The sequence below is a fragment of the Molothrus ater genome, chromosome Z, assembly GCF_012460135.2.
Source record: "Molothrus ater isolate BHLD 08-10-18 breed brown headed cowbird chromosome Z, BPBGC_Mater_1.1, whole genome shotgun sequence".
Classification (NCBI taxonomy): domain Eukaryota; kingdom Metazoa; phylum Chordata; class Aves; order Passeriformes; family Icteridae; genus Molothrus; species Molothrus ater.
This window is the reverse complement of record NC_050511.2, coordinates 61,268,302-61,542,896: the sequence shown is the minus strand read 5'-3', so window position 1 is coordinate 61,542,896 and position 274,595 is coordinate 61,268,302. Positions and strand designations below refer to the sequence as shown.

At 38.0% G+C, this 274,595-nt stretch overlaps 1 protein-coding gene across 2 annotated transcripts; it reads left to right on the top strand.

Annotated features, from left to right (window-relative positions):
• Positions 1-49,035: 49,035 nt before the first annotated feature.
• On the top strand, positions 49,036-260,836 carry MCTP1 (multiple C2 and transmembrane domain containing 1). 2 transcript variants are annotated; one of them, XM_036403020.2, is made up of 21 exons: positions 49,086-49,772; positions 106,076-106,190; positions 109,817-109,959; positions 112,481-112,560; positions 113,100-113,205; positions 121,510-121,548; positions 131,883-132,053; positions 133,499-133,629; positions 144,214-144,400; positions 149,227-149,320; positions 161,365-161,467; positions 163,578-163,680; positions 164,023-164,124; positions 164,471-164,545; positions 166,110-166,229; positions 208,209-208,328; positions 223,684-223,737; positions 251,391-251,500; positions 254,193-254,302; positions 257,696-257,793; positions 258,839-260,836. In XM_036403020.2, the coding sequence occupies exons 1-21, from the start codon at positions 49,194-49,196 to the stop codon at positions 258,908-258,910; spliced, it is 2,712 nt and encodes a 903-aa protein (XP_036258913.1). In that variant the 5' UTR covers positions 49,086-49,193; the 3' UTR covers positions 258,911-260,836. The 2 variants fall into 2 exon arrangements, with proteins under 2 accessions (XP_036258914.1, XP_036258913.1); XM_036403021.2 differs by lacking the exon at positions 121,510-121,548 and having other exon boundaries at positions 49,036-49,772.
• The last annotated feature ends 13,759 nt before the right edge of the window (positions 260,837-274,595 follow it).

Genomic DNA, 274,595 nt, shown 5'->3' with positions numbered 1-274,595 from the left:
GGTAAGATGAAACCTTTAAATAGCAAGAATCTCTCCTTATCTTCCACACTTTCATTCTCTCACTTTTCCTTAAAATTATTTTCTTTAAATTTAATTGATTAAACTTCACAGAGCTGCTGTCAAATAGCCTTGAACTATCAGCAGCTACAAATCTTAAATGGAAATGCTGCAAAAGCCAGACATGACTCTCAAGAGTAGCTGTAACTTTTTTTAGCTTGCTGCTATTAAAAACCTGTAGAAATTCTTGCAGCCTATGGTTTGTATCCTTGGCATATGGTCTTGGTATGTGTGCCACCCACTCTAGTGGTGGAAAAGCTGTCATCACCAGCCTCCTGGCAGCACAGTAAGCAACTGCCTGCCCCTCCTAATCCTTCTGTGCGAGCGTTAGCCTAGACTTTGCTGGTACTGAGCCCTGAATGCCTTCTAGCATCTAGGAGAGCCAACAGGTGACAACAGCCCAGAGAGATGCCAGCTGAGTAATTGTCAACTGTGAACGTTCTGTATTAGGAAAAAAATGTTGTAGTACAGTGCTTTTCTGCTCAAAATACCATGAAATTGCTTTTACTGTAAACAGTGATGAGCTCTTGAATAAGATAATAATACAGCCTGAAGTTGTATTACATGCACTGTAGGAAAAAAAAAAACTCCACAAATCTCTGTGAGTTGTGAAGTACTCAGTGAAAAATGCTCAGGGAAGATGAGTTTAAATTTAAGCTTTTTGTAAAATTCAACAACATGAGGTAAAAGTCTTGCTCTCCTGATTTTTAAGCAATGTATGGCCGCTACAAAATTGCACATTGTAGCAAGTCTGCTGTAACACTAGCAAAGCTTGTAAATTCCTGCCACTTGAGACAGCCATGTATTTTATGTAATGTAGAGCACAGCAAAATACAAAGGCACATATGCATCACTGATTTGGGTAATTGAGAATTGCTTATGGATTTCACTGCCTAGGAAGTCAGTGTTCTTTGGCTGCTCTTGCTGTAAAGCGGGGAAAAAATAAACATTGCCAACTATAAGTTATTATGTTGGTTTATGCTGAAGGCAGAATGGAATGAGATCTAATGAATTGAAGGTAGATCATTTCATGGCTTCAGATACTAGAGGTTGCTTTTTTAACCCCATGCTGGTTCTCACTAGAGAGAGCACCTCTAAGACTTGACAAGGCTTGCTCTTGGTGGTCACTCTTCTGGGAGGTCACTTGGATAGTGTTTTTTTCATGCCTTTCTGATTTCTTTTTAAGTTTCGTTTTGTGTTCTGTATTTGAGCAGCTCGAGAGATTCATGAACAGGACTTCATTTACTGAAGTCCTGTAAAAGAATAGGAACAATTCATTAAATAGTGGTTGCTTTCAATACATTAAAAGTTGGTTCTTTGTCTCTGCAAAGATTTCTGACCCCTGTTTAATACAAATCACATTAAATCCAATCTATCCCATTATTTTATTGTATCTTATGAAAACACAATAGCAGCTTGGTTGCAAGCTTCTTGTTACTGGGAGCTGTCTTCCAATACATTGGACAATACCAAGCATAATTACAGCTGTGATTGACCTCAGGCATGTGACATGGCAGAAAGAAGACACTGTCTGTCTTTTAAAAACCGGGAATTGTTTGCTTTTAATGCTATTTTTTTCATTGAGCATCAGGAGTTTCTTGTTGGTTTGTTTTTTTTTTCAAGACCACAATCAAAAACTCTTGAGTTTTCCATCAGATGCTGATACTGTGTCTCTGCAGTTTGCCTACCAGATAGCAGAGTTGGTGCTGTGGATTTACCAAAGTTGTAGGAAGTGTAAATAGACTTACTCCTCATCTGAGATGGACACTGTTCTGTTGTGCACTTCTAGGAGAATGGGAGCTCAGCTTCCCCAGCTGTTTGTGCTAAGTGTATAAAAAGGGAGAGATAGGAGTGTGCAGACACATTTTTTTCCAAAACAGAGATACAAAGCACCTGATGCATATTTTTTGCACCACTGTACAGTCAACTACTGTCAACAAAGACTGAAGAATTGTAGAATTGTAAGCTGCTATTACCTCACTGATTGCAGTAACTTTCAAATTACAGTGCAGTAGCTCTTTGTGTTTGTACTGCATCTCACATAGGTGTTAACTGCTTAGGAACTAAGAACTGAGCAGCCTTCTATTTTTTTCTTGAAGTGCTTATTGTAACGTGGCTGCCAATGACATCTTTTTCTTTTTAGAACAGTTCTTTAATATGGATTCATTTTGTCACTGCTGCAGTCAAAACGAACTGCTTCATAGTGCTTGGAATTTTACAGATTCCAGACACATCTCTGATTTTCAGAATGCCAATCTGTGCTGAAGCTGCTGAGACAAGTCAAGAGGCTGCCTCTGTCCCCTTCAAGCTGCTCTGCACCTCTTCAGCAGCCTCCTTCTCCCCTGTTGCAGGGTCAGGCCTGCCAGAGGACTGTCAAGGGGAAGCAGTCCCTGGTCTTGAGTTTGAGCACAAGCATGGCCAAAGTTTGGTATGAACAGAGCTCTTCTGTCCTCACACAGGTTTATTTTCAACTTCCTTGAAGTAAAGAACTCTCTCAGTACCAAGATCTTTTATTCTGAAATTTCTTAGCCATGACTTTCTTTGAGAGCTATCTTGTGCTCACTCAGAAGGTCTTGTAGACAGCTAAGCCTTGTCTTGTCAAGCTGCACAAAGACCTTAAATAACAGCTTAGTTTACTACAGCCCTGGGGCAGGGCTTGCTGGTGTGTTGCAGATGATGAAGGAATTGGAGAGGAAGTAAAGAGCTGGAGTACTTGATCACAAACATCCTGAAAGATGAGAAACCAGATGTTCAGGTTTCAGTTGAGAACATGTAAGATGTGAAATACTCATGCAGTGATTTTCAGATTTCTGTTCCTTTGGAGAGAGGGCTGAGTGATTTTTTTATATATATATATAACCTGCTCCATCCACTGTGTTTCCACCATCAGCTGCAAATGTGAGAGTATTACAATGGATTAGGTTTGAGTCACACAGAACAGATTACAGTGGGTGAAATCTTCCTGGTGCAGACCAGGTACTCAGTGACTCAGGAGAAAGTCTTTGTAATTGCTGTGAACAGCCAGAATCATCTGGTGAAGCTCCTTATGCTTTGCGAGATACATCACAGTGACTGTCCCCATAAGAAGCAGCCACCGTGTAACAGCAATACCATCTGACTGCTTCCCTCTTCATTTATACAATGCATGCTCTATATTGAAGAACTGCAACTCATTCAGTTGCCTCTTTTTCCAGCTACTGTTGGTGGAGAATGGGGAGTAAAGTATTGAAATAACACAAAATCATTAAATATGATCACAGCAGCAGGATCTATATGAGAGAGAATCACTGCTGCCTCCATATGAAGATTAGGGATCTTTCTAAAAAGAAATAGGTGCTCTAAAAAAGCTGGAAAACAGATTGTGACATTGCCTTTAAATGAAAGACCATTACCTTGAAACTTGTGCAAAAGTCATGCTGGCTCTTTGCAAAGACAGGTGGGCTAAACTGAAGAGACGGCTCTGTGAGAGGTTTTTGAGAGAGACAGAGTCACTTCAATCTCTTTTTGTCCTTGTTCGAAAGTGGTTTCTGCCGCAGCAGGTTACTGTAAAAATATTTTTTTTAAATAAATGGAATGAAATCCTATTCTCATATGATCTCTGTTCATTTTGCACTTCCTCAAGCTCTTTCCAGATCTGTCTTTTAAATTTGGCAGTTCTTGCATGCAGTTTTTTAAATCACTTTTCATCTGATACAACTTTTCATACTTCTGTGATTTATCAATTTTTTTCTGGTTTTAGTGATGGAAATCCCAGCTTTTCTTCTGCTCTTTTTTCTGCTCTTTCCTTTAAATACATAATACAGGTTCCTGCACACATTAACCTGTCTTCTGCTATCCACATGTTCAGTTGGTCTAGCTTTCTAATCCCATGTGGGACGGCACTCTATAAATTGCAAGGAGAGATCTGGTACCCCAGAGAAAGTGTCAATTGTCTTTTCCACAATGAACCAAGTAAACCAGGAAATTTCTTTTCCTGTCTGGGCCAGGACAAATGTGTTTTAAAATATTTATTTATTTTTATTCAATCATTTAAATCCACTGATTTAATCTCATACTGTGCAGTGTGAGACTCTGAACATAAATAATTCTTTTCAAGTTGCTTTCATGAGCCCATCTCAAGCTTTCCAACCAAAGAAGTGCAATGCAGTGGTGTAAACCCAGCCCAGCTGCTGGCACGAATAATGAGGCTGAGCCCTGAAAGAGCTGTCTGTCTGAGGGACAGTGAGCTGTGCCCTCCCACTTCTGAGCCAGTACAACTCTTGGAGGCAATTCCCCCTTGCTGGTATGCTCAAACCTGAGCTGCCCAGTTGCCCACCCCTTGGTCTTCAAGTTGCACCGCATCCTCTGGTCAACTCCAAGTCTTGTCAATATGGTCAAACTCCTCTGACCTTCTTTAGCCCTTGGAACACAAGGGAGTCCCGTGGCTCTGCCTCCGAGGGAAGGTGTTTGCCAGTCTGGCAGAATTGTTGTGTTGGAACAGGGCTCTGAGTTTACAAACGCTGCTGCGGGGCACAGGTGGCTGATGGAGTGAGTCATTTCCGTGAATAACTGAGCTGCTGCCCTGCGCTCCCAGGATGGCTCCATCACCCGCAGACAGCCTGCAAGATCCATCATCCCTTGGGATGGCATTCCCTCTCAGACTGATGTGCAAAGGAGCGTTGCTGAAGACAGCTGCCAGAGCAGGATCTGCTGAGCAGAACTGCCCTCCTGGTGCAGGCTGAAGCTCATCACCTGCACTTCTCTAGCACCCCTGCTGAGTTTTCCTTCAGCTCCCAGGGCCTGAGCTGTGCTTCCACTGAAATGACATGCAAAGGAGTACCATACACGCCTCTGTGTACACGTATGTGTACAGACAATAATGCATTCCTTATTCAACTTATTTAAGCGGGGCTTTGAAAGATTTAACTCCTGGTAATGCTGTATTTTTTTTGTCACAGCAGTCTGTCTTAGGGGAGGGTAACCACATTTATTGGTGTGCTTTCTGCAAAATAATCACAAAATCTGTTAGTGGAGGAAGGAAATTCAAATGATACCTTTGAGATACCAACGGAGAAGTCAGAAACATTTTTAATATCTTCCTGGCTGCACTGAGTGTTGGTTGCCTTGAGTACAAAAGATTATCATCAGGCAGAATAAATGGAGATTAAAGTCTAGGAGCATAATAGTTCTAAGCAATTTCTAAATCTGATTTTGATCTGCAGCCTTCACCCTGATGCTAAGATACAGTGATCATGTTTTAATTGCTTTTGAATTCTGAAGTGGAATTAATTGCACAAAGCAAAGGAAGAGAAACTTTAAAAGCTGTGAAGGAATTCATTGAAAGGCTTGTTTCTGTGCCAAGGACTAACTGCTACTGTGGAACAGAAACATGCCGTATTATTACTGACCACAGTAATAATATGGTGAGGATTTGTTTAAGTTTAAAACCTGGAACAGACAATCTTTTCCTTTTCTAAGGAAGAAGAGATCATCATTCTATCATTCCTTGTCAATGAATGATACTGGATGGTTCTCTGTGATGGCACCAGTGCTCACCTCGGTACAGGGAAACACTATGGCTGAGTACATTGGGGTTACATAGATGTAAAGTGGTGCCATAATCCAGGATTACTTCCTTTCCCAGGATGTCCAGTGCTCTGTGTGATCTCTGTCTTTGGGAACAAAAACCCCTCAGATGAGGATCAGGCCCTGACTTTACTGTTGGCCCTGCTTGAGCAAGGGGTTCAACCTTATCTTGCAGATTTCCCTTCCAAAATTAATGTCTGTATACTCTGATTATAACTTGCCATTTTGCTGGCTGTGTCCTAAGGCACCTGGTTTTGTGTTGGATCTCAGGGTTTGTGTGCATGATTTGGTAACTCCTGGGATTTGGTACCTCCTGGGAAGGAGTGTTGCTGTTCATTCCTGTCCCTGGCATGCCTGGAGGCCACCCCAGTGTAGTGGGATGTCATCCTGGGGAGTCTTACCAGTCTCTTCTTTACCAAGCCAATGCCTGTGCTAGGCTTGGTTTTCCTGAGACCATGTCACTGGTGCTTCTGTACACATCTGGTGAAAGGGTAGCTGATCCCTGAAGTCATTTAGAATACTTGTCAACCTAAAATTATGACTATGTCTCTCTTAGACTATGGAGTAGTCTTGAGTCACTTGAGTAAATTGTTTAAATTATTCCAAATGTCCTCAGTAGTTCCTAGTGACTCCTAAATTTAATTTTTTCATCGGTCCTTATCTTGAAGGTTGCACCTACATGCCAAAATACAATTTCTGCAGTGTGTCTACTTTAGGAAAATACTTGAGGGGTGAAAAGTGTGAATTTCACATTTGATTTAACTCTGTTTGAAGAAACTACACCATCCCATTTAACATAGACTGTGTTGTTGGGCATCAGTGAATGCAGTTTGAAAATTATGTTTGTAAGGACAAAAATACTTGGAAGTAAAACAAAAAGAGAATGCAGAGTTGCCTTTGAGGCAGCAGTTGGACAGACATTTGAAAGCCCACACAAAGGCATTAAAGCAGGCAGAACCTGAAGACAGGCAAGTATCACAAAAATTTTAATGTCATTGTGTTAATTTCAAACATATGCTTGCTAGCAAGCAATAATCACTTACAATTTGTTTGGGCCTCAGTTAGGATGAAAAGCCTGCTTGCTTCCAGTGCTTCTAATATTTAATATCACTTTTCAAAAGGATGTTTGAACTGAAGTGTTTTATATAAGAGAGTAAGTAATAACAGCTCTGCATCAGTCAAGTGAAATGATAGTAACTGTAGGAGTGGGAAAAAAACCCTAACAATAGAAAAATCTATCCAATTCGTCTGTTATTTCAGTTTGCTATAGGTACTATCTTTTCAAAATCATAGAATCATAGAATGGTTTGGTTTGGAAGGGGGCTTAGAGATCATCTTGTTCCAACACCTCCACTGTGTCCTGGAACACGTCCCCCAGATCAGCTTGCTCCAAGCCCTGTCCAACCTGGTTTCAACAGCTCCAGGGAAGTGTTATCCACAGCTTCTCTAAGCAACCTCTGCTAGCACTTCACCACCCCCACAAGAAACAATTTATTCCTTATACATCATCTAAAGCTCTCTTTTACGTTCAAACAGTCCCCTTACAGAAGCAGTTGTTAAGTCAGTTTATCACTATTAGTCATTTAAGTAGTTCTAAGATTTAATTTTTCAAGAACAAAAAAATTGTTGGATTGGGTTTGTTATTTTTAGTTTAAACCAAGCACCTGTGGTCAAAAAGTTTGTTTCCTGAAGCACTAATCTTTGCTCAAAAGAAAATAAAATGGTGCTGTGATCGTGTGTTTGTGATGCAGGGGAGTTTCCCACCTCAGCAGGGGAAGGAGAGATCTACAGGGCTGTTTGTTACATGAGTAGTATCAAACAACCTCTGTGTTCCAGTCAGGCCCCTCCTGGTTACTGCAGAAATTAACCCTGTCCTGACCAGAGCCAGGACACTGGAATAAGGTGAATAAATTATGCATAAACTAGAATCAATGGCCAGTTTTGTTCAAAGGCTCAAAACCAAACCCTGGAAGCTGGCATCTGATTCTACTTCAATTTCTCTGCAAATGGAAAAGGAGAAAGAAGATATTTATACATAAAAATTAGTTATTTGAGACTGTGTTTAGGTGACTAAGGAAAGATTTGGTAAAGTCTGCCTTGAGGAGAAAGGGAGAACTGTGGATATAATTGACTTTTTTCAAAGTTACATTACAAATGCTGAAAATTATTGTTATGAACCACACTAGCAGTAACCTTATGAGGTTACATGGCCTCTGTGGTTCAGATCAAATGAGCACAATGGTCCCTTTGGGATGCAGATCCTGCCAACCTCAGGCAAGATGCCGAGGAGGATGAAGGTGGCTGGGCTCAATCTTGAGGGACACACTTGCCTATGACAATATTAGTAGTAGTAGTAGTAGTAGTAGTAGTAGTAGTAGTAGTAGTAGTAATAGTAGTAGTAGTAGTAGTTGTTGTTGTTATTGTTGTTGCTATAATTGTTATTATTATTATTATTATTATTATTTTATTATTTTATTATTTTATTATATTATATTATTATTTTATTATTTTATTATTTTATTTATTTATTATTATTAAATAATTATTTAATAATTATATTATTATTTTGTTATTTTATTTAATTTTTTATTTTTAAACTTTCTCCCATTAGTATCCCTCTTCTATGGAGCTTTACTGCACTCCTTGGCCCAGCAAAGACTTGAAATATTAATGAAGAGATACTCACGGATATTTAATAAGAGCATACTCCAGTAGTACTACAGTTAATTTTCATATGTGAAAATAGATCTATCTAATATATCGATTGAAATTAGTCTAGGCAGTAGAACGCAGCTATTCTAACCTAACTGACTCCAAGAAGGAAGAGATAAGCATCCACTCTTCTGTGAAAGGTCAAATTTCTGAGCAAGGCTCAATTACCATGAAATCCTGCAATGTGTTTAAAATTCATCTGGATTTCAGTATAAATATCAGTTTGTACATTTACAGCACAACTGCAGACTGCAGTCAAAGATGACTGGGTCCCTGACAGCTGCACATTAATTGAAGAGGTAACTGGGCTTTAAAACTGATTTTGATTTGTCAAGTTATATGCAGAAGATCCAGTCTGTTCCAGAAGTTAAATTTTATTTCAGTTCTATAAAAAGAGCACATAAATCTGGTAGACTTCTAAAGCAGAAGTGTGAAAGGAGACAGATATTCCCTAAAGGACATTGAATTTATTTAAATTTTATATTAACTGGAAAAATATATTGATATTTAGTAAATAAATACCTTGTATTTTATTTTAAATATTCAATGCCAACACATCTTAGTGTCTACAAAGCCTCTTCTCTTCAAGATTTCTATTTCTGATCACAACATTAGTAGGGTCTCATTAGCTTTTGATAATCTCAGCTTTTACTTCTATTCAGTTTCCAGTTTCTTTTCTGACATTTTTCTGGTTTTTCTTTCCTCTTAGATTGGTGACATTTCTTGTCCCTTTTGCATCATCTTGATCTCTATCATTTACTGCTCTCTGTCTCCCTGTTTCTCCTTCTCTTTCCCCATCTTTAATATGCTGACCACTTTAGCCTGTTATTGCCTCATTCACCTGTATTCATTTTCCTTTCTCTTGATGAGAATTTTCTTTTAAAGTTCTAGTCTATTTTTACTGCTGAATAGAACTTAGATTAAGTTTTACTTAAAATAAGCCTTTACTCAATTACTTACAGTTTTAAGGGGTAGAACTATTGCCTTTGAAATATTGTTAGTGAAGGATTGTTATAGTCCGATTTTAAATTTTTTGCACTAGGTCTGCTATTCAGTGCTTAGCTGTTTTTCATTGTTCTGAATATGGATGCAAGATACTTTTGTTCATTGCATCCTTTCCTGGAGCTCCCTCTTCTCTAAACCTTCACAAGAGTAACATCTCACCCCAAAAGTATTTCTGAATCTATAGAAGCAAACCTACACTAAGTAAATGATTAACAAATAAATGACAAAACTGTGGGCTCATGAGGTTGTGCAGCCACTGTAAGGTATGCTCACCTTTCTTCATCAGCAGCATCACTGTCCCATGCAGCTGTCTGAGAAGTGAGTAGATGTGCAAATGCATAAAGATTTTTTTCTTTTGTATATTAGGCAAGTCACAAATTAACCACAATTATAAAGGTAAATAGAACCTTTTTTTTTTGTACCTTTCTTTAAAGTATGGAAAGTTAATTGGTCTCTACCTTTCTTACAGATGGCATTCAGTGCCTCACTTTGTTAATTAGCTTGTGGGACAATGCACTTTCCTTTTCATTATTTTATGAATAATGTTTTCATTATTTTATGAATAGTGTTTTCATTATTTTATGGCATAGATCTTCATTAGCTTTCTCTTAGTGTTTCAAATGGATGCTGATTAAGAGGTTTGTTCTGCTGTTTCATGGCACCCTGTTCATCACATTAAAGCAGTCAGAGTGAATTACCATAATGAAAAGCCCTCAATCACTTTGCTGACAGCCTAAATAGACCAGCTTTTTGTCATCACCTGGTGATGCATGGACACTGAGGTACACCTCTGGAGTGCATAAATCAAGCAAATACAAGTTAAATGCAGATAAGAGAGGCAAAGGCCAGAATTGCAATCAAAAGGAGGCATTGATTTGAAGAACCAGGGGACCAGGGCTCACCGCTCCCCTGGGAAACACAAGGCAAGAGCTTCAAGGCTTCACAAGCAGCACACAAATTAAGAAAGAAGAGGATTAATGGAGCAGATATTCAGTTACAAGAGAAAGAATCCTGAATATTCTATACAGGGAATTCTTACAAATAGGAGGTTTGAAGGGAGGAGAGAAGAAGGTTTCAGCATGGGGTTAATGCAACTACATCCACATTACTGTGTAGCTGGAAGGTTGAGAGCACTGCCTGAGGACCCACAGATATGAAAAGTTTTGCAAAGACCCTCAAGTGCCTTTGAAGTGTCTCAAGACTTGATGCGCCTTTGTGCCCTCTGACATCTCATTTTCCCTTCACATAACATCATTATTGTGTGCAAAGTGGTTAAATGCATTATTGCAGTTTGGCAGACTACATGAGGAAGAGAATAGGGATGCTTGGGATTTGCATAAATGTTACTCTAATTTGTTGTTTCCCAGAGGAGACATTCCACAGCTTACAGTGAGATCATGATTTTCCAGTTACAGAAAACAGAGTCTGAGGAGAATGCCAGCACCAGTGCAGATGGACTGGGAATAGTACAGAAGGTGCGAGCTTTGAATATAGATTAAAAAGTATAAGGAAATTAAAACCTCTGATGGTTATATCAAAGCATTTAATTAGAGATGAAAGTCATCTATATATTTCAAGGACCTTTATAATATCCTCTATATATTTCAAGGACCTTTATAATTGAAAGTCATGGTAGGAACAGTGTATATTAAACTCCTGTACTTCCCAAAGTATTGCATTTTATGAAGAGTTGAACAACCTCACAGGTGCACACCAGGGCTTTTGATTGCATAGTATTGTGTTGGACCTTTTCCCCGAGCAACAAAAATGTCTATGAGATAAAGTAACACACGTGTAACCATCTGTGGATTGCTTATTCATTTTTTAATTAATTTATTCTTTTCTCAGTGTGACTGAAAAAAATGAATCTGTATTTATCAGAAGAGTGGCTTTTTTTACAGTTTATTACCTAATTCTTGTTACTGTAATAGATATTCCCACACCAAAAGAAATTCTTATTAAGAGGCAGAATGCAAATTAAATATATATTTCATTCAATAGGAATGCCAGTATAGCTAAGATGTCGAAGGCCGTTTTTTAAAAGATCACTTCTACTTGACACATAAATATTTACATAGTGTAGAAATGTACTCAGAAGGCCTGAACATTAACAAAATGCACCACAGTCAGCAAGTATCCATCTATTTTTCAAGGGAAGAGACAGTAAAAGAATAGACACAATTTGAATTAAGAAACAATCCACATTAATATTTTATATATGACAGAATATAGGAGAATATATCATCTGCTGTGAGAAAGAGCAGTTACTCCCTTTAAAGTTTATTTATCCCCAGATGGTATTGGATTAAGGTTGGGCTACAAATAAAGAGGAAAGCTGCCATCACAAGTTTCCATTTGGAAGGTTTCATCTGACTCAACAAGAGTAAATTACATAAACATGAGCATTTGTCTCCGATCACTCTGTACTGTTCTGAAAGTACATAACAATTTCAAATCCTGAAACTCGAGAACAGGAAAATGTGAAAAATTAATGATGTAGTGGCAGTCCTCTGTCAGTTCCGGCTCGCATCTCAACCACAGTGCTGGTGGCAGGAGCGCAGTTAAAGCTTGGCATTTCCCAAGGGGAACTTCAGCAGCAAAAAAAAACAAGAAAGCACTGATGAATCCTGAATCTCACCAAACTACACTATGCCTTAGTTTTATGGCAATCATTCATGTAAAACTGTATTATAATGTTGCCATTGAAATGGCAGGTCTAGAAGTGCAATTCCAGTTGCTTTTAATGAAGCTTTCCTTTAATGTCATTTTCCTTTTTCTCATCTTAAAAAAAAAGGGGGCTAAGGACTTTGTTTCTAGCATCATACAATGATTACTTTGGTGCCTTCATTGTACATTTTCTATTTTTACTTGTTCTGAGATCCCCCTTTTCAGATGTGGGAAACACTAACCAGTGCACCTAATATAGGGACAAGGAAGGAAGAGGGGGCCCCATATCATTGTTGTGGCACTTGGTGAGTGCTCAGCCTCTTGTTTCTTCTGAGTGTGGGTTGACTTTTTTCTTCTTCATGCAAGTAGAATGGACTGGCCTTTTTTCCCACAATGATCCTCTTGTCCTGCTTTCCCAATTTGCTCTTCTTTCCTCTGCTGCAGGCAGACACCCCAGCACAGAAGATGGGACCAAGCTCCAGTGCAGATGATGAAGGGAAGCATCACACCTAGGAAAAGTCATGGTAGGAACAGTGTATATTAGACTCCTGTATGGAGGAGAATGAGGTCACGGCTTTCCTAAAAGCATAAGCCTAGGAAGTCTGTCAACCTGAATTTAAAAACATCAGGAGACTCTTGCAGGTTCACCTATTTTGTTCTAAAGTAAATCAACCACAGAATTAAAATGCTCCCACATCTTTCTTTGCCAGTTTTGGATGTGTTGGCATCAATTTCTCATCTTGGATTCCCTGTCTCTCTCTGCAGTGGTCTGGAATCCTTTGGTACCCTATGATTTTTTCCTTGCTCTCCTGGTGATTATACACAGAAAGGAAGATATCTTTGGATGCATTCTTTTCTATAAATTGTGCATAGACACTCACACAGCAATTTTCCTTATCCCACCATTGCATTCCTGGCTCTTCTTTACACCACATAATTTTCTTAATTTCAGAAAGGGGATGCTGGGGTTGGTACACTATTCTGTGCCATACGAAGAGTGTTTTTAAGCTCCCTGTTTCTCTGTGCCTCTCTTGCCCAAGGGCATACTCCTGGCATTTCTTATGCCGCATCATTACAAAAGTTATTTAATTATTTACCTTCTGTATTCCCCAAACTTTTCAGGGGACACTCAGTCATGAAATATCTCTTGTTCGGAATCTCTTGTTCGGAAATATCTCTTGTTTCTCAGTCAGACCATATTAACAATATTACTGGTTATTCTTTATTATTGCCTCATTCTTAGTTGATCTATTTTTGTGTTATCCAAAAATGTCAACAGCAGAGTTTTGTAGGAAAAGTGTATAAGTGGCCTCCAGAGTATGTTCTCTTACATAGCACAGTTCCACTTTGTCTTTCTTTTTGAATCATAGTATTTTTGTTACAAAGTGCTCCATGAAAGTCCACATATGTTAAACACATGTTAAATACAGCCAATTACTTGTATCAATGGAAATTTATAATCTCACCAAAGGAATAACTCAAGTTTCCTCAACAAGACCTACTTTCCAAAAGAAAAAATACAGATTTTACTGAAAAAACTGCAGAGTTTTATAAGTAGGAAGAAATAACTACTTCAGATGAAATCCAGACAAGATAGAAAAGAACAAAAATCACCAAAATTTTTAGTGTGTGATGAAAAATAAGACAGGAAAGTATAGTTATTTTTTCCTGGCTTGAATTTTTTTTCTAACATGACAGAGTGAAAGCTTATATCTGGTACTAAAATGGAGATATAAAATGAGTGTGAAATACATTTATGCTACTCTGAATTGCCTCTGCACCAATGGGCTAGCAGAAATTAAAAGGAGTGTCCTAGGATAACCCAAATGCTGCTGTATTCCATATCCATCTGTGCCAAAAATGTGCTACTTTAATGTCCAGGGGTACATCTGGAAATGAAATTGCAAGGCTGGGAGGTTTGCCATGGTCCCTTTAGAAGGTCAAAGCACTAGGAAGAAAGGCAAGCTCTCTCCACTTTGTTTATTTTTAAGTATTTTTTTCTGTCTTGTACTGCCTCAAGGGAAATTCTGCAAGTGTTTGCCTGCAGCTGCAGCTCCTCTGGGCCAGGTGGCTTCACTCCGTGGCTAGCCAAGGGGACCTTGTGACTGTGCTTTTCCTTGCCCTGCCCTGCCCTGCCCAGCCCTGCCCAGCCCTGCCCTGCCCTGCCCAGCCCTGCCCTGCCCTGCCCTGTGCTGCTGTCTCAGGCCATGGGAAGGCAAAGCCCCTGGATGAGTTCCAGATCCTGACCGAGTGCCAGCTGCTGGAGCACTGCAGGCTGTCTTTCTCAGCAGAGGTGCTGCTGCTCTGAGGGATAAGCAGTAAAGAGGGGGAGGAAGGCTGAAACCACTTTCCTTTTTCTCCCTACATGAGGTTGCCCGTGGCAGCCTTCATCTTGGGAAGGGTGGGAGTTACCCTGCCATTCTGGGTTTCTCTTTGTTCCTGAGGAGTTCATACCTAGTGATTATCCACTTTTTTTTCCTGTTGCTGCTTTGCTTGTTAGTAAACTGTTGGTTTTTTCCCTTGTTTCTGCTCTTACTAATTTTCTCCTTGTTGGTGGAAAGGGATTGGTTGAAACTAAGTGGAGGTAACTCATTTTAGAGTGTCCACCTTTTAAACTGTCTTAAACCACAACACATTGTCATCCTTCCACAGAGGTCTCCAATACTAGGTCTATTTATGGTCGGACTTCAAACTGCCAAATTAGTTTCCATAGTGGCACAATCCCATATCTTTGTTTGCATCTCAAAATGAGCATTTCAAAATACAACTCAAAGCACTATTTCTGGGAGCAGGTTACAGAATCACAGAGTCACACAATGGGTTGGAAAGGACCTTAAAGGTTGTCTTATTCCAGCTTCCCTGGGAGACATTCCATTGGACGAGGCTGCCCAAAGCCCATCCAATCTGGCTTTGAACAGATGGGGCATCTACAACTTCTCTGGACAGCCTTTTTCAGTGCCTCAGCTTGTTTTTCTTTCTTGGGGAAAGTAACTACATTTTTTTCTCAAAAATTTATAGCTGCACAAATCATACATCCGTTTTCCCTTTAGAAACACACTTTAGGTTGAAAAGTGTACAAGAAACTAGGAAATGCAAAAATTAGGAAATTAATTTTATTCTCCCCCTCAAACTCCTGCAGTACAGGGCAACCCTTAAAGAATAACACACTACTTTGGCTTCCTTTTAGCAGGGAACACAGGGTGTTTTCTAGGAGGGGGTCAATGGCTAAGTGGAGAAGGCATTTGCATGAAGGGATGTCCTTATTGTGTGCAGGGCAGGGTTTGATTCCAGTGAAAGCATAGACCTGCTGCCAAAGTGCTTTCCGGATACACCCTACCAGCCCTGAACAAGGATACAGCCCAGCAGAAATAGGTCTTTGACATCTTGTCCTACCCCTGTAATTCAGTATGTGTCCTGATTTGTGATTCATTGCAGTTTTAGAGGTCTGATCTAAAGATGGAAGGAGTAGGCTCTTCTGAAGTGACTCATCCTGATGGTATCTGAATAGGTCACAAATATTAATTTAAGGAAACCCTTGTGCAGTTTCTGCGACCTTTAACAGATACAGAGAGGAGCCAGGGAAGGTTTTTAAAAATCTGATTTTACTTGTCGGGCTGAAAAGAGAGGCCTGAGGCTGATATTTCAGTGTAATTCAGCACTACACAACACTCATCCAGTCAAAGCACAGCTCTAACCCCTTTGAAAATAAACACCCTGTTCTGTAAAATACAGTTTTTTTCTTTTATTGGCTTTTTAGTTGAAATGTTCCCCACTGAGTGGATTTTATTTTTTAATAATATAGAAAAGGACAAATATGAAGGAAAATTTCAATTGTAAATGCTTAAAGTTTGCAAAAATTGTTGCTGATGGGTTTGTTGGTCCCACAGGCCATGAGCTGTGGGAGGGCACAGGGACAGTCCTGCTGGGTTGTGTCATAGTTGTGCCAGTCGCACTTTTCCAGAAAAGGGAGACAATTCAATATCCACAAAACCTGGGGCACAGGTGATGGAGAAAGCTGTAATAACTGAAATAAAATATGTTTTTAAACCTGTCATTTATGCACCTGTTCCTCGCCCCCCTTGCACACAGAGTATGGACAACCAAAATTCTGAGCATCCTGGGCATTCCCATTTTTGTTCTGCATCAGAAAATAACATTCTTAAAAGGTGGAATGTACTGCATAACACAAGTGTATTTTTGGCAGTGTATTTAACACTGATGCAAGCCTGATACCACAAGTCCATGAAGACAGAGATACAGACTGGGACCACCAAACCCTTGCTGCAAAAGCAGGATGAGATACAGCCATTCATTAGGATGAAAAGCAGCTGCCTTTTGTTTATTGAGGGAAATCAAAAGTCTCCTTCTCCATCTTGTTCCCTGGACTCCTGCCAGCATTACTGTCCTGGAGCTCACCATCCCTGGGTAAAATGGAGCCATGCTGCTCCTGGCTGATGGGCAACCCAAGTCTGTGTGCAGAATCTCAATTGATAAACAATTATCTTATGGGTGTTGTCAGAACTGATGGTAGGCACATCTCTCCTCTACCCCAAGACTTTTAGTAGAAATTATTTTCTCTTGCAGTTTGCAATCCTGTCCTGGCCTGATGAAGGATGTCTTATCAAAGGTCTGATCTTTAAGACCCTTTCCATCAACAACCATTCCATGATTTTCCACTTGGCACTAGTTCCTTTCATGTCCCTGATCAACTGGGACATTTCTCTGCCTCTGTCTTTAGTCTCAAGAGGATTGTCTCAAGAGGAGTGTCTTTAGTCAGGCTCAGTTTCATTCTTAGTGGGAACAGCAAACCAGCATTTTCTCCAACACAGGCTTTGTTGAAGGATATTCTTCCTGCTTTGGGAAAGATTTAGAGTATGAGGGAATCAGATTTTCTTGTGGAACCTTTCTTTTTGTGTTAATGCTTGAGAAATCAACATTGATCAGCCACTCTGATTTGCTACATGCCAAAAGCAATTCTCCAAATCTCTGCTAATTCTTTAGAGGCTTTGACATGTTCTCAATTCATTGTTTTCTTTGCTGTCAGTGCTCTAGCCTTATCAAATCCTCACAACCATAATACACTAAGCAAAGAAGCACCTGGGATTAGGACCTAGAGCAGAGCAATTTACAACAACAAAGGAAAATATTACCTTTGGATGCTTACAGCATATTTAGATGCTTAGAGCATATTTCTAGCAAAGCTGTACTGCAGACACTTGATCTGCTGTACTGCAGATACTTGATCTGCAGATGGTGTTAGAGGAACTGGATAGTCTAAAATAAGGAAGTGGTTTTATAGCATTGGTTACTACCATACTATCAAAGTCTTGGAAAAAAAATCAGTATGAAATTATCATAGACCCTAATTTTAACTCAAATTAAATTCAGATGAGCCATGACTGCATAGTTCTTGAGATAAGTGTATAGAAGATCAATTATTTATTGAAGTACACAGAAAACCAATTGAATTTAGTGGCATTTGTAAGACTTTTGAGGCTTCAAAAACAACAACAAAAAAAGTCTGAAATTCTATTACATCTTTGCTTGAAACAGAGGTTGGTAAATGTCACATATAAATTTGACAAATAATAGTAAATAATCAAAGGTCTTTAGGCAGAAGAAGGGAAACCCATTATGCATCTCCAGTACAAAACCATGTATCAGTTTAAATAGAAAGTGAGCCTGAACTTTCATTGCCATCTGTACTGAACTTTGTGAAGAGTTTTGATTATGAAGAATTTTGTATAGATTAGAATATTTGAGTAAGGTAAAGTAAGAAGTAAACCAAAGCTTGAGTCTTGATGTTATACTTTAGATAGAAATACACTCACTCTTTATTTCCCTTGAAAAAAATACCTGCACTATCTGTATTTCCATTGAGCTCAGTCTCCACACCCCAACAAATATACTGAAGTCAAATAGAATCTAAGCCTTTGAACCAAAACACGACCAAGACTCATTAATCTGCTTTCTATTTCATATGACTTTTTTTCCTTTACTTTCCCTAGTCCCCTCCCCTTAGTTTTCATAAGTAACTGCAAGTGCCATTATACAAGAATAAAATCAGAATTTAACTGCAATGTGGTGGCCATGGTGAGAACTTTGCTGCCACTGGAGCCAATCTTAATGCTGGATGCACATGGGCTAGAGCTGCACTACTAGAGGAAGGGAAATGCTCTTTGCTACATGTTACCTCAATATCCTGGCTGAGCTTTTTGACAATGTTTGTGATGTGGTTCTTCAGCAGCTGGGCATCAGTCTCCTTGTGCTGAGAACCTTTGCTTCCCTCGAGGTAGGAGACATGGAAAGCCACAGTCCTCTCCTGGCTGGATAATTGCTCTTCCAGCAGGTGAGCCCTGTCTCCAAGGCAAGGAGGAGGGGAAGGGTCTATGCTATGAAAACAAAGAACCCCTGTCATGGTCAGCATGTTCTTCTGCCTGCAGTGGAGCCAGTCTCACCCTGGCTGTCAAGGCTGGCTGCTGTACTGGGGCTTTGATCCTCCCCCACACTGCTGATGCATCTCTGCAATAGCTCTAGAAACAGCAACGTGGAGGGCTAATTTGAGCATTGGTCCCCTTAATGGCCTTGGAGATGTAAGTTATATTTTGGTAGCAATTACACAAAACCCAGATAGCATCAGGATCTAGGCTAATGTTCAGAGGCAGAGGTTTTGAGGTGCTTCTGTAATGCCATTATTGAAATCCTCATTTTAAGCTCTTCCTGTGTCAATTTAAATAAAGGCAAAAATAACATGGTCAGTGACCATGTTCAAAAACACCCTAGTGGATATGGTGGTGCTTGTACAGAACATCCCCAGGTTCCTGACTGAGAGTGGGCCACAAGGGGAGCACATGCCGAAACCAGCAGCTCCTTGTGCTTGGCTTGCTTTACATGCAGCTACCCAATGTAAAGAGGTCTGAAATCCTACAAGTTTTTTTACAAATACTGCCTCCTCTGAAGCTGCTGCCTAAAACCCCTGCTGAGCCAGGGGCTCAAATATGTTTATCCTGCTGTTCTCTGGTAGGATAAACATGAAAGTGCTTCTTTATGGCAGCCCCAGCATCTCTCTTACCCTTTACAAGGGGCACTGGACAAACACAGAGGCACCTACAGGTCCCAGTGCAACTGATTGACATAGTCATATCTCTCTTTTGGAAGTCTCTTCAGGACAATCAAAACCAGGGCTTGCCACAGGCTGCTGGGGTCCCCACTATGCTTATACCAAGCAGAACCCCACTCAATACACATCTGCAGCTTTATAGCCTCTTGCCAAAATAATCCCTTTTCCTTTCCCCCTCTCCCAGGACCTTTCCCATCCCTTCTGCTGGGGTGCCCTCATTTTCCCATGGTGGCCCAGAGACCTTCCCCTCACTGCTTCCCTTCCTCTTTTCCTTCTTCCCTCCTTCACTCCCAGTAATATAGCCTGCGAATCTTCTCCACCAGCACAAGGACAGAGCAGCTAGGGTAGCTTCAAGCTCTTTTTCCACTTCTATCTGGTCAGAAGACCAAATAAAATTAGGCAAAATTATATAAAATTAAATTAATTACTTCCATGGTGAAGGTCAGTAGTGACACTTCTATGCAGCCCTGGATGACTAATAATTCTCTCTAAACTTGCAGAAAATTCAAGACTTTGAAGCTTCTCAAAAAGAAACTTTCACAGCTGTTCACAGCTTTTTAACAATTTTCTAATTTCTTGGGCATGTTAAACAGATCTGATGGTAGTTTAGTCCTGACATTGCTTGATGAGCACACTTACAGCAATATAGCGATACATGCAAGGAATGTATCTCCTTTCACACAAGGAGAAAGCTATCCAAATTGGGCATCTAGATTTTCTCTTTTTATTATTGTTACTTCTGAGTATTTTAGGGAAAAAAAAAAACAAACAACAACTTGGAAACATTTCCTAACAGACTTTTCTGGTGTCACAGCCACATTTTCAACTTTGGGAAACCCAAGTTTAAGTCAGGAGCCCTCAAGATTAGTGACAACATTAAATTAAGAGGAAAAACATTTATAAATTTGACATCAAGTGGAGCTGATCAATTTGTCCTTACTTAAGGTTGTTCCCTCCATTTTATGACAGGAAAGGCAATCTACTGTGGTGACACTTCAAAAGGCTGTGAGAAATGAACATATGCCCTCAACTCAGAACAAACTTGGACAGTTCTGTCCTCACATCTCTGCTTATTCAGCAGAGAGCAGGCAGGAATATGGCTAAAGGGGAATCTGGACTATTTTCTGGTCAAGCTGCTGACAGAAGCATAGGTGAAAATATATCCAAGACATAAATGTTGTTCCAGGACACTGCTGTCACTCCTGACACAGAGACTCTCTCACAGTATGTGCCTTCCTGAATAGCCACTTCCACCATCCCTGCATGGTGTCAATTCCAAAAATGAGTCTTGCTCACTGATCAAAGGACAGGACTGAGAAAGTAGGTATGCTTTTCAGAACTGAAGAATGGCTCCTGTACAACCTGAGTTGTTGAGTGGTTGACTGACTTGATTGATATATTTCATAAACCACTTATTTTTGTTCAGCTTTTGGAAATCCATACCCAAGGAAGAAATTTTATAACCAATGAAGATCAGTTCACGGTGACTTGCATACTGAAATTTTTGCCTGCAGGGAGTAGAACCGTTTGCACTGTTGATGTAGGTCACAGTGACCTTCCTGAAGTGTCTCAGTCACTCCTTCTTTCTCGTTATAACCCAGCTGCAATTTTTTCCCATGTTCTCTGAGAACCAGGGGCCACACCTGCTGTGCAGAGCTCAGTTAAAAGACACCAAAATTATTTGTCAGGACCGGAATGGTTTCACTGGAGCTATTTTAACACTGATCTTGAAAGAGCCTTCCAAACCTTGCAGGAATTTACTACATAACAACATAAATTATGTGCAGCTGCTGTTTCAATATAGTGATTGGCGTTCAGCTCCTAGACCAATTACTACAAACATTTACTGTACTTCAGCATGGGGAAATAATGCCTGTACAAAAAAATAGCTGAAAGTTGGTCCTGTAGGTGTTTTTCCCTACTCCTAGAAGTTATCTACAGTACCTTCCATGCCTGCAGAAGCTCCAGACAAAATCCAGAGACGGAGCCTAATTAGCTGTGTGACTCAACTGCTTTAAAAGAGATGACCTTGAAGAGTCATTGAAACTAATGGCTTAAAATTTGGCCAATAAAACAAAGAAATTAAGGTGTCAGCATTTTTAAGAGTTGATGTTAGTTTACTCTTCTGGCTAGTGAAATTAGCAGGTCAGATGTTTCAGATATGTCTGAGATTTTTCCTCAAGCAGCAGCCACATGATGTCAACCAAAGCATGACTTGTGAGGCAGACAAGGGGCCATGTGTCAAAAACAGTGCTCAGCATCACCACAGGGCAAGAGCTCCAGCAGCATCCACCACAGAAACCTGCTGCACCTAGGTGGGACATGATGTAGACTCATCTTTGTGTTAACTCCAGCGTGAAATAAGTGCTGTGACTCTACCTCCCTTGGTCATTTTGATGTTTGTAGCAGAAGTGCAAGGGCAGCATCTCTGCTGCAGACACATAAAGATAGACATAAGTGACCCTGAGGATGGGGAAAGGGAAAGGAATCAGTGGCCATGCAAGAGGGCTCCAGAGGATCTAAAACGATTGTGTATAGGTTTGTACAGAGATACAAGCCCATATGGGACCTCAGCATTCCAAAAACTCTTAATATTCATTGACTGTCTATGAAACATATTTGGTCTAGTAGTAGGAGATTGTTCAGTGACATGATGAGAAGCCAGGAGCTTTGTATGTCCCTATAAACAGCACAGGAAGCCAATCCTTGCCCAGTTGTAGTGTCCTGGTTCTATCCAGGACAGGAGCAACTTCTCCATCCAGGACAGGAGAGCTAACTTTTGCAGCAGCCAGGAGTAGCACAGCCCAGACCCTGAGGTTATTTGATACCACCTCACACCATGTCCTGGGGGAATGGAGTAGGGCAGTGTTTTTCCAGTTTTCTTGGGGTGTGTGGTCAGGGTGTGAGACCAGACATTTATGTTTAAAAAGGAGACATAGGAGTCCTGTAAGACTATTAGAATAAAGGGAGAGGCCATGGGGGGTTTCCCCGGGGTCTCTACAATTTTTGGAGGACGCAGCCTCCTTTCTTTTCATCCTAATTTCCCAACCATGTATCCCTCTCTCTTTCCCCATTGGCTGAGGTACTTGAGAGATACAGACTTCCCAAAATGCCTAAGACTCCCTTCTAATGTATATCCCCCAACTTTTTCTTTTCCTTGCGTCACTCAGTGGAATTCCTTATGGAATTTATTGTTCTTCCCATTGCTTCTTTCATCTCTCAGTATCAATTTTATTCATCACCTAGAGTTTGTTTGTAAAGACAAGTCTTATTCCTTTCAAGGCGTTGCTAAGTTCCACATTGTGAAAAGTACATATTACATGGTTGGCTCTGCGCAGATATTAAAATGAATATTATATGTGTTATGTTAGAAAGCTATACAGTATTAATATTTTTAAGTAGTTTTAGGTTATAACATAATGCTAAAATAGAAACTATGCAATATAAGATACTTTTTTTAACTAGCTCAAGAAAGGATGAGATAACCAAGAAATTCTTTGTACAGAGATAACAGCAACAAGACACCTAAATCTCCAAAAGAAGAATTATTGCCTCCTTCCCACCTCTGAGGAACCAAGAGGATTAAAGGGGAGAAGTTGACAATAACCAGAGAACACCCTTTGTTTGAAAAGAATTTATGCATCATGTATGGGATATATGAATATGCAACAGGCTATTGCTTTTAAGGGTTAATCCTCTGTTAGTGGGTGTGCTTTCAGGGCTTAATTGCCCTAGGAAAGCATCCAGACAAGTGTATTTCTTTGCTTTTTATTGTCCTCTATTGTCTTAACTCTGATTGTTGAAATTCTTATTACTCTAATTTTTATTACTGTTTTTATAACCATTTTATTACTATTAAACTTTTAAAATTTTAAAACAAGTGATTGACATTTTTCACACACATCATGAGCTACTTTGGGTGAAATGACTTTTACACATAAAAAAAATCCTTTATGCTGCTTACATATGCTTATCTTTCTTGGTAACAATGCCCCACAGAGTAGTGGGATGATAAAAGTGGGATAGGGAAGATCTTGAGAGCAATCATCTCTCAGGGGCAGACTAGGAGCTTCAGACAAAGTTTATTACAGAAGTCCTCCCTTTCAGTTTGGAGGGGCAGAAAGGACACCTTTGATTTCTGAACTCCTTCTCCGTGATGAGTCTAGGTGCAGCTGGATCCCACTGTTGTCCCTAAAAGCCATATTCATCACCCAGTGTGCAGTAAGCCAATCTTATACACAGAGCTGACATGTTTGTTTATCAAACAGTTGTGCAAAGAAGGTGCTGCATGGTAAATCCACAAAGCTAGCACAGCAAAACTTCTCTAAATTTTATATTTTATATCTATTTTGGCAAACAAAGAAATCACAATTCATTAGCTACCAGTTGCCTAGTTTCCTTATTAATTAGTATCCTACCTTCTATTGCTTGAATGATTCTCTCTCTTCTGATGTTAATTAGTCTGCCTGCTCAGTCTTACTCTTATTCTTGATGGGTCAGTGGGTTTCTTTAGCCAGTGGTCTGTGAGTTGGTGGTTGCAATCTCACCCCCTAGAATTACCTTCCAACCAGCTAGCTGGTGTACATGCCCCACACTGAGCTCCCTTGCTGTGGCAGGAGCCTGAAGCAAGACACTGTAAACTGGTGCCAATTCCTTGCTTTACAAAGGGCACAGGAACCTGTGGTGCCAGCCAGGTGACAACAGCCACAGCAGGGATGAACTGAATAGGAATACCCCAGAATATGTGTGAAGGGTATAAATATAAATGCTCGGGTGGTCCTTTGTTCACAGTCCCTCCTTTGAAGCTTTAAGGTCTGTTTCACTGACAAAGCAAGACCTTGTTTCTCAACACCCTACTCACTCTTTGTAACTCTCTGGGCATACTGTTAACTATTTCTGACTCTTGAGATGTCACAGTCTTAGCCCCAGTCTTTGTCAACAGTTTATAATCTGAAGGATTATATATGGAAGTGAATCTTTATGCAACTTTGTCCTGTGGGATTAAGGAAGGTAAATCAGATGTATACTGAAAAAAATTTGTCACTCTAATGATTAGACAAAAATATCTTAACCAAAATAATTTCCTACATGTAATACGTGGCTACAACTACTAGGACAGTATAGTGTGCCATTTATGAAGCAATATTGAAGTCGCTATATGAAATCAAGTATATTGAGATTGCTGTTTCTCACCCATATCAACACAGCCTCAAGGAGTAATCTTGAGAGTAACCTTGAGGTCCTCTCCCAAGGGAGGAATCTCCACACACTCCAAGGAGGATTACATTAGAGGACCCTGCCATTAAAAGGTGGCACTGGGCATTCATGGTGTTCAGAGTCAGTCATGCATCCCTGGCCCAGCTGACTCAGTTAGACAAGTTGTCAATAGCGTAACTTTTTAGTTCCTTTGTCAGTACTCTCTCAGATGTGCCATGCCTTCATTTCACTATCAGGATGTTTAACTTTGGGGTTGATCCCAGCATTCTTCAACACCAAAAGCCACACGAGATCCCCTTCCTCATTTTTTCATTCACCACTGATGGCTTTGCTTATAGGATATTGTTTGAGTTGTTTTCATCCCATTCCTGGTGGAGCATCCTGCTTAAAAACAAAGAGAAAGAGCAGAAGTTTTCACATGGAATCAGACTGTCACAAGCGGTTTCTTTCTTTGCCTCTTAGATTGTTTGTGGGGTTTGTTTTGGTTTTGGTTGTTCCTGGAGTAAATGTAACCCCAAAGAACAGTATTTGATGACAAACAGAACCCAATAAAAACTTGGAATAATGAACATGAAACCTAGCCAAAAGCTTGTATTTTTCTTTGTCAGTGCAATCCACAGAGAAAACAGAAACTGAAAACTGGTATAAAATGTAGCAATAGATGTTGCACTATGAATATCAGGAATGAATTTAAGAATCACTATTAGAAAGACATTTCTTTCTGGAATATGTCCTCATCTTATTGCAATGTTAATGGATCCCACTGGTTTCAGACATCATTTACAAAAAAAGCAGAGTAGAGATGATCAGGAAATCTCAACTTTTTTCAACAGTTTATAATAATAAAAACTTGAGAATAAGAGAAATAAGAATAAGAATAAGAAAAACTTGAAGTAATATAATAATAAATTATCTCATCTACACAGCTGATCTTTCTTTCATGCCAAAAATTTCTTGAGGTAGAAATTCTTTTCCCAAACAGAAGAATTAAGAAAAAATTCATCCCACTTAGACAATAAACTGAAAAGCCTTATATTGCATTAGAAAATTCTGTATTTTCCAATATATAGAGTGTACCTCTTTTTAATTATTTCTAAGCAGTAAGTAGTAAGAATTTGAGGATATCATTCTTACCTATTACTCACTGTTGCCCCAGTGAGTGCACAAGTGATGGGCTTCTGGCACCCAGCACTACCCAACGAGCCCTCCTGCTCCATTTTCCCTGGGAGTCAGACCAAGAATGCTGCTCATAGTGTCTGTGGCAAGCTGTATTTTCAGACAGATGGGCTCCACATATCTTTTATCTTAGAAAATTATCTGGGGAGCTGTTAGAGCTGTTGGATAACCACGTGTTTCTGAAGCAAGTCCCTGCATGGCAGGATCCAGCACACCGTTTGGTGTGGGGAGGAACAGATGGGCTGCTTACACGGCATGTGTGAAAATAATGCATATCTTGTCTAGACAGGGATTAAATGGAGACAGGCACAATTCTCAGGGAAGACATGCTTGAATTTCCCATGCTGTGTTTTCATGATGGTGCACTTCTAACAGGAATGTGGGCTGCTCAAAAATCAAGTTTCTTGGAAGCTTTCCATTTACTGAAACTTCTCTCAGAATATCATTGTGTTCTGTGTAGATACCTCTGTCTACTCTGGCATGTGGCATCCTATACTTGTACCTTTTTTTAATTTCTTCTAGTCATTCAGACTTACTTTGGTATTTTATTCTTCAGTAATTTTATAACAGAATCACAGAATGGGGAAAGTTGAAAGACACAACAGTGGGTCATCTGGTCCAACCTCCCTGTTCAAGCAGGGTCATGCTAGAGCACATTGCATGGAATTGCAGATGAGCCCCAGTGAGGGAGACTCCATAACCATCCTGGACAATCTCGACCAGTGCATGGTCACCCACACACCACAGTAAAGTTCTTGCTCAGCTAATGCAGATTGGATATATTTCCATAGGCCACAAAGTCAGTAAGAACAAAAATAAAAATACATATTTTTAGTATGCTTTTCAGTAGTGACCCATATAAATTATCAGATAAATTATTCCAATATTATTTTAAGACAGCTTATAAAGTGGGAAGATTTGAAAAGGAAAATAAGCAATCCATTCATTTGTGGAAAATAAATACAAAGTTCAGAGAAGCACAAACATAAATAGAGTATGGCTTCCTCAGAGGTGGACCCCAGTTTTTTGCAAGCTGGGACAGAAACACTGTGCAAGGAAAATCCCACAAAACAAAATGAAAACACAATGAAATAATTTAATGATATTTTAATACAGCTGGGCACAGAGGAGGTAACCACAGGGAGGAGCACAGGGACAGACGAGATGCTGTTGAAAAGCAGGGGGGCCATTGGTGGGGGCAACGTGATGGCAAGGCCCCTGTGTGTGGCCCCTGTGCTACTTGATCCCCAAGATTCCCAAAGTCAGCAGGAATCTACTCTTGGGGTCAGGACAGAGATTCTGGAGAAAACCTCAGTAGGAAACACCAGAGAGTGTCTCTCACATAGAATCTAAAAATTTACACACACTTATTGTGAGAAAATGTCTGGGGCCCCTGTGGACGGGTAACTAGGGATGCAATTAGAAGAAACTGAGGAGTTGTACTGGTATCTTAAAAGGGGTTATAATAGTATGGAAATTATAGGATAAATCACAGTTGCTGCTCCCTGGATGGAATGCAGTTGGTATGACTTGAAACCTATTCTTCAATGATTCCCCATTTACACATATGCTAAGGTGAAGTGAGTGGAGGGTTGAGCTGTGTGGAGTTACCATGGCCAGGATCTGCTGCGATCCTTGCAGGGAAGGGAACTGGATCATACTTTGCAGCTGATAAACTGCATAGCACCTGTCAGCCAGAGGAGAGAGGGATACATGTCCTGCCGCTGAGACAAAAACTATGGCTAAATCACTCTTCTCAGATGAACTTGGTTCATTAAAGTCTAAAAATAATCTTAATGGACACCTCTGTCCCAAAATTACTCACCTCCAAGGGGCAACCACCCCTCCTCACTGGGCACATAGTCCATATTCTTTTTGATTGTATCTTTAAAAGCAAAGTGAGAGAACCTTACTCCCATCAGTAACAAAAGTATGCATGACTAGAGTCACTTAAGCTGCACCTAAACACAGAGAAATAGTACAAAAATAAGTTGAGAATGGGGGAAAAGGTAGGGAAGAGTCCATCATAACTGCTGGGATCAGCCAAGGGGCTGAACCTGTCTTCTCCCTCACAGTGATGCCTGCTGGACAAGAATCCTGTTCTCTGCTGGCAGAACATTTTAGTGGGGATTTACAGCTTGTCTGTGGACTACTTTGAATACAATTTTTTTCAGTCAGGCACTATCACCAACAGCCTTTGAACCTTAAGGTTTCTTTACATGAATAAAGAGTGTTACTCCATAAACTGTTGGTGTGTGTTCTTCATGGGCACTAGCAGTGGCTGGCAGTGGGTAACACAGTCCAAAAGAGGAAGATCTGCTGAGGGGTCTTCCTTACACTTCTGGTTTCCCTGAGTCAGTGGAACCACTCTCCCACCCAGCAGGACTGGTCAATGAAGGTCCCCCAGTGGGACACTGGCAGAGTACACAAGGGTCTCACCTTCCTGGGATGCTGACAGACAAATCAAACACTAAGGGTCCAGTAAATCTTCCCATACTAAGGATCAAGAAGCTTCCCCTTTTCATATGACATTTACTTTTCTATTTTTTATCTTTTTTTTTTCCATTATCATTCTCAACTATTTTGATTGGGTTTTTTTTGGATCAGATGGATATCACCACGCTTTTATCTGTTCCACAGGAAGACAGTGTATTACACTTCTGTTGGGAGCAATCCTGCCCTATGAACTCTTATTTGGTGGTGGTTGGAGATCTTTATTTCACATTCAGCAATTAAAATTACTGCTGTATATGTTTCAGTGCAAAATCTGGCAATTCTTGGTTCTATTAGCAAGAATCACTATATAATTGAATATACTGAGCTAAAAAGGTGTATGCAGCAAGAATAGAAAAGATGAGGGTGGGTGTCAGGGGAAGCAGCGATGCTAGTGCATTTGTATATATGTGCATACACAGTCAAACAGTGTAAAACACAACATTTTGGAGCTTCAAGCTCAGAATATTTTTTGATAAAACATACAGAAAAAAGAATAGCAAGATAATATAGCTATTCCTACACATCAGGCTACTAGGTCTAGTGAGATGTGTTGGTTTACTGGGTTTTTATTTACTGAATGACTAGACAGTTATTCCAATTAGACTTTATCGCTTCCTATCTGAAGGGTATTAGCTCCACATGAGTAGGAATTGTTGCCTCAGTTATCTCAGTTGTCATATTGTCATCATATTTTTCAATGATGAGCAGAACATGTCTTGTTCAAAATAATTTGTTGTTTCAGTCAATGCTTAGAAGTGGAAAGCACTTAAAATAATGAAGCTCAATGTGGTGAGTTAAAGTCCTTTTCAAAAACACCAATTTATTTAACCCTTCCAACCCTTGCTAGTCCTCATGGCAGGCAGTTTTGGGAATGAACAGCATCACACAGACAGGTAATCATCAGCCAGTCATTCAGTGGGAAATGAATGGCTCTGCCTTCAAGGCTTCCTGGTGTTCCATGAGGACAGCTCTTCATTGAGATGCTGTCTATATGGTTCAGTTCAGCTGTTAGGCTGCTTACTGCTTACATTCCTCCTATTTCTTGCAAGAATGGTATCACAACTATTTTAGAAATTGCAGTACTTGCAGTTGAGGCAGAGCCAGTTTTAGCGTGATCTCTGTTGGTCAACACTTCACTTGCATCACACCTTTGCAAGATACTCATACTATGACTTTAAGAGCCATGTACTATGTCTTTGAGAGACCCAGTGAGTCACTCTGAGTCTCTCTCAGTCATGAAGAATTACTCTCTTGGTAGGCCATGGAGAAGAACAATTAATGTAGGTTAAAGTTTGAAATACATGCATGTAGTCATCTCCACAGAGAGAGCAGACATGGTGAATGTTCTTCTAAAATATACTGGGACACAAAAAATGTCAACATGAGCAAGTTTATTTTCTTTAGTGGAAGAAGCAAAAGTTGACTCAGAGAAATGTTTTGTGGGATGTAATTGAAGGGAGAAATTTGGCTTGCAGTCGTTGGTAGGAATTAAATACATTTGGTTAAAATATGTTTCAATCAAAAAATATAGAATATTTTGTTGCCAATATAATAAAACAAATTAGATAGAAGCTGGCACAGTGTCCAGGACGGAAAAAAGCATAAAGAAAAATAATCATAAGGGAGTCTAGGAGTACTGCCTATGAAAAATAGTGAAAGTTGCCAAAGAAAAGGGGAATCTGTCCATTGCCTTTGTGCTGGATGAATATAGAAGCAAAAAGACTTTTCAAATCCCATCCCTGTTCCAGAATACTAAAATACCAGAGTTAGATTTATAAAAAATATCAGCCTTCCTCATGACTCAAAAAATGACTGTTAGGAGTCTCTTAGGAAACAACTCTGAGTATACTGATTTTGTAACATTCTTCCATTTATAGCTCTGAGAGTTTTGGCTGAACATTGTGATGCCCAATAAGAATTATGCAATTTTATTTACAGAAAAAAGCTCCTATGAAAATCATAAGAAGGTTTGTTGTACTCTTAAATACTGCTTCACAACTTCCTGTGTTTTTAATTGACTTTTGTTTAAACTGATGGAATGTGTAAATATGAATGAATACTTTTATTGTAAAAAAAAGAATGAACATGTGTATAAAATGCACAGTGTAATGAAGATAATGTTACCTCAAATGAGCTGGCATTCCTATGGCATAGAATGCTTAAGTCCCTGTCAATGACAGATCATCAGCTTGTGAAGATCAAGAAGACTATGTAGTCAATTCAGATGAATTACTAAACAAGACTCTCACCAACACTTTTCCCTAAAATCAAGGATATTTAATCTACTTAGCACATGTCAAACAACATTTCATTGTAACTATCACTCCAAAAGATGTTGATGGTTGATTCCTCTGAGCTTGTGCAGACTGCTGACATGGTGACCCTTTCATGGCTTTCCTACAGAAGGTCACACAAGGCATAAGCAAAGGCAGTGAACGGCCTCCTTCCTCTGCTGTTCAGGAAAAGGTGACATATTCCCACTCCCATATGTCAACAGTGCTAGGACATCTGGGGTAACTAACTCTGAGTGGAAAGTACAACAGGAAGGGCCATGTTATTTTTTCCTACCCAACAGCAAATTTCTAAAGTTGTGATGGTGGAGAATATTGGTGTATTCCTTGCAGAAAATTACTCATTAACTTCTTTATTGTTTTAGCACATCTTTATCATTTGATTAAAATTCTACACAGGAAATTTGTAAAGGACTGGATATGTAATTCCTAGGGTGTATTTATGCTGTCCCAAACCACTCGATGTCACATGGTGGTTTTATCTTCCTATACATAATAAGAGAGTGAGCACTGTTGTGCATATTCACTAAGGAGAATGTGTCCTGAATTAAAATGTCATTTATCATACATTAATTTAGATGATTGCTTGAAGATGACTAAGAGGATTTCAATGACTGAAACAAGAGAGAAGGAACAGAAAGCCTGATTACAAATTCCTTAAGAATATTGCTATCTTTATTGTACCTCACCTTGACTTAACCCTAAAACGCATGTTGGCCTGAATTCAGCTAAGAGAAATTTTATTTTCACTTAGTTCAAAAGGGGATTATCCTGCTCACTGCCCACATCCACACAGGTGCACAGTCTGGAGATCTTGGTGGAGGCAGGTTATTTAGGTGTCTGCAAGGAAGCAGCACAGTAGACAATCCCCCGTAAATTCTAATTACATGAGCTACAAAGCAGTGGTAATGATGGATGTGGACAGCAGGCTTTCTCAGCATGTGACAGTCTGCTTTTATTAAATAAACGAAACCTGCAGCCTTGTCCACACATTTTATTGCTAGTCTCAGTCTAGTGCCACAGGGCTGTTTCAGGTGGTAAAAATGTGAATTTGGGGTCCTGGTGCAGAATTTCTTATGTAGAAGTGAATTTGCTAGTGTACAGAAAATCTCCTCATACAGTATCATGGCACTCACATTCTATTTCTTATAAAGTGTTGCCCTCTTCCCAGTAGGCATTGCCATTTATTTTGTACAAAAAAATTGCTGGCAGTATTTTGTCATCACTTATTGCTTTCTACTTGTAAACAAAATACAGGCCAGCTTTCTTTGTGTTAATGAAACCAAATAAGAAAATGGATCTGTACACCAGATCATTACAGCACTGAAAATTAAAGGCAGAGAAATGTTTTTTACGGACTCTATTCCACTCCATCATTTGTCATTGGAAATCCAGTAATAAAACACTAGAAAGTGTAAATTAGAAAGTTTTACTGTAAACCTTACGCAAAAAGTGAAGGTTATGGGCTTTATATCCATGTTGGCTTCTTTTTGGTAAATTAATTGGTAGGTCAGTCATTCTTGATCCAGAATCAAAAATCATGCATATCCCAGAGTGTATGAATTTTACATATTCTTAGTGTTTAGAAACACGACTGTCTCAGAAACAGGATTTGAAGGCTAGCAAGTGAGGGTTGTGACAGACTAGGTGTACTTCAGCATCCCAGCCCTCATGACCAGTGATAAAGAACATTAATTATTTCTATGGTGTTTTTTCCTATGCAGTTTTTAGGCCAATTGAACAACATGCCAAGGGACTTTTTCAGAGAGGAATGGTACTAGTCTATAGCAGCTTGCATCTAAGGTGTTCTGGGTCACTAGTATTACACCTGAGGTAGTGTTAGCACTAATCCAAAACATCAGAGATGAAAGATGCCACATTCTTAAACCCCTTAAAAGTGCAGTGTTAAAGAATAAATACATCCAACCCATACTGCAGCACAAGGAAAAAAAAGGAACAAAAAAAGGACTGCTCCTGTTACCTGTAGTTATTTTTTGTCCTACTGAAGACAATGTGACTGATCAACAGATTTTTTTTTGCCATGTGTACAAGATTTTCTTCACAAACACTGAATTCAGAAGCAGCTGCTTTTCCACAAAAATAGATAGGAGCTGTGCTGTACAGCTGTGTCTCAGAAGTATATTTAATGTGAGTCTGCACAAGACCTTTGTAATCAGGAGGAGTATGTTGGTTTGGCAAAGATGTGTAGAGATGTAGGTAAGATTCCACTGGAGTTTCCTTGGTGGCACTCCTGGGGCTGCAGATGACCCTGACTTCCCAGAGCACCTCAGCAGGAGCCTAGGGACACCAGCTCCACCCAGCCCAGCACTGTCTGTTCCGCGCCTCTGAACCAGGACCCTCACAGGTGTGCAGGGCTTCCAAGATTCTGGCAGCAGAAGCAAGGGCTTATAAACCCTGCAGCTTCTCAAAGAGCTTTGCAGCTTAGCTTCCCGGGCATTAATTAATTTTCAGGTTTTTCTAAAATTTGTCTGTATGAGTTTCCTGTATGTGCCAGTGTACAGTTAAATACCTTAAGATCAAATGATCAGGGATTCATGGCATAGCTCTGTCCACCAATAGCTAAATAGTGCACACCCGTCACCCTCCAAGAGTATACAAAAATGTGAACATTAAGATAGTTGTCACTGCTCCTCACTTGTAGCTATTTGTGGTTTTAAGTACAAATGAACACTTTTTAATTAATTTGTTTCATGGACTGTAGTCTCCATTTCTAGGATGCATAATACATCAAATGATTTCCAACAACATCCCTCATTAGTCCTTTTGATGTATTTGAAAATGTTCCCATAAATTTCATTAGAGCAAAATTGTTTTTCTTCTATGCATAATTAACTCTTTGACCAGCTGTTCTTTGAGAAAAAGATAAAAAGAGCTCCTTGTGAAAGAAAAATCATTAAACCTAGTTCCTAATTTCCTGCTAATGAGTGTATTTCTCATGGATACTTTCAAGGATGGAGAAAATATCACCAGGAGAAAAAGCACATCTGTCCTAAGTAAGAAACAATAGAAGTATTTTTTGAAAAAAATCTTTAAATATTTAGGTAGCATAAGCAAGCAGGGAAATGTTCAAGTGTTGATTGAATGTATTTTAAACTTTTACTTTGTATCATAATATTCCTTAAAGTGTTCTGACACTTTGAACTTATATCTGACACTCAGAGTTGAAATGTTCTATGACAGACTGTGCAACTGATTTTGACAGAATTTCTGATTTCACTTGAAATGAAAAGGCAAAGACAACTCTGAAAAAGCAAACTAGTCAAAAGAAGAATTAAGGAGATTAAATAACATAGATAAGAATAAACAGAAAAAGGCAGAGCTGGATAATTACACTGCTGGAAAAGATTAATGGAAGTGAAATGATGGAAAGGTCATTTGGGCAGTGAGAGCATTTGCAATGTGGTTAGGAAACATCACGCGAAGAATTTGGGTATTAGAGGATAAAAGCAGCTTGCCCAGCTTCCTTATTTTAGGATTCTGTTTGAAGTCCTATCATGCTCTAGGAGAGAGGTATAACTCAGCACAAATATGTAGACTTGAATGCCTATTATATCACACATTCTGCACACATTCTGACCCAAAAGAAGACAAACAAATATTCACTATGCTCTTCCAAGGGGACCAGAGAAGGAACAAATCTCACTGGGGAAGTTTATCATCCTGCAGCTACTAGGTGCATAGAACAGCAAGGGCAGCAGTCTATTAATCTTGAAAGACCAAACCCTTCTGCGACCATAAGGTGTGGAAAATCTTTCAAGTAAAACAGTAATTTCTGGTTTCCTTACAAATTCCATAAAAGAGCAGGTATTAAGGAAATCTCTTGTGTGTTGCACAACCAAGTTGGGTTGCTCCTAGAATAGAAGATCCACGTTTGTTTCCTCAATGCTAGATACTTTGGCTTTTTATATAATTACAAACACCTGCCATAAAGAATCGGGATAACTAGGGTGACTCTTCGCAGGTAAAGGTGTGGGACTGATACTTTATACTCTCAGCACAGCTATCAGACAACCGTTATGCTTTTCAGTTCTCTACACAACCAGTTCTTGTCCAGCAGAAAACACAGTACAAAGTGGGGAAACACAAGTGAACCCTCTTAACCAGATTTCATCTGTATATGCATAAATATACATTCATACATAGTATAATTTCACATACTTAATGGAAAATAAAGCGCCTTTATAGGTCTTTGTTTCAAAATAAACATTATTTATTATGTTTATGATTCTGTGATACTTTGATTTTTTTCATTATTATGAGATATTACTTTTTTTTCACTTGAGAATATTCCCATTAGAGATGACATCAATTAAGACCACCACACCAAGTAAATCATCTTACACATACTTTTTCTCCTTGTTTTGATATAGTCTACCATTTTTTTCAGCTATTATAAAATATTAAATATATTAAATTTTTTCTAAATTTCTGCTTTTCCAACTCAAGTTCTCTGATCATAACTTTCCAGACAAAGGGCACTTCTTAAATTATTTGATCAAAGTAAGAATGCTGCTCTGTAAAGTAACAGACAGAGATTGGTAATACTTACTCTGCTGCTGTATAACTGACAAATTTGCTTTTAATAGCTTTGCAAGTAAAATTATTTTTATGTTCTGCAGAAAATTAGCTTACCTGAATTACGTGGCTGCTTCCAGATTAGGTCCTCTTATTGGTAGAGACTCTAGGCTGAGATAACAATTTCTCAAATGCAATACAAAAAGGAACAAGTAACACCTAGTAACAGAAGCAAAATTCATTAAAATATTAATTTTAATACAAAGATGGAAGGTGTTTGACATATAGGAGAGGTGTTCACCACCTCAGCTTGGTTTCATGTAGTTGCTGGGATAAAGACAAGATGGCAGAGGCTCCACCATGGCTTGTGTCCGTATCACCCATGGAATAAAGAGAAGATGGCAGAGGCTCTGCCATGGCTTGAGTCTGTATCACCCATGTGATAAAGACAAGATGGCAGCTGCTTCCTGCAGTTGGCTGTACCTGCCTACGACAGTGGAAAGAGCTGCAAGACAAGCCCCTGAAAGCTGGATAGTACGCATTGTGAGGCACCTGGCTTCACATGGGCACCATCCCACGTGGCTGCTTCTGGCACTGCTGCTTTTCACTGCTCTGCCCAGCTCTGCTCAGCTCCCTTCGGCTCAGCAGCTGGAGCTCGGCTCAGCTTGGCTCCTTTTGGCTCTGGTCAGGCTCAGCTGGCCTTGGGCTTGCTGCTTGGCTTCATGCGTCACTTCTCACACTGGTGCTTATTTTCAGCAGATCTTGGAGCTGGGTTGCCACTTTTTAATACCGCATCTTAGAGCCACGTCTTGAAGGGACAGGCAGAGGATGAGCAGCAGCACCAGAGGAGGGGATCTGCAACAATCTTCCTGCTGAGGAGAGTGGAACAAAATAGCTCACTTCTCCCCATGGAAGGGGGTGCTGACTTTCCTTCCCCTGGGAAAACCCCCCTAGTAATGATGAGAATGGTACAGAACAGCAACCTAGCCACACTCACACAGCACTAAGCTCCACCCTCCACAACCTGGACAAGAAAAAAATCAGATTTATTGCGGTTTTTCATTTGCAATGAGTCAGCTATGCAGATACAGAGATATAAACAGATATACAGAGATATGATGTTGGCTCCCAGGGACAACAGAAATTCTGAAATTTCTGAAGTTTTGAAGTAGAAAATAATTTTTTATTTGTGTGTTCTGTTGAAATACTTAAAATAAATCATGAAAATGTCAGAGCTATATCTATCAATTTCATCACCTTATAAAAGCATCAAATTACCTCCTGCAAAGTAACTGTGAGCTACTGCAACTGCAACATGCCCCAGTGATTGACCTACGATGCACCAACCAAGCTCCATGATGCTTCACAATTTAACAGATATGAAGGGGCCAAAAACTTTCAGCAATGCTCAAGTGCTTGTTCTTGAGGCTCAAAATTATTCCCTAGTGCATAAAATTGTTGGACCAGAAGCTAAAATGTTTTTACAGCTTCATTTTCAGAGTTTGTCTCAGATGTATTCACAGATCTAAAAATTCTGCTCTCTTCATTCCATATAAGACAATTCTAAGGTAACCACAACAATTGTTTAGACACAATTGCTTTGGTTTTGTCTTTTATTGGTGCCTTTTAGAATAAGAAAAGAAGTGAGCCCTGTGTGACAAGTCATTTCAGATCAATATAATATCAATGATAATAAAGAAGGATAAACTGTAGTTCTAGTAACACATCAAGGAAAACAGATGCTGAACATTATTAGATACCTATTCTTCCTGATTGTGTACAACAAAGTTCTAGGTTAACATGCTGGAAGGTATTTAGGTTGCAGTTATGAAAGAAGCTCACATGAGAATGCACATACCCAGGACTCAACGTGTAAAATGAAGTGCACATTTTGCACCTTGGATTACACAGATTTCACAACTGATCTCAGTCACCTGTAGGCCACTCCCACACCACTGATCAGTTTACTGAGATTTTTGTTTGGTGGGAAAATCCCAGGTGTCATGCCTAATTGGGTAATAAGAGATTCAGATATTCAGATTACAATTTCTCAAAATGAGCAGGGGAAATAAATTTGTTTGTGGTATGAGACTGAAAGGACTAGTGTTAGCTTCATGATGCTCAAAAACATTATTTCTGTTCTGATAAGGACACTCATACTTTACAATGTATACCATGTAGATACTACATACAAAACCATTTTAACATTCAGAAATATGGAGTACTTACAAAACTTACTTTAGCTGAACTTTATGCATAATCAATCTTCAGCTAATAACCAGATAATGGAATTAATAATGGGCTACAAATTCTCCTATTTCTCATCAGAAGTCTCAAATTGTGAGATTGCAATCTCAAATTATGAGAGTGCAAAAAATTGTTAAATTGCCCAAATCATACCAGTTCTGGTGCTCAACAGAGACTTAATTTTTCAGATCTCTGAGACTTTTTTTTTTGGTGTTGAGCTCTCAGTTTGGATGTTCACACATGCAAATAAAGTGTGTGCAAACAGGAGCTAATCAACAACCAGCCTGGCACTTTTAATGCTCAAATCAAAAATATAATAATAAAATATTTTTTTGAAGTTTGCATGTGCATGCTGGTAATTTCATAACAAACTTGCTGCTTGTATCTGTCATTTAAAAATGAAATGCAAAAGAGTACTGAGAAAATATGACTTTGCACTCACAGCCCTGAAAATCTGTCTGTTGATGAACATTTAATTTGCAATCTGGCTTCTGCTCTGTAGGTGCCTTTGCAAGACCTCAAAAATCAGTTTTGTTTGGGCTTGTGCAGAATCCTGTGCACCAGATGGCTTTTTTATTGAACTTGGCTCTCAAGTCGCTGGCCACAAACTAATATGCATTTTATCGATGCTGTAAAATGTTAAGTCACTCTATCTTACCTTTGATATTTTTTACTCCTTTTTGATAATCAGAGGTTTCCTCTGTCATTCAATTTAATAAGTACATTTATGGACTTAGAAAAATTTGGCATAAGAAAATATATGGTAAAAGCAACAGAACAAATCAAATGTATAAACAAATGTATATTTGCTATCAGCTTCTTATTGAAGCTGTTAATGAGAAAAATGAAATTCTAAATTGTATTACACAATATTATGTACAAGAAAATTACCTATTATTTGTAAGTGTCTCTGGCCACTCAAAGTATACTGAAACTAAAATGAGTATTTTTAAAATACTTGGCATAAATTAGAGATAGGAAATACAGACAACACCTGAGGGAAAAATCTAGCAATGTAGTTGGAAAATAGAATTGGTCTATCATGACCATAAAGTCTTTGCTTTCCAGGAATCTAGGTAATCACTGAGAACAATTTCCGTCTTTTTGTCATCTGTTGCAATTTGTCTTTATCAGAATAGGCACCTACATTTCACATTGCCTAATTTACATTGGGTATGGATGCAGGCACTAGTAGTCACCTATTTAACTATCTATTCCCACATGTGCATTCCATCAGGATGAATTTAGGATTGTATTTTTAAGACTCTGCCCACTGCAATTACATCTAGATCAGTCTTACTTTTTACTGCTGCTCTGTTTTATGTCCACAATGAATATTGGGGATATAGCCTTGGTCCAAAAAATTAGGTTAATTTTATCAGATTAAGTGTCTATTGCTCAGGAATGGGCAAATTTGTGGAATATGGCACTAAATAGATCAGAAACATTTTTCAAAAAGATAACAGAAATCAGGTTTTTTGTATCCTTTTCCTTGTAGCAATAAGCAAGTTTTTTAAGGTAAAAAGGTTTTTTGTATCCTTTTTAAGGTTTTTTGTATCCTTTTCCTTTTGTATCCTTTCCTATAAAAAAATAACAGTTTTTTAAGGTAAATTACATAAGGCTTAAAGTGAGCTCATTGCATTTTACTGTTAATAATCACCTCTCTAGCTGTCTAGTCTGCACAGCTATGGAGCTATGGATGCAAAGTATGCATATATATATATATATATATGTATTTCCAGTGTGTAACACAGCCTCGGTGTACAAAGTGTACTCCTGTCTTTTCTCCACCCATGCATAGGGGAATTTGCAGTAGGAACCTGCTCCATCCACCTCAGGTGCCCTGCTATTCCCAGACACATCCTGCCACAACAGATAAAACCAATGCCAGTGTTAGTTATCTGTGACTAAAGTTATTCTTCCCAAAGAGGCTGTAGTGTTTCAGACATATCTACACATCTTACTTTTATATTACCTTTCCTAGAAATTCAACTCACAAATATTCCACTGTCTCCTTTCTTCCCCTGTTCTTTTACACACCACAGATTCTTTTTGTTGCTTTGTGGTCTTACTGTTCTCCACTTCTTTTTCACTGGATTTTGCCTCATAAGCACTGAATTTTCTAGTCCTTGTTTCATTTTGTCTTCCTCATTTGGAATCATGGAAAACAAATGACTTCTGAATTTCTGCATGTGGAATCATGGAAGATGAATAACATTTGTAACTGAGGTTTTTGAATCCCACCTGACTGAACACCAACTTTAGGCAAAATATCTTAGCTCAATTTGCCTGCATCTTGTAGAATTTATTCTGGAGATCTTTCTCTCAAAAAACCCAACCCAACTCCAAAGTTGCTGCCTTAAATGATTATTTGTCAATCCCATGATAATACAGAATGCGTTTTGCCTTTTTCTTTTTCTTTAATCTATAAAATGCTCCCAATGGAACAATATTCAAAGACACTTTTGCAGGAACAGTTGATAGGTAATTTGTGATAAAGAGTAGGCTGTCTCCAGCCTTGTTTGAACTAGTGGTAAAACAACCTTTAGATGATAATGGTTCTTTTATTATCAATTTGTGTTGGCTAACTTTGAGATGCTGAAAATCAAGAAGTTCTGTATTACACACAGAATTATCAAATAATTGAGTACATCAAGTTCTTTCCCTCAGAAACTCTAATACCATACATTAGTGGCCTGGAGTTGACTGTGTATATTGCCCTGAATGTTGTGTCCATCTTTGCAATCACTGGTAATTCCTAAATAAGGCTATATCAATTTTTTTCTAAGAAGCCTAATGTAGAAGTAGTTTATAAGTGAAATATCTGTGTTCATCTTCCATGTCAACTTAAGTAAAACTAAAGTTTTTTTCTTTTACTTTATTAAGAGCAGCAAAATGCTGCAGTGTTTCAGATAAGTAAATAAGACTCTTTTTTACTAGTGTGTTACAAAATGCATGGTTGTGGCTTATAGAAAAACACATTAAGGAGACAAGATGAAAACATTCTTAATTTCCAGCCTTAGTCATTTAATGAGCCAGTAAATGTTCTCCTTTTTCAGATTAAATGCCATCCAAAAGGAGACATAAATTATAGTGAAACTATAGAATATTAAAAAGCTGACTCAAATGCCAGAAGGCAAAGAGCAAATATTCAAAATACCAACAGGATAATCAAGGCCCACAGCAAAATAATTCTTAAAAAAATCACTTTCATAAACCCTTTAAATCAACTCAAATCATAAAGCAGTTGTGTAGCAATTCTTTCTGATGGGGGAAAAAAAATAATTCTTATAACTTAGAGTTACCAATTATGATTTCAGTCTCTGGCAATTACACTGGAACGTGCATTCATATTTAATTGCAGTTCCATTACTAAAATAAAAGCTGGCATCCTAGGGATACTTATTTATACCGTTATTTCCAATTTCTCTGCTCTAAACCACAACACAAGGTGCAAGAAACACTTCACAGTTTTGTGAATAACCACAGGATTTCCAGAAGGCAACCATGTGTGGGAGTAGGCGCAGACAACACAAGAGGTGTTGTCTTTGTGATGAGAGAGGAGGAAAAGCATGGTCTTTTCTTATCCCTACAGGCTCTTGGAGGTTTGTTCATCTGACATTTGGTGCTGTCTGAACTACTGACAAGTGGTTCTTGCTCCAGTATCATGTGTATTGTGAATGTTCTGTAGTTTTTTGAGGAAGGAGTTTAGTTGTCTCTAAATTTGTTGCAGTCTTGGCACATTCCTAGTGAAGCTGTTTAGGTATGAAGAACCCAAGGATGAGGGATAATGGCAGGAGTGGGGAGTGGACCTGCTCTGAAAATCTCCACCTCAACCTACAATACATGTTCACTGCAAAGCAGAGAGAGGTTGAGCTCTCTGTTACTAGAGTTTAGGAAGATAAGAGAGAGCCCCCCTTTCCCAGAGGTTCCAATTCCCTCATCAGTGTGGGAAGAACAAGCTGATAGATAATGTGGCTGTGGAAGACAGTCTCCTTGATGAGCAGATCACAGAGCAAAGCAGTGACTAAGAAGTCTGGGATCCATTCTGAACATTTATTAGCAGGTAGGAGGGCAAGGTGGAGCACCTTTGGATGAAAGCCTCCTTGAACCTGTGCTGTTTGTACTGCACAGTGTGCACTGCTGGCACCTGCTGGCATGGAACCTGTGCACCAGAAGCAGCACCACATAGCACTGCCCATGGACACAGGACACTGTCTTATCTGAGAGCAGTCAAAGGCATGTCTCATGTCTAAGGGCCCAGACTTGTGCCACTGCTGACACGTCCACTATGGTATTAGCAGAGCTGAGGGAGACAGCATGCATTCTTGTTACTGTTTGAGCATTAAGGGAAAGGAATAAAGTTACCATTTGCCTTCACTGGTCTCTGGGGGCAGAATATATGCTCAGAGCTATTACTCCTTTTATCATTCCAAATTCATAGGCTATGTGATAGCAGCAGGGACCATTGTGGTCAGAGTGGATCCGTGGATGTGGCGCTCATAAGGACTTCATTGGTAGGAACAGTTCTTTTATTCCTTCCTCCATTCCCAAGTGTGCTTTATGTTTGGATTAATACAGCCACAAGGGAGATGGATAATGGATGCAGACCAAAGAAGAGCAGCAGATGGTCTTGTCATTTATCCAGCATGCAGGTTATCAGCAGCTCTGAAAGATGTAAAGAACGGGGAGAACAGAAAAGCAACAAGGTAAACTCAGGAAACAGCCCAAGGCTCTGTGGCTATGTGAATGGCGATACAACAGTGGCACCAGTACCTGGTGCCAAGGGCTAGTCATTGTTCTGGGAGCCAGAACAAAATAAAAGTAGACTAAAGTAAAATAAAATAAAGTACCCAATATAAATAAATAAAATACCCAAAAAATACCCAAATATTTTTAAAGAAGATAAATATTTTAAAGAAGAAGCAGAAAAAAAAAAAAAGAAAAATAGAGAAGCTCATAGTAGTGAATAAAATAGTAATGACAGCTACAAAGATGGGTCCGATTACTGAGGAAGATTTTGGAGAGGATAGATAAAGAGAAAATGGTAGCTTTGTCATGTCAAATATCAGAATACTGGGGCTATGGTTAAAATCTTGTTACTCTAGGAATGCTACAAGGGGTTGTTGCAAAGAGAGAGAGTACTTTGGACCTGATAAGCATAAAAGATTTGATAATCAGAATGCCTTGGCAAGAACAAGCAGAGCTTTGAAGATTACAAGAGGATTGGATCGGACTGGCAACAGGGAAGAAGCTTGAATCAACTTCTGCAAGTAGAAGAGATGTTTCAAAAATGTTTAAGTTACTTAGTGTGATGATTAACTCAATCATTGCAGTAAAAAATTACTAGCTTTCCTAGAATGGTATAGAAGCATATGTAGGCCACAGAAAATTTGGATTCTGATCACCAGTCACCCGTCCCCGTCTCTCTCAATCGCCATGAGCCACTTGAAACAAAGCTTCTCAAAGCCTGAAAGGTGGCAGTCAAATAAGATTGCAGTTGAATGGATACATCAAAGCCAAAACCTTATTAGAGGATATTCAATTAGAGCACAGTTATACATTTACAGAAATCACTTTTGATTCTTAGTGCTGCCAGAAATTTGGGGGGAAAAAAGGGAGTAAGTATGGAGACAGCCAAATTGAAAAAAAATAAGGACAGAAACAGCCAAGTGATATTTTATTTGGGTAAGATCATAGGCAGCTATAACAAGAAAGCTGAACTTGCAGATAAAATAGTTAAAATTAAGAATAAAGGTATTTTTGAATTCCATACCAGATAGCTTTCAGTATCCTCAGACAGGGAAACAGCTTAAAGAATATGACTCAGTGGAAAAAATCAACCAGCTATATACAACTAGGTTTATAGTTTGTAGAAGCCATGTCATGTAGCTGCTAAATTTATTCCTGGTTGAAGAAACTCAAAATGTTCCAATAGCAAGCAGTAGAAATGCAGACAATGGTTTTCCAAGAACAGAAGTTTTGCAAAGGAGAGGAAAAATATGTATTTAAAATAATAATGCTGTCTTAGAAAATCCTGAGTATCCATAAGGAAGCAGTAAAGGGTTTCTTAGGAAAAAGGCAGCAATTAACTTCTTTGGGAGATGCAGAGCAGATGGGTACATAAACAAGGCAGATCCAGGCCTAGTATAATGACACATCATGGAATGTTCACATTGAAATGCAGTAAAGAGAGAAATTTGAGGTCAAACTACAGGGGAAAACTGACATAGTACTGAACTTAATAAATTAACTGAGTTTAGAATTGACACAATTGTATCTCAAGCCAGTACTCCAGAAATCTAGCAGTCAATAAATATTGCTTATTGCTTAAAATGCACTAAACTTCACTGGCCTTCTATAATGTGTAACATAAGACCGTGTGATGAACTCCAAAGACTGAAAAATGAAATATTTACATCCTGTGCCTGAAATTACTATGGTCTATGGAAGAATTTATTTAAGAAAAGACAATCTAATACATAGATATATATAATATGTTCAAAACAAGAAAGAATCATAATGTATGTTTATATAGGTTGTTTTCTTTGTATTAATAAAGAAATAATTGCTTTGTATTCATCCTTTATTACTAATTCCTGAATAGAAAGGAACCAAAGTAGAAACTGATATGAAATTATATTAAAGGAGCTCAACAGTTTGATGAAAGAACAGAAAAGACAGTGTGATTCAGATTATATATATATATATTTACATGCAAGCTCCAAATGATTCTCCAATCAACCTTTTCTTTTCCTGCTCCTCCTTACGCCAGTGCCAGGATGAGGAGGACATGAAGGAGATCACATGACTCTTCTACAGTCCTTCATTTCAAATGGAATTGAAATTGCTCATTGCAATGTAGTGCCACTTGTAGAATTGGGAGGCACTGTTAAATGTCAGCAATATTAATGGAAAAAAAATTATATAATGCTTATATCTCCTTGAGATATTGAGAGTATGGAATGCTGTTGGAAGGGGAAATGATTTTAAGAAGAGATAATCTGTGATTTAGTAAAAAGTTTAAGAAAGGAAAAAAAATCATTCTCTCCAAATTCATTCAGTAGCAGTTGAAAAAAACATAGGTTAACTGTAAAGATCAGTAAATGTTCTGGGTATTGCAGTAGTTGGTGTACATATTCAGTTCCTCATACATCTTTTCAGAGTCAACAGGAGACGCTTGAAAGAAATTGCAGGAATGGAAAAACGTTCACCACTGGTGACGTTCCAACAGAGATGTGAAAGCTGTCAGGGACTACTGCCAAAAAGATTCACTCTGAAAACTTTTAAATTAATACTGCAATTTAACCCTGACATTACTGGCATTTAGTACTAATATTGATGATGAAAAACTGGGCCAGAACTCCTTTTTTAAAAAAAGAGCTGTATGTTCAGTGGTGCAATCTGAATCACAGATTCACAGAATGGTTGGGCTGGAAAGGACCTTAAGGGTGATCGTGTTCCAACTCCCTGCTATGAGCAGGGAGTTGGAACTTCCCACTAGACCAGTTTACTCAGCACTTCTCACTAGACCAGTTTACTCAGAGCCTCTTCCAGTCTGACTTGAACGTTTTCAGGGGTGTGGCATTCATAGCTTCTCTGGACAGCCTGCTCCTGTGAAGAATTTCTTACTAATACGTAATCTAAACCTACTGTCTTTCAGCTTAAAGCCATTACTCTGTCTCTGAGGGTGAAATGCCAGCTAACATCAGAAGAGTGGCAGATCTTGATGCTTAGCAGCAGCCTCCATCTTCTCAGCTGTGAGAATGTCTTGCTGGATTTCTCACCATTGTGTGTGGACTGGCATGTGGGCTGACTACATGATTTGGAGTGCTGCACATGGCTTATATAGACCAACGCTGAGCGCTGTGACTTGGCTTTTTCTTTCCTTTATTCCCAGAAGCTGCACTTGACCTTGCTGTAAATGTCATTAGAAAAACTGTGACAGGGATCAAAAACAACAGTCAAACAAACAACTAAAGAACATAAGCAGAAAGCTAGCAATATGGTTAAAATAATAGAGACAAAGATGTGTATGAAAGGAAGGGAAATCAATCTCCAGTAAATTGAATCAACTTTTCATAACAATGCAACTTATAATCTTTATGGTACTGTCCCATAAAGGTCCTCCTGCTTCACAAAAACATTTTGAAGCCTGAACTATCCTAGATTAATGGCTGAATCCATATTGCCATTGTTACAGCCCAAAAATTTTGATAGCTGGTTAAAAATACTCAAAACTACATTAAGGCATTTTGCAGAGCTAAGCTGCAATTGGCTTTGTGAGACGCGATGTTTAATCACATTAGAGGAGGCCTATGTGGCAGGAGCAAAATTATCTGTATAAAATTCAAGAAGAAATGTACTCATTATTGTGTACTTGCGGGTGAAGATAGGATTTGTAATACTGTTTATAGCTAAGTTTGCCTGAAGATCATATGACACACTTTAAAAACTTTCAAAATTTCAAAGTTCTCAGTTATTCTGGCTTCAATATTGTAATGTATTTCTTGTCTCAAGCTGAAACTCAGTTAGAAGATTTCAGGTAAAAATAACCATGGCCAAGAAGAGTTAAAAGATCTATGTTTGTCCTGATAATGTGAAACTTGCTTACAACAGGTTGGGAGAAGTCATCTGAGATACAGTTCATCATGCTAAGACCTGAATTTCATTAGTGAGATGCCAATGTTCCATTGTTATTGTGGAAAAAAAACTAATCAAAACACAACATTTGAGGCTATACTTAAAAATTGTGTTATAGATCTGAAACATAACTCAGATGAAAAAAAGGGAACACAAATCCATAATGATTCAGGCTGAAGAAGCATTGAGAAAGAACAAGGCAAAATAATGTGCAAATGGAGTTAAAATGTGGTTCCAGGCTGAGAAGATCATAATCACGCTCAGTCTTTGAGCCTAAGGCCATCTTTAAACAAATATCATATCCATAAATGTCTGGTATGTATTGCAAAATATTACCATCTTTGCTGTATTCTGAATGATGGAAAAAGGAAGGGTGTTTCAAACAGAGGAGTTAACTAAAAAATGAAGTATATTTCTAAATATAGATAGATATATATAATGACCTAAATATCAGAATCAATTAAGTAACTTTGTTTTCAAGAAATAAGCAAAACCAAATCAAACATTTATTTGATCTAAAGCACTGGAGAAATTTGGGGCTTTGGGTTATAGGCTGCAAAAGTAGTAGAGAGTATTTTTAAAAAATACACAGTGCTTAGCTTTGAGTAGCACATTTGCTTTATAAGTTTAAACTACTTAGAGTAATGACACATACACACACACACCCCCCCATATATATATATATATATGAAATATAGTTCTGAGGACACTGATAATTGCCTTCCTCAGAAAATGGTCTTCCTTTTTGAGATGTATAGTTAATATGCTGGAATAAAGAAGACATTCTTGATCTCCTGGGGTTTCTGTTTGAAGTAACAAATAATTCTGTTTGTTGTCACTGTTGTCCTGTTTTATTTTAGCTTTCAAAATACTGAAGCAATATAGCACAAAGAAAAATTTTCAGATATCCTTGTTTATAAGGCTAATAAATGTTTATTTATATATTTAGAAGTATTGTTCTCATCTGTACAGGTGTTAAATCCATGTTATTGTTAAGTATTGAGATTGAGTCTGTTTGAATGCAGCTTGAGGTTTTGCTGTGATCTTTCTGCCAAATTCTGTTTCAACTTTAACAAATTAATTTAGCTCAAGTAATTCAATGTGCAGAATGACTCACAGTGCTGTAAAACTGCTTATGGTGACCTGATCTGAATTAATTTTAGAATAATCCCACGCTGCCTGTTCAGCATAGCCATTTACTGTCTTGCCAGCCCAGACAGATTTTGCCCTGAGGACAATTCATGTTTCTGCAACTAAACAGGTGAAGATACTTTGACCCTTTTCTTTGTAAGCAAATCTACTTGCTGGTTGCATAAAAAGGAGGCAGGTTGGACAGATTTGGTAATGATACAATTTTAATGTAAGGAAAGTTTATGCTGGCTTTTGGGGATTAAGAATTAGGAGACCTGTCAGTATGATACTTGAAACCACTCAATGCACGGACAGTAAAAACACAGCACAAGCCACATGGAGGCTTGTGTACGCTCCTCCCAGACTACAAGCTTCCATGTACTTATGTACTTATGTACTTCGTTGCTGAAGGGAATATGTCTATATAAACAACAAAATTCTGGTCTTTTTTTTCTTTTTTTTTAATAGGAAAATGTGATCACTGGTTAAAATAACTTTCATATAAAGGTATGAGAGTAGTTCAGTATATTTAGTAAAGTAAGATCTTCTGAATACACTGCTGTAGTCTTCCTGTATCTGCTGGTTTTGTGAAACATCATCACTTTAACAGAAAACTTATCTGAAAAGCAGCTTATTTTATGTTTTAAGTATAAGGTGGAAATAGAAAGAGTCAAACACAAGGCAGATAAATATATAGAAATATATTTCAGCCTTTTTCACTGACCCCAGCATAGTTGGCGAACAAAATTATTTTTTATTCTTTTGATTCCTGTTCATTGAGTAAACTCATTATTTACAAGAAACAAATCTTTTACAGAGTTTTCATTTTAGCCAATTCCTTGTTTGATTTAAAGACGTCAACTCAGATATTTGGACACATAAACTTGCTCCAGACCTTGATCCATTTGAGCTTTGCTACCTCATGCTTTTGCTTTCAGGTAGTTAGAAGCTGATTATTTGTATTCACTGTGAAGGATCAAAGTCAGTTACTTATGTGTCATTTTCTATCTTAAAACATTTTGGTTTATTCTTTTTGCTATGACTATCTATGGCTTTTTTTCTGGTTCTAAAATGTCACATAACTGGCTGGAGGAGTCACACAGGACTCCTCAGAAATAACCGCCAGTGGTTCAGAGGTTATTTTGGCTATTTTCTCAAATGTTCTAGATTGAATTCCCAAAGCCCTGATGATTTGGAAGGACCCATTTTATCTCAGTATTTTTAATTTTCCTCATATTCTGTTCAGCAAAAATTATACTGTCAAATGCCTGGTTGCAAACTTTATTAGGGAAGTTAAACATAGAGGCCAAATCCTCCATTGTGAGAAGGGTCTTTTTAAATGAAACCTGAGAGTACACTGCACAAAGGTATGGCTCACTCTACACAAAAAGATTTCTTTTGCTTGTTTGTTTCATGGAACACAAAAGATTTGTTCTGAAATCACACTGCTGGTGTGCTTTTAATTAAAAAAGAAATATCCAAAAATGCAATGATGGGGCTACTAGTACAGCATGCTATGATAAGAAAACTTTCTCTTCAATTTAAAAAAAGACGAGAACGGCAGACGAGCTGAGGGTTCGTTCCACCATACCTGGCGGGTCCTGCCGGGCCAGGCCCTGCACTCAGTACCCGCCGCTGCCCAAGGACAGAGCCAGTGACGAGGCCCGCATTTCCCGCAGCGCTTTCTGTACATGTATGAGGAAATCCCACTGAACCTTCCCTCCACAAAGTTACTGCGGGTCGGGGATGATGCCTGCTGCACAGGGAGCCGCCTCACATTCCCACCTTCACCCGAGGATCTGGGTGTTTCCCGGCCGCATGGGGAGCTCAGCAGCCGGGCGCTCACACTCCGCCACTCGCGGCCTCCCACCATCCCGAACGAGAGCCCGTCCCGGCCGCAGGAACAGGTGGGGCGGAGGGCAGGGCACACCTCGCCTGCCGAGCCCTCACCTGCATTGCCGCGCTGTCTGTGTGCGAGCCGCTGCTCCCCCTGCACCTCGCCCAGAACTTTTTTTGCCAGGCTTCGCGCCGCCCGCCGCCATCGAAGGAGCACCCAGGTTGTGGGCTTAGGATGGCAAACTTTCTGCCCAGCTGGGCCAGGGTGGCAGCTTCGCCCTCCCTTTCTCTTCAACATCACGGCTGCAGCACCATCCTCCCTCGGGCGCGCCACGCTGAGCGGGGGGCGGTGCGGCGGAGCCCTGCGCTCGTTCCGGCAGCGGGCGCCGCTCCGTTTCGGTCCGCCCCGCACCGGAGAGAGGGCGACAGGCTCCGTCGCGCTCTGCTGCTGCCGCTGCCGCTGCCACCACTGCCCCCATCGCAGAAGGAGAAAGATGGAGCCGGGCAAGGAGCCCCGAGTGACCACAGGGGAGAAGCCCAGCGAATCAGAGCCGGCAGTTTCCTTCCAGGCCCGGCTGTGGAAGAACCTGCAGCTGGGGGGCAAGGGCCGGAGCGGCGGCGGGCGGGCAGCAGCCGAGCGCCGCACTGCGGAGCCCCTCGCCCCGCCGCCGCCGGCCGGCAGCAAGGGGGACGTCCAGCCCGGCGGCAAGTGGAGCGGCTTCAAGCGACGGCGGCAAGTGCTAGACCGCGTCTTTTCGTCCTCCCAGCCCAACCTATGCTGCTCGGCCGCCGAGCCGCTGGAGCCGGCCGGCGAGTCCGGCTCCGCCCTGCGCCGCCTGCGGGAGCATTTGCTTTCCCAAGGCAAGGGGCCGCCGCCCGGCCGCCGCCCGGAGCCCGCCGCCGGCGCTGAGGGGCCGGCGGGTGGCAGGGAGGGGCGCCGGCCCGGGGCGCACCTGTCGCACCAGAAGAGCTCCTCGCTGCCCAGTACCGCCTGCCTGGAGCAGCTGCTGCAGGGATCACCCGCCGCCGGCAGGATCCAGGACCAGCGGACGGAGGACGGCGATAGCAGCGCGGTGAGTGCCGGCCCGCGTCGCCTCTCTACGTACGGGGCCGGGTCGGCAGGTTGAGCGGGAGGGGTGGTAATCCTTGGGGAGGGGAGAGGAGGTGGGAAGGGAACTGAGGTAAGGAGAGGTGGGAGGACGGCCGCTGGGGAAAGGAGCTGAGGTGAGGCGAAGGACGGCCACGGCTGAGTCTCAGCCCTCGTCCCGCTCGCTCGCTATTGAAGAGAGCCCTTCGGGAGCTGGCTCCGGTCCCGCTTGCATCCCGCGTCGCAGCCCTGCATTCACTCCCCCAGCACGCCGTGACAGGCGGTGTCGTGGGCCCGAGCCGGGGGAGCACCGCTGCCAGGCGTGCTCCTGCTCCGCTGCAGGAGCGACCTCCCTCAGACCTTCATTGCATAAACCATGCAGAGGAAGGGTGTCTCGGAGGCTGGAGTTAGGCTTCCCCCGCTCTCACGCCTCGCAGGTCTGTGAGAGCCGCCTCTGCTGGTGTCTGCTCTTAACACATGCAGCACGGCTTTTTTGATCTCGGCTTTTTTGCTTGTTTGGTTATCCATATTTGAATTACTATGTCTTTTGATTTCTGCAAGACACACAAATGACAACCACTAGTACACATTTAATAGATTGTAGGTAATTATTTGGCTGTGTACTGTCTCATGCAGCTGTCAGTTCAGTCTAGGAGACTCGTGCTGGTTGTTGGGAGAAGGCAGTAAACAAAGCCATAACTCTTCCAACTGTCAGTTTTTAAATTGTGCGGTGAAGCTACTGTTCATAGGGACTGCTGAATCTTGGAATAAATTTACTGCAAGAAAAGTGCAAAACATATGAGTATTTTTGGATCTTGTGTAATTCTAAGCAGTCATCCACCTTTCTTAGGAATAACTGACTAATGCATATTATTATAAATTGTCTTAGGTCATAATCAGGGAGAAATGAGTAGCTGAACTAAAAGATGTGCTCTGTGTGTTGTCAAAAATAAGCTGTATAAATGCATCTAGCTGCTGCCAGAGCAGTACCTATACTAATGAAGGATGACAGTACTTCTGCAGCGATTTGCAAGTGTACCTTGAGGTCAGTGGTAATGTCCCTCTGCAGAATTCAAAGGAGTTTGTCTTCACAAATATGGGACCTAGAGGTAACTTTATGTCATGGGGTTGCTTTGGTTGTAATCACTGGCCTAACTAGAAACTACTGTGGTTATCTCTTGTATAATGCTTATAAAGGGTTTAGATCATTGCTTATTGAGATGGGATTATTGTGACAAGTGTCTCTAAAGTGGGCATGCAGTAGTTAATTCCTTCCTCCCCAAACCACTGGCTCACAAGAATGTATTGCATATTTTAAGTACTTAAGTACTATTTTTTGAGACAACAGGACATTATTCTGCTTTAAAGACTGCTGCATCTAGCGATATGAAAATGTGTGACTTTCTCCAGTGTTGTTCTGCTGTTGTGTTTAGTAAACAATTGTAAATGTTTGTTTACAAAACATGTCAAATGCTTTTTAGTTGTAAGGGCATTACTCTTGTTTAGAAAAAGATACAGTCATAGCATTTGGAAAGAATACTGCCAAATCAAATCAATTTAGGCTTCCTAACACTTACTTGTTTTTAATTAGCAGGATTATGACCGATTCCTCCAAGTGTTTTCTAGTATTAATTTGGGCTGTGCCTGGATACCAGACATGCTGGTTTTGATAATAAAAATGCTTGCGTGTGTGTTGATGAAGTTTGCAGAGCTGCTGATTGTGTTTGTTTCGGAGCGATGATCCGCAACAGAATAGCTTTTCTGCTATTTCATAATAACACATTCACTGCTTTTCTCAACTCTAAAGTATAATCTTACTTGGGTTATTAAATCTAGTTTAATTCACCAGGTTCAATGAGTTATTTGGGGAAGTAAGACTCCAATTATAAAGCATTGTTGTTTGTCTTCAAGTATGCCTGGTACTCTTCAGTGTTAGTTATTTGCACAGTGTTAATAGAGCAAGGACCTTCCACTGTGGGTGGCTGGAGTTTCCATTTCAGTGTACCTCAGGAGTCAATTCTTGCATGCTTACAGGCTGTACCCCAGGGCAGAAAAGTCCCTGCCTAACCTCAGTCATGGCCTATACACCCTTCTGAGGATTTGGTTTTACACATCTGGTTGCATGAGTTTGGAATAACTTGCATTTTTCAAATCCAAGTTTTACTTACACCACACGCTGATTTTAACAACTACAGGAAACCAACCTCCAAGCAAGCTATTCCCTTTCCCCCTGTGCCCTCTGACAGTGGAGGAACAGTAAGAGATTATGAGTTAAATTAACAATTTACTAAAATCACAATAACCACAGCAATATCAGTAGCGAGAAAAGTATATATAAAGAGGGTGTCCCACCCACAAAAGGGCATTTATCATTGGGAACAAAAGAAAAAGTGCTTCCCAAAGACAGTGCCTGGTATGTACTTAGACAAAGGCAGTATGGCCATGAGAGTTCTGGTGGCTTAATGCTCTCATCCCCCAGCCCAGTCTAAGTAGGTACAAGCAAACCCCTCTGAATCTTGCGCCATGCTGCCACCTCAGACTGCTCCAACATGTTCTGCACAGCCTTCTCTGGCCCTGCCACCACTCACTCAGCTCTGTTGGGGCTTGGGCTCTGAATGGCTCAGCTGAGCTTGTGCCACTTCTCTTTCTCTTTTCTAATATTCCCTGGAGCAGTTGTCTTGGACTTGGCATTGCTGTCCTTCAGTACCACATCTTAAAGCCACAGCTCAGAGGAACGGGAAAGGGACTGACAGTGAAGAGGGGCTGGGTCCACCTGGCTTACCCCCATACCTTCTCCCTGGAGAGAGCCAGGCAAGATGGTGCACTTCCCCTGCTGCTCGTTGGCTTTTCCTCCTGGGACCACAGAGATGATGTGTGTGGTATGGAGTAAACAGCATTAAAAGCTCCATTCAATTTTTTTTCTGTAACCAGGACACAACAGCACAGACTTACAGCAGTGTCTGGGTTTTCATTGTCTTTCAGTGCAGCCTTACACGCCCAAAGATTAAAAAAAAAATATCAGAATCATTAAAATGAGATTAAATTACCTAATGTAAGTCAACATAAAATTGCAACTTCTTTTAAAACATATGTAAAATTTTATTGAAATAGAGAGCAAGCAGATGCTACTGCCTCACTTGGATCAAGACTGTTGAATTCTTTAGCAAATCTGCACGCGAAAAGATCTACTACATTTCTTAAGGGAGGTGGTGGAGAGAAATAAAATCCCACAATAAGTCAATTTTTTTGTGCTTCTAAGCTGAAATAAGACAGTTGTCAGTTGTCATCAGTGAGAGGGAGCATGAGTTAGTGGGTGGGAAGACTTACAATGTAAGATGTTATCATGAAATGTACATATATTTAGCATAATCAAGCAATTTGAATTTTATTTGAACTCATTAAAGTGTGATATAACACTATTGCATTGGGCATGGACAGTCTAGCAGAGACCTAGTTTTTTCAGTATTGAATAAAGCTTCTGTTGCATTGAATTGGATTAGTATCTTGGTTTGAGCAGAATGGCACAAATAGAAGTGTAGTCTTATGCAAACAATACCTATTATATTTGAGTGCTAAATACTAACATAGTTCTTCAGTGAAGACTGAATATTCTTGGAGCTGTCTGTGAATATTTTTGGAAAGGGCATTTTAAGTGTTTATTGGCAGGAAACTTAGGTTTCTTTTAAACAGTAACTGAAATGTAAATGTGTGTTTTTAGGACAAAGAAACAAACACGTGCAATTATACATAATCCTTCTTCCAGTTTCCAAAGACTATGAGGCAGGTTTCCTTGGCCAAACTTTTCATAACTTTCTACATGGCAGCCAGCCACTGTCATGTTGCTGAGAGCCACGTGTGTGCTGCATCCTTGAAGGACTTAGATGATGGTGATGGAAGCCTCCTGGGGTGTCCCCTGGACAGGAGATGACAGCAACACTCCAGGAGCAATGCTTCACAATGCTTCCAGTGTCTGAGTGTGCTGCCATGGCCCAAGGCAGTGAGGCAAGGGTTTTTCTACTTGTCCCTTTTAATTTTCCTTTCCATGCCAGCTGGAGCATGAATTTATCTGACAGTGCCTGTGCCAGCATGGCCTTTTTCTTTAATGTGAGGCATAGCTTTGCATGAAAAGTTTTATATCACTTATATTTTATCACAGTAATTTAGTAAAAACCAGGAGGGTGAAAATATCCCTGTTTCTTAAGATTTGCAGTAATAGAGACCCTATAGGTGTTTCACTATCTTATTCAAAGAACATGGATCTGGTCATGTCATATTGAATCAAAACTGAACATGAAGAGGGCTTAGGGAGAGGGTTCTTGGTTGAAGGGATATCCAGACTGCAGTCTGACTGTCACAGTGAGAGCTCTTGCAGGCACTTCTCTCCAGTGTGTTTTTTTCAAAAATAACAATAAATCTGATAACAACAAATTTTGTAATTTCATGACTTCTTAAAATGTGTCCAGGTTGATCTATTACACTGAAAGACTGGACAGGTTCTTAACACCTTCCATCAATGTTTCCAGTTCTGTGAGTGGCTATGTGAATAACTTAGAGATGTGGAAGAACACTGCGGTTATTGCACAAGGAAGATGGGGGCTGGCTAGCTCTGCTGCTCAACCTCTAATTTCTTAGCCATAAGAAAGCAAGTTTCATTCATTTTGTGGCACATGAAGCTATTTGTTTCATTAATAAGCAGGGAAACAGTGATCTAGAATATACTATACAGACTGATGAGAGATGAGATGAAGTGAAAAACTGGAGATGCATCCAGATACAGGGTCTTTCCCATTCTTACAAATAAAGATAACTATTAGTCAATAAAGTTGATGTAAGAGGGTGAAGCATGTGGCACAGGAGGAGGACCTGCAGAAAAAAGGGGAGTTTAGTGAGCTGGGTTGTATAAGGAGACATTGTACTTACAGGGCAAAGAGTGTTGTCTCGTACTGGGATGCTGGAAAAGAGAAAGGAAATCTTAGTTAGTAGAAAGGAGTAAGTACAGGTTGAGCTGGGAAGAAGCCTGAAGAGAAGAGAAGGAAATTTGAATTTAGTGTGGAGTGGGATGCAGAGCCAATGAAGACCAGACTGGCATACCATGCATGTTTCTCTGCCTATACCAGAATGAATCTATAATTGGTTTAGAGCTGTGTGGGTCAGTGAAGTTACACAAGGGAAAAATTTAGTTTGTTTGTTCTAATTGGCGTATGTAATTGATCCAGCCAAAGAAGGAAAAAGAATGAGAAAAGACAAAAGCCTGAAATGTCAATGAAAAGCTACACAGATAATGTCATCCAAGAGGATCTTAATTGCTACTTTAATTTCACTGAGAAAGATGAAGGTGGTGAGAAAATTTGAAAACTGCTGACTGTCAAGGATTAATTACCTTTTCCTGACACAATGCTAGTACGAAACAGAGTTGGAGAGAGCCATTTTGCACAGGTATTTGGAACATGATTTGAGAGCAACATAATTCCGAAAATGGAGAGGGTAATATTTTAGAAACAGGAGAGCACTTGCTTTTAGTGATTCTGGTAAAATCTTAGTCTCTACTAAGCTTTGATGCAGAAACTTCTGAACTAGATACAGGTTGGGTTCAGACCGAGTCACCTTTTCATGATATGCTAATGCAACACGAAAGAGTTTTTTGTTTGAAAGTTTTACATAGACAAGATTAGTAAGGAAAAGCAATAAACTACAGAGGAAGTCCTGACAATAAATGAGGCTAAGATTTCTGATAAGAGAAAATGCAAAGAAAGAAGAGCAGGAAAGGCAAAAGCAGTATCGATAGAAACTCGGTAATGTTGGGACAGGGGCCTACGTGTGCAGCTTCAGGAGACCTCCTGCTGGTAGTTCTGAAGGATTTGAAGGCGATAGCTAAAAAAAAGAAAAATTCCAAAAGCAAAACCAGTTGAAATAAGTTAATGACCTATACTATACTTGAGCCAGAAGCAGAAATCCACAGGATTTATTTTACCAATGAACGAGACAGCCAATCTGGCACTGCAGGATTTTTCTGCAGCGTAGGATACATATGTAAAGACAGGAGATTGACTTCCTGTCTACCACAATCTATTCAAAATCTAGGTTCAAGAAAAAAATGAAGGATTTTATAGAAAAATGTGAGAATGCTTCCTTTTAAATGATGGGAAAAGAGAAAGAGTCTGTTTTAATAGCAAATAGTATCATTTATTTTTTAATTCTGGAATGTTGATAAAATTGAAAATCAAAAATTCTGCAATACCTTTCAGTAGTGTGCATTATTAAATCCTGGAAGAAATTTCTGGAAGAAATAGAAGAAAGGAGGACTCCTGTACTTGAAAGTAAATGCCTAAAAATAAATATGTGGTATTAAAAATGAATAGATTGAAGCATATTTAGACCAAGAAATCTGATATGATAGACTCAGGAAAAAAGTATGTACCCTAAACTCAAATGAGCTGTTACAAAAAAAGTAACTTTTTCTAAAGCGTGGCTCCTCACAACTTCTATGACTAAAATCTGATATTGTCAAAACATAAAATAAGTTGGAAGAGATGATATTTTGCACATTTTTGTACAGATAAATGCAGTCAGAGGATTCCAAACATGACAATGCTTTTGTTGTTAAGAAGTTTAAAATTTTGATATGCAAATAATGTTTTCATATTAGTAACTAATTACTACTTGCCATTGACCCTTTATTGAAAGTGCAAACTTGAAACACTTTTCATGTATTTTCTTATTTTTTGTTTTTTGAGATCAACACATAGAAAAACAAAATAAGGGGAAAAATCCCCAAGCTTTAAAAAGGATGTTTTCTCAATTTTTACATTAATATTTTTAAAAGAAACCTTCAGAAGAACCAAGCAGCAAAATCAAGAATTCAAATCATCCCTTGATAGTTAGACTTTCATGAGACATTTAGGACCCTGAAGACGGGGAGATTTTTATGGGTGATATAAACAGATATTTATCATATTGGAAGTTCCTCTTACATTTTCAGACTGCTTTTAAATGCCTGAATTCCTGTTTCCATATGCTCAGATTTAGTATATTTGAAGACTGAGTTTATTTGAGGGTCTCGGCTGATGTCGAGCAGCCAGACCAAAGTAGGAAGTCAGATTGCTGCACAGAATGTGAATGGCAGAGCTTGTGCCTGCTTTGCTTTCAAGAGTTTATGCCTGCTTTGCTTTCAAATATACTCCCAGCACTCAGACAGTGCTGGGAGTATATTTGTAAATTTCACAGGCTTAAGCTAATCTTAGGTTCTTTTGCTTACAAGAAAAGCAAAAGTATTTACCTTGGCTTTAGATCTGAATGAGAAAAGAAGTGGCGTGTGAAGAAAGAAGCTCTGTTATGAACATTTACAAATACATGTGTGCTTCCAGAAGTATTCTTGGGGCTTCAAGGAAACACAGGAAGAAAAAGACTTACAAAAAAGAGTAAGTGCTTTTAACAGGTTAATTGAAGTAATTGCATGGTCTGCTTCTGATGAGAGCCTGTGTGAACTTTTCTGTCAGAATACTTCTCGTCATCATAAGTAACTTAATAATTTAATAACTGGTTTTCTCTTTGGTGTTTAGGGTTTTATTAATTTATTTAAAAAATATTTTCTGCTGCGCTTTTCCTGTCCTGTGGTTTTCTGTCCTATTTGGTTTGTAGATTCCAGTAGCATCAAGGCTCCTCTGTTAATAGATAATAGGTTTCTGTGGGAGGGATGCTAATCCAACATGCTGGGAAATCTGCTGGGAAACTCCCTACAATGATTTCACCAAGTCTTGTCTTTCTCTTCAGTTTCTATGGTAATACTATACTTTTCATCAGTGTCCTGGTGGTAAAGGCAATTTAATTAGTAAACATCAACTTGTCTATCTAGTATTGTAGCTTCAACAGTAAGGATTTTGGCTTGGGTTAACCAGCACTCGAACAGTTGCAAGTTCTCTTTGCAGTTTATCTGGCTGGGGCTAAATTTAGCTCCACAGTTCAGCTTGAAGTAAATCTCAGCCATCTGCAGCCACCAAGGTACATGATACCCAAAACAGAAGCTATTTTGGCCAAAATTAGGAGGCATTATTCTGCTTTTGGAAAACTGTACAGCTTATGGTTTAAATGATAATAAATGCTGAACTTTGCAGTGTTGTGTCATCCAAAATGAAGTGCAGTACAAATTTGCTTCATTAGGTGGAACAGTCTCAAAAATAACCATCTTTCCTTAAAGGAGCTAACTCTTCCATTGTAGAAGTTTTAATGTATGTCTTCGACATTAGCCTAATATTATGTACATATTTAAACAGATAGATAATTTTAATAATAATAAATAATAATTTTCCTCATGCAGTATGAGTGAGTACTCTTCTACTATTGTACGATTTATTTTGTACTATGAATGAGTATTCTTGTAATATTTGAACTTGAAAGACAGGTACCTAATTACCTATTAACTAACTAACCTAACCCAATTTGGATTTATTCCACTGAGAGATTTTTGGACCTTCCATGTGAAGATTTTTGTGCAAATAAATAAACAAGTGTGTGTGTACATTCTTATCATAGAATCATCTAGGTTGGAAAAGATCTTTGAAGTCATCAAGTCCAACCTATGACCCAACACCACCTTGTTAACTAGACCATGACTCTAAGTGCCATGTCCAGTCTGTCCTTTGATGCTGGCAAGGGTGGTTATTTACAGACATGAACGAGACGGGGCTGCTGGCAAAGTGTCTCGAGCTGTTTATTTTTTAGCATCAGTTTCATTACATGATTATGACAATGGGAAGATGCCAGCAGCTCACAATCCAGGCAGCAGGCTAAAAAACTTAATGTTGCAATATACTTTACAAGCTTCTTGACCAATTGCACAAAGCAAAAGCATATTGACAGTAGTTCTATCTAATCACCATAAGCACACGTACCTTTGGTTAAAACAATGCTTGCTTATTTCAAATACGATACCTGTTTGTAAGAGACAACACACAGAGCTCCATTCTTAAGCTTTAACATTCCTAATATCTTGCTAGATCAACTTTCTGCAGCTTAGAGAACTATTTAGACAAGCATTAATACACAGGCTTATTGTTTGATTTGCTCTTGCTTTTTCTACAGTTTAAAAATTTTTTCTGCTGACCTAACTCATGACTGTTTAGCTCTACTCACAATTCTGCTGTATCTGAGACCTGCCTTTTGTAGCTTTTCCAAAACCCTCTAGTTGTACGGATTCCCACAATTCCCCCTCTCTTTTCACCCAAAAAGAAACTTTCACAATCGTGTCATTTATTACTTGCGTTTCGTAGCCTTACTATAATATTTTTGCTTATTATCTGCTTAAAGCATGTTCTTGTTGGCACTAATCATTGCTATATTACAACACAGCAATTTAATGCTGTGAAGGTCCAGTCAGTGGAAAGGGCATAAATTTCACCTGACAATAGTTACAAGTCATTGTTCGAAGAACTCTTGACAATTCCAGGATCTTAATTCAAAACCTTCCTCCATTTCTATACCTTCATCCACCATCTCTGTGAGATTTCGAGCACTTTCTGTGAATCTATTTCCTATCTCTCTCTCTCTTGTATGATAAAAACTTCTTTGACTGTTTTGTTCATCATTCGTCGCACACACTGAAGTATGCAGGGTATTACTATTAATATCACTACCATAACACCCAATACATAGCCCTTATCTTGCAAAGTTTCCTTAGCCAAGGTGCAAAGCTTCATTCTTGGAACAAATCATCTAACCAGGACCCACCATCTTCTTTAATTTGTGCTGTCAAATCATTCAGTTTTTGTATGCTTTTGTGGATGGATTCAATGGATTCAGAATGATCTGACAGGTTCATACAACACAATCCTTCAAATTCCTCACAATCATGTCCTTGTGCCAGTAAAAGAAAATCAATTGCTGCTCTGTTTTGAAGGGTAGCATGTCTAACACTATCAACATTGGTCAACATATCACTAATTGCAGAGGATGTGGCATTAGTTTGTTTACTCAGCCAACATCTAACCTGATCTTATTGTTTCAATGCCATTGCTGAAGCCAGTTGGGGTAAAAACAAACCTGCTGAAACCCTTTTCGCAGCCTTCTAAGGCATGAAATCACTTTTACAGTTCTCATCATAATGATGAGCAGATCTTGTTCTCCTTTGTTTCTTTTTCATGACCACTTTGGCAGTAGGCGCAATTACAGTGAGCATCCAAATGCTACATGGGCCACCTTCAAGGTGTGATGGAATGCCCTGCCAAGTCCTATCTCCACAAATGAACCAATATCCCTTTGGCAATTGTTGTGGATATTGGTCAGCCTCAGAAAGCACATCCCAGCTGTTTGAAAAATTATACCAAAAACCTTAAATTTCTGTATGCAAAATAACGGGGAGTAACATTGTACTTTGGAGGATCACCTTCTCTCTAATCACTAGCTGTAAAGGTAAGGCAAAAATCCATTGTTAAAGAACCAAGGATTTCCAATTCTTGGGGTTCAGATACTGCTTTGGGAAGTTCTTTGGCCCAAACATTCCAATTCAATGCGGGATTGTTTCCATTGTCAGTTTCATCTGGCTTACCATTGGATTGCTTTTTGGGGAAAGGCAAATCTTTTATTGGCACACCAACCAGACAGGTTGAGAAAGGTTTTTCTGGTTCCGAATTAGACAAACATATAGTATCCGAGCCTGCTGTCTTGGCTAAGGTCACCCAAACATTTGTTTTTGGTTGTTCCACAGGCAAATCTGCACGACAAAAAACAATTAAAACCCACCAACACCAACATACAACTTGCATTTGCTCCATCTTTTTCATGAGCTAAGTTTTGGCAAAATCCTCACATATATACCAATTTAAAAACTTTGCTTTTGACCTTAAGATAAGATTTCACCTTGAAGATCCAATAGAGGGGATCTATAACCTAACAAAAACAAAAACCCACACTTTTGCCAAAAATCAGCTCTACTAAACAAACATTTGACATACAATTAACACACTTATAAATAACATTAACACAAAAGTTTGCAGGTTCCACCAATGCACAAGGAATGTCAGGAGTGACCCGGGATCCCTCTGTTTGGCTCATGTCTGTGTACTTGCTTCTTTGGTTCTGGACTCGTCAACACGTTCTGGGGTGCGATACGGTTTGACATTTTTGGCTGGGACCCACTTAATTCCTGCACCTGTAGAGACAGAAGCATACCCTTTGCCCCAGGTGATTAATCAGAAAGGTCCTTCAATTTGTCCAGACTCAGGGTTTCTAACTAAAACAGGGGGATTTTCTTTCAGTTTTGCTTGTGTGTTATTTGAAAAACGCCTAAAAATTGGTGGATCAGGTTCTGCAACTGAACTGTTTAAAAGATTAAAAACATACAAAGCTTTGTTCAACCTCATCTGTGGTGTTACCCCTACTTCTCCTCTCTGTTGATCTAGAATGTGCTTTAATGTCTGATGTGCCTCCACTTTTTTTTGAACACAGCTTTTGAACTCTTACATTCTTGGAATGCAATGAAAATCTTGAACGCTTTTCTGGACATTGCAGGGGTGGATTTTTTCGGAAGGCAGTTCACAGCAGCAAGGATGCAGGGAATCTTGGAAGAAACAGAGGGCACTACTGAAGCTGAAAGCTGATCTGATTCTCATTTTCTGGGGATCAGGGTGCTGTCTACACTGTCTGGAGAAATCTCGGACATGCCAGAAGGGAAGGAACTCTGAACAGAACTCGAAATCTTCTTAAAAGAGGACGACGGCTAAGCATCACTTGGATTTAAAGTGTCAGAATAAGATGTTCTGTTTTGTTGTTTGAAAAGGTCTTTGTTACAATTATTTTGTTTAAAACTCTCTAATAGAGCTCGGGAGACAGGCATTAGTCTGCTTACAGTCTCTTCTTTTTTGAGAGAGAATAGATTATAAATTTTCTAGTTTATTTGATCCCAGAAATCAAAGGTAAAAGCAGACTGCAAGTCTATATTTTGAGTATTCACTTTTACCCAGATTAATAAGTCTTTCAGTTTATTTTTTGAGATATCTGAACGTCTTTTATCTTGTAAAATTTTCTCAAGTTGGTAAAAAATGTCTTACTCTGTTTTAGATAAAAGATTTCCTATTGTAGTAGTCTAGGAGCTTCTTAAAAAAGGTTACTTACAAGGACATCAGGTGCAGTTGATGAAGGGGATGACCTATTCTTCTTTTTTAACAACTTGGGCTTCTGGCGCTTGAATTTTTTACGATCTTCTTTTTTATCTTAGTCTAACGTTATTTCCTCACAGAGGAAGGGCACCATTTGACGCTGGCAAGGGGGGTTATTTACAGACATGAACGAGATGGGGCTGCTGGGAAAGTGTCTCGAGCTGTTTATTTTTTACATGATTATGACAATGGGAAGATGCTAACAGCCCACAATCCAGGCAGCAGGCTAAAATACTTAATGTTGCAATATACTTTACAAGCTTCTTGACCAATCGCACAAAGCAAAAGCATATTGACAGTAGTTCTATCTAATCACCATAAGCACACGTACCTTTGGTTAAAACAATGCTTGCTTATTTCAAATACAATACTTGTTTGTAAGAGACAACACACAGAGCTCCATTCTTAAGCTTTAACATTCCTAATATCTTGCTAGATCAACTTTCTGCAGCTTAGAGAACTATTTAGACAAGCATTAATACACAGGCTTATTGTTTGATTTGCTCTTGCTTTTTCTACAGTTTAAAAATTTTTTCTGCTGACCTAACTCATGACTGTTTAGCTCTACTCACAATTCTGCTGTATCTGAGACCTGCCTTTTGTAGCTTTTCCAAACCCCTCTAATTTTATAGATTCCCACATCCTTAAACACCTCCAGGGATGATGACTCCACCACCTCCCTGGGTAGCCCATTCCAATGCCCCATCACTCGTTACGTGAAGATCTTCCTAAAGACAAACTTAAACATTCCCTGGTGCAGCTAACAACTGTGTCTTCTTGCCCTAAGACTGTGTCTTCTTGTCCTATGAGACATGTTTACCTGTGGGAGTATGCATAAAATATGTGTCATTTGTGTACATCACTGCTGCAATAAAAGAAATTTGAGGTGTCACTGCACTTCAGTAACATGGCATTAGGAAGTCTGTGTCTCTTCTCAGTGGCAGTTTCATGGTTATTTTCTGTGCTGCTGTCAAACTGAATCTGAATATCTTTCATGCAGTGACAAAGGGAAATGTTTTATCACAGAACTGAGGAGTGAGAATGTATGCTTTGTGTAATGCCAGGGGACCAGTGACACATACCACCAGGTTTTTCTGTCTTATACTAAGGTGTTTGCTGATACTGATGCTGTTGTGTAATTTAGGTGTCTGTGTTTCATGCAGTACTGTACTTTCATGCATTAAGTACTGTGTTTGTCTAGCCCTGGTCCTATAAGGGGATTAGTTTTGACATTCTGGCAAATCCTTATTCTGTTTGGTCAGAAGTGTTCTATTCATCAGTAACATTTTAATGTATCTCAGATGTAGTAGAAGAGATGCAAGCAGCATATTGTCCTGAAATGTGAATTAATATATTAAGAATATACAGTTGGGTTGCATTTAGTGGTAAAATAGTGCCTCATCGTGCAAATGAAGAAACTGATTAACTTGGTGTCTGTCTGCATGTGAACAAGTGACACAACTTCAAGACTGGCTAGATTCAGAGGTTGTGTGAACAGTGGCACTCGATATGCTGGGAGTCGCTGGACATGTAAGTAGAAGGTTGCTTTTTCTGTGTGTCCCTGAGCAGATAGTCCTGTGGATGAAGGCAGAGGACTCTTGTAAGAGCCTTTTTGAATTAAGCGAGGAGCATAGAGAAGAGCTCGGCTTTCTGTGTCTCAGAAACTGGATGTCATGAAAAGAAACCATGTTAAGTAGGCAGGTTTTAAACCTGGTCTTCATATATATCTAGAAAAAACAAAAAAATCTTTCAACAGTTCTAATATATTAAGGAAACTCTGAGGTAGATGCCATTTATTTTACCAGTTAGCAAGTATCTCAATTCTGTAGGCAAAATCCAGTGATTGTGGTGATGGCAAGTTTTTCAGCTGTTGCTTTGCTGTCTTGCCTTTTAGCATGTTTGAGGGAGATGGAGATCTGTTGGAGAGGTGATGTATGTGAATACACTCTTATTGTTTCAGTTGTATTTAATTGTATCATTATGCAGTTGTTCTGAAAGAAACACCAATGTGTTATGTAAATTATGCTTGTTCATACTAATTATCTCTTTCATTAAATTTACTAGAAGTCTATAAATAATTCTTTAAGAGTGGTTGTAAGTAGGTCTTTTATATTGCCTGTCACATGAAATTAATATCAGTAAAATTAAGTACTAGTTACTTGCCAAAGGAGAAAAGCTAGATTTCTAGAAAATATTTCCAACATGCTTTTCATGTAACCGTACAGCAGACTATTGCCTAGTGATGGAAGAGGAACACAATACTAATAGTAGTCACTAAACCAAGCTGTTAATCCTTCCAAAGTGTATGATGCTGCCACTGGAACTGTACTGTTTCCATCCTTTATAGCAAATGAATTATTTTATAATTTCAATTTTGGTTTTTAAATTATTTTTATGATCATTTAAGTGGTTATTTATAAGTGAATGACAGTGCTTTTACTGGCAATGTGTACAGTTTCAGAAATGTCATCCTGTACCTTAATCAGTATCAGTAGTGAATATTGTAAATATCTGTGTCTTTCAGTGCCAACAGTGATGTTTCAGATAACTGAAGTTGTTCCCTAAGTGCCCACTAAAGTCCTATATGGCTGTGAGGCTGTGTGTGCCTTCCAGCCAGTGCCAGCTAGCCAGATGCCATACTTGGTTACTCCCATGATGAGAAGCTGTTTGATCTCCTGTGAAAATTGAAAGCAGTCATGGAGTCTCAAGGACTGCTGCTGTAATTGCTGACTTTTTCTACTGTGTTCCTTATTTATATTTAAAAATCAAAATGGCTATAACAATACCTAAAAGAGATGTAAGAATAGAATTAAAAAATCTGAAATAGATAGAAACCAGCCTGCAAAGAGATTCTTGAAGTCTTAAGTCTGATTAGAGTATGAGATAAATGAATGAAATGTTCATGAAAATTAGGAAGAAGATCTCAGGAGACATTCAAAAGTAACTGAAAGGAGAATATATAACTTAATCTTGAAAATTTGATTGTGGATTTTAAAATTTATTTTATGCTTATTAATTTTTTTTTTTACATGGATTTAACAAAACAAGCAGATTGCATTCTTGCATTGAATATTTTGCTGGTAGGCACTATTAAGCAACTATTTGAAGCACCAGCTGGCATATTAGATTTCTAAAGATCTGTGCTTCACCTTACATTTGTATAGGAAATTCATCATAACTAGAATTTTAAGATAGTGAAAGTGAGTTAGTCTAAACACTTTCTGCCTGTTTCATTGCTGCAGATTCCCTCTGAAGGTTTTGGTCAGTTTCTATAGTCTTTGCATTCTTTTCTGGGTTGGAATATATGTGTTTAATTGCAATATCAGTAGTCTCATGTGAATGGTCCTGTACCTGGATACAGGTATTTTCTGAGCAAGATTTGTACTGGTAGCATCCAGTCACAGATTCATGTTACAGAAAAGGACTTACAGTTTCACAGTCTCTCTCTTTCTTTCAGGCCTGGTTATTTACTTTGGGCCATGTTGCCCAATATTCCCTAATACCAGTTTTCCAATTTGTCATCCTCCATTTACACTGCAATTATCAGGGCTCTTATCCTTGTTTCTTGAAGATAGTACAGCTGGAGCCAAAGCAAAGTGGGGTTAATCCCAGAAAATTTTGGGGTTTGGTGACTGCAGATTTTTGCAGGATGTTCTGGAGTTGTGTGTTCATTTTGGTTTGACCTCATCTTTTCCCATGGAAGACTAATATTAGCCAGTCTTAATATAGTGTTTCTAGCTTCATTTTTTCCCCCTCCTTCTTCAGGTTATCTTTATGGGAGGCGACATTTTATTATTATTTCAATTCGAAGAATAATTTTGTTAGATGAGTATAGGAAATCCAAATCTGTGCTTGTGATAATTACCCATTCTCATTTCTTACAAAGCAGACGCTACTTCCTATTTGGCCAGTTGTAGGTTACTGACCCAGTTTTGCTCACCATTTTCTCTGTAGAGGGAGATATAACGTCTTACAGTCATGGTGAGGCCTTGATAAGTCTTTGTTACAGTCACTGATGAATTACGAAAATAAGAAAAAAATGCCTGTGACAGGGAAATAGTGTGAGAAGAATTGCGATAGATTTGTCTGAATGTGCTCCACATGTTATGTTGGACTTCATCATTGGATACTGATGGCCTATAACATTTTCAGCTCTGACTGTAAGAATATATCCTCATTAGAGGACGCAACTAATATAAGGTTTATAAGATAATGTGGTTTATTCCAATGGTGTTTTTGTCTGGAGCAAGTGACTGCAGAAACAGTTAAACACATCAATTGCTAAAGAAAAAATTATATAAGAAATAGTGCTGACAAAGGGAAAACATTGACTCACTGTTCTCTTGAGGTATATTATTCAAATAAGAATGAAAAAGAACTTTGTGGCTTCATATAATAAATATTATATGTTTAAGTACAGCATATGGCTGCAGAACAGAAGTCCATACCTGATGCTTTTGTTGGCATACATCTGGTAATAATGTTGAAGCATATCGGAAGAGGAATTGTGAATGCTAGGCCCATCTATTGAAAATGCTGCTGAAATGTGTGCTTTTAGAATGGAAGGTGTAGACCTCTCCCTGCACAGCAAAGTGTCATACCTTGCAATGCTCTCTTGCTGTGCTCGAGTGTGCAGCTGCCCTGAGCCAGCCTGGTGAGCCTGTGTGAGCAGGAGGCCCACACAGGAGGGCCTATGTGTCAGGAGAGAGGGAGAGAGGAGGCAGGGCAGAGAAGGTGCATAGGACAGCTCTGTTGTCCTGCTCTGGATGTTAGTCAGTTTGTGTTCAGGGCACGAATGGGAAATTTAGGGCATAAACCTGGCCTTCTCCTTTTGTGCTAGTGGCAGCATTACTGGGAGCTGGTGTAATACTGTACAATTACAGCTACATTTTTTTTTGCTGCTAATTCTTATTCGAACTCATTTTAAGATAGTCATGCACAAAAATTGGTAATTTTTTAGCATCACTGAACAGAAATATTTCTACTGCAGTTTTTCAGAATGTCCCATACAATGTTTTCCAATACTTTGTGATCTAGAGATAAATAGATTTCCTGTTAATAAAATGGGCAGGTGTCATATTGCAGAAAGGTGCAGATAGCAACTTGAAAAAATTTATAAACGAAACTCATTTAAACAAAGGGCAGTTTTTAAGTACAGTCAAAATAGGTTGTATACCAAGCAATGAGAAATGCAAGTTTCATCTCAGTAACGGTAGAATAGGATTTCAAAAGGAGAAACTATAAAAGGGATCTAGAAGTTATAATTAACAAGCAATTCTGCAAGAGAACCTAATACATTTTAGCAAAATCATCTACAGTGGCCTCCAAATCTTTAAAACTTAATATTCTGACTGTGAAGAGAGCTGATTTCACCAGTGAATAAATGGCTGAGAAGGACATGAGAAAATTGCACACACTGTATGAATTTTTAGGAAGATGTTGAAAAATAAAGTTGTGGGCTTGTCATACAATTCACAGATGAAGAGAATGCTGATCAGAGAAAACCTGAGATCAGTATTCAATTTACCTAAACAATGGTAGAGGATGATTATTATCCAGGAGAATACATAGGGTCTCTCATTTGGTTTATCCCTGCAGGATTGCTAGTGGTGAGAGCAGGGGGAAGTGAGATGGTATTTTGCTTGCTTCTGCAACATTATATAAATTTTAGGGACATCAATCAAGTCTTTGATTCTTGTTATGGAGAAAGGGACATCTGACTTACATTTATTAGTTTGCTTAGCTTTGAGAGCAGCTTATCCAGGTGCACAGCAGACTTGCCATTCCTTTGCCCCTCAAGAGGATCTGTTTTGCCCAAGCAATGTGGTGGACAGTGGGAGGTCAGTATACTTTAGTATGCTGGAGAGCAGACAATGTGTGTGATTTCTTAGTCTTGTGAAGTCTCAAGATCTGAAATTGCTGGATCAGTGGAAACTTGCACAGTTACAGTTTTACTAGGTGCTGGTGCATGACAGGGAGTATGATATACCTGCTCAATACCACTCTCTCTAGCCCAGGCGTCTATGGGGTTGTTTTTGAAATGAGTCCTTGTCCTGGGTCGGCTATATGATGTTTTTATCCCCAATTGTCTTGTTCTGTTTATGCTGAATAATGAGTTTTGCACCTTTAAGACTTCCAGAGAGCAAAGTGGGGAGAGAATAAGCACACAGTTTGTTTTCAGACACTGCACTCACTCCTCCACATTCCTGCTCCTGGACTGTGTTGTCTGCGGATGAACAGACAGTGGGACAGAGCTCTCCTTTGTTTTAGTTAGTTTAGCTAGCTGAGGTAAAGAAGTTCCCTGGACTGTGGGTTTTTCTTTTTCCTTTTTTTTGGACCTGTTTAAACCTGCCCCAGACTGAACACCCAGCAGAGCACTGGCAGCTCACACCTTGTGGCCCACCAGGCCAGGCCTGGGCCGCGGTATTTCCAGCCCTGGAGGGACTGATCAGAGACTGAGTGAGCCAAGCTGCAACCTGGGGAAGGGACTTTCCTGAGTTTGTCATCTCTTTTGGAGCAGTAAGGGGTTTTATTGTTTAATATTGTTAAAGTTTTGTTGTTTAATAAACAGGTTTTTTCCACTTTTATCTAAGGAGGTATTTTCCCCGGACCGGTTGGGGGGAGGGGCCAATTGAATCTGCTTTCCTAGAGGAGCCCCTCTGGGGGTTTGCTCCAAAATTTGCCCTGAACCAGGACAGTCCTGTAGTCCAAGTCAGTTCTTTCTGGGGTGCCATGTCACTACAGGACATGCTTTTCAAGGCCCAAGATGCTGTTCCAGGCAGTGGTGTGAGGCACAGGGTACATCTCCAGCCATCCAGTGGTTCTTTACATGAATATCAAGGTAGCTATTATCTTGGTGTGTTTGTGGGAGTGTGATGTAATTAATCTGTCAGGCCTGCTCATATTTATATTTTGACCATCATCCCCCATACCACAGTGCCTTTACCCATTTGGCCTGCTTGATTGCAGTGAATGTTCCACAGTAATTGGATCACCTGGGAAATAGTGTCCATGTTTAAGTCCACCCCTCAGACATGAGCCCATCTGTATGCTGCATCTCTTGCCGGATGATTGGAGGCGTCAAGGGCCCATTGAGCCAGAAATAACTCATCCTTACATTGCCAGTATGGCACTCTCACTAAAGAGAGCCTGTTGCACTCTCACTAAAGAGAGCATGTTGCTTTTAGTTTTCTGTTAGCTGGTTAAGTGGTGGACAGGCCCTCCTCACCATGTGTCATCTTTTCCTTCTCCTTGTCTGGTAGTCAGATACTCTGAAATTTTCACTTTTGGGCCAGTCCATGATGAGCTCCAGGATCCTGGGCAATTGGGTTTTCCTGTTTGAGTTTGCTATCTGATCAGTGCAGTTTACTTTGCACAGCATCAGTGGCATGATGTGTGTAAGGGACTGTCCCTTTCAACATTCAGCCCAGCACTGGTACCTGGGATGCCAGCAGGAGCTGCGCTTTTGGTGCCAGACACTTCAGAGGTGGCTTGAACCCCTCTAATAAAATGCAAAGATCTCATTTTTGTTGGGACTGTAGCAGGCTTCAGATCCTTTTTGTCCATGACTCCAGATGGTAATGTACTGTCCTCTTCCCAATACCCTTATCAATGCCCACATTCCAGGACAGGAATCCTAGTTGCTTGGCTTCTTTACCATTTAGTTTCATACAGTGGGCCACGTTGTGCCAGCATTGGAGCAGCCAGGTCACCAAGGGCTCACCTGACTGCAATCCTGTGTATGTCACAGCTGTCTTGGGGCTAGGAATTAGGTGATTATCTTTGGCCCTGTCTCCTGTTGTAAGGCTTTAATTCTTCATCCCTCTCTAAGTGAACTGATTTTATCTTGGATTTCATTTTCTGTATAGGGGCAACTGCTACTGGCATGGTCATTTCTGTGGTTCAGCTGCAGTTTGAGTGGTCACAGTGCATCTTTCTCTGTTTTCCTCCTCTTCCCAGTGAGGGTGCTGTCTAGTATCAGGCCATATTCAATAAATAGTAACCAAGGTCCAGGCACATTGTAGAACTTCGCTGCTCTCTGGAACTGCCATACCATTTTTCTTTCAAATATTCTGCCACTTTAACAGGGTCCCGTAGTTACTCGGGTGTGAACTTCCAAACCATTGGAGAAGAGTAGTGCTTTAAAACATGGCCTCTTTTTTTCTCCCACATTGCATGCCACTCATAACTATCCACCCTTAAGTCAGATCTCTGAATATCAATCTTCCTAGAAATCTCTTTCTTTCCTCTGATGTAGACTTCTTGGTGTTGATGTTGACAGCTCTGAAGAGACCTGGTAGTCTTAGGCACAAGAACATACTTTCTTTCACATACAAAGAGATTGAGAATTCTTAAAAGCTGTGATAGCAGGCCTGAAAGAGGAAATTGGAGTGAAAGGCTGGGGAAAATAATCCTACCCTGTTTCCCCCTTACTGACGTGGTAAGATTATTAATGGACTCCCAAAGGTAGCATCTGAGGTAAGGGCAGGAGAGCAGCACTGAACACACATCCCATACGACCTTCATTGCTCTTGACGTTATCATGTCATAAACTGATATCCCGCAGTACATCAACAAAGCCATCCTGGTCTCTCTCCTATTCTGAAAAATACCAACACATGCTGCACATATGGGAGTATATACAGGTTGGTGTACCACAACCCCATGAACAGACCAAGCAATAATGTCACCAGTGGCTCCATACCTAATACAACAAATACCTAGACCAAATTAATTTCCAATCTGCTCTGGGCAGATCTGCTGTTATTGCAGCCCTTTGTGCCACACATTATGCACCACAAAAGGCTGTTGTGATTTAGGAATGGCACTCCCTGATTTAGTGTTTCCACTGAGACTCTCCAAACTATGTTCTACTCACTCAGTCGTCCTTCCTCTACTCATATTAAGGCTACCTCCAGACGGACTTTAGGAATGAATTAGAACAAGAGAAATCAATCAGCCTCTTTAGAGCAAAGCCCTGCTGCTGTGTGAGCTGCAGGATGGAAATGACTCTCCATCTGTTGTTCTTGTGCATGGAAGGCTCCAATCCCATCACTGTCCATGGCCCTGGTGCATCTCAGTCTGGCAGCAGTCACCTGTGCTGCGGAGTGGTTCTGCATGCTTTTTGAGTTACTGTGTCCTTACCTTAAAATAATCTGTATGTTTAGGCAGGGCTGATACATATTTCAGTGGAATCAGTGCTGTTTGCATCCAGGACTGGAGGCAGTTTGGGCACTGTTGTTCTCTATGCAGTGTTTCACAGTTGAAAAAGGAAACATATTAGTTTAAATACCAGTTTTAGTCCAGTCACTGTTTGATAATGAACTTTCAGAACAGCTAGTGTGTACAGTTTGTGTTTTAATCAAGATAATGTTTCTTTTAGTATAATGTGAAGCACAAGTAAGAGTTTTAAGTTTCACCTTACTGTTTTTTTCCAGAATATTAGCACTAGTTTTGTTAAGAGGCTTTACCGATCCCCTATGAATTAAGACACCGTAGCTATACTCTACAAATATATCAGAAGTTTAGCTATAGTCTATAAATATATCAGAAGTTTTTATTTTCAAGCCTTGTTTTCTTTCATTAAGTGTAAGCCCCATTGTTCAAAGGGAAATCAAGATGGATTGAATGTTACTGTTTCTGAATTTTTGTATATTAGCTTAGGGGAAATATTTGGAGAATATTTGAAGGTGAATTAACTGTAAGTTCTTCTGAAGGCATACAAAATCTTATCCTGTAAGGTGGCTTTAATTCTGTGTGGACTGGCATTTGGCAGCAGTACTTGAAAGAAATATTTTACTTCTACTAAATTGTGGCTAACACCATGGGTGTGGCTAACAGCGAGTGGGTGTATGCAGTATAATGCATCGCTGCTACTTAGTTGTTCCCAAGCTACCAATGTCCCTGCATTCTGGCTGGCAGAAACAGCCATTGCAGGTTGTGTGCACTTAGTCGCAGATATACTGTGTAAATGAGGAGAAAACATTTTCTGGTGGGCTGATGAGGCAATTTTGCCTGAGGCTGGCTAAAGAGCTCTTGTAAGAAAGCTAACAGGTTGTGACTGAAAATAGAGAATCACTTCCAAGGGCGAGTTCATGTTAAGGGAGGTCAAGCACTGGGTTAACAGATGAATTTTAGGTTCAGCCAAGAATCTTCTCTGTGTGTTGACAATTGCAGTACACTTTTATGCACTGCTTGGTTCTTGCAATGTAATTGGCCTGAAGACTTAATAATTACTTAATGAAAGTCTTATTCTAGGTCTAGTTCATACTGAGAACTAATAAGGAGATGGGGTTTGCAAAGATGAGTGAAAATTTTTTCTGAATATGAAAGGGTAGCAGTCTGTGTTTCTCAAGAGGATAGGGTTTTGTTACATCTTTGGTGATTTAAAGTACCGTTTAACAAGTAATTTAACTTTGTGCTCTCTGAAATTGGATAAATTCTGTACTACCAAACTGTATTATTCATCTCACCTTCAACTGAAATTAAATTGTTATTCAAAAAGCTCAGCTAGCATAAAAAAAAGAAAGAAAGAAGGCAAGTAACCAGACTGCTAAATGAAAAAATAAAATTTATATTATTCAGCCTACTTAATACTTTTGTGGAAATACCTGTTTTTTTTTTTTTAAATTACCAGTTACTATAGATGTTTCTAGTAGCAGTCTGTGTATGTTATCAAGAGACTGTGGAACTGAGGAATTTACTAAGCAGGAATGGGATCTACCTTAAACATAAACATATGAACAGAGGTGGAAAATACACACTTTTCTACCTAACGTGAAACTTGAGTCCAAAGTACAGAGAAGACCCTAGGGCCATTCAAAAAAGAAAATTTCACCTTGTGAAAAAGGCCTGGCAGAAGTCTATTTGCTTTGATTTTTTTTTTTTTTTGCTGTTAGTAATTTGAAGTATTTTGGTCTGGAAGCATTGAGCATTTTTTTTCTTTTTGAATCCTTTTTCTCCAAAACAAAATTTGCTTCCACAGGACATCAGCAGCTGCTTTGGTGCCTACAGCAGCTAAGGAAATTGGGCACTGAGTATCACATCACTGTCTCAGCAGCTTGTCTGTCCATCTCATTTGTGCTGCCTGAAAGTTGGAGCAGAGTCCTTTCTAGGCATGTTTATGTTCTACTCATTCAATTTTTTCCATGAAAAAATATATTCTACAAACAATTTTATCTTTTCCCTCAGGCTTTGGCAATCCTTGTACTGTGACCAAGAGCTACAAGCAAGTTTTAAATTTCTTTAGGCTGTTTTGTATCCATCTGCATTGTTGCTTAATTTGTCTATTCTTTGTTTTGCTGGGCTTTCAAAAAAGGTTTTAATTTTTGTTGCATAGCTACATGATGAGTTGCCTGTCTTTTTCTAGAACCTTCTGCCAGACTTGGCTCAAGTTTGAGCGATAAATATTAAAGAAATATTATGGATTGTTTTTCACCAGGAAGATGTTAGGACAACAAAGCTTTTTAATGTTCCTATCCATTTTTGTAAGAAGCTCAGGAAGAGATAATCTTTTGAAAGTGTTCCTCTAGAAAGTAATTATAGTCCTTAGTTAATCATCATTGTTATGAAAGAAAGTAGAAGAAAAATATCAACTTTGTAGGGGAGTAGTTGGCTGGTTTTACATCATTATGTGGTAGTAGTAAATCATTACTCACCTCTGGGGAAAGGAAGGGCCATCCTAAACCTCCCTTTAAAACAAACAAAAATGTCAAGCCTCTTCTGTCCCTGTTCATATTCAAGCAGATTCTGCAACATCTATGTGGTGAGGAAAGACTGACTATAACTTCAAGAATTTTTTTTCTGCCTAGTGATACCTATTTTGTGAGTGTTAGTCTACTTGGTGAACCATTTTCCTCTTCAGCCCATACAGAGACACTAGTGCGCAGAGAAACATTCATCCCCAGAGAGACATTCACTGCCTTTTCATCCTGTTCAGCCTTTATCATATAATTAAAACTTTAACAAAAATGCTTCAATATTCAGACCTGTTTAATCAGGAAGGAAAAGTTTGACTAACATATTAGAAAATGGGAAATGAGAGCTCTATATAGCAGTAAGTGTATTGTTGAGCTACAAGTTTTGAAGGCAGTCCCACTTTATCTGTTTCCATGCTATATAACCCTCTGTTTCTTTTCTCCCTCTAGGCATGGAGTGATTATTTTAAAAGTCATTAGGCTGCTAGCATAAATACAGATTGCTTATGACAGTTTTTACATACGCTCAAAACCTCAAGATATGGAAGGTGTTCAATGTAAGCAGATTATCTGAGCACCCTGCACAGATTTTCTTCAGGAAATAGTATTGCCTGTATGTACTACTTCTTATTATCTATTTATTTATTTATTAATTACTTTCTGGAAAAGTATTCTCTTCAGACATTCATCTGTTGGTTGACAGTCACTTTTCTATCTTGTTAGCCTCTGGCAGCCTTGCTGTCAAGAAGAGAGACATGCTGATTCTTTCTGTACACATAGGTCAAATAAGCACGATTTATATCAGGAATATCCTCATTTGTACAAAGTAATAGAACACTGTGCTTGTAAGATGACTTTTGATACCACAGGTTTTATAGCATTTTCTAAGAGCTGTCAAATGTTGCTGTTTAATAACAAGACTCTGCACTATCACTGGTGTTTTTTGTTGTTTCAGCATTGCTGTCTGAGTTGTTTTATGTGGTAATTGGAATGTAATACACTAGGCATCAAGTATTTGTAAAGATGAAGATGTTAAAAGTGAAACATCTATGGGCACATACTAGATAAAATCAATCAATTTTTATGTTCTGGCTACCTTTTTCTGTGCTTCTAACAAAATCCATAAGTGTATTTATCAGAAGCATTTTGATAGTTGGTAACTGTGCATAAAGATGCCAGTATGGTAAAATACAGCATGTTCTGCAACTGCACAACTGATTTTTATAGCATTTAAAAGAATAAAGAATAGTAATAATTTCAGTCAATCATTCAAAAATGAGTTATAGTGTCTTTAGGTACAAAGTCTTGTGTTTGTATTTTTTGATTGTGGTATTGTGCCATATTTCCTAAAGACAAAATAAGTTATTTGAAATGAGTTGATGGTACTATGATTGACTTTTTTTATAAATCCTTTCCTTTATCTGTTTTAAAAATGGCAGTCGGGAAGCAAATGAGAAAAAGAGGTCAGGAAGAGAGTGATGGACAAGGTTAAGTAGTTAAATACTGACATGGAGATTACATTACTTTTTTACCTTGTTGTAGTGTTCCCAGAAGGTGCTGAAATTGGAGTACTTGGACTATGATTTGCTGACACAGGGTTCACTGTTCCAGAAAAATTGTGTCCATAAAATATGAGTATCTTGATTCTTCACAGGATTTCTCTTAAAATAAAATAACATGGTGAATAAAAGTTACCATTTGCATATGGAATAATACTTATCAGGAAGTAAGGCATTTTGTTTTGGCCATTCCTTGCTTTGAGAGATTTATATAACATCGAAGTCTTCATAGGGTATCTAACAATTTTGACAGGAACATCTAGCAGTATACTTTTACCTGCTTTTTTTTCTAGCTTAATATCTTCAGCTAACTATTCCTGATGGATTTTTAAAAAAATTTAATGTTATACAATGAGTACTGTAATTTTTTCTACTCTTCTCTATAGGAAATTATTAAGTTTTATTAGATATAGAGGTATTTTTATATTATTCTCTTAGTACACACAATGGCATGAATTAAAGTAATTCCTAGTACCAATTTCAAGGCTTATTTCTTTGAAATAGGGGACCTCGAAATTGAGGAAAGTGTATGCATTTCAATTGTGCTGCATTTTATCTGGTAAAGACAGTTACTAAAGAAAATGCTTTGCCCTAATAGTGCTGGAAGTACATTAAGAGGTGCAGAAAACTCCTAATGGCATCTGGAGAAATCTCTTTGGTTTAGATAATAACTTTCCAGTACCGTTATATCAATTCATGATAGTTGGCTATGGTATGATCCCAAAAGATTTTGGGCTGTGCCGTCTACTTTATTAAAAGGATGTGTATTCTCCACGGTTGGTTGGCTACTGAATGCTGTCCAGTTGAACCCTTGATTTCTGTTTTCTCTGGGAAAATATCTGAATTATTGTAACTGATGAAGTCTTTCCTGCATTAGTCTCCTGTTCTGTAGCATTAAACTTTTAGGTTCTTTAGAAAAATACATTCGGTTTTTTACAGTATTTTTGAGTTCTGCATTCCCCTGCATAATTTAGATAATGAATAATAAATTATGGTTGAAATTAATAATTTAACCATTATGTGAATTATAGGTGTTATGGTCGTAATCTCAAAGCTTGCTTCTTGTAGCATAGATAAATTTAGTGTCACACCCATATTCTAGTCAAACCCATAGCATTTTTCACAGTGCATTATATGATATTCTTCCCTAATTAATGGGATTTTTTTTATTTTCAAAAATGTTTCAGTTGTCTCCAAACCTGCTACAAAGGTCGACTGTGCTGCTGTTTCCCAAGCTGTTTTGTTGGTGTTTTTTTTTTTTTCTCTTGTGTGTTAAACTTCAGTTCTGCATCTTCTAGTGCTAGAAAGAGTACTTACAGTAGGTAAAATTCATTTTTCTGGAGAGAGGTGGAGGAGTGGTAATGTCTGTAATAGAAGGATTAGAAGGTATGAAGCTCACAGTTGGAAATGGAACAACTGAGAACTTCTGGAATCAAGGGGCAAACAAATAATGATGATGTCTCATGACAGTCTACTGTAGACCTCCTGGCCAGGATGATGATACTGAGGAATTATTCTTTGATGAACTAAGGAACACTTCCAAGTTAAGTGCCCTTGTCCTTGTGGGGGACTTCAACTTGCCAGAAATTAACTGAGAGAATCACATTAGTGGTACAACCCAGGCCAGAAGATTCCTAAAAAACTTGTAATACAACTTTGTGGAACAGATCCTTATGGAGCTGACTTGGAAAGCTGCCCTCTTTGATCTACTTCTTGACAGCAGATTGGATGTCATGAGCGAAATGGAGATTGGCAGCTGTCTTGGCCACAGGGACCACAAAATGATCAAGTTTAAAATCACTGTTGACAGAAAGAAAAGTGCCAGCAAAACCTCAATTCTGGATGTGAGGAGAGCAGACTTCAGGCTGCTCAGGGAATTAGTAAGTTACCCTGGGAGAATGTTTTTGCAGGTACTGGGGTCCATCAGTGCTGGTCACTTTTTAAATACCACCTCCAAAGGGCACAGGAGCAGCAATTCCCAGATGTTGACAGTTAAGCAGGAAGGACAGAAACCCAGCTTGGCTGAACTGGAGTCTTGTCTTGGAAATAAGACAAGAAAAGAAGGTGTATGCCCAGTGGAAGCAAGGTCAGGCAACATGGGAAGAATACAGAGATGCTGCTTGCCACTCTAGGGAGAAAATCTTTGTGGTCAAAGCTCAACTGGAACTGAAGCTGTCCAGAATTGTGAGGGACAACAAAAAGAGATTTTCTCAAGTATATTGTCACTTAGCAGTGTACAAAATAGCATTGACCTGTTAGAGGATGAGGATGGTTCACCTCACAAACAGGGACATGAGCAAAGCAGAGTTGTTTAATACAGTCTCTGTCTCCATCACAAATGATGGAACAAGAGGGTCTCTGCTCTGACCTGAAGGATCATGTCTGTGAGCATGATCAACTCTTGGTTGGCCCTAGAAATGTGTGGGATATGCTATTCCAGTTGTATCCCTACAAATCTATGGGGCCTGATGGGATTAATTCAAGAGTCCTTGAAGAATTAGCTGATGGCACTGTAAATCCTCTCTTGATGATTTTTGACTGGTCTTGGAAATGCGGAGAGGTCTCTGCTGACTGGAAGCTGGTGAATGTTGTCCTGGTTTCCAAGAAGGGCAAGAAGAACCCCAGAAACTACAGACCTGTTGGTCTCACTTCAGTGCCTGATAAACTTATGGAGAAGATTATTCAGGGAGGTATTGAAATACACCAGAAAGACAATGCAGTCTTTCAGTCAGAGCCAGCCCAGCTTCATGAGAGAAAAGTCCTGCTTATCAAACCTGATTTCTTTTTATGACAAAATAACTGCCCTTATGGGTTCCCTTGATCAAGGGAAGCCAGTGGATGCACTCTTTTTGGATTTCAGAAAAGCTTTCAATAGTGTCTCTCCCAGTATCCTTTTGGAGAAAATGTGCAGCACAGAGCTGGATAAACACATCATGGCATGGGTGAGCACCTGGCTCACAGGTGAGGCACAAAGGGTGATAGTGAATGGGGTGACGTCAGACTGGTGACCTGTCACCTGTGGGGTTCCACGGGGCTCCATTCTTGGCCCTGTGCTCTTCAGTGTCGACGTGAACAACCTGACTGCAGGACTGGAAGGGATGCTAAGCAAGTTCACAAATTATTCATAACTGGGAGGAGCTGTTGACTCTGTCAAAGGCAGGGAGGCCCTGCAAATTAGAGGAAAGGGCAATGACCAACCATGTGAAGTCCAACAAGGGAAAGTGCTGGATTCTGTACTGGAGTGGGGCATCCAGTGGATGGACAGACAGACTGGGGAATGAGATGCTGGAAAGCAGCGTCATGGAAAGGGACCTGGGGGTCCTGGTCAGTGACAAGTTGGACATGAGCCAGCAGTGCCCTGGCAGCCAGGAGGGCCAAGCATGTCCTGGGGTGCATCAGGCACAGCATTGCCAACCAGGCAAGGGAGGGGATTGTCCTGCTCTGCTCTGGGGCAGCCTCACCTCAAGTGCTGGGGGCAGTTCTGGGTGCCACAATTCAAGAAAAATACAAAGCTATTAGACAGTGTCCAAAGGAAGGCTACAAAGATGGTGAAGGGCCTTGAGGGGAAGCTGTATGAGGAGCAGCTGAGGTCACTTGGTCTGCTCAGCCTGGAGAAAAAGAGTTACAATTTCCTTCTGTGGGGAGGAGGAGGTGCAGGCGCTGATCTTTTCTCTCTGGTGACCAGTGACAGGACTTGAGGGAATGGCCTGAACTTATGTTAGGGAAGGTTTAGGTTGGATATTAGAGAAAGATTCTTCACCAGAGGGTGGTTGGGCACTCAAAGAGGCTCCTCAGGGAAACAGTCACAGCACCAAGCCTGACAGAATTCAGAAAGCTTTTGGACAGTGCTCTCGGGTGTATAGTGTGACTTGAGTATGGTGCTGTACAGGGCCTAGACTTGGACTCAATGATCCTTATAGGTCCCTTCCAACTCAGCTTATTCTGCAATTCTCTGATTATGTAATGTTTGCAGTATCAAACGAGAGTGTATGTCTGTCCTTTTATGTTAAACAGGAAAATTACCAAAAAATGTATAAAAAATGCATGATACAAAAAAAAAGGGGAGATTGAATCCATTGCTATTTTTCATATCTAAGATAAAGGAATATTCAAGTAAGCAAATGTGGAAAAGAAATATGGACCCTAAATTGGTCTGGTTGCTAACTGAACATATTAGACTAGGAACAGGAAAGTTATATATGACATAAACTGGTCTCATGTTTAGTGACTGATATATTCAGTGCTTAAACAGCTGCAGATGGGTTACTTATACATGGAAGTGTATGAAGTCTTTGAAACTTGAATATGAAATTAACATTTTTGAGATCTAGCATATTTTTCAAAAATTAATGAAGTAATTGAATATCAAAACCAGCAACTTATCACTTAAAATTAAACTTAAAATTTCTCAACTGAGAAATTTTAAGGGGGCAAGGCAGGAGGAATAGAGATTCATTTATGTTGGTAAATACTCATCACATATGAAAACCTTAAAGTGAGATGAGAGTAAATGTTTTGGAGGGGGGTTCTGGCAGTACTAGAAATATGACCAGTCTTTTGATTGGTCCAGAGGACCACAAACTTCCCTGGTGATGTTGCTCAGCCTCTGGAGTCTGTGTTCCTTTGCCAATAAACATTGTTGATACAACATACATCCATTGCTCTCTGCTTATTTCACTGAGTAACTTCAGAGGGTGGTTTTGAGTGCCCCTCTTCCCCAGAGGGAAGCTCAGATATCAGGTGTGTCACCTTTTGTCTCTTGAATCTGTAGAGAGATCAGGGGCACTTGTGATGTGGCTGAGGGACAGCGCTTTCAGAGGCAGCAGTCCAGTCAGATGGAGCCTTTCAAACTGCATTAATCTGAAATGCCCATATGTATTGTTATGATCCAGTTTCTCCTAATAATCATTCACATCATTGCCATCACTCACAATGAAATGATCTAGTAATTTTCAGTTATGAAATGAACATAGCAGGATAGTAGAATATTCTTAGTAGAGGAGACTAAAGTAGAAATAAGTAGAACAAGTGAGATGCATGTGTCAGATGTGCTCATTACAAAATATGAAAGTGGAGAAAGCATTGTCATGTAGGATATATTGACAACTACTTGGCAAGTCATATGTGACATTAATCCCTTGTCTAGAATAGAACATCCATGGCATGGAAGATACTCTGCTTTTGAGAAGATTAAATGTTAAATGGTGGGAACATAGTGATTTGAGGCTGTGTCAACCCACAGTTGTCCCATGAGCTGGTCATCTCTTTTGCTAAAATACTTGGCTGCTTGAAGCTAGGGACACATCTGCTTCTTGCTAGTTGCACGTCTTCTATCATTTTCCAGATCATGCTGAGACAGAAAAATATTCATAAACATAATGATACAAAAGCTATTTTTCTGCTATGATTATATCAGAATTAGGTATTGTATAATTTAGGGAATTTTATGTTTCTATGCCAAATTCTGGCAGAAATGCTGCAGAGCAGCACTGCAAAGCAGAAGTTCCCATATTGCTTCATGTATTTAGCTAATATGCCTATGGAGACTAGGCTCCTGTCTCACCTCTTTTATGCCTTCAAAATGCTTAAAAATATAGCACAGCTGTTTGCATGTTTTTTCCCAAGAAACTATTCTGGAGCAACTGTCTAAAACATTATATTCAAACTATTTATTAAATACTTTTCACCAAGACTGGTTTTTTAGACAATATTTTGGAATGGATTTCCTGTCAGGAAATCCTGCTGTTTAAAAATAAATCTTATTCATATTTAAATACTTCACATTCCTATTTATTGCTGTTCCAAATTTTTCTCAAATTTAATTTTACTACAGATGACTAAAAATAATCATCATAGCTTGTCCATGATTTTTTGGAAAAAGATCAGAATCCAAGTACACTCCCAAGAAGGGTCATTTTTGTTACGAGGGTGGAAGGCTTGTTCTAAAGCATGTATCCTGCTGCACATATTTTGATGCTTCACCATTTCAGGTGCTGCACCACTGTGTCATTTTCCTCATTGCTGACAGTTCGGAAACAGGTAAGAGCAAACTGAATGATTGTTTTTTTACTGGAGGATATTAATGAAGTGCATGGTTGAGCTGAGGAGGAGTACATTATACTGCTCCTCATACCATCTTCCACAATAATCTAAAACAATCATTCTTTCAGAGAAGACATTTTACTGCATCACACAGAGCATCTGGCTGATAGGTGCTTTCTGAATCAGAGTGTTACACTATTTGCTAGATCTTCTTCACCTGTTGTGAGAAATAAATGAGAAAAGTTTAGGACCCCAATATGATAAGCTGCATATGTAAAGGTGATGTAGGACCTCCCAATGTAATCTTTCTAAACAGACAGATAGTTGAACATGATGGCCCAAAAATCAGTTCCAGCCAAAATGAAATTTTTAAACATTGCTAAGAAGTGCAGCAGATGAAGCCTGTCTCCTTTGCCTCATCTCCATTGCCATCTGGGAGGTGTTGGAATTTCCTGTCTAGCTGAAGCTGCAAATTATTCTGTTTTTTTGTATGTATCTGGAGGTTTTATGTGAAAAAGAAGTTGAGTTCTGGGCTGCCAGTTACATTTTCAAATGCATCCATCTGACTTTGCTTGTGTTGCTTCCATTTTCTGTATTCTTTGCTATAATGAAACAACTTTGTTTTTGGCCAATTAGCAAGGTGTAATTTTTGTCCTTTGTAGTCCCTTGGTGAGTCTTCCTGAAGCAAGCATTTTTTTTCCAAGAACTTTGTGTAGGTGTGTGGAAATTTCTGTTTGATTCTAGGTATTTCAGAACTGTGACCATCACCATTTAAATGTCTCTTTAAATAGAAGATTTATAATTCTTTAGATAGAAAAAACATTTTAGTGTTTAATGCTAAAGATACCAATGTTGAAACAAAATAGATGGGTTAGTTGAGTTCTAAGCCAGATACTGAAAAAAATTTTGTTCTTTGTTTCTGTCCTGTCAGTATTCTTTATCCTCACTGACTTGAACTTGATTCAATTTTTATTCTAACTTGTCCTGGTTATGCTGAGTACAGACTGTGCCAAATTGTCAGTTTTACAAGTGAATCCCTAATGGATATGAAACTGTACCTACTCTGCCATGTGAACTTGATGGATTAGCAATATAATTTACAAGGTAAGCTGATTTCTGTAGAAATGATACAGGTTTCTGTATAGAATAAATGAGCTATGGGGACTTCGTGTTTTCAGTACAAATGTAATTCAATTTGTGTTTGTGTAATAGTCACCAGTGAATACAAAAGATTTTTAGACAGTCTTCCTTAAATAATGCTCTCTGCCTTTTACAATGTAGTGAAATCAGATTTTTTCATAATATAAAAACCATATTTAAAAAAATCTTTTTTTAAAAAAAAAGTTCATAGCATACCATTATAAACTTTTTATGTTTAAGGGGTGATTGAAGTAGTTGTTTAAGTTGTCTGGAAGAGTATGTGCCAGGAAGTAACAGAAGAAATAAATATTAGAGAAAATTACGTATTGTCATTTTTCATTAGGACCTCAAATAAAGACTAAAATCTAATGGCCTATTTTTCCAGTTTATTTTTCAGCTACCTGTATCTTTCCAAAGCTTTTTCAAAAAGCTCTGTGTTCTGCAGTGTTCTTTTAATCAAAAGTCACAAAGACACACTAGGGTGAAACAATTAATTTAAGAACCCTGTACTTAAAAAGTTTTGTTTTTTTTTTTTTCCATTAAATGGAGCTGTAACCTCAGCAGTTTATTTGAGCCGCAGAGTTAGTCCATGTGAAAATGCAATAGTAACATTACATTCTAAATTTAGCGATGGTGTTATTTTAATTTCTGAATCATGAATATTCTAGTTGCTCATTCATGCTCTTGACAAATTCAGTCTCCCACAATGCTTTTCAATCTCACTGATTTAATTTATGTTAAAATAATTTATTGTGCCTAATCCAAATTTTAGGATCACTGTTACTGGTAATACCCTGATTAAATGCTGGAGAACATATGTTGCCAGTATCAACAGCAATGCATTAAGTTCAGTCATCTGATTTTTTTTTTTAATTGGACCTCCTGCAATACCTTGAATTGAGGGATATTGAATGTAATTCTCACATGAGGAATGTATATTTATCATGGCAGCTAATTAAGTAAGACGTGAAAAGCTGAGCCTTGATGCTTCAGTGAGTAATTACCTCCTCTTCATACTTACATTATTTTAAATTTGGCTTGTAAAATGTGTAATTTGTGGATTTAAACAGAAGTCCAATCCAATCAGGATGAAGAGATGGATGAATTATTATATAAACAGCTGGAGGATGTTTCAAGATTGCCAGCCCTTGTTCTTGTAGGACATTTAACCTGCCAGGTATCTGCTGGGAACTCAACATAGTGGAAAAGAGGCACTCTAGAGGTTCTTGGAGTGTACAGAGGAGAGCTTCTTGTCACAGATGGTGAGTGAGCCTGCCAGGGGTGGGGCTCTGCTAGACCTGCTGTTTGCAAACAGAGAGGAGCTGGTGGGAGATGTGGGGCTCAGAGGCCATCTGGGGCACAGTGACCATGGAGTTCTTAATGTTTGGTGAAACAAAGAGTGGGCATCAACAAAACTTCCACTCTGGACTTCTGAAGTGCAGACTTCAGTCTTTTCAAAAGAATGATTCAGAGATTTCCTTGAGAAACAGCCCTTAAGAGTGAAGGGGTCCAGAAAGAACGGACATACTTCAAGAAAGAAATCTTGAAGGCACAGGAGCAGACTATCCCTATGTGCTGAAAGATGAGCTGACAGGGAAGATGATTGCCCTGATAAGCTTTTGAAAGAATTAAGGGAGAAAAGGAGGATGTATCACCTTTGGAAAGAGGGGCAGGCAACTCAGGGATTGTTTTAAGGATGTTGCTAGGTCATGTAGGAAGAAAATAAGAGAGACAAAAGCCCAATTAGAATCTAATTTTGTCACTTCTGTGAAGGATAATAAAAAATGTTTTTATAAATAAATAGCAAATGGAGGGGCAAGGACAACCTCCATTCTTTATTAGGCATGCAGTGGAATATATGGACGGTGACTCTACCACTTTCCTCAGCAGCTCATACCAAGAGGTACCCCGGATTGTCAAGAGCATGGACTACTCCCTGCTCTTACTTTCTCATGTGGGTACAAATGATGCTGCAAGCCAAAAAATAAATAGGATAAAGGAAGGCTATAAAGCCCTGGTGAGGCAGGTGAAGAATATTGGTCCCAAAGTCATGTTCTCATCTGTCCTACTGGTTAGAGAAATAGGGACAGCCAGAAGCAGGTAAATAATGCAGATCATGATGTTGTTTTGTGGCTGGTGCCATCTAGGTTTTGGCTTTTATGACAGTGGGTTGTGCTTTAATGATTGTGGCCTGTTAGGGAGGTGTAGGATCCACCTGTATAAAAAGGGCCAGAGAATCTTTAGCAGCAGGTTGCCCAGTTTGGTGAGATGGGCTTTAAACTAAAGGTCTTGGGAGGTAGGATCCAAAGTGGTACTGCTCATGCCCTTGCTTCCTCCTGGAGAATAGGTCATACAAACCACTGCAGCAACAGATTAGAGACAATTCTTGACTGCCTCTCAAGATGAGGATCATAGGGCTAAACATATCAAGGATGTTTATGGTTATGGTGAATCCTCTTATATACCTTCTAAAGAATCTGGCTGCATGGTCGCCTCTCTGAAGTGCCTGTATACAAATGCACACAGCATTTGTAAACAAGAACTAGAAATATATGTGTGGTCAGAAGGCAGTCTCATTGCAGTTACTGGGACGTGGTTGGATAGCTCATGTGACTGAAACGTTGTCATAGACAGCCATGTACTTTTAGAAAGGACTGGTGAGACAGGTGAAACGGTGGATTTGCTTGTTAAATGACAGAGCAACTAGAATACTTTGAGCTCTACCCAGGGACAAATGAATGATCTGAGTTTATGGTAGGAATGAAAGGGCAGGCTAATATGGGTGACGCTGTTGTGGATGTTTGCTGTAGGCCACCTGATCAGGATGAGGGAGTTGATTGGCTTTCTTTGAGCAGCTGGCAATAACCTCATGGTCACAGGCCCTGTTTCTCCTGGGGAAATTTAACCACCCTGATATTTGCTGGAGGGACAACATAGCTTGGAACACACAGTCCTGGAAGTTACTGCAGTTATTGAAGTAACTTTTTGGTGCAAGTGGTGGAGGAGCCAAAGAGGAAAGGTGTGTTGCTGGACCTTGTACTAACAAACCAGGAGGAACTGGTTGATGATGTAAAGATTGGCAGCAGCCTTGTCTATAAGTGACCATGAGATGGTTGAACTTAGGATCCTGCATGGAGGAAGCAAAGCAGTACTAGACTACGGCCCTCCAGAGAGGCCAACTTTGGCTTCTTCAAAGACCTACTCAGAGAAATCCTGTGGAATAGAGCTCTTGGACAGAAGGGAGTCCAAAAGAGCTGCATGGATCAGCATGAATCAGGAAGCTCCTAGGAAGCAAATGCAAGAAAGAAATTTGTGGGATGTAGAGAAGGGAATAGACCATGTGGGAGGACTGTAGGAACATTGTCAGAATATGCAGGGATGTAAGGAAGAAGGCCAAGACCCACCTGGAATTAAGTCTGCCTTGGCAGAGGGGTTGCACTACATGATCTCCAGAGGTCTCTTCCAACCCTAACAATTCTGTCATCCTGTGAAAACATCCCATAAACCACATTCACCTGGAAACTGACATTTTCACAGTATACAGATGGTGTTAAAGATCATTTGCACTCTAAACAATGATTTTGTGAATGTAGCTGTGAAAGACAGGAACTTAAACACTGCAGATGATTGTTCCAAAACACTTTAATAAAATACTCAAGTAATTTGTAATTGGAGAGTATTTCTCAGAGTTTTTGTAGGCATCTGTGGCTTACAAGAACAGTACTATTTTAGAACATTTTAAAAACAAGTTCTGCAGGTTTGGAGGCATCCTCTCTCAGCGTTATTCATGACACATCCAGTACCTGGCAGCAAATCAAAATGCTATGAAGTTCTGTTTTTCTTCCAAGACGGAAACATGGCAGGTTGAAACCAGCATGTCAGCTACTTACTGAATTACATTACTATCATTTTGTAACTTACAGCCTACTTTTTATTTAGATAGAGACCTTCAGCACCAAAGCAGTGACTGAGGTTTTTGGTCTGACAAGGGAAAATACTCTCCTTTCCTCTCTTCAGAATTGGACTGGAGATGTACAAGGAACTGGGAGGGAAATAGGTGAGGCAGCCGACCTCAGGTGACACAAAGGATATTCCAGACCATATGACTTCATGCTCAGTATATGAAGCTGGAGGAAGAAAAAGGAAGTGGAGGACATTCAGAGTGATGGTGTTTGTCTTACCAAGTCACTGTTAGGCTGATGGAGTCCTGCTTCCCTGGACATGGGGAACAACAGCCAGTCCTTGGGAAGTGGTGAATCGATTCCTTGTTTTGCTTTGCCTGTATGTTGTTACTGCTTTATCTGTTAAAAGGCAGAATTAATGTTCTTGCAGGACTTCTAGTATGGCCTCTTATTGGCATGGTTTTCCATGGGCCTTTTTGGACTTGACATGTAGTCAGTTTTCCATGAAGAAAACCTGAGTAATAGGAATTATGGGATATATTAGGTCATAGGAGTATATGCTTTGACTCTATTTCTTAAACTGGAAATATACGTAAGCTGTAAATAATATTGGAGCACTCTAGGTGTCTTGCCCAATAGCTCAAGTCCTAGCCTTTGCTGGAGCATCTCAGATCAGGACATTGACTCTGATGTTGGTCCTGAGATGAGTGGAGGAGATATGCTGTGATACAGTGAGTGGGTAAAATTTTGAAATCTGGTGATCCTTCCTCATGATTTTCATAGAGACTTTAAATAACTTCATAAAATGCAGTGTGGGTAGAAAAGGATCATAGCTGATTTAACAGTTGCCTCATGAGAAGATTTTCTCCTTTTAATAAGTTTGAAGAGTATTCTCAGCATTGGGTGCATATGAGTTAGCATTTTATATCCAGTTTGAGAAACCCACATAATTTTTTTTCTCAGAGATTCTAATTATCACATCTTATATAGGTATATAGCAAAATTATGGAGAAAAATAATGGAATTTATGGAAAACCATTGGAAACAGAGATTTTTTTTGTTTGTTTTCTGGAACATCTTTAATGTAAGATGCTGCTTGGTTATTTGCTATACTGTCTCTTCTGAAATAATGGACTGATTTAAAAACAAGTTCTGTTTAAGTTACCTTTTTTCTGTGTTTAAATGGTTTGCAGACTTTTATACAGAAGGAAAAAATATTTAAAGCAATTATTAAAATAAGTACCATTCCCTTATAATTTCTTTCTTCTTTTTATCTGCTGGTTGGGTTCAAGAATAACCTGCAAAATAATGCACTTTTTTCACTTTCATTCAATAAACTTCTCTAAAACTCAAGAAAGTGTTTCTATCAATAGGAGCAATGAAGGAGAAGAATATGAAATAATGAAGCAGTTGCAGAAAAATGTTAAGACTGTTACTCATCTTCGATCTTAGTTGCAGCAAGAAAATTGGCTAGAAGACGTTTGGCCAAGATCTGAGATAATTAATGATTTTCTGATCTATGTACAGTGAAGATGAGAATCCAGTAGGTTCTAGAGGCTTAGGAGGTGATATTATAGAGCTGAGAGTTTACAGAAGTGAATGATTTAACATGAGCGACTACTGAATTAATATTGAGAGGGAAACAAAACAAGGCACAGAAATACAGTCTCCCCATTGTGTGGAGTTCTATAATTTGATGATAAAAATGGAACATGCTGGGGTGTAGCTTCCTGATGATTCTTCTTCTCTTAGGCAAGATGAAATGGAAGAAATTAACCAATCTAATGCAGTGATAGAGCTGTTGATTTATTGGGCACCGAGGTCAACAACTGTATGGTACTTACTTAATGAATATAGTATCAGCTAAGTATGTGTGTATGTATATATGCACTGAAAAATTTCTGTGCATAAGTTAAATTTACACTTCAGTTTTTCTCAGATTTTTAAGACTACTGTAATAAATTTTTGGTGCACAGGTTTATGGTTTTATTTGCATGTTCTTGTTCTAGTAAAGTGATTTCCAGAATCTTGATGTGAGCTTACATGCTTTTGACATTCACATGTTTCATTCTTAACTTCAACTGCAGATGAAGAAAAGACCCCTGAATAGCAACTTAAAAAATTAAACAGCCATTCTACATCCTTTTTCTTTAAAAATCATTATATTTGAGTATTGTTTGACTGAAAAAAATGTGGATGATTTAAGCTACATGGAAATAGCATTTCAGTGATTCACATCACTTTTTATAGATACAATTTTAATTTAGGCATGAGATTTCTGAGGCCTATTAGAAGGCAGTCCTCCTCTGGTATATCTTATTTCTTTATTTTTCATTTCAGATGTTCATTTTTAGAGAAGTTATTCTCTATTTCCTAATACATAGAGGGAAAAAAAGGTTAGACTTTTAAAGGAGGGAATATAAATAAGCATTGAGAATGTGAAAGGTAAAAATGCTTACAGTATTTTCCAAATTCTGTAGCACATTTTGTCGTTAGTATGGAAAGTATCACAAAAGTTTAGATAGATGTAATATATGGCATATTTTCTTGCCGGACATCTGAAATTCTTTTTGGTACTCTAAAATGTCATCTCAGTGATAGCTTTATGACTTTTATTTTCTAAGAGGAGGTCACTGCCATGGAATAAATTAAGATTTCACTAATGCATAATAGCAATGGAGGATGTTCACTTCTAACTGCTGAGATAACTTCTGTTTCTCAGTACTCTGCAGAATGAAACCAAGGCTATGGTCTATCATTCCATATGAGATTTAGTCAAGTAGACTAATTTTCTCCACATGTAGACTGAGGCATCTGGTTATGGAACTTTCTGCTGAGCTGGGCATTTGTTTAAAGGAGATGCAAAATATCTGCACTGGACTAAGATTCCCCAAAACCTCAATATTCTAGGAAGCCAGTTTATGTTTATTTGTATGTTAGCTGCTTTCATCCATACAAAATAAAATAGTGGACTAATTCAGTGTACTTTATTTGTCCACTGTGTGTACTTTCCATCTGTAAGTGTTATGCCTCTGTTACTGTAAATCTAAGGGACAGTGATTGTCCAAATGGACTTTTTCCCTTTCCTAGAAATGTTGGAATTTTTTAAAAATGCAAATGAAATTACTGCAGATGGGGTATTGTGACACATATTAATATCAAGGCAAAAGCTAGCATGGTTTAGAATGTACATAATAATACGAAGCAAGAAAAATATATCAGCTTTTCTGGAAATGTGTTGCACTACATGGAACTGTGTGAGTGCACATGCATTTATTTGAAATAAGAAATTTTAACAATATGTTACAAAATGAAGGTGTCGAAATAGTAGTACTGTAGGTAATCTTTGCAAAGAATTACTCTATGCTTTTGTTTTTCTCTGCATGGTACTATTTCTATTTGTACTATTTATGGTACTATTTATATTTGAAGATGAAGTCGAAATTCAGTCCTTGGCTGATAGATCCCATAGACTCCAGCCTACTTTTTTAAAGTGAGTCTTCATGTTGTGAGTTACAAGATCAAGCTAAAATGTTACCTGTTAACAGCTCCTATTGATCATTAATTGTAGTCCAAATGAAAGAATAGAAAACAAAAGCAGTTTGTTGAGTAACATTTGGGAAACCAATGGGTGTCTTGCCTGTTAGCGCTGCAATCTAAGACTCCTGTTTCTTGTAACAGTTTCCTGTGAGTTTTCTGGATTTTGGCTGTACCTTTCCTGCCATTCCTCTCCAGTACTATAAGTAGCCTTAATACAGACAATTCAGATTGGTTCTGTGAGACTTGTTCTCCATTGAGAACTGAATTGAGGTCAGGAGGTGATGCAAACCTATTTATTGGTTGACTGTCACTGGAAATAGATGCATCTCTTAAACTGTGCTTCTGAAGCATATTATATATGTAGTCTTTCTCTGCTTAGTCACTTAGGCTATAAAAGTCTTACCGCTTTAATGAAAAGTACAGAAAGTGATGAACAAATTACTGCCACGCGTATTAAAATTTTTAATGGATAGTGCAAAATTTTGATTTGCTACTATGAAAAAGCACTGATTTCTGGATGTCCAGAAAATGTTCAGAGTAAAAAAAAAAAAACAAACACAAACAAACCCAAAAAGTAGCACAAACTTTTGTAGAATGGTATTCCATTCTACATTTATACTGTTATTTTCTAAATTCAGTCAAGTATGCATAGGCTTTTTGCAAATACAAAAAACCATAGGAGCTTTTTTGTTAAGCTGAGTGATAATGGATGCTATAAGTTACCTTTTATTCTTCTTTAGCCCAGTTTTATGCTATAAAATGTAAGCCTCGTGAGTGACAGCCTGAAAGGCTTGAGGTGGAGCAGCAATTAGTGAAAGGATGTTGAAAGCATAACAGGAGCAAATGTAGACCTATGCCAAACTGTCCACTTCATTTTACCCTAAAGAAGTCATTAAGGCTGCTTATTGTTGTTGTCATCTGTCCATCAAAACATTTTTATCTCTTTCCTTCCCATCACCACAACTTTGAAATAAACTCAGCTTTCCCATCTAAGAAAATTTCAATGTTATTTGGAATATAGATAAAATCTCTCCTCCTTGATTTTTCTTTTTAGTCTCACTAATGGCTGTATCTACATGTCTAGAATTGTGTATTCTTTGGAAAGCATTTAGACAACTGTTGCCTCTGTTTTACAAGGTGCTGCTTATATTGACTGCAAAGTGCATATATCGGTTTCGACTGCCAGGACTCTTACCGTGTGCTTTTCCTTGTGTATTTCAACAGCTATTGGTCATACTAAGACAGGTGATTTTTTTGTATGGCTGGCCAGTATATGCTTTAGGTAGAACAAGAATTTAAGTTTCACTTCAACTTTTCTTGGGTTTTTTCTTCATACATTGGGAATAACTCTCCAAAGAAATTACTTTATGTGAATAGAAAGAGGAAGGGGAAAATAATTTTAATTTTTAAGTAATAAAAAAATTATAGGAAATCAAATATGCCCCTTTTATGCCTTTTGGAGTAGAGAAATGGTAGTACTGCTATGAGTTTGGTCAAATTAACATTAGTGGAGCATTAGTAACTGACTCTTACTGTGAGTTGGTATAGCTTATATGAAATATTGGTAGTTCCAGTATATGTTTCATGTAAGATTTATTTACCAAAAGAATAAACAAAATCATAACTTAAGAAGCACATTCCAATTTTTATTTATTTATTTTTAATATAAAATACGTCCACAGCATGCATTAGTGAATTTGGTTAAAGAAATCACAATTCTTTGAAGTGTTTCTGGCACCTGATGGTTTCTAGTTCCGCGTTCTTTGAGGAAAAAAACCTGCTATTCTCTCACATTTCTTAGCAGTGTCAGTTTTCATGTGGGGGCAAATATTTCTGTGACAAAGCTAAATGCATTTAGGATGCATTTAGGATGTAACTGATTTAGTCACGTTCTTGAATTCACATTCTTGGTCCCACTGCATTATTCTATGAAGGTCTATTGCATGAAGACAGGTGCATTTACATACTGAAAAACACTGTAAGAGTGCTATTAGGAAGGGCAAGACATGATAGAACAAGGGGTAAAGTGACACATTAGAGTACATTTAGATTAGATACAAAGTAACACAAGAGTACATTTAGATTAGATACTAGGGACAAGTTCTTGACTGTGAGGGTGGTAAGGCACTGGAACTGGCTGCCCAGAGAAGCCGTGTTGCTCCATCCCTCTGAGTTACTGGGTGCAGTGAGAGTGTCTCTGTCTTTATATATAGAAGAACTATATTTATCTATTTGTCTGTCTACCTGTATCTTCCCTCTAATATCATTCTCCCTCTTAATTTCCTGTGGCAGTTTAAATCAAAACAATCTCATTTTATACGAAAGAGGCTTAAGGTTGTGGGGGAAAACAGTGCAAGCAAGAAGGCATGATGCTGTTACTCAAGGACAGAGTGGTGTGCCTTTCAGAAGGTAGCCCTGACTTCCAATCTCCTCTCCCAGAAATTTAAAGTAAGCTGGAGGAGACAGCTAAAAACAGAGAGAAGGGACCAGGCCATGGCCAACTGCTTTCCCTCCCCTGCACAGCTGCTGCAGAAGGAGCTGGTGCTGGTGGTCCTCGGGGCAGGATCTGTGGAGTAGAACTGTGGGACTGGAGTCCCTTGTGCAGACACTGTGGATGAACCAAGGTGTCCTTCTTTGTTGGTGATGGTGTTATGAAAGGCAGTTCCTGTCATTGCAGCCACATGCTGCCCTTTTCAAATGATTCTGTGAAAGCCAAAGGCTCAGTGATTCTGACACTGTCAGGTGTGTTGGGTTTGTGTTGCAGAAGCAGGACACAGTCTTCAGAGCAAGTAAGAAGGTCTGTGCTTTTATCTTTACCTCAAAGAACAGCAGTAGTAGGAACTGAGAGGAGGTTCACTCCAGGGTAGATGGCAGATCTGGAGGATTTGGAGGACCCCTCATCAGGCTGCAATGCACTTTAGTGTGCAAGGTCTAAATTCACCTTAGTGCCAAAGGAAATTCCTGTGTGTTGTAGGTAACCAAAGTCTTATTTTGTCCAGTAATAACTGCTAATTGTAGCAAGAATTCTGCTTGTTTTTGTGTTTGATCTATTTCTTGAGCGAAATCTTCTATTTGCAAGTGCAAATTTAAGCGTGCAGCGTGAGCACAAAACAAACTACCTGTGCTGGCCCTTTGATATATTCTATGTCTTTTTTGTGAAATTAGTTGACTAATTAGAGGATGAAGAAAGATGAAGACTAGGGAGGAAAGTTTTCTTTCTAAATAAAACCTAAGATCTTGTCAAGAAAAATGCAAATACTTGCAATTACATGTTTAAAAGACTTCTTAAAAATTATTACTAGTGCATTTAAGCAAAAAACTGTCTTCTTTATGAGTTTTGTCTTCTTTCTTTATTTGTACAAATTATGTGCCTTCATACCTAAAAGAAAAAGTTGAAATGTGCTCCTGACATGTGGCACATTAAAATTACCCTTTTCCAAGGTGCTTTTGTCACCAGAGGAGATGAAGAGGATTTGCAATCTCTCTTCTCTTCCTGGAAAGTCTGTGGTGTTCCAGTGAAAGAAAGCATGCTGTGCCTTGCAATTACTGCACTTTGAAAAACACTGAAGCAACTATTTTATATAGTTGATATTTGCTGAAGTCTGCCATCAATATTTGTATTTATAAAGATGTCCTAAATCAAGCACAGATTTGTGAAGAAGCTCGGGGAAATCTTCTTCATAAATGTATTTTTCATTAATGGAAAAAGGAGCTCCTCTTCAGGTTCCCAGACTGGGAAATGGCTATAGTAGCAAATCAAAGTTTTCTTTAGTCTGTTCAGTTATTGAAACCTCTTGGGTCCAGTCTTTCTTCAGAGCTCAGAATAAATTCTGCGGTCGGACTATTTTAAAGAAACCATTATGGAAATGAATACCCTTCCACCTTCCTCCCCCCAGAAACCTCCCACACCAAAATAACAACAACAAAAACCCCTCCAAACAACAAACACACAAAACCGTCTACACCCAAACAAAAAACAAACAAATAAATGGAAAAACCACAGAGACTCATAGAGAAATTCTTTAAAAATAAATATTATTCAAGCTACTAAAATGAGAAAATTCTCCAGGAGTAAGACTTTGTACAGAAAATAGATTTTAATGGTGGATTAGTTTTATGTTTTTGCACATACATTGTTCCCATTGTCCCTAAAACTTGAAATGTGATAGGTGAAAGATTAACAATTCTGATTCTAGTGCTTTTAAAACCAATGAAAATAGTTTTTAAAACAGTTAAACAGCACACATAGATTTCAAAAATTACTTTAGCACTTAAAGACTCCTGAGAATGTTTACATCGAATTCAAGAAGTACCTGCCTGATATCATAAAAACCCATCCTTTGTGGCACATTTTTGCACTCTGTATAACACAGGTGACTGTAGCAAGACATTTAATAATTCATATTAACCTGTTTGTTAATATTAGCATGTCATTGTCAATATCTTCCTCACAAGAAACTTAACATCCTGCATCTCCACAGGCAGAAGAGCTGAATGTCAGACAGGTGTCCTGTGGAAGGGGCTAACAGCAGGCCTGTTAGCTAAAGGAGCGAGAAGAAGCTGAGAAGTAAGAAGAAGCTGATAAGGAGCTCTCTCCAAGGCTGTAACCAAGGAGACCGAGGGAAGAAAGATAAAAGAACTTTGCAGCTGGACGAAGCATTTTTAGAAAGTTAGTTAAGTCACTATAACTTCTCACCAATAGTATTATGTTGATTTATTGTGGCCAATAGTAAAGATAGAAGAAGCATAAACAATTGGAAAGTGTACAAAAGTCAGCCATGTTCAATAATAAAGTGTTGCCAACTGAGACTGCTTGTGGTCTCTGCTTTATGTCGTGACCACCTCGACAGCAACAGTGTCCTTAGAATTTACAAACCCATGCTGTGTCTGAAGTGGGCACCTCTTGCACTTCCTTCCAAAGAGATAAATTACTGCCTCCAAAGGAATAGCCTCACCTGTCTCCTTCTTACCTCTGTGCAATACAGTGCTATCTATAATGGCATTCCGTCGTCAAAATTGCACTCAAAATTACACAGAATGTTGCACTTTAATACAAAGATGAAGATCTGGTATCAGATTGATTTAGAGGAACTATCTTTATGAATTTTGTATTACTTCTAACAATTTTTTGTCCCTTTTTGTTTAGTGTCTGTGCCCCTGCTTTCATTCCTCTTTATTGTGGGTATGAAAGGTGAGTCATGAAGGTTAACTGAAATGTTTTCATGGTGGTCATGTCCTTAATGTATTGAAGAAGACAGCTTTAGAATAAGGGTCAAAGTTTAACCTTCTTTATAAAGTCAAGGGACATGAAGGTGCACCTTAGGTGAATGAGGTATTTCTGCTGTCTGAGGTGTTTGTTGAAACAGCTGTGTTTCCAGAACTGGTTAAAGTTTACAAACAGTATCTGTGGTGAGCATGATGTGTTCTGCCAGAGGATGTATGCAATTCTATAAACCTACTCAAACTCCTATACTTTTAGTTGCTTTAGTATTAGTTCTGGCTATTTTAGTTTAGCATAGACTTCTCTTTTTTCAGTGTGGCATTTTATGTGGGAGAAGTGTCACCTGTTTTGTCACTCTCTGGGCCTTCTTACTTCTCTCTTAATTTAGGATTCTGTTTTAGGCAAATATCTGTTATAACACTTTTAGCTGTCACCTGAAATGTACTCTCAGCCATTACATTTGTTAGTAGTATTTTTAAATAGTGGATAAGAGACCTGCACAAACACAGAAACTGCATGTTGTGCCTGTGAAGGTAGTAAATGATGCATTTTTAGTGGTTAAAACAAGAGTTGAGAACCAGTCTCACTTCTCAGGAATCTGCTTCACACCAGATTCGTGTCTTCAGCAAGTACATTGCATTGGCACTGCAAATGTAAACCAAGATAGCTCTGTTCTTCATAGAGCTTTTTGTTAAAGTCCACTTGCACTTAGTAAGATGACAGCCAGTAAGAAAACTTCCCACTCTGACCATTCACAAGTCAATCTCTGCCAGTCACACAGCAGTGCTGGAGATTTCAGCTGCTGGGACTGAGGCCCCTTCACAACAGGCTATTCTGGTGAGCCAACTGGAGCTTGGCTCCCCCCATACACTCCACTCACATGCAGTCACAGCAGGTTTCCTTGTTGGTTTGACCATGGGTTTCCCATAGGAGATGTTCATATCTCTGGTTCTGTAAAGCCATTTATTGACAGTAACACAGAATTGGCTCGAGTAGTTGCCTCTTGGAGGAGTGTGAACAAAGGAATCTCTCTGGGCTTTTTCACATTCACAGTCCAGTGCCTGTGAGTTTTCAGCTCCTGCTGTGTATCTGTGTCCATTCACCTGACCGCCAGTGTTTGTTATGCAGAAGGCTGGCAGTTCATGGCTTCTTGTCTCTCTGGACTCCCATCTGGAGCTCAACCTGCATCTTTGTCTGCAGCTTACAACCTGAGCTACCTACACCAGATGTGTTCCTTAACAGTAGTGCCCTTAGTACCAAAGTATGTAACTGTGAGTGGATAGTCTCTCACGTACATACTTATTTCAGAATCCTTGATTGTTTTTCAGGTAAAATGTAAGGCCTTGTACAAAATTCTCTTCTGTGATATCTTTAATGGGTCCTTAGTTAATAAGGACTTACAGTTAGGAAGAAGAAATTGTCAGAAGTGTACGTTTACACAGGTTTGCATCCTCTGATTTTCTACACCGACTTGAACCCCATCTTCATGCATCAGGTACTGGGAGTTGCAGTAGGGTTACAAAGTATTTATTGATACATTTCAAAATTGTGAGTTTTAAAAATGTGAATCAATGGTGGTCAAGATTGTGTTTATAGAACTAGAATTTCTGGTAAGATAAAACCTCATATAATAAAATCAATATATCATAAATTCTATATAGTGCTTGTATTAGGCTTTATTCTTTACCAGGAATACCATTTCCATAAACATTTCAACGGCTCTTTACTGTGTTATCTCTAGGTATTTTACTCAGCTGAGCTAAGAGATATATGTTGTAGGTGACAGGAAGAGAGACAGATTTCAAATAAAATATGTGCTTCTCATTATGGAAAGAGTAAGTACTTAATCTGAGTTTGTGTTGTTGCATGTTAGCTGTGGTTTCCACTTGTGCTACTAAAGGGCAGACTGACTTTTTCAGGTCTTCAGGGCAAAATCCTGTGACTTGTGCTGCCAGAGGAAAACCTAGGGGTCTGATTGTCAATTCCACCTAAAAAAAGTTAGCTTTTCAATTACAGGAAGAAAGCTGTAATTTCCATAGAATGGCTGAAGTAAATTTAAAGAGCTGCAGTAGCATGTCTGCCATGCTGTTATCAAAATAGACTTCTTCTGTCAAGAATTTTTATGACATGAGACATATTAGAGTAGGGAGAAGAAATACACAGAGGAGATCTGCCCAAAGGAAATGACAAGAAAAATAGTGGTTTGTAAGTATTCCAAGCCAGAGGGCAGGAACAAAAATCCCCAAGAAAATGGCATTCTGCCAGAAATGTTGCCAGATCTTTCACATTATGAGGTTGCCTTATCCCATTTGTGTAAAGATGTGAAAAGAGGTATTAACCAAGTTTGCGTGATGACTGAGAGTCCCAAGAATGTCTTCATGAGAATGTAAAAAAATGCAAGTATTGTCCTGAGTTGACTCCTCCCATTTACATGTCACTGTAGAGTTCTAGAGATCATCAAAAAATACATTTTTAGGCCTGAGGGGCTTTTGTATGTGTGTTAGCATTAGTTGTTAATCTGTGCTGAGTTCTGAACTCCTGATTTTGGAGCCAGGGTGTTCATGGCTGGCTAGGGGTTTTTGCATGGTATTGCATTGGCTGTAGGCATACTGCGCAGATTGCCTGGTTTATACAGCAGGGTAGCAGTGCAACCAAAATCACTGAAAGATCTATTTGGTTGTCTCACAGATATGAATGGAACTGATTTTGTAATGAAGCTCTAGAATGGGTTTAAATGTATGTAATCCAGGAGGGGCTGGAGGAATAATTCCAGGAGTTGAGAATAAATACTCTATCATCTTCCACTGTGCGTGAGCAATGAAACTAAATTCCTAATTGAGGGTAAGTAAATGTAATCTTAAAAAGATAAGAAATAAGTAGCACTCCATTAACTTTTATCACTGCCCTGTTTAGACTAAAGTTTTAAATGTATCAAAATGCATTTTGTATTTGCATAATTCAGCAGTACTTTAAAGGAACAGGTGCTCTTTTCATGATGAAAAAGATGCTTTCATTTTGAGTAACCTGGGACGTGGTGACACTTTAGAGTGCATATGCTTGCAATGTGAATTTTGGTGTAAGGATACATATTTTTGAGTTTGAGCAAAAATTAATTTTGTCTTCAGGAGGAATGTGCTGTTGTGTTACCCCCTTGTCTCCTTTGTAAACTGCTTACACATTAAGTTACAGGAAGCTGTGAAAAGATTATGTCTGGTGGAAACGATAGGGTCTATATTTCCATCTGAATGAAAGCAGAAATTTGCTGTGAAATGAAAGCAGAATGAAAGCAGAATAAGCTTTTCCTATAGGTTCTATTTATCTGCTTGCTTTCTGCAAGCAGCGGAGGCATACAATTGCTGTTAGCTTCACTTTCTCATAGTGCAGCAAATGTCAGATGTGATTCCAGGATGACTCTTCACAGTTTAGTACATCTATACTGGTCACAGGAAAAAACGTTTAGAATTAAAAATAGGACAGGGCAATTTCAGTTTATTATGTTTTGAAATTGTTCCTCCAGTATTGAGTCGCCATAAATGCTATTTTTGCTAGATTAAAAAACAAACAAAAAAATTACACATAAGTTGACATTTCAAGTTGACAAAAGTTACTAATTTATGAAATACTACATACCAGTTCTCCTCAAAGTTTAAAGCACTGTCTTGAAATTAATGGTGGATTCTTAAACACAATACAGTCTAAACCACATACTAAACAGACCAGTATCAAAACCAGTCACATTTAGTGAACAACCAAGGTCAGTTTGTTGCATTAAAACTATTTATAAGAGAATTAAGTATGCTGTCATTAGGCTGAGAAGAACCAGAGGCATTGATCAAGGTATAGGGAAATTTTAGTAAGTTAACTCACCTCAATTATTTCAAAGATGTGTCATAGTTTTGGTGCCAATATTTCTGGTTAACTGTTGTCACTAATGGTTTTTCTTGCCAGTCTGTCTCTTGGCAATGAAATGAAGGAAGGAAGGAGGACTGGTCTGGTGACATTTTCTACCTGTAGCCTGAAAAATTGCTCTGTTGCACAGAGAACAGCCCTGCTGCTGATAAATTTGCCTGTGATGAGCAGAGTAGTTCACCAGCAGTGATACTCTCTGCATTCTGTGAAATTAAAAAAAAAGATATCCCATTAAACAGAGTTCTTGAGTTAAAAGAAATACTGCACATATATTTTTAATATTTAATGTAGTATGCTTGTGTCCTTCTAATCAAACATTGTGGTGTTAAAATTGCTTTCTTTTCATCAACAAAAACTTATTTTCCCCTTATCATACCAATGCTAACAAGACTTATCTCATTAATTCCATACTATTTTATAGTGTTAAATCAGGAAGTAGCATACAAAACTCTTGTAGCTGGTATTTTTCATTTGAATGGTGCAGCAAACTCTGGGAAACTGGATGCTACTCATGAGCATAGTTTTCTGAAGAAAAATAACACCTCAGGTGTGTAAGTGGAATAACTGAAATAAATTGTTCCAGTATTTCAGGCGAACATGCAATGCTTTACTCAAATGGATAGACTGAGGTATATTTAACCACAGTTTGTTAATTCTTGGTATAAGTAATGAACTTTTTCAGGTGATTGTTTCAAAAGTAAAGTAATCTACCTGAAATGTGCACATGGATTCTGCAGAAAGGGTTTTTATTTTGTGAACTTTGGCATAAAATGCACATTTTAAGCACACTTACTCAATGTCACACGTTCATGTGCTTTTTAATTTCTCATAATGAAGTGCTGTGAGATGTGGTTTACCTTTCAAATAACTGATCCCTTATCTATAGTAGGAGGGTTTTGAAATAACCAAATTTACAAAACTTTTTTTAGTGTAACAATACATCATCATTTGTCTTTAGAAACTAAGGAGACAGGCACATTATGAAAATTAAAGAAAAGTAAATCAAAAGACTCACTGTTGTGGGCAGTGTCAACATTGTGTGTATGCTTTAGTGTGGAGTTCTTGGTATAATACATCTTTATCCAAGCATCCATCAGCATCACTCTGGATGGTGTTTCTCAGTCCATACTCATTTGCTTTGCCCTTTTTCTATCATGGAAGAGAAGTAATGAGTGGCTTTGGGACAGATTCTCAGCATGAGGGCCTAGGAGAATTATGCCTGGAAGTGACTGATGTGGAGTTAAGGAGGTATCAGTCAAAAGGGAGATGTCTTTATTCTCCAAACAAACACCTTTGCTTTTTCTCTATGGAAAATAGTGAGGCTCTTTGAAAATGCTTTTAAACGAGAACAGCAATGTATGTGATACTTAAAAATGCATTAATTGTTTTCCAAAGCGGCAGTCAGGGAGATAGCAAATGTCCTAGTACTTTTGTGAACCCCCTCACAGCAATAACTTGAGTGCTCTGCCTTTCATCTGCAAAGTAAGGGGGAATTCCTATGCTGCTTCCACGGGCAAAAATGATGCCTAGAGGGATTAAATGTGATGGGTATGGGCAGTATCTGGTATATGAAGCCACAAAAGTACACAGATCCTTCCAAAACCATTATTTCTTCCCGAGGAGAGTGATTCTGATATATATTATTTTTTCTTTAGGAGTGATTTAAAAATAATTATTATTACCATCTTATTATCTTTTTTTTAGCTTTGAAGTGAATGCCAGAAGGATATTTAACTCCACCATTTTGAAATTATAAACATAGATAAAATTACAATAAAGGTGTAAGATTGACCAAGGCTAGTGTGCAGGTTTGTGTGATTTCTGAATCCATAAAGCCGAAATGACTGCAAAATATAAAGATATATAGAGATTTTAAGGAAAGACTTTTCACTTTCCATATTCAAGTTTCAAGCTAAATTGAAGCAAGATTTGTGTTACTTTCATTCTGAATAGCTGCAGTTTGCAGAAGTAGTCAAATGATATTTGTGCAGAGCCATTGCTACCAGCTGGAGGTGAGCAGTAGTGCTGAGCAGTTGCCAGCTCAGAAAGCTAACAGATTTGCAGATGTCTTCGTGAGACTAGGGAAGTTCATCTTAGAAGCAGTTTAGTGTTGTTTTACTGATTGTGATACTATTGCTATATTTACTTTAAAACTAATTCAATATAATTCAAATTCTGATACAATTCCTAAAATGTAAAAGATAACTTTGTCATATAATTTAAATAAAAAACTAATTCTGGATAACCCATGTTATTTAAAATGTGTTTATATGTATTTATATAAATAATTGGGATTATTAATATGGAAAATTGAGGTAGGAATATAGTATTGTTTTCTGTAGTGAAAACATGGATGATTTAAGTTTAAATACAATGATTGGAGATTATTCAAGTGAATGTCATATATGGCATTTATGTTGACTTCAAGTATTTTTCTTATTTTGAAATGGAGACCGCTAATTGTTTACAGATCATCTTTGATTTGAATGTGACACCTCTCTCTGATTCTTAATTGAATTATCTTTCATCTACCATGTTTGACATCACTTGCTGTGTAATTCTGCACTCTTCAGGCAAGTGAGAGAATTTTTTTGTGTGATAGTGCAAATTTTTCTAGAGGTGACAGAAATGCTAGCTGCCAGAAATTGGAATAGTACGGCATCTGTCTGAGACCTAGTCTTTGGGAAAAATAATTAAAAGGAAATGCGGGAATGATTTTAATGCTTAGCAATTCAATAATTTTGGAAATTTAGGGTCTGATTTTGGCAGGAAAGAAATATGTAATTTTTGTATTTTCAGTTTTTTTTTATTTTAATCTCCTTAGACCCTGCTTCTATTTCCCCTTTTACTTTGTGCATGCATCATGTATTTGTGCGTGCGAGTGCATGTGTACTTGAAAAAATGTACTCAGACAAGCCATGTAAGTTCCAGTAATCTTAAGATGAAAATGGTGCAGAACTTCTCTGTCTTTCCTTGTCTTGGAAGCTGAGTAATTCTGCAATAATTCTTCTGAAAGTCAGACCTAATTTGTTTCATGATGACTTAAATTTATTATGCTTTTTTTCATTTTTGAAAAAGATCATATTTGGGATTTTTGAGAGTGTGGGCAACTTGCTTTCTACAAGCACATGTAGAAAGAGGCTTCATGTTTGTTGAGTCATACACAGTATGGCTTGATGTGCCTTTGAAAGTAATGGGTTGCTTCACAGAGAAAGACTGAAATCTCCAGGGAATGGTAACAACTTTTATGAGCACTGCAGCATAAATGCAAAGCACATATATAAGCTTATTTTGAAAAATTTAATATTTATGTGCATCTTGGTGTCTTGGACATACTCTTCTCTTAAGGGTTGGAGAGGATGGTAGTTCTAAATGCCAACTGCAGCACTGCCATATGAGGGCAACTAGAAGTGGAAGGCAAAACAATGCATCGAGGAAAGGTAGCTAAGGTCAGCATATACTTTATTTACTATGACATTTCAAATCAATAAAAAAATCACAAGATGGATGAGGTTTGCAGGGACCTCTAGAGACAGATCAATCAAACCTCTTGCTCTGAGCAAGATTGCTCAGGACAATGTCAGAGCAGTTTTCAGGTGTCTTCAGAGACACTCCCTGGGCAACTTATTCCAGTTTTTGGCCTGGGTAAAGTGGCTCATTCTTGGTACCAAAATTGGCCAGATAGAAACATAAGTTCTTCTGACACAGTTTTGAGTATTAGAAATCAGGCATTCATCCTCTCAGTGACCAGCATTTTGCTGGTCACTCAGAGGATCCTTCCTGCAATCAAGTGCCTTGAATGTCAGGTAAACAGAGCTTTTAGCATAAACAATGATTACATATTCATCACATATCCCTAATTACCTAATGTATATGTATTACTGTATTTTACAAACCACACCCCTTGTTAAAGTCCTTATGTGGTCCTTCTCAGGTCTTTTTTGGTGGTCTTTAATGTCCTGTGTCCTTTTTAAGTGGCTTTTTCTCAACCCCAGCTTTTGAGTTAGCACAGTGTTGTTGGTTTGTGTAACTTCTGCTTTGTCAGCCTTGCAGAGCTGAGCTGGCATCCTGCTTATATTTTGCACAACTCCTGTTTGCCTAAGTTACATCCTTTATCTATTTCTCCAATGCTATGCTGTTCTATTTGACTGTCCTTAATGAGAGTAAAATGCTGTTCTGTTCCACTGTTCTTATCAAGTCTCCCCTTCTCTGGAGACTAAATTCCTTAAGGGAGCTGGTCTAATATCTGTATTTCATTTTATGTGTATGGCATTACAACAGCTGAATCACAATGCAAACTAAAACACACAGAGCAATTATTATGGTGACAATTACAAACATGTATTAAAGTCCAGCTGGGTAACCATGAAGAAGGTTTGATCCAGATTTCTTCAGATCCCCAGGAAGTGTCATCTTGAGCTGTGCATTGTCAAGTTTGTGTTTGTTTCCAGATTTCCTGGACATCTGTAGACACTCTACCATTTTGATCAATATATACAGGGCAACTGGTGTTAATGACAGTGCATACTTCTTGTGATGCCAAGAGAAAATCTAGTGCCATTTGTTTTTGTAAAGTGACGTGACAATGCAGTAATGACATCTATTGTATGATTTTCTCCATATATTTCATATATTTTTTATAGTTTATAGATATATTTTTTATATAGAGAAAATTGTCTTAATCCATTATTGTCTTCTCTAATTCACTTACTCCTAGCCAGGCTAAAAACCTCCATACAAAGCTGTAAAATGTTGTCACAGCAGTAGCTTGAGTGCTCTGCTCTTCGTCGCTCAGTTACAGCATTTAAGGTGCATTTTATACACTCCAAATAGCTTCTTATCCATAGTCCTGAGGGCACCTGGTCTTTATCAATTATTGTTATGTTAGGGACTAAGGCTTTGAAAGTACAAATGCCTTTCCAGCCTAGGGGCAACACTTTATGAGTTTTATTCCCACATATCCAATAACATCCTATTCCATTTGGTATTGGCCAAGGATGGGTTACTTTGGCCCATATGAAGTGTTTGAGTGCACTGTGAGTGATTTCCAACAGAAGTTCTGATTTCAGTGTCCTGTTCCTTTAGGGGGGTTACATCTTTGCACATATGTACGATCCTATGAGATGTTGGTGGGTACTTGATCACTGACTGGTTTGTCTACTTCTTGGTAAAAGGAGTAACCATATTAATTTCTTCTGGAACTCAAATTGCTGTAAATGGTTAAATGGTTTCATTAAAAAAACTGTTACACAACCCCATAGAAACAGGTTGGGGCAATATATTCCTTGGATGAAAAGAAGTGTAAAAGTAAGAAAATTACTTCCTTCAGTCCTTGAAAAACTTAGAGTCTAAATCCCTGTACTGGCAATTCATTGTTTGTAGGTGACCCATTGTGTTTGTAAGAAACAACTGATAAACCCAGAAGGATTTGGCATGATTGCAGTAGTTGCTTTTCAGAGAAGAGAACATAAGAGAGTTTTTAATTTGTGATAAAACAAGGGAGGATAATGACATGGGAGAAAGGCAGAGAGAGCAATGTAGCAGAACTGGCAAGGAAGCTGTGGTGTCTTTCTTGAAAAATAAGTTTGTAATCTTAGTGGAGAAATGGAGAACTTGGTTTTATTTTCTTTGTTGCTGTACTTTTGCTGTACTGTCTTAGGCTCTGCAAGTGGTGCTGCAGAAGTAAAATTTTATATTAGATTTAAATCAATAAATGTCAGCAAACTCTTGCTCCAAAATCAGGATATGGAGGCAGATGGAAAGAAGAGCAACTTGTTGGAAACTCTTCTGTTTTTTTTTTTTCTTGGCTGCCAGACATTCTTTGTCCCTCTTCCACTGCTGTGGAACCAGTGCGCGTGCCACTGTGCATTTTAGCTAGCATTTTATGTGTGGCAGCAAAAGTTAATGTGCTAGGGCTTGGAGTTATGACTCTGAAATAGCAAGAATAAACCAGGTATTGAAATGCCTTTATTTTGTGTCTTCCTTCATGCTTTAGCTTTAGTATTACTTTAAAAAGAAGAAAGGGTTTAGTAGGAAGAAAGAGATAAAACTGGTTTCTTGTTGAAATGGTATAGCACTTGATACATGTTCTGAGATATTTCCATCATGCAATTTTTTTTTCTTGCAGAGGACCCATAATCACATAATAAAATATTAATAGCTCTACTCTTAAAAGATTTAGCTCCTAGCATGAGCATATGTAAATACAGTGTTCAAAGTGTGAAAGAGATTAAGTCCTTGTATCTACTGTGAATGTATAATTGATTTACTTTTTCCAGTCTTAAAATTAAAAGTGGTGTTCCAAGTGTGTGCTGTAATTGGATCCTACATAGAGAGATATGTTAAAAACTTTTTTGCAAATGCTTGTGTATACTAAGAAATATAATTACTTTGTATTTTGGATGGAAATGTGTTTATTGTTCATGAACTCCAGAGGGCTGGAGAGTTTCTTGCATTCTGACTTCCTTTATTGTATTTTCTTAGGACACATTTTATACAAATAACTAATCTAAGAATATTTGCCCTGGCATACAGAACTACAGATGCATTTAATGTCTTTATGGTGATTTTCCTACCTCAGCTTCCCCCAAAACTCTGTGGAAAAAACCCACATAGCTTGCAAAGTACTGCAGTAGAGCACAAAATCTTAATTTATGTATGCTTATTCAATGCATATGTTATAACTGTTGAATCAACAGAGGATTTGAGGATACTAGTAATGACTAGTCCAAATAATACTATAAGGTCTAGCTTTGTATTTTTCTTACTTATTTTGCTTTAGTGGGCCAGGACTAGATATTAATGTAATTGCAACTGTAATTCTTATCATCAAGTAATTTGGATTGGAAGGGACCTTAAAGACTATCAATTTCCAACCCCTTTGTATCAAAGGATTATTTTTCAGCCAGTTTGTTTTTTTGGTTGTTTTGGGGGTTTTTGGTATTTTTTGTTTGTTTGTGTGTTTTGTTTTGTTATGTTTTGTTTTGTTTTGTTGTGTTTTTACAGGAATCTTGGTAATTGTCATACTGATGAAATTGTCATATTGAGCTCCTATCCAACATCAAGGGGCAGATTCCTTTTGAAATGAAACTTTTAGTAACGTTAGTTATTGCATTTTTTTTCCCTCCCCAGAGAACAAATGCATTTGGAACTAGTAATGCAGATTTCCCACCTGGGGACCCTGGAATGTACCAGTTGGATGTTACTCTAAGAAGAGGACAGAACCTAGCTGCACGGGACCGTGGAGGTAAGTGAGCTGGTGAACACTGCCTTAATAACTGGGAAGTTGCATGTTCATTGGGTAAATTTATATGTGGGTACTAAAATTAAAATGTGCTGGGGAACATAACTAGTGACTGGACAGCAGCTGGATGTGACACCATGCAGTCACATGCTCTGAGCCCAGCCATCCAGACAGTTCTTAACCTCCCAGTGAGGAGGGCATCTGCCTAAACCATGGGCTGCCACATTCTCCTGGAGAATGCTGTGGGAGACAGTAACAAAGGCGTTGCTGAAATCCAGGTACACAACCTTTCCATCATCCACCAGGTACACAACCTTTCCATCATTCACAGCCTTTCCATCATCCACCAGGCATGTAACTTGGTCATGAAATGAGATCAGGTTGGTCAAACAGAACCTGCCTTTCTTAAACCACTGTTGTCTGGGTTTGATCCTTTGATTGCCCTGTATGTGCTGTATGATCACACTCAAGAGAATCTGCCCCATAACTTGCCAAGGTACTGAGGTCAGGCTGACAGGCCTGTAGTTCCCTGGATCCACTTTCCAGCCCTTTCTATGTATGGGCAGCATGTTGGCTAATCCCCAGTCATCTGGGACCTGATGATAAATAAATGATAGAGGGCAACTTGGTGAGCTCTTCCACCAGCTCCCTCAGTACTCCTGGGTAAATCCCATCCGGTCCCATAGACTTGTGACTGCCCAAATGGCTTCACAAATCACTAATTCCTCTTGCATTACAGGATGTTTATTCTCACCCTTGTCTACCAGCTCAAGGTCTAGTTTCCCTGAGAATAATTGGTCTAAGGGAAACTTCTTTAAGGAAGAAGTTGGACTAAGGGAAACTTCTTTCCCTTAGTCTAACAGACTAAGGGAAAGAAGGCATTAAGTACCTCAGCCTTTTTCTCATTCTTGGTAACAGTGTTTCCCCCTGCATTCAAAAAAGGATGGAGGTTTGACTTGGCCCTCCTTTTGTTGTTAATATATTTATAAAAACACTTTTAATTTTCTTTCACAGCAGTGGACAGATTGAGTTTGAGCTTTTTTCTCTCTAATTTTCTCTTTACATGACCTAATGACATCCTTTTACTCTTTCTTAGTTGCCTGCCCTTTCTTACAAATGTCATAAATCCCCTTTTTTTTCCCCTGAGTTCCAGCAAAAGTTTCCTGTTGACAAGGCTCCCCTGACAGCTCATCTCTCAGCACATAGGGACATTTAACTTCTGTATCTATAAGATTTTCTTCTTAAACTATGTCCAGCCTTCCTGGACTTCTTTATTTCCCAGCAGACTCTCTGAACCAATTCCAGAACAGGCCGAAGTCCACCCTCCAGAACTCCAAGGCAGAGTTTTGTTCCTAACTTCACCAAGATTTAAAAACCCTATCACTATGCCCAAGATGGACATTCTGACCACCACATCTCTCACCAATCCCTTCTCTACTCACAAAGAGCAGATCTAGTGGAATCTCAGCCCTGGTAGGCTCCCTTGCCAGCTGTGACAGGAAATTCCACACACTCCAAGAATCTCCTAGACTGCCTCCTCTCTACTGTGTTTAGTTTCCAGCAGACATCCAGCCAGTTAAAATCTGCCACAAGAGCAAGAACTAGCAATTGGGAAATGTCAGCCAGCCACCTATACAATGCTTCATCCACCTCCTCATCATGGTTGAGTGGTCTGTAAGAGACTCTCACAAGGATGTCTGCCTTGTTGGCTGCCCCTGAATCTTGAGCACTCAAACTTAGCCATGACTATCCTTGAGCTGTATACACTGAAACACTCCATGATACACAGAGCCACCCTATCACCTCTTCGTCCTCGCCTGACCCTTCTGAAGAGCTTCTAAACAGCCACAGCAGCACTCCAGTCAAACAAGTCATTCTACCATGTTTCTGTAATGGTGACTTGTCTCACAGTTTTTCTACTGCAGAATAACCTCCAGTTCCTCCTGTTTGTTATCCCTACTGGGGTCATCTGCTTTAGCTATGTTATCAATTTCAACCCTGACACTGGCGTGAGCCCTGCTGGGCTCATCTTCAGTGAGCGAGGCCTTATCTCCTTCTCCCTTCAAACCTAGTTTACAGCACTCTCAATCAACCCTTCCAACTCACAAGCTAGAACCATTTTTCCTCTTTTAGATGTTCCAAGGCTGTCAGCAAAAGACTGATTTTTCCCTCTCTTGTCTTCCAACTCAATGCCACTCCCACCTTAACCATGCAGAAGTTCCTGGTACAGTCAAGGGATGCTTCATTGCCAAACTGTCTGCATGAAGTCAAGACCTAAGAGAATTCCTGAGGTTGTAGAGTGGTTCCAAGGAGCAGGGCAGTGGGCACACCATAACGTAGTGTCCATACACAGGATTAATTTAAATACATGATCCTTGACTTCAAAATCATCACCACTGCTTGAATACCCAAGGAACAAGTCAGTTGTGCTAGACAAAACATTTTTGTGCCAATGAAATTCTGCCCCAGGAATTACAGGTGGGAATGAATGTAACACAAGAGACCACCATTTTCCACTGTTGTAGTTTTTTGAAACAACGAGACATTAACTTCAGGTAGAGAGTGCTGACATCTTGTGGCTGGATGAAATAATGCAAAGAATGCTGCTCATAACCCTTCTAATTTATGTTTAGAAGAGCATGTAGCAGTTTTAAGAAAAGCTATTTCTTTTGGATGTATTTTCCAGTGGATATGAATGCAGAGTTCTAAAATCTGCTGGTCCCTTGAAAAGCCCTAAAAGTTAAAGGAAAAAAGGAAGCCTTGTCTTACAATTTGCTGCTGTTAATGAAGATGGAGTTGTGACTGAAGCTGGAGTTACTGTTTATTTTAAGATAATCTTCGGTCAATTAGTCTCACATGCACTCCTGGATGACTGCAAGTCTCTGTACCCACCGACCCTGAGACTCTTCCTCTCACAGGTGGTTCAGTCCTTGTGATACTTCCACATACACATCCTATGCATATGGCATTCATATGGCATATTTAACATTTTATTTTACCCATCAGGGTTGTTTTTCTGATCACAATTGTTAATCAGTTGTTTGAAGAGGCTTTGTGCAGTGCTCTCTGGTGAGTAGGTGATTGTTTCAGAAGGCATGTTGAGGGCATGGTGGACAGACTTTAATTTTCTCATTGTGAGTGCTGTAGGAAGTGAGTCTATATGGAAAAGCTTGGACACAATAAAGTCATTGAACACTTACACTGGTGGCGTCGGTGGAGTATGTGCCTTTGAAAAGGCACAACATAATAATTTACTGTTTTTACAGGAGAAATTTTAACTTTATAATCTAATTTTTGTTGCATTAATATAATATACTAGCCCTAGTATAGGACATAGTTCTGTTAACTAAAACAAATACTGCCAGTATTTCATTATGACTTTGAGAATGGATTGCGAACAACAGAAAGTGATGCAAGTGCACATTTTATGTTAATGAAGTCAATTAACTGAGTGTTGACATCCTGGAAAGTAATAGATTGTGGCAATAAACTATTCTTTTCATCTGATACGGTTTTGAATTTGACTATCTATAGAAATTACATTTAGTTCTGTTTGAAGTAATTTAGTGTCCATTTCCTTTCTGTATTACAAAGACAGAATTAACAGCATATGTATATATCTTTACCAGGAACAAGTGATCCATATGTCAAGTTCAAACTTGGAGGAAAAGAAGTATTTAGAAGTAAAACAGTACACAAGAACCTCAATCCTGTCTGGGAAGAAAAGGCTTATATTCTTATAGATAACCTAAGAGAACCATTGTATATAAAGGTAAGACACCAGCTTACATATGTCTGATAAATTAGAATGGAAGAATTATTGGAAGAATTCAGCTTTGCGATTTTCTGTATACTGGAAGATTTATTGTGCAATAGTGAAGACTACAGAGTAGTTAGAGTGATAATTATTTAAGTTTTGTCTGTAGAATGAAGATGTCAACATTTTTAAAAGTGGCAAATACAGGCATTTTTGTTTACTTCAGGTCATAATTGTTTTATATTTCTTTAGTGTGATTTTAGCAGAAGAACAGAGAAAATAAACTGTATTTCATGACCCATTTCATTTATGGAAATATCACTGCATAATGATGATATAAACCATAATCTGTCCCATTAAAAGCAATTCGATGCTGAGGTCAGTTTTTGAGAATTTATTGAGATGTGTACCTGATTCTCCAAAGTTTTCTAATTTTTCTGTTTGTATGGAACACAGTGAGTTTGCTATATTTCATACCATTTTCTGCTCTTACAATTTTTACATTGTAGCTCTCCCTAGTAAATCGCAGGTGAGGATGATTTTGTCTTATTAGAGGCACCAATTATTCTGAAGTATCAGATTGCTTGAGTTTAGATCAAAAAGTGGCCAGCAATGTCCTGACTAATAAGCAGCAGAGCCCCTGGTATTTCTTAGATGTTGGTATTGAAATGAAAACCAGAAAAACTGTGATGATTGTTTTATGCGCACAGAAGAGAAAGGTGCTTTTCTGGCCCTGGTAGTTTATGGTGATGCAAAAGTGATTCTTAGTTGAGTAAAACGAAGTGGATAAAAATTATTTTCCCAAAAATGTATTTAGAAAATCTGTAGTCCTAGGATTCAAAATAAAACATGCATACATTGAAAATACTTTGGGAAGTATGGAAACTTGGCTTACCTATATAATTCTCTTAGTTGATCTGAAATTACATGATGTAATGGCATTTTCATGCCTTTATTATGTTCAGTGACTCATAAGGAATGAACAGGTGAAAGAGAGAAGAAGATGCAAAGACTTGCAATGTAGCCACCTGTTTTGGTTTATTTATGCCAAGTATCAGCCCTGCAGTAGGGTGTGTATTTTTTTCCCCTAGGAAAAGTGTGTCAAGTGGTATGTCTATCGTGCTTGCACTCTAAACACAGTGTGTGAAGTAATTTAGGTTTTACAGCTCATTCACATATTTTAAGACATGATTGAATTTTACTAAGCTAAAAATACTTACTTGGTATTTTTACCATGATAATTTGTAGAGAGAGAGAGAGGGAGAAAATAATTTTGACATTGCACCATGAACTGAGATTTCATATTATGTTTTCTTTTCCCGCTAGAATGACTAACAGATATAGAAAAGGCAAGGGTGAACACTCAGGTATATTGATGCATGTGAGAGACTTGTGCTCACATACTTGTATCCAACCTATTGAGTTGTGCAGCTGCGCTGTAGCCTTTGGTCCAAAGGATTTCTGTTACTACTATCTTAACCCTGTCTATATTAACTTATTTGTAGAAGATGAACTGTTTTGCGTTCTGTAATAGCTTCTGTAGTACAATAGTAGAAGTACTTATATTAGACTTGAAGACCTTGAACCTAGTCCTGTCATATTCTCTATTTTCTCCTTTCTCCTTAACACATCTCACTCTTAACTTAGCTGAAGATATGCTCTCAGAAAACCTCATATTTACCCAAAAAAGTTAATTTACCTTAAAAGTTGACTTTGATAATTGATCTTTTCCCCTTTTTTGGATTTTTTAAAATTTGTATTGCATCTTTTCTTTGTTGCTGTCCATCTTTTTTGGTTTTTTTTCCCTGCAATAGCTGCCTGTGGATTATTTGCTTTCCTTTCTTCAGACTTAGGAAGTTATAACCCATCTCAAGGAATACCTTCTGATGTACTGGCCAGATTCATGTCTGGATGTCAGTAAATTTATCAAGGTATTGTCTCTTTTAGGTAGCACATTAGGAGGCAGACTTCTCCTTGTAAAATATTAATTGTTATTGTTTCCTTACACATACCCCTTCAGTTTTAATGTTAGATTATAATGTTTCTAACTCTTGAAAAGTTCATAGCCTTCAAAATGGACAATTGCATTATTTCAAATACTGATGCAAGTGTTATAATAAAAGTAGAAGCACTTTTCATAACCATATCCTACCCTCCTGCTTCCACTTTGCAGGATTCATAAAGGAAACAATGTATAAGAAATCAGTGATTCTGCTTAGCTTTATTAATTGTTTTGATCTTACTTCTTTCAGTGCCTATGTTTATAAAAACATTTCTTTTGTTTTTATAAAATGGCTGTCGTTCACACGTGAACTATACACTAGTGTCTATGATTCAGTCTGATTTATAAACAAGCAGTTTCAGACTTGATTTTCTGGCCAGAAAGTTTCAAGTTACTTTCAGGTAGTCCTGATTCAACAAGTGAGAGGCATGAAGCTACAGCTCTGGAAAAAGAGTTTCAAGAATGATTCATAGTCAGAAAAGCTCTAAAGAAAGAAATATTTCAATTACTAAAAAATGGTTTTGTGCATCATAGGTATTTGATTATGACTTTGGACTTCAAGATGACTTCATTGGCTCAGCATTTTTGGATCTCACATCATTGGAATTAAACAGGTATGGCACAAACAAGCCTATGGAATAGTTATATATTTTTATCTGCTAATATCGTGTTTGTGGAGTTGTAAGTAAAACATTATGCTAGAAAATAATTACAGAAACCTACACAGCATAAAACTAACTAAAGAAAACCACTTATGTTTAAGAAATTATTGTATTATGAATGTTAATTTATTAGCTGATTATGCACATTTTTACAGTGTCTATGGAGAGGTTCGCTTTACAACCACGTTAATCTTGTTTTCTTCCTAGCTTCATTCACAGCATTAACCCCTAATGTTTGAAATTTTTTGGTGTTTTTAACCCACTGATGTTACATTTTTTATTTAATTACTTCAGTACATGTAATACAGTACTTAATGCAGAGTAAAAGTATTTAATATTTTTTATGAGCATTCAGCAGAAATAGTGCAAATTTGTGCCACTGTTTTCTACGTAGCTTCATATTAATTCAGATGCCTTCAATTCTTATGATTGAGAAATTTCATTATCTGAGAGTCTGAAATCCAAGTTAATGCATAGGTTTTGTCTCCTAGGCAAACAGATGTTACTTTGAGTCTGAAGGATCCTCATTACCCTGATCATGATCTGGGAAGTATATTCTTGTCAGTCCTGTTGGCTCCAGGAGACCAGCGAGAAGTGGTAATTTTATGTATTTTAATAAATGTCATCACTCCTGTGATTGATCTCTGGTTGGATGACATCAAGCACAAGAGTAAATATCAAATTATAAGATTAATTTGACTTTTCTAATTCTTTAGATAACACTGAGAGATGTTTCTGGTATAGTATAGCATATTTCACCTGAGTTGAATCCTCCCTTATATAGTTAATAAGAAGGGATTCAGATGGATCAGGTAAAGTCAGTTCTAGGTGAATAGTGGTGATTAATATGGAGAAACATCAGTAAAGCATTGGTTAAAGAATTTTGGACCTAGTCTGCTATTTCTAGATAAGAGTATTTGTATCCTATTCCATATGAAAAATAAAGTTGAAAAAGGTAGTGTTTCTGCTTTTTGGCAACTAATGTTAAAGGATTATTTAATGCTTTTCAATTTTTTGAATTTACCTTTCAATTACAAAATTGTATAATTTTCTAAGTTTATTGTAATTCCTTCATCTTACTTTTCTGAGCTGCATAGTTGTAAGTGAAAATAGTTTCCAGGTTTCTAGATACTCTTAGTTGTGACAAACTGTTTCTATTATATTTGCCTTGGTTTGAAAAGACAGGTGTCTGCTAGGAAGGCAGGAGTCTCCCTTGAAATGAAAAATGCAAACCCCCTCCCTCTGAATTATTACAATTTTGAAATTAAGGGGGCTCTCAGGCAAAGATATGGGAGTAGGAATAACAGTTCTTTATTAGGAAAAAAAAAAAAAGAAAATATAAAAAAAAATGCAGGAATACAAGACAACACCGACAGAGTCAGAGTACAACCTGACACCCTGTGGATCAGGGTGTTGGTAGCAGTCTGATTAAATGGTGGCTGCAGTCCTCCTGGAGTGACAGCTGTGGTTCTGTTGAAGCAGTGATCCTGTAGAAGGGTGTAGTTTTCCTTTGAAGGTCCAGTGGTGGTGTAGATGGGCCTGGTCTTCTTCTGGGAATCTAGTGGAAAAGAAAGCTGCTCCTCTGGGAATCCAGAGGGAAAAGGCTGCCTGTGGTGTTCAAAATCTCAGATTCTTTCCAGGTAGGAATTGGCTCCTCCCATCTTATTGGGAGATGCTGGGCAGAGCATCTCCCAATAAGATGATGCAATTTTATCAATCATGGAGTGACACTCAATGGCCCATGAACAGAAGATATCTCCCCTGAGGGAGGATGGGTTGGGGAAGAGATAAAGAAAACTGCCCCACTTGGTTTTAACAGGTGGCCCAATTAACAGAAGGTAACTGACCCACCTCTAACACATGGCAATAGAATTCACACCCCCAGCCACATCTTACATTTTCCAACCTAAGACAATAATTTACTAGCATTTATGGCTTTTCATGAGCAGTAGAACTATGGCAGAAATAGAAGAGATAATTCTCACTATGAGAGGTTGTAAAATAATATGGATTCCTTTGGCCTCAGCTAGGCTGTAGGGAAGCATTTGGACCTTGCAGCTAAATTTTGCTTTAAACAAGCTGTTTTCGATTAAAGGAGAAGACTCCACTAAGCAATGGAACCTGTGAAATTGGAGCAGTGTTTTGTTGGATTTTTTATGCCAGTCTCTTTCCCACACCGTGAGCCACCACTGTGCAGCCACAAAACTCAGTTTACTCACGAACTTTGTCCAGGCACTCGAACACAGAGACACATGCACTCAACCCTCTCCTGCACCTGCAACACAGCCTAATTTTCAGAATCTTTCAGGAAGAAGACTGTTCTTCATGCTCAGAACTTATGCAGGAGGTATTGGGGCATTTACCAGAAGAGTCACGGTTATAACACCCAGTTTTTGCAGGCCTCCACCTCTGATGGACTGTACATCACAACCATGGGCCACGATCACCCACACATCACTGAAGCCATGGGTGGTGGTATCTTTCTTCTACTATTTCTTTTTCTTTTTTTTTCTCTTTTGAATTTTCCACTCTTAAGATGATCATGCACTCTAAGACACCTAGAGATGCCTTTTCCAATGTTACACTTTTTTTCCCCCTCCAGTTATGGTTTTAAAGCACTTATTCTAATAAAATTTTTTATTACATTGCTTATTTAACATTGTTTTGGTTTATCCACCCCTAAGGATCCATTAACAATGAACTTGTTTGCCCTGCCTCAGGAAAGGGTTGCAGCAGAGGCCAAGAAAAAGCATTACTCTGATGAAAATGTCCATGGATATGGTCAGCTGCATGGTTTTTGTAAGAACATAAATGTTTCTGTATGCTGCAGTGTGAGACATCCTGTTGCACAGGAGTACTGGCAGATTCTACTAGTGTTCTTTTTACACTTTTCTCTCAGCTAGTATGAACTAGCTTAGTAAGTCAGTTACTGGAGATAGGTGTCTGGTATGTAGTAATGCAAAGATGTAGAATTTTGGAAATTACTTTATCCTCTGTTAATTTTCCTCATGGCATTCTGTTAGCACTTAATAAAAATAATGAAATGTGGTGGTAATGGGCATCTAGCTTATATAAGGAGTGTATTTTCCTTTTTTTGTTAGCAATATGTTTGTCCATGCAGGTCAGAATTCCATCTTGCAAATTTAGACCACAAGAGTATTTTTTACTTAAATTAAGAAATTAATTTAATTTTAGATTTTTTTATTTGGGTAAGACCAGTCCGGTCTGAGTGAGGTGGTACTTGCCCTGTTTTTCCAAGTTTCTTTGACACTATCCTGCCATAATCCTGAATCATGCAACACAGAAACGCTGTATTTTTATGTGGTATAACATTATGTGGACAGCACAGATTTCCTTTCTTCATCATACAGAGAGGGTAGCTACTGTGCTGCCTCCTGTTGTCTGCTAGTATACCAAGTGTTCCAGAAGTTTAGAGGTGAGAAAGTGAAATGAAGACACTACAGTGTAACATGTTTTTCATATGGGTGTTCATAAATTAGCAACTGAATGTTGAAAGTATTGGGAGACTGTAGTGTTTCTGGTTAGCAAATTTTTTGATATCCAACCGACCGGTTATAATAGGATGAAGAATTTGGTTTATGTTATTACACATTTCATTATTGGATTTTTTAATTTAATTCAAGTCACCAAATTTTCTTCCCATTTAAACTATTATATAGAACTTCAGTCTGAAAATGTCCAAGATTCCAATTAAGAATCAAATGCCTAATCTGAAGCTTAATATTTATTGGAAACAAGTCTTCCCAAGATATGGATCTCAGAGCAGTTCTGGTGAAGTTGCAATAAAATCAGAGAATTTTGTCACAATGCAGGGAAGATGACCTACAAAATTAATATGTAATTGCTGTATGTTTAATGTCTTAAGGGTTTAATAGTTCAAGACTCAAATAGCTTTTTTCTGTTACTACATGCGCTTAATTATTTATTAGCTTTTATTTACTGTTGAAGGAACAAGTAAAATATTACAAAATCTATCACTCCAGTTGAACTGTCATCTTTGGCTAGTTTTGAAAGGTTTTGTAATAATGATGGTATTTTTATTGAAATGAAAGGGATTGAGGTCAATATATTTTCAAATGTTATGTTAGAGGATTAAGACTAATTCTTGTCTACTCTTGAAAATGTCCAACATATAAAGCAGCACTAAAAGCAACTCCCACATTCCCAGTCTGTGTAGCATGCTGTTTGAATGATTGATACTCCCCTTCTACTTGGATGTTTCTATACAGGTAGTAATTTGAGCATCCTTGAAATATATAAATAAAAACCTGAGCACTTTTAAGTATGCATTTATGACTGATGCATGGAAGACACAGATACACTGTCTCTTCACATCATGCGTAATGTTTTCCTGTCATTGCAAATTTCCTTAAATCCTGTTGGTTTGATATCCCTATATAGCATACATTTCAAAAATTAATTTTCTCCTGAATAGGTTTTATTTTGCTCAGGTGATAACTCTTATATTGCTTGCAATTGAGAGTTGCAAGTAATTATGTAATTAGGGTAATACTTTACCACTTTACATGACGTGTGTGTTGTCATACATAAATGGTGTTAAATTGTAAAGCTGAAGATTACAGAAATTGCCTGGAAGTACTTAAATTGCAGTTATTATAGTTCCATATGTTTAAAATTAGTGTTTATTAAGACCACAAGGGAAATGCAAAAATAGAACAGCTTTAAAACAAGAAGTGTTAGATTTCCCATGCAGTCACAGAAACCTCATGGTGTTTTGATCCTGTGTTTTGGGCAGGTCTCTAGCCGTATTTCAAATTGAGCTCTTTAAAACAAGACTTGCTGTTTGTGATGTGTTATTTGGTAACTTTTTGATGTGGATTATACTTTCCAAAGAGATCCTTTCACTGCCTGAACTGCAGCGAGGCTGTTTTGGAGGTCATGCACTGATGTGCAGGTAAAGGAAAAGTCTTCTGAGGATGTGTTGTTGGAGGACAGGTCTCACAAAGCATTTTATTGGTGTTTCAAAATAATGTAGCTGTATGTTACAGGAAAATGCATCCTCTCACACTGCCTAAGAAATATTGATGCTTCTGGAGGATAAGATACTCCAAGTGCAAGTTTGAAATTAAATGGGACAAATTCAGGGGCCTAGTTGTATATTGCCACCTGTCTGTGAGAGAGGTATTATTTCAAGTGATTTTAAAAATATGCAGCCAATTTGACACAGTAATAGATTGTTTTGGATGAAGACTTGAGGCTTGAAAAGAAATTATAGAGATATTTGGTCCACACAGGAGCATTTTTCCCCTTATTTTTCTGAAAAAAATTCTGATGAAATTCAGATTTTATGTGTACTGACTGATGATATGATCTTGAGAGTTACAGCTGGAAAGCCCCACTTCCTCAGATCAAAACATTATATTTTGGGATTCAGATATCAATTAAGAATATTAACTTAAGTATACAGTCATATAACTATATGTAAAACTATGTTACACTGACTAGGAAAGAGGATTATTTATTTTTGAGTCCTGATGAACTGTGAAAAGCAGTGCTTAAGTAGTTTACAATTGTGTTTTTTCAGTAGAAGATAGTGGACATAATATCAATCATAAAGAGATTCAGTAAATCATTTTAATAAATAAGGATGCATTATTTTATTTTTGTGGTACATTTTATTTGAACAAAATGCAGAAATAGCCTGCAGTTATTGAATACTATTGTAAGAGTATGGGTAGATAAACAAATCAAAATTTCTAGAAAATCTTGTCTGTATCTTTGCCATTTGCTAGCTGGTGCTTGTCCTAAAGGCATTAAAATATGAATATTTAAAGTAATAATCTTGTAATCTCTCTCCAAACTATGTACATAAATAGAAAGATAGCATATCTAAAGTTATTAGAGGTCCTGTTCTTTTGATTTTTGACATGTAAAGGCAATTGATTTGTTGTGATTTATGAAAAATCATATCATGAATCAAAATTAATTAATGAATTATTTCTATATGACTATAAAAATTAGAAATTTTTTAGTGTTCAAGGGAAGTTTAATCTATTTCAGCCTAATGCAGTAAGTTGAAGTAGCAGTAATTCCAACAATTAATTTATGTTTGCTTTGTCCTATTTAGCACTACTTGTCCTTTACATTAATGCCTCATTTCAATTTTGCTGTTTGAGAGGACAGATAGCTTAGCTAATCAGTGCAAACTAAAAAGATGTAAAAAAAATAAATATGAGAGAAGTATGTGTATATAAAAATGTTAAAACATGTCAGCTCTAAAGATTTGTTAATTTTAACTCTATTAAAAATGATGTGATTATGATGTACTTTCTGTATTTTTCATTAATTTGTCATTTTGATGACCAGTTTAAAAGAAGTCAAAAGCAGCAATTGATTTTTTTTCTTAGACCTACTCCAACAAAGCTTGTTTTCTTACTTTAATTCTCACAGTGTTTATTATTTCCTTTTGGATACATGTGGTGCTGTGTATGACAGTGTGCTCTTGTGATTTCATGCATGTGTACCGACTTCCTGGATATTCTGTTTGTTGTTGTGGCATGGGTGCCACAATGCATGTGAGTTTTGCTGGCTCTTTTTCCATCAGCATTCAGTACACAGATTCCACCACTGGAAAACCTGCAGTAGGCAAGTTCTGCAGAGCTGCATGTCACCCATTTCTTCACTACCTCGGCTGTTCCCTGCCTGGGTCTTAATGGGCAGTTTTCAGCTATAGGAAAGGACAAAGTTGGTAGCTTGATAAGAAGCTTTGCCTGGGGACCAGCAGTGACTGGAGACAGCTGTATATCACTGCCAGCAACCTAACAAACAAAGAAAATGGAAAAAAAGGAAACATATGAGTTCTACTTAAATATTGTTATTTATTGAGATTAAAGTTTAAGGCATTGGTTTTTTCCTAAAACAATCTATCCCAAAGATGCTTAGTTTTTTTTGCTTCATATAAAACTATTAACACTAATGTTCTGTCAGTTTGCTTACTGTCTTAAATCATGTGTTGCATTATTTATTTGTTTATTTGCCAGAGGGATATTAACATAATAGAGAAAAACTCCAGCAATAGACTCAGGGCATGGAATATTTTCAGATTAAGAAGTTCCATGTAAATCATTCCTAGGCTATATATTTGTTTTATTGGCTTTTTAGGATGATTGTTATGGCTTCAACTTATCCTGCTTTAGCTGATAATGATGCCATTTACTCAGTAAGGGTGCTCATACCTTTCTGAACTCCTCAGAGTTAAAAGAGTCATAGGGTGGTTTGGTTTGGAAGGGACCTTAAAGATCATTTAGTTCCACTCAATCTCTTCCACTAGATCAGGTTGCTCAGGGCCCCATCCAACCTGGCCTGAACACTTGCAGGAATGGGGCAGCCACAACTTCCTTGGCTGACAAATTTCAGTGCCTCACCACCCTCATAGTGAAGAATTTCTTCCTGGTATCTAATCTAAACCTGTATAGTTAATTCAGCTGTCAGGACTTCCTCTGTTCCTTGCTCACAGCCTGGTCTGAAGCTGAGTTTGTGCTCTGACCTATAGCTATGTAGGATTCAGAAATGACAAGGAAGGGAGGAGCAGTGCTGTGTTGAACAGGACTCAGGAACTCAGATTTTCTTCAGGGCCTGCCATGAGCCTCAAGATCTCAAATTCTTACATGCCTCTCTAGAAAAATGAGGTGAATGGCATTCTATAGCTTAATAAAACATTTAGTATATTTTCCAAAGGCACAGTGCGACAATTATTATTAACTTACTGCCCTGCGCTTAGGACTCAACTGTCCATAGCAATTAAAAAAGTTTCCTCAGTGGCTAGTTATTTTTCTTCTCACAAAAATCTATGTCTATTTAAAAAATCTCTGGGTATTTCAGAAATAAAACCCCCTACACATTTTCTATCATTTGAATTTTTTTACCAAAATATTTCCTTGCTAATTTCTTAGCAAGGAAAATATTTTAGTTTCAAAATTTATTTCCATTATCTGAAAAAGCAAGTATTTTTTAAATACTTAATAAAAAATTGTTATTATGTTTGTTTTCAATGGTGAAAGTTTCAATAGAAATTAATGGGCTTTGATTTATTCTTACTCAGTGTCAGTAAGAGGCTGCTAAACTTTATTAAGTTGTATAAACTAATTTCTTTTCATTTCCGCAGAAATGCTTTAAGCAACAGTTGTGCTTACAGATAAACCTTCCACAACCTACTTGACCAGAATATCTCTTTTATTTAATGATTAGGAATCTGTCGTATGTACTTCGGCTCCTAGAAGTGCCAAGGTTTTACAGATTGTTTGGATAATGGGACAGGAAAACTGAGATTTGGCTTTTTCAAAGAGTGAAGATATAACTATTTTTTTCTATTTCATGTATGTTATTATCAAACCAAAGAACTATTTCTACTGCTGTGAAATGAGCAAGCAGTGATAACTTTAAGGATTTTGTAATAGATTTGTGTCATCAAAAGAGCATCATGCAGGTTTTCTCTTTTGTGGCTATACCTGTGAGTAAGGTATACAGTAGTATTCAAAAAGGTTGGAGTACTTTATTATTAAGAAATAATAAATAAATATTCAATTATCAGTCAGAATTGAAATCGCTATCTATCATGGCATAATTATTTATTTTCATTTTTAAATCTAGTTCTTTCTGTCTTTTCTTTCTTATAAGTTTATGTAATGCATTGTCTCCAGAAATTAGACACCCATACCACCCAGAAAAGTATGCCTGGGTATGCACAGTGTTGCTACTTGTCTGGATTTATTTCAGTCTTGTGTGTATTTGTTGCTGGAATGTACATGTTGCTGCTTCAGTTGTAGTGGTGGTTAAATGTGAATTGCCCTGTTTGAGACTGTTGCCCTCCTTTTCTGTATTGCAGAGAAAAGGTAATAAAATGCTCTATTTTATTTTCAGACAATGCTAATGAGGAAGAGTTGGAAAAGATCAAGTAAGGTAACTTTGTAACTTTTAGCATGTGGTCTTCTAGCTGGTGGTGTTGGTTTTTTGTTTTGTTTTTTAGAACAACTATGATTTCTTGCCAAGCATGCCATATAGGACTGGAAACTTCTAGTACAGGATTTATTGCCCTTTCAAATGTGTTTAAAAGACAGCATTTTTTGTTTCATTAAATAACATCATAGTATAGTTCAGCTTTTAATATAATCATAGAACCTTTCAGCTTTGTCACAGCACTTTAACCTATCTGGAAGCCATCTAGTAACTTCTTGTAAGCGGCCAACATGTCCTGATTCCTTTTCTAAAACCTTTAATTTCTCAAGTGTAAACAATTTGCTGTATTCATGTGAACAAAGAATTTATGCCAAAGAGTATATTTTATTTTCCTGTTCTCTTACTGATCCATGTTTTTGAGTGCAAAGTTTTCACAGTGAAGCTCCTTGAAGACAAATTTCCTCTAGCACTGGTTGTGCACAGGAGGCAGTCATAGCCAGGCCTTACCAGAGCATAGTGGACTCCACAGAGCTCTTTAGAGCTCTCTAAGCTTTTCCCCTCTTAGGAGTTAAGGATGTGATAAAAAATGGAGCAATGTGTGCTGTTTTCCACAAGAGAAAGACTGAGAGTTTGACTGTAGTGGAATGCGACCAATATTTACCTTTTTTCTTCTCTCTGTGTTGTTAAAGAGAGTGTATTTACTGCCTAAAGTGAGTGAATTAAAATTTTTCAGAGACTTGAGCTAGTGAAGTCGATAGAATTTACCATGTCAAGATGTTAAAATGAGAAAAAAAGATAGCTATGTGGAGTGATTCACTGATTTTTTTTAATTATATACTCTTCTAGCATATTGATGCACAACTGTAAATATGAGGTAATTAATAAACAGTGTTGTATATCGTGCTCATTTGACAAATATTTGCACTTTTTAGACATATTTGTATTTTTAACCTTGAAACATAAAAGAGAACAGTGTTCATAATTCTTGGGTTATGGGTGGGTTTTTCACACAGTCTACTTCTGGGATGCAGGACAATACTTAGTCTGTTTCCTTAGTGAAATTTATGAAACTAAGATAATGGTGAAGTGATGATATGTAGATTTTTGATTCTCATGTGGTTCATGTAACTACAAGAAATATCTAAGATGCTCAAACTGAAGAGATAAGGAGGAGCTGTGAGAATGTTGAAGGGTAGAACTGGTTTGCATCATGTAGTGTTAACTCGTGATGTGCTGACTGTTTTGGGTAGCATGTTGTCTGCATTGCAAACTGACAAAACTGTGAGCTTCAATAATTCTGAATGAACAGCATAGCGTGAGAGCTCGGAATTCTTTAAAGGTCTTCAAGTGAGTTATTTATCTCTGTTCTGTTTTGTTACATTCGTTGGATAGCATTTCATGCAGTAGCTGGCATTTTTGCAAACTGGCATATAAGAATATTTGGCAAAAAGTGAATGTATGATTTAAAAATTGCATTTTTTTTTCTATGGTTGTCTTAGGTGAAGTAATATTTTAACCTAGAGGTGTAATGCATGTACAATATCTTACATGCATTGCTGTGTTAATGATTTATATATTGAAGTATGTCATTTAAAACACGGGAGATAATTTGCCTTGTGAGTCTATTCCAGCATTCCAAATCTTTGGTTTGCTCTCAGGAAAAACAAATTAAAAGCTCTTCTGTTTACAAAGAATTCATTCAAAAGACTTGTTGTTCTCTGGGGTGCAGGGTAATCAATATTAAATAAGACTCTTACTTCATTTGCAGATTAAAATAAAAGGTGTCTCAATGTAGGTATATAACCCTGTTAAGTTATATAAGAGAAAGCATGCTTTTTGAGATTGTTCTTCTTCAAGAAGTGTTTGTCTTGTGCTTCTGAGAGCTGAGAAAAAAGCAGAATATTAGAATTTTTTTAAGATACCATTATAAAGTTTCCTACATCTAATTTTGGGTCTGTCTAGACTTTATGTACACCTCTAATAAATTAATTTGTTTTTACATGTTATGGCACTGTTCTTTGATTTTAAGGTTTGTCCTTGAAGCCTACCTTTTTTTGTAACATAGGTAGCTTGAAGTTAAGGTGTAGCAATGCAGATCACTATGGTGTGGCTTGTGTTCATGAACTGCATGCCTAGCTCACTTTTTCCTATGTGACTATAACTATTTAAACAAAGCTATTTCAGTGAAGGCAATATCTTTTAGCCAAAGTATATGGAGAGAGAGCTCTGTCAGAAACATCTATTACACTGAAAATTGCTTTCTTCTGAATAAGTGTCTACTTTTTCCATTTTCACATCTGTGGGAGAATTGCTATTAAATTGAGTTTGAACGTGATCAGACTCCATGTTAAACTTCTTAGATTAATAACTCATTAAGGAAACACCAGGAAAACTTTGTAAATGCTTTAATTTGAGGACAAACTGATTAAACAAGGGGTTTATCAGTTTTAGCCAACATATTACAGGAAAAATATATGTAAGATTTATCTGCTGTGCCTTCTCAAGTAACATCATCCCAGTAAAATCTGGAGGAAAAGGTAATATGTGTTCTTCTCTTATATCCTTTCTTCTGTTTCATATCATCAATGGTAGTTTTAGAACTGAGACCACTAGAAAGTACTTAAATATAACGATATTCTAATTTATACTATTAATATGTGATGAGTTTCTATTAATACTATTAATTAATTACTAATTAATTAGTCCAATTAATTATTAATATGTTTCGGTGTGACATTGATAAATTAGAACAAAATGTCCATTCTTACCAGAAATGAAGATCAATTAGTATGTTTTGCAACACATATGAATGAAGATAAAAATACATTGTCATCCCAAAGTCATCAAACCAGTGTGGTTTGGGTTGCAAGGGACATTAAAGACCATCTAGTTCAACCCCCGTGCAGGGACACATCTCATTTGACCAGGTTGCTCAGAGCCCCATCCAATATGGCCTTGAACACTTCCAGGGATGGGGCATCCACACCTTTTCTGCACAACCTGTTCCAGTGCCTCACCACCCCTACAGTCAAAAAATTTCATCTTAATACTCAGTCTCAAGCTATCTTCTGTCAGTTTGAAGCTATTCCTCCTTGTCCTATCACACCATCCTATTGTCTAAAGTGCCTCTTCAGCTCTTTTGTAGCCCCTTTGGTTACTGGAAAGGGCTCTAAGCTCTCTCCAGATGCTTCTCCATGATGAGCAACCTCAACTCTCATAGTCTGTCTTCTACACCCTCTGAGCATCTTTGTGGCTTCCTTTGGACCCAGTTCAATGGGTCCATGTCCTTATATTGAGAATCTCAGAGCTGAATCCAGTACTTCAGCTGGGGTCACAACAGAGGAGAATAGAGTACAGGATGAGAATCACCTCCTTTGACCTGCCGGCCGTACTTCCCTTGATGCAGCCCAGAGAGCCGTCTGTGTCCTGGGCTGCAGCAACGTATGAGAAGGTCATGTTGAGCTGCTTACCCAGAAAACCCCTCAAGACCTTCCCCTTAGGGCTGCTCTCATACCATTTTCTCCCAAGCCTGAAATTGTGCTTGCCTTAGCCCTGACCAAGGTGCAGAATGTTACACTTTGCTTTGTTGAACTCTGTGAAATTTGCATGGGCCTCAGTTACAACTGAGAAGCTACTTCTGATTAGTTGCAGCTGGGGATGAAAGAGTGTATTTACTGCCTAAAGCAAGTGAATTAAAGTATTTTTTCTTTGCATTTAGGTAACTATATTTCCTTAATTTTGCTTTAGAAGCTTTTGCACATACTTTTAAACTGAAAAATAGGATTTATGAACATTTAAACAAGAATGAATTGTTAAATGAGTGGCTTTCAGGTCTGAACTGCTGACTGTTTTTAAAATTTATTTTAGAAACTTTTCCAAAAGTATTTATGTTCCAGTTCCACAAACTAAAGTTCCAAAACCTATGATCTTAAAAACTGATGGTTTTATGCCCAACTCAAAATACTTAGTTTCTGTGGTTCCTGATTTGCATTTTCCTAATATCAAAAGAATTTTTTCTATTTTAAAATTGAAACAAAATGCTTTTCCACTGGAATGAGATGCCTCTTGAGAAGACAATAAAACTGAAAATAGCAAATCATGGTATACGTATTGCAAGGACAAACATAAGCATAGAGTTGTATGATATTTCTTAATTGGAGGAATTTACAGTTGGTTCAATCTTTCAACCAGAATCTCTGAGCCAAAATTCTAAGGAATTTCAGAATACATGGTAGAATTACTGCATTTTGAGTTCTTTGAAGAATCTTTCAAGACTGAGAAAACACTTGTGTTTTGTAAGCCATGAGGTTCTAGATATCAGTTTAGCGGCTGTAAATAGTGCTTGAAGGAAAGCTACTAAATAATGGAATCAAAAAACAGCCAGAGTAGATAGGCCTGTTTGCTAGACATCTAATTATAAAAATTATGCAAATGTTTGATGAGGCTTATATTTGCATTAATTGTGTGTGAGTGATAACAGCTGATCCAGCTAAGAACAAAAACAGCAGAGTAGCATTTTGTCATGGGGGTTTCATTCCTACATTTCCAAAAGTGTGGGAAGTTTTGGTTGCCACTCTTCTTGTGTATCAAGTCCATGTCAGCTTTGGGACTGTGGTGACGTTGGCTATCCCAGATAATAACAGGATCATTAGAAGACCTGTTGACTTTCATGTGTTGCAGCCACAATTTCCAAGGGGAATTACAGGGACAAAGAATGGAGGCAGTTAGGATTATGCTTGCACAGCCTCTTTGCAAAGTTCCTCGGTATACTGTTGTCCTGTATAAATGTTTTCACCCTGTTACAGAAAATCCAAGTCACATTGGGTGCCACAGCCTGCATCATACTACACCTGAGCTGCATCCGGCAAGTACACTTAAATAGAATGCCAAATTATTCAATTTAGAAAACCACAAAAATATGTGAAATGCTGCAAAAGTATGAGCTGTTATTACAAATATTGTAGTGTCACAGTAGCATTGCTGTACAGAAGCAGTATCTGGTTGTTGGTGCAAATTCCATAAACCAGACTTAACATGGCAGTTCAAACACTCAGGGTGTAGGGCAGTGTAAATTTCTCAACTGTAGAAATTTTTATTAGCTGCAACTAGAATTAGAAGAGCCTAAAATCTAAAATTTAGTCAATTAAGGAAAGCATTATTTCGTATTGCAATAGATATCAATAGCAGTCCATTTAGAAAACTTTCTTAGTTACAATGAGGAAAAAGTAAGAAGGAATTATCATGATCTCATTGAAGGCATTTCTGTAGCTCAGTGTCTATAATGCTGATGAATTCCAACCATTTTTTCCATTTCTATTTGCCTATAGTAGAAGGAGAATGAGAAATCTCCTTGTAATGCATGGTGTTCTCTCAGAGCCTGAAGAGGCTGACTGAAGACACAGGCTGACTCCAGCCTCCTTTCCCCTCGCCAAACACTGTTCAGGAAACACACAGCTGGACCTCAAGGTTTAAAAAGGTCTACTTCCTAACATTCTTGACTGCAGCTATTACATATAATACTAAATGTGTGATTTTATGAGTTTAGAACTCAAGTATAATCAGAAAACCATATGGATTATTTAAAAATATTACTTTCTGTACTTTGCATTGTGATAATGTAAAAATATTTCAATCCAGTTCAAACTCTGTTCTGACACACAGTGTACGAACTACATAGAGTAGACCTTTCAGCTCGTACTTTTTGTTGTTCTAATATAGGAAAAGCATTGCAAATGCATGTGACCGTCTCTTGATTTTTTCATTGTTTTGTGCATAGAGCTAGCAGTTGTATTTACTGAAATTCTCAATCTTTATTTTACATTGTTTATCCAAGCTCTGCAAGCATCCTGGAAAATGGGGGAGAGGAATTCTGTTTACATGAATTTACCGCAGTAATTTGCAACACTGACTTTGACTTTGCTGTATTTCTATATCTGCTCTGTTAAGTGGTGGAAAGAAGTATTTTTCTTTTCTATATTTTTCACTAATTTCTTGATTGATATTTTTTTGAGCTTTGAAACCAAAGTTATTTTTTAGATTGAAGTGCCTCTGCAGGTCACATAAGTGCATTATTGATTTGCTTGTTTTAAAATTAATAACTTTGTGGTAGACTTTTCTATTTCTGTCTATTGTGTTCCAGGACTCAGAGGAGCAGTGTGTCTTACAAGTGTCTGTAATAAGGAGGAGATTTAATAAAAGCAGAGTCTATTTGCACAAGCACATGCCAGGGAGAGAGGTGGTACTTTACAGGGCATGAGGCCTGATCAATGAAGAAATGAGGTTGGGCTGGGACAGGAAAATCTATGTGGTTTCCCCCACTTGATATGGACTAAAGTTTCAGAGGACATTTAGTTACCTAAAGATAAACAAAAATACAAGGGGATTTTAAAAAATACCAACAAAGTGGATCTTTTCTTTGGACAAAAATAACAATAGCTCATTAACAATGTGGTATTGATTATCCTGGGATCAATGCCCAGATTCCGACTAAGCCTTGCTGATTTCCCATCCTTTAATGTTATCCAGGAATACCTGAATGCATGCAGAATATTACGTCATGTTTATTAGATCATCTTTCAGCTCTGGTGTTTGGCTAGCTGTATTAATCACATCTAGCAGAGGGTGCAGTTCTGTCAGAAGATTCTTTTCTCTTGATGTCCCTAGCCCACTCACTACATCACATTTACACAGAATAGGTGGAACACAAATAAAAGCTGTGTTTTTCACATAACAAAAGTGCTGAGTTTGCTTGCTGTTTTTAAGCATTAAAGCAGTGTGTGGATATGAAAATAGGTGGGCTTTTCTTTCACAGGTAGCTTTGAGCATCCTTTGGCATGAAAGACTCCACCACCCTCTTTCTTTGGGGGTTTTAGGATGTGTCAGGTGGATGTCACTGTGCCTCTATCCTGCACAAAATGTAAACAACGGCCTCTCATTAAAGATGGTTTGGACTGAGATTTTGATCTTGCTTTTTTCCAAATTGTGGCATTTTATATGAAATGTGTAACTTCCCACCTATTTATAGACAAATAAAAAGCTGTGTTTCTTCTTTTTTTTTCCTGTTTGTGGCACAAGAGGGAATCTAGTCTGCAATACTCACTACGTGCTTTCTGAGGGAAACAAGTTGCCTAAGAATAAGTCTTGAGAAAGAGTCCTTCATAGGAGAAATTGAGAAAGATACACGCTCATTTCTTTGTTTTAGTCTCACGGTTATCCTTCTGAATTTGTATCTCACTCTGGGCTGAATTTTACAGGTTTTTTAGGTACCCAGAAATGTACCTAGAAATATGCCTATTATGAAAATAAATTCATAAGGAAAGAACTTTAAAATGTGAAATCAGTCTACTTTCCCATTTTTTTCAGCTTTTTGTACCTAGAAATATGCCTATCTCACACTGTGAAAATAAATTCATAAGGAAAGAACTTTAAAATGTGAAATCAGTCCTACTTTCCCATTTTTTCAGCTTTTTGTCATATTTGAAATTTGAACATTCCTTTTCTGTTTTTCTTCCTACAAGAACCATTATATGAAAAGAGATGTTATGTCAGTAAATTATCTGTAATTTCTGAGAATAAGTGTGGTTTTGACTGGAAGAAAAGTGTGTTGGATTCCCTTCAGTCTTGCTTAGAAACAAGAAAAGTGCCAGCTGGAAGTTACTCTTGCTGGAGAAGGCCACATAGGCTATGCTTTTCATGTCCAGGAAATCTGAATAGCTTTAGCTTTGGTGAGCTATGCTCTGACTCTTTCAGCACCTCTCCCTTTTGCTGTTCCATGTATCTGTATGTTACCAGTAAAGACAGAAATGAGCAGTGCTGTGCACATTCACTATCTTGAGGAAGAAACAGCCACAACCAATCAATACCTCTTTTTAGCAGCTATCTGCTTTTCTTCCAGCATGGTGAGATATAGTCTCTGGAACTTCACTGTCAGTCAAGATGCCACTAGGGTCTGCATAAAGCTTTGATTGTCATCGAGCGCAAGGTGTGGCTCTGACCTGGGAGGGCTTCCTCCTGCAGCACATGAACACTTGTTTTCCAGCCTCCTGCCTGACTCTTGTAAACTCCTATCTGACCTGTCTGTCATTTTACACCCAGCTTTTCTTGGTCATCTAGATCTTACCTTGCTACCTTGTATGGAAATTACCCCCACTGATGAAACTCCTGACTGGTCAGGAAAAAAAAACCAAACCTTGCTTGATGATGGGGCAGATCCCTTTGTGCAGCAAATTTTATAAGAGCTGCTGAAAATACTGAATTTAGATCAAGTACACTCTCTAAATTTTTCACTGTCTCACTGATAAAGAAGAAGAGAGCTATGCAGTGTGCTTAAGATTTACTTCAAAAAAGTTGTAAATGCAAGCTCATGATAGACTTCTGGAAATCATCACCCATTCAGCTCTTGAAACAACTCCAAGAACTGTATATTCTTTGCAGAAGTCTCAACCACTGGTTATATCCCAGTATTAAATACTTTCCTGAACAGGTCTGGTCTTCTTTCTGTGTCTCTCATCATCTTGTATTCAGGGCAGAGCCAGTTATTTATTATCCAGTCTTTGTTTTGCTCTAAGCCTTCTAAGAAACTGGAGCAATAAAAAAAATTTACCACTTCTTCACAAATCAAGTTATTGGCAGTGATGACAGTATGCCCTCAATGAGATGTACTTCTGCTGAGGAAAAGTTTATATAATGCTCCCAAGTGATAAATGAAATCTCTTCTGGCAACTGATTTTCCCAATTCTGCCCTAATTTTTGTAGAGGATCTGCTTTCTTATGTCCCACTGCTGCTTCATGTTGCAGGTTAAGTTCAAGATTATTCCACTCACAGTTCCTTGTTTGCCTTTGTAGAAACAGCAAGCTCATGAGAAGTTTCTCTGCAGTCAAATCCTTCATTTCAGGAAGAGAAAACTTTAATAGATATAGTGAAATATTTTGGGAATAACCACACTACTTGAAGGGAAACACAAATGCATGCCAAAAAATATTTGAAATACTGCAAAAAGTATGTTAATCGTATTTGCTCCAAGCCCAGTGGCCACAGTTCTCATGTCTATTCTCTCTGGAGCTTGGTTGAGTCTGATTATAATCCAGTCTAATCTCTATCATTTTCTCTGGGTAATAGAGTAAAACCCCCGTCTTGGGCACCTGCATAGCTGTAGCCACCCAGCTGAGTTTACCATCTAAAAGACTCAAAATGAAAAAACTGCACTGAAACCCTCTTACAGAGACAGTAGAGGTCTGCTAGGGATGAAGCCAGGCATGCAAGACCTGCATGTGTTTAGGTTGCTGAGCCCACAAAACCTTTGTTGCTCAAACTACATTGCATAATGAAGTTACAGCAGACTATACATGCAGACTTGCTTTTTTTGGTTCCTAGAGAAAATAATTTTCAAGTTTAAATATAGTTTAGCTATCTAGTGTTCTGACTATAGATAAGGTAACCTTTAATGAATAAAGTTTCACAATAGAAGGGAGAGCCTTTACCAACATTGCTTCTTGGATGCACTCAAGACACATTTGTCTTCCTTAGGAGTGCAAAGGGGAATCCCCCAGTTCTGGTACCTTGTACCAGAGCAAACTGGTACCATTGTAGCTCAGAGCAAGCTGGAAATTGTCTTAAGTTACTCAAGTTTATATCCTCCTGCTCTCAAGCCCCCAGTGGAGCGCATTGATGAAAACTGTAGTTGCCTGGTTTGTGTGTGTGAATCTGATTTTGACCCCCAGAATCAGTGGCTGAGGGTTCACAACTCCACAAGTCTCCACACAATTCTGAACAGAGGTTTTGTTCTTTCCAGACTCTTGAGCTTACATGCTGGTAAGCAATTCATGTTTCTGAGAATACTCTATCATTTCAGAGGCAGAGATAGAGGAGTTTATTGAATTATTTTTCCTTGATACATAATGGTGGTTTTATATTATGTTATTCTAAGGCAAGATTATATTCTCAATGGGGCTTTATGTTTATAAACATGGAGTTTGTTCAAGTTCATTCAATCATATGCTACTAATAGAAGAGACTTTCTAATATTTGTTTTTATTCTATCAGCAGAGGAAGAAGTGAAGCAGAAAGAAGCCCCTTTCTTAAAAATGAGCATTTCCTTGGGCAGCATTTGTTCTGCTTGTTTCTGCAAAAGCAGCATATGACATTACCCGCATAATTGTCACAATTTTGTTACTCTCCAAATAATTCTTTGCAATATAGTTTACATATGTACTGTCAAATGGCTTCAAAATTTCTTCAGTGGTTGTTTTAGATTCATAATTACATGAAATAGAACATTAAAAGCAGGGGAAATTTTTGGAATTTTGTTAACTAAATCTATTCTTTTGTTTCCATAAAGTTTCAGACCCAGAGCTTACGTCTCTCAGACCTGCACAGAAAGTCTCAGTTATGGAGAGGGATAGTTAGTGTTACCTTAATAGAAGGTCGTGAACTTAAGGCGATGGATGCAAATGGGCTCAGCGATCCTTACGTCAAGTTTCGTTTGGGGCATCAGAAGTACAAGAGCAAGGTAATTTTAGGTGAAACCAAAAATTTTTTTTAAATGCTTTGTTCCTGTTTGGTGTTTTTAGCTTGTATCACTTTCAATGGTGATGAAGATTTATTGTTGTAATAATTACCTGTCAGAGCACCTGGAGCTTTGTTTAAATGTTTCTTCTTGTTTCTTTGTAAACAAAAGTAGCACTAGGTGGGAAAATATGTAGCACTGAAAAACATGGGTTTGCAGGGGGACACACCTAATGTTCCATACAGTAACTGTGTTGGCTTTTATTTACTGTTAGAGTTCATTCATGGCAGGGAGGAGATGCAGAGTGATTCTGACAAGGTCTTCCTGGCTTGATGCTGGGTGCCTCTTGGACTCTTTGCATGGTTTTAATCTCAAACCATGTCATGTTCATAAACTCACTTTCCTCTTCATGTCCTTAACAACAAGTTTCATTAATTTTTTTTTCATGTATGAGCTTCACAGGTAGAGAGGAGACAACTATTGTGAAGACTTGCTTGGCTTTGTTGCTACTTTTTTTTTTCTCTTGGTCCCTGCCATTTTGAAAATTGCTGTTTAGGGAAGATGCTGGGACTGTCGATGACGCACATGACCTTCCTCTCTGCCTGGCCATGACAGTCACTGTCAGATTAAGGGTAAATTGAGGAACAGGGCAGGAACATTTTCTTGTCATATTTGTAAACCTCTGGGCATGCATTAGGGCCTCTAAATCTGAAATTAGAAGAAATAAAATTTCATGCTTTTGTGAATTAAAAAATTTTCATAATCTTTTCTGAATTTTCTTTTTTTTCAAGCCAGTAGAACTGGTGGTTGTAGCGAGTAGTGTTTGCTAAATAGGGAAGATATTAGAGGTCTTCTGTTCTTGCTCAGGACAGTGAATACTGCTTTTGCATTATGGTAGAAAATTCAGAAATTTGGACTGAAATTATTAAGAAAACTGCTTTTATCAGAGTTTCAAAGGAAAGGAAGTAAAATACAGTTTTGGAAGTGAACTAATTTTATACCACAGAAAGTAAGCCATGGTATGGTGTTTCTCCCAGTATTATTGCAGCTGGGAAAAAAGGACATGATACAATTGTTTGTTTAAGTACTTACAGTCACCATCTATGTGTCATTGCAGGTGCTTAGTTTACCTTTGGGCTCAGAAACATGATAGCTAACTGTCACTTCACAGAGGACATAATTTTTCTACAGAGAAGTGGCTCCATTCCCAGGACAAATCCTTTGAAGGTGACAAGTTGCAGGATTTTGGAGGTTGCTGCAACATCAGAGAGGCTTGAAGAATGGGCTAGTAGTTTTTCCTAATTACCATTTTTTAGTTCTCACTGCTTGAGATATTGATACTGCAGATAAAAGAAGCTTCTTGAACAGACTTTAATGATCAAATTTACTATTTAGGAAAGTGTATGCCTACGCAATGTAATACAACTTTTGTTTTATTCTCCTTTTAGATTGTTCCAAAAACTTTGAATCCTCAGTGGAGGGAGCAGTTTGACTTTCATCTCTATGAAGAACGAGGTGGAATTATTGATATTACCGTGTGGGACAAAGATGTTGGCAAAAAGGATGATTTCATTGGCAGGTTTGTGCAATTTTAGCCCTCTTGGTCCATGGGGAGGAGAGAAGTCCATGAGAGAGGATGATTAAAATGAGTCTTGCCATTGAAAATGTTTCTTATGATCATTTGTTCTTGATTTATTGTTTGGGTTTTTTTTTTTTAAGTTTGAGGACGATTTTTTGCAGTGTTACAGTACAATTTGCTGCATTGCTGTAATTCTTTACATTGGTGATGTAATATAATTTTTATTGACCGGTAGGTGGCAGCTTTTACCAATTGATAGACTGAAGTTTTCAACTATCAAAATCCCCTGTTTAGAGCAATTACCAAGGTGCAGGAGGTTCCATATAGCAACATCCAGTTTGGAGGACAGATAACTCTTGACTTGATGCATAAGACCAAGTTTATGTACCAATCTTTTTTTGGTAAATGAAAATAGAGTTGAAGGACTACACACATATTTTGAGACAAAGAATCATTCACCTAATTCATATTCAGGAAAAGTGAATCTGTCTGGGAGTTCAAGAAATAGCTTATATTTGTATGGCTATGCTCCATTTTACAGAATGTTAGCTGATAGGGGAAAAAATGTCTTGTGCTTATAGCTACTACAAAGTAGGTGCTATTTAGAAAGCTCAGATATTTGTTTACTTCATATTTTCCTTGATAGCCATGCAGTCATAATAATAGTGTTAATAATTAATAATTATTAATCCTATATATTTTCATTGTTTTTATTGGCGGTGCTTTCACTACCACTTTCACATATTATGGTACGATAACTATCAATATTTTTCTGAAGTAATGTACTAATTTAGTCCTATGTCAACATGTTATATACCATGGGAAATTATTCCAGTTTTCTTTTTCATTCTAACATTCTTAGGAAAATCTGGTGAGATTCAAAGTTTTCATGAGTGATTTTTCAGAGCATCGTCATCCAAGCACCACTTGCTGAAATCTTGCTGCTCTTGATTTTTTTGACCCCTCAGTCAATGTACATATAATCCCTCTCAGTTTGTCCTTGCAGACACTCTCTCATTTCACCTTCTGTTGGTCCTGTATCTCTCGTAATGTAACCTGCAAAAAAATTCTTCTCCAAGGAGATTTCCATGAAAAACTGTCATTTGTCAAGCTCAATCTGAATAAGAAAATAGGTCTTAATATTCCCCCTCCCTGATATTCTTTTCTAGTCACTGCAGATAAAAATCACCAACACCTGACAGCTCCACTAAATGCTGACCCCTTTTCCCCAGTTTCTCCTTCCAAGGCTGTCCCTAAAAGCTGGAAATATTTTGGTGCACACACTACAGACTTGCTCTGTGCATGTGTTATAGTAAGTGTGTATTAGTTTTCAAAAGCACAACTGAGTTGTGTGCCACGACTAAGGCTCTATGGCTTTCAAGATACACATAAGTTGAATATCTTGATTCAGGTTCCAGAAGATGTGATAATGAGGCTGTAGGAGGGAAACAAAAGACTTCCTGGTAGCATTCTACTATTGCTCAAGAATGAAGGGTAATCCATTTCATCTTGCTGAGATCTTCCTGCTTGCTTGAATAACGTGCAAGCAGCAGCTGTAATGTTATATAAGAATATGTCTATTAAATGCAAATGAAAACAACTCTTTCTTGAAGATGTCCTGCCTGGACAAAATATGCCTAGGGAGAAGGCACACTAAATTGAAGAACTGACCAAACTGAGAAAAAGTTTCCCAGGTGGAAGGTGGAAGGGAAAAATTCCAGGATCTTCCTGGAAAACAGCACAGAAAACCTGTGGTTTTTCTGTGCTAAGCTCCATTACATGCAAATTCTATTCCAAACCAGAATGCGGTAAAGTCTCCCAGAATAATGCCAGGTCTCAGCTGCACTTTTGTGAAATAAAAGTGGGAAATCAAGAACATAGGCTTCTGTGGCCCTTGTATATTATTGTCCTTGTTAGGCAGGAGCAAAATAAGGGCAGGTGAAAGCTGGGAATCTGACATGGTAGCAATGATGCAAGGAGTTGGGCTTCCAATCCATTTCTGAGGGCAGAAAAACACAGGAAAGATGTCCGAGAAGGTTGAGGATATGGAAGTGAGATTCTGGTTTTGAGGTGTTGAAGATGGAAGTGGAAGGGATGGCTGATAAGATTTGCCTGTGAGAGGGAGGAAGGTGTTAAGAGGGTGAGTGACAGCATGACATCCTAGTTCAGAAAAGTGAAAGGAGACGTCTGTCACAGAAGTAGCATGCAACTCTGTCTTCGTCTTGATGCCCCGGCATGTTCAATATGGCAGTGTCGGAAATGAAATGCTGACTGGTTGATTTCCGTTCTTAACTTGGAGAATTTTGTTTATAAAATACATTTGAATTTCAATTGTGTGCATTCTCCATGAGACTTTAAAGGTTGTAGCACCTTGTGAACTTCCATCTCAGAATATTCTAAAAAGCCCCAAACCTTACAACCAATTCAGTGTTTATTTCAGTATTTCAGTATTTCAAAAGCCTGGGAAAAGACCTGATGTAGAGCTTTGAGGAAAATATATTTCCTTCCAATCATGTGCAGATTCATGTGAGAAAACACTATACTTGTCTAGAACTGAGATGCATTTTACAGGAGATAAATTCTCCCATCCTTCTGAATACAGTTTTTTAAAAAACAATCAACATTCCAGGACCAAAAAATGAGGTCTAGAAGTTCATTTTATGGAAGGCACCAGGAACTAAAGCCACATGGGCCATCTTCTTGCATTTAAAGAAAGGTATAGACTTGCATAAGTGGCATTAGTTATTGCTCCATCTGATAAGTTGAAATATGTGTGTGTATGTATTTTTCAGTGTGAATATATTTAATATTCACATTTTTGCTATGAGCAAATAATTTATGTACTATGTTGAGTCAATATGCTCCTGTGATTAAAAACGTACTGCACTAAGTTTATGTAGGTAATACTAAGATCAAAATGAAGGTGATTTTAATCATCATGTAATTATTTAACTTTCTTATCATTTATGTTTTTGAAGGCAATTCTGACTGTCACCTTTACGATAATCAGTTAATAAATCCTCATGACTGTTACACCTTTATGCATAGCACTAATCTGAACAAATGGGCTGCTGACAGGTGCAATAAATTGCCAAGAATGAGTGCTGTCAGAGAACAAGTTGTTTCTGTGAACATAGAGAATAAGTAAATCCCATGTCATGCAATTTTATTCAGGTGAAGTTATTTGCAATCCAGTGCAGCAGGATTTATAGCATTATTAATTGTTGTGAAAAATGCACATTTATCTTTAAAATGACATTGACTTTTGCATTTATTTTGTGCCAGGAAATTACTGATGACTTCATCTATATCTATTTTCATAAGTATTTATAGATGCTATTGTCTTTTTCCCCATTTGATGCAAATTAAGAAGAGAAGACCTTGTATGTAGCAAATTCATTAAGGCTGTGTATTAATTTTATCTATAGGAAAGTGGTATTTCCCATAATCTCGCTAAATATTGACTCAAATAGATTGATTTTGTGAGCATTCATGTTATGAAATACAAAAGTTAAAATACTGAAAATTACTTATTTAAGTTTATAATACCTAATCTGCAATGCCTTGTCTGTTTACTTTTTTTTGTGGTAACACAACCATAGAGTGGTTTCCAGGTGTACATAAATACAAATGATGTGCATCTATGATTCTCTGATTAGTCTGAAAGCATGGGAATATGATATCAAATTTCTAAATTAAAGTGAGATTTTATTTTAAAAATACAAAATTATAAATTATTTATGGTTTGGGATTTTTCTTCCCTCACTGATGTTTTTGTAATTTTGCTATGGGGGGCTGAGCATTATCATAGAGAACTGAATTGTATGTGAGTACTCCAACATGCATGTAAATCTGGGTGAAGGACTAAATATGCTACTATAAGTGTTTCTTCCCAGATCTTTTTCTAGAGGTGTTGTGGAGGCTGTGATTTATATTGAAATATTGGCAATTTTCTGTTGCCCAGGAAGAAGATTTTCAATAGTATTTGTGAAGTCCGTGTTAATGTTAAAGTTGGAAAGTCTTGAAGTTTTCTCAATTTTTCAAAACTCTGTAAACAAGATGGCTTCCTCTGGAAATAGAAATAGTACTTTATTATGCTGGTCTTTTAAAAGTGGTTTTTGCATTGCAGTTTGAAAATTTGCTCATGTGGAACTTTGAAAAGATGTAATATAATAAAAATGTAAACATAATGGTCAATATGCTGTTGTAATTTTGACTTGAACTCTGTGCACATGTGAGTCACAGCAATTCTGTGCAAACAGCAAAGAGCACACAACCAGTAGTCTGTGTGTATAATTGTTTGTTGATTATACATGACGACTAAAGAAAAATTAATTACAGATGCATTTATTGATGTAAAATTAAGGTTATGTCAGAAGCATTAAAATCTAAAAATGCTACTGCCAGGTCTGCCTTTGAAAAATCCTGTGATGTGCCGAGCCATCTCCATTTCTGATTGTTGTCAAAAGGAGACAGATGTAATACTGTGTCTCAAAATTTGGCCTTTAGGTATTCCATACCTTATTTATTCCTATTTCAGCACATCTTCACTCTGCTAATGCAGAGTTAGTAGCGTTCTTTCTGTTCTGCTAGAAAGCCAAAAGAGTTTCGGTTTTTGCACACAAATCTTCAGTAACTTCTCTTACCAGATACTTTATTATTTACAACTCTTACTGACAGTTGTTATTGTCATGTTCTGACACGAAATTGACAGCATTCTCCAACGTATGCTGAGATACAGAATGCTCCATGCAATCTGGGCTGTTTATGAATCCTTCTTCTGACCCTCTGTCTTCTCACATATGGAAGTCTACTTCTTGAAGAGTGGCAAAATAAGAGGAAGGGAGAAGGAAATATGGAATGGCCAGTTTAGACATGAGGAGCATGACAGTGTGTAGAAAATGGTGAAGAGTGCAAATAGGGTTTTGTGACGATATATGAAAGGCACAGATTGCAGTTGTGTGAAAGCTCTTGCAAAATTTCTTGGCCCAACTAGTGAGGAAAGAGCTATGTAGGGAGACATAATATTTATCAAAGCAATAGACTGATTTAGCAGATGAAAGTGTTAATTTTGTTGCAGAGAAATTGCACCAGTAACAGAACTTACAGTCTGTAGTATGTGGTTGTGCCATGGGGACAATCTAGGAAATACCACATCAGAAACCAATTGTAAGTGATTTCTGCCTGTGCAATATCAAAAGTAAATCTGTAATTTTATAGTGAAGAACTATGCTTAGGAAAAAATTAATCTATCATTTCAAAATCCATCAGCAGGTTATTGTAGCATGGACTGTATTTCTTTCAGCAAGCAATAAACAGTAATTCTGTATTCAGGCATTGCTTGGTGACTGGTAAAATAGTATTTCATAGAGCTCTCATATTTCTGTTTCCATGACTGACTTACCCCAAACTGCAGGGCTTTTTCCTGCCTTCCATGTGTTGCTACATGGCAACTGACAGCACTGTTCTTCAAGTCCTGCTGAGGTCTCCTCTCCCAGCTGCCCAGGGATCCTTTCCAGCTTCCCCAGCTAAGCACCACTCTCATCCTTAGTTAATGTCCTACTTAGCTGAGATACTGTCTCCTACCCCTTTGGGAGCTTCCCTGATTTTCAATCTAACACCTCTATCAACCACTTACCACAAGCATCATGTGGAGTCCATAATTTAATTTCTTTCTCATTATCTTTACAGTTAAAAATGTCACGCTCTGATTCTTCTAAGAAATTCACATTACTGCAGTCAACACTCAGTGTTTCTGAGATGTGTCATTTTCTGCTAGTGCTTTGCAAAATTTCCCCTCTCCTTTTGTTTCTTGCTTTTACTGGAACATTTTAATCTGCTCATAAAGGGTATGGAGTCTCACAAATTGTAGCAGTTCATGCCTTGCTGCTTCTGATGTGTGTCCAGCTCAGTTCTAATTGTGGAATCACACAGTTTCCTCTCCTTGGCATCCTTTGGAGCAGCATAGACCTGGATCACAGTGGAGTTAAAAATCTGTGTTCCTGAACAAGTCATGATGGTAATTAAGTTGCCTGGTTTGTAGCCAAGTGGTGCTTTTCTGTCCCTATCACTTAGGATTGTGCCAGTTCCTCTTTTATGCTTTATTTTGTCATGTGAGAAAATGATTCCACTATCTGCTGTCTCTCACTTGCCTGGCCACCTGGCTTTTAAGAGGCCTTCTATGTCATGTCGCTACCTTTGTAATTCATTCATTAGCAAGAATATTTCACCAGGGTGCCAACACAGTCTTACATTCCAGGTTCTGTTAGAACTAAAGAGGGGAGGTGATTTTTACCTGTTAGACATGCTGATAATAAAATACTACATATAGTTCTGCCTTCCACACTTTAAAAAGGATGCAGGAGAATTTCACTGGATCAGAAAAGTTACAAAAAAGTCATTTGAGGGCTGTAGGAGATATGTTCCTAGGAAATGTATAGGGAGCTGAAGGTGCTTAGCATATCAAAAGGAAGATCAAGAAGAGATATGATTATAGTGTATGAGTTCCTTCACTAGAAGAAAACATGAAACACTAAAGGGTTTTTCAACTGGTAAGGAAAGGCATAAAAAGAACCAAAGGCCAGATATATTCAAATTAAAAATAAATCTGAAATATATTTCTAAAATTTTGTGTGATTAACACATTGAACACAGTTTCAGACAAGTGGTAGATTCCCCTTGAACCTTCAAATCTTCCTCCATGGGAGCTGTACCCTGTTTTTGAGCAATTCATCTGTGATAACTTTGGCACATGAGCTTGTTGCACTTTGTGGTTTTTCTCTCTTCTGATCTCTAAAGTCCTGAAAATCCAGCTATGGTGCCTGGTAGTGTTCACATGCAGAACTGATAGGTGGGATTTATGCCCCTATACCTCTTTCCAAAATGCCAGCCAGCCAGAGAAATTCTTCCAGTGCTCCTGCTCACCACTTGAAGTGCTGAAACCCATGTGCACTGAAGGGGCCATACAGCATGGAAGATACAAAAGAACTCAAACTGCACTAAAAACTACAGATACCTGCAATATGATTTATAGTCATGTTTGGAAATCTGTCTTTGAAGTTAACAGCAGATTTTTTTCAATAATTCTTTAGGCTGATCTCATTACAGGTGGAAAAAGTCTTTGCCCTTACCAGCACCATGTAAATAATAATTCCTTAAGAAACAGGATTGTACAAAGTTACTATTTTCTCATGTTTCCAGTGTGACAGCTGCTGGTCATATGCAGCTTATGGCCTTCTCAAAATGGCTGTAATTTTTCATGATCCTCAATTTGAAAATACAGGACAAAATTTCTCATTCATTCTACACCACTTTCTGGTAACGTACAATTTCACCTTCATCCTCAAAGCATCTTTGTTCTCCCTGAAGACACAGCTGTAGGAAACAAATATCTTTTTAGAGAACATCTGAACTGATACAAAAGTCAGCATTGTTAAAGCTTTTAAGCTTGGAATACTTGAATATAATTTCAGTAAAATATAAAAGGACATTGTCAGCTTGAACTTTCCAAAGATATTTACATTTGGAAAACATACTTTCCAAACAGATGCTTATTTTTGGAAATATTTTGTTAGCTTCAGTCCTTCTAAAAAATGTAGTACAAAAAGTAGTTTTGTAGTTATCCAGTTAGAGTCTGTCAAGATTATTCTATGATAGGGTTAGTATTTAGGTAATACCTTAAAAAAGAGACTTCCTTCACTTTTTTTACTTTTTTTGGTCCCATACAAAGATCTGATGAAGACAGAGAAGAATGAACAAAGAATTATTCCAATTTTTTTTTTCTTTTTTTAGGATAATTTGACACTAGATCAAAGGAAATTAATTTTTTATCATTAAAAAAAAATCAGCTACCAATGGGAAAAAATTGCAATTTTTCTTACTGTGTCTGTAGATTGGAAACTCATACTATTTAAGAGAAGTGCGTATGTTGTAAATAGGCTCCCCTTGTGCTGGGTGCTCCTTGAGCCTGGGCAGTTTCAAGTTAGGCCCATGTAAACTGCATCTCCTTGAAGGCCAGGGCAGAGCACCTGGCATGGCGTGAGAAATCTGCTTTCACCTGACCATGTGTGCATAAATGTGCTCTTAACCTGGACTTCTGTAAAGTGCAAAGATGACAGTCCTTAATGGAATAACCCTATATTTTTATCAAGTTTTCTGAGGCTACTTGAGAGAATAATTTTCCTTTAGAATGGTTAAGGCTTTTTACTGGAAAAAATTTTCCACATCACTTCCTACCTTTGTATGATTTTAGGAAATAATAAGCTGGTAGTGGCCTGTTCATGAAGATTTATCAAGCAGGTGATAGATACATATTTCTCAGGTAATCTGTTCTAGATGTGATAATATTAAAAATATTTCATTTCTTTAGGAAAGGTGCACAAGTAAAAGCAAATTGCCAGTCGCTTCTTTCAGCCTAAATAAAAAAACTGGACTACTCATATTGTTAAAGTGTTGTAGCTTCAAGAATTGAAGAAAGTAGATCTAGTAGCCCTGATGTAGACCTTGTAATTTTACACTCTTTTTTTAATTGATGGATATATATGGGGTAGCTTTTGTTGCCTTTTTTATCTTTTGTTGCCTATTTTTGAGTGAGGGGTGGATTATTTCTCCATTAGTATCATAATGACTTTCTGAGTCTTTTACGGATTTTAAGAGAGTTTAGACTGGTTCTTTAAATGTTTATTGGTTGAAGACTCAATAGTGTTGCTGAATCCTATTTTTGAGGGGTATCTGTCTTGAAATAAATTATTGAGGACTATTTAACACTAGGGATATTTTAAACTGCTACAGCTTTGAATGTTTAATTACAATATTTGTTGTCTTAAGGAGGGCTTTAAATTCCTCACTGCATCCTAAATAAGAATTTGACTGTTTATGTACATGTATGAAGCTTGTTTTGACTATCAGCCTGCACTGATAGCAACAGCTTTATTTTTCCTTACTATTGCTAATTTAATTTGTCACTCCCTACTATCCAAAGAGTTCTAAAGAGAAGGAAATCATTAAGCTCAGAATGCTACATGAGTTAGAATTTTTTTTATTGTAAGATAATTGAACCTTGTTACTGTATGAGCTTTGCACTAGTTAACATGAACTGTACCACGGGTAGTAAATGTCTCTGAAAAAACAAAAGACAGTTTTCCTGTAGTAAATGTGATCTGCCTGTGATAGCACAATACTCATTTTATAAGGCTGCATTTATTCTCATAATTGGCTATTTCCTATCTTTAAATGGCCATATTTTCATGTCTGCCACCTTTTTCTTAGTTTATTGGCCCTGCAGTGACCACATTGTCTTCAAAATCACTTGACATCTTATGAAAAGATTTTGCTTGATATTTAGTTTAATGAATTAGTGGCATATAGTGCATATGCTTGTCACAGTAAATAACTGCTGTTGAAAATAGAATGTAGAGTGGCTAACCTACACATAGAATATATACATTTATTTTATTTCAGTATTATTGGTGGTTTTATTTAGAGCGAAAAGTTGGCAAAACTCATTTTGGGATGCTATAAGGATTTTGAATAGTGCTTTTTCACAGAAATTCCTGTCCAATGCAAACTGGCATTACACTTGACACAGACACTGAGTTTCAATACATGCTCAGAGTAGCAATCTAGGAAAGTTGAAACTTGTACTTTGCATTGTACAAATTAAAGCATTAAAACATTTAAGCTGTGCACAGACTAATTGATGCAAAGATATTACTGTTTTATTTAAAAGGCTTTAGTCAGGTCTTAGGTAGCAGAGATCCTTTTTATACTTTTTTCCTTCCTGTACCTTAAATTTCTAAAGCTGTTGCAAAACTGTTTCTGCTGTCTGGCATGTATGGAATCGTTCTTCATTAGTTCAGTGTATGGTACAGCCAGAGTTACTCAGAAGGGGATCAAGCAGGGCAGATTTGATTCAGCCACTCTGCACACACTCTGCACAGTTTTATGTAGTCCCTGCTCATTAGAGCCTGAGACATTTTATTATATAGGGGGTTGTGGCATCAGATTTTACCATGGGTGCCAGCATGAGGATTTGACCCACACACAGCTTACTGCATGAGAGCTGAGCCTTTCAGGAGTTGCATAAGTTGAGTTTTTCTATGCTCAGTCATCTTTATGCCGTCACAATTAAATCCATGTAGAATTCTAGGTTTTAGAAAGGGGTTTTTACTATTGTTAGGTGAAAACTCTTTTCCTATTGTTAGGTGAAAGGGGTTTTTACTATTGTCAGGTGAAAACTTACGTTTTCCATGTATACGAGGTGTATTTAAAAGTAAAATTTGCATCTGAGCTGGATTTTTAAAAATTTCCTTTAACTGCATTTGAGTAAGGAATATTAGCTAAACCTTGTCTCTAATGTCTTTACATTCTTATTAATATTGATTTTTCATTTCAAAATTTTGTGTCACTCTAAAAAAAAGGAAACAAAGTGTGTGGGTTAAAGCTAAAGAGAAATTAAAAGTTTTTTTCAGAACTGGGGGAGTTTCTGCTTACTTGCATTTTTTGTCCATTTGAATGCAAGTGAGCCAATGTGCTCTTGTTTGGTGTGAGAAAAAACACATGCTGATGGAGAATGTATGTTTCTAGGTGCCAGATTGACCTGTCGACCCTGAGTAAAGAACAAACCCACAAGCTGGAGATGCCGCTAGAGGAGGGAGAGGGATACCTGGTATTGCTGGTCACTCTCACAGCCTCAGCTGCAGTCACTATCTCTGACCTCTCCATCAACTCCCTGGAGGACCAGAAGGAGCGAGAGGAGATTCTGAAGAGATATGTATGAAGTTTTCTTTCATCCTTTGTTAGCAAAATATTGGCCTGTATGAAAAAAAACTATAGTGAGGGGAAAAATCTAAATATATCTCTTCTATTCTAATCATACCTAGCCAATAACAATCATTTAAACTAGTTATTAATATGCAAATAGTAACAGGCGGAACAGGTAACATCAAGGAGGTTATAAATGCTCTTCATACAATAATGTTATTTTTTACATAGTAGTTGAACTGTTTGATAAAGTGTCACATAATGAAGGTAATTTTACAGCCTTGCAGATGATTTTTACCAAGTACAAAGTGGCTAAGGGATCATTCAGCAACTCAACACTTTCTACTGATTATTTATGCCAAATAATTTGAGGTGCTAATGGTTTTCAGGGATTTTTTGGGATCATCTGTTAAGGGGCAAGAAAACTTATTTTTTGTCTTAATATTAGAGACTGAATCACATAAAAATCATAATTTCAAACAATGGTTCCATTTTAAAATATTCTGAAGCAGATTATTTTAATTTCCCAGCGTCCTTACATTACACAGAATCTTTGTAATTTTATCAAAGCAACAGAGAGGGGAGCTCTTACTCCAGCATTTGCTAATACCTAAATCACTAAAAGTAACTGTCTCACTGCACATGAAGAAAGAAAGAAAAAAAAATGCTATTTCCACTTGCAATTACAAAGCTTTTATTGTACAATGCTGCCAGGTGTTTAGAAGGGCTTCTCTAGACACTCAGCCATTAAACCAACCTCTGACTATCAAAGAGGCTGCTTAATTTATTTTTGAGATTTTAAAATATTCCTATTCTATGACGGACATCCTTTCAATAACTGAATTTAATAAAGATGTACCTTATCAGGCTGTGCAGATAACATGAAGTCCTAGTACTAATGCTGTACAATATTCTTCAAACAGATTAGCAGGATGTGTGCTTCAGCAAATTTATTCTGTCTATCTCCACTGAATCAGCTGTCTGCTAATGCTTGTACAACTCATACACCAATAGTGTTATTATCATAAACACAATTTAATAGAGGTGACTTAGTGAGGCTAAATATAATATTCCAAAAAGAATTGAAGGCTAAGGTATTGTCTGCCATCTCTGAAAAATAATTACAATTAAGAGAGTTACTGTACATTTTGGAATCCACCAAGACAGTCTGTGGTTGTCAAAATAGATGTCTATAAGTAGAATAATTTTTTGATGGATATGTTTTTGAGGTGCCATAGTTCCTGCTACCAACAGGAACAATAACATATTTCTGTGGCTTATTCTGTGTGATGATATGGCAGACAAGTGATACTGATGGTTTTGATTATTTCAGTAGCAGTACAGAAACGTGTTGTGACTGTACTGTTAATAATTTTTCCTAAATCCTCAATTTTTTGTCCCCATTGTAAAGCATAATTCTGTGGCATAAGATTGATCTGGTTTATTCCTGTTTCCTGTAAATACAAGGATATGTTTCCTTGTAAATATAAGGATACATTTACAGTGGTGTATGCATTTGAAAACGTTTAAATTTTAGAAAGATTTTCATATCACAGAGGTATGTGTTTCTCACTATGTGTTTCTGAAAATTGTGGCATTTACATACTTTTTTGATAAATTCTACTGTTTTTATTAAAAATACTAGCCGAAGAAAGAAATTACCAGGATTAACTTAAATCCAGTAGTTTATTTTCACTGATGTTAAATTTTGCTTCGGTGTTCATACCTGGACTTCAGAACTAATACAAAGACAACAAGTGTAATTAGCAAGATGTAGAGTTCCCTATTAACTGGGTGGTTTTTTTATTTATTTCCTCTTAAAAAAAAATCTAGATTCTATTTGAGAAATATATTTTGCACCCTTTCTACAGCCAAAAACAGTTAATGAGCTGACCTTGCCATCATATCAAATAGCCTTAGAAAATGACTCTATTACTGTCACTTAACCATTTGTAGCTGAACATCAGAGCCTTACAAATTAAATAGGCATTACTGTTTGAACCATTATTTTACCACAATTGTCTGAAAAGATTAATTCCTTTTGGGGTGAGGAGGGGGGCACATTAATGGGTACAGACCAAGAGAGATTGTATGACCTTTTCAGAACTGGTGTGCTGAACTCATGGTCCCCCTTGTCACAGTTTAAAAACCAGAGGAGCTAGTTTAGAGAAGTTGTTAGCATTCCATTTTTATTATGACATTTCACAGTCATCCGATTTAATGTCCCTTGACCAGATTGTCCACTGTGAGACGATGGGCTTGAAATGTTATTTAGAGCATTGATAAAAGGTGAGCAGTTCTAAGATGACAGCGAGTCATGAGGCTGGTGGTGTGACATTAATTTTCTCCATAACAGAGATGGAATAAGACGTCATGGTGACAAGCTGTCAATCAGTACTAGCCCCTCAGTGTATCTCAATGCCATGGGATGGGGTATTGCTTCTCCCATAATAGAGCTGAACTGAGATGCTCTTCCTGACAGCTGCTGCAGCCATACAGAAAATATATTATACAGCATTTCATTAAAAAAATAAAGAAGACTCATCTCCAGAGCATTTCAATCTTTTCCCATCTATTGAGGGCTGAAAAGATTCCCAGCAAATCACAGATTCCTCTGCTATGAAAATTCTAGGCTTCAGAAACTATGTGGATTTTTGATACCTTCAACAATAATCATAAATAAGAAGGCAGAATACAGTCTGCTAAATCATTACTTAAAGTTATGTATTTAAAGTAATGTGTTAAAGTAATTTGCTTCTCCGAGAGCCTCTGTTGTGGCATTGTATTCATTTTCATCAGTCTCTCCAGTCATTATGTTCAGTAAATGAATCTAAGCCAGCTACTTTCTGGAAATAAAAGTTCAAAAATTCTGTGGGATTCTAACCAAGGTGGCAAAGCTAAATACAGCACTGGCACCCTTAAGAGTGAGCTGACCAGGATGAAATTTGGGAAAAGGGGACTGTATGGCATCATAGGAAGTGGGTGCTGTTGCTTGTCTTGCTTTGTATTCGATTTTTGCTTTGTTTTGTTTCTACAGCTTGGTGTTTGTTTTAGTTGTTGGGAAACTTGGGTAGAATGTGGAAACATTTCTGTAAGTCCTGTAATTTTCATCATGCGTATTACAGCAGAATTATCTCTGTTCTGGTACTAGTTCTGATAAGAAGCTTCCAAACCCTGATCATCATTATAATAAATGAGGGATGCAAAGATGCTTTTGAATTACGCCAGTGCTATCAGTAATACCATCTCTGCTACCCCCAGCTTGTAAGCACATAAGCAAGGGGTTGAGTGTGTGCTGATTAAAGTTGACCACCAGTATTTTGAAGTAATATTTACGATGATTATCTTATTAAAATTGGTAGAAATTTATTCACTGTTACCCTGTTATAACACAATACATGTATGTAACATATGAGCTACTGCACCAAATTGGATTTTTAAGTTCAGTGTTGCAAGGTCAAATCTTCACTGTAAACAGTAAATGGTCAGCTGGGGTTTGTGAAATTAGTATCAGTGTGATTTAACTGTTAGAATTGTCTTATTAATTAGAAAGACAGGGATGCATATTGTATGTCTAATATCTTAATTGGTAGATTTTCTGTGCAAAAGCATAACTGGTTTTGCAAGCTGACATTTAGTATTTCATTTAAGCAGCATCTGTGGGTTTTTCAGTGATTAAATTTATTCTTGCTTCCCATAACAGTAAAGTTTGCTTTTGTAATAAATTAAGGAATTGTTGATTTGATGTTTTCCCTGATGCTTGCTTTTTGTAGAAATCTGGACATTTTCATAGGCAGTGGAAAAAGTTCCACCACATTAAAATTTTAGGGAGGACCGTAGGCACTAAATTCATTAGTCCGGATTTTAAAATATTTCAAAATAAAGGTATGGGCTAGCATTTATGAACAAAATTTGCATTCAATGTTTTATCATTTAAAACTCTGCAAATTTTAAATAATACTAAAAGCTAGAGTTTGAGAATCATAGCATGTCACACCTAATTAGGGCAATACTACCAGTTTGTTAGCTTTAGTTACTTGAAAAAAGAGCAGCAGTGGTACATGGTTTTTAATAAGCTTTCTAAATCTGTGTTGGATGAATAAATGCAACTGTTAGTGTAGTGAACTCTTTTTTCTTCCTCTTAATACATGTAGATTTTGAAGAAATTTATGCTAGAAAATATAATGACTTGTGTTAAGAGCTTTCTGCCATGGAATCGAAACATATTTTAATTATTTTTTTACCCTTTCTGCATGTGATTATTATGACAGTTATTAAGTAGTTGTTATTCTCTTTTGATTGCTTTTGCTGATGTTATTCACAAGCTTATTATAGGTGTATATGCAAGCTTATATGTACGTATATGCAAGCTTGCATGTAATAGTCAGCTACAAAAATCTATATCATCCCTAGGTCACTGTTCAAGATAATTTTGGAGCCATCAGAGGGAAAATGTGAACATAGTTCTTGCAAAATAATTCAGGGAGAGGCGTCGTTTCTTTTTTTGTTTTAATTTCTTAATATACTGCTATAATTTCAAATTTTGAAGTACAGTTATTTCCATAGTATTTGGAGATTAAATCACTAGAATTTGTATTACATTTAATCAATTATATTCTAACTCTCCCTTTGTAATTTTCATTGATAAGTTAAAGTTGCAAAATATAGAAAGAAATGCAAACAACTGCACATTCTTCAGCAAATAATATTTAAAAGTCTGAGTATGTAGGCAGAATTACAGTAACTTACATCTGGGTGAGGGAGGAGAGTATTAATACTGCTTTTGGTTTGTCACTTTTGCAATACAGAATTATTTTTCTTTTTATTATTTTTTAGAGTCCAATGATGATGTTCCATAACATCAGCGATGTGGGATTTCTTCAGGTGAAGGTCATCAGGGCAGAAGCATTGATGGCAGCTGATGTCACAGGCAAGGATTCATTTTATTTCTGTGACACTGAATACTGTAGTAATATTTGGTGATTTTAGAACTGGGACAAAAAAATGCTAAAAACAAAAGTTCTTCTACAGGTTATGTTCCGTTTGTGCACTTCCACCTTCTGCTCATTAACAAAAAAATCTAAACACAAAAGTTTTGTAAGTAAGGCAGCAAGTCATTCTAATGCTAGCAGAGCCCTAAGTAGATTATTTCTGATAAAGGTGAAATATAAATTTTTCTCCATCAGACATCCTATAAATATTGCATAGAAGAAGCATCTTTTATTTTAGTAGATGACTCCATACAAAATTATCAACATTAAATTCCAAGGTACAAGGCAAATAAAAAGTTCCAGACTTAGATACTACTTTAAAATTGTTGCCAAAAGAACCACTTGATATCTGTCAGATATTTTGCAAGGCTGCTGTCGGTTTCAGACATTTCAACTGAATGCAATTTGCTGTAGCTACTGCTTATCTTTATATGATAAGGAAATAAGATTTTTTTTTCCAATTTTTCTATTTTATGTTATAAGTTGAATAATTAATTTGACATGTTGCTTTGCAAAATAAAGAAAAAGTATTTCAGCCATACTGACCATGTTTCTTCAGAAATGTCCGTCTCCTCTAGGTAATTACCTTCCCTACTGCATAAGTTGAATGGAGCAAAATGAGCTGCATCTGTGTCAGAAAATAGCTATCTCTGATTTAAAATAATAATGAAAATTTTAAAAATTGGGAAGAAAGTAAAAGGAAACCAGAATAAATGTTCTGTTAAAGGAGCAGATATAGAGCAACCTACTCAATATTTAGTAGTTTTGTGATAATTAACATGACTAGCTGTATTTCAGACAAGGTATTAGTGCAAACATTTTATCAGTGCAAACATTTGATCATTCAGTTTATGACACGCAAAATAACAGATTCTGTTTTTGGTGAGGTTGTAGAAATGCTTCTAAAGTCTGGTTTGACCTTATAATCCAATGTTTTCTGAACAGAGAGAGAGATTAAGTTACTCGGGGCAAATGGTATAATTTAGTCCCTGACCTGATTCAGTCTTCAGCTTTTCCAAATCAACATGTCATTTGTGCTGGTTGAACATAATTTTTGGAAATATATTTGATTCAATTAAAGATGTATAGAGCTACCAAAAATTTTCAGACACTGTATTTAGGATGACAGACAGGAAGATGGGGAAGGACCCTCACTATCTTCCCTTGTTAGTAAGAAAAAGCGTTGATACACCAGATGTGTTTTGTAAGATGGCTGCACATTCCAGATGTGACAGAAATCTTGTATATTCTGGACAAAAGTACTCTGGGAATTTTGAAAAGAGGATGAAGTGGTCTTATTATCTGCTAATGTAGTTTATTGCTATTTTTAGTAACTTGTAGTTATGTACAGGTCATTCATTTAAAATTAAACTTTGAATAGTAATCGTGAGAAATAAAGTAGGTGTTTGGTGATTGTCAATAAATCATGTTTGCAAAAATTGTGTAAAAACTTGACCCACCTTTATTCAACTAAGTAATCAGTGTGCTGTCATCGGTGGTGTTACTTACACTGCTAAGGATTGCTTCTATGAGTAAAAGCTAAGGACCAGTTTGCACATCTTACTGCAAAGAGTTTTCAGAGTTAATCTTTTGCCCCTGAGTCTGAAAAGCAGCTGGAACAACTGTATAGTATCTGCGTGTTTTTGCTCTGTTTCCTGCCTGCTAAACATATCCCATTTTCACTTCCAGGAATCTTTTCATGTGAAGTAGTAAATCAAAATTTATTAATTTGAGCTGAGTAGATTTTTTAAATCCTTAATATTCCATTCTGAAACATAAGCACAGAGGGAAAAAGATTTCTGTAATCTTTTAAGTAACCATCAATCCTGCTACGATTGCAAGGATTTTTTTTCCCCTTTCAAAATGTGAAATTTTTCCTTTGTCCCATGCATTGAGCAGCATTGTAATACTGTAGTAACTCTGTGTGAATAAAGAGCAGTTGAGACTCATGTTGAATGAAGGAGTAAAAAGCACAAATTACTTTTTAATGAAACCCCCAATTTTACTCCTTTCCTCAGAAAGCTCATAGCCTCCCTCAGTGGAATGCTAGTAGGTCACTTTAGCTAAGCCCTTAATAAACTGTTGATAGCCAAGGGCAGTTTTTTTCCTCTACTTTCAATAGCTTAATGTTGGACAGTGCACTTCAAATCCTTAAGGTTAGTACAGATTTTTTTTAAAAAAAGAGAGTGACTAAGGGTGATGTTCAGTTCTCAGCTTACAGCCCCACTCACATGTACATGCAGTGAATAATGTGCCAGGATGAGCTGAAATTTCAATTATGTTGTAGGCAGGGGAGCAAGTAGACCTTACCAGTTTTGAAATGCTGTGCTGCTGGAACATGCCATAAGTGGATATTAAAAATACCCCAGAAAAGTACAGTCAGAGTTCTCACTCAACCCACTTGCCAGGAGATCTATGAGAGGAAGAACCACCGAGGGGTTTAGAGACTCCCCATTGGTGCTTGAAAGCTTAACTTGGTTTTCGCAAGAGCTGAAAAACTGGGTATCTTTCAGGACCAGGGCCTTTGGGAAAATTATTTGGTCTCTGAGCCTGTTTCCCCCAGAAAAACAGTGTAGTTCCATGATAAATACACAGTTCTAGGGATTCCACCAATGCAAAATTATATTCTATTGGAAATTGTGGTCACAGCAAATACACCTTTCTGGAAATTATGTATTATTTAGTATAAATTCTTTGAAAGTGTAATCTAATGAATGGGAAGATACAGAGAATGAAGTTTAATTTTTCCTTCTCTGTCTGAGAAGAACCTTCCAATTGAGTCTTCCATTGTGTTTTAGCTATTCAGTGCATGGCTTTTTTTCTCCCTAAATCCTGAGTTAGAAAGAATTATATTCCTGTTTCCCTAAGTCTTTGCTTGGTCATGATATCTCTGGCAGACTTTCTCAAGGATTTGGCTGCTTGTAGAGCCCTGGCAGGATAGGTGCTGTGCCTACAGTGACATCCTTTGATATGAAGAGATTTTCTGATGGTTCAGTAAAACCTAAAGTATAATGGACTCATCATGACAGTTGGCTTCTGACATTATATACATGGGTTTCACCTAACCAATGTAAATTACAGGGAGTAAAGCAAAAAGCCCTTCACTGTGACATTGTTTAGGTTTAGGCAATAGTCAGATATATCTAATCCTTCTGCAGCATAGTCAGGTATAGGTGGTGGGTGGTTGTGGAAGGCTGCTGGCTTTGCAAGGCAGTGTCTGCATCTCTTTTACTGGGGCATGTACATTGCTCCTTGTGTCATGAAATAAAATTCAAAATCTCTGCCTCATCATTCATGAAAAGTAAGCAGAGTGGAAAAGGTGTGCCACAGATTTGATCGATTTCAGCAAATGTGCTGTGCTTTTAAGGAATAATATTTAGGAACTCAGATTCATTAGCAAGAGCAAAATTCAAGCTCCATAAGATGGCCTGACTAGAAAATAGCTTGTTTTGTAGACTTTGGGCTTTAATTAAGATGTGTTCAATTCTAGCCCCCTGGCTCTTTCTCCCCCTGCCCCCACCCTTCTTGCTGTGTCACAGACCAGCGATCAGACGCTTTTAGATGGTCCATCCCATGACTTTGACCTTCTGCGAGGTCTTGTGTTCCCTGGGGAACCGTTCAGCTCATGAGGTCTGATTTCACACTTCCAGGATGCCTTGGCTCTCATAACAATGACAGGGAGACAAAGCCCTTTAGAGCGAGCCGCATGGGGACTTGTTTAAATTGGAAACTAGAGAGGAGTCAAGGAACAAGGTTACAGGCTACAGAATAGTGCTTTTAATAAAGAGCTCACAGCTCTGGTTCAGCTCAAAGAGGGCTACCTCTGTACAATTAATTGAGACATTTATCTGGAGCATCTTAGGCCTCCACTTTCTCACAGAATTACCTGATAAATATCAGCTGAGAGGCAAATGAAATGTGCATGAAATGAATTTTTAACACTTTGATTACTGTGTCTTCAGTCTTCATTTGAAGTAAATTTATTTGTATTTCTGTCCTCGTTATCAATCAATTGTGTTTTTTCCAAGTACTGTGATTTCAGAACCTTATATGTCTGGGAGATTTTACTAAAGAGCTCAGTGTTATTTAGGTTTGTTTTCAAAAGCTTTTCAGGCTTTTCCTCCTCTAAAGAAGAGAAACTAAGCATAGAAAATGAGTCAGATTTTTGTTTTCTTTCTTTTTTTTCAGTTTTATGTCTGGATTCAGCCTCTCTTCTAAGAAAAGTCCATGTTAAAATTTTGTTAAATGTACATGTCTTTTCTAAAATCTGTCCTGCTAAACTGTTCTAACATCACCTGTGCAAAAATGGTCTTTGAAATGGTTCTTCAAATGCTAGGAAATGTCAGAGTGATGAACACAAACATTAAATTCACAAAGGTATGGAAGCCCATGCGTGTAAAATTGAAGGAATAAATTCAGAGGCCCTTTGGAAATACGGTTCCAAAAGTAATTTGCTCTGTCAATTAGTGCAAACAGATTTCAATATACACTTGAGCTATCTCCACAAAGTACAAAAATCTAGTAGGTGGGCAGAATTCTATGGTAGATAAAACATTTCATCAGATCCTGTCATATAGGTCACCTGAAGACTTTGGTCCAATATCATGTACAGGAAAGGTACTGGGTTTTAAGTACCAATTCTAGATAGTAATAGAAAAAATAGGATTTAAAAAGATATTTTTGAAAGATATTTTATTAAAATATAATTTTAATTAAAAAATTATTTTAAAAAATAATTTTTTGTGAACCATAACATTTATAATTATACATACAATGAAAGGATGACTTGTGATTTTTTTTTTCTAAAGTAGTCTGTGGAGATGAGTTTAACTTGATTATGGCATTACACTGACTTACCTTGTAAGAGACCTCAAGCATTCATGGTATCAGTGTGTTGCAACATATTTGCATCATCACTGATAGAGTAGAATTATAATTCCCATTTTAAAGATGGAAAACTAAGAAAGGTTAACTGACTCAGCTAAGGTCAACAGAGCAAGTCCTTGTCAAAGGTGGCATTTCACTTGGGTTCTGTACTTAATCCATTAGATAAGGCAGCTTCTCATGCTATTGAGCCATTCCTCCTCCTGGCCAAAGGTCAGACTGACTGTTCTGCTGCAAGCAGCTGGCTGGCAGGGAGCTTGGAACAACATTAGTGACATTAGTGTCTGCATGAGTGGCACTGCCCCCCAGAGTCATGAACTGGCTGTCTTGTCTTCTGAAAAAATAAAGGCCTTTTTTGCTGTGGGGACTTAGATCGGTAATGGATGGGCATGGTCAGAGGTAGGAGAGAATCATAATAGCCTATGAAATATTTAAACAATATTTTGGCTTTTATAGCCATGTTAGAGTCGGTTGAACTTCATGAAGTTATGTTTTGAGAACTTTACTTTTGAATGTAGAAATGCAATTGAAATTCCTTATTATGTTTTTAAACTGTCCAAAGCATTTTTAGTTCAGTTTGATAGTGTAATGTCAATATAATATTTAGTTTAGAATAAGACTAGTGATTTGATGAAAACAGGTTCATGTACTAGGTAATGCTGAAATTGACTTTTTATCAGTTTTTGTAACTTTATGGACTGTGAAATGGCAAAATTATGAAATTATTTGTTTCCCTGGAGTTATACTGAGGCAAGGTATATTTTTCATAGCAATGGTAGGAGTATCTCTGAAGGTCTAATGCGTATCTAACCCAATGCTATCTGCTGGCCCTTGTGAGTTAATATTTCTGAAATGCAATAAGTTTTTCGGAGGACAGGTAGATCTGCCATGTGCTCTCTTGCTGGCATATACTCTGAAGAGCAGTTATAACAATGCTGATTCCTAGGAAAGGCCCATGGCAGCCTTAATTAAGAGAGTAAGAACCTTTCTATAGTGACTGATGATCTTTATAATTTTTCATTTCCATTCCTACAGGCTGGAATTTCAGTGTTTGATGACAGAGAAGCATGTTTATTGCTGTACAAAGTGTTTTCTTCCTTTCTAAACCAGAGTATCATCCTACTGTATAAAATATAGATGTTTCCATATTTCTCTTTACTAAAGTCTCCTATTTTACAATATTAAGTGGATAATGAGCAGATGATATGCAATTTTCTGGAGACAAATGCATGTATTTAATAGAGTTTTAAAATAAAAAAAAAATCACTCTTGAACTTGTACAAAATATGGCAAGCAAGTTGTTCAAATTTAAGATTTGACAGCTTTTTATCAAAGTCAGCTTTGTATACAAGTGGAGCTAGGAAGTGAGTGTGAAAGTGCAGTTATATTCAAATGAAGTCTCTGTTTGAAAGAACTGCTATGTTCCAAAATTAATTTTTGCTCGAAAACAGTTTGCTGAGAATTAAAAATTTATGTTGGATCATTTTCACCTTGGAGACTGTTGAAGGAAGGCCTATATAAACTGCCCAGAAATATAAGTTATATCATATTGCAGTTTGACAGTTTTAACACTCAGGTAAAGTTCATAACTAGACAAATAAAAGATCCTTGCATCTGAATTGGTCACGTGTCTTTGCCATCTCTTGTGAATTTGAGATGAAACCCAGTCGTTTGTTGTTCTAGCTGCCCCCTAGATTGGACAGTCCAGCTCGCCTCCAGCCTGGAAGATGGGCTGCAGTGCTGTGTGTGGGACCATCACGATACAAGGGTTCACAAGTCACCTAATATGTTTGGTGCTTGCTTGTGAGTACCAGAACAAAGAGCCAGATGAAAGTCCTGTGGTGTTTGAACTGATGGAAAGGGCCTTTCTCAAACTTTTCCACTAGAAAAAACACAGGCTGTGTGGTGCTATGGCTACTTGAGAAGAAAATCCAGGAAGCTGAAATTGTGTGGAGATTGAGGCTTTGTTGTTTTGATTTTCTAAATATTTTGAGAAGCATAATTTTGAAATATTTTAAGATTGCTTCTATCAATCACTATTTTGGTCTCTTTTCCATCATGAAAAAGTGCATTTTATATTTTCTTGTTGGAGAAAAATGTCTAGGTGACCAGCCAAAACAGATAATGAATATGAGCTGCCAAGTGACTTTGTTTGTGAAAGACTTCCTGGGCTTTGGGGGACTTCGAGTTTTGACAAAAACAGCAAGCAACACATCTCTATTCCTCATTGCTGCCCCTTTTGGAGAGGTGATTTCATGTTATGGTGTACAATTCATCCGGGGACATACAGAAGTTCTGTTGAACTAGATGCAACATGTGTCCTAAAATTCAAAAGTCTCAAAGATAAAAATAAATATAGAATTCAAAGCTTCAAAAGATAGGTAGCTCTTTAGGATTTTTTTCACTGGTGGCATACATTATGAAATAGAACTCCTAGAGTTCATTCTCAGATAGCCAACTTCTGTACTGGGTAAAGGAAGAAAACAGGTGAGGGAGATCTGTCAAAAGAGAAGTTGCTTTTCCTTCCAATTATGAATATTATGTAAATTAGCAGTTTATTTCTAAAATTTGAGGAGCCCTTCAGACTGTACAAGTAGAGACCAAAAAGCATGAGCTGTTACAGCAAAAAAATGGATAAATGATATTTGTTTAACTTTGTATGGAGGTTTTCTGCAGGTTTGATTTCAGCAAGTTGGAAGGTGTACTTTGTTTTTTCACTACCTACTTCTACTATGAATTCCTGCAATCAGTGGTGAGGTATGATAACAGTTAGCCCCACTGTGGTCATGGGATACTCAAGATTTTCAGTGTTGGTGTTGGTGCTGCTAGGAGCATGCATTTAATGTGTGCCTTAGGCATGTGGTGGCCATTTTATTCTTGTACAGCGCTGACCACATGCTTAGGATTGTATTGAGAAGTTTGCTGGGGATGTCTGCCTGATCAATAGCTAAATGTCTCTAAAATCACTGGACTAGGAGCTGGAGGCCTATAAAGAGCACAGAGCAGGGATTGCTAGTTGGAAGATCCTCAGTAGATACAGAGGGTTGATGCATGACAGGTTATATACAGTTGTATACTACAGTTGTGGTTTAGTTTATAGTGAAAGGAGTTATGTTCATGATAATGTAATATGAAATGATACAACTGAGCATAGGCAGCACAAGACTTAGAGTTTTTTATGTGTACTTTTAGAAGGGCTAGAGGGAGAACACACTCTTCAGACACTCTTCTGAATATGTGTGGCTCTTTTCTAAAAAATAAGGAAAACCATTTCTGTATCTCATATTTGAAATAGCTAATCACGTTAACTGACAGAAATTATCTGAGGCTGCCTTTGTTCGAGTGTGTTGTGCTCAAGGTACTGGCTTTGAATATAGTTGAATCTTCTGGGTCCTCCTAGAGACCAAGGAGGCCTTAGGTCCTCCTAGAGACCTAAGTACATTTTTTACTATTTTAGTGCTCTCTTAAGACTTTCATTGAGAATGATCCCATTATTTTGAACACTGTTGAAATGCAGCAGGTTGCCAAGGTTGTCAGTGAGAATTAAGATTGCAGTTACTCTTTCTAATAATGAAAACTTGAAAGATGACAGATAGATACGAGTTTCACCAAGTCTTCATGCATTGTTCTTTCTGTCTTTCTGGATCACATTCACTAATTTGGGTTAGTATCTTAACAATGTTTGCACATACCTTATGTTGAGCATGTTAACAATGAGTGTTGCCTCTCAGAGGCCCAGCTTGGTTATGAGTGTTTCAGCATATGTAAGAAATAGGCAATGGTGAAGGTGTATGGGGGAACTTTGTAATCAAGTAAATATGATAAAACCAACATTCTTTAGCAGAGATGTTCAAAGATGGGAAACTTCTCTTTGTCAGCCATGGTATTTGAACCTACCCTTGAACCATGTCATGTTGCCTCTATTCAAATTTGTTCTCATAGCATTTTCAAATTATAGGAGAAAGATGTGGAGTGTTGACTTTAAGCGAGGGTTTTTTTCATTTCTGAAAACCGGTTGTTTTTGGTTTGACTGAGGAGCTCTACAATTAATGCTACATATTTTTGATTGACATTCATGTAAATCTGTAAGAAGAATCATTGAAAAAGTGCATGCCAAGAGGCACAGAAGAGAAATAAATGTAGTAAACCCCCTCTCTTTGTTAATAGAAAATGGCATGTATATGCTGCAATGTAATTTACTGTGTCTGTATATGTTTAATAAGTTCAACTCACATTGTACCACCATATCCAAATATGATTGATAATGCCTTAAAAAATGAGATCTAGTAGTCCACCTGCTGTACCAGTGCTGCCTTCTTATTTTAACTGTCTTCTGTGTGTTTCTTTTTCAAATACTGTAATCTAAAGAACTCAAATAATATAAATTGTTTAGATTTCCTATCACCTTCTAGACTTGTGAAATAGAAGAACCTTGAGATGTGTGGTACATCCATTTCTGCTGACTAATGGATTGTATCATTTTTCAAGATAATGGGAAATATTCAACACTATATGATTTTCTAGAGGAGGTAAACATCAATTAACCATAATTCACAATGTGTTTAAAACAATTATTCTTAATCATTAATGTTAATAACATGCACATAATTTGCATATCAGCCCTTGGTGTAGTCAAAATCAATACTGTAGTTTGGGAGTTGTGGTCCCTGGACAGCTTTGTCTAAGTGTTGATTTCATTGTCATTTGTATAAGGTATGAAACAAATTATATGCTTTCCCTAATATCATTAATGTAGCCTCACTAATGTAGCTACTGCAGCTTCTCAGTTTATGGTTTCTAATAATGCATGAAAAAATAATACAGAATTAATGAAGTCATTGAGAAACACAATTGCCTAGTATGCTAGATTTAATTAGGGAGGGCCAATGCCAACATTCAATATATTTTGAACAGTTTACTGCCCAAAGAAAGTCTGAAGAGAAGAGCAAGTCATGCGGTACTATGCAACTCAAGTGTTCCTTTACATTAGACAAAGTTCCCCTGGGTCCAGGAAGCAGCAATTTGTTGTTCAGCTTTCTATTTATATGAAAATAATGTGTACTCTTGTACTGTGCCAAAGGCAAAGATCACTCCTTCCAATTATTAGAGAAAATAAAAATATAAAAGCAGGATAGCATGTCTCTTTTTCAACAGATTTATAGCACTTATCATTACTGACATAATTTGAAATACGAGTTAAATAATTTAGCCCAAAATGTGATTTCTTCCCTTTATGGCCTCTTTATTGAAAGAGGTCTTCCCACCATGTCCCTTATCATTAGTGTTCTTCCCATCATAGCTGTTCCTTAGGTCTGCCTCTCCCCACCTTCTTAACCTTCTAGGTAATTTCAGGATTGCCCTGAAATGCTGAAGATACCAATCCTACGTTTTGCTTTCTCCCATCCCACTTTGGACCACTCCTTTTTCAGACAGCCAAGCTGTTCTTAAGTATCAGATTCAGGTGTCTACTTTTCTTCTTGTCCTTTTGTCCTAGTTTAGGCCAAGGATGTGTGAGGGTAGAGCCTGTAGTCATGTGGGCTTGTCTAGGCTGTTACTCTATAGACTCAGATCATTGCTGTATGTAGGAGTCAGGGAGTCTCTCTTCCAAGATGAAGAGGTCCTGGCTTCTGGTGGAGGAAAATGGGCAGTGCAGAGGTTCAGCAGCCCTTTTCTCCCTTTCTGGGAGAGTGTGCAGTGAATGGAGTGGTGGGTTGGTGCTGATCCCAGCTGGAGGATTTGTCTAACATTGTGGGGTTTTTTGTTGTCTTGGTCTTGAGGACAAAAAGTGCAGGTGTGAAAAGTTTGAGTGCCATTATCTTTCATTGTCTTAGGCTTGTGGGAAAAAACATGGTGTAGGGAATGGTGGGGTGGCACACCATGTGTGGAGGCGGTGTGTCAGACTCCAGGAGCATTTTGCATGTAATCACCCTCTCTTATACACTGTTACTGTTTGCTTTCTTATCTCATTGCCGTTTCCAGTAAGTTGTTACCTCAATCCATAATTTCTGCCTTTAGTTTCTCTCATATGAAAGAGGGGCTGGGGAAAAGGGGAGCAGCTTAACTTCCTGGTGAGCTTAAAATAAACCACAACGTCTTTCCAAAATAAAACCTTAATTTAGTGTCAGTTTCATGTTCTACCCCTAAACTTACATTTCTGATCATTTTTCTTGCGCTTTCCTTAGTATCTAAGCACTGCTTCCCTGCAGTCTTTTCCTGTAAGCTGCCTGTTTAATATTTAAGGACACACACACATACACACACACACATATATGCACACACTTGCTTTGCGCATTGCTTTTCTTTAAAGGAAAAAAAAATATACCTTCATATCCATTTCCATTATCATGCTTTAATTATCAACATAATGCATTTTCAAAGCAGCAACTTCATACTTTCTCTTTTGGTGGCTTTCATGCTGAGGGACCTCTTTGTAAGTATATCCAAAACTATTTTTTTGTGCTTTAGTGTATAATAAAATATCAACCATGTTTGCATTTCTGCTGAGACTACAGCCCATCATTCCAGCCCATACCATCTCATTCTTTAATTGTACTTGCCCACTTTGTCTTGTGTTAGGCTTTTATATGAGGCTGTCATCAAGATTGTTGGATTTTGGGGAGAGGATTTGTACAGTATGAAACATAATACAGCATAATAGTCTTTGGATAATTTTCATAGGTGCTGTGTTGTTACAAATAATACAGAATAACACATTTCCTTCATATCAAAATACTTTCATTATGTTATCTTTAAAGTGAATGGGTCATTGGTACCATTGAAGTAAAGTTCTCTTAGCTGTCTCACAAGGGTGCTTGGCAACTTCTAGGAACATGCTGTGTTTCATCAGAAGAGTCTGTATGGTGATTTCATTGTCTACTCCCCCTCCCCTCTTTTTTAAAGCGAAAGAATTGTTCTTTTAGCAAAGAATGTTAATAGATTATGGAGATGAGTAGTGTGTTATAAATATCCTGAATATAGTGCAGACCATTAGAGTGAAGTTCAGAAAATAAGAAACAACCCGCTAAACTTGTTTTATTTTAAGCTTGCTCATAATGTGTTTTCTTAGTTCATAAAATTAGTTCTAAATTTTCTCTTACAGGTAAAAGTGACCCATTTTGTGTAGTTGAATTGAACAATGACAGACTGCTGACACATACTGTCTACAGGAACCTCAATCCAGAATGGAACAAAATCTTCACATTGTAGGTGTTTGGATTTAGGTGGGGGGAATGGATGGACAGTGGGTAGTTTTTCGGGGTGAGGGTGTTGGAGACGGAAGGAACAAAAATACTTACTGGCAGTTCTAAAGGAGAATAGTGATGACATACTGATATTTCTTAACTAAACATTCAAATACTTTTTGAGGATTAAGAACATGAAAACAAATACAGAAGTGGTATAATTTTAAACATAAAAATGCCAGGTCTGTTTCTTGGAAGGCATGTATGAGTAATGGTATGCACACCAGACTCCTGTTAGGTTCAGCAAGAGTTTCAAGGGTCAAATCCAATGTGATGGATTTGCCCCTGAAGTTTTGAGTGGGGAAAAAAAAGATACTGTGAATATGACCTTTATTAAAATATCGTTGTTAACTGTAAAAAAAATTAGATAGGTACATAAAGTTAGAAATTCCACAAGCATTTATATTTCTCTGAATTATGATTAAATACTTTCTTCTTGTCTCCATTTACTAACTGCCCTTCTCACAATACCTTCTAGTATCATACTAGTACAAGCCAGCTGTTGCGAAAAATGCAGTCTAAAACAATTGGTTGAGGAATGATGTGATTGGTTCTTCTATCCTTTTGTTATTTTGAAGACAGTTAAAGGCTTTGACAAAATAGAAAAAAGGTCTTCCACAGACAAAATCCATGTTGTTTGCTTTGCTCAATTGCCTTTTTTTTCTCCCTTCTGTCTATCTGACTGTAATGTGACACCAATGAGTAGAGAAAACTGATCACTGCTGCTGAAATCAGTAACAATCCTCTGCAAAAGCAGTAGAAGATTTAGTTTTATGTACACTTACTTCACTTTATTTTACATTAAAATGCTATATTTTGCCCTTAATGTCAAAACTCAGTCTGATTTTAATTTTTGTTTTCCCCTCTAGATTTATCATTTATATATTTAGCATTGGTTTTGTGACCTGCAGTGAGCTCTCAGAAATTAACTCAGAGCAAAAGAAACAAATCTCACAGTAGCTGTACTTTTCAACAGCTTATTATAGTAGTTCTCATTTCTGTATCTGCAAAACCATGCTAAATTGTTCATTAATATATTTCTAATTATTTACCAATAGAGCCAATAACTAATCATCATCTACTTCTTGACAATGTTCTGTGCACAAGGAATTGCCTAGATTTGTAGAGGACAAAAGACTAATCAGAAATCGAATAGAAAACCTCTAAAGGCTTTCAGTGCCTTTCTTCTATGTACATTTGCATTTATATTCAGATTTCTTAATTAATTTTTGGGCTAGCAATCCCTCATCTGGAGGAGTATATTTTACTGAAGTTGAACTGCTTTGCTTGAATTTGTATTTCCTGGATCAGCCATTCAATCAACTATGAGTTCTCTCAAGTAATTTTTTTATTCAAATAAGGAATATGAATTTTTCACCCAAAAGTTTACATTTAGAGTGACATATCCTGTGCATGGCAATGGAGTGTTTAATAGCTTGCAGTCTTTTTTCCTCAGTTGTACCTGAGAGATGCATTGTGCCATATTATTTGTTCTTTATTTGCTGTAATTTGTTGTGTATTTGTAATTAAATGAGAATTTCAGAAACAAAGAACCTGTTCTTAGTGCAAGGATACGCTCTTGTAGATTGTAATTATTTCCATTTACAAACCTACAGGTTTCACTGTATTTGGCAGTAAGAACTGCCACAAGGCTAGCGGTGTTTTAGAGTAGCTTTTAAAAGCTCTCTGTCCTTCTGCTGGTGGCTGTAAATCCCCCAGTGCTGCTCCTTGCAGATCATGCAGTGCAAACCCAAGCAGGAGATTTAAAGCAACATCCTTCAGAAAACTTGTGCTGGAAAAGCCTTTCAGAGAGAAGGAGTGATTAGAAAGCATTTTGATCCCTAGAAAGCATTTTGGTCATAAAAAGCCTTGCAGAGAGAGAGAGAGTAATCATTGCAGCCCTTAGAAAGCATTTTGGTTACATGCAGAGATGTCTCATTCACTTAATCTCACTTCTCCTCCATGGCTTGGAAAAATAGATGGATATCTGTGTTAGCCTTTTACAGTTTTGTCCTTGGTACTCACTGGTGTAAGTGACTTCTTTCTTCTGTGTGTACTTCTCTCTTTGTAGCAATATAAAGGACATCCACTCAGTGCTTGAAGTGACAGTTTACGATGAAGACCGCGATCGAAGTGCTGACTTTCTAGGCAAAGTTGCTATACCTTTGCTGTCTGTAAGCTTCATTCACCTGACATACTGCTCTGAATTTTTCCTGCTGAAGGAGGGAAAGAGAAAAAAAAAATAAAATTTGCAGCTCTGAGTCTGTCATTTCTAAACCAAGGTCTGTAATAAGAACACTAAAATTTTAACATACTCTATTCACGGCCATGTTGAATCCCATGATAGTTAATTTTTCCTGACAGACTCGGTCCTGGTAATGAACAGGTACTTGTCAGACTTGCCACAGTTGTTTTGGGTTCTCTGTCAGTTTCAGCAGCTGGGGGTCAGGGGTCACCGGGGGGGTGTATTCAGTGGAGACCGCAAGACAGACGGCTGTCATGTCCTTTTCCTGCAGATTCAAAATGGTGAACAGAAAGCCTACGTCTTGAAAAACAAGCAGCTGACAGGGCCAACAAAGGGGGTCATCTATCTTGAAATAGATGTGATTTTTAATGCTGTAAGTCTTAACTTTGGGTTTTTTTGTACTGCTAAAGAGTTCAGTTTCATGAAAGCTTTTGTTCCTGATTTGTAGAGAATTTCTGTCATTCCTCATTTTCTCTAAGCCTTGATGTATACTACAGAATACTCTTCTGCCACTGCTTGGAACACCCACTCTTTTTGTTGCTGCTGCTGCTGGTATTGCTGCTAATGTACAGAGCAGCAGCTCCTGTCTCTGTGTATGCTTATGTGTCCTGAGCTTGGCAGCCATGACTTTGAAACTTGGTAAATTTTGTGAATTGAAGCTGGTGTAACTAGTGAGGAGCAAGTAAACTTGAAATACTGACATGCATTTTAATGCATAGGTGAAAGCCAGCATACGAACCTTAATGCCCAAAGAACAGAAGTACATTGAAGAGGAAGACAGACTGTCTAAACAGGTAAAGAGTAAGGAAACACTAATCCCTTCTAAAATCCTTAATATCAAGTGTGCGCATTCAAATATCTGGTATCCTACTGCTGAGAGTAAGGAATAACATTTTCATTATCTGTTTACAAAAGAATATGATAGGTTGAGAAGTCAGAAATGGAATACACAGGTTTAATGTGTCTCCTCTATAAATTGCTGCCTAATTTCCATGAAATACATGAATAAGAACACAGTTGAAACCATCAGGTTTCACACATATCAGATTATTGCACAGGTGCATGTAAAATAAGTCTTGCATTAATTTTTGCTCTTAACTTCGACCCAAAAGTTCTCCATTTGTTGCAAGGTAAAGAGTCATCATTCTTTTAGCCAAATTTCAAGGAAGTTACTTGACTAAGGTTTGAATCAAAGCTGATAGCAGACTGAAATTCTTTGGAATCCCAGCAATAGGAAATGTCTTGACTCCTTTTTCCTCTGAATATTTTTGCTACACAGAGTTTTAATGCTTCGGTAAAAAATTATTTAAACACACATATTCTTCTGCACTCAAACTACTTTGGCCTCATTTTTTCTTGTTCCACAAATGTTGTATCTTAAATTGAGAGAATTTGTTGGACTATGGGAACAAGATTTTTGTTGTTTTCAGTGAAAAGTCAAAGGTCTCAGAACTGCTTTCTTTGTTTCTGAAAGCCTGCATTCTTAAGCATGGCTTAGATTATCTGCTGGATGAATTTTATATCAGTTTATGATGTAGTTCATAAAACAAAACATTTCAAGAGGTAAAATATTTCTTTATTTGCAATTTTGAGTAATGCAGTTACTAAAGCTGAATTTTGCACTACTATTCCATCAAAGAAGCAACAAAACCTTTTACTCAAGATTCATTCTTCTTATTATTTTCATTAATGAAAATGGCATTGTGACTTTTGCAGATGGCAGGAGTGACCATTTTCTATGTGTCTCAGTACACACTTCATTCACTGGTTTGTCCACTTTTTGTGGTGAGGTGTGTTGCCATTTTAGAGGATATAAGTACATTTTCCTGAATCAAAACCTAGAATCGTTATGTCTTACATATATGTAATTTGAAAGTATGTAGATTACTTTGGTAAATACTTTAAACAATGCTTTCAAAATAAATCAGAGAGACAAATTTGTTGAAAATGTTAAATGGTGCAGATATCTTAATTACATTAGAGCAGTGGTGTTGCATGGTTTCAGGTTAGTGTCCTGCAGCATCTTTTTATTAAAAATGGCCAACATTTGTTAAAGGCTTAATGAAACTGAAATCTAATTAATAAAATAATATGTGAAATTTTGCAAGTGGTGTTTCAATGCTGAACAATTTTTGTACCATCTAGAATTAAATTCAATAAATACCGATTGATACAATTAGCAAATTCTTGCTCTTCCAAGTCTCAGATTTTAAATTAACTTGCTCAATTTGTGAGATACAGAGCTTAATATTTTCTCAGACTTTCACCCAAATTAAGAATGACAGTATTGTTAGCGTGAGCCTCTCCTGAATCTTTTTGGTGTTTTGAAATATTTTCAATCTTTCATCTTTTTAACAGCTACTGTTAAGGAACTTCATCCGGATGAAGCATTGCATCATGGCGCTCGTTACTGCTGTCTGCTATATTAGCAGTTGTTTTGACTGGGATTCTCCTCCAAGAAGTCTAGCTGCTTTTTTGGTATGATCTTCTTTATACAATTTTTAATCATCCCAGTGTGTTTGTGCTCTAGACTGAGAGACAATACTGTGTAGATTGGTGGTTTCTTTTTAATTTATTTAGAAGTTTGCATTATGATAATATCATCAGTCACGTTTATTCCATTTTTAAAAAAAGTAATTAAGTTTAAAATGTCATGCAAACAAGATAGAGTGATTTTTAAAATTTATAGTTGTATATTTATAGTAAAAATGTAATTGATTTTATAAGGTGCAAGCAGGTGATGCAAATCAAAATAGAGTCATTGAGCTATGGATAATATATTTTAAGCTTCTCACAAATGATGTCCATTAAAATTTGTTTGGTCCCCTTGCATATTGAATAATGACTCTCAAAGTATTTTGATTACTAATTATTCAAACGTGGTGTTCCTAGAAAAAAAAGTCCACCAAAATAAAACAAACCCAACTTTAAAACCATAAATGGAAACAAATTAGTACCTTTTAGGCAGCAAGCTCTGGTCATAATTTTTAGTGAATGGTTTTAAGTGAATTTGTTTTTAGCAATTTAAACAAAATTGCTATTTCTTCAGGAATATTATCTTCATTATTATTAACCTTATTTTTCTGTTAAATTTTAAAAATTCCAAGCGCAATTGTAGATTGCATTGTGTTACCCAGATAAATACCTCTTTATTTTTAAAATCATAAGAGCTACAAACAAAACCATTCTTTTTTCATTACAGAATAGAAATGTATGCATGGACATACTTTCTGGAATTTCAAAGTTTTTTTAATTGGCTGAGAGATACTGAGGTTAGTAGCTGCTCCACTATGATTATGAACAGGGAAGGGTTTTGGTATAACTTTGAATAATTATAGACATCATCTGGTGACAGTACTTTTTACTTGGGTGCCTGAAGGTCAGGTGCCTCAAATTTGAAGAAATCAAACCAGACTTTGGTAGCTGGCTGTGCAGTAAAATGGAGTAGTTGGGTCTGTCACTAAATCATGCTGTTTTGCAGAAAGTTTCTCCTAGCAGGGCTCCATTTTTACTGTGTTGCTTGTTAAACCCTTGGTTGCCATGTTCATTGGGAGTACAGGAAATACATGTGCTATTCAAAGAAGCAGGGGGCTGTACTTTTGCCAATGTCTGTAGTGATGGCCCTGTGTGAAAAGACAAAATATGCTTGCTACTGTTTGCTGTAGAGAGGTGATCTATCATTTCAGTTAACAGTAATCAACACTTCATAGGAAAATGCAGGTTTCAACATAAAACTCAAATGTTTCATGTTGCTATTACTGCTTCAGTTAGTAAGTATTCATCACTCTAAGTCAGATTTTAATGTGGGTATGGAACACTGTTGCCAGTGGAAGAAAGGAAAATTGAAAGAGATCCTATTCTTTGGGCAAATTGTTTTTTCCCTATGGCACACTGCTGTGGTTGTGGAAGTAGTGGTGTTGCTGTTAAAATTTAATTGTTTCTGGTCATAGAAAAAAATCAGTGTCATAAGAAGTAGTAGAAGTAGTAGTAGTATGTAAAACAGAATTTAAGTAGGGAGGCCAATAATCAGTATATGTTGTTATTATAGTTACGGTGTATTGCAGTAGAAACATTTTCCTGGTTATATTTTTATAGATATGTTAATATTTTTCATATCTGTTTATATAGGGAGACATATATATAAAAAAAACCCTGATTTTCTTGGTTTTCTTACAATATTTTTTTGCTTATGTAGGTGTTGCAGTAAATTTTTATTATTATATCAGTGCTGTGATTGTATAGATGTATTCCACTTCTGCATCCTGTGCTTTTTGACCTGATATTATCCCCTCCAAGGATCAAATCATTCCTCTGTCAGGCAGAAGAAGTCTTTGCTAGCCAAGTCAAATCTATGTGAATTTTTATCATGATTATAAGCTTTGGGTTTAGATGGTTTCTAGACTTTCATAGGCTGTTGAAATCTCGAGAGTGATTCACTTGTTTGTGTTGTGATGAATTATACTTGCACTAGGGTTACATTTGCATTTAATAGTGTATAAAATTAATGTACATATATGTTTCATTTTCTCTTCACTATTATACAAATTATATCTCCTTGTGAAGTTGTCTTCTAGAGGCTAGAAGATCTCACATTGAAATGTCAGTTCCAGAAAGGAGATGAGAAACAGCCTGTTCTGGGGGTATTCAGCTCTTTAGCCAGAAAAAGAAACAACATAGGAGAAGTTAAGCTTTAAACTAACCACTTCTTCTATCCTATTGGATTTGAAAATATACTGTGATGGGTGCATCCTGATACAGAGTTACAGTCATTTCACCTAGGTTGCATATGTAAGGGTTGATTTTATGTATCTCGCAATGCCCCATGTTCTTGGCATTACAATCATGGATACTTTTTTACCGTGTGACTTTTTCTTTCTGATGGGGATATGGGGGACCATAGGTGAAGAAATTCTGGCAGAATAGCTCAGTTTCCAAAAATGTAATTTCTAAGATTGATTAGGAAAGGAGAACTTCTCTTGGAAACCTACAGAAAACTTTGATTAATATGTTAACTATAATAAGTTACAGTTACCTGCTTCATATGCCTTCTGCACTCTTCACTGCAGTTCTTTTTAAAGTCATTCTCCTTGGAAAGTCACACTGTTAGTCGCCAAGGCTTGAAAGGGCTTGCTGATTATTTACATTCCTGAGCTTATCTGTCTCAAACTTTTACATTATTTGGGACATTTTAGGTACAGAAATGTTGTACTGAAGATTTAGGATGATTCTTTCCAAAATCTGTTCAAAGGCATCAGGTCAATGACCAGTGTTGCCTGTGCTGTTCATAGACATACAGAAACTCCAAGTTATGTTTTCAATGTTCTAGATTATGTATTTCCTTAACTAAACATTATTTTACCTGTTTCTGTTAAACTTCATAAACTCATTACTTTCACTGGGGATTTTTTCTGAATAACTGAGAGTTTTCACTCCATTTCTTATTTTTATGCTTTGGTAATTCACAGCAGAAAAAATATTTTATACATATATAACTGTGATGTATTAATAGCTGTTATTTTTCAGATACTTAAAGATATTAATAAATAGCTCATGAACCATAGGTTGATCTTGCTAGCATATGACTTTATCTTAAAGCAATTAGAAAATTCTATATTCCCTCCTGATTTTTTGTATTTATTTCCTGTTAAATAAAGGAAGTGCATAGCAACAACATTAATTTAATATTTGAGTTCCAGAACAGCTTTATTATGTCACAAGTCTATGCTGATAAAGAATGTGTTACGTACTTATATTTATGCTTCTTAAAACCTAAATACAGTGGGAAAAAACAGAATATGTAGAAAGCATTTGCTATAAAATCACATCTTTTTCTCTGTTTAAAACAGACCTTTGCAGTATTTAGGACTTAATTTTTTTATTACTATTTGGTAATTAATATGGTACGTTTCAGGAGGAAGAACTTTAGTAAAGTATGCAAAAATGGATGTTTTTTCTTCAGATTAATCCACTGTGGGCACTGAAATGTCTGCTAAGTTTGGCCTTATTTCCATCAGCTTCTTAACCAGACATTTCTGTTCTTATAGATGTCAGTGGGTGCAACATGAGGGGAAAAAGGTGTGTATTCTTTTTTTCCAATACTAGCAATTCTCTAATGATACTAGCAATTCTCTAATTCTCTAGCAATACTGTAATGAGCAGAAAAATAATTGGACAATGGGGCTATCAGTAAAAGGACACACTTCAGGTGAGTCAGTGAATTATTTGATGGGACAAACTTTAATCTTGAAATGGGATTGTAAATAATTTGTGCTACCATCAATCCATTTGAAATTCTTTTAACCATTTCAGTCATTATACAGTAAGTACTGCTGTGTTTAACATTAACATTTGATACACATTTAATTTCTGTAGTGCTCCGTGATCCTTAGGGAGCTTTGCTCTAGTGCTACAGAAGAGAGACAAAGTATTGATCAGTTAACATTTCAGCTATGTATGTTGCAAAATTAATGAAAATGCCAGACAAAAATGTCAGAGTGCACAAAAAGTTAAAATTTAAATTTGGTAGTTTAATGAAAAGTTTAAGATGTGCATTATCAAAAATATCCGTTTGCCTTTAACGTATTTTTCATAACTGAGTAATTAAAGAGAACCATGTATTTTACTAAGAAGTACACTCAGTGTGGACTATGAGGGAATATATAATCTTCAAAGTGTTTAGTATCCCAAAATAGCTTCAGTAAGGTCCTTAATTGCCTACTTGAGCAATGAGCTCATTATTTTACTCGTGAAATAAACTTACTTTGTTTCTTACTTGGAAGCAGAGTGTCCTCACGTGATGAACATACATGTTAGCCTCAAATTAAAGCTTCTTATGAACACATTCTCCTATTTCTGTTCTTATTCCTTTCATTCATTCTATGTGTGTACATGCACACACAGAGAAGATGATTTTCTTTCTTTTTCAGCCTCTCAAATATTGATAAAATGACTCTCCCTGCATCCAAGTCATTTGTCAGGTCTAACTCACCTTCACTTTGTCTTCTAACGTTACAGAATTAATGTATGAAAATGACATAATGGCGTCCCTAGCTTTTGATTAAGTGTTAGTTCTCTTGCACAGATGCTTTTTAGTTCTGGTGGTGTCACATTAATTAATTGAAAAGGAAACAGGATTTAAAAGAACTGGTTCCTAGAAGGATATGAGACAGAAAGAAATTTCATCAATTTACTGAGCTTTTCCTCAGTAAAAAGGGAAACAATCACTACTGTGTATTTTGGAAGCAATGTCACTCAAAGAAGAAAGACAAAGGTTATGTTTCCAGAGAGACTTGGTATGATACCATCAAGGGCTGGAATGCATTTGTCGTAATTATTACATACTTTCCTTATTTTTTGACACTGTAATTGTAAGAGAATGATAATTTCACACATATTAAAAAACTTGTAGATGTTCCCATCGTGGATACTCTTACTGAGGATACAACCTTCAAATAGGTTTTTTTTTTGCTAAACCTGGGTGAAATGTATCATCAAATTTTCCTTGCCATCTCTTGTCTAGAATTTGAAATTTGAATAAGTGCTGGTTAGGTGGTTGGAGAAGCTTTTCTTATCTCCCCAAAAAAGCCTTTCCAAAAATTGTTGTTGCTGTCAAAACTGCCTGTTCTCAAAAGATTTGCGGAGGTAACGTGTCATGACAATGGCAAGGCCAGGAACAAGATTAATTTCTGATGCATGTTACACACATGTGTAAGAGTCTTTCAGCTTTTTGTCATTTGTATCCAACAGCTTAGAAAAATAAGTGGACCAGACTGCTGTGGGGTTTGGTGGGGTTGTTTTCCAAAGTAAAAGAGAGAAAAAGAAAAGTGGTTTAAGTTCTGTTTCCCCTCCTCCTATTTTTCTATATATCAGCAGAACTAATGTTGGACCCCTTCAAAATTACAATGGAACTTAAGCTTTTTACAACACTTAGCTATACTTTGTGCCAGGCTTTAGGAGGTGGAATAGGAAAGAAAAAAATAGCGGAAAAAACTGGAGGAGCAAAGAGATCCATTAGCTATTAATATTGAAAGAACATACCAGCACCAGCTATGATTAAAAATACAGCTCTTAACTATAACAAATGAGTAATGATACTGGTGTGGAAAACCTGCTGTCATCAGTCCACATCTTTTGTTTTGCAAATTGTGTGTTTGCAAATCTGATACAAAGAAAGACTCGGGAATATTTGTAATGTAAAGCCTCTTTAAGTATTTTATTTTGTTTGTAAAAAGTCACTTTCATTTTATTTTCTTCACAGAGTGACTGCATACTTGCTGAACCAGTTTAACAGTGAGATTTATTGCCCAAGCACAGACCTGTGCCATTTTCAGTAATGTAGAGCATCCTGTGTGCTGTCCAGCTACTGTCCCAGAAGAGTATGTGTCTGTCTTAGGTTCTCTGTCATTTCTGCCATCACCATCCAGGTGACTGGGGTGCCCACCCAAGGGTGTCTAAAATGTCACTAGCTCTACCTTTAAGCACTTTAATTGCTCCCATAGGTCTTTATTTTACCTGCATATATATTTTAGTACCTAACTAGATGCTGTTCTGAATTTCTTCATAATCTTAAAAAAACACCTATGCTGTATGGGGAGTTACTTTCCTTATTTTGTGTTTTATCAAACAGGAATACACAGCAGCATAAAACATTGGTATCCCATGTCTTAGACTTTTCCTTCAATATTATACCATTTTCCTCGTATATTCTCCTTTGAAAGCTGACAGTATTCTGAAAGTATTTAATTACTAAACCTTTTTGGATGCTATTGTAACTTGATACATCAAAAAGTCTGGTGGATGAAAATGTGGTTGATGAAAAATTGTGGAAGTTGACAAAAACTATTATTCATTCTCCTGTTTTTGGGATTACCTAAAAAGTTCTAAAAGCAAGCTTAGATTTCCTGTTAGGACAGTGATGTGACTAGAAATCTGGGCAGCCAATTAGTGTGAGTTGCAGTGTTACTCTGCAGTATGTTTCTGATCCCCCACTGCCTGGTGTAACTGGGCAGAGTTGCAGAGTGGACCATTGGGCCCCAAGGGAGGGCTTGCATTGCATCACCAATTCTTACTTGTACTCTCCTCTGCAGTGCAAAAAACAGTACTGAATGAAAATATTAGCACTTGAAGGAATTCAGACATCATTGACTCTGAATTTGGATAATTATTTAGTAGCTTGGGTGTTCTAAGGTAGTTGTGTACCCTATCATCCTCAGGTTCCCTGAGATGCTGTTTTACAGTTATCTCGAAGATCTTGGCCATTTAAACTTCCACGACTTAGATACTGCACATGATTGAGTTATAAGATATTTTTTCATCATCTTTTAATGATAAGTATTATGAGAACCAACACATTATAAAGTCACATTACAGTGTTTTACTTCCTTTTTATTTTAGTAGGAATGGGTATTGTAAGGTTTGTTTTGAAGTGAGAGAACTGTAGGACACACTGATTTCTTTGGGCCATTCAGTAGTTAAAATAATGTAATGTCATGGTTTTGCCAAAAGTTGCTATGTAGTAACAAAAGAAGCAGATATGTTGTATTTTGGTAAGAAAAGCTCAAGTAAGGTAAATCAGACAGAGAAGCAATTTTTTCAAATCTTTTGAAAATACAGTCTACAAAAGCCTTAGAAAGGACAGAAATTAAATTCAGAAATTAAAATACCAGTTTCTTCCTATTGCTACTTAAGGAATCTTCAGTGTACTTATCCCTGTAGAGTTGTTTCTTTAGTAAGTATGTAGCTGGTAGGTGATAAGTGTCTCAGTGGAAGAATTAAGGAAAAAAAACCGGTTCTTTTCAATGTGCTAGATTTTACTGGAGTGAAAACATTTGAGACCATTTTCTAACATTTCAGATATGCATTTCTATTGCCTATATTGTTTAATTCACAATTTTATAATTTCAGTTTTGGTAGCTGAATGAGAAATCCAGGCTGTTAACATAAAAAAAGCCTCAGAGCATATGTTTTGTCTACTAGTGACGCATAATGCTATATGACTAACAGTAATTGCTTTTCTTGATGATGTAAGTAAAGCCTTTAAAAAAAACAACCCTAAGTAACCATTGCAAAACTTATATGTGAAGTTTTTCTTTTCCTAAAGAGGGACGATCTGCCACACCTAGCTTTATCCTGTGTTTTTAGCAAAGGAGAGATGCTGCATGCTTACCATTCTATAAATGTATGGTTTGGACCTGGAAAGTGTTTGAAAGTGTTTGTTTCATTCTTGTAAATCCCTGGTGGGTCATGATGCTGTTTGTGGTGATGATGATACTCCACATGTGAGGGGGACTTGCAATGCAAGAAGCTTTGTTTCCAGTGGAACTCCACTGAGATACGTAGGGAAGTCCTGTGAAAGCAGTGGTCTTTTACAATTGTTTTTAGTCAGAGATAGGGAAATTTCCTTGTGACAGAGTGTGAAAAAGCCATAGCACTAGAAGTTGTCCCTTACTTGGGATAACAAGTCTGTGCATTGAGCAGATGGTTTTGATGTCAAGGGGACAAATCTCTGAAGGGCGCTGTTAGAGAAAAACACGAAGTTTACAAAGGGTGGATATTTTTACTTTTCTTCTAAATTATGTATGAGTTATACAGAAGTTTATTAGCATAATTTTTATTGTATAGTTTAAGTCAAGGTTAATGAAGTTGCCACTCATGTTGTTTTCCGTCCCTGAAAAATTAAGAAAACATTTTCCAAAAAAATAGTGCTTTCCTGAACTACTTTTCTATGTGCTTTTCTCCTATCCCTCCCAAGGTAGCACCTAAAGATCTTGGTGACAAGGGTGAATCATGCAGATTACTGTCCAGAAAGAATGTTTTCTTAAATTTCTCAATTAAAGGCCAAATTTGTGGTTGCAGTTTTATGAAAAAAATACTCTTGGAGCTTTAGCCACATCTCTGGTAAAGCCTGCATGTTTACAATGGCCTATCTTGCACAGTAACTTCTTGTACTGGTCACGGCAATATAAAGAGGAGCAAAAACTGCCTTAAAGATCATTTTAGTTAAGCATCAATGCAAGAAACAGTGTCATCTAGATAATTTTTAAATATGTGGAACATTTAACAGTGTGACAGAATGTTAAATTTTTACCAAGTATCATGCTTAAGTGATTTAACTACTGCAGGAAAGAAGAATTTCAGTTGACCTTGAAGTAAAAAGCCTGTAAATGTCATAACCATTTGTTTGATGAAAGCAGGATTTTTTTTTTTTGGTTTTTTTGTTCACCTTTTTTACTCTTAGAAAGAAAAAAAAATATGTTTATACATGCAATCTGTTTAATACTTTGCAATAAACAAGATGACATAATTTAAAAAGTTCAGTGGCAGACTGTATTTATTCCAGGGTAAGTATTAACGCTTACCAGTAGAAATAACTAATGTTGTGACTCCAATTGTTACTGAAGAGAAAAAAAAATTAATAGCTGTAAGCCAAATGGCTGCTGCTGATGTTGAATAGACTTACAACTGTATGGCAGATCTGTGAGTTTGTACATTTTCATTATTAACATCAATGCTATTACTGTTGCTCTGAAGTTACAAAAAACCAACTGCTTTCCAGGTGTACAAGTACTCTATGGGGAACATAGATTCTCAAAAGAAAAAAACCAAAAAAACCATTATTTAGTCTTATTTATTTGGGATTGACCACTACTCTCACAGCTGTTATTAGCACTGCAGAGTTACCTGTTAAAAATGATATTATGTAATTGGAACTTCTGGTATTTCCTTACATTTCTCCTCAGTTCTTACATGTTTGTGTCTGTTAGGCTTTTCTTGCTCTTTTTCTTCCTGGTGCTCATTTACAAGGCAGAGAAAAAATCTCTTCCTTATCTCAGACCAGAAGGCACAGGTGCATGCATTTGAATCTTTATTTTCCAATGACAAATCCTTCATTTTCCAGGAAAAGTGTGGTTTTTAAAATTAAAACCAACCAGTTCCTTTGAAAATGGGTAATCAATACTGTAAGGGATACCAATAATGTTTATTAAAGCATGTTTTCCTTTAAAAAGAAGGACTGAGTAATTTTTGATTCATGTATAGTGTTCTTGTTGCACTTTTATCTTGAAGAAGAAATGATACCCGCAGATAATGTATTCCTTTAACATGAGTTAAATTTAAAAGTAGGTTTTTTAATATTTGCCATCATATTAATTATTACTTGCTTAAAGCACTGTTAGCAGAAGGATTCTGAGTTAATAAACACATCATAGCATTAGTGTGTAAAACACAATATACTTTTCCCAAGACAATGACTACTAGCATAAGACCACATTAACAGCACTTAATACTTGTTCCTTAAATGGGCTTGATTTTCATCTCTTGGAAATAGTATCATAATATTGCAGCAGGTAAACATGGAAATGTATGGGGGTGATTTATTTTACAGTAGAGGTAACTAACACCTTGGTTGAGCTTTGTTTCTGTATTATATCACTCTCTTCATAGCACTGCAGCTTCACATCAGCCAGAATAGGGATTTTAATCCTGAATATTAAGCTTCTTTAAGACAACTCCAGTGAAACACATTAAAAAGAAGTTATTTCTTCATCACAGTCTATTAGCTGGAACATTTGGAAAATAACTGCAGTGTGTTGGTAGGTCTTTATATGTAGTATTTTCACATTCAAGAATCGCTTTGGCTGTGTTTTATGGAGTTTTAACATTTCTGCTTTGCTCCAGGAGTGCTTCAGATTTTTATTAGATACTTTGATTTTATCAGTATGAACAAGATACATCTCTATAAATTACTGATTCACTGGAGCATATTTCTTTGCTTCAGAGTTGAGAGCTCTGTAAGCCCCATCCAATAGATGGTGTTCCAGTCTGTAGTTACCTGCCAGAGCCTGGGCTGCCCACCCAGGTCAGGCACTCTCTGTCTCTCCACTGCAGCACCTGCACACCTGCAAACTGAGACATGCCCCATTCAGCCGAGCAAGAACAGCTCTATTGTTGCCTTTTCTGAGGGAAAATTATTCCAGCTCTACTTCTGAATTAAAAGCAAGGCTGTTATTACTCAGGGGATGTTAGGCCTCACTGCTTTTTTGAGAAAACAAATTTGTTGTAACTTTATCTGTAATTTAGTAGCACTTGGGTGCAAATAGAGGCTACATTGTATAGAATGAGAGGCAGAGAGTAAGGGTTTGTTAAAGCCATAAAATGGTTGGGTAACCATTGTATATCCAAGAGCAGCTGTATCAAAGCCATAGGTTAAGTAAAAAAAAAGAAAGGGAGAAAAAAGAAACCAAACCACACACAATAAACAACAACCAAAAAACCAAACCAAATCAAAACAAAAAAACAAACAACAGAACCCCAAACCCCACAAAACAAACAAAACACAAAAAACGCTAACAAAAAACCCCAACGACAGCAACAACCAACCAAAAAACAAAAACAACAAAACAACCAAAAAGCAAAAAAACTGCAACCAAACCTCAAGAAATACATTCATTACAGCTTTACCATTAACCATCTATTTTGAACCTGCTTCAAACATAGTGTTAAAGTAAGATTTCTGTCTATATGGACAATATAGTAAAATTGCACATTTCCCAGAAGTTAATGTACATTTGCCTTGATCAACAGCCTACTCAGAGAACAGTCATGGTAAAGGATACTCAGCTGTTTTTCTGCAAGTTTTTGGTTTGGTTTAGTTTTGCTTTCTTACAGTAAATGTAGCAGAGCTGTGCTGTTCTCCAGTGCCATCTTCTTGAAGAATATGATGTCAAAATGCTTAAATACAGTTTCCCTTTTGTTGATTGATTCTTGAATGTCAGAATTTCATAGGAAGAAATAATTCTGCTTAAAACCTTAGTCCTGTATGCATAGCCATTGCAAATGATGCTGTTGAGGCCAATCTAAATCAGTCAAGTATTTATTCCATCAAAGTTCATTTTTACAACTGCATGCTTGTGCACTGCCTTACATCCAGATTAGGCAGCAAATGTGCTAACTCTCTCTTTTCCTCTTTTTTTAAAATATGAAAAAAACCCCTTTTGGTGTTAGGAGTTTGATCTTGCTGATTAGCAAAGTTAAAGTTAAGAACTTAATGTGCTTTCTAATCATCTGGCAGCTGTCATTAGTGAGTGACAATGCAGCTAATCCCCCCTTCCTCCCCACCCTGACACACAAGCCTGCTCCTCCATTCTCCCCAAAGCAGCGGCAGCCACCTCCAGGCACACTCTCGGCTGAAGCTGGGAGCAGGGAGTATGTATCTGACCTGGGATCTGAACCTGGGAAACTCTGGTTAGTATGCTTCATTGTCTCTGGATCGCTGCACTCACCCTTCTGCTCCTCTACTTACAATGTCTAATATGTCTGATTTGAATTAAATTATTTTAATTAAATCATTCCACTGTTTCTCACAGTGCAAGACAGTTAAGAGCTGTAACTGGTGGTTTTATGATTTAGGTGTCCCCTCTTGATTCGGCCAAAGTTAGTAAGACAAAGATTAGTGTGGATTCTGGCATAGGCAGAGCAAAAGTTGTATGTAAAAAAAGAATCAGCACTTAAACTGGAGCTGAGAGATACAGCACTTACTTTCATAAGCACCAGAAGCATTCCTGCTGGAATTTTTCTCTCAGCATTGTGCCACAAGCAATGGGTTCACTGTTTGCAGGGAAGGCAAAAGGCTGAGAAGGGGGATTTTGGTTTCTGGATGAAAATAAAGTTCATCTTGGTTTATCTCTGATTTGAGCAGTCCTGTCATTTACCAGTCAGAATGTAATGAATGCTCAGCTGCATCACCAAACAGAGTTTTTCATAGATGACTCCTCAACACTGATGGCACTGCACTGTGGTACTCTGAAGCTTGTATTTATTTTATTTTCTGCAGACATTAATTCTTTCTCACACTGTTTCTATTAAAAATTGAAAAGTCTGTCTCCCTCAAGATGCAGAGAAGAAAGTAAATCCAAAACTCTGAAGAATTTCTAATGCAGGAGGAGTGTTTTAAAATAGGGGATGCCTGTGCTCTAAAATGTTGACTAATTAAATTCTGTTGCCTACCTGACAATGACAAATGCACCACTTCTCTGAGACCACTTTAAGATGTGGCTGATAGAACCAGCAACCCCAACACCTCTGAAGTACAGGACTATCTGCTTGCTCTGCGATGTATCTTATTTCTGCTGAATTTTGATTTTTAGAACTGATAGTAAACTATAAAATATATATTGGTTAAAAAATAACAGATTCTTTCTGGGTCGCTTTCAATGTTGACTTGTATGATGGACTGCATTTTTTTAAATTAATGCAGTTTAAAAATAATTTTAAGTAATTTTAAGTTTCCCAGCACAAAAGAAAGAAGTGAGATACTGGATTTGCAAACAAAAGCTTTGTTGGTTTATGACAAGTAATCCATCTTTTTGCATTACTGTAGCATTCTACCCCAGATAATTTTTCATAATTGGTAATTTGTGAGTCATATATGTTATCTATTCTTTTATGGGCCTCTAAATAGTGAATGATGTCAAAGGTCACGAAGCATTCATAAACAAAATTATTTTATTTTACTTTTTCAGTTTTGATCAGTTTTCTGAAGAACTCTGTGAACATTTCAGGGAAAAGTTCCAAAGAAAAAAATAATAGCCCTTTTCCTGGAAGGAACTTCATGTAAATTCTGTTACAGCAATTCAAAGAAAGAATTATTTTTAGAACTACAGCAGGTATAAATGTTTAGTAAAGTCAGGTATGATTTATCTAATCATGGTTGGGTTTTAAAAGTTGGAAATGTTTGTATTGCATATACATGCAGCAAAATTAAGAATATTTGCATGTAACTGAATAATTTTGAATTTTCCCCTATCAGAAATATTTTTGCAGTAATCCACAGCCATTGTTTTCCTTTTGTCATGAAACTAGGAGTGTTTATAGACATCTGCTATCCCCACTCTTTGGAAGAATTCAACATTGGCTACGGGTTAAGAAATATAACAAGGGAGAAAAAATGTCTTTGCATTTAAAATAATAGCACCAAAATGGCATTACATTTTGATGCATTAGTTCGTCACGGGAAAGTTATTAATAGAAGGATATGGGCATATCTTTGAAAATTTAGTTACCATAATGAGAAATGTAGTAGGAACTTTTCTCTTTACTGCTATTTCTCCAGCTACCCATGAACATTACCACTAACTGCTCACAGACTTTCTGATTGAAAATTGGGAGAATACAATAATATATGAATAAATTCAACCTGAAGCAAAGGCTACTTGAACTAATTTACAGAGGCTAATTTACTAATTAAGTATTTTAAAATGAATTAAATTTTAATTTCCCAATAAAGTTGTCATGAACATGCTGCCACTTGTGTGGTTCTCTCTTCAACAGTCACTTAAATGTACTCTGAAGAGTTTAATTATAATGATATTTCTGTTAAAAATTATTCAGTATTATCTTCATAAATAAAATAGAATTGAACTTATTTAATTGTGATGTAATTATATTGTATGTAGAATAATGTATATGTGGAGTTACAGTAATGTAAACTTTTTTTTTACTCAATTTCTAAAAATATGTATAGGAATAGCTGATGAGTTTTGATCACACCATTCTTGAAATTTCATCTGAAAATCATGAATAATTGGATATTTTGCATAATAATTTGAATATAAAATCAGTAACAGTATGAATAGGATCTTGTCCTTAAGAGAAATTTAGTAGTTTAAGAATAAAGCAAATGATATGTATTGTTGCTGAACACTCTTTTTGTCGTTCTATAGCATACATTCGTACCATTGGTTCTTCTTGAGGTTATTTTTTATATATTTTTAAGTTTATGTTGTTGTCAATGTCTTTGGAATAGTGTATTTAGACAAGCTGGAATTAGCTACTAATGTATCCTACTTACTTCAGAAAAGTGCTTTAGTCTAGTTTATCTGTTCATCTGAGACAGTAAACTAAGGCACTTTTTCAGGTCATCAGATAATTGACTCTGAATGTCACAATTATTTGATACAAATAAAAAAATTATGTGGACATTTGTTCCCTAAAACAAATTCAGAAATTGGACAAATGGACAGAAAACAAAATCTCATTTTAAAATTCATGCTTTCATAGTAAGGTAGGGATTCTAAAATTTATATAATTGTACTTGTGAATGGGTACTGTCTTTTTGTTACTATAGATATGAAAAATACAGCCTTTAAATACAGAACTGCTGAATTATACATTTGAGAGAAAAAAATATTCTCAATTATTACTCTATTATATAATACAAAATGCATTTAATAATATTTATCTTTTTGTTTTCTATTTTTGTACTACTTTTGAAACTGTTCCCCCCTCAAAAACGGAAAAGGAAAAAGGATGCCAGAATTTTTTTGAAAGGCAGAATATATTCGTTTTCAATTGCATTGCTTGCCTTAGTCTTAGCTGAAGGTAAACGCAAGAGAACACTGCTGCTACTGCTGTTATCATTACATGTCGGATGTATAGTGCAGTGGCATGTATAGGGTGGTGGAGATACCTTTGTTCCTAAAAGTTAACAGAGTCTTTGCTTTTACATTCATAATTGAGTTAATTCAAATCAGTAGGAATATCCCCAACCAGTAAATCTCCATATATTTATAAATATTTGCCGTATCTGATCTGGTTGGGTACAAATGTGTAAAATATGCAGAGGAAGAGAAAGCATGCTCTTAGATTAAAGCACTTTCCCAAGCATTTTTTCATGATCTCAAAAATACTGGACATGCTGCTGTTTTTAGGCAAGTGATTCTCAGTACAGTTGTGCTGTATTGAATGAAATATTGTTCATACAAGAGGTATAGGATAGATGTACATTTAATAGGATACAAACTTCCTGTCTGGCACTTAACTGTATTTGTAAGACCAAACATTAATTTTGATCTTCAGATGTGATCTTTTGATAGTTGTGGCCAAGTTTATTAATCAATAAAAATATGCCTGAAATAAGTGTATCAGAAGACCATACAGCTTATTTAATGTTTGTTGATTAAAAAAGAAAGCATCTCTTTTTTTATGGTATGGTAACTGATTTAAATAAAGAAACCCAGGAAAATACAGACACCATTTTAAAATTTAGAATTAAATTAGGTTAACTGAAAATCTTTGGTACTATTAATTTTTAAAACTTTGGTAAAATGTGGTCTTTAGTCTGAAATTAAAAGGTATTTAGTTTAGTGGTAATGCTAATTCTGTTATATTTCTTCATAAAATGGGATCCTTTTTCCTGAGCTTCCCTGCATGTCATTCTCTGCTCAAGCCTGTAGGTAGCACCTTTGCATCACACAAAAATCATTGCCTTTCCTGAGAGACAATTACTATTTAGGTGGGAAAGTCTTTACTTGTGCAGACCTCTAAATGTAGCTAGTACTATTTGCATAATTTCCAGACTTTGATGACAATATGTGATCTTAATACAGCAGATCACTCTCATGAGGTACCTCAGAGATACAACGTTCTCTCATAATTATTTGTTTTAATGTACTGTCCATCAGGTATTAATAAATGAGCATAATTCTGCATTTATATTTCACATTTTCTTTTTTTGTTCTGTAAATTACATTACACTAGTGGTCTCTTTTATCTGCTGAGTAAGGTAAAGTCTATGAATTTAACCAAACTCTGTTCATCCTTTGGACTTGATCCATGACTTAAAACAGTCAGCAGCTAACCTTAAAGGTGCTGCCTTGATGGTCAGGGATTCACCAAAACCACTGCAATGCAGGATCAGGCTACCCCACAAGAATACCAGCTTTGCTGTCAGTGCTGGGGGGGTGACTCATTACCAATGCTTCTATTACTTGCTTCTTCAACTTCAATATCAAAAAAAAATGTAACATAGGCATTATTTTTAAATCTGAAGCTGTTCTGCAAAAAAAAAAATCTTAGGAGTTTAACATTTCTTTTTTTTTTCCCCCTCAAGTATATGCTTCATAATATCACTGCTTCCATTTCTAGAACCCACTGGTAGCATATCATCTCTTAAAATGACAGTTTGTTTTCCTTTGGAGTTGCTCTTAGGTCACATAATGCAGGATGTCTCTAGGTTTATTATTTTTCTCCTAAGAGGTCATAACAAAGAAAGTCTGGTTATCTATCACCCTTACCCATGATCACAAGTGTGCTGAATAAAACTGCTGACATTTATTTGATTCTACTAAGATTGTGTTTAATTTTAGTGAGAGTCAGTAAATAGGGTTTAAAAAGAAAAAATCATACAAAGCTCTTATTAAGTACAAGTTAATGATTTTATATGTGTGCTGGACTGAGATATTTGAGAAGGGAACACAGAATGTCTGAGAGAGACTCCCATGAGCAAGATGATTTTTAATCATATTGTCTGAATGCTTGGTTGTGTATTAGAAGGAGCAAAGTGTGATGCAGGTGGGAGGGAACTAACCTTTGACACACTGTAGCAGCAGAAAAACATCAGGACTATCAGCATGGGAGTTTCCAGCCTTTCCCTTTCTCACTAGAATAGAAGGCATTTTTGTTGTGGATGAGAGAAGCACGGATTGAATTCCCACATGCACTGAGCCACTCTTTGTCTGGGTTGGGTTTTTGTTTTGTTTTGTAAAATGCAAACCTTTTCATCTTTCAAATTGCTACAGGAATCCAAGCAAGCATTAAAAAAAAAACCAAAAAAACCCAAAAAAACCAGAGAGGAAAGTATATTTTATAAGTTGTTCTTCCTGAGCAAATGCTGCATGGTTAACAAGGTAAGCCAACTTGTTTCTGAAGGCCCTGATTCAATTTGTCATGTCAGTGGCCAAGTTAAAAAGGCACTTGCTGTCCATAGCAAATGCTCTTATTGTAACTCATAAGGCAAGGGAGTCATTTCCCAGCTTGGGGCACCCAAGGAAAGCAGGACCACATCATGATTATTGTCAAAACAGAGCATATACTGCATAGACAGGAGAAGGAAAAACATTAACACAAGGAAAGGAGGCAACTCCATCTAATACAAATTTGAAAAAATCTTGGTTTAGTAATAGTGTATTTTTTTACTTTGCTATTGCATCCTCACACCATTACATATTTCTACATCAGGTATTTTACATGCAGATCATATGCAGCTATATATTTGTGTAGCAAGGAAAAGTTAAAGGTGTGCACCAGCATGAATGGTAGGTTTGGGTTTTTTTCCTGTATATTACTTTCTCTTTTTCAGTTCTCACTGCGTGGAAGAATAAGGCTGCATTTATTTCCTACCTAAGCATGATAGAAAACTGTTCAGCTGTTTGTCTGGAGGATGAGCTGCAAGTTTTATTTTTTAACTTTTTCATAGTTAGATAACAATAGATAGAAATCTGTTGGGTTCTGTGATGGAAAGATTACAGAAAAATACATATATATTCCTCTACAACAGATTCCCCTAAACTTTGAAAATCTCAAGGGTATAAACAATTACCTTATGATAAACTTACACTAAAATGGCAATAGATCAATTTTGCTCTTTTCTATTCTGTCTTCCTGCTTTTTTTAGGTGAACTGATTGGCCTTTAAGAATTATTCAGAAGATAAATACTATGTAGCTGTCATTGAGCATGTGGTATGGCGGTGCAAAACTTACATTTCACAGATATCAATATCTTAGGAATAGTATCTTAAGAAAAATAGGCATTTTCGATGTTTGAAGTAATTTAAAGTTTACCTGGTAATGTATTTAAAAATTTTGTGTTCCATGATGACATTCAAACTCTTTTTTAGTAAAGGACAGACTCAATACATGTGAATGCGTTTACCTGAAATACACCTTCTTTTGGGGAAGAATATCTTTTATTATCAGGAAAGTCCACTGAGCAAATAACATGCAATTTGTCACTGTCAAGACACAACATCAAATTTTTGAAGGAAAAAATGGGAATGCAATCATGAGCTTTCATGAGGTATCATAGTCATAGTCCATCTTTTAATGTATTTTTCTTTTTGAGTTCTGACATGGATAAACATTATTGACATACTGTTTTAGAGGATTACTGGTACTACTTTTTTCCATGATGTGAAAAACCCACAGCTGAATTCTGTTCTCATAAGGCTATTTTTACCTCAGGATTTGCCTGTGTTTGATTCTCCACTTGCTTACACTTTAAATCAAATTTTAGGTATTTTGTTGCTGAGGCTAGTTTGCTGGGACAGATTGACAGTTTGGGAGAAAGAATTACATGTTTCAGCAATAAGGCTTTCATTCATTTAGGTGGGTTCTAACAGGATATTGAAGTCACTGCTTTCTGGATTCCTGTCATTGGAAAGGCGTGGCTGGGTTTCCACCACCACATGCCATTCTGTCATTTATGTTTATTGTCGCCACTGAGAAAGGGGTTTCCATTTCCTGCAGTTGGGGTGCTGTTGCCTGAAGTAGAGCTGTGAGTTAAAGATTCAAGAAAAGACAATTGAAAAGGCTTACAGCCAGTTCTTTGTCACCTGAAATAGTTAATTTTGGTGTTGTGGTTTTAGAGTGGGATGTAAACACTGCTCTGGTTTTTGCTTTCTATTGTGTGTATATATATATATATACAGAGAGAGAGAGAGAGAGAAATAGCTATTAATGTATAGATATAAATAGCTGGATCCTATCCAATTAATTTTGCATTCATAAACAAAAGGTTTCTTTAACCCATCTCTGTTGAGAAGGCTATTAACCAAGAGCCCCTACTGTAAAATATTCACCTATTTGAAAAACAGCACACAGATGGGCTTGGAAACATCACAGATCTTACAGGTTACTACAAGTTCTTATGTGAAAGGCTTTTCTTATACCACTTTGTCTTGGTTTAAAAGACAAATGTCTCCCAAGGAAGGCAGGAGCCTTCCTGGAATGAAGACCCCTCCTCCCAAATTACTATAACTTTGAAAATCACGGGGCTTCCAGGCAAAAATATAAGAAAAGAATAACAGCTCGTTATTAGGGGAAAAAAAAAAAAAAGAAGAGAACAAACAAGAACACAGTCACGGAGGCCTCCCACATGTTGAGTGCTGTTTTTCCATGCTGGTGCAGTTGTGACCGCGGCTGGCAGGCCGTGTTGGTGGCTCAGGCAAGGCAGAGGTGCTGCAGAGATGCTGCAGAGATGCTGCAGTGACTCACTCCTGCCCGGCACGGGCACTCCGGGGCGAGCATGGAACCTCTCGCGCAGTGTGACATAAGCAACCTGCCAGACCTCTCCATACCTACATTTATTCCACCACTCTCCTTGCCACAGAGGCTTTACCCTCTTGGCATGCTCAGTGGGGTGACGGCTCCTGGCTGTGGCTGCCCTTCTGGTTTGTGTGGAGCCAGAATGGCCGTGACAGCAGTTGCACTGCTGTGTTACCCACCTTTCCTTCTGACTGCGGGTGGTGCTCTTGGGGAGTGTCTCTTGCCTCTGCCACAGGTATCTGGGCAGCATCCCTTCCCTCTAGGGGCAGATTGTGGGGTAGCTCCCCAAGGCAACTAAATGGACCATGTTGAATAAACTTAGCGAAAACATCATCAAGAATATGGTATCTTTAGCATCTGCAAGGAATTTAAACCCTTCAAAAGCTCTTGTGGTTGGCCTGAAAGGTGGGTGAAAAATTGGGAGAAAACACCCCCCTGCGTTCCTCCCCCAAAACAGGTACCATGAACCCCCAATGCCAGCATCTTAGTCTGTGGTAGTTAGATAGCCACATGCACACAGTCCAAAAGAGGTTTACAAGCACTGAATTACCCACCAAATGGACCCATTCTACAAACCTGTTGACAGTCACAATGACATTAGTTTTGGGGCCCATGTTTAGATAGCGATCTGCAAATGGAAAAAAACATGAACGTGATCAGCTGTCAGCTGAACTGGGGTAAGGTGGACCATGGTGATTCCTAATGAGGTTGCTGTAACCAGTACACAAATGGGTTACCCAAGAACTGTTAACCTCTTTTCATCCTTTTCTCTCGAACCATATATTAGGTGCCAATTAATTTCTTGGTTTAAAAGACAAATGTCTCCCAAGGAACCTTCCTGGAATGGAAAGAAGACCCTTCCCTCTGATTTATTGTAACTTCAGAAATTATGGAGGTTTCCAGCAAAAACGTAGAAAACAAGAGTGACAGTTCTTTACTAGACTATATATATGTATGTAACAGAGCGGAATGAGCAGCAAAACAGAGCCAGGAGTTTCTAACTGGTTAACGCAGATTTCCCTGCAGCGCGTGGTGATTCCCGGGGCGGTGGTGGCTCGGCCCAGTGTGGGGGGGGGAAGGAAAATGGCACCTTTTGCTCACTCACAGGCAGCATTTGACCTCAGCACCACCGCCGACAGCAGCAGCAGCTGGGGAAGGCAGGCAGATGCGATCGTAGAGCTGAGCTGCAGCGCTGCAATATCCCTGGCCAAGCACACAGCCTCTGCAGCACACCCCAGTCCCCCAGCGGAAGGGAGCAAGGCAGGACGGAAGGACAGACCCACACCTGGGGAAGTCTCGGGCAGAGCAGGTAACTTTTCAGGCAGTGTGCACATTCTCCTGAACTCTGGCAGGAAGAGGGATGCCTGCTTCCCCCACTGCCTCCACACACAAGGTGGCTCCTTGTGAGTCTTAAACATTCAGTAACAATCTTGGGTCCTGGAGGGTCTGGGATACCTTATCCTTATGAGACGTCCCCAGGACACATGTATGTTGAAGGATGCACTTTTTATTTCAGGAGCATTGTCAGTAATGAGATTTTTCTTTTCAATAGATTTAGATTTTTTTTTAGATTCTTATTCAGTAAGCAGTCTTGTTCCCCTCTGCCTTTACCAAAAATGCACAGAATATGCTCACATTTGCTGGGGTCTCAAGCCTGAAATGAGTGCCAGGCACCTTGACTATTGTTGACAAGACAGTAGGCTCAGGCTGAGTGCAATGCTGCTGAACATTGAAAGAGAGGCGCCTGCAGACTGGCTCAAACTGTGGCCATGCCTCTGTAGTCATTCTTTTTTGAAGGTGCAGAGGCCAACACCAGCTGAGCATGTTCCGAAAATGCCACAGATACTACCTCAGTTTTCTTTGGATGAGTTCTGTGACCCCTTCTCAATATTCTTGGTTTGCAGTGTGGCTAAAACCTTTTGTGGGTGTGTGAGCAATCTTCAGCTGCTTTTTGTCCAATCATATCTGTTTCATTACACTTCAGTAGTATCTGTGAGCTGTCAATGAAATAACTAAACTCATGTTAGCAGGCCAGAAATGTGTGAGATCTCTGGAGTAATTTCAATTACTATTTAAAAGTAGTACAGACTCATAAGACATGTAGCTGTGAACATCTGGAGATATGCTTTCTTGTCCTACTTTTGATATGATGAGTTAATTTCCTTGTGTTTGAGTGTCTGTGTGTGTTAAGAAAGAACAAATTATGAAATGGCATCATGCTTTCTCTTATAACAAAAAGATAGAAAAAGAGGATTAATTTTGGGGAAAAGAGAAGAAGAGGAAAGGAAAGACATGTTAGATGGTTTCAGGTCAAGTTGTTTTCACACATAGATTATATAATTTTTTTAAAATATGAATCACATGCAGTAATGCCAATCTGCTTCCTACCAGAATTTTAAATCACAATAACTTATACCTCAGCAGGCAGCTTTGTTGGCAAAGGAACCACTTTATTTACACAAGTTAACCTGTTAGGTAAAAAAAAAATCTTGATTGTAACTTGAAGCAGAGGCTATTAGTATAGACTTTGTCAAAAGCAGTTTCAAAATCAAGAAAGGAACTGTACCTTTTGATTATTTTTCATAAAGAAGCATTGACATATTTATGCTGCCTTGTTATTCACTAAGCCATCAAGTGCATCTGGGCCTGTTTATATCACAACTACTTTAATTTAATATAATTTTTTTCTTTCTTCTCAGTCTGAACATTTATAAAGCCCTTTCTTTTCCAAATCTAAGCAATGCAAGACCTAAATCAATCCTAAGTGGCTACAATTTTTCACAGTGTGATGTATGGCTGTGTGTTAATTAGATTATTCCCTGATGCGTAGTGTTTGTGGTAACTTTCAGTGTGCATAGCTGTGTTTATTTTCACATACTGATGCAAATTCTCAGTATGTCTTCAAATTAGCTCCTTGCAGGTGTTTTTCCTGAGCTAATCTTGACAAACTCTCCCTGCCAGATATGCCCATCTTCAAGAGCAGGAGAACAGTACACATGCAGGAACCTCTCTGCTTGGGGCTGTATGCAAATTTAATGCCCAGCTCTTGTTTGTTTCTCTTACATGGATGACAGATATTTTAACAATAATTTTTGCATTTCCCCATGGAAATCCCATTGTTTTACTGTATCTGTGTGAGCACATATGTGCATTTACTCTCTATGTGTTTGAATATGATACTGCAACACCTATACTTATAAATAAATACGTATAAGTGCTTTCTGTATATTTCTGTTGTATATAGGTAAAATGAGTGAGAAATCTTGTATCAAGAATGAGTTGTCAAATAGCTCTTTATCAGAGATGTAGCTAGATCCCAGAGAGACTTACCAGATACTAAAAACATAGAGGGTGGAAAATGTGATAAACAAGAAATTGACGCTGAAAGTAATTCTACAGCATTTGGGGTTTCATGCAAAAAGCAAGTGCATAGGAAATAAGCTTTTGGTTTCTGATGTTCAAAGCAAATACAGTCAGAGTGAATGATATTCCAGCAATTGCATATAGAACTTTCTCCAGATATGTCACAATTTTCGTGACTTACATGAATTCTCTCTGCTGCTACAAATTTTGAAAGAGCTGGGAGTGGCTGAAGATCTATTAGCTGTTTTCTGCTTTTTAAGGGCAGTAACCACAGTGTGGGTACTTGGACACCAACATCTGTATGTAAGCACTGAAATAAAAATTGCCTTGGCTGGCAAGGGCACAGCAGAGCATCACAGCACTCCCTCCCTCTTAGTCTTTGTGTGTGCAGACATGCCTCTTTCTGAAAGGAATTACCCAAGGAGGAGATTGCATCCTTGTCCCAAATGGGACATGGGAGATGCGCATTTTTCCCAGTCTGCAAAAACAGCTTTCAGTTATGCTGGTTTATATATTTAAAGTCAGGTTGTACAAAAGTCACTCTTCATAAGAACTTTGAAACAGAAATTCCAGAAATATGAATAGAGGTATTAAAGATATTTTAATACAGGGAATTCATACGGACAGCAAATACTATTTTACTGACTTGTTTTACAAGAATTGTTTTTCTTTAGATATCATGGTCTATCAGTAGGCTAAGGTTGTTTCAATAAATCTTTTCGTCTCTACTAATGATCATTCTCAATGCATTTGGGGGGCTTAAAAAGGCATCCTTATAAGCAAACTATTTTTTACTTTAATGTACTACTAGAAAACTCATTCAGCTCCTTTTTTCTGCCTGAGATGGGAATAACAATTTCATGTCAGTGGTGTGTAGAAAAAAAACAACAGAAAACACCTGCCTACTTAAGTATTCAAAGACTGACATCACAGTTCAGTAATTCAAACAATTGTCTTTTTATTCTTAGAACCAAAATTGCTGTTTGTATAGAGAAATATAACTAAACCTATGTGTAGATGCTATATATATGTGTGTGTGTGAATGTATAGATGGTATATATACGTACATGTAAAATATTTTTTTTCTTTACCTTCTGACTACCTGCTCTGGAATTATATTAAAGATAATTAAAGAGAGTATCCCATAATTGAGGTATATTAAATATAAGATGTTATACCTCAGCCAGTTTAATGTTGTTTCACAAATAATGAATAATATGTAATAGTATTGAACATTATGTGATAAAGTGACAGGAATGAAAGAAGTTATATAATTATCTGGTGAGGTTTTGACACTCCCATTATTTTTTAATTTCATGCGTTAATCAGTTTTAGAACATAAGGAGTACACACAGCTTTCCAAAACATCTGTTGCTTCAGCGTATTTTTATATTTACTGGTCCTACTTCTCTTTTTTGTTTCATGAGATGCCTTCCTTTGTTTCAGATTTTATTTCTTCTCTTTCTTACTTGCAAGGGACTCATTAATGTTAGAGTGAAAATGTCTTAACATTGGATTTTATTCCGAACTGTTGTTCAAAAATCTGTTGTTTAAATGGAAAAGTACTAGAAAATGTGGTCATGCCTTGACAGCGACAGCACGTGTCCATGTGCACAGCAAGCACCGTGGCTGGTGTGGCGGGAGGAGGGTGAAGAGGGGCTCTGTCTCTCAGCAGGCTACCACACCGAGGGGTGGAGAGGAGCTCTGTCTCTAGGAGCACTTCCCCAAGGAGCCTCCTGGGCTGGAGAGAGCCTTTAAAACCTTTGTCACTGGCAGGACTTGTCCAGGCCACTCTCCCTGAGGGTGGAGAGAACTCCTTCCTGCTGTTAGGGGAGCTTCTCCAGACAACCCAAGGATTTCCTTGGACAGCTGGACCATGGGAGGGGCTGTGCAGTATATAAGAAATCGTGGAGAGCGTCACCCCAGCCCTGGGCCTTGCCTTCTCTCACTCACTCCTCGCTGGCGGTTTTTGCCCAGCCTTTGCTGTCACAACGCTGCCCCTGCCCTTGGCCCTTGCCTCTTGTCCATGCTCGTGCACCTGTAGCCCATGTAATCATCCCTACCCACTGCCCTGCTGTCCACTGTTTGGTGCCTCTGCCCAGTGTGCCGCCCGTGGCTGCCCTGCCGCCCTTCCTGTCCCTGTCCTGCCCAAACAGCGCATCACCCACTGAGCGTCTTGCCACTCGTGGTGTTGGTTCCTTCATTTGCTTCTGCCTTTGCTGTCTCCACTAATCAGGCCAATTTCTTTCTCCAGATCAATACACTTTTCACAGGTGTAATATTGACCTTGCTTATGTCTAATTTCACCCTAGAAATCTTAGGAATCCCCTTCAGTCCTTAATCTGGAAAAGGGACATTGTCTTTTATTGTGCTCTGTGATAACTTGCTACTCTTCATACTGTAATTTGTTACCTTCCATAATCAGGGTTTCCCACATATAGATCTACACTAGACTGTACATTAGCATGTATTTAGAGGTTCGATGATAAAGATGTGTGGTAGTGTGGAAAAAAATACAATCAGATGCACTGAGGTGTAGCCATGTCTTGTGTGATTTGATGGTGAGGAGAGGCTCATGACATGCTGTGTCTCATGAAGTTTTCATACAAGTTTCCAAATTTAACCACCAGTTAGTTAGATGCAGGATGAAAACAAAACTGCCATGACTTCTTAATGTGATTTTATGCATTCCAAAATTACGAAGGAAAAAAAAGGATACCCTAAAAATGCAAAAGGAGGCCTGTCTGTAAAATGGAGAGTTGTTTTACTTTCAATCAGTAAATGTTGTATATTATTTTTACTTAGGCAAAAAAAAAATGTAAAGTAGTAGATAGATTTGATACTTCGTCTCATTTCTATGAAAAGATGTAAATAACCAATTGGAAGAACTGAGGAATGAAACCTCATCCAATTGCTGACTATATGTGGCCCAAAGAACCTATGTAAAGGTGTATAAATGGAATTAAAAAATACGTGGAGCAGAGATTCCTGTGCTATGTTGTCAAATACCAGAATTGTACCTGAATGTGGATAGAAACTGTGCACATAATGTATATTTCTCTTTTTATTTGGAGCTCTTTCATTTGTCTTTCAGGTTGGTATGCATTCCTCTTGGTGCTATTACGTGTTTATTTCAGTTATGGTGATTTCCACATCACAAGTATTTAGAAAAAAAGGAATGGTGGCCTAAGACACCAATATGTCTTTACTGGTAAAATTTCCCTAAGTGTTTTCAAAGACCCAAGAAGAAATTTCATTCTTTTAAGATGTGAAGAGAGACAAGAGAATCCTGATAGTTTTTGGCTTTTGGTTGAACCATACAGCCCTTTAATGAGGACAACAGCTTTTGTGATTTTCTCAAATCTCTATAGAGACTTTTTCCAGTAACTAAATTCCTGTTCTGGTTACATACCCAAATTCCTTTTTTTCTGCCTGATATTTATCATTGATTATTTCAGAAGTGCTGTCTGCAGTTAAGATTTGTCTATAATTTTTGTCAATTGCTTATGTCTTAGAGCTCTGAGTCATAGAATTCTGAGGTTGAAACTTCATTGAGTTGCATTCAGTGTAGTCGTGTGGTTAATTTGTTTCTAACATACAAACATAACATTATGTCCTTATCCTAAAATATTTGCAACACTGTATTCCTGTATGTTTAAATTTATTAGGACCTTCAAAAATGGTTAATCAAATGCTGGTGTTTTGCCTTTTGTTTTCTGCTTGTGCACATAAGGAAATATCTCCAGCTTGCACCAAAAGAGATTTACATTGTATATTAGAAAAATGTCTTCAAAAAAAGGGTTCTCAAACACTTTAACAGGTTGCCCAGGGCAGTGATGGAAGTATTTAAAACACATGTAGATATGGCACCTCTCTAACTATGGTACATGGTTTAGTGGTGGATTTGGCTGTGCTGGGTTAAGAGTTGGACGTGATGATCTTAAAGGTGACCTAAATGGTTCAGAGACTTTATATTGGCCCAAGATGCCCACCTCAGCCTCTCCATCACTGCCCACCACAGCTGGACAGGGAAGAGGAAGTATAACAAAAGGCTCAAGGGTCAGCATCATTAAGCAATTATTGTCACAGGCAAAAGAGATTCAACTAGGGTCTAAAATTAGTTTTTATTAGAATTTATTGACAATTAAATTAGAGTAGGTTAATGAGAAGTAAAAGCATATCTTAAAACATCTTCCCTTTCCCTTCTCCATGGGCTCAACTCCACTCCCAGATTGCTCCTGCAGTGCTTCACTGGGATGGGAATAGGGACTGCAGTCATTTCATAATACGTGATTTTTGCACTCCTTCCTCCTTAGGCAGAAGATTCCTCACACTCTTTTCAATTCCTCACACTTTTGCAGCAGACAGTCCTCCACAAATTTCTCCAATGAGAATGTATTGGATATGATCAGATTTTCTTAGTGGGCAGGCTACAGTGGTGGCTTCTATGATTAGCTGCTGGAAGCTACAGACCCATGGAGAGAGGAACTCTTGCTGGAGATGGTTTCTTGGTAGGACTTCTGACCCTGTGGAGTACCTATGTTGGAGCAGGCTGTGCCTGAAGGATTGCACCCTGTGCACCTTCACATTCCAGCAGTTTGTGAAGGTGCCTGTGGGAAGGACACACATTGGAAGAATTTGTGGAGAACTGTCTCCTGTGGGAGAGACCCCATGCTGGAGCAGGGGAAAGACTCTTCTCCTGGAGCAGTGACAGAACCTGTGATGAACTGGCTGCAATCTCCATTCCTCATCTTCCTGCGCTGCTGAAGGGGAGGAGGTGGAGCTTGGGAAAGAGGGAGGGGTGGGGAAAAGTGTGCTTAAGATTTATTCTGCTTCTCATTATCCTACTCTGATTTTGTTAATAATAAATTATATTGATATCACCATGCTGAGTCTGTTTTGCCTATGATGATATTTGGTGAGTAATCTCTCCCAGACCTTGTTTCAACCCACAAACCCTTTTGTTATATTTTCTTTTCCCTGTCCAGTTGCAGAGGGAGTGATTGAGCAGCTTCAGTGGGTGCCTGGCATCCAGCCACAGTCAACACACTACAGGGTGTTGGACTGCAGTTCTTTACAAACTGCTCCAGTGTGGCTCTCTTCCAGGAGGTACAGCCCTCCAGACACAGACTTGCTCCAGCATGAGTCCCTTCCCTGGGTATTGAAGTTCTCTGGTGTGGGGTCCTCCATGATGGATATTTGCTCCACTGTGGACTTCCATGGACTTCAAAGACAGCCTGCCTCACAGCTGGCTGCAGGGGAAGTTTTGCCCATGCATACATACATATATAACTGGAGTACCTGTTCCTCATGCTTTTTCATGTACATGGGTGTTGGTAGAGTATATTTACATATACTTACACATATACATATTCTCACTCTTCTCTCTGACTGTAGTTGTACAGTTTTCTTCTTCACATTCTTAAGTACATTATCCCAGAGATGCTGCCAGCAGCACTGATGTGCTCAGCCTTGGCCAGCGGTGAGTGCTTCCTGGAGCCAGGTGGCATTGACTTGGTTAGACAAAAGGGAAGTTCTGGCAGCATCTCACAGAAGCCACACCTGCAGTCCCCCACTACCAAAACCTCATCACATAAAAGTGTACAATGTGTCTATCGGGCTGCCATCTTCTGTAGATTTTCCCCAGCAGCCTTGATGCTCTGTGCTGAAGCATCAAGAACTGCAAATGGTCCCAGGTGGGGGAGATCCATACGCAGGAGCTGCTAACTAGAAAATCCCATGTATTTTTATTCTCCACTCCAGGCAAAGAAAAGGAATAAGGGTCCTGATTTGAAGCTAGAACCTGTTTGGTAAGCAAGAATAGTGTTGTTAAGGTTGAGTGAGAATTAGTGAGAAGGCTAACAATGCAGATATCCTTGTTGGAGTCTTACAGACCAGCCAACCGGGATGAAGAAGCAGGTAAACTAGTCACTAAGCAGCTGACTGGTAATTCACAATTGCCAGCCCTTTCCTTGTGGAAGACTTTAGCTTGCCAGATATTTGTTGGAAACTCAACACAGCAGAAAGAAGGCAGTCTGGGAGGTTCCTGGATTATGTGGAAGAGAACTTTCTGTCACAGCTGGTAAGGGAACCTACCAGGTGTGGTGCCTGCTAGACCTGCTGTTTATGAACTGAAAGTGGTAGTAGAATGCCCATCCTGAGCACAGCAACCATAAAATGATAGAGTTTTTGATTCTTCATGAAGTAAGGAGTGGGGTTAACCCAGCCCCTACCTGTTCAGGACACAGAGAGTTCCTTAGGAAAGAGTCCTTGATGATAAAGGGATCAGGAAAGGTAGAATCTTAAAAGCACAGGAGCATGCTCTATTGTTGAAAGACAAGCCATCAGGGAAGAAGACTGGTCTGACTTTTGCTGGAACATGGGATAAAAGAGTTTATGACCTTTGGAAGAAGGGGCAGGAAACCCAGGAAAAGTACAAGGGTATAGTTAGGATGTGTAGAGAGAAAATCAGAGGCAAAAGCTCAGCTAGAAATCAACCTGGCCACTGCTGTGAAAAATAATAAAAGTAGTTTTATAATAAATGAACAACAAAGGGAGGTCCAAAGAAAATCTTCATTCTCTATTGAACATGGAGGGGAACTTTGTCACCAGGGATGATGGAAAGACTGAGGTCCTTAATGCCTTCTTTGCATCAGTGTTTAACATAAAGATCTGTTATCCTCAGGACAACCAGTCCCCTGCACTGATATACAGGGACAGGGAGCAGAACAGACCCCCTGCAGTGCAGGAGGAAGTAGTGACGTGCTGTGATACTGAGACATTCCCAAGTCTGTGGGGATGGATGGGATTCACCAAAGGGTACTGAGATCTGATAGGAGAGCTTGCCAAGCCATTTTTCATCATTTATCGTGAGTTCTGGTTAACTGGGGAGGTCCCAGACAACTGGAGGTTGGCCAGTGTAGTGCCCACCTACAAGAAGGATTCAGGGAACTAGAGGGCTGTCAACCTGACCTTGGTGTTTGGGAGGGTTATGGAACAGATATCTTGAGTGCCTTCATGCATCACAAATAGGACAACCAGGGGATCAGGCTCGGCCAGCATGGGTTTAGGAAGGGCAGATCCGGCTTGATCAGCTGATCTCCTTTTATTATGAGGTTACCAACCTAGTGGATGATGAAAAACTGTGGATATTGTCTACCTTGGACTTCAGTCACCCCCAGCATTCTGCTGGGGAAGCTGTGTCCTGAGTGACCAAAAATGTGTATTCTGTATTTCCTCTATGTTAATCCATGTAGTCTGTTTTTACTGTCACATTAAGATTCAGCAACCCAAGAAGCCATACTTGTGTGTTTTACACTGGGTTCACAGAAGGGGAAATGGGGGATCCCTTTAAAAACCAGAAACAAATGTGTGTGGAGCTCTTCTTCTGTTGTCTTCTGGCTATCTAGGGGTTGGCATGGGGCAGATCTCTGCACTGACACCAAGAAGCTACATTTTGCAATCCAAAACTTCTCCACAGTGAACTTTGCAACAACTTTTCGCTACTGCTGCTTTGTGCTGTGCTGTTTGGCAAGGTAGTTTTCTTTTGTTCTCCTGAGGCTTTGGAACCTCACAATACCATTCTCTCCAGCTGCTGCACCAGGCCAGGGGAGATCAAACCCGCTGCATGAGTTCCAGCCACTCTCCGCAGCTGCTGTGCTGTGCTGGGAAGCTTGGCCATCTATCTCTCTGTGAGTTCCAGCCCTTGCGGGTGGTCAGCGTTGCAGCAGCTGGGAAGTTTCTTCCAGCATCCCAGCAGTGTTGATTTGTTTTGGACAAAAAATAGTATTTTGGTTCTTGCTGTTTTTCTTTTTAGTAAGCTTTTATTTTTTCACTTAGACCTTCCCACATTCATTTTTCCTTATTGATGAAAGGGGAGTGGTTAAAACTAAAGGGGAAATAATTCACTTTTGAGTCACTCTTTTGTATAACTGTATTAAACTAAGGCAAGCTGGCAGCCTGTGGCTTAGGCAAGTGCACTGAGTTAAGAACTGGCTGGAAGGCTGGGCCCAGAGCATGGGGGTGAATGGTGCTGCAGTTGGTGGTCAGTCACTACTGGGAATCCCCAAGGCTCAGTATGGGTTCCAGCCCTGCTTAATGTCTTTATTGCTGGTGTGGATGAGGGGATTGAGTGTACCCTCAGTAAGTTGCAGACAGCACTAAGCTGGGCAGGAGTGTTGATCTGCTGGAGCATGGGCAGCCTCTGCAGAGTGATCTGGACAGGCCAGGCCAAGGGGCCGAGGCCGGCGCTGTGAGGTTCGATAAGGCCAGACCTGGCTCCTGCACTTGGATCACATCAACCCCATGCAGTGCCACAGGCTGGGGGAGGAGTGGCTGGAGAGTGGCCCAGGAGGAAAGGACCTGGAGATGCTGATTGACAGCTGGCTGAACGTGAGAGAGTGTGCCCAGGTGGCCAAGAAGGCCAATGGCATCCTGGTCTTTATCAGAAATTGTGTGGCCAGCAGGACCAGGGCACTGATTGTCCACCTGTGCAGTGGTGATTCCCCAGCTCAAGTTCAGTTCTGGGCCCTCCACTTCAAGAAGGGCATGGAGGTGTGGGAATGTGTGTCCAAGAAGGGCAACAGAGCTGGTGAAGGGTGTAGAGAGCAGGGCCATATAAGGGGCAGCTGAGGGAGCTGGGGTTGTTTAGCCTGGAGAAAAGGAGGCTCAGGGAGACCTTTTCACTCTCTACAACTGCCTGAAAGGAGGCTGTAGCGAGATGGGGTTGGTCTCTTCTTGCAGTCAGTTAGTGACAGGATGAGAGCAAATGGCCTCAAGCTATGTTAGGGAAGGTTAATTTTGGACATCAGAAAGAATTTCTTTACTGAATGGGTTAAATACTGGATGAGAGCAAATACCTTCAAGCTGTGCCAGGGGAGGTTCAGTTGGACATTAGGAAGAATTTCTTTACTGAAAGGATGGTCAGGCACTGGAACAGGCTGCCTAGTGAAGGGATAGAGTCACCATCCCTGGATGTATTCAAAACAGGCTGGACCTGACACTGCTATGGTTTAGCTGACATGGTGGCTTTGGTCAAAGGTTAGACATCTTTGAGGGTGTAAGGGAAGGACATCCATCAGAGCTAATCAAAGGTCTGGTGAGAGTGAGCAGAGGGGTAGAGGAGTCTATACCTGCTGGAATACACTTGCCTAGAGAAGAGGTAATTGAATTCCCGAGTCTTGCAAAAAGCTTTCTTGAGCATCAGCAAAACATTTATCCCCCTCTCCAGATGCTGTTGTGAAGACATTGGCAAAGCAGTGCCATTTTGAGAGAGTTACCTCGAATGGTAGACATGAGCTGCAGCTCTGAAGAGTCCAGGTCTGCTCACAAATCATCAATCTGCTTCAGTGTGACAGGTCAGTTCCACAGGACTTTACAGATTTATTAAAAACCCAGGTCAAGTTACTCCTGCCTTCCTCTCCTTGGTGTCACCCAAAGCTCAGGTGGAAGGGAGGTATTGGGGAATTGGGGAAGGAGGAGTGACATTGAAAAGACAGTCTGCTAAAACCCCAAGTCTGCTCTATCTTTAATAAAAAATACATGGTTAGTAATTATGCTGCACATACCTCTGTGACTATGAGAATCATAAGATCAAGCCTCCATCTTGAATTTTAAATGTCATTTTTATTTGGACTTGCTAGAAACACAACAGTGAGCAGAGAAGTTTTTCACATGTGCATAAATCTGTTTTAGTGATTCAGGGTTTGAGCAAGAAACTGTACTCCTTTGCCCTAAGGACAGTTTCTTGCTGCTTTTCAAAGACTTTTTATGATTAATGAATGCATTCAATCTTGTATAAAATTTAAAAAAATCTCTTTTAAGTTGTAGACAACTTAATAATGAGACTTCTCTAATAGAATAGACTATTCTCTAATAGAATATTTGGCTGTTTTGGTTTGGTTGAAAGATCTTGAGACTTGAACAGAGTGTTAAAGTACAGAAGCCATATGGGTATGATTCCAAGTCTTGGGCCCTGCTTATTTAAATTTATGAAATACCTGTTTTTAGAGTTTGGTCCTTTAAGGGAGAACTCTCTGCTTCTTGCCATATGTAGCAAGTTTAAACACACATACAAAATCTGTAGTTTTTTAAACACACTGATTGTGATCTCATTACTATGGTATTTTATATAACCGCCCCCCCCAAAAAAACCAAACAAACCAAAAACCAAAAAAACCCACCAAACAAAAAACAAACAAAGTAAAAATACTCTGCATTTCCCTATTCACATTTTAAGGATGTGCATTGAAGTAAGCATCTATAAAATGTACTGCTCTTCTTCCCTGGTTAGTAAATGTTACCAATGATGGTCCTGGCTCAAAAAATGCTTTTTAGAGCTGTGAAACATTTCCATGTTCAAGTATGGCTAAACATGTTGGAGTGGCAATCATCTAAATAAATTAAATGTAATTCTGCTGAAACAAAAAACTGCTGAGGTAGATTCTATGAAACATCATATATTTGTCTACAACACTACTTCCTGCAAATGTGGAGAGAGGAATACAGCTTGGGTGCTAGCATTTGCTGACTGGAAAGATAAACTATAAAAACAATATGATAGTTGTCAGGACATAGATCTCTGTGCTAAATATGATTTAATGCAGTTTGTAAAAATACAGATATAATTAAATTTATTACAGAAAAACAACTGGTGTTTTCAATAACATGAAAATATACTTCTCCCGCAGAAACATCACTCAATGAAAGCAGCAGAAGACAGTTTTTAGGATCATAAGAAAGAAAATATTTTTTTGTTGTTGAATTTATTTGTTCTGAAAAGTTACATTGCATGTTATAGATTTAAAATCTTATTTCTCAATATATCTTACAAGAGTGAACCTTAAAATCACATTTAAAAATACAAAAAAACTGTATTGCAGGCTTTTCAATTACATGGTATAGTCTTTCTGTGTTTTGGATAGGTGATGCCCTACTTACTGCTGCCCACAGAACTTGCTGTTGCTTTTAAGTATGTGATTCAAAAATGTGAACTTCTGAATATTGTTCACCTTTACTTCTCTTTCAGCCTTAACCTCTCTTGTCTCTTTCCAGCACCTTATATGAATGGTTACTTAACTTTAACCAAAATGTAAGGGGGCTTTCTGTAGTTTTTAACACAATAATTCAGTTTTGTTTGGTAAGTCTATTTCTGATATTCCCTTTTTTTTCTCTTCCCATGAAGCACCTCTGGTTTTTTTCCAAGATGTCAGTTTTGTGCTTGCCCTCATTAAACAGGTCACTTATGTACAGATTGAGAGAAATCTTTTAGGTGACTGAAAGTGCATCAGACATTGTAAGGTATGAAAAGTGTATTTGTTAACCAGGTATTTGACTCCATTTCTTGTACAACTCCCAGCAGTTCAGGACATTGCTCTTCCAGGAAAGTCTGTATTAGTCTGATGTGATTTCTCAAATGCACCTGAGTGGGGCTTTGCAGAACAGAGAAGTTTAGCAAGGGCATGAAGAAGTAAACTCAACCAAAGAAGACTGAGTGGTGATACACTAGTAAATATGCTAGTTATGTTATAAATTACATTTGTTTAATAATTCATAACTGATTCTACCAAATTGTGAAGTGACTGTTAGTAGATGTCCTCCCACTCCTTTGTGCTGTGTTTTACAATAAAAAGAGACAAAAATGTACAGGATGTACATATTCATGAACTGCATTCTAACTTCTACCTTCTCTTTATCTCACTGAAATATTTGGAGTTTGCACTGTTTATGCTGATAGCAGAAGTCATCGTGTTCTTTATAGTGCAATTTGTTAACTTTTACAGAAAAGTATGTGAATATACTTTAGCTTTCTTGGGACCTGCTGTAGTCTACTGTAAAAAATTGCCAGCTAAAAATGACCTTGGAGAGTTTTGTTTAGCATTTTGTTTAAAGAAAGCATTGCAGAATATAATTGCACCTGTCGTACTAGAGAACAAAAAATACTTGCTTGTCTCAGTGACATCAGCCTGGGGACAGACTTAGAAGTACAGGATTTGGGTTGTTCAAACACCTGGAGCTGCTTCACTCTGTGATCTAAACTATTATTTTCTGCTAAGTTTTCATTTCTGCAATGTACAATTGTGCTCTGCACAGAAAAATTTAAAGACTTGGTAAATACTGAAGAAAAACACATAGCTTACATGCTAACATGTAGATATCTCTGGCATCAAAGTTATTTCAAACAAATCGTTTAGGGTGGAAAGCTACAGGATGTTCATAGGGAAAGAGTAAAAGACTGTAAATAGACTAGAAGGAGTTGGTAACGTCAGCCCTAGATTAACATTAGAGCTGTGAATAGGAACAGGCATGCATAGCTGTAGAGGACAGAGCAGACACATACATCTGCAAACTCTGACAACTGAAGTTTTGGAGGCAAAGTCTTGAGATCAATGAAGGAGAATTTTTTTAAAGTACAATATAGACTGGGAGATCAAGTTACAATGAATGGCAAGCTAGCTGAAATTAATTACTGAAATGAATTTATTAATTAAAATTTATTTACAAATAAGTACATTAAAAGGTAGAAAACATTTTCCTACATTGTGTGAACAAATTGCAGGTTATGTACTTTAAAGCTGATCAGTAATAGAGGAACAAATCCTAGGCTTTTTATTTATTTGTTTTTATACAGTTATACTCAACCAATACTCCAGACATCATAAAAGAACATGATGAAGCAGGTCATAAATCATGAGTATGAAAATCAGCCTGGAGAACTCACTGAGGTTGGCTGATGGTCTTGAAAAGTTGAAATAATTTATTAATTAGACCTACTTGGACAGAGTTTCTTCAATGTAACAAGGACATTACAGTTCCAGTCTGTGAAATGAGACTTCAGCTTATGGAAGTGTCTCTCCATAGGGAAGCCAGGCATACAGGTAGTTACCAAACCAAAACACAGTATTTTTGCATTTTATCACTGGAAACCACAGCCTACTTTAACACCTTTAGCTACAAGGTTTTAGTCTTCATTCATACGGTTTAAATTTTATTGCTGTTGCTTTCACTCAGACAGTTGGTAAAGTGTCAGTTTTCCTACAACCAAAGGACTTAACTTTATCAAAGGTTGTGCTTCCTAAAATCCTTTGATCCTAACGGTCCTTTTATTTTGGTGGTGGTTATTTATGAATGAATAGTGAGGAGGGCTTATTTAGGTTTTTTGACATACCAATGAATATGGGCACAATTTAAGAATTTGTGAAGTTTATGTCATTCATATTCACAATTTTTAAAGTAAGTGACTTACTTTTCATTAAAATATGTATTTTCTATTTTGCTTTGGGAAAAGTAAGTCTGAAAGTTTTGTATTTTCCAGTATTTGGGTAATGGTGACTATTTCTACCCTATTAAACATTTTGATAGTGTTTTCTTAAAATGTTAAATTATCTTCCTTCATCTGCAATAGTGGATAGAAGATAAGTGAGGAAGCAGCTTAAGAAAAAGTTAATCTGATGCACTATGTGATGTACAGAAAACAGTATTTCTAACAACTTCCATACAGGTGTTTGGGGATTATGTATGTTGTCTGAACTCTGGTAGATGTACAGTGAAGTGTAATTAAGCTGAAGAAGGTACCAAATATTTTTTCTCTTTACCCAGTTTAATAACTTTTGATGGACAATTTAATTTTAAAATCTTCAGGCTTTTGGGAGGAGGCCCGTTCAAAGCCCATCAGCTTCTCATAAGGCAGTAAGAAAGGAAGGGGGCAATGATAACATTTTGTTCCTGGATTGTCTGAAGAAATTAAATTTTTCAAATTGAATTGCAAGATGTAGATGATAGAAAATTGATGCCCAGGTGAAGTGATAAAATGCCTACATAATGAAGGAAGATAGATGTGAATATGTAGATCCTTGCTTGCATGCGATCTTTTCAGTGCAACACTATTTAAAACTATATAGAGCTCTTAAGATCATCAGTCTATTGTGCATAAATATTTGTAGTTATCTAGCATGATCCATGTTGTAATTTTACACTTCTCACAAAGTCAACACCTTAGATTTTTCTTCTGAAGTGATTCTCACTGAAGATACTCAGTATCTCAGTAGTTGCCAGTGTTTCATTGTATAAAACACCATGCAGGAACCTTAAAACCTGCAGTCCTTGGTACAGTCTGTATCAAGCAGATACAGGTTTTGTCTCATTCTTTCTAGTCCTGTGAGAATACATCAAGGGACAAAGCCTCAGGTGATAAAATTGTCATTTTGAGCTTAAATGGTAAATGGAAGATCCTGTGATTGGAGTGCAGTATTTGGACCTGTAGACATTGTCTATTTGTGCCAAAATGGTGTGCAGCCAATTTTTGTGTTTCCAGGGTAATCAAGAGATTGGTTATTAATATAAGGCAAGGATATAGATAATATGTAAATAAGGCTGTAGAGATGTTCTGTGAAAATGATCAAGGAAAGCCACAATTTGAGTAGGACACTGCAGCATGAGTGTTGTGCCCTGTGTGAGACAATGGTAGTGGGGATGTCTGTGTTTTGCTTTACTCCCAACACATTACAGCTCATGGCTCTGGGTGCTACCAGTGCCAATATCTGGTCCACTGAACGCAGGCATTTCTGTGGAATTAACATTTTCTAGTTTTGTCATAAAGCTTTCAAACAGCAGTTCTTGCAGCCCTCTTTCAATATGTCCTCTGGTCTCTTCTGTACCTGAGGATGAGGTCCGTGTCCCCTGTAGGGTTGATCCTTTTTTTTCACATGCTCTTCCCTGCTAGCAGTCAAAACAGAAGCAAAAGGAAAAAAGGAGAAGAGTTGAGAAAAACCGGGGATTATTGCTGTGAAGTGGGTGCAAACAGGATTTTGTTAAAAATGAAAAGAGGTTGGGTGGAGGTAGATAAAAAGAAATCTGAAATAATTGTTCTGTAGAACATGGCCTTTCCACATAGGCAGAAATCTTTCTTTTCACTTCTGTCAGAAGATAGTCAAATAGAGAATCTTGTCTCTTAATTAGAAAAAAAAATACTCATCAAACACATCTCATCACTGGAAAGCTAATGATCCACAGCTGCTAGTCTGAAAGGGCAGGCTTTTTTTTCTCAACAGTAGGAAGTGTTAATAATTTTGGATAAGATTTCTTTTTAAAATATACTATAGTTTGCAAAAGAATAGGATATTCAATATCTTAACTTAAATTTATTTTTGAAGTGCTGTACACTAGGGATAGTGTCATGTGTCTCTCTGAATGATGATTTAATGCATGTGTCTCTCACTAAGAGTATAAACTGAAAATGACCAGTTCATGCCTGTGACTCTGAAAACTTTGACCTCATGGGAGAGATGAAAAAAGCCCTTCCTTATATTCTTCTGTATAGGAAATGGCAGTTGTATTAAACTGTAACCTTTGAGACTCACACTCATCTCTTAAAATAGTTAGCTTGTTTCAGTGATGACCATCCTTTTTTTACACACACAAGGCCATTATTTTCCTGGAAGTTATCATGTCAGATACCGTCCACTAGATGCTTTATGGACATGGACAACTCTCAGAACTGTTCTTTTATACTTATTTGTTAGCTTTTCTGGTTTGTTTTGGGTATGGGACTTTTTGGCCCATACTTGCTTAATGGAATGTTGGTTTACTTCTCCATGTTTCATGAAGGTTTGTACATATCACTTCCTTCTTCTCTTTCACCTCTGCTATCGGGCCTTTCATCCATAAGAACTGAGTCCTGGAGATTTCTTGCTGTTCTGCACCAGATTTTGGATTTGCTTGTGTTTACTTAAAAGTTTTGTCTGATACTGGAAATCTGCTTGTTTTCTCTCATACACATTTCATGAGTGCATTTCTTGTCTGGGAAGAATAATGAGGCCATTTAGGTCAGAGGGCCATAACTGTGCTGGTCTCATGCAGCACACATATCATTTGTGTCGCAATGTTTGTGTAGTGCCTGGCTGAGACAGTTGCCTGAAAGGAGGAACTGGTTAAAATTCAGACAGACTAGATGAAAATTAAGGTGGCAGGTCAGCAAAATCATCTTCAGGAATGACAGGTGTAATATCAACATTTTGAATGGCATGTCCTTACAATTTGTAAAAAGGTAATATCTTAATATGTTTTAATGGCTGTACTGTAAGGAATTAATGCCCTTGAAGGTCATTTGGCCCTTAGAAACTTCAAGGGAGAAGTGTTTGAATTGGAATTCATCAATATTCTGGAGTACAGAGCACATGATGACCATGTTCCTCAGACTCTAGTCAGGTCCAATTCTCCTGAGTCTGTGTGTAGATTGTTGGCTTTTTTCCTCTGGGGCCATGGAGTGTTTAAATAGTACTTCATTTCTTAACCACTTTTTAACCAAAGTTCAGCTGGGGCCCTGATAAAGACTGTATGTGTTACCTTTTCTCAACAGGTAATCTCTAGTATTTACTTTTTTGATACTTGGTGCTTTTTGCTGGCTTCCAAAACACCCTTCAGTGTGCATTCATTGACTCGGTATTTCTGGGATTAAAGCACGCAAGGATATTTTGCTTTTCTTTTGAGACACAAAATTTGTTGCAAGTTGGTTACATCTGATTTGCCACTCTATTAGATACAGCAAGGTCACAGAGCAGTTCTTGGATGAGATGAGATGAGATATTGCTTGCTTCTATCGTGGTTTTAAGCCTAGCTGGAGATGAAACACCACGTAGCCATTTGCTCAAATGTCTCCTCTCTTCCCCCACATCCTGGTGGAATGAGGAGGAGAATTGAAGTAAAGTTTCTACACTGAGATAAGAACAGTTTAATAATTGAAAGTAAAGTGAAATGCCATACTAAAGGGAAATAAAAATGGTAATAAAAAAAATACCCAAACAAAACAATGCAGTGCAGTTTCTCACCACCTAGTGACCCTTGCCAGACCCCTCTTCCTGAAACCACACCACCACCCACCCTTCTGGGTAAGTCCCCCTGGTTTATATCCTGAGCATGATGCTCTGTGGTGTGGAAATACCCTTTGGTCTGTTCCAGTTGTCTGTGCCAGCTGTGCTCCCTCCCAGTTTATTTTGAATACCTTCCACTGGCAGAGCATGAGGCAATTTGAAAAAAGGCCCTTGACTTTGGATAAACACAACTTAGCAGAAACCCCAAAACATCAGTGAGTTATCAGCACCATTCTCATTCTGAATCCGAAACAGCTGCTAGGCAGAAATTAGCTCTACCTTAGCTGAAACCAACACAGCTTCTTAGGCATTACCATGTCTAACAGATTTTCTTTTAAACTAAACAACCTTAATTTTTTTTTTTTCTTTCAAGTGAAAAACTTCTAGAAATGCTAATATCCTTGTTTTTGTTTCACAAACAGTGCTTTTCAGTTCTTTTAGTAATTATCACGTTTGTCTTGCAGTTTCATAGGCCTGCATATACATAGTAAAGAGTGGTAGAAAGTATGGGGGTGAGGTAAGTTACCTGATGTTGAGAAAGATTACCTAAGATTTGGAACTATTTTTTTGCTTTCTATGTGGCTGCTTGTATTTGATAAGATCATTTTGTTGTAACTCCAAACAAAAATCTAGCAGAAGACTCCAAGCAAAAAATCTAGCCAAAGACTATTAAAATCTGCATTTTGTTCTTACTGATCTTTACATACATCTTGATGGCTAATTTGGGAAAATGAGCTCTGTTTTGGTTTACCTGGGTATTGGCATTGCTTTAGGTTTGTGAGTTCTGTAGCACAACACCTTCAATCCTTGTAGAAGGTATTAAAAGTAATAATATTCAAAAGCTTTACTATTTGGATGAAAAGGCTTATCAAGATTTCTGGATGTTTATCCAGCTCTAGTATGTAGTACAATTTGCTTTCACTTTTTTGTTGTTGGTAGGGAACAATGGTAGGGAACAATGTCTAGACAGGGGTGTATGGAGCTGTCAGTGGGATGGGTTTCTCTGGCGGTGAGATGACCAAGTTGATCCCATGCTGAAGACCAGCCCCAGTTATTTAGACACACATCTCTAGGAGATGTGACCCAAACATGCTTCTGGCAGCCCCTGGTGACAGAGCACTTGAGCTGTTTTGAGCTAACACTGCAATAAATCAAAGTTTTCAAAGTGGTGGACTTAGGTGGCTTCTCAGCATTCTTTTTAAACCCATTTTGATGAATCCACGGTCAGTTCTATTTTACTATACTTTCTTTAAAATAATCATATTATTTTAGCTTTTACTGTGATTTCTTGCTAGTTTTCCACGCAAAAGACTTCTGATTGCTACTTCTTTTTGTTTGTATGGCATTAGTACAAAATGACCGTGTTCTTCTTTTCTAAATAGCAGATTAGTATTTAATCAACTTTTGTGCCACCTTTACACTGCTTGAGGGTTGTTTCAAAGCTATAACCAGATTCAATAACATATTGAGGTCTTCTTTAAATTTATCATATCCCTGTGACCTACAAGGAAAATGGAGAGGGACTTTTTATAAGGGTATGTAGTGATACAACAAGAGGTAATGGCTTTAAACTGAAAGAGGAGAGGTTTAAATTAGATATTAGGAAGAAATTCCTTATTGTTGAGGATGGTGGCATTGGAACAAGTTGCCCAGAGAAGTTGTGAATGCCCTGTCTCTGGAAGTGTTCAAGGCTAGGTTGGATGAGGCTCTGAGCAGTCTGGTCTAGTGAAAGATGTCCCTGCTGTGTTGAGGGGGGTGAATCTAGGTGGCCTTTAAGGTCCCTTCCAACCCAAGCCTTTCTATGATTCATGAAAGCAACTAACCTTTCTTAAAATGCAATCTTATTTTTATGCTCTTTTGCATTATTCACAAAGCATTATTTTATGAGAGAACAATTAATATTTCTCTTGATGACAGTACATCAACTTTTCTTTTCCAAGAATTAAGGTAGGAGGGATTGGGAAGGGTAGTAGTTGTATTGTGGAGGTAAGTGTGAGTCAGCAAAGTGGTTGAACAACACTCCACAAGGAGACGTGGATTTCTTTAGAATTGTTTCAATTTATTGGTCTTAACTCTGCACAAGAGTTCAATGCTGATTTCAATCACTTTTTTTCCTGCTCTGTCTTCTAGCTTTTTCTTTTTGTGGTCTGGAACTTTGAGCTCTACATGATACCACTGGCTTTGTTGCTGCTGCTGGCATGGAACTACTTCTTGATCGTATCAGGAAAAGATAACAGGCAACATGATACAGTAAGTCTTCTCTACTTCAAGGGCATACAAGTTTTTTTCTTTTTTTAACTAGGTAAAATTTTTAAACTGGGTTAAATATGATACCTTTTTCAAAATGTCTCCCTTCACAATGTTTGATGGACAATTTTCCCACCTGCAATTTAATTTAATTCTGGCTGTCCGATATAAGTGAGTCTGATTTTGTTGAAATGTCATTTAAAAATACAATAGAACATGCATTATCTAGAGAATCTGTTTTGTGTGGGAGCAGAGAAACTTGTTGTTGAGGAAAAGGCAAATTCTTTGAAATTATTTTATATGGCTAAGTCCTTAAGTTGTATTTTTATTAACATGTTGAATTTAAAAATTAAAATTATTCCAGTTTGTTAACAGTTTCAGAATGTATCACATTTACTGTATTTCACAATTCATCATTAATATTCATTGAGCTTAATATTAGCCTTTTCTTATTCTCCTCTTTTAATGCCATCATTTAATTAACATGTAGTTGGGATATAATGTAGGAAACATTTACTAATAAATGGCATTTATTAACAATATTAAAATGGTTTAAATTTTCAGAAGTACATATCAAAAGTTGAAGTTGTATTCTATACTGTACAAATTTTCAAGCGTCCAAGCAGTTAAAGGATTTTGCATGCCGTACTGCTGAGCCTTATCAATTCGATATTTGTACTAGTTTTTGTATCCCAAAACCAGCATGTTGTCTACTACTTTATGATCTGAATAGATAACTGAATGGGCAGGAGAAAAATCTAAAACAGACTAGATAATTGGTCTCTAAGGACAGTGGTTAATGGAGGTCAGTAACAAGTGGACGACCACAGTACAAGGTCCTGTTTAACATCTCTTCCAGTGAAGTACAGGAGATGATAGTGCACCCCCATCAAGTTTTTGGGTTACATCAGTTGTGTGGGACCATTTGACACTCTGGATCTGCCACTCAAAGGGATCTAAGTGGGTTGATTAAATGAACTGATAAGAGCCCCATGAAATTCAGAAGGAAGAATCCTGCTTTTGGGGAGAAATAACCTATTGCGGTGATAAAGAGTGGAAATTGGTTGTCTGCAAGCAGCTGTCTGAACTGGGCCTAGGGGTTTTAGAAGGCAGCAAGGTGATCAGAAGCATGGGTCGTGGATTGAGGGAAGTGGTTATCTCCACTCTTCAGCACTTGCCAGAATGCATCTAGGATAGTGTCCAGTTTGGGGCATGCCAGTTCAAGAAAGTCATTGATGGACTTCAGCAAGTTCAGTGAAGGGCTACCAACATGATCAGGGGCTTAAGCCCTCATCAACCAGCCCTTGAAGAGAAGCTAAGGGAAGTGGACTTGAAAGATCCTGGCAAATAAAAGGCTTTTAGTGACTGGAACACCCTATAAGGAGGTTAAGAAGAAGATGGAGCTAGACTGCACAAGTGATCTGTGGTGGAAGAGGCAACAAACTTCATTTGAAACAAAAGAGGTTCAGACTACAAAACCTTTTTTGCCTTGAGAATTGTTAAGCAGTGTCGCAGACATCTTTTCATTAAAAATACTTTCTTAGGATTTTCCCTTCTGAGAAGCTGAGAGGCCTCAAAAACAAAATGTAAACAATGGTTATCTGCTGCTGTGGAATGCAACAGGTGGATCTGTGATTGGTCTCGTGTAGATGTTTAAAATTAGTGACCAGTCACGGCAGAGCTGGCTCTCTCTCTGTCCAAGCCACAGACCTTTGTTTTCATTCTTTTCTATTCTGTTCTTAGATTAGCTACCCTTCTGAGATGAAACTTTTCCTTCTATTCTTTTTACTATAGTTATAATGTAATATAATGTATATATTGTATAGTTATGTATATAACTATATATACATATATATACACATATATGTATATAATGTATAGTTATTGTATAGTTATGTATATAACTATATATATATACATATACTATATACATATATATATGTATATAATGTATAGTTATAATGTAATATATCATAAAATAATAAATCAAGCCTTCTGAACATGGAGTCAGCATTCTCATCTCTTCCCTCATCTGAAAACCCCTGTGAACACTGTCACAAAGCAGTAGAAGAGAATGCTTAGGAAACTGCAGTTATACTATAGAAAGTTTCCAGGAACTGACTGAGTAGTTCTGAGGAACCTGATCTGACCTCATGGCTGACCCCACTTTGAGCAGGAGTTTGGAAATCCCTTCCAGCCTGAATGATCCCCTAATGTATTGCAACTGCAGTTATTAGAACCCATACAGCCCTGATCCCAACACTGTTGCTACCTGTCTACATCACTAAGACTGTTATGCTTCCAAGGATCATCTAAAAATAAGGGTGGGAATGGTAAAGGTATTCCCTTATCCCAAATGTGATTACATTTATGGAAAAAGCTTAAGATCGAGATTTAAAACATGCAATACTTAAAACACAGCCCATTGTCTCCTGATGGCTGAAACACTTAAAGCTTCTCAACCTGAAGATTTCATGAGTACCTGAAATCCCTGGTGAAAGGAGAAATTTTATTTGTGAGTATACACATACTTTTAATTTCTCTCTGAAATACCACCTGCCTGGGAAGATTATCTGATCATGTAACTTTTCTAACAAACTAATAAAGCTAATGATGGACTCTCAGTTAAGAATGGACTCTCCTAAAATTTTCCTCTTGCTGAGAGTGCTTCGCACCAAGCTAATACAGCCTATATCAAGCAACCATGTTGATCCCAAATATTTGGTATCTGTGCCATTAATGGCCTCGTTTTCATAATGATTTAAGTTTGGTTATCATCATGTTGAGCATCTACCTTGAGTGAAATCATTTGGAGATTTATTGTAAGCCTTTCTAATTAACTCATGAGTCTTCAGTATCATTAGAATAGGAGTAATCTAAATACCTACCTTTTCCTGTGCAGAGTGTAAATTTTATCTAAATTAATGAAGCAATGTTTCCTAGTGGCTAGAGAATGTTTCTGTATTCACATGATCTGGCTTCTTTCTCCAAGTCATCAGACATTCCTTGTGTGTCTCTGTGAAATCATTGACTATTTATCTTAGATATATCATCTAACTTCAGAAGTTGCTTTGAAATCCTAAGGCTAATGATAAGACACAAAGATAAATGTATTTGTTACCTGATTAATATTAGACAAGCATAGTTAAAAATTGTATATGGTCTATACTTGTTTAATGTCTATGGAACATACTTAAATTTGGGACCACGCAAAGCAGCTCAGAAGAGTTGATTTCCATTGTAATATCTCTTTGAGAAATCAATTTTCAATTGTCTCGTCAATCCAGGTGCTAGGGACCACACTTCTGCTGGTCAATGATTAGTGACACTGAGTTTCTGTCTGGATATGGCAGACAGACCAGGCTTAACTTATCCATGTTTGACCATCTCTCTAGATAAGATACCATTTGCTTTTTCCTTTTGGGCATCAGATTTTTTTGGAAGTAGTTTAAAACTTATTTCCTCGTGGAGAAATTCACCTGCCAAGAAAGGATCTGGGTACTTCTATTATAACATGAACCTGTGCTTCTTGTTTGAATGCAGGTACAGCTATTTTGCCATTTATTATGACTCCTAACAAGTTGTATATGTGAGTCATTTCTTGAATTCAAGGAAGCATTGGATTCCCTAACTTTTGTACATTTTGATCAAGATTAGTTGTATTTCTGAAAGATATGCTCTAATGAAATAGGAACTCTTGCATTAAACATTGGTGTAAGTGACTGTAGATAGATGTAAACTTAATGGATAATTCTGAACTGAACTAAAACAAATGAATTTCTGTCATTGAGTCATGTGGCAGGTGTAAAAATCTGCTGGTATTAAGTGGGAAAAAAATAACTAAGATAGCATTCTTAAGGCCTTCTTCTGAATTTTGCAGTAACATTTTTGCCTGAAGTACATCCTGCTGTTTTCTCCAAAGATACTTACACTTCCTTATAATTGTACTCCTGAATATCTGATTTCACAAAATAATTTATTTTTAGCATAGCTGTTGTTCTATTAAACCATGATCACCTAAACACACAAGATTAGAACTGAGTGAATCTTACAAAGCTGGGATTTTTTTTCTTCTGCCTTTTTTCCATCATTTTTACATTGTCTGTGGGGTAGATATCAACTGCTGTGTTTCTGTCACCACTCCCTGCTGCTCATTGTCATCTGTGCTGGATTTGTGTGGTGGGGAGAGGTGCTGCCCCTATACATAATAGAGCATGGCATGGTGACTGACTGCAAAAGAAAGTATGGTGGGTTTAAAAGCTTGTTTTCAGTATTTTTAAGAAGTTGTTTAATACTTTGATGATTTCAAATACACCAAAAAAAGCCCCTCACCTTTGCAACCTGGAGCAAACAGCAGTGCTTCTGTCTGGTGTCTGCGATCTTCTATTTCTAAGCAAAACTCAGAGTCATTTATAACTGCATGCAGTTAGTGGGGAAAAATTTTTGTTGGTTTTGTTGGGTTTTTTTTGTTACTTGTGCATTTCTACTTCAGGCTATGTTCTGACTGCCTGCTGGAGCTGCCTAACTTAAGGAATGGTCAGATAATCTCTCAAAGTGATTTAAAATGTTCCTACTATCCAGCTGTTCTTGTCCCTTTCCCTGGGATTAAACAATGGATTATATGGTTGGAGTGTCATATAGAGATTAAACACAGTTTGCATAGCTATTAATCTTATTTTTACCCTGTGTACATATGCCTGGGTACCACAATTAGGACAAACTGTGACAGTCTCTCAGCTGTTGATCTATAATGCTTAACTGCTGTTAACAGGCACAGTGGATCTCCTCTGGTGACACTGTTCTTGTCATGACCAAATAGGTTGTAGACAGGGAGCGCAGGTAATTTTCTCCTCCATCCTGCCCGTGGAGGACTGTACACATCTGGAAGGACAACAACCAGTTGCACAGCTCTTATTGACAGCAGGAACTTGGTTTTTGCAACTGGGGGATACTTTTTGAGGACTGAAGACTACTAGGAAGATATTCACTTCACTACATGGAGCAAAATCTTCTTTCCCAGAAGCTGTCCAACCTGACGAGGAAAGCATTGAACTAAAAATAAATGGGGGAGGGAGGTGATGGTGACCCATAAAAGTGATGCATCAAGTGAGGAATCACAGAATAGTTTGATTTGGAGCAACACCTTCCACCAGACCAGGTTGCTCAAAGCCCTGTCAAACCTGGCCTTGGAACTCTGCCAGGGATAGGGCACTCATAGCTTCTTTGGGCAACCTGTTCCAGTTCCTCACTATCCTCACAATGAGGAATTTCTTCCCAATATCTAATCTAAACCTGCCTTCTGTCAGTTCAAAGCTACTGCCCCTTGTCCTGTTGTGAAATTGGTTGTCTGAGTTGGCAAGAAAAGGGTGCATGGTGAATGGCCAAGGAAGCCCTCAAAACCAATCCAACAAGATGTGCCCCCCAGGCCAGGTATAGGCACACAAATAAGGAAATGGCTCTGGAAAAGTCTCTCACACCCTCTCTCAGAACCCAGCATGTCAGAGGGAAGTATATTAGTGTGCACATTAGGTACAAAAGTGTGCACAATATAGGAACCAGCAGGAGTTCAGAGGTCCGCATGCAGCCACATTCATTCACAATCACAGACACGTGGTGAAATTGCTGTCATGTCCATTACACAGTGTATGTATTCTGGCTTTTTATCAGCACAGGCTGGGAAGGTGAGGAGTGGGAGTTACTTTTCATTCCAGCAAAGGGAAGATGATGAGGGATCAAAGCATCTAGCATATAAGGAGAAGCTGAGCAAGTTGGAACTGTTCTGCATGGAGGAAGGTTCTTGATGATGTGTATAAATGGCTGAAGGGAGTGGGAGAGAGACACAGCCTCTTCTCAGTGGTGCTCCATCACTGGACAGTATCAATGCCCACAAACCAAACTACGTGAAAATTCATCTGACCACAAAAAAGCACTTTCATTGTAACTGTGGTGACAGCCAGGGCCAGATTGCCATGACAGATTGTGAAGTGTTCATCTGTGGAGATATTCAAGACCTTTCAGGACATTGTCTTGGGCCATGTCAGAGGCCATCCTCAGAGGTGACCTTGTTTGAGTAGGGAAGTTAGGCTTGATGATGTCTGCTTGATTAGGGAGGATAGGATGGCCCTGCCAACATCTGCCACTCTGATATTCTCTCAACTGAAAGTACTAATATTTCTCTCCTTTTGGTCTATTATTTGTTAGGGATTTTTTCAAAGTAATTTAACATTTAATAGAAGAATAATGCACATTCTTGAAGGTACCTGTGAATGTCCTTCTGCCATATATATTCACATGGAAAAGTGATCACATCTTGCATTGATATTTAATACTTAGAGCCTTTAAGGAAATATTAAGTAGCCAATTTCCTCTTGAATTTATGAGATGCACATGTCATTGCATAGCAAATTATGCTAAACAGCCGGGAGTTAATGCACTATACACAATTTTTTATGAATTTGCATAGTAGAGTGTATATGCATATATATAAAAAAACTATCTTTTAAGTATTATATAAAGTGACAACAAGGCATCTTCTAATTTCATTGTAGGTTTTCTCCTCCATAGAGTTTGATGATTTATATGTATATGTTTATATTAGAAGTTAGAACTAGCCATGCTTAGGATTAAATTTTGAGAACAGAAGAAAAATAATTTTATTAAAGACAGCCTTTTATTTTAAGATTTTAAGCAGTTTTCTCTGGGTACTTTCCTGTAGTCCTCCAATATGATGACTCAAATCTTCATGTGTGTTCTGGAAATTGCCAAGTTAGAGAAAAAAACAAAAGTGAAAATGGGAAGAATTATGCTTATGAATATATCCATCTCAGTGAATTCTTTTTCTTCACTCAAGAAAAGGTGATCAGCACAATGAGCTTGAGTAGGTCATAGAAGCCCAGCTCACTTCCCCATAGGAGATTTTTTCTGATTAGAATCCTATCACTTTGTTCTAGGAGCCAGGCAACAGTGTCTGTCAGAGCACTGTCAGGTGGATTTGTTGCTGCTTCTGTCTGGGGCTAAGAGTCCCACTTTGCAGTACGTTCAATGCATAAATTAACTCTTACAGGAAAGTGCCTGACTTTAACCAGCTGTTTTCCTACAAGTTGAAAACTGAGTTACCAGGTAAGTTAACAAAGCAGGAACTTGATTTTTTTCCTGTTTCTTCACTTTATGATGTTAAAGACTGTGACCTTACGGTCCTTACATTCAAAGACTTTCATATGCCAATGAATACAGGACAAACACCAAGTGCTTCAGATCCCTTGCCAGTGTGGTGCTTTGGGGTTTTGAGCTTCAAGTCCAGAAATTCTGTTCTGCCAGGGAATCTGCAGAGATTTCTTCTAACTGCAGCTAAATTCTTGCTGAATTATTGGAAAATAATTCTTGTGAATTATTGGAAAAAATAAATGTCATTGCCCCAGTATTCTGGCTAGACAGTGTCTGGAGTATGTCATTTGCACAAGATACAAAAGGATGTTGTCAGGTGAGCAAGTCTTGCCTGCCTTCTGACTGTACTTTCCTGAGAAGTTTTGCCTCTGGTATGATAGCAATGGCAGCAGCCACAAACCCCCCCAGCATTAGGGCTGCTGGGAGCACACAGCCACAGAACAGTATGAGTGTGAAGCTAGCCAGATTTATGACTTTAAGGAAGAAAAGCATGATTGTTTTTATAAAATTATTTTCAATGTTATGCAGAATTGATTTTACCTTGTATTTTCTATCTCTTAACTAATCATAAACTTTGCCTTCATTCATTATCAATAAAATAAGTTAGAAGGGCTTTTGCAGATGAGTTGTAATCTGTATGTGTGGGCAGGGTGGGTGCTGTTGAAGAACAAGGACTACTGGCAAAATGTGACTGAATATTATGTAATCCACTAAGAATTATTGTTGTCTCCACACAGATGTTTAGGTTTTTTCTATGTGATCCATACAGTCAAGAAATAAATATATAATGTAGTGCTTCACAATGGGACAGGATGGGTTTTCTTTTAATATATCAGAACAGAAACATGAAAGTGCAGCTTAATCATGCATTTAAATATTGTTGATCAAATCTAATTTTTATGACTGCACATAATCACTGAAGCTGGACAAATTTGCTCTAGATTGTGTCATAATGTTTGCTGCATTTAAGTGGAGAATTATCTTTATGAAACATCCTCTCCATAATTTGCCATTAAATGTGACTTGAACAAATCAACATAAATCTTACATAAAGGTTATTTAACTAAATGTTGGTACTATAAATATTTTGAATGCATTGGGCATCAATTCAACTCAACAGTCCCACAGTACACTATGTAAAGATCTACATTGACCAGTAGGCATTTCTCTTCTGCAGCGTAACAGAAAAATATGGTGCTCCAAGTGGCTGTCTGGGCTACAGATAAAAGAGGCTGTCCATGCTGCAGGCATAATTCCTGTGCCAGAGGTTTGCTCACAGTAGCAGAGTATGTAGTAAACTCCTTGGTAAAACTTTACATGCCTGTTCTTACCCCAGCAACAGCTGCAATACCCAAACGCACTACAGAATTGGAAAGCCTTGGCTTGTTTTGGCAATCTGAAGAGAAAGGGCCAAAACCAAAACCCTGCTCTAAATATCTCCAGCATTATTTTAAAATTGGATCTTTTTTTCCTGTCAGAAACCAGCTGGATTTTAATTTAAATTTTGCCACTTTTTATTTCCACGGTCTTTCAGTATTGCTGGCATCTAAAATAAAAATTGAAATTCTTAGCACAGAGGGAGCATTTTTTTGTATGAGACTGTTATAATGATTTTCTTTTTTTTGCATTTGCCTGAAGGTTTAAATGGCAACAAGATTCCTAGACAGATTGTAGTGGCTATTATAAATAATTGGTACTACATAACCTAATATCAATTTAGTTTCTAGAAAAAATTCCCATAGTAATGTGAGATTTTTATTAATTTTTGTTTGACTTTCTATCACTTCAGTACATTTTCATTGAGCCAAGACTTTAGGGATTTTTGGATTTTACAGTATTTGCAGAAATATATAAATACCAGGGCAAAAAATAGCTAACTGAAATTACAATATGTGTGTTACATACATTTTCACCTAAAATATGAAATATAAAATTTTTGTACCAAAAAGTTAGTCAGCTTCAAATCTGAGTGTAATGGAGCACACCCATAAGCTTATATAACTTGGATAAATGCTATTTTATGACAGAAGGATATCTGCTTCTACTAGAATCTGGAAACAATATATTTGAAAGGAAATAATAATAACAACCTATAATGAGACATTGTGCATTGTGTTCTTTATAAGATAGTTTATCATAAGGTTTTGCCTAAGAATTCTAGTTTACAATATTTAGTGAAGGTGTTATTTTTAATAGTCCTGCATAGTAATCTTTGTTTAGCTTGGCTAATCTTTGTCTTTGCTTGGCTAATCACTGATTAGCCAAGCAAAGAATGCAGTTGTTTTTATTCTGCTGAAGTAAAAATAACTGCATTCTGAGAGATCTGACATTTCAAGTGTACAGTACATATTGAAGCCTTTAGATGGAGACATACTTCAAATAAACAGCTAATATTCAGTTCACAGTGCATTGTGAAAATACAAAAGAAAGCTAAAATAAATGAGAACCAAATATTGAAAGAAAATGAAAGAAATGTTATAGTACTTGTACCATAGTAATGTTAAAAATTACTTACTCTTAACTACATTGGCAATTGAATATTGAGGATGTATCAAGCTGGCAACAGCAAAAAGATTACACATTCTTGTATAATCAACTGTATTTATGACTGAAACATGTTCCCAAGAAATGTATTATACTGTAAATAAAAATTCTGTTGTTGACATTACAGAACTCAGTGTAATCAGCAGCATGCATCAAAAGGCCTCTGATAGCCATAGTAGTCGCATTTCCTATTAAGAATCAGACTAAATTACATTATGACCCCTTCCCAGAATAAGCTAACAAAATGCATTCTGTTAGAAGAAATAATTTGAGTGCCTATGTAAAAACTAGAAAGTAATTTAGTAGAAAAGTACTAATGATTTTGTTTTTATTCTTCTGCCTTCTGTACTGCAATATATTCAATGTTACTGAGCTTATCACACTAATTATCACATCTAGTAGTTCAGTTATTCTAAGTTCAAAACTTATAAATCTGGTTGGACACAGATACACTGCACTCCTAAATCAGAATCTGGTAATTTGATTTTTATTTTCCTTAAAATGTGGTATAAAAGTTGGACATTTTTATGAAGATTTATCTTCCGTAAAGTTTCTCCTTGACAATTCCATAAAAGAAACAGACATCATGTTGTGAAGATGAGCACATAACTGCTGCTGTAGTAATCTTGTGGACAATGGATATCTTTCCTTCAAATTAAGTACCAGGAAATTATCTGAAAAAGCTCAAGTGCTTTTATGCATCCTTCTTAATCCATACAAATTGCATAATTTTATATTACATTTACAGCTGTACACTGAGTTGCATGGCTCACAAACTTACAGTACATTTCATGTCAGGACAATATGAAATCCAAACAGTCCTGAACAGGATAATTCTGACTATTTTTATTGCACATCTAAAATGCATTTAGATGCAATTTGGAACCAAATTTCACCCTCACTTTTGATTTCTTTTATAGTTTTAATACTTACGTATGAATATACAAATGTTAGCAGATATTTTGAAATCATATGTAGATATTTGGTGTTGATATGTATGTACATATGTACATATGTTGAAATCATATGTAGATATTTGGAGTTTTATTGGAAACTACCTAGCTTTGAAGGACTACATCAAGTAAGATCTAAGCAGATTTAGAGAAGTTCTAATGAGGGGCATTGAAGTATTAAGGTAACAGTCATCATGGCTTTCTGCACAGTTAGTGCCCCTTTTTTCCCTCTTTTCTTTATATTACATCTCAGTGCAGAGCAAATACCTGCTATTATTAACATGTAAAGACATCAGAGTATCTAATGTGCTGGGGGTTTTTTTGATCAGCTGAAAAACATAGAACAGAGACTATTATTGATGCTTTGCACACAATGAGAAATGATAGGCTGATGCTAAGAGAGAAGGACCTTTCATTAGAGGTGGTGTTAAGTTTCAGTGTATCACTTTACCATTGATTCTTTAGATTCAGGAGGTATTTCTAAGTCCTCTACAGCTGTAGGGCTTTGATTTAACATGCCTTTAACTAACTAGAATCTAACTCTGCTTTGCAGGTGTTGAGGTTAGAAGTCAAAGTGAATTATTTTCTCAGCAATTCTATCCTCTTTGTTAGTCAGTAGATCTTTACAATAAATGCAATTTGTATTTAATGTCAGTTTACTCAGAAGACTGCATTGTAGCCCACAGATGCTGAGGTTTTCTTTGGTGTGCAAATGTGATGGTTGTGCTTCCTTCTGGTGACCTGGTTTATGACATCTGCTGTGACAGAGCAATGGTTCTCCAATCTTATATGGATTATGAGTTGTATGGTATTTTTGGCCTGCATTTCTTGAAGATGTTGGGAATGGATCAGGAATAATGGCAGTACATAGGAATTAGATTACATGCTGCTTCTGATTTATGAGCTTTTAATAGGCATGTATTGCAGAGGAAGGGACTTACTTTCCAACGTTTAAACATCATCTCCTTACCTTTGGCTGTGAAGTAGCTTACGTGTGGTATTTGAGGCCATCTATGTGTGTTTTTTTTTTAATGTTATGTGTATTCACACTACATTCAAGGGACAGTACCAAGAAATTTCTTTCAAGACCTTCTACCAGTATGCAGCATATAAGTCTCTGACAAGTGATGTTACAGAAGGTCATGTCACTTTTAGCTGCTTGCATTAGATCCTTGATTTCCCTAGTGCCCTTCCATTGTTTGATTATTACTACTTGATTTCAAACAAGTTATCAGAAGGCATCATTTAGAGTGAATGTTCTAAGGACAATGTAAGATTTTTGCCACAGAACTTTTATTAAAATAAATGTAACATTGCATTTTATCTTTATGTGTTTTATTGCCCACCTTCTCTCTCCTCTTCCTCCTTCTCCATCATGTCCCTTCCTCCCTTATACCTCCTCCATGAATAATGCTTGACATAAGGATCCAAATAACTACTGTATTCCTTCCAAAGAGAGTGGCATGTGCACTTTATTTGAAAAGAAACGAGGTAGAATCAAAGGATAAAAAAATCCATTGTGGGTTTTTTTTCCTACTGTATTCTTAATACAATGTTAAACTGGAACCTGTGTTCAGATCTACTGTACCTCTCTTGAACCACCTTGCTTTGTTCTGGATTAGACTTTACTTCAGTATACAGCTTTTGTAAGGCTTCAGTGTTCCAGTGATTCATATGTCATCACGAACCTGCTTTCCTTGTTTTAAGTTGTGGCCAGCATTTGTTTTGGTGCTTTAATGAATTGTCTTATCATATTCATATTGCCTTAATGGTTGTGTATGTTGGGTTTTTTTCTTTTAACCCTTTCTTTTGAATTTCAAGACAAGTGAAAGCATGGGCTGTGTTTCATATGCTTCAAAAAATTATTTATGCATCTTGGGTATTGGCACATTTTCATTGCATTTTATTTTGCGACAAATATTGAATACTGTTTTTCTTCCCAAACAATTCAGTACTCCAAATCTAAAGGTAAGTGATAGCGTGGCTAAACTAGAAATAGAGCATAGAAGGAGCAAATAGAACAAACAATGGAATGGAGGAGATGGAAGTCAGGGCTTAGTCTAATACTTCAAGTAATTTCAAAGGACTTTTTATGCCCTTTGAACAAGTTAACATCTTGCCTCTCTACAGAAGCTTGTAAAGTAGTCTGAGATCCTTAGATATGGGAAAAAACCCCCCGCACCTGAATCCAAAGTGTTATTATCTGGATAATTTAGAATTATTGTCATGAAGTTATTTCTGTGAGGTGCCCTTATTTACAACAATTTTAGAGAATTCCAGTTCAACTAATTGTCACAATGCTAATTTGAATGCTAATGTGAGATAGGCATCCTGCTATTCAACCTTCCCAAGACAATGAATTTCAGGATGTACATAACAGAAATGTTTAAGTGTCTAGGGAATGTTAATGTTGAAAGTAAGAGACCTACTGACTTTGTGAGCTCTGGGCATTAGGCAGTGTGTGAGTCAACAGATCTGATTTATATCTAGGGCTTTAGTCAACTAATGGTATAGCTAAGTAGGTGTTTTGCATGTGTGGTTTTTTGCAGAAAAACTGATCTAAGAGAGTTTCCATCTTGCTGCAGCCCTTAACAGCTTGTTTTCCTCTTTCTTTCTCAGTTTACCATTTTCTTTGTAGAGCTGGTAAAGCTGCTCAGTAAACTGGGTCACTGGAACCAACTGCATTAAAGGTTTGAGGATGTGTGTTTTTGAAGAGCTCAGTTACTCCAGTGATGCAGTTTACAGCTCAGCTCCCCAAAGACTTTGAACAGGCCAGGGAATATAGCAATGAGCAATCAGGAGAGGAACAAGAAGATGATGCAGGTGCATGGGAAACAGAAAATGCCTTTGTTTCCAATGGTCAGTGGTCAGTGAAGACTGATCACTCAGACACCTCTAAATGGGATGTAAAAGGTATATTGAACTAAGCAGGAGCTACATCTGTTTCAGCAACATGCTCTCAACATTTCCCTGTGATCAAAACTGTCTTTGATCCCCCTTCTTTGAGAGATAAGCAGAGTTGGCCTAAAAGGCCAACAGGCTGGTGCCAGGCTGCAGTCAGGCTCCTCCTGCTAAAATTGTTATTCTGGGCATGGAAGAATTCAAGAGTAATTCCTTCATTTCTCAAGTTATGCTTCCTTCTCATGCTTTAGGACATGCTTGCTCTTTATGGTTTCTTTGCATTTCTAGTTTTATCTCATTCACACCTCCAGGACAGAGCAGCCAGTAGGGAGAACTGGAGGTTCCCCTCCAAATTACTGTTGTTACAGTGCTCTGTGACAGGGTTTAAACAAGGAGAAATAGCTGAAACTGCAAATTTTTTGAACTGTGTGGGTGACTTTCATGTATGCACAGTGCTCTACTAGATGGGCATCTTACATCAAACCATATGTTGTTTACTCATTGCATGGGCCCATGTAACATGGCTAATTGGGACCTTCTTGATGGTAGAGCTAACTTTGGGAAAGTAGAAAGATTCACATGCTTTTATTTTTCAGGTATTCTTTTACCTGAATTTAGTTCTTGGATAAAATCCCTTAAGTACTTGTACGTGGATGTGGGAACACCCTTGCAGCGTTGTCTGAGGGGGTGGCTATGAAGTTTAATTTTAGTGTGTTGTCTTAAATCACAAAAATTGTTTCATATCAGTGAGTTTTACCTCCACTTTTCCTCTTTATGCATACTTTGTAATACATAGTATAAAATATTTGCACCCATAATAGGACACTGGGCTGGTTGGATCTTTGCTGACCTTCATTATGGAGTTTCTTATATCCTAATAGGTACTTATAAATATATATACATAAAGATATAAAGAAGCAAACTATTTTCTGGTTATAAGGAGGTACAGCTTGCTTTCTGTCAACAGAGACTCCTTCTGTTAGTATCATTGATCACAGTGTTGAGAGAGAGAGATATTTAAGTCTGAATCTGCCATGGTCCATCTTTGGAAAATCATTTGATCTCTCTGTAAACTAAACTTAGTGGCTTATTTCATGCTGATGGCATGATTAATATTAATATTCATAGAAAGAATTTAATGTATTTTTATATTTCATGGTGTTGGACTGAAAAACTATATATGGAAAAATACATAGATGCAGACATGTGGCAGGTGCAGCTTGCAATTAATGTGCATAAAGTTAGATGCACAGATTGTACAAAATTATTATTAAAGAAACAGAGGGCTAATGTTGATAGAGCATATGGTGTATATCACTGTTGAACATGATAAGGAGATAAGCTACTGTGAATTTATTTCTGGCTTTGTATTCTTCAATAATCTCTTGGATAATACTGTAAATTCTATTAAAAGTGTTGACCTTTTATGTAGGTAACCATAAATTTGAAGTGAGCCTGTGTGTGCTGCATGGGCACCAGTGAGGCTGACAAAGGATTCCTTTAGTTAGAGCTGGCATACACTGAATTTTGAACTACCTTATAAATACTGAAATTGTCAAGCAAGCGTTTGCAAAGGAAGGGTTTTCAGTATATAATTCCCCAATGTAGGTCAATTAAAGTTATAACACTTTCCTAAATTTGAATCACTAGATCAATGTTTTTTCCTAGTTGTGCATTTTCCCTCTGTGCATTTATTTCAAATGTTAATAAAGTTTTCATCTACAAAAGGCTTAGAATTGACAGAACAAAACTCTTTCTTTTTAAATGATGACAACTACTACTGTTTCTGTCTGCAGGTAGTGGAGGACATGCTAGAGGACGAGGAAGAAGAGGATGACAGAGATGACAAGGTAATTATCTTTCCTAGCACTTGGGTATCTGGGGATGGGAGAATTTAGACATGACACTGTTTTTACCGACAGTTAAAAAAAGGAATTGATGTGTTTTAGTCCAGAAAATTGGGCAGAGTTGTTTATCATCCTATAATAATAGGTATGGCATGTTGAGGGAAAGGTTAGAGGACTATAAATCTGCTTTCTTTGTATTTTTCTGTTTTTCTTTTTTTCTTCTTCTTCTTCTTCTTTTTCTTCTCCTTTTTTTATCATCATCTTCTTCTTCTTCCCCTTTCTTCTTCTTTTTCCTTTCTTCTTCTTCTTATTTTTGCTTTTTCTCTTCCTTTTTCTTTTTATTTTTTTTTTTTTTCTTTCCTTGGTCCAGAGCTGGATCAAATATGTTTTTTTCTGCCAGGAACAAGAGTATCTCTGCCAGTCTGGAACTTGATAGCTCTTGTGAAGACAACAACAGGTTTTCAAGGTCAAAAATTCCTCCTGTCTTTAGTACTACAAATAGGGCTGCATTTCAGGGGGGAAATGGTGAGGAAATAGCAACTCTATGCTGGTTAAAGATGGAATATTGACATCTAAAATTTTCAAAGAATTGCTGGATAGAAGAATGTTTTGGACTTCATATGACATTTAAATAATCACAATTCTCATAGATATCCCTTTGATTTGGAGATCGTATTGTGGCCCTGCAAGCTGGGAAACCACAGCAGATCATTCATCTGTTTGAGTGGATGTGATTCAGTTTAGATGCTGCCAGCTAGGTTGAGGATTGCAACCACAGTAAATAACTCATTTCCACATATCATTGAGCCAAGCCATGGGGGTTCTTGGATTGGTTGTCCCCCAGAGAGAGGGAAAAAACAAAGAAAATAAATCTGAATGACCTTGCACCACCGAAGCAATGGCTAGCACTGGCAGGATGGCTTTCTGGTGAGATGAGGGAAGACAGCCCAATACTTGCTGGTATTTTCCTATCTGAAGGGTGATATTTGTGGAAGAAAATAAAAAGGAAGAATATACGTAGTTTTACAATAACTCTGTATTAAAATTCAGATTATTTTGACCTTCGCAGATGTTCCCCCACTTCTGTTGTAATATAGCATATTTTTTTTTCTGAGAGGAGAGAAACAGTGCATCTTAATTTATGCTCTTGACCTTTTTTTTTCTGGCTGAGATGTACATTTATACACCCCTGTAAGAATTCATATGCTGGCAGCAGCATTTGAAATGTCAGAAAATTCACTGTAATTAGTTAATTCCCTCAATGATTATTTTTCTGTTAGCTAACACCTAAGATGATAAAAAAATAAGAGTATTTCCTTGTTCCATTGCCAGGTCAAACACTTTACAATTTATATGAGAAATTCTTCTATACATCACCTAAATTAGCTACATAATCTCATAACACTGTACTAACAAAATCTTCTTTCACAAAACACATATGGGATGGTTTTTGATGTTAAATGATGTGAGCATCCATTTCTAGCAATAAAATATATGATTGATTGTAAAAGTCCATCATGTAGTTATGGAGGGCTTGAATTTAATCTCAATATGCTAGCTTTGAGTCATCATTTGTTTTCTGATAGACACTGATTCACCATCCATTTGAGGCCATTTTCTCCTGTTTGTTTCTGCTTTATTATTAGATCTGGTGCAAATGTGTCATACCAGTAGTGTGTGTATTCCTGGATATTTTAACCACTGTGATTAGTTCACAAAGAATAGTACTTGACTGCTTGTAGATTAAACCAGCCTGTGTAGTTACAGCTTAGTGGGTTTAGGAAATTGCTAAACAAACTCCTTTAAAAGAGAAGATGAAGGCAGAGGTCAGCCCCTCCCTCCCCCCAGTTCTCTGGTGATTCTCTGAGAAAACACCCATAATTAGAAATATCACTCTAGGTTTCAATGTTATGATCTAATATTCAGCTTTCTCAAACTGACACCAGAGTTCAAACATTTTTTTAGATCTAGTTACCAAGGTTGAATTAAAGTGAGTACTGACATTACCGTGTGCATTCAGTGAACCCTTTTATTGAATATTTAAGAGCTGTTTTTTTATACAGAAGGTGTTAAGGTTGATTTTCATAAATTCAAAGCTGTCTTCATTATTGCAAATGTTTTGAGCTCTCAAGATTAAATATGCTGTTTGAATTGGAAAATAAACCCTACACTTTTTAGAACAAGCATGTATAGACTACTCTGTTTATTCAGGATATTTGCAGTGGGCGTTATTTTGCACTAGGTTAAATTGTAAATAGTAAGCACATGGTGTTAGGATTAATTTGTTTGTTGTTAGAAGCTGTTTTTCCTGTCTGGTGCACTAGACATACTCTCAACTCCTGCTGTTCCTCTTACATCTTTTGACTAAATGGAGGTGTGCAGTTTTGTGTTTAGTTCGTGTGTGTTTTCTTAAAGCTGTACGCTAAAGGAATTTTTGTGAGAAAACAATTGCATGTTTTGTAACACCAGCTGGTAGTGGCCTTTGGCTTTTATTATTTCTCTGGGTTTTTTTCATGTGGTATAATAGAAAACTCAGGAAAATGGGTCTCCTTATGCGAAGAAAGTTACAAGATTCATAAATGTGCCAAACCCTTATTTTCATTAAAACTGAAGCATATGTTGCAAATATGTAAAATATGCCCCAGCCGTTTGACCATGGCCAGTGTCTTTGCTCCCTGATTACCACAAGGAAGCTATTAGTCCTGTAACCTTTGGACTTTATGATCAATAGGGTATTACATGGCATGGAACTGGAGCACCTGTTTTCCATTTAGTAAAGGCTCCTTGCAGGCTTTACCTAAACCTATCCATATGTTTTCACTTATCAGATTGTTGGGCGATTATGAAAAATGCCTTTCTTTAGAGCTGATTTGGGTATCAGTGACTTGCTACGTGACGACCTCAGTGTGGGCATGCCCTGATGTTGGTTATGTCATGGACAGACATGGCTCGATGTCCCCAAATTGCAGTTATAGAAATAGTAAACTGAGGATGATGAATGCCAAAATATATGAAATTAGTTAATGTAATGTATTTTATTAATAATGGTGTGTAATACTAAGAGCAGTCTGACAAGATAGATTTGCACTACCATGTCTCATTCTAATGTTCTGGATTTAGTAACTTTTTTCACCCTCTGCTGCAGTCAAGACAGGACTGTTAATTTAAGGCCATGTGATGTGTTTTTTTAGTGGAGAATCTTAACATTCATCTTCACTTGCAATACGAATAATGAACTAAAACAGCAGGTATGCTACTTGTATTGGTTACAAAGTGGTGCTTAGCAGTGGAACACTTTTCTCTTTTTTCTTAATTGTCCTGTTAAGTATTTAGGAATTTTAAAAGATGTCATCTGTTTGGCTCAGGCACTTAATACTAGTTTTTGCAAGAAATAGCTTTGCATTCTATATGTTCTATAATGTTTGCTAAACCTATGCCAACCACAGATTTACAGTTTAATCTGATTTCTCTTTCCTTATTTTTTTCTTTTGGCTCCCTTCCAAACACTGGCTTATACAATACCTTAGCAAATATGAGTCAGTTAAATTACATGAAGTCAAGTTATCAATAAGCTATCAAAAGGATTTTTGTGCAGTTATGTTATAATAATGTAGCAGTCAATATGGATAATCTATGTATCTAGAATTTGTCTGTGTATCTGGGATTTAGTTTTTAGGAATTTTATATATGCTCTTCACATGCTTTATTCTTTTAACAAACTCCAGGTAAGATTTCAGATAATCTTGAAGATTTCTCAGGTCAGCCTTTTGCTGGAAGCCCTCAGCACACCACAGAATTAGGCCATTGAAAACTGCTGCCACTGCAGGCATAAAGAGAGGAAGATGCACATTATGGACACTTTTGTTTTACCTTCATCTTAACATTTTATTATGAAAAAATATTCAAAACATTTGCGGTTTTGGTTATTCTTTATCCTTTCATTCTTCAAAAAATTCTTTGCAGCTCTCAGTCAATGAAATTGCATTTCAAGATCACTAAAAGCTTTAGTAATGAATTATAGTTGAATCAAAATAAAATGTGTTTTAAAGCTTCTAATCATTGCTGCTGAGAGGTATCAACTTTGTTCTCAAGCCAAGACAGTATCCTGTCTCAGAAGTATGCCCTGCATTTTTACTGAGAGGAGATCGTGAGGAGGAAGAAAGATAGCTCTGATGTAACCTACATTTTTATATTCTATAAAAGAGAAGATTGTAATCTATTACAGTGGCAGTTATTTTCTATAAAATAAATAGTGGGGAAATGATATAGAGAAAGAGAGACTGGAGTTAAAATTCAGAACAAGTAAATCTATTGGTCCACCTATAGTTTGATTCTACCATTATATTCTACATGAACATGGCATCTAAATACTAACTGTAAATAAAAAGCCAACAGCAGCTTCCAGTGAAAACTGTAGCTATGTATGAATCTGTTATCCTTTCAAAGCTTAGCTTATAAAACTGTGTCTGCTTACAAAAAAATCTCTACAACAGGGCAATTTACAGGACATGGCTGCAGAAGTCATACTTCTCAGTACAGTTTGGTTTCAGCTCAGTTTAGTTATTCATGGAGAGATGTTGATAAGAGGTGTGTAGTTTTAATAACAGTTGTACATAATGTATGGGTTGATAGTGTAGACTGCTTCTTCAGCCTGTGCTCTGGACTATCACCTGGTTTTGATCATTGGATCACCCCGAAGTCACAGCCATGAAGTTACTTTTGCTTGGATATAACTTAGATCCTGTGGAGCCTTTGCATAGAAAGTTTCACAAAAAAGCAGTTTTCATCCTGCCTTGTAGTGGGACATCATATAGTCTTCATCATTAATGTACACATCTTTGAAAACAGGTACTTGGACAGCCTTCTGAGAGGTTTCATTTTAATGAGATCAGGTTTCTTTGTCCTGGTGCAGTCTTGAAATACTATCAAAAACAGTGAAGTAAAATAAGAATTAATGAGATCAGAATCTAAGACTAATATCTGAAGTTCAGCATTTGAGGAGGGGTGTGTGTGTGTGTGATAGTCACAGGGGGACCATGGGTCTATGTCTTGGTTTGAGACAATTTAAAGAATACTCTGGAATGAGCTGTCTCCTTTATAGGTTTAACCAGTCCCTTTCCACCACTAAGGAATGAAGGAAAGTAGAGATAAGTGAAAAAAACAGCAGTTTACTAACAAGCGTAACAGCAACAGGCAAAAATAACAGCAAAATTGCTATATCTCGAGAATAAAGAAAGGCCCAAAAATGTTGGGGGCATCCCTCCCCTCCAAGATGGTGCTCTGCAGTCGGGTGCGTGGTTCGAAGGACAAAGCGAAAGGTGGTGTCAGCTTTCCTCCTGCCCCCTCCCCGCTCTGCTCATCTCCCCGACAGCTGGTATTCTCTGGATCGAGGGGCCAGAACCCGGGGAGGGACTTCACCTTCCTTGCGGCAGGAGGCGCTGGACAGGCGAGGCCGAGCGCTGCTCGGGGCCGGGGCGGCCGGCGCTCGGCTGGGCTGGGCTGGCCGCGGCCACTGCTGCGGGGTGCGGCCTGCACGGCCCGGCCGAAACTGAAACAGCCCCTGGGAATCGCCCCAAGGCAGCCTCTACGAGACGAGACAAAAGGGGAAAAAAACCCCAAACAACCGAAAAGAGAACCCAGAAGGGGAACCTCTGCCTGAGCAACGACAAGCAAACAGCGCACGGCAAAAGGCAGGTTTTAAGAACGCTCCCTAAACCACTCCCCACACACAAGGTCCTCGTTTGAAGGGTCTTAAGGGAACAAGCTTTGGGCACAGAGAGATGTGGAAAGTATTAACTTTATGGATTACCCCAGGATAGTCTATAAACTGTTTAATTAATTACACTTACCCTTGTACAAGGTGACCAATATAGTGTGGGTGATGTTCCTTAAGAAGTAATCCAAGTATAATTCAATAAATTATTAAGTCAGATAAAGAATGTGTCTAAATTATGTTAGCTATTCAAGAATGGGACATACTTTTTCCTCTACACTTAATATTATTTCTTAATGTAACTAAGCAGATTTAAATGCTTTGAGGCCAAGCTGTTTCACCTAGGTCCTCAAAAAGTAACTTTAGGATCTAATTAAAAACATCTGTATGATCTTCTCCATGACTAGGAAGAGAAATAATAAGTGTGAAAGGAAACAACCAAAGCCCTTTACTGCTGGGTTTACTTTGAAACCTTCGTACGTGTTCAGGTTGGTTTATACCTTAGCTCCATATGATTTCAAAAGTGGTGAGAATGGACAATCACCATTCTTCATTCTCTAACAGAATTTCTTTGAAGTAGTTTCACACAGAATCATGAGATCTGAGTTCTCTTTAAGCTACTGCCATGAACCCCTTGCAACTCTAAGCAAGCCATGATTAGCCAGCCACCTGAATGTTTCTTCAGGTTTATTCATTATTCCATTTTTTTTAATCTTCCAAAGGACAGCCCCAAACACCTTTGGAGAGATGCCTTTTGAGCATTTACTACAGCAAAGTGTAGATCCCGTAATACACAACAAATCCTCTGAGTCCCACAGGAAGCAGAGATGTAAGGTCTAAGTGTGGTGGGTTGACTGTGGCTGGATGCCAGGCACCCACCAAAATGGTTCTATCACTCCCCTCTGCAGCTGGACAGGGGAAAGAAAATATAACAAAGGGTTCATGGATTAAGGGCAGGACAAGGAGAGATGACTCACCAATTACCATCACAGGAAAAAGAGACTCAATTTGGGAATATTAATGTAATTTATTACTACCAAAATCAGAGCAGAATAATGAGAAGTAGAATAAATCTTAAAACTACCTCCACTTTTCTCTCCTTCCCAAGCTCTACTTCCAATACTTCAACAGTGCAGGGAGATGGAGAATCACAGGTTGTCCTTACCACTGCTCAGGAAGAAGAGTCCTTTACCTGCTCCAGCATGGGGCCCCTCCCACAGGAGACACTCCTTGACAAATTTCTCTACCCTGAGTCCATCCCGTAGGCAGCAATTCTCCACAGACTGCTGCAATGTGGGTCACTCTTCTGCACAGTACATTCCTTTAAGCACAGGCTCCACCAGAGTGGGTCCCTTGCAGGGTTAAGAAGTCCTACTAGGAAGGCTGCTCCAGCAAGGTTTCCTCTCTTCATGGGTCTGCAGGTCCCTGCCAGAACCATGCTCCAGCATGGGTTTCCCACAGAATGACAGCCTCCCCTGAGGCATCCACCCTCTCCAGCCTGGGTCTGCTTCCCAAGCTACAGGTGTGGCATCTCCATGGGCTGCAGGGGCACAGCTGCTTCAGCATGGTCTTCATCTGGGGCTACAGAGAAATCTCAGCTCTGGCTCTTGGAGCACCTTCTCCCCCTCCTTCTTCACTGACTTTGATGTCTGCAAAGCTATTCCTCTCACATATTTTCATTTCATTTTCCCCTGGCCACAAAAACATTTGTGCATTATCTTTTTTTATTTCCTTCCTAAATACATTACCACAGAGGCATTACTGTCACTGCTGGTGGGCTCAGCCATGGCCAGTGTTGGGTTTATCCTGGCTAGTATTGGCTCTGCCAGACACAGGAGAAGCTTCCAGGAGCTTCTCATAGAAGCCAGCTTTGTAGCCCACACCTGCCAAAACCCGGCTATGCAAAGACATTATAGTAAATACAACTTTGGAAGCCTTGTAGAGAAAAGTGATGGTTAGGATTTGCTAGTGTGAGGTAAATGCTGCATGGACCCAGTTCCCAGTGGAGCAAGGTTGACACAATTTATGTGGATGAGAATGAATGAGCAGCAGAGGTGATGCTGGGGAAGAAGAGGGTGCTCAACTGCGTGCAAAATGGATGCTGCATTGTAGTCTTGGTTTTCAACTGAGATTTGATGCTGAGGCTTGCACTACAACACAGCTGAAAATCCACAGCTTAAGCTAGGTGTTTGACTTCACGAATAGGCTTCTGAGGAAAATTGCAACCTCAACTACAAAAATTTGCCAGGACAGTTGATCAGGCTTTGCTGTGCTTTATGGAGGAAAATACAGGAATATGGGAAAATAAACTGGAAGATTATGTGAACAATATGCAACATGCATTTTGTTTACAGTTTGAAATATCTGTGTGTCAGTGGAAAATTTTATATTGTTTACTTCATGTTGATGTGTGGATTAGTGATAAAGTTGCAGGACAGATCATCTAGGCAAAATATAATCCTGACAAAATGAAAGAAGCACCTGTGCCCAAAGTATTCAAGAACAAAATTCATACTAGAGCAATGTGGTATGGAATTAAAAAGTTGGTGTTGTGCAGCAGCATCTAGGACACATCAGCATGGTACAGAGTGGAGTCTGTCTCAGATGTAATCTGCTGGCAGATTAAAAGGCAAATTTAGCATAAAGGTTTTGGACAAATAGTGCATACTGCATACTGCTTTGTTCTGTTTCTGTTTTCTTCTGTGGTAGGAATTGTATGCATTTACTGATAACTACTAGGAAAGTTCCAAAAGTAAGAAGCATGTCCAGGCTGCTCCTGCCTGGACTTACGAGAGGTCAAGCACTGGACCAATTGCCAAGGAGGGCAATGGTTTTTGTATGGATTTACTGATTTTTCTGTTGAGCTGCATGCAGGAGTACCAATGCCCACCCATGATCCCTGTTGGAGCAGCTGTGAGCTGAGGAGTCTGCAGGAACCAGAGCTGGAACTGCGAGAAGGAGTAGGAGAAATAAGATATCAAAATAAACATAGACAAGCTAGGGAGCAGGAATGACCAGTCCTTGGGCAGGCAAGGACATGATGATGCTGGGACCTGCATCAGGAGAAGGCAAGGAGGCAGGGAGAGGCCCCAAAGCCCAGGTGCAGGTGTGCTGGGGTAACAGGTGTGGATTGAGGATTCAAGTAGGAATGTGCCCTAAATCTCCCATAAATTAATTTCGGAGCAGTTGGCTTTGTCATCTCAGTAGTTCTTTGAATATAGTCTTCTGTGTACAATTTAGATAGATTTGAAAATTAGAATTTATGGCATATAGAAAAGCAATAAATGGTTGTTTTAGCACTCTGACTTGCTATTAAATGTGACTTAAGGACCAGTGAGGTATCAGTTTTATCTGCATGATCAGCAAATGCATGTTTGACTGGTTCAGGGGAAGTTGAGGTAAATGGTAGGTTAATGCACAGCTGTAGCAGTCTGATAGTGCAGTGTTTTTATTGATTGTCTCAGTAAATGCACCAGGGTATTAAGTTTGCTTGTCACAGTGCTTAGTGCCTGGGGTAGTTGAGCATGTTACTTTTCCACTGAGTTGACCCCCAAGTCCCAGAGTCTTTCAGTCAAACTCTTTAGATTTCATACACTGGCAATTCCTTTCCTTTTCTAATGGGCTGTATTAAAGAAAATGTGTCACCTTTTGCACCATGTAATACTAAATCAGATCAGAATTCATGCACAATTTTGTCAGTGGAAATATAATATTACAGACTTGCTTATCTCAAGATAGCATATGGAAAAATAAACTTCCACAGCTGATTTCCTTGATTCTGCAGATAAGTTATTTGTAAGTAATTGAGCTGAGAAATGTATATGGATTATTTTAATACATATAAAAATATATATAAGAAAAATTACTAATAAAGATTTAAGTATTGGGTTTTTCTTCTTTCTCATATTTCCTTTCTCTTTTCTATATTTTCTTGGCCTGCTGAAGTGCTAAGGTAACTAAGTCCAGGATGGGAAAAACAGATTTACAGAGTTATCCTAGTAAACTGTTTTTGTTCTGAAAGCTAACAGCTTTAGAAAATCAAAATGGATACCACTCCTTTACATGATGTCATAGATACTTTAATGCCAGAGTAACAGAGAGCTCTGAGAGAAAAGAATTCTATTGAAAAAGTACTGCTTTTGGTTAGTCTTTAGCAGAGTGAATATGTCGGGACATCATTGCTAATCTGAAGCTTTCTTGCAATCAGAAATAGTAATTTAAGATCAGTTGCTCAGCAGATGTGTGTTTTAGTATTTTACACAAAAGAATGATACAATTCCTCCTACCCTCAACATAGCCAGTGCCTTGCTGTGCCTTTAATGCATGGTATTAGCTATAATTCAGAATTAACTATGGAAAAGCCATTTGTTGACCTTTACTTACTGTTTGAGTAAAAATTTAAATACCAACAGGAGAAGAAGAGTAGATGGAAATTCTTTTCCGCTGCTAATTTGTAGTTGGATTTTTTTAAATTTGTAGCAAATTTGAAATTTGTGCATATGTTCACACCAAAACATCTCCTTTTGTATTTTCTGTATTCATAGGACTACTTTCCTTCCCACTCTCAAAGAACTAATGCTAACTGAATATTTTAGATCAATACACAGCATATAGTGAAGATCAAGAAACAGTTTACTCAGCTATTTTTCTGAAGTATAATACACACCCCTGCATTTTGATAGAAGAATGGTTTGCATAGTAATAGTTGTGGTTCCTGTATAGTCTATTAAGATTAAGATTTTATAGTCTGTTCAGGGAGTGCTTGAAGCTGCATTATCAAAAATTGCATTATATAATAAGAGTCATTTTGTCACTAAATAATTGTTTCAAGCAGTACTTACATTGTGTAATCCTTTTCACTGATGTACCTCAAGATATATTGATTCAGAAGAAAATGTATTTTAACGTCTTGATGTTTTTAGAAAGAAGAACTTCATGCTGAATTTTGAAGTCTTAATGCATAAATACAGAAATGTCATTCCCTGAAAGTGTTAAAGATTTTTTTCCCCCCAGTGAAATGTTGTCTGTTTATTGAACATTGGAGTTTCTCTGTTTTTGAGACTGGCTGCCTTTGAAAGGTCCCACAGCAGTTTGGTCTGTGGCCATGTTTTCTTCTGATGTCAGTTAGACTTTTTAGAACTACCATAATGCCAAAAAGGTCCAATCAAAAACTATCAGATTGAAAAGTCGCGCTTCACGCTGTTGAAACTCCCCAACATAATTTGGTGAGTATCCCATCTGTTTACAAATCTTTGAATATGTATTTTTGAATGTGGTCAAAGGACAGCACAACCCCTCCTTGGGAGCCTGCTGGGAGAATAATATAGGGAAAGTTCAGCCAATTTTGCAATTCAAAATTAATGCTTTGATTAGGACCTCAGTTGTCACTGCAGATAAACACTATCTATTGAGTTTGTAAACATACCATTGGCTATTAAAAGCAGGTCAGCATTACAGTGCAAGGAAAAGTAGAACAATATACAAGGTTTGATGAAAAAATGGATTTTTTTCTGGATTACCAAATCAGAGTAGTTATAAAATATAGATAATAATTGTGTAGGGTTGGAGTAATTAATTTTCCATAATCTGAACATGAAAAACATTAAGAAAAAAATAGTATCACCTTTTAAAAAACACTAAAATAAAAGAATCTGCAGTATGTGACATATTGCAACATATTCTTATATCAATGTTCCTTAACGTTTTGAATAAGGTTATTTTAAGGATGTTGTCTATAATGGCTTCCAGGGAGTTAGAAAGGATGTATTTAATCAAGGATAAAACTTTAGTTTCAGCAGAACACTGGTTAAAATCATGCTCTTACAATATCCTGCTTTGCTTTTCCCATCAGAGGTGGAGGGGGGTTAGTCAAGGATGGGGAGCACTCCAACACTGCTATACTACTTTGACCTTCCTGAAGTGTTGTTCTTTCCCTTTAGAGATGTTGATAACACCCAGGCATTATACTTTTCTTCAGGTCTCAATATCACTGTTTGGAGTTGTATCCCAAAAAAACATCTAAGGACACAAGGCAGGAGCATAGCCAGAGCTCTGACACAAGGTTATAAAGTATTATATGCTAAACACGTTACCTGTTTTTGGGACACTGAAAAGTGTATGTGCTTAGGAAAGCTTTATTTTCTTCTATTTCTGTTCTTTTTTCCCCCAATAATTCATCCTACTCTTATGTTCTCAGAGAAAATTGAAACTCTGAATATATACACTAAAATTATCTCCATCATAAACTACATATACTTCACAGCATTTAGTTGTTTTACAGGTTGAGATGCTTATTTAAACCTCTTCAGTGGTGGCTGAGGTTTTTAAAATGTTGATTGAAAGTAGTAACTGTAAGGAAAATTGAATGTGGTGTGGATGAGATTAAAACACAGTGCTGCAAAAGACAAACCTTCTGTTTTGCTCCATAAGATTAGTCGTGGTGGGGAGGGGAAAGCTCAGTGCAACTCTGTCAGTGAAAGCAGCCAGGGAATTTATACAATATAAATGGGAAATAAAAGAGTTGGAAACACTTGGCCATGCAGAAGGGTGTAATAGGTAATAGCCTCTTGCTACTGAGCAGATCTCAACCCTTCTGATGCTGGAGTCATCTCCTCTGGAGAAGATAATTGTTTTTCTGCCCCCTGTTTCAAGGTAGACTCATCCTCTGGGGATGCTGGGACCCAGCAGGCTCTGCTCTGACAGGTGCCCCCTTCCCTTCCTAGGACAAACAAGAAAAAAAGTCTTAATGATGGTAATTATTTATTAATACTAATAATATTACATATTAATGTCAATTAATTGTCAATAGAGCTACTAATAAAGAGCTTTATCCATCTCTCTGTGGTGGGGAGCAATCTCAAAGACAGCCCTGGAAGGGTGCCCAGTCAGGTTGTGCTATCCCCAGGAGTCACAGGATTTTCCCTACATTCCCTTTGTGTTATTGTAACACAATAGAGGTGTCTTCCAGATACTGGAGGGAGATGCTTTGCATACTACATACATCTTTGCTCCTTTGGTTTTGAGTAAGGCTTGTCAGTGAACTCTCTTGGTTTCTCTCCCTTGTAGCATTATATTAATATTTCCCACCACGTTAGTATTTTCAGCTGCACAGGAATCAAAAGCATTAAAGTCAAAACAAAGGTGGTGAGATTTTGGGGGTCAAGGCAGTGCAGTAGGGTGCCCCGTGGGAGTTGTGTGCCCAGTAGTGCCAGCTTCTACAGAGCTTGGAGTCCAAGTGAAGGCTAGTATCTCAGGAGGAGGAAGAAATTACTGCACAGTACAGAGGTACTGACTTGTAGTTAGCTGATTTCTACCTAAAAAATAAGTAACTCCAAACACCCCTGCACCACCACCACCCCCGCCCTCCCCTCTTCTGTATTTTGATATGTAATCAAAGGTTCTTATGTGATTTTCAGTTTGAGATAGGGTTGAAGATATTTAGGTATTAAGATTTCTTCTCTTCCCTGAAAACACCAGAGCTCTTCTTACATATTTGGTTTGCACATACTATTATACAACTGTACAGTAAAAATGAATCTATTTCAACCTATGGATTGGCAGAGTTCACCTGAAGGAAACATAAAATAGGTCTTACAACATCAGGTGCAAGTGATTAGTGTTGCAACCATGGGCATGCCAGATGTTTTCGTAACCAGTCTCAGTTTTTGTAACCAGGAAAAAAATACACAATATAATTACACATTTATTCACCTAGGATGGGAATGGTTAGCTGAAAGTGTACTTGCAAGGCTTTTTCCTTCTAAAAGAAATCAGTGCTGTCACTGGAAAACATTTTTGTGACCCTTTTTGTTCAGAAAGTTCACAGGAAATTTATTTTTACTATAAGGTTAAGGTGTTTTCATATCTGTACAATCCTCTATAGAAAGTACACAACAGTGTACTACAGTACTTCTCAGTATTTTTGTCTAGGCTAAAATGTCAGAAGTTTAATGATTCTGTCTACTGATTCCTTGTTCTACTACTACTCCTCTGAAATGTTTTAACAAATGTGCAAGTGCCTCAAATAGTAAATAGGAAAGGCTTCAGCTCATAGAATCATATAGAATAGTTTAGGTTAGAAGGGACCTTTAAGATCATGCATGTGTATATTGTCTATACTTAATTTTCATAGTAAGTTTTGCTCTGTATTCTGACTTAAACTTGTGTTCAAGCTCTAAAAGATATTTCTGAAGTGTCATATTTTTGTGTGAAATGATGCATAGTTGTCCTACCTAGTACCTTTCCTACTAGGAAAATGATGGCATATGTATTTAATTCTGCTGTTGGTTTTATTAAGTTCTTCATACTAATGCTGCTTTGTCAGCAAGGTCCACTGGTGAGTTTTCCATTGAATGGAAAAAAGAAATTTACTTTTATCAGCTTTAGTTCTGCCTCTCAAGTTGTTAGAACATTTCTTTCTACAGTCTTAGGAGAGTAATTAAGAGTCTCAATTTACTCTCTCTAGACCATTCATTATTTTGAGTATCTTGATTATATTCATTCATCTTCTTTGTAAATTAAAATGTCCTAGTACTTTTTATTGCTCATCATCTTAATTTTCCTCACATAATTTTCATTATTTCAAATATCATGTCTGCTTTTCTGAATTTGATTTTTTATTTTTATTTTTTTTGGATTCAGTACTTTAGCTGAAATTATTAGGCTTATACAATGGCACTCAGTAAACTACTAGTGTTAGTAATTCTGTTAACTTCACTATATTCCTCAGAAGTTTGACATCACATCTTTAAGTAATTCTGTCACCTCCAAACTGGGCATCTCAACCTTCCTTCTTTTTGATCTAGATTTATAAATATGTTAAACATCGTGTCAATTATTTTTACAGTTAATCTTTCAGTGTATATATATATATAATAATGCTTTTTACTTCTTTCTCCTTGCATAGTTATTTTGACATCCTTTTTCTTTTAGCAACAGCCTAACATTTATTTTAAGCACAATGCAAATTATCATTTGCCCTCTCATTGTTTATTTGACTGCTTTAAAATTCTGAAAAGTTTCAAGAACTTTGTAATAACTAATTTGCAAATTTCAGTGTATGGTACTAGGAACTCAAAACAACTTACCCATGGACCTTGGATTTAAGATTTAATGGTAATTTCTTGTGTGTGTATTCATTATGGAAGACCATGGTGAAGTTTCCATAGGGTTTGTCTGCTTGAAATCCAGTTTTGGTAAAAGAAGTTACAGAAAAAAATCAACAGAATTAATAATAACAAATTATCAGGACTGGATGATGTTTGCCTAAAAAACTCTGAAGGAACCTGGGGGGAGATAGTTGAAACACTAGCAGTAGTGTGGGTTCTTGAAGCTTATGTAGGTGCCACATAAGAGTGGGCAAACTCAGGGAAGGAAAAGGCATTGAGAATAACTTGGAACAAACAGCTGTGGAAACTCCTGCCCCACCATTCTCTGAAAGTCTGAGAAATACTTTGAGAAGTTGGTATAACTGTTTGACCTTAACGTGCTCATTTCTCTTGGCTGTTCTGTTTCTGCACAAGTCCACCCCGTGTTGTGCATGAGCCATCCTTCCATCTGTTTGATAGCAAAGAACTGTGCTAAAATAGAAAAGGCTATTTTTAAGTATCACACAAAGCTGCCGCTTTTCAAAAAGCTCTTTTAATCCAGTGGAGCTGCTTATTATAGCCTCTCAGATAATTGTTGTGCCACAAAGTCTAAGCACCTCAAGTGTCTGTATGTTTAATCCCAAACTGTCAGACTAGAATAGCACAGTTTTCTAGAAGAATGGCACTTGTTCTCTTCCATGTTTTCTCTGGGAAAAGCTTGAATATGGTATTACCTCCTAGCCAGTTGTTTCTGTGATAAAAATTTCACATCCCTTCTCCCTGCTTACTTAGTATTGCTGTGCCCTAGATATGACAAAGCGCAGATCCAGGAGAAATAATGAAATCTACGGAAAGCAGTCACAAAGGAGAAAAAAAGATATTTTACATTGGCAGCCTTATTCCCTGCTGTTGTTGGACTGCAACTGGGTACTCAGTTTGCAACCAAGGTTGAAAAGCCTTTCAACTTTATTTACTAGACAATAAATAATACAAAGACTACTGAAAATTGATGAAGAGAGCTGTCATTGAATTCTTTCAGTGTGGCTGGTGGTTGCTTTTCTGAGTATCGCAAAAACAAGCAATGAGCTTAAAATTTTGGAAGAAACAAGCTTTTTAAGTATGGAGGGCTAATTTGTCCTCTCTGCTGAAAAGGCCCATGTGAATAAAATAAGCTATCCTAAACAGTCTGCACCTTGTTAGGGATGATGCACTATACAACACACACCATCAGAGCAGCAGTAGTGGAGCTGGAGAAGCAGGAGATGGCACAGTGCTTCTGCATCTGTGGACAGCTGGTGCCAGCAAACCTTTGAAGCTGATGCCTTCCTACATGGATCCCTGGCAGTTGTGAAAATGATGCAAAATGCTCAGGAATTTAGGAAGGGAGAGAGGGTCTTCAATTCTCTTTACAATTTCCTGTTTTCTCAACTGAAAATAATTCTGTGTTCAAAATCATCCCCTTTGAGCAGGGATGCATCATGGGTTGAATGCCAGCTCTTTTGCAGCTTTTCAGGCTAAGTGCTGTTGGGTGCCCCTTTTTGCTCATTCTAGAATCTGTCTCATTCATTCATTTCCTAATGTCCAATATTCACTCTGAATTGTTGAAAAGCATTGATTTGTTAGTTTGCTGTCAGCTGCAGGTTTCCCAGCCCTCCTCATCTGGCATTTGTATATTTGTTGATCTTGGTACTTTAAAGTTTTTAAATAGGCACTATGCAAGTTAGGAGATGATGGGAAAAAAAGGTAAATTGGGGAAATACATGTCACATGGTTAAAGTCCTTTGCTTATTTGTTTCTTCAGGAAAGCAGATAAATTCTGTTCGATGCTTAATTTTTATCTTCTATTTGGTACATCTCAGCAGGGTTTTTTTCTTCTTTAGCTGCAAGATTTAGTATAAATAATATCATCTGTGACCCAGTATGCTTCCTGTGTCATGAGTGCTTAGTGGCCCAGTTAGTCATTCACGAAGAATGACAACTGTTTGTATTTCCTGCCATTTGTTTTATTCAGCTGTCATTCCAACATTGCAGTAATCATATGGTTTTTTGTATTTATTTTAACAACATTTTGCTTTCTTTTTTCCTTCTACAGCAGCTCCATTCATTATTAGTTCAAGTCAGCAAATCTTATTATTCAATTATAGAAGGAAATTCACTTAAAGTCACTGAAGACAAGCTCTAGTAGCTTTTTCTACATGTTTTATTGTGAATTAACATCTACGCAATTCACAGTCAAAGCCTTTCCCTAAGCTACAAATATTTGTTCTTCTGGGAAAAAATTAGACATTTGAGCAAATAAATGCCTTTGAGCTACTCATTTGCTTTCTGATATTGTAGTCTGCAGTACATCAGCTGAATGTGAGCACCTCTCACAGTTTTTAGTCAGAGTGTGATTTATTGTGGTCCAACATAAATATGTACCTTTTTACTTCTGAGAAATTAGCATGCTGAAGCATATTTAAAATTAATGTAGAACAGACTATTGTAGTGGGCAGATATTAAAATAACATTGTTACAAATTACCTTTTGGTTTGATTTTTGCATATTCATTGCACCATCTTCACTACATGGCTCAGATTTAGATCTTTTCTGAAATGTCAGTAATTCCTAACAAATTAAAAGGGGTGGGATTTGGTTTGTGGTTTTGGCTTTTCTTCCTTTGTATGGTTTTTTGTGTGTCTGTTGGGGATTTTTGGGGGACTTTCTTGGGTTTTCGTGGAGTTTTTTTGTTTGGTTGGGTTGGGTTTTTTTGGTCATTGTTTTGGGGTTTTTTATTTTGTTTTGCTTTGGGGGTATTTTTTCTGATTTCAGTAAAGTAAGCATAGAAAGAAAATGGGCAACGGAGTGCTTTCAGGCTGTTCTCAAGATTTTCTTAAAATACATGCTTGAATTCTTGATTCAGTCATCATTCCCTGCCCACTGTACATTCCTAGGACTATTTTCTAGATGCTGCTGTTTTCTTCCATTTTATATTGCTTAGCCTCAAATGCCAAACTATTTTTCTTCACTATGTAATTTTACAAAAGCAGAGTCTGAACATTTATCCAGGGGAATCATATAAAAAAGGTGTGGGTTTGAATGGCTTGTTTTCTTTCTTTCATCATTTTATCAGTTTGATACATTCCTTAGATAACTCTGCCTGCTGTTTGAAATGTATATTTATACATCCACTGTCTTTAGAACATCATGTAATCTTTCCTGCTCTAGACATTATAGGATTTCTTCTGAGCTAAAGTAACAGAGCCAATGATTATGATAATGTAATTTTTCTTTTTGATTTTGAATATTCATGGTTGTTTTGACCGTCCTTTTCAATCCCAAAGTGCCTTCAAGATGACTTCCTTATGCATTCAACTCATAAAAACAATGCCAGACAGATTTCACATACTACTATTTTCGTCTTCATTGCTCTATGTTCATGTTTGGAATTAAGTATTGCGGATAATCTACACTTGCTTGTTTAGCTGAGCTACAGTGTAGTATTTTTCTTTTCCAGATCATATTCCTAATGATTGATCACTTGATAACAATCAAGTGTTTAAGATTCTAGAGTTTGTTCTTCAACTGGTGTAGGCCATCTGGGCTCTGTTGACCTCAAAATGTGAAGGAATATGTAGCCACTAAGAATTTTATCTCTCTGTGCAGTTGCTCTTTACAAATAGTGTCCCCAGGAAAATGGTTTTGTTTGTTTTTTTCCCCATAGCAAATTTGCCATTGAGTTAAATCACTGAAATCTAAAACAGACATTAAAAAGTTTGGATTAGTTGTTCCAAAGGAGCACTGTTTGGGCAGCATGTACAAACAGTAAAGACATTTCTGTAGTTCTCTGCTCAGCAGTCTGCTTGACCAGGCCCAGGCAATTTCATACCATACTATGCTAGTTAGGTAAGGAAGTTTCAGGGAATGTCTTGTGATTTCTGTGAATCAAAAACATGAGCAGTCCAAGAGGTGATAACATGAATTTTGAAATACAAAATTACTTTTTTCTGTGTTTGATATAAAGATGTTGTCAATAGTGGGGAGTCTGAGAGAGAAACAACAGATCTCTTTGTTTAGGTGCATGGCATATTAGGAGTTCTAAGATCACAATATCTTGTCAACACAGGATTGGAAAACTTCCAGAGACAGTCAATCTAAATCTGCAGAGTTTGATGCAGAGTGTCCTAGCCCAGTGTGGAGGTCATCTTGAATAGTCAGTCTTGTCTTTTGTGCAAAAGCACATTTAACATTGTAATATTTACAAGGAGAAAATGAAAATTGCTTTCTGCATACACTAAAATATCAAATTAACTTTTACTTCTGCTACATCCAAGAAAATGTATTTCAGAATTGTAACTGAAATTTTAGATTACTAACTCCAGCAGTACTTTTGCATATCAATTCCCTGCATATCAGTTAGTGACACATGTGTAGGCCCTCACTGAAAGATAAATTTTCAGGCTAGTTTTAACTTTCAAACCAGAGTACTGTATTATTTTGATGATTATTTTTGATTATCTTAGAGATAATGAGTGGACAACAAAAATGTGTGTATGTGATTTAGATAAGCAATGATTATAGAATATCTCAACAATTCAGATGTTTTTCTAAGCTCAGTCTTTCAGCATTCCTTTTCTGGTTTCTTTGCCTATTTCTTTCATCCCTACCTGCATGCAGAATTTTTATGCTAGCTGGTAGGTCTTGTTTTCATTGCACCATTCTTCCAGGCTCTTGCATATCAAGGTTCTTCTTATTTAGAATAACTCTTTCCAATAAAACTAGCAGGCTCTTTCCTTACATTTTGAGGGTTATTAGACCCTTGAGATTTAACTTTTGTCTCTATCATCCCTCGTATTTGTATAACAGAACTTAAAGAGCTGCATTAATGACTACCTTATTAATTGCAGTTTTCATTCAGCATAGGGTAAACACATTAGAACCACTACAAATTACAAATTCAACTGTAAAATCATGGCCAAAGTTTGTTCTTTAGTAGAATACCAGGACTGTATTCTGACTAAATTAACTATTGCAAACAGCTGATGCACAATATACCATGATTTCTGTGTTAGCCTCTTTTGGATTACACTGATGTGCCTGGGTACAAAAGAAGTATTAATGAGATCACTGTCAAGCTCCGGTGCTGTTCTGACTCTCATAAAATAAAATATTCTGTCTTCCCTTCTTTAAGCATAGTCAAAGGGGTGAAGAAAAAGACAACCAAAAGAAGAATTTCAGGTACTTAAAACATTGACCTAAAGCACATTCATCGAGTATATTCTAATCACCCCAGTGCTCAACCCTACAGCACCTTAGTTTTATGAGTTTTTTCCAAAACAAGGCCAAGAAAGGCAAAACAAAATTTGTGCCTTTTGTTGACTTTTGCTCCTGAATCTATCACCATGAACAAACAAGGTTTCACCCTTTTCAAGTAATATATTTGCTTAGAGTATATATTAAATAAATACCTCATAAAGGTTATGGGTCAGTCTCATATTAGTCAGAAAGGTATCATGAAAGGAAAATTTAAATTTTTGTTTCTCCCCACTGGACGGCCTTTTGGTGGAATTGCACGTTGCTCTATAAACTGGCTCTATTGCGTCCATGTTTCTGCCTTTTATCTGGAGCGCTGTCCTTACACTATTCAAATGTGCAGTGAAGGACAGATCAGGAAGGAACATGTTTTAAAAAAAGCACTGGGAAACACTGTGTAATGTGATAGGAAGAAAGAGAAAATAAAGAGTACTAGTCAAAAATCTCAATTTAAACATAATTTACATAATTGCCATCACGGTGTTATTTCTTTACTCTGGAAAGCTTGCAATCTCTTCTTTTTCTTTAGAATTATTACTGTAACTCTTGCCATGTTTCCCCCCAATTTTATATTTATCTTCTAGCTCTGCAGTAGTCCATGAAAAAAGTCTAATTCATTACATAGGTGGTACTGCCAAAAAGTCACAGAAGGTTCAAAATTATTTTTATCCACTCTCAGTCAATTATTTTTATCAAAATTATTTTTATCGACTCTCAAACTCTCAGTAATGTTTGAGAAGAACAGACACACAAACTCACAGAATTCTTAGGGTTGGAAGGGACCTCTGGATATATCTAGTCCAACCCCACTGCTAAGAGCAGGTAATTGATGCTCACAGGTGTGTGTCTTCATAAACAGTGAGTCTGTCCCAATCTGGAAATGTGTCCTAAGCTGCAAACACAAGGAGGGGCAGGATTCCAAAATACCCCAAATGAGATTAAGACACAAAGGAGGTCAAATGTTGATAATCAAAATTATAATACACATTTACTCACTATCAAAGAAAGAGCAAGCAAGAAAACAGAAAAGTAGGAAAAAGCAAAGAACTACAGAAAGGTAGGTAATTACCACCAAGAATCTATGGCATCCTGTGAAGATCCTTCTTCCTTTGTCTCTTGGTGAGGAGGGCTCTGACAAACTTGGTGTGCACTCACTTATATAGAGGCTAAGTGGTGCTTTATGGCAGCAGCAGGGCAGCTCCACTCCAGCTTGGGACCATGGACACGGTATTCATGGGATATTCCCGTGATAGGTGATAGTTGCCTGGCCCTGCAGTTCACTTACCTTTGACAGCAGGGCCAGCAGCATTCACTGCCACTGACAAAGCTCATGGCCCCTTATCACACCAGGTCTTCAACTGCAGATCTTATCAAAGGCTGGGCAATGGTGAAAAAAGTCTATTTAACAGTTCTTTACTGAGTCTTCAGTATTTTCTTCCTCATGTTTCTATAATTTCTGTTGTTCCTATTGTCTGCTGTTTAAAATATGGACTCTTACTAGTCAATAACAGTTTATGGCTTCTATTTTTAATAATCATGACCACAAATATAATTTCTCTCTGTAAAACTCTATTCTTCATTATTATGTGGTTTTCTCCACATTTTATAATCCTCAGCCTGATTTCCAATTAGGCATGAGACTAATTTTCAGACCTCATCACCATGCACACATAAAGACACGTGCTAGCACAAAGATTTTTAAGATGATGTATTGAGCATTTGTAGATAGCTGATAGTATCTGAAAAATGTGGCCACTTAAGGTGTGGTGCCAAGTAATATGGGTGAAGTTGAAGACCCAAGTTTAAAAACTCATTTCTGGTTATCTACATAACCCACGGATTTGATGTCTGAGGTGAAATGGTGCCAGTGCTTTAAGGAGACCTGGTCCTTTTCAGAGTGGAAGGAGTACCAAGCAGGTTTTCTATTTTGCTGATGCAGAAAAGAGAAGATATGCTGGACATGCTATCTGTCACTATTTGAAATAGGTGAAAGTCTCAAGAGTTACAATCTGTTTTACTGAAAGGGTGGGGACTTCTGAATCATTAAGGTTCCACTGAGAAGGTTTAATATCTCCAAGAGTCTTTCCATACCTTTTCAATTCAAGAATTGGGAAGAATAATGTGGTTAAGCTGCTCTGTGAGTGATAGCCTGCAAGGGGGAAAGACAGTTAAAATAACCTGACTCTCTCAGCTCATTACAGGATGTAATGAAGAGGCCAGTCTCAAGTCACATCATGCACCTCTTCAGACCCTGTAGACCATTCAGCTTTACCTCAAGACCTGCTTCCACAGTCAGCTTTAAGATAACAATATCATCATGGTTGTCTGTCCTTCTATTTACCTGAGAATTTGATTGTAGCAATGGGGAACAAAGACATACAGACCTTCTTGCTTGCTCTGAAGAAGATTGTTTATTGCAGCAAACCAAGCCTTTCTATGCTCTAAACTTAACCAAACCCAGCGTGCATTGGCTGCCTGGCACTGCGGTGTCACTGTTCACGTGTCCCTTTACCCAAGCAGCTCTCTACAGCTCTCTGATCTGCAGTGTCCATGCATCTCCCCAAGCAATCACTGCCCCACACACATGGCGACCACATGCCAGCCATGCAACCTGTTCCCTGGTTACAGGAATTGTTTTTCACCTCTCCGCTAGTCGAACCTTTCCCCAGAGTGCTTTGTGTTGCTCACCAGAAGTGAACAGAATTTCTGTCTCCCACATTTGAAAAAATAAAAACTTAACTGGGTGTCCATCACCAGATCTGTGGCCTTTTGATAGAGATTCAGGAGACTTTAAGGAGATCAAAGGCTCCAGAGCTGAAACAGTGTTGGCTTACTATCTTCTTCTTTGTGGGCTTCAGAGACAGCAGTGGTTCGGTTTTGGAATGTAATTACTGAGGTGGGGTTTTGAGCAGGAGCTACACCATAAACCTACTGGTCTGTGTCTGTATGTTTTTCTGGGCAGTACTAATGACTCCTGCCAGTACAGGACTAATGCATTAACTACCAACTACTTCTGGGTCTATTTCATCAGTCCACAAAGGAAGTCTGCCACAGTGTTAGAGCCCAGAGTCTCCTGTTGAGGGGTTATGTGGGTCCCTATTTATGGACTTTACTTTGGAAACCAATTATTAGTTGAAATAATCTGAAGAGGTTTCTCACAGAAGTTTCTGTTTAAGCATTAGAGATTTTTTGGCTTGTTACTAAAAGTCAAAGATGATTAGAGGGGTTCTTCACTGATAGCAGAAGGGCTATACTTTTGCTTTTGCAGCCACAGGTGCCAGAGCCTAGAAAGGTTGATGTTCAAGGTGTTTTTGGATGCCCATGTGTAGGGGAAGGGGTCAGGCCTTGCCTGGTGGGGCAGTGAACTGCCCCACATTCCCCACTCTTAAGAGACAGTATCCTGCCCTTCAGCATTTCCTTTTTTTCTCAAAACTCTCTTCTTATGATCTGTGCCTTTCTCTCCAAATTAGAAGTTACTAGTAGGACAGTTATCCACCATAAAATGTTCAGAGTTTTATTCTCTGTATTTAAAACTTTTTTTTCTTTTTTCTTTCCCCATTTCTGGCTTAAACCCATTACCTTTACCAGAGTATACTTTTGAGTCTGGCTTATTTATTTCTCCCACTTTCCTGGTCATTTGAAATGTTTGGTTTTCAAATGCACTTTCACTTGGAGAGGAGAGAGGTTTAGGATTACAGGTATAATCCTTTCCTAAATCACCCTATTTTGTCATGGAGTTGGAAGAACAGTGTGTTGAATAAAAAGACTCACATAACATGGATTTTATTTAGGGATTTGTGTAAATTAGCTTGACATAGTTTAGAGCTAGTAATTTACTTTGTTTTGCTTTGGTTTCGCCAAAAGAAAAATACAGTTCTGGCTGAAAATCAGTATGTAAATGTTAAGTATTACTATTCAGCAAACAGCATATCAATCTTTATTTTACAATTTCTTGTGAAAGAGGAGTAGGACATCTTCTCAGACTTTACTTTGGGTTCATATCCTTTTTAAAATTCAGGTCATACTATCAGTATCAATTTGACTCTGCTTTCACAGTTTGTGTTCACAACCAAGCCCTAGCAAATCTCTTGCTTTTCAGATACCTTAAGCCTACTGCAAACAAATAAAACACACAAATGAAGTAGTAATAAAGCTTTGTATTAAGCTTTGTTAGCTTTGTATTATAAATTTTATCTACTATTTAAATGACAATTATACCCACAAAATTGGCAGTTGTAGTCATGCAAATGATGAAACTGATTCCAGTCAATTCCAGTCACAGCCCATATTCAAGGCCCCAGACTCTCTTGCTGAGTCCCTTAAAGAGGCTTATGGGTTGTTTTTTTCTTTTACCCAGAGTTAGATGAGAAAAGAGAAATGCCAACAAAATATTCCTTAAGAGTCAAAACAACCAAAACTTTACTGGCAACTTCAGAAAATCAGGGATCTTTGGCAAAAGTTTAAAGCAACATTGAATCAACACAAAGCATTTCACAAAGCATTAATTTAGCAAGCTCCAAGTCCATCCGACTTGACAAACTCCAACCCATTTGATTTTAAGTTACTTAGATTTCAAGAAGAAGTAATTGGATGAAAAAAAACAAAGAGAAAGACAGAAGAGATATAGAAAAGAACAAATATGACTACCACTGGTGATTCCAGTGGTCAAGTGCTTGCCTCATGCTCTAGCGTGAGTACCATATGGCTTTCCTGGGCCCTTTCCCCAGATGGGACATCTGGTATCCACTCTGGGGCTGGGTTAGGGGGTCCAGGGGTAGGTTTGGAACATTGCATCCACTGTGCCCCCTGGAGAGTACAGGCTCTGGGAGAGGGGTAGATGGAGCAACTCACTGCCTCACCAGGGCAAGGCTTGTCTTACCCCTTATCCCATTCATGCAACTGAAGTGTTTCAAGCCACCAATCTCCTCCAGTCTCTCACACCATCTTTCTCTGGAAAGGAAATGCCAGCAGTGTTTGAAAAATTAATTATTAAGAACCTTGGTTTACTCTAGGTAGCTCATGTATTGTATTTTATAACATGGCATCTTACTGGAAGAAAATAAGTGCAGTTTTTCCCTAGTCCAGCTTATTTTTTACACAAATATTTGGAGCAGGAAATAAAAAACAATTAACAGTTGTGGGACATGTGGGAATAGTTGGAATAGTTTAAGCAAAGATGAACCATTGATTCTTCTGACTGCCTCCTCTTTCCTGTGCTGTTTTGTCTAATCACGCCTCAGAGAATGTCAACAAATTTCCTTTAAGCTCAGAAGGTGCAGTGGGTTGGAAATAGTGATCCTTTCTCTGTCTCGTTCTGTCTTCATGGTATTTGTGGGAAGTGATTTAAAACTGATATATTTTTGGATTGTCTGGTTCTGGCTAGGACTGGATGAATTTTTGCAGTAGCCAGGAGGGGGAGTGGCTAGAACCTAGAGGTTATTTTCTACCATCTCTGATCATTGTTAGAGGCAGGAGAAAGGGATTCTCTTCCAGGAAGAGGGGTTCCTTTAGGTTGACTAAGTGTGGCACTGGCTTCGAGCCTGGCAGTGGTGGTGTGGCTGTGGGCGGGTCAGGCTCTGTAGTGAGCATTTCACATGTAAATCACTCTCTCTCTTTTGTACAGTTTTGTTTTTGATATTGTCATTGTTGTTGTTCATTTCCTTATCTCATTGCTGTTCCCAGTAAATTATTTCTATCTCCACCACGATCTTTTGTGCCTCCAGTAGCGGGTGGGGAGGGAGAGGGAGTGAGCATGCAGCAGCAGGATTTGGAAAGTCTCAGTGGAGCACTAAATGGAGAGTGCCATTCCTAAATCATGACATGAATAAAGGTACAATGTTATTGTGTAAGACACTTAAAATTAAAACAGCCTCACGACCTTTGAATGTAACACCACTTGAGTTCTGGATATGATACAGGTTTTGTTAGAGTGACATAGTTCTTTTTTCACACAAGTTAATTATAAACCAAACTGAATTTACATGGAGGACAGAACTTCTTAAAACTGAAGAGGCAAGAGGCAATTTTCATATTTAGAAAGCAGAAAAATACCTGTATAGCTTATTGTTCATTTCTGCTGTACAAGGGAACATTATACTTGGAAGTATGTGTTTTACATGAAGGAATAGAGCAAGTGCCTATTTCCTGATGACAGATGAAGCACACTGGATATATGATGCGCATCTTCAGAAGCTGTATATCTGAGGAGAATAATGGCGTCATTGCAAAGGCTTCAAGAATGCAGTAAAGATTAAGGAAATAACTTACATAAATGGCTTTGTGTTGCTGTGCAGCACTGGATAGAGTTGATATCACTGGTTCTGATCCATTATGGTCACTTTCAGAAAACAAAAATAATTCTTTGTGATATAATAATTATTAATCTTATGTGAAATATAAGGTCTTTCACATTGCCTAAGAAACTGGTGGTTTTGCTCTTTCTGAAGTGCTTGGTTTATAAATTGCACTGAATCACTGAAAGTAGTTTTCTCATCTCTGTCTGCTTCTCTTGTGGTTGGTTTTTAGAAAACCTGTATTCTCTAACTAAATACTTTCAAACATCTTCACAGGTAATCTTGACAACACCATTGTCAGTGAACCAGTAATGTTGAAACTATTAAATGATAAATTATGTTTTTTCCCAATCTAATTTATTAAGATAGCAAAAATGTCAACAAAATGAGTGAACAAATATTCTGTCTGATAGCTACAGCATCAGAGGAAGAATAGAAAAATTAAATGCAACATGTATTTCTTAGATGTTGAACTTTGGAGTCAATGACAAAGACCGTTGTATCATGTGGTTTGTGATTACAAAAAGTTGAACTTCGTTAATGAAATATTGTCCTCAGAGTACAAAATTTTCTTTCTTATTTTCAGAAAACAATAATCATGTTCACACTTGCTAGGGTAATACAGCAACAACCCATTGGAAATGCTGAACATAACCTTCTGTCTGTCTGTGGTCTGGAAAAAAAATTAAGAGAAACTATTTTTTTTTCCATGGTGATACTTCATTTTAATCCCATTTAACACAGCATTGTTAGTGGATTTGATCCTGCCAACATGTTTAGATTTAGAGATAAATATCTGGGGGAAAAAGAACAGCTTTCTATAGGAGCTGAGTTTTTCTGGTTTCTTGCTCAATGCTTTCCACTAGAAATGTTTATTATTTTCCTCTGCTTACATCAGCTCAAGAACCAGCATTTCAATAAAACTGCCTTTATTCCACCTTATGACTCTTGTCACTTGAAAGAGCACACAACATACAAGATTGGCACCTTCAGCATGTTTAAAACCTTGAGACCTGGCTTATTCAAATATGTGTTTAGAAACTAATGCAGTGACAGACAAAATTGTGTGGAGCACAGCATATATACTAAACCATATGTGTTGCAATAAGCACTATTTACAGGACAAGAAATTGTTGTCTTATTGCCAGGTTTTACCAATTCTTTTACATGAATCTGTAACACAGGACCTTTTGAAACTTAACTGATAGCTACACAATCCTTTTCCTACAGTCAGAAATTCTTTTACTCAACTACTCCTATTCTTTTATTTAGGACAGTGAAAAGAAAGGATTTATGAATAGACTTTATGCCATCCAGGAGGTGTGTGTCACTGTCCAGAATATCCTAGATGAAATTGCTTCCTTTGGTGAGAGGATCAAGAAGTAAGTGCTGACACAGGTGCTGGATTGCTCTCCAATACTCTTTAACATCTTTTTTCATGCAGAGATATGTTAGATTTTTACTTACTTCTTCCAGGGGAGTCCATCGTTCAAACTCAACTATATTTACTTTGCTCTATGGAGGCCCTCGCTCAGTGGAAATTCTCTTACATTAATTCTGGAGTTTAGAACTATATTAATTGGGACAAAAATCAAAAGTAAGGGTTTTAAGTAAAAGAGAAAGAGCATATTGTTATGAGGTTGTTATTTAAAAGCAATAATAAAAAATGCAATTTTGATAAAGGAAATAAGCAGAATTGAATAGGAGTTTCATATTTTAAGGATGTAAATATGTTCCCTTGCTAGAAGTTTTATTTATTGGTCAGCAAAACCTTTCCTTTAGAGTATTTGTAATTTGTAACACCTAATACATAATATATAAAAATTGCCAACAAATCTGGACATTAAAAAGAGAGGTTCTGAGATGTACTACAGGAAATGTATTGGTGTGTTTCTGGCATGGTCAATGGACAGCAGCACAAGGTTTATTACTTGAGGTCAGACAGGTTCCAGACCTTCAGCTGCAAAATATGGAAAGGATTGACTTGGTGTTCTGCATCTTGAAAGCCGAGAGCATCTTACCACTACCCAATTCACTTTTGGAAGTGAATTTTAGGAAACCTATGCCTTGGGTGGAGGTCAGTCTGCAGGAATCCTGAGGATCATCTCTAAGACTGTCCTGTTCATTCTCGACAAAATGGGCATTGCCATTTATTTGTTTAAGAACAAAGTTCCTGATAGGAAAGCCTGGGAAAGTGTTCCCATAGGGACAATTCCAGGCAGGCTTTATTCACAGCAGGAGAGGCAGGTGCAAGCATATTGTATCACACAAGTTCTCCAGTTAGAAAAATGAACCAGTCTCTGAAAAAAGTCCTTTATCAAAAGGCTATTCGTGGAAGTTGTCTTGATGATTAAGTAGTTCTAATTGTGCATTTTGGAGGTAGGGTTTGTTCTCTTATATACCAGATGAGAGCTACAGAATTTTGTAAACTGAGTGAGACTATAAATCTTTGTAATTTGTTCCTAAAACTATAATGGGAAACCTGTACTGAATGCCGTGTTAACACAGCCCATAAGGAGCTTTGCTAAGTGAGGAGCCAGTGCTCCCACACATCATGGTGTGTCTGTGATGATTGCACAAAGCCGAGTCACAGGAACATGAGCAGACCCTCAACCTTCTGTTCATCCCAAATGCCTACAGAAAAGGGGAAAAGAGCAGGTGTCCCCTGAGGATAAAGGGAGGCATCCTACACTAAGTGATACTAACATAATGCTAGTGGAGACATGTCAAAATTGCCAAGGAAAAAAGAAGACAAATAAACAGGAAGCCAGAGCTCATAATGAAAAATATGGCTTGCAATTCAGGTAATTGCAATTATTCATCTAGAGAAGCCAAAATTATGTGATCACAATGATTGAGAATGTAGCTAGTAGGAATACTTTAAAGTGAATCATTAAACTATTTAGATTTAAAGCCACATTATCTTCTGGATAAATGTCATCCAACACTTTTGAGATGGCAGTGCTTTCACTGAACAAATACACCAAGCCAGGCTACCCTTAACCAACGTTCCTATGGTATGTATGTATAAAATTATCATCTGGTCTTTCTCTCTTCATTGAACGCAGGAGTTGGAGACCGACAGCACCCTTTCCAAGATCCATTAACTCTCCCTCACACCTCAATTTTGCAGAATGTGGCAGAGTTTTATCAGAATAGAGTCTGGGACCCTTAGTGAGGATGTTTTTATCTGTGACTTTTTTTGGAAAGGTAATATCCTGCAACTCTGATGGGATCCCAGAAATTCTCTTCCTTTATTCATAGAAAAAAACCCTTTACTTATTTCAGGGGTTTTTAATTATATTTTTTTTAAATTTTGACATCCAGGGGGTTTTTATTTCTTCCCTCAACCACTGCTGTTGCATTATCCCTGTCTTCATGACTAACTTTTTCTACGCCCTCTTTCCCCACCCCCCCCCCAGCCCTCTCCTTCTTATGCACATGTATGAGTCTCCACCTTTGCATAGACATGCACTTGCCTTTTCCTTTTCCCCCAGAACTGGAAGGCACCTGGCTGAGGAGTGCGCCTGTACCTCAGACAGAGCTGAATGTCCCTTTTCAGCCTTTAACTCCTTGTGCTATCCTTAAAGTGGAATAGGGAGGAGATAAAACAAGAAAGCCTTAGCAGTAGTTCTTACAACTATTGTATCCTACTCTACCATGGTGTTGAGAAGGGAATGGAGATTGCCTGTGCGAGTACATTTGGAGAGTAAGGATCTCTGTGGGTTTTTCCTGGGGCTGAAACTGGGGTTAGGCACTGAGATTTCCAAAAAGCAGAGCAGTGATTCACCTGGCAGATGTGCACTGCTGGGCTGGGAGAGGTGAAACTCAGCAGGCAAGTGGGCAAAGCTAGGACCTCCTTTCATTTCTACTGACACTGGATCCAAGCCCAGGCTCTCCCTGATGAATGACAAATGCATCCATGCTTTCATTAGTAGACTCAGTTTGTCCTTCCGGATGGAAACTGACACTTCTCCCACTGTCCTTTCCTCTTTTATTGGCTTTGTTGGCCTACCTCAGTTCTGACTTTTGTTAATTTTTCTTCAGTCCTGACTTTTGTGAATTTCTCTTTAGTACATTCAACTGGACTGTCCCATTCCTGAGCTGGCTGGCAATTGTTGCCCTCTCTGTGTTCACCATCATCCTGTATTTCATTCCACTGAGATACATTGTCCTTGTCTGGGGTAAGTAAAGCCCTTTTAAACTGTCTGTATTGCTTTAAAAACCTGGTTTTTAATGGATGACTTACACTGACACTACTTTTTGGTATTTATGGTCATGAAGCTACCCTATAATGGAATTAGGCATGTTAGTTAACAGCAACACTGTAACTATTTAGGCCCACCTGCAAAATGCATTTTTCTTGGCTGACATTTTAGACTTAATCATACTATAAACTTTTAGCCATGAGGATTCTTCATATATCAAAGTGTAGCTTTGTCCAGATATGACTCTGATTTATTTTCACCACTTACGCACAATCAGAGGCATTTCAATCTATATAGTGCATTTAGGACAATACTCCTTTTTTACTGCAGTACTTTATCTTGTGTAAGCGTATGCAAACATAGCAGCAAGAAACCTGTTTAAGGGGTCATCTTTAGTTAGACAGAAAGGAATAAATGGTATTTGGCTGGTTGATAATGAACAGAAACTCTGGGCATGTAGGGGGATGGAATTATGATTGATCCAAGCTTTCACTAGTTGTGCTTATATCTATTCTTTATACTGATTCTTAAAAAGCTACTGTTACCACATCTGTTGTAAATAATGCTCCAGGTTTTCATTTGTATATCTTTTCATACTTCTTACACCACCAGCTGCTATACCCAGTAACACAGACTTATGAAGAGCAGAGTGGCCAGATTTTCTTTCTTAAGAATAGCAGTCACTCTTTTGTGAAAAAGTTTTGAATTCAGGAGACAGCATAAAATCATTGAACTGACTCCAAAGAATTTTTTTTTGTTTATCAGTCAGTATTAGTAATTTTCCTAGAATGTTTTCCCAAATGATCATAGCTGAAACAATAAAGAAGATATGAACAAAAGTATTTCTACAGAATGAACAAAAGCAAGCATATGGGCTTCCTTTCTTTTCCTTCTTTGACTTTTACTTCTTCCTCCATACCATGCATCACTTAAGTGTAACCCAGACTTAGTTCGTTCCCAAAATTTCATTTCTTCTAGCATGCACACAGGAAGTTCAAAGTATTTGTCTGTCATTTTTCAGACAGGTCTGACGTCTTGCTTTTTTACATCAGATTTGATACAATAATCTGAGATTATAATACCCCTCCAAGATCCACATAACTGTAGAGCCAGAATGTTCTTTGAAAAGCTCATGACTCATACCCCTGGAAGTGTCACACTCCCACAGAAATATCTCTGTTTCAGATAAGGCAGAGTCTCAACTCCCAAGCCTCCCAAACCATGGATGGATAATGTAAGCATAAATTATTATAAATGCACCTTGCACTCTCTGCATCTCTTCTCTCCCTGCCTTCAAGTTACATAGGCTATGGAGATATAACTTCAAGCCCCTTGGTTCACTAGAGGTTTTGACTCCACATTTTTCTCCTGCATTTCAGTTCAGGTGACTTTTTACTCAGAAAGTGTATGTGGATCCCTTCTTTAGGAATCTTTTTCTCTTGCATCATGGCAGGAGACCAGACAGGTATTGCATAGGTGCAGGTCCCACAATCCAGACCTCCTCAGGGTGAAATGAATTCTCACAGAGCCCTGTTATGCTGAGAACAGCTTTGAGCATCTGTTCCTTCAAAAATTGCAGTATTCCAAACACCTACCTGTTTTCTCCATTACTGTATGTTTCTAGCCTCTCCTGTGTATATTTCTTCAACGTATTCATCCATCCTGCCTGTGGGAAGCCATTGATTTCTCTTTTTTGACTTAGTTCCATAGGAATGTTTGAGCTGGTCTGTAGCAGCATCTATCCATTTTGTTCCTTGGAAGGCAGAGTTTTTAAATTAAAATTTCTTCATATTACATGTCATCTTTTGTATAGCTGTCTTTCTTCTGTGCATCCCTAGGGTCTGCTCCTTTCAGCCTGCCCTAGCAAGAAATTCTCCATCCTTTCCTGGCTGTGTCTCTCCCAGTGGAGACTACCGGTCCTTGAAGATGTGGTGTGTTAGGTGGGGTGGAGCAGAAACCACTTCTCCATCCTAATCCCATTTGATGAAGTGCTGAGTCCTGGTAACAGCTACAGCTGTTAATGTGGAAAAAACTGTAATTATTTTAATCTGAAAATTTTCAAACTGTTGGAAAAGACCAATCTCCTTGTTCTATTCTGCTTCTCCTGTAGTGTCTCCTCTCATTTGTGCAGCACTTTTCCTTTCTTGAGGTTTCACATGCTGACTGGTATTTTTCTTTATCAGATGTGATAAAGTGAGATCATACCACCAGAACTCACCCATGAGTTGTCCAGTGGCCATGTGCAATGAACAATGGCGTTCAACCTTAAATTAGCAGTCACTTCCTGATGCAGAACCTCTTCTTAAACAAAGGTGTTTGAAGGTCAGATGTTCCTTCTGAACACTCACTATCAAACACCATATAAAGGGAGGGCAGCATCTCCTATCTGCACTGCAGAACTGAGGATTCAAGCAGTGGAATGCTGTGGTTGTTGTCGACACTGAATCTTGAATGCCCTATCCAAAGGCTATATGTCCTTGCTAAACCTTTCTGAAAAGTGTGGGCACCAAAGACTTTGTGGAAGATAAACTATGTAATCTTATATCTGATAGAGCCTGGATAAATTACATAGGAAGGCATATTTTAATCATGTCCTGGCTTTCTCCTGCTCACATGAGAGTCAGTGCAGTTTGCACTGTTCCTGTCCATGTTTTACACATGTGTTCCCAGAGCCCACAGACCAGGTTCTCAAAGTCTATGAATCTGACTCGGTATGTAATTAAGAAAATATATCTAATTTAAAAGCCTGCTTCCTGATTATTTTGTGGATGATTTTTCTTGGTGCTTCTGAATACTAATTCTCAATAGGCATTATAAGACCATGAAGTCTAAAGGAGACATATCCTCTCTCCTCTGCACTGCTATAAGCTTGTCTCTACCTGTCATTCTCACACAGAGGTTTGTGCAAACTCCTCTAAAGGTTTCATATGATGCAGACTTCATGCTTCCCATATATTTCATTGTCCTTAGCATGAAAAATACTTTCTTTGAATATTCTGAATCTTATATGAATTTTGTGTCCTCCAATTAAGCCCAATTCTGCTCATCCTCTCTGTTTCAGAAATTAAGTACTTTTTATGCCTCTGCTTTTCCCAACTTCCTCATAATAATCACAGTTTCTGTGACTTTCCAAAAAATATATATTGAAGGAATTTGAAAATGTCCCTAGAACTTTTGCATTTTGAAACAGGGAACCACAGAAGCAGAGTCCAACCTTTGGAGCCCGAGTTTACAATTCATGCATTCATTCAGTGCTACTGTCAGGATTCAGAATGGATCCTAAAATCTGTTTTAAAACTTTGACAAAAGTATGTATCTTTTGAAATCATATATCTTATGATAGTAACATTTGAACTTTCACTTTTGCAGGCATCAATAAATTTACAAAGAAGATTCGAAATCCATACGCAATTGATAACAACGAGCTACTTGACTTTCTGTCCAGAGTCCCTTCTGATGTGCAAGTGGTGTGTATAATTATTTTATTTTACAATTTTTAAAGCAATTATTTTGATTTACTATTATATTCTTTGGCAGAAAAAAATTGCAAACTCAAGCTGAGGACAGTCCATTAACCAGACAGAGGCTGCTAGATCTTTATCCAATGAGAAAAAAGTTCCAGCATTGGTTGTGCCTCTTAGGATCCTTGGAAAAAAATCAGTAGAAGGACAAGTATTTGTGAGATGGTAGCTAGAGCTTGTATTAAGCAGCATCCAGCATGATGTGAATCTGATTGGGATAAGGCACTGTACAGGAAACACTGGAGCTGTGGGTCTCAGAAGCAAGAGAAGGAACAGGAAGGTCAAATAATAGAAGAGGCAGGCAGCATTGCTCAGCACTCTGAGAACACTTTGGCCTTTCCCTTCCAAGGGGTGAAAGCTTTTGCTGTGGCCACAGTTCCACTGGGCTCATAAATTCCTTTCAAAAAAAAACCCCAAAAAAAGCTGGTTGTGAGTTACAAGCTTTTATGATGCAGTACACAATCCCCAGAGAGCATGCAAGATTTAAGATAGCATCAAGCACATAAATCACATCCAGTGTCACAAAGATTATAGACTTCCCATACTTCTAGTTTCAGTTCAGAGCTGGTATTAGGTAGGAGATAGAGGTGAGAACACTCTCTCTGTATCTGATACCCTCTGAGGTAGGCATTTAGAAATAACCAAGCTTTTAAGAAACATTATGAAGAATGGTATCCAATATGGTCAAGATGATAATGTTTATTGTCTGCTAGAGCTCATGGAGAAAACAAAAAAAAACTAGTCTTTTCTAAGTTTACATCAGCATGCAGTGCTATTTCCTGGGAGGATATTCCTAGTGTTGGTTTTCCTTCTTATTCTAGATCTGTCATTCTGGTGTTGGTGAATCACATCTGCAAATCCTGTGTTGTTTTTAGGGGAAAATCTTCTTTTTTTTAACCTTTTATCCCCTGTCAGAAAAAAAAGTGTATCTTTCTTTTTTCCTAACAAGTGCCACCTGACAACTTTCTTTCTGAACTTTGTGTTTAAACAGATGCAATACCATGAACTGAAACAAGATCCTACTCACAGCCCAAGCAAGAGAAAGAAAAACAATCTTGCCTAGCCAACTTCATGTGTTGAGGAGACCAGCATCTGCCAGGGGAAGATAAAAGAGCAAGCCTAAGAAGAGTTTCCTTTCTCTAAGATTTTTATTTATCTTGCCTTTTTATCTACTGGGGAGATTTTGTAACAGTATTCAAAGGTGGAAAATGATTGCTCGTGGAAAATCTATTTCTCATTGTTAGGACATTTGTTTCAAGTAGGGTTTTTGTCATTTTAAAGCCTTGTTAGAAATAATATAACACATTAAATGAGTCAATCGAAAATGGAGAATATATATTGCTACTTGGTGGTCAAAGATACGTGAGATAGTCAAATCATGCTAACTAAACCTACAAAACACTAAATCTGACTCAGAAATTTCTCATATTTTATTTGTGAGCCTTCATATTTTTATCCAGTTAGTCATCATTACAATTTTCTATGTTTTATATATTGCAAGAGAAATACAATGTAGTGGAGCCTACTGCACTTATGTTTTAGTAGATTTTTTTAAACTTCAGACCCCAATGTTAACTTCTGGTGCAACATTTTTCTATGTGGTAGGGCTGCTTATAAGACAGTGAGAAACACCAAGTGCAAATCTCTTTGTGGAGCTCCCAAAAGCAGTTCCTGCTGTCTTTATCATTCCATTTTAAGACCTAAAAATCTCTGTTTCAAAATACTGCCAGGTTTGTAACTGATTGCCTGTCATATTTTTCTACGTGTACCAGTAGTCTTCATTTGTACTACATAGCTTAGCTCTAATGGGTAAAACTAACTCCATACTGCTTTGGGTGTCATACTATGAACACTTTTTTGTGCACATAACTATTTTAATATGGATATCTTGCAGAAGAGGTTTTTCATTTAAATCACAAGATCATATTAATATGCTTTATGGTATAACATTGCCTGTTACCAATGTAAAATACCGTGTAGAGGAAAAAAAATGCAGTTGTGGTAAAACTGATACACCAGGGTTTTCTCCTTAGTTAATAATGTCAGTTCTTCTGATACAATCTTTCCCTACTGCATGGAAACTGCATTATCTTATAAATTACATGGAACATAGATGAGAAACATTTACATTTCAAATGTCTTAGTGGCCACTGCATAACGAGTACTTGGGGATATATTCTGGTAGCTGCATGCAGACTTCTACACTCAGCTCCCCACATAGTGAGCAGAGACTCATTCCTGAGGGACTACCTGTGCACAGCTCCTCATTATTAGTTCCCAGTGACATTAAAGGGGATTTTTTGCCCAGGGGAGAATGACAGGACTGCATCCTCAAGGGGGGCTGTGGTCCTCTCTGGATTACCTCTCACTGGTTGCAATTGCAGATAAAGTTATATTGCACTACTCTAAAAATACTTTTTGAAAAGTCTATTTAGAAATACTTTGCAAGCACATCTGAATATGTATTTGTCCAAAGAAATATGTGTTAGTTGCATTGCTTATGAAGGATCATCCTGGATTTCTTTGTTTTGCAGATAAGATGATAGCCAAGTTCTTATGTGACAGTAACTTTGATCCTTCTGTTTGTATATTTAAAAGAATGCTAATCAAATGAATGCTCTGTAGAAAGCCTTGGACTTAAACAAGCTCTTATTACATCATGACTTTGAAAGAGTTTAATTTTGCAGCTTGTGTAACCTTTTGGCTGTATCCTACCTGAAGAGCAACATACTATTGGTGAAATCAAAGGCACTGGTCAGCCTATTTTGTTTTAAAAGAAACAAATTTGTGACTAAACAAGATGTGAATGTTTGTTGCCTGTTGTCAGTTTTGCACATTTCTTTAATACACTGCAAGCCTTGTACCTTAACATTGCCCACCAGCCTGCGTGTTGTCTTTTTTTTTGTACACAATTTCAAATGTCTGCTTCGGTGGTAATATCTAAGCTGGTTATGCATGTTTCCAGAATTAAACACACTTCTAAGCATCAGTCTCTTAGATATTCTTAAGCCTCTGTCTTTGAAATCCTATGTTGTCATTTTTCTATGAGCGCTGTGATGGGCAAGTGAATTTCTTTGGGCAGGCTTTCAGTATTTTAAGTTCCCTAACATGCAGGGATGGGGGCGGGGGGAGGGGAGACAACAAACATCTGTTTGTTGAAAAATGGTGAACTCCTTTTAAATGCCTCAGTCACTCAAAATTGATCTCACTGAAAATATAATAAAATATAAATAAAATATAAAACACACAGAGGCAAGGCTAAGAATGCTTATTGATTAAATACTATTCTCCTGCCACAACAAGACAATTTAAAATCACAATTAAAATAGTTTGTGAGGGAACCCATTTTCACTATTTCCAGTTTGTCTATGCTGCTTTGTGTAGGTGGCCTCTGTAAAGAGCCAATCCTGTCTTATGCCATGACTATTCCAACATATCTTCCTTTTCCAGACTGATTCTGAAGTCCATTTCTAACCTGTTGGATTTGGCAGGCTTTATTCTGAAAGCAACTTGTCTGTTCATAAACAACCAAAAAAGAATAAGGCATCTCACAATCATGAAATTGTCTCTGTTCTCAGTAAATAAAATTTAACTTCATGTGAGTTCATAGAAAATTATTAGTTAAGTTGGATGTCAGAGCACTCAGAATTCACTAAGGCTGATTAATCTGAGAGGCTGTTGTTACATTCCTGCTGATAACTCCCAGTACAGAGCTTGCTTACCCTGTTTTTACAGTGGTTCCTCTTTGTAGAAACACCTAAGTATTTTTCATAATAGCAATGACCTTTAACTAGAAGAGCTGCTGTATTATAATTTTGTATTTTAAATCTAAGTGCAATAACCCTCAAGTTTTTTTTGCTATTGCAATTAAACCAACAGTGGAATAACAAGAAAATAATTAAGCAGTCTGCATACAGTCTATCAGCTAATTTGGTCCCCTAGAGCATAGGCTTCACGAACAAGAGGAAGAGCTGCCAGCAAATGCACTGCATGATGCTAAGGTATTTAATATGAAGATAATTCAGGAGCATGAAGCAAAGGAGGTAAAGGAAAACTTATTTCTTTCATCATTGTTAGATTACACGTGTTACAAAACATAATGAAAAGCTTTGCAGCTCTCTGCTAAGCAGGCAGGGTTCCCAACCAGTGGTTTAACTGACTTGCGGTTCACACAGAGATTGAGTGCTTTGTGGCAGAAACTCTTCAGGTGACACTGACTCACTTGCATATGCACCTCAACTCCCAAAGTCTGCTCCAAGCCTCTACCACCTCCTCACTGAATGGCAACAGCAAAAGGTATTGGCTTTTTGTTGAGCTGGGTACTCAACAAAAATATCTCTTTTCCAGTGGTGTTTTTGCCACATTATAGGACTGACCTTGTTGATTTCCAGTTTGGTGCACTGACCATTTCTCTGACTTGCAAAACTTTAGGCCTCAGAAGCAGACTGCAGGGCATGTATATCCTTGAGTTACATTCATAAAAGGAGTTTTTTTGCTGCCTCTTGAAAAATATGGTAAAAAAAAGAAAAATATTTTTCTTCCCTATAGGATTTCTAGCCCTGGGACATTTAACAAGCTCAACAAGCAAATGTACTTGTATCAGGAGGAGTCTGTTGTTTACAGTCATGAGATAATGACTTGATCAAAAGAAATGAGCCTGGAGAGTAAAGCAAGACCTTTCCTATGCTGTGTTTGTATTATTCAGGCTGAGTGTTCCTGAACATATCTGTTGGGAAAAGGGAAAAAGAAATGGGGAAGGATTGCTTAAATAAAATATTTACTGAAAAATGGGGTAACTACCAAATGTATCTTAAATTCTTGCAAGTTTTTTTTTTTTTTTAAGGACTGGGATTTGAGTAAAAAGTCTTTCTGCACTATGTTTCTAGAAGTATCTTTCTTACTTAGAAGAAAGTTTAGTCACTGCAATTTGCTGAGGCAGAGCACAGTTTTGAGAAGACAGGGTTGGAAAAGAGTTGGGAAAGAATTATAATGGATTATAATGCTGGAAGCAGCCTGTTCCTGTTCTCTCTTCACAATGCAGATACGTACTTTCCCCTGACATGCTCATGACAGGTCAAAACCACAGTTACATTCACATAGTTCCAAGAGCCACCCCATTCCCCACCTCTTCCCAACTTCAGACACTGCTGATGGCATGCCATGGAGGTGTCCCTACACTTCTCAATGTCAAGGGTCCCTCTCTCCTTTTGTCCGCTTTGGCCTCACTCCCCTCATGACCAAACTCTTCATTTCCTGATCACCTGGTCACCACTGATACTAACAATTAAACCTTAACTAGAAACTGTTTGCCATGTCATCCTTTCCTGCTTCTTCTCCCTGTTTGTTCTTTTGATAGGCTGCTTTTCCTCACCCACATTCTTTGACTAATTCACCTTCTTATAGGTACAACTCCTAGACAATAAGGTCACAAAGCTTCAGCTGCTGGTTTCGTGCCAGCACTTCAGGTTTCCCTCACATATCTCCTACCTGAAGATCAATGTTTGGTTTCTCACTGCTGCATTAAGCAGTCATACATGTCTTTCATCAGCTCTGCTTCTCTTGGACCTGTAGTGACTCCCATCTAGACCAACCTCCTCAGGCATTCAGACTTTTTTGACTCCTCACTCCCTGGTGGTGACATATTTTGAAGCTGTTCTCTATGATAGTACAGAAAAGAATAGTCGAGGAAATTTAGGTTAAAGGAAAAGAAATTTCTGGAAGTTGTATAACTGTTCCTGCAATATGCATGCATCTTGCTGTTGGTTACTGGCTTCTAAAATGTCTGAGCTTGCAGTTTTGCTCTGCTCCAGTTAAACAATTTGGACCTCTGCATGATTTGCATCCAGACACAGTAGTCATTTGATCTGGGGGAAAAACAATTCATATAAATGCATGCCAAAGCAGAAAACCTGTAGTTTATAAAGTTTGTGTCTAAAATTGGCAATTGCAGCAAGCATGGGTTGCTTGGGGTTGAAGAGGATTGTTTTTATGTATTCTCCATCACAGAAATTAGGCTTTCACTATGCAATTTACTGTTCTTTGTAAAATCCTCTGATTCATAATTAAATACAGCACTATGATTTTTGCTGTTTGGGTTCCTTCTCTACAGGGTAATGTGTAGGCTGCACTTTCAGTAGACATTTTCATAACAAAGAGTGGCATTTGAAAAGGAAATTAATTTTTTAATTAGCTGGCACTTTCCGTCACTTGTTGTCAAAGCTGTCAAGTGCCAGGAAGTTTAAAGCCAGGGTTTATGTTTACCGTTTTAAAGTTGTGATAAAGCAACGTTCTGATAAAGTGAAGGGAGAGTCAAAAGACAATCACAGGTGCACACTCCCTGTACGATGCAGGGAGTTTGCCCCTGCCCATCAGTAGCAGGAAACTGGCCTCATGTATGATTGAGGATGCAGAGCTGAACACTGAAGTGTGCTGTCCCAGAGCTGCCAACACTGGGCATGGCTGACAGTAATTGAGACCATCTTGGCTGTAACAGAGGAGGCTCGAGATGAAGTTCCTGTGAAGAGCTTTATAGAGCATCTGCCCAGCTGCCTTGTCTCAAACAAGTGTATTAGTTCATCATTTTTGTGAGTGCTAATTTAAATGATCAGTATACAACATGAAAATGCATAGTGGTGCAAGAGAAGGAGGGAGTTTCTTGGGCCTCCTCCATATCAACCTGAATGTTAAACCCTCTTTCTAGTATGAATACACAGTTGAGGATACGTGACATACATCACTGCAGCTAACTGAGAAGTCCTGTGCTTTTTAGAAACCACAGTTCCCACTCTGAAACTTCAGTTCCTTTGCACAGAGTGGGCTGACATTAGACAGTAGCCATTCCACTTACTTCACACATTCATAAAACAAGGAAAGGCCACATCTCTCAATGATAAGAAATGTGTCAACTCTGATGTTATTTACAAATAATATGTTTTAAAACTAATTCCTTAGTCCAGAAGTTCAGTGAGTTAATGCAGCTGTCAGCTTTTCTCCTAATTTCAGCCCTATTCAGCCTGTTACCAAAGGCAGACATTTGGCCATGAAAGAATTGCAGATATATAATATGTGTAGTCTCCATATAATAGACTCTGATATTATATGAGGAAATAAATTTTCAATCTTAACTCCGAACCAGGCTTCTTAAGCCAGAGGACACAGATCAGATGGACAAGTCTTTTTCTAAGGCCTGTGACATTAAAATGGAGGAAGTTGGATGGGTGAGCTATTTGATGGTCAAGGAATTGGCTGGATGGCTGCACCCAAAATGTTGCAGCCAACAAACAGCTTGATGTCAAAATAGAGAACAGTAGTAAGTGGTGTGGATGAGGGTGGTGTCCTAGGACCAATACTATTCAGTATCATCATCAATGACATAGTGGGATCGAGCATACTCCTGACATATTTGCAGGTGACACCAAGCTGAGTGGTGCAGTTGATTTGCTGGAGGGTGGGGATGTGTATCAGGTTTTCAAAAATTGAGTGTCTTTTGACTGATGGAAGAAGGATACAGCTTTAAAAACTGGCATGGTTTATATTCAGAGTAGAACTGAAAGCATCCTACCACCCAAACCCACTGCTAAAACATGATGAGGGGTCAGGAGGATGAGCAGGTTACATCAAAGCTTCCCACTCATCAAAGGAAACAGATGGGAAAGCCACTCTTACGTTGTAGCTTGTCTAAAATGAAGACAGAGGTCACTTTCAGCAAGGCTGCTGGAGGGCAGGTACAGACAGGAAGAGCTGTGATTGTGACAGTCTCAGCTCAGATGATGTGAAGCTTCTCCTGCTGCAGCTCCTCAGTTTAAGTGTAGAGGCATGGCACTTGCCCTAGACAGGAAACTGCAGTTTTAGTTTCTGTTCAGTATGGGTGGACTCAAACCCATGATGCATATTTCCTAAGATGATGCTCTGCTAGACATGAGGCTGCTGAGATGAAGGAAGAGGGATAGTGGATCTAGTCCATTAGAGTATCGATGCTCTTTGCAGCTGGAGCTCAGTGGAGAAGAAGATCCAGAACTGACTGTTCAAGAGACAGCAGAGGCAGAGAGGGGCTGCAGCCTTGAAGGCTCCCAGTGGATAACAGAAAAATTTGGAAATATAACTAGCAAAAAATTACACAATTTCCATGAAGATATTGCAGAAAAAAGAGTGTACATATGCTCTCCAGCAGGAGAGAAAAAAAAAAAAGTCTTCTCCTCCTTTGAAGATACTCTGACCTATAGAGATTTCTGGGGAAGGATACACTTTTCAAAGATAAGTTTTCATTCTGCTTTGTAGGGACCTCTCTCCCCCAGTGTCTAGATAGATAGAAGCCTAGAGGGGACCTGAAAGTTTTCCTTTGGAAAAGACACTTGCTAGAAACTCATTTGATTTTTATTTACAGGCCTTTACTTCAAAATCCTGCACAAAATTTGTGCTTAAATTTATAAAGAGCAAATATTTGAAACAACAGCCTGATTGCCTCTTTGTAGTCTGTTATGCAAAGCAAGTTTTTTTGCTCTTTCCACTTGGGCATCCCAAAATGTAGCCCTCTAGCAGAAGCACAGAGTATTGTTCATTGATGGCTTGCCATCACTGTAGGCAAACAAGATAGTACAAAAGCAACCCTTCATGTCTTAAACCTGGTACTTCTGTGGTACAGCATGCACTTGAAAGGGTTTTTTTTAAAATTTGTCGAGAAAGAAAACCAAACTGAACCAAAAAAACCACTGTTTCTGGGTAGAACAGGGTTAATTTTTGCAGTAGCTGGGAGTGGGAATGGCCAGCACAGAGAGGCTGATGCCGGCAGTTTATATACAGACACAAACGGGATGGCACTTCCTGCCATTGCACCTTCTGAAAAAGGACTCTCTTCTGAGGAGAAGGGGTTTCTTTCAGTCAAGAAATTGTGGCAGAGAGAGCTGTCTGGTATTGTCTCTTGTTGGAAGGGTCTCCATTCACCCCTGAACAACTACAGGACCCTGTTAAAGTAGCAGAATATTTGAAAGAAAAATGATGTGGCAATTCCAGAGAGGAGGGAAGTTCTACAGTATGCCTGGACCCTGGCTACTCTTTATTGGACACTATGTGATACTAGACTGCACCCTCAGGGGGAAGAGGAGGAAAGCAGCAAAACAGGCAGTGGGGCCACGCAGACTGCAGGTGAACCGCAGGAACAACCCAGTGCCAGCAGAAGTTGCCCCTCTAAAGAAGAAGAAATCCAAAGCCAAATCCGTTTCTTTAGTAAGGTATGAAGAGGAAGCAGGACCCTCACAACAGGAGGAAGAGGCAGGGCCAGAGATAATCACTGATCTGTATCCCTGGGTGAGCTGTGAGATCTGCAAAGAGATTTCACCACCAGCTGGTTCAGCCCCAGCTGATCCAATGTTACCATGACATGGCCCATGATATGAAACTAGATGGTAGTGAAGCCAAGCAACTGGAATCCCTGTCCCAGGATCTGTCATTGACAAGAGCACTGGGAAGAGGACAGAAGCTCTTAGCCTTTGGAGGTGACTCCTGTCAAGCGTGAGAGAAAGGTTCTCTCTCAGGGATGATGTAGTAGTGCACCCAGGCAGGTGGGGCACCATGGAGAAAGCTATCCAGTATCTGGGAGAATGAGTGTTCTGGAGGTAGTCTCTAGGGATTCAAATAAGGTGCAGTCCCCTGTAGATCTGGATGAGGTCCAGAGTGCGCAACCCACGTGGCAGAAGTTTGGACAGAGCGCAATGATCATCGTACACCAACTCGCTGGCATCCATGTCTGTGACAGGAGGAGAACAAAGTGCTTTAGGTGATTACCTAGCAACATCTTTTTTCCTGCCTACGGACCTGCACCTTGTCTGTGGAAAGACTGTCCAAGACTGTGGACAGACTCAAAAACTTCAGCAGATTAGAAAGGAAATGTCCCTTGCCCCTCCAGTGTGGACCAGAGTCTAAACTATTGGGAGCAATAGTACCCTCTGCTCAAGAGAGAGGGTACAAACCACTAGGTGACCTGTGGCTTTTGCTGTGTGACTCCAGAGAGGATGTAAGGAAATGGGATGAAAAACCCACCTCTGTGCTGGCGGCACAGGTACGTGAGTTGAGAGGAAGAATACCCACCACAGGAAATTCAAGGACAAATGCAGCTCCAGTTTCCAGTGGGCAAGTCCTCAGAAAGTGTAGAAGGTTTGATGTTTTTTCCAATCCTCTTGAAATTCTCCACTTTATATTTACAAGAAGTGAGCAACAAACACCATGACCATAATTAAAGGGGCTCTTCCTCCAGTCAGGTGCAGGAAAACGACAACAGCATTTACTGGACTGTGTGGATCCAATGGCCTGGCATGTCAGTCCCACAGGACTATCAAGATTTAATTGACACCATCATACGACATACCCTGATGCCATTAAGATATTGAGGGGCAGAATCCATCTCTGTTTCTGGGGTGACAGGAGGATCCCAATGTGACTGTCCTGGAAACTGAAGTGACTCTGGCTGGGAACAAATGGCAAACACGCCCCACTGTGACTGGCCCAGAGGCCCTGTGCATCCTGGGCACAGATTGCCTCAGGAGAGGGTATTTCAACATTCCAAAAGGGTATCGCTGGGCTTTTGGGAGAGCTGTAGAGACAGAGGAAGTCAGGCAGCTGAACACCTTGCCTGATCTCTCCCCCTCTGCTGCAGCACTGCTGAGGGCAGAACACCATCACTACCACAGCAGGGCAGCATCGATAACACCACACCAGCCAGGAATCTGTGAACCCCATCCATGAGATGATTCATGGAGAGTCAGGCAGTGGCCAGCAAGACTTGCTCACTCTTTTATGACCCTATGTGGCCAGTGTGTCAGTCAGTGGAGAATGGAGACTGACAGTGGACTACCACGGCCTGAAGGAACTCACACCACCACCGTGCACTGCTGTGCCAGACCTGCTGGAACTTCAGTATGAGCTGGAGTCCAGGACAGCAAAGTGGTGCCACCACTGACTTTGCAAATGTGCTCTTCTCCATGTCTCCAGCAGCAGAGTGCAGGCCACACGGGTTTTTTTGTATTGCATCCAATACACCTGGAACCAACTGCCCAGCGGTGGAAACAGATGCCCACTATTTGCCTTGGACTGATCCACACTGCTCTGGAAAAGGCTGAGGCTCCAGAACACTTGTAAGACATTGAGAATGTCATTGTGTGGGACAGCAGAGCAGAGGAAGTTTTTTAAGGAGAGAAGATAATAGAAACCCTTCTGAATAATTTTGCCATAAACCATAGCAGGGTCAAGGGATGTGTCCAGGAAATTCAGTTTGTAGGAGTAAAATGGCAAGATGGAGACATCAGATTCCAATGTGATCAATAAAGTTACAGCTGTATCCTCACCAACCACCAAATAGGAAACAGGCTTTCCTAGGTGCTGTGGGTTTCTGGAAGATGCATATTCCTGATTACAGTCAGTTTGCAAACCCTCTTTGTCATGTGACCCAGAATGATTTAAGTGACAAGCTTTTAAACAAATCAAACAGGAACACTGTTGATGCAGTAGCCCTGGGGCCAGTCAGGACAGCAAAGATGTGAAAAATGGCTCTGCACTCCAGATGGGGAGAATTGTCCTTCCTGGAGTCTCTGGAAGAATAACTGAGGAGACTAGAGGATGAGCTCTTGGATTCTGGAGTCTGGGATACAAAGGATCTGAGGCCCACACCCCAACTAAATAAAAGAGATTCTGGCAGCTTCTGAAGGGGTTCAAGCTACTTCAGAAGTGTTTGGCACCAAAGCACAGCTTCTCCTGGCACCCTGATTGCCAGTGCTGGGCTGGATGTGCAAAGGAGAAGACCCTTCCACACATCGTGGCACTGATGCCACAGAGAGTAAGGGGATTGCACCAATCATACAGTTCGGTCAAACATGAAACCACAATCAAGGATCTTCGAAGTCATTGTGAAGTGGCCTGAAGGTGAAAATTTCAGATCATCATAGGAAGAGAAGGTGACATATGCTGTGGTAGTCCCTCCATATATTCAGATACCAGGAAAAATGATACTGATGGTTCCTGCCATGTTGCAGGGCTACATGGAAAACAAAAAGCTGCTGTATGGAGTTCTACATGGCATGTCACAAATGCTATGGAGCAACAAGGTGCATCAAGTCAGGTCGCAGAGCTGAAAGCCATCCAGCTGGCTTTAGATATTGCTGAATGAGAGAAATGGCCAGTGCTGCACCTCTGCACTGACTTTTGGATGGAAGTAAATGCCCTGCAGGGGTGGCTGGACCAGGCTGCTGAATTCTGGCAAGACATCTACCCAGGTAGAGAAGCTGGCTGTAAAAGTATGTAGTGTAGATGCACCTGTACCCAGGAGTTTGGCTACTGAAGAGCATTTGAAGAATGGACAGGTGGATTGGGCTGCCAAGATTAAAGTGCCTCAGGTGGATCTGGCAGCATAAGGGTGAATTATTGCTGGTTGGTGGGCTCATGATGCCTCAGGCCAGCGGGGAAGAGATGTAACAATGCAGATGGGCTTGTGGCTTAACTATGGGGTGGATTTAATGATGGACACCATTTCCCAGATGACCCATAACTGTGGAACATGCACTGTGATCAAGCAGGCCAAGCAGGCACAGCCCCTGCAGTATGGTGGATTATGGTCAAAATATAAATATGGGGATGTTTGGCAGGTTAATTACCCACCAAATTAAATAATCACACTCCCCCAAACACACCAAGGCAGGCCTGTGAGCTGGCAGTGGTGTAAAGAACCACTGGATGGCTGTTCCACTACCTGGAACATCAGCTTGGGCCTTGAAAAACACAAGAGCTAAACTCTTCTGTGTCAGTACTCTTAACAACTGGTATAGGCTGAATGTTCACTCTTTGACTGGTTTTTTTTTTCATTTCTGCTACATTCAAGATTATTGGCAAATTTCCAGCATCAGTTAGATAGTTCTTCCAAAAGACTAAATAAATTTGCGCTGAAAGAACTCCGAAACAGGATCTCAGTTTCTTAGCTGGACTTGAACTTGGGCTCTCTTCTTCCTTTTGTTCCCTTTCCAGCCAGCAGTGTATTTGAATATGAATAGAAAGTACTTCCTGATGTTGTTGAAAATCATCAAAATAGTCTAATTTCCCTTTTAAAAAAATGTATATTATCATCAGCTAGAGGGAGATAGATGTAATACTTCTTAATACTTCTAATTATTTTTGGATCAATTTAATTGTGGTCTCCAAACACTGTTTCACAGATGTCTGTGTAGATATTGTTACTGGAGCTCTGCAGCTTTATTGCTTCATCTTTTCTACAGGAGTTCGGTGCCTGCTTGCTGGACAGTCTACTGAGCTCATCCATTTTTTTAAAAAAGGCATTTTTTATTTACTCAGATGCCCAAAATATGCTATTATAATAGTATTTATTGATAGCCTGACCTAAACCAGCTTCTGAGACCAATCAGAATCCTTTTTTCCTTTTTTTCCCCTTCAAGATTACAAGTTTGGTTGATAAATCAGGTGCAATTCTTTATGTGAATATGAGCACAGAGATGAATATTTTACAAAATTTTTTTTAGAGCTGTTTTCCTAAAAATGCATAATTTCATAATCCTAATAAATATTATGACAAATTTAGGAATTTCAAAGGATCTTTATATATAACAATTGGATGATTGCAATTACTTTATATGCATTTAACAGATTAAAAATTGAATTATTTGACAGATTTTAAAATTTATTCACTTGGGAAAAATAACTGATCTTGAAATGATCACAGAGGGAAGTCTGCTGTTACCTGAAAATAAGCTGGAGCTGGATCCCTTTGAATTTACTGGGTGCTCATAACATATGTTGAGGCATAAATAAAAATAAAATTGGTCCCTCTCACTGTGTCACATATTCTTTGTTTCATCCTACTGTATCACAAGATAGGAAGCACATCACATCAAAAATTGTTTGTAAGAAGTTTTGCAGAGTGTTTCTTGATTTCACAATGGTCACTCACACTGGCAAATAAGTACTGTCAGAATATCAGTCTGGCCTCAAAAGTTTTGCTGTTGGTGTATTTTAAATGGAAGCAAAATTTAGCATAAGAAATTTGAATATTGCTGCAGCTTCAATAACCATTTAAAATTTGTTATAACAGAGAAGAGGTTCAGACCTCAGAGTCTGAGCTCCCTTTAAACAATCTAACAGTAATCCTGCAGCTCTCCCTGTACCATCTACAAGTCTGACTGCAGTTAAGTCGCTGTATTGCAGAAAGTACCAAACCGTGTTTCATCCCCATCATCAACTTTTGAAATACTGTGCTCTGTTTTGGGTCCCTCATGACAAGAAAAACGTTGAAGTGTCGGAGCATGTCCAGAGAAGGGCAACGGGAAAGGTCTGGGCCTAAGGAAAGGTCTGGGGCACAGGTCAAGTAAGGAGTGGCTGCGGGAGGTGTAGGGCTTTAGCCTGGAGAAAAGGAGGCTCGGGGTGACCTTATCACTCTCCACAGCTGCCTGACAGGAGCATGTAGCCAGGTGGGGGTCGGTCTCTTCTCCCGAGTAACAAGTACATACTTAACAATTATCAACTATTTTACAGACGTTTCTAACCTATTTTTAACAGTCGCTGTGTTTCCTGCGCTGCCCGCAACACTGACCTGCAGCAGCGCCGGCCCCCGGCCCCTGGCACCGGCCCTTGTCCTTGGCCCCCGGCCTCAGGCCCCCGGCCCCGGCCCCCGGGGCCCCGGCCGCCTCCTGACGCTGCTACCACCGCCGCCTGCTCACGGCCGCGCCCGCAGCCGCGGCGCCCCGACCTGGGAACCCGCCGGTGCTCCAGGAATGCGCTCGGACCACGAGAGCCTGTTCCCTGCCGACGGGGGGGACACGCAGCCCGCTGCTGTTCGGAAATCGCGCCCAGCCCGGCACGGGAGCTGTGCAAACGCGCCGCGGTTCGCGGCACACACGCTCCTCTGCCAAGTCGGCGCTGACAGAGCGCCGGGGCTCTTGTGGTAGCGCTGTCCCTGCCTGTCTTCGGTTTCCCTCTGTGCTCCTTTTCCTAACTCGCTTTTGTAGGAACGCTTACTCTTCTTTATCGGTAAATGGGTCTCAGATCTAATATTGTTGCATTTACGCCTTTATTCTTGTCTGAGAAATCTATCAGAAAGAATCCTCCCCCACTGCCCGTTTTCTAGTGGGACAGGACACAGTATACAACACTGGAATTAATGCTTAATGCACTTTTTGACCGACATCTTCGTGTGCAAGTAAAATTCCTGCCTCGTGTATCCCAGTGTCCTGTACCGTTTGTTTTGCTGCTGTCAAGTTTGCTGACCTCTGTTGTTCACCTGACTGGGAAGTAGCATTGCAGCATCATCATCTGGTACATATATTCTCCACCTGTATGCTGAACGTGAAAAATAATTAAAAACTTTTTAAAGGCTTAGGAAAAATAGGATTGATTGAGGGAATCATATACCTTATCATATTTGTATATTATATTCCGTATCGTATATGGAAAGATATACCTTTGTGCTTCTGAAGTATGTCAGTGTGTGAAATGTGGGCATTTGGAGACGAAGGTGATTTTGTTTGTTCTTTTAGCTAAGACAGGGTACCCTGCATATGCTGGGAGATTTTAAAAAGCAAACAATCACTCATTAATAGATATCACTTTTACAGGAAAGTTTTGCTATACTGAAAGAGAACAGGTACTCTGATGAATTGGATACAGCTTATTATGTTAAATATGACAGATATGCTTAAAACTTTTCAAAGGTATGAAGTCTACAAATTTGAGTATATGTAAAACTGAACTGCAAGAACTGGGAAATAACAGGAAAACTTTGAATGTATGATCCTTAAACTAAGAGAATATTAGAACAGAATTATGCTACCATACAAAGACTGATGATGTGCACAGACAGTGTTTTAGCTGGGGCTTCTTCTGGAACATAATTCACATATTTGCTAACTTTTGACTGTTTTGTTTTCCAATGTTAATTATGTTCATTTAGCATATGTTACCTACATTATCTTGGAAGGAGGTACTTGAAATTACTTTAAATAGTAAAGTATGACTTTTTAAATGATTAATGTGGATTTTTTTTCTTTCTAAATGATATAAATAATAACAAATAATTGCAAGCACATCTTGCCTAAATAAGCAGAATCACCATCAGGCCAAAATGAATTTGAATTCTGAATATTCTAAACGATTTGTTTTTTAAGACCCACCAGAATTTTTTCAGGCTCCTCTGAGTCCCACTTACTTAAAATTCACAATTATGCATCAAATTATTGACTAAAAGCAAATGTTACTATTGTAAACTTAGGTTTTGCACTCCTTAGCAAGTAAACACATAACATTTCTTTTTGTCCTACAAAAGGAAATACTGAAGTTTTATTAGTCCATTTCATATATGACAGAAGTTTCTTTAATGTTTCCTACTTTAGAAAAATTAAAAGTGCACAGACAGAAACAAATCCAACATGCATTGACACTTTAGTCTATTAGAGCAGGTTGTTCTACCTGCATGTATAAAAATAATAATAATCATTAATAAGCATGGAACATTTGTAAGGAAGGTCTGGTTCCAAAGTCAGCTTGGTTTGAGCATCTTCTGTGGATTGCTGTAAGATCTCAGCTGCAGAAAGGCTAAATGGAAATTTTAATGTGCCACATGCCAGATACATGAATGGAATTTAATCCTTCTAGTCTAGCAAGATTAGTTACTTTAGCAGCTCCTTCTCCACACCCATTCTTTTTTTTTTTTCTTTTAAAAAAAAAATATAAATGGCTATTACAGAAGAACTGGAATTTGGAAT

Coding starts and splice junctions, on each gene's coding strand:
- MCTP1 (XM_036403020.2), top strand. CDS start 49,194: ATGGAGCCGGGCAAGGAGCCCCGAGTGACCACAGGGGAGAAGCCCAGC. Junction 106,191..109,816: donor AGCTGCACGGGACCGTGGAG/GTAAGTGAGCTG, acceptor TATCTTTACCAG/GAACAAGTGATCCATATGTC. Junction 149,321..161,364: donor GATGGCAGCTGATGTCACAG/GCAAGGATTCAT, acceptor TTTCTCTTACAG/GTAAAAGTGACCCATTTTGT.